The sequence below is a fragment of the Buteo buteo genome, chromosome Z (assembly GCF_964188355.1).
Source record: "Buteo buteo chromosome Z, bButBut1.hap1.1, whole genome shotgun sequence".
Lineage (NCBI taxonomy): Eukaryota > Metazoa > Chordata > Aves > Accipitriformes > Accipitridae > Buteo > Buteo buteo.
The window spans coordinates 21,137,440-21,381,232 of NC_134204.1; the positions used below are offsets into that span (position 1 = coordinate 21,137,440).

General features: G+C 39.7%; 2 protein-coding genes and 1 long non-coding RNA gene across 4 annotated transcripts; 1 reads left to right on the plus strand and 2 right to left on the minus strand.

Moving 5' to 3' along the window:
- Window positions 1-47,461: 47,461 nt before the first annotated feature.
- Window positions 47,462-53,663, minus strand: PLK2 (polo like kinase 2). Its single transcript, XM_075019834.1, has 14 exons — window positions 53,373-53,663; window positions 52,728-52,835; window positions 52,453-52,569; window positions 52,130-52,259; window positions 51,761-51,848; window positions 51,258-51,353; window positions 50,830-51,028; window positions 50,589-50,736; window positions 50,070-50,167; window positions 49,308-49,431; window positions 48,795-49,035; window positions 48,566-48,695; window positions 48,367-48,477; window positions 47,462-48,245 (listed from the first exon to the last, which is right to left on the minus strand). The coding sequence occupies exons 1-14, from the start codon at window positions 53,601-53,603 to the stop codon at window positions 48,054-48,056; spliced, it is 2,013 nt and encodes a 670-aa protein (XP_074875935.1). The 5' UTR covers window positions 53,604-53,663; the 3' UTR covers window positions 47,462-48,053.
- Window positions 53,664-104,595: 50,932 nt separating this feature from the next.
- LOC142027060 (uncharacterized) lies at window positions 104,596-110,069 on the minus strand. The gene is made up of 3 exons (XR_012648994.1): window positions 109,975-110,069; window positions 108,675-108,854; window positions 104,596-106,533 (listed from the first exon to the last, which is right to left on the minus strand). It is a non-coding gene; the product is annotated as an uncharacterized LOC142027060 (long non-coding RNA).
- Window positions 110,070-110,385: 316 nt separating this feature from the next.
- RAB3C (RAB3C, member RAS oncogene family) lies at window positions 110,386-241,501 on the plus strand. Of its 2 annotated transcripts, none has more exons than XM_075019802.1 (5): window positions 110,386-110,409; window positions 120,185-120,412; window positions 178,144-178,262; window positions 229,232-229,356; window positions 241,254-241,501. In XM_075019802.1, exons 1-5 carry the CDS (start codon window positions 110,386-110,388, stop codon window positions 241,439-241,441), a joined length of 684 nt encoding a protein of 227 aa, XP_074875903.1. In that variant the 3' UTR covers window positions 241,442-241,501. The 2 variants fall into 2 exon arrangements, with proteins under 2 accessions (XP_074875903.1, XP_074875902.1); XM_075019801.1 differs by lacking the exon at window positions 110,386-110,409 and adding an exon at window positions 112,882-112,920.
- Window positions 241,502-243,793: the final 2,292 nt, after the last annotated feature.

Here is a 243,793-nt window from a genome sequence, read left to right on the forward strand (position 1 = left end):
CCTTGAGGCTCTCTTGGAGTTGGAAAAGATGGAAGATATAAAATAAACTGTCCATGCACATAGCCAACAATGGCTAATTTTCTGTCTGGAAAACAGCTGCAGTAGAATTTACAAATGGAAATAGAGATAATTAAATTCCTTAGGCACTCTAAGAGACTTCTGACCAATTTCTCTGGGTTTATTTCCAACTCTACCAAAATGTATGGAAAAGCTACAAATGCAACACAGTAGTTTTCTAAATAAATTGTGTGCCCATATAAGCTTAAAATGTATCCAACTCCTTTCAGTTATTATTTAGCAATACTTAATTGAAAGGATAGATCAAGACTTGTGTTTTTTCAGTGTAGATGCTACAGCTGGGATCCTACTGCTGATGAAAGGGGTCAGTCAAACTGTAATATTGGAGGGCCATTACCAACCATGTTCTTCTCTGATAGGTACATCATTATCCTGGCTTTTTTCCCCTCCTATGCTGGCCCTCTGATCATAACATAAGCTATGCCACTGCCCTAGGCAAGGAGCAGTTAAAGCAGGCTATTAGAGATGGAGAGCTCTTCCTGCTCACCAAGGTGCACTGGCTGTTCATTGCATCTCATCAGAGTGAAGCACCAGAGAAGCAGCTCTTCCAGTGCTGTCTGAAGAACAGGGACAACTGAATTCCTCGGGGCATACAGCATTGATATATGCACATATGCCTCATAATGCCAGAGAGACACTGCTTGGGGAGGGATCTCTATGCATAACTGCAACACCCAAAAAGCACTATGATAAAGATATGCATTTGAACTGAGCGTTCAATATACAGAATGATACAGACAACTTTAATTAAAAATGTAATATAAGAACAACTGTCCTTGGTGAGACAAAAGTCTGTCTAGCCTCATATCCTGTTTCATGCAGTGACCCAGAATGGATATCTTACCAAACCCAATAAGAACATGGTAAAGGTACTGTAACGGTTCACACAATGCACTCCCCAATTCCAGTTTATGGAACTGCTGATTCAGAGGTGTTTGTCCTCATGATTAATAGCTCCTGATGGTTACCCAGGATATGGAGAAGGCTGAGGTACTTAGTGACTTTTTTGCCTCAGTCTTCCCTGGCAAGTGTGCCAGCTACACCACCCAGGTCACAGAAGCCAAAGGCAGGGACTGGGAGAATGAAGCGCTGCCCGCCATAGAAGAAGATCAGGTTCAAGACCATCTAAGGAACCCGAAGGTGCACAAGTCCATGGGACCTGATGAGATGCACCTGCAGGTCCTGAGGGAACTGGTGGATGAGTGGCTAGGCCACTATCCATCATATTTGAGAAGTTGTGGCAGTCTGGGGAAGTTCCCACTGACTGGAAAAGGAGAAACATAACCCCCATTTTTAAAAAGGGGAAAAAGGAAGACCTGGGGAACTACAGGCCAGTCAGTCTTACATCTGTGCCCTGCAAGATCATGGAGCAGATCCTCCCGGAAACCACGCTAAGGCACATGGAAAATAAGGAGATGATTAGTGACAGACAACATAGCTTCACTAAGGACAAATCGTGCCTGACAAATCTGGTGGCCTTCTATGATGGAATTATAGCATTGGTGCATAAGGGAAGAGCAGCTGACGTCAACTACCTGGTCTTGTGCGAAGCATTTAACACTGTCCCACACAACATCCTCATCTCTAAATTAGAAAGACATGGATTTGAAGGATGGACCAGTCAGTGGATAAGGAATTGCCTGGATGGTCACACTCAAAGAGTTGCAGTCAACGGCTTGATGTGCAAGTGGAGACCAGTGAAAGTGGCATTCCTCAGGGGCTGGTATTGGGACGGGCAGTGTTTAACATCTTTCTCAGTGAAATGGACAGTGGGATTGAGTGCACCTCAGCAAGTTTACCAATGACACCAAGCTGTGTGGTGCGGTCAACTTGCTGGAGGGAAGGGATGCCATCCAGAGGGACCTTGACAGGCTTGAGAGGTGGGCCCATGTGAACCTGATGAAGTTCAACAAGGCCAAGTGCAAGGTCCTGCACATGCATCTGGGCAATCCCAAGCACAAATACAGGCTGAGTGGAGAATGAATTGAGAGCAGCCCTGAGGAGAAGGACTTGGGGGTATTGGTGGACAAAAAACTGAAAATGAGCTGTCAATGTGCTCTCACAACCCAGAAAGCCAACCGTATCCTGAGCCGCATCAAAAGAAGTATGACTAGCAGGTCGATGGAGGTGATTCTGCCCCTCCACTCCACTCTCGTGAGACCCCACCTGGAGTACTGTGTTCAGCTCTGGGGCCTCCAATATTAGAAGGACATGGACCTGTTTGAGCAGGCCCAGAGAAGGGCCACAAAGATGATCAGAGTGCTGGAGCACCTCTCCTATGAAAACAGGCTGAGAGTTGGGGTTGTTTAACCTGGGGAAGAGAATACTCCAGGTAGACCTTATTGCAGCCTTCCAGTACCTAAAGAGGGCCTGCAAGAAAGCTGGAGAGGGACTTTTTACAAGGACATGTAGTGATAGGTATAGGGGTCGGCGTTCGGAAGATCTCGCGATGTCACGGAAAGTTAGAGGGTTAGTCGCAGCCTTGTGATGTACCTGTAACCCCACCTCCCCTTGTTAGTATAAAAGGAATTAACTGCGCAATAAAAGGTGGAAGTTGGCGCTCACACTGCATGTGTTATCTGTCTCTTTCCCTGGTCCGGGCTGACCAGTGATCTAAGCGTGGCACCTTGATATGTAGCGAATGCTACAATAGGACAAGGGGTAATGGCTTTAAACTAAAGGAGGGTAGATTTAGATTACATGTAAGGAAGAAATTCCTTACTATGACGGCAGTAAGACACTGGAATAGGTTGTCAAGAGAGGTCGTGGATGCCCCGTCCCTGCAAGGATTCGAGGCCAGGTTGGATGGGGCTTTGAGCAACCTGGTCTAGTGCAAGGCATCCCTGCCCATGGAAGGGGGGTTGGAACTAAATGGTCTTTAAAGTCCCTTCCAACACAAACCATTCTATGACTCTATGACTTTTTTCTATGTTTTCTCTAAAAGTGGCTTCCACAAGCGTGTAATCTTTCAACATTCTCAGCATCCTGCAGCACCAAACTCCACAGATTAACTACATGCTATCTTGACAAGTATCTCCCTTTCTTGTGTTGAAAGTGCCATCTGACAATTTCCTCTTTGCCTTCTCCTTGACTGTCAGCTAGTATATATATGTAATTCTTTATTTACCTTTCCCACTGTTCTCTGTGTTCTTTTTATTTCTCTTTACTATTTTTGGGGAAGTGGGAGGTAACTGGAACTATATGGAGTTTTCAAGGAATGTGTGTATCATGGATTTCTACAGGACTTTTTCTGTGCTGTTCATTATTTCTTTTCTGAACATTAATATCCTATGTAGGTTTTTGGTTGCTTTTGTTTGTTATTCAACACTTAGATGAAGTTCTCAGTGAACTGTCCACAGTGGCCTCAAAATAATTGTTTTCTAAATGATATTAGTTAATGCAAAGATTTTTTGTTACATATAGCTTCCCAAGACAGTTTCCCTGAACACATTACATTCATTTATCAGCATTTAATTTCATTTACCATTTTATAGTGTAGTCACTGATTATGGAACTTCCCTGCAACTCTCTGGATCACCACACATCATCATGTTCACCCTGTTCCCAAATTATTCTTGGCTGTGTTTAACAGCACAGGATTAATCACAGCTTTTTAGGGACTATACTAAGAAGCTCCATCCACTCTGAAAACTCACAGTTTATTTCTATCATTTAATTCCTGGTGTGAATATCATAGGCCCACAAGAAGATCTCATTCCATAACACTATGGTTTCCTTAGAGGCTTTTGGAGAGAAACTATACCAAAAGTGTTTTGAAAATCCAAATAAATCTTACTTTTTTTGCCAACCAATCCATATTATCAATGATTTCTTCAAAGAATTCCGATAGAATTATGAGATATGATTTTCTGTACAAAACAAGTGTCGTTTATTTCCCACCATATCAGAGTTATAAGTGTGTTAATTAATTTCATTCTTCAGTGTGATTTTATCAGTTTTATCAATATAGTCTGTAGTTCCTTGGATCACCCCTAAAATGATTTTAAAATTGGTGGTGTGTTAGCCATCTTCCAACCCTCTAGTACCAGAGTATGCCTTGTAAGGCTTATTTAAATATCACAGTTAGCAGTTCAGTGATTTTATATCTGAGTTCTTTTAGAGCTCTAGAGAGAATACCATCTGCCTTAAGCAATTAGTGTTCATTATATTGATTTATTTTAGAACCTCTTCAACTGCCCCTTTATTTGAGACAGTCCCTCAGTGTAATCTCAAATGCTAATTAAGCTCATTCATTAAAATGTATTATATATAGCTGAAAGTAAAATTTCTTACAGTTCTTAAGAACAATGAATGCAGACCACATACATAGAATGAGTGACTGCATCTTGGAAAGTTACTTATGAAAAGGATGTAGGGAACCTGGTGAAAAAGCAATAAAACCTCAGCTTGAAGGCCAAAGACATTTGCAAATTAGCTACTACTACCATTTGACCAAAAAAAGTGAGAAAGTAGGAGCTAAGAGAGAATGCAGGAGCTCCTAAGGAGGAGCTAAATTGAAAACAGGATCTACACAATTTTACCTTACATAGACCATTGGTAAAACTTTACTAAAGCACTTCAGTGTTGTTGGCTATATTTTATAGGACTTTGAAATATTGGAAAAAGTACAAAAGAGAGCCAGAAAAATAATTTGAAGACTGGAAAAGACACCATCTTCTCACAAAGGAAGCGATTAGTTATTGAATAGAGACCCAAGTGGAGCTGGGTATTCATTACTCTTTCAAGTCATCAGAACAAGTTAGAAAGCCTTTTTGGTATATATGGTTTGCCAAACATTAAAAGCAACTAACCTCTCCCTTCCCAACTTTCTGTCTGTAAGGGACAATTTTTTCATATGAGACTTATGAACTTACAGTTTCTTCAGCACACTTGAAAATTCTATCATTTCTTCTCCAGAACTCCTAGGCCCGTAGCTTGAAAAAAAGGGGAAACAATACGGATGCATGTGGATGTCAGAAATTCTGCAAATCTGTAAATAAATACATAAATAACTAACTCAGCTGACAGTGTGGGTAAGCACAAAAAAGACCTTGAATTGCTGCTGACAACCTGATACATGTGAGATTGCATCCTTTTCTTTGGTAGAGATGCATTTCTTTTCAGATCATTTGTCTTTCATGTACTGTTGAATGTAAGTTGTGTCTCAGTGACTGATTGACTGACTGAAACAAGGACAGAAAGAAACAATCATTAAACATTTAAGCCCTTTTCTGGGTCATCTTTGAGGATGTATCTTAAGGAGGCCAGGCTGCCTTTGAAGGTAACAAATCTACTATGACATATCTGTTGTGCCAAATTCTTATTTTGATTGTTCAAATTATGTAATTGGAAAACATTTTTTTTCTCAGAAAGACCAATGTAACCAAAACCAACTAAACAGCTATGAGTCTTCAGGTTTGATTGTACACTTATACAAAACACACTGTGTTAATTAATTTCATTCTTTAGTGTGATTTTATCAGTTTTATCAATATAGTCTGTAGTTCCTTGGATCACCCCTAAAATGATTGTAAAATTGGTGGCATGTTAGCCATCTTCCAACCCTCTGGTTGAATAAGAATAAGAAATAAATAAGAATAAGAATAAGAAAAGAAAACTCATTCAGCACTTACAGTGGAAGAAGTCCTGTTGATAACTCATGTTTAGGTTGTAACTCTTGCCAGAAAAAGCTATTTTTGCTTGCACATGAGATCTTACACAACAAATGAATCACTTAGAATTTTACAGCAAAATGTGGAACTATAAACCTCATAAATAATTGTGATCTACATTTCATCCCAATATAAGCACAAAATGATGACTTGGATTACTGTCAGGCTAACCTGCATGCATTTTCCAAATTTCAACTGACTGGAAATGAGAGAGAAACAGTCCCCATTGTGTGGATTTGAAAGCCAAAGTTTCCCAACATTTAAGGTATTCAAATACAAATGTAAGAATCAGTTCTGGGGTGAAGGTTTGGCTCCCAAATTGTTAAATGGAGAGCTGGATCTATTCAGTGCTAATCATTTTGCTAAATCAGAACCTGTCCTCACTTGTTGTGTAACTTCAGATGCTGTATTCCCCAGCCCACTCTTTGCCAAAGTTTGCAATTAACTCTCTACCAAATGGCAACACAGAGTGAGAGCAATTGATCTGCTGGCAAGGTATCGGTGCAACACATCAGTAATCCATCATTCAGCTTCATTCATTGATGAAACACAGTAGGGAGCTGAATACCAGCCAGCAAAACAGTCCTGGCTGTGCTTCCTGCCTCCCACATGATAAAGACAGAGACACTTCAGGAATGAATAGACAAACAGAAGAGGGACAGGCTAACACTTTGAGGACATGCTCTCCCACAGGACTTCTGGGACAGAGAGCAAGCTAACAAAGCCAACTGGGAGAGAAATCTCCACTAAAGGAGAAGCCTCCCTCACACTTCTGACCAAGGTCACTGGGAAAATGGACCAAGTCCACTTACCTTTCAAATGGACCATCAAACAATCCCAAACAGTCCCTAAAGCCTGCACCCTGCAAGTTACTTCATTAGCAGTGAGACACCCTTGGCAGACATGAATTTAACAGTGGGCCTCAAGCTAGTTTGGTGCCTCATGCAGTGCATGGCTGCACGTGGCTTTTTGAACAGCTATGATTACTCATGTTCTTTTTGTCTACTCTTTCCTCCCTCCTCCTTCATTAGCATCCTTGACAGAGTTGTATTGCAGGGTCACTCAGTAATCAGAGACAAGCCTCTGGCAGAGGCCGGGTTCACGCCAAGTCCCTGAGCCCTGCTCAGCATGGGTAACTTCACAGTGTATCACTTCAATCCTGCTAGCTTGTACCAGAGTCTCAGAAAGATATAGTACCCTGCTCTGTACAGAACAATTCCCAAAAGCTGTTATTTTACAGGGAGGATGCAGACTAACAGCCTTCTTAGTTAAAGTCTTACCATTTTGTTAATAATCACGTTCTTAAGCAACAGAAAGTCTGCCACTCCAAGCTTTACCCACAGGATTACTTATACATGCCATAGCCATAGGATTGGCATGTCCTATCACTACATTTTTGACCTCCATATCTGAGAAATTATGTGCTACCAACAGCAGAGCTTCCAGTTATTTCCATCAAGGTAGCATGCACAGACAGGACAGGACCTGTGAGATGTACCTGTGTCAGAGCACAATGCAGTGCTACATTTGTGCACCTGGCATTTCATTTGTGCTTCCTGCAAAGCATGTTGAGCACTGTAAGTTTAGACTCTCATGTTTACAAGTTCATTAAGAAAAAGCTTTCGGAAGACACTTTACCATTTCAAACATAGCAGCAAGACAGTGAAACTGACAGTTTGGGCACCTCTGACAGGTTGAATTTTTGTCATGGAGGATTTGGGGTCTTCCTTTTTTTTTCCCTCAACAGAATTAACTCAATTTGGTTTGAAACTCTCTCAGTAAAACTCCCATATCAGTATTAGCAGTGTGCACAGCATGAGAAACTCACAAACAAAAAAAAGGCCAACAATTGCACAAAGGTAGGGTGGAGAAAGTCTTTACAAAACAGTGTATATGCAGGTGGAGCCAGAGGTTCACTTTAAAGGAAGTGGGGGAGAAATGCAGAAGAGAAGTGGAGTCATATCCAGATAGCAATAATCTCTTCTTGTAAAATTCACCCTTAGGGGTGAAGTTAAGAGCCTAATAATTTCCCGGGGTTTGTGACAAGGTCACAGTGTCTCACGGTGCCATTACAGCTCACTGATCACTTGTTCCCACAGACCTCCCAGACACCCTGCAGTTTCAAGGGCCCTTGGAACTGAAGAGTCTTCTCAAGTTCAGGGCATGTCAGCACTCTTCCAACAGCTCTTCATCAACAGTTTATTCCTGAGTAATTACTCATTTTAACCACAAGCATACATAGACTTCTATTCATAACACTCAGAGGTATCTTAAAAATCTGAATGCTCAGCTGATACTCATACAAAATCTGCCTTTTCCCTCAAAAAACTTTCTTCAAATTTTGCTTCTGTGTAAAACAATATTTGGGGTGCATGATAACAATATTTATTACAGTAATCTCTTTCATGTAGTGATCTGATTTTTATATGGTTGTTTGATGTTTTACAGTTGGTTAGAATACAACACTACTGAGTGAGACTGTTAACTAACCCAATTATTTATCAGCAAAGAACACCCAAAGTTATTATGTGCCAGCAGACCCAAACAGCAAATCAGTGGGAGAACTGGAGCTTCCAGCAATGATGACAATCAACTGTTCAGTCCCTCAAGAAAGTAATTAAAATGAAAAGAGGAAACAATTGCAATGATCTAATAACATGGCTTCTTCCTATAAACATGTTTTTAAAGTATCAGCTTATATTTTTTCAGAAAGCTTGAAATATGATGTCCCCCCACTTTTGTCCAAGGTCCCTCAATTCCCTCAGAAATCTTGCTGTGTGTTCTACAGTAAGGCATTTTTTTCCTTGACACTCTTCAGTCACTCAGCTGGCAATCACGTGGCAGCTCTAGAAGAGCTACAAATTGTTAAGGTCTTATTGAAGTAAATGTGGAAGTGAATAACAAAATCAGACCAGTGATTTCTTTCTAATTCTTTTCTTTTTACTGGCCCCAGATTTTTTAATAGCATACCATCTCACATGGGATAGCCCCAGAGGTACTGTCATGCAAATCACATTTTAAAAAATGATACTGAGAATGTGTATCTATAATTACAGAATTGTCACAAGAAACCTAGAGTTCTGGTGTTTGAGCCCATACTGAGCTCTCACAGTGCTATCAACATTAAGGAAGACAGAAGTTTTAGACGGGGAGGACAAACTCATTGCTGAAGTGTGAACAGAATAAGCAATTAAGCTATTCATTTCAAAAATAAATAAGTCTTACTAAAACAAACTGCAACCTATTCTGGGAGAAAAGTTTAATCCCCACTCTAGCTGAAAGTCTGCTACTCCACAGATATTCAAGTTACATTGGACAAGGAAGCAAGCCAACTCTCTTGTGTAGGAAGACACTGTTGCTGTCCCCTGGCAGATGGGAGCTGTGCCTTCCTTGGGTGCCAAAAATAATTTCTGCATTTTATCCAGTGACTGTTCAACATGAAATGAGGACTGTTCCTAGAACAGGCCTGGGACCCATGACTTTCCCTCCCTGCCCTATGTACACACTGGAATATGACACTGCGTTCCTGAAACAATCAGCTTGGAGGAGCAGGCTAAGTACCTTGCTCCAGGTTATGAGGTTCTGAATCCTTCTTGGGTAGAAGGATGCCAGAGATCACTGATGAAGATGAAGAAGCTATGTGATGCATGGGATTTAAGACATACTTTTGTTGTCGTGGTTCACATGGGAGTAATCCAGGGATTTTTACATCTGTTCCCTGAGCAGAATCTTATCCCAAGGAGTTTAGCCTTCCACATACACTGTAGTGAGCCTGCAGGTAAGGCTTTGGATTGCCCTGTAGCATCAGGCATGAAAAGATAAATATTGCAATGCTACAAAGTGTGGCAGCTTCAATCTCTTTTTTAATGAATGCCTCTATCACCACAATGCAGTAGGTTCATACAGAGATGATAGTGCCTGGATAGACAAAAAATACTTTGTGGTAATAAGTATCTCTGTAACTGTGCATATCTTCACTTCTGTGAGCAATAGAAAATTTGTGAAGACTTGAATTTTGGTATCTGAATCTGCAAAGGGGTAAGTTCTTCTCAAAATGAAACACCTGCAGGCTTGCAGAATATAATGGTTTCAGTTAAAACCAGGACAAATCCAAAGTTGCAACAAAGGAAAACTGAAACAGCAAAACTTTGAAACTGCAATGCTTCAATGAACATCTGACACCATATTAGCTGCTACAGCTTTTTAACCCAGGGAACATTTTGGAATATGAGTGCATTTGCTAAGAGAGAAGGACAGTCTCAGGGCAACAGGACCTCTTCTGTAACTCTCTTGGTTCTTTATTTAAGCATTATCCATTTGGTAGACACTCAGCTCTATATAGGTCAGTCAGTGCATGGAATAATTATCCTCTGAAAAGGAACATTCATATAATAAAGGGAAACTGCCTTATTTAAATATGGTTGGAAATAATTAAGTAAAGTCAGTGATAGGGAAAAGTTCACAGCAGGAATTTGTGACAATGATAGGTCATGCTTGCACGATGAAAGCTTTGACACAAAGCTTGTGCCACTGTTAGCTCAATGGAAGGTTAGTCACTCTGTATTAGTAAGTACCTGACTCTATGATTTCCTAACAGAAGGTGCAGGACATGTCTGAACACTTTTTAAAATATTGAGAATTCCTTTTCCACATTGCAGAGCCTTGGCTCTTCCTGGAGGCGGGAGGGAACATGCAGTGCAAAGCTGTTCTGGTAATTTACAGAAATACATATGGATAGAGATGTATTTCTAATCTGTAACTACTCTCCAGCTCTGCTTTCATTAACAGTCTGTCAGGCTTCTCCTATAAATCTCTATTTTCATGCCTTATAGCTCAGCCATAAAAATTCACTGCAGTGTAACATTTGGCAAAAAGTCTCAGTCTCAGCACAGGTCTCACCTTCACATTTAAACAAAAAATTAAACACCACCTTAAAAACAGAGAATTAAAAGAAAGACCACAAATATATTAAAGTGCTGCACTGAATTCAGAAAGGAAACACAGGATTCACGCAGAAGGCTAAGCTAAACGTTGAATGCCACATGTAGTACTCAGGTATTGAAATAATTTCCTACAGCAGACCATCTTCCTGTGCAAACACTGTCTCATTGTGTACACATGCACTAAGGCTGAAACAGGGACAGGGTTGGGCTCTGCTTTTCCATCTGTGCCTGTGAGAATCTGGCTGATCTTTGCAGCTCAGTCTCCTCACTGCTTGCTAAATGCAGATTGATGCTGGACCGCGCATTTTAGTAACAGTAAAGCAGATCTAGTAGCAGATCTTAGTAACAGACAGATTTGCTATCAAGTTCACTGGTACGTTAAAGTTCTTCCCAAGCTTGGGAAGCTGGAGCAGAGTAACAGCTATAATTTGCATTGAGCAATGATATTCCCCCAAAACAATATGCCATGAAGTGTCATTTCTGGGTGCTTCTCTTGTCCATGCCTGTGCTGGAACCCACAGGGAAAGCAACAAGTGGTGGCTATGCTAGCATCATATTCACAAAGGGCCCCACCACAAAAGCCTTCGCAGCTGGGTAGGGACTATTTCTTTTGCAGTACAAGGGGATGGAAGAGGACAGACTACTTTCATCTTATTTATTCCAACTTCTACTGCAAATACATACACTCCAGGGCTCCTGCACACAACACAATACAGATGGGAAGAGCCCTCTTCCGTTTCCTTTCATCTCTAAAATAATCCTCCACCTCAGTATCCTTAGGCACTTCCTAATGACACATCACTAATTAAACAGAGATATCATGGCCAAACCCATGAACAACTGACAACATAACAACCAGGCTGGTCATACTGTCACTGTAAGGAAAAATAAAGGGCTGAGAGTAGAGTCTTCAGGGATCAGTGGTTTACTGGACATAGGCTGAGCAAAATTTCTTAAGCTATAACCCTTTTTAAACTGCAACACTTCAGGTTTTGTGCCTCAGCTTTCCTGCAGGATGTTTGCGACATGTTTCACTCCATCACATCCATGGCTTTTCAGATAAGGCCTCCATACTTGTGCAGTGTGACATGCAGGGCAGAACTGAGCCTACAGAGACTAAGACTCCAGTCTGTACTTGGATGAATGTTTGGAGGATTTGTTACTTAATTTACATGATGACTTACATACTGGGTCTTTAAATAAACTAAATCTTTCGTATAGTCCTCATTAATTGTAATTAAAATGTGTGTAGTGCAGAAAGATTTTAAAGAAATGTCCCCAGAGCTATCCAAGCAATCTTTCGTATGATAACTGAAGATTTGTACCTCTGTCTCCAGTAAAATGAGATGCTACTGGCACTTAAGAATTTTTCTAAGGAGCAGCTACTTTTGCTGCAAGTACAGAGTGATTATGTCACAAAAAAATTATATTTAAATAGATAATACATATGTGGCAATACCATTGTCAGGGATGATAGCAGTGGCCACTATTACAATTTTTTGTTTGTGTGGTTATCTTCAGTATCAGTCCACAACACATAATGAAAGGCATCAGAGGTCTTCCTGCATCATGAGCATATTCTAAAGAATGAAAGCATAACTGTATTTTCAATGGCTGGAATTGTAATTAGGTCATCTAAGTGAGGAAATGATAGGTACTTCCAGAGAATGTAGCACTGCTTACTGATGCAGAAGAGGTACCTGGAAAAACTAAATCTCAATGACCATTTAAGAACAGGCTTTCTTTTTGATGTGTAAATGCAACTCAAATTTGCATTAATTAGAATTATTCTTGTGGTATGAAAAAAAAAAAACTGTCTAGGAAACTACCCCGCTATATTACTGTGTAATAATAATAAAATAATCACAACATTTAAAAGGAAACTGTTGCCACAAGGAAACCATTGGATTTGGTTTATTTATACAATTTTCAAGCAGAATTGTTCTCTGTCTTTTTTCAGATCTCATTAACACAGAAAATACATCTGTCTGCTTATGCCTAATTTTCTGCTTGTAGCACAATTTCTGCCATGTTCATATACTTCTATCACTATGTCTCTATGGCTGAATGAAAGAGACATATACTTTTTACTGCATGACTTAAGAGACACAGGACAGAAAGCTGGGCCCAAGAGGGCTGAGAAAAAATATCTAGTGTTAAGCAACTGTACCCATCTGCTTACCATTAAGGCATGATAACTCCCCACTGCATCTCACTGGTGACTCCCTAGAGACCTTATACGCTGCTTTTCAATCAAAAATGACCCCAGTCTACAATTTTTCAGCCACATCCTCCTCACTGTAGGTGCTATGAGGAGGGATAATGTAAAATGGTTATGTCAAGTCCAGACTGCAATTTACACAATGAGAAATCCCTGAGGTTTCATTACAGAGCCTTTGCATGCCATCATGGAGGCATTGAAAGCCACGGTGGATGGAAAAGGAATTTTTCTCAAAAGCTTTTTCTTTTAAAGGCACGTTACAACAGATATCTCAGGTCCTACATCCAAATTACAAGCACTGACTCCCATGCAAGCTAACCACAGTGGAATTCCTCCAGTGGCAATTGCATTCATAACACTTAACCAAGATGTGAAAATGATACTGTAAAAAAAATTTGCTGAAGCTTTAGACTGTTGGTTATCCTTGTTTGTTAAGCATATTTTATATTTTTGTTCTCCCCTTTTCCCCATCTGCAACTAAAAGATGAAATGCCAGACGGAGGCAAAAATGTTGCTCTTGCAGTATTTCTGATTCAGATGTACCTCATACAAAAATATCTTCAGATTCCGTTCCAAAGAACTAAATCCAGTTACAAGTTATGGTGTTTTAAGGAAGTTTCCAGCAGCCTGAACATTTGAGAGCTTAGTCATTGTCTGAAGCCCATCCATTATTAGTGCTTTCACCCCTTAGGGTGAAAGTCAGGCAAGTAGAGGTAACCTCATGCAAAGCTTACTTATATGCCACGCTGGAACTGAAAATGGTAGTAACCAAAGGGTTATTCAAAGAGGTTAAATTTATCTTTGTCTCTGAACACAGAAAACTTCCAAGCTAAAACACAACTGGTAATACTCCTATGGATCCACAGACCCCAATCACTTGCAGAACCTGAACAAAGCACTTGTGGTTGGTTTTAATGCACATAAGTTTAGACAAGGATATGAATTCTATCTCCCCACAGTGCCTCATCAGATAGAGAATTACTCTGGTTTGTGCTTTTGTTGTGAAAAGAGGACAGAGTGGGGGAAGGAGAATTTATATCAGCCATTATAATTAACTGTTCATAATAAGTGTTAGGTTTCCATCTCCACTCAGTGTCAAGTGATGGGATTCACAGGTGTCAGAGTGAATTAGTCTAAAAGAGGTATTGAAAATGAAGCTTTGTTCCAAAAAGGGGGGGTGGGGGGGCGTGGGGGGGTGGGCAGGGCATGTAGTGAAAAGTAGTTTGGCAATTGATTGAAAAAAAATTTCAGATTTCTTTCCTGCCACATAATGTTTTGTCTGGCAACATAATGTAACCTATTTAGCAACATGTAGGCAACTCAATAGCAGGCCACAAAGTACCATGCTATTCTTTCAGTTATGCATGTTTACTTAAATACATATACATATATATATATACACACATAGAGAAAGAGAGAGAGAGAAATAATTTAAAAGAGACATTTGTTTAGCATTTCCCCTTCAAAGAAAGGAGTATAAACAACACATTTTTTTAATCCAGTAGAACTGATTTCCAAACCAACTGCTGCAACAAAGAAGGGTCCAGTCCCAACCTTCTTGCTAAAACCTATTAAAGAAGCAGGTGCTAACTAGGTTGTCAAAGCTGCTGAATGCATGACAGTCAGCGAGGAACAGAATCTCCCTTTGTTTTTCTACCTTTGTTTTATTTTTCATTTTGTTACTATTCCATAATCACAACTCCTAATCTTCAAAACTGACAAATGTTGCTTGAGAATTTAATCAATGAACAAGCCTAGGACACTCCTGTGCCAGACAGCTGTTCCTGTGTCTGGGTTTTAGTGTCATTGCCACATCAACAGATTTAAAATTTTGGCAGAGTGCCAGTTTCACGTTTCAGCCTTTGCTGTTATGTCTTTAGATATGGGTCGTATAGGAAAGATGTTTTGGAAAAAAAGTAAGAGAGGACATATTTGTTGATGTTATATCCAAGCAAGCCACAGTGAACTTCTGTTGAGGGCCTTTCTCCCCTGCTTAAAATAGGTCATTTTATGTGGTTGCTTTTCTAGATTTTAATCTCTCAGGCTGCAATCCTGCAAACACTCATGCATGTGATTAACTCTGACTACCCACATGCGTGAAGTGCTAGCAGGATGGGGACTTTAATTTGTTGTGACAATGTCATGGGGAAGAGAGCTAAGTGGTAATAGGTGAGGAGAACTGTATAAATGAGGCCATCAAGAGCAGGCTGGGTTAACCCTGTACTGGGCAACACTTTGCTAATGGCTGCTCCATCTCCCCAGGCCAGTAGTTCATGTTATACTGTGTTTTGTTTCTGGACATACCAGAATCACTATCAAGAAGCTCAAAGGAAAACACAAGGAAGCTCATCATTTTGCCAATTTTTTAAGAACATTTTTCCCAATGTCTTTCTATTACCATTTTACTTGGGGTTTACCCTTGGGAGTGTAATAGCTTTGCTCACCTGTCCAGAATGGCAGGACAGATACACATCAAGTGTTTGGCATTCCTGAGAATTGTCATGCACAGTGTGAAGAGTGCACCTCCTGCATTTAAGCAGCACAGTGCTATTGCCTCTTTCTCTCTCCACGATCCCCTGTGCCAGATGCAGCTGGTCTGCAGATTAGGGACATTCCCTAATAGTTTGCATCTAGAACAGAAAGCAGGAGAGAAGTCACAGTGCTGAGTTGTGTCCAATACTCAGAGGAGCTCTGCTTCGAGGCATTTTCCTTAGCTGCAGTTTAGTGCCAACACAACTTGTGGCTTGCCACAGGACTAGCCCCTACAGTGTGAATACAGGAGGTATCACATGCAAAATGGAGCAGGCATACACATATCCCAACCAAGGAAAGATGACTTTGCTGTCTCACGTGCTAGAAAAGACAAGACCTGCTACTTGGCCACCTGATTCAGTTTCTGTCATACCAGTTCACAAAGTAATGTTTTTCCTGAAGTTCTGCAGGCTTTTTTCCTATGAAATTATGTTATTACTGTTTGGCATAGGTTATGCGTACTAGATATGTCACACTGACATCTACCCCTTTTGTCTCAAGTGAAAGTCCAGTATTGCTCTCATCGTCTCAAACACTGCATGACAGAATAATTTTTCATTTTAATCACATTGTAGTAAACCTTGACAGACAAAATGATAAGCAGAATTGGTAAGAAAACATTGAAATGTCACTAGGAAATAGAGAGAGGGTGGGCCACAATCATTTCTTCCCATTGCGCACTAGCACAAGGGACTGTGAAGATCAGCTTGCTGTTGTAATTTAATCAGAGCAATTTCATAAGAGCAAAGAATACAACTTTTAGAAATATGAGTAAAACTAATTTGTCTAATAGAAACTGGACAACATATGCAAATGTATAATTTTAGCAAGTGGTTGAGCCTCTTATATAACTCCCTACTTCACTAGACTGTGGGTGCCTGAGGAGATTCTGTCATCATAATCTATTATCAAGTGGCTTACCTCCAGTTTTCAGAGAACAGTTCATCAACAGCTATAAATCAAAACTTCCTATGGAATGATTGATTCAGCCCAGAGGTGTCCGTCACAAAGATATAAGTAAAGCCCTAAGGGATTGCCAGGTGTCAAACTGTAAACCATTAAGAATCAAGTGATAACATTATTGTGGTCATAATTTTGTACCGAAGATAGAGGGCTTTATAAAGCAAGTTCTATAAGCAATGGAATGGATAAAAAGTGGTTGCCCATGGCTTCATCTAATGTGGTTAGATTATTCCCAAGAAAGAGCAAGCTGTGACATGCTTTTCCTGCTTTCAAAATGTCTCTCATGTAGATTCTCAGATATAAAAAATAGGAAATGATAACACTGCAGCACTTCTGTCGGTGGAAGAACAGGAATACCTCTCATCATGTACTTGAGGCACTACTTCATGAGAAAAGGAGGAATTTAGTCTCTCTAAGCACTCTACATCACTATTGAACACAGAAGATATTGGCAAAAATATTCAAAATTGTTGGTAGAAGCATACAGGCTCTGACTATATAAGCTCTGCTTCTTTTGGAATTCAGGCTAGAAAACTAGCCATTAAAACCTTTGTAATACTTCCATATGGCCAGATATTTTGAACCTATGTCCATAGATAAGAAATAGAACATGAGGAAGGAAAAAAGCTTCCAAGAAATATCTAAATTGCAGCTTAACAGACAAAATAATTCAGGGAACCACCTCACAACCTACTGTGTTGCAATGACCACCAAAGACATAAGCCCCCTGTGATTTAAACTAATATACAGTATGTCTACATATGGGACTCCCAAGAGTGCCAGTGCATAATTTGATCAAAAATCAAGAATACAGTTTGTCCTAGAGTAAGTCTCAGCATATGTCATTGTGAAGAATGGAAAATTTGAACCTCTATCTGGTGTTTTTTATGTCATACAGGATTGAAAAGTGTTTAAAATAGCCATGGTCCTTTTGAGGTGTTTTTGCCCCACTACACATTCAGAAGCTGCTATCATCCAGCCAGGTTTTGGATTTCCTTCATCGCTTATTTGGTCTATGGCATCAGGATCTGTTTATTCACAATAGACAAAAGAAGCTTTCTTCCGGCCACATTCAGTGCAGTTTGGCCAAATGAAAACCTCTTGTTCTGTTGCAGATTTTGAGTGAATAGAATGGGGCAATGTTTGTACTGGAAACACACTTTAGCACATTCACACATAAACGTAGAGCCTGTGATGCAAACACAGTTTCTTAATTTAATTTCAGAAAATCAAAAAATTTTCTGCTTCAGTTCTCAAAGATTACTGCTTCTGAAGTCTTTTACATTTTTTTCCTTTTTTTTTTTAAGTTTGATTGCAAATCTAGGCTACTTGTCCAAAGACAGGGAGATTCAAAGTCAGACATCCAACAGACATAGTACATAATGCAGTCTAGGACTGTTACAGGTTCTGAACAAGTTGGAACATTTACCTGATCCAACACAGCTCAGATACCATGTGGCTGAGAAGACGCAGAGCTGCGTTAGTACAGTGCTACCTGAGCTAATTTACCTAAATCCTCTGCCAGTTAGGGTATAGCACTGTGCTGACATAGCAATTCTGCATCCAGTTCTGGAGTAAGGTCAGATACTTCTGCCTGTTGCTGAGTTGCAGGGGGTACACCCTGTAAAATAATTTCTAGAGAATGTGATTGTGTTCTGCACTGTCCTATGCTTAAATTCTAATTCATCAAAGCTCTGAGCATATGCTTAAATTCTGATATGAGATCTTTTCCCCCCCTGCTGTCAGAGCCTTTTATCCCTCAAATATAGAGATGTGGAAAAGACATAGGCAGATGAAACAGACTATCGCAAGCTGGATTCATACTCTCCTACACGTTGCTAGCACAAGTGGCTTGTTTAGCCAGCAATACTTTTCTAATAACAAAGGTAAAAGGAGATGGAAAAAGACACAATTTCATCTCTTCTTGAAGTCTATAGGGTATCCCTTTTGGCTTTTTTACACGTTGTTCTTCCAAAAGGAAACCCAGTGAATGTTGGTACCGCCTTTAATCAATTCACTGCCAATATTCCAGGTGGCATAACTGGTACCAAGCAAAAAAACAAAACACAACCAAAAAAACCACCAAAACAAACCAACCAAAAAAAACCAGTATAACTCCAATAGAGGTGCCAAAATCTCTAGCAGTTTTTTGGGTTAAGTCTTTTGGGTGGGCTTTGTGAAACATGGAAGTTTGCATCCCAAGTGTCACATATGAAAGACTTTCTTCTAATGATGGTTAAAGTGTGAAGTTAACTGCTCCCCTGTGGAATATCTCTCCATAGTCATATCTCCAAGGCAATTATTTTCTTCCCTCCTGGTCTTCCTGAACATAGGAATTTTAATTAGATTTCTACTAATATGCTAGATATGTCTCCCCTGCACAGGTATATATACTCAAGCCAGCATTAAACATGCTAACTCAAAAGCAAATAAGGCTGCCTTTACACTGTTAACTTCTGTACACGCTGGGTCATTCCCAGCACTAAGTCTTGAAATTAGCTGGCTGAAGTTAGCCCATTTCTAGAATTTAAACTCCCTCACTACCCCAAAAAGGATGACTAAATCCCAGCTGCCTTTTGGGAATGCTTCTCAAACCATGCTAGTTACCTTACTATTCCTTCAGAAATTGTTTGGCCTAGAGTTAGCTTGCTCAGGTTAAAGGTGTGCCCATGTCTAGTGATCTAACAGTATAAACAATTCAGTTTCAGTGCCCAGGAATGCTGTCTAGCACTTTTTAATTTAACTGTATAGACGAGTCCAACAATCTACCAGTGACAACACAGACTTCTGGACAGGTGTATTTACCCTAACTGTCTAGCAGGGCTGAGGAGTCTGAACTGAGCTCTGTGGTGCAGCCACAGAACTGCTAACCAAATTGCTTTTTAAAAGTGCAGTAAGCTTCTATTGTGTAGATAAAATATGCCCTGTCTTGTTCCAAGCACTGTACACTATTTGAAAGGAAACTGCAAAGACACTGTGGAATGAGCAGCCCCTTGACATCCTGCAATCTCTACCCACAGCCTTCTTTAAAAATATAGTGCCAACTGCTATGCCCTGTTTTACCTGACAGGAAAGACATTAAAAGTCCTTCTGTAGTAGATTACGTTAAGTGTCCTTGATTCCAGACAAGATCAGGCTCTCTGCAGAAGCTTAGGCATTTATGTATTCTGCCATCATACAGGAGAGGCATGGTGACAGAGCAGTCCTGTGGAGATTGTTAAACACTTCAGATAGCTGTAATTTATTACACAGCAGTAGACAGTTAACAGCATGGGCATCTAGCTGAACTATTTAAGGGGCCTTTTTGCAAGACTGCCATCCAACGATGTTTGTATAAATACTTCAATGATTATCCCAGAGCTCTTCTTGGCCTAAATGTAAGCAACAAAGATGAATTACTAAGTTACTCAGTCTGTGTCCTGTCACTGACAATGGCTAGCACTAGACACTGCAAGAAAGAGGTCTAAGAAAGCCCATTACAGCCAGTGGAGGAATAACTTCTCCATCAGAAGTTTCATTCCACTCTCAGGCAGTTATTGATTGACCTACTTTCTAAAGCAACCATCTTTATATCTCCTCTGAAAAACTCACCATCTTTTATGTTATTGTGGGTGATTACATTTGTACCAGTGCCAAGTGGCTTTTGAATTTTTTCCAAGTCTTGGCCTCACTGCACCTTTTGGCAAATAGCTTCCCAAGCTGAGAACCTTTTCCCTTTTTAATGTATGCTGCAACTTCAGTATCATTGGATTCTCTCCCCATGCCATGTTCGATTAGGAAATAGGACCACACAGTTTACTTTCACTCTATTATTCCTATCTCTGCCATCTCACTCTTATTGTTTTCTTGCCTAAGCATTGCTGACGTTTTCCAAACTCTGGAAGGAAACTATCTCAACAATACATACTTGATAGGATATGTCACATACTCCCTGCAGCTCTGCATCAAGAAGATTTGAAAATAATCACCATCTGTGTGGATGTCTCTAGATTTGTAATAATTTTGAAAGTTCTTGGGGTTTTGATCCAGGCTTTTGGTTTGCTTTTATATATATATATATATATATATATAGTGAGAAATCTTGCATTGGAGTTAAAAGAGAACTCGTTGGGACAAATCTTATTTATGTTGTCTGCCCAACAATAATTGGAAGAAATAACAATAATTAACAGTCAACAATAATTAAAAAATAAATTAGCAAAGATCAGTCACGAGACAACAGAATGTGTTACCTCTGTCCACATGCATACTTAATGCAATGTCTATCTTCATGCTCTGAATGTCAATCTGAAGTGGAAAGGAAACAAAGTCCTCTTAAAACAAATTACAATTATATGCTCTGCCTGAGAACAAAAAGAAACCAGGATGCTAGCCCTGCTCTTTTCCTTTTCTTCTCTGCAGGCTTGGTGACAGTGAGAGAGAAGGCTGCAAGCCCTGCTTGGATATAAACCTTGAAGAATTTGCTGACACACAGAAATAACCTCAAACAGCTCCTCTACAAGAGGTATTTTGTACTGTTCTGTTCTGTTCTTACAAGTGCTTCTTTGAATGGCTATTTTGGACTATTTCTCCAGGTAGAGAAGCTTCTAAATGCCAATTAATTTCCTTTCATCTATGAACCTTAAGAGTATAACAGCATAAAAATCTGTGAAATGCAATCACAAATATCTGCTCTCCAGAGAGTATATTACCAGGGAATTTAGCATGATATGCTAAGATTTATCTTATGTATCTAAACCTGGCCTCTGAGGAGTCAGCTTTAGATCCCTTTCATAGCATAGCATAGCTCCTTTCTCTACAAAGAAATATCAACAGACCACTTTGTAAAATAAGACATTTATGAGAATGAGCAAGAGGATCAGAATCTGGTCTTCAGTGAATAACGTTTATAAAAAGCTGGGAAAATGTACATGACCCCTCAGCAGGGTGCAATACCAAAAGAGAGGAGGCCTCTGACAGGTATAGCCTCTCAAGAACACCTTCTAGTAGATACTCATATTTAGGCCCTATAGCTATAGGTATTTATTAATCTATCCTCCTATAGCTGTCTGAAGAGGCAGACCTCATACTGAAAACATTATGCCTCAAGCAATGAAGAATGTTTGAGGAATATCTTCTAGGACAAAAATCCTATGTATTCAGAACAAAGTAGGAGAGAGGACAACATGGCAATGATAAATGCAGCGCCCTAATACTGCTGATGAGGGGGGACAAACATCTCTTTAAATTCTGACAAAAAAGAGACATGTGCAAAAGTTCATATCAGCGTAAAGTGAATACAGCTGTACAGAGAACTCAAATGATTTAGTATATATAATGGTTTTTATTCTACTGCCAGGAATAAATCCACATTTGAAATACCTAGACCTTTCCTTACCAGGAGTCTCTCCAGCCTTTTTTCTTTTTTTTTTTTTTTGAGACAGGTATTTACAGATTTACAGCTTTCCACAGATAAGACTTTCTGTCATGTTTTGTTTATGTTTTTGCATGCAGAAAGTACAGAAAACTCCAAACCACCAGTGAAAATTTAATGGTGACAAGTACATAAAAATGGAAGGGACAAAATGATTTCACAGAAGAAAACTGTAATTTTCTATATTTAAAAGGTTTGGGGTGGTTTTTTTATTGTTTAAGCAGAGACGAGGTGTTGATTTGAAATCTGAAGTAGTGGGAGGTTTAATGATACAGAGACAAAGAATATTTGGAGATTATATGATTCATCACACCAGGATGGTTGTTTTAAAATGGATATTTATGTAGCTGGATGGTTGGCTATAGATTTTCCACTGTTTCACCTATTTCACTGTGCAATGTTTTGGCATGTGGTATATGCATGGCTCGGAGGTCAAATAGAATCAACATACTATATATGTGCAGGGATCACTGTGCTTTCATTCCAGATTATTACATATTTCATAAAAGTTCTCCAGACCTCATAGCAATATAAAAGTCACACCACCTTCTGTCCTCCTCCATGTTGTGCATTAGATCAGGAAAAGCACAAAGCCAGTGTCATTTTCCTTACAGACTTCATACACACTCTATCCTACTGAAAATGTACCAGCAGTATGGAGCTCAGACTAATCGCTGGAATTTACCCAGCACTTAAATGGGTCTTGCAGCCCATGCTGGGCTCTGTGCTATCGATACTTACTCACATCAGGCAGTTTGTACTACCTTAGGTACGTCTACAAGAGAGGCCACAACAACAATATCAGCTTTACAAATCAATTCCTAAATTGTTAATACTACAAACCATCAACACTTTCTGTAGGCTACTAGGTACCATTATCATCAAAATTTGTGTAGAAAACAAGTGCAGTGCTACAGACCACTTAGCATGGCCTACAAAATTCCTGTGAGACACAGGAAGCACTGATGGAAATGCAGTCTTTGACTTTATTGATGTTATGGGTGAATGGAAGGGCAAGAGGAACTGCACAGATGTGGAAGATGGTATGCTGCACCAAATACCACTGAACAAGCTTTGACTTTGTCAGCCAAAGGGTTCTGCATCTGGATCACTGAAAACAAATTGTAGTATTTCTATACAAATGACTATATTTGTGTTTGCTTTCAATCATGCTTCCCAGTCTTTGTCAATAATTCATTTTATAGCAAGGCTTCCTGTCTTTATCAAAGAGGTAGCAAACTGTAAAGGGTGGAATATATAAATAGAAGCATTTCTGGCCTACAGAAATCACTGCAAATTAGTGATAGTTTCAGGATTCTTGATGTATTGGCCTTTAATCCTGGGAAGAGGAGAAAATGGGTCATCCTTTTCACATTGTTCTGCAGAGAGTAAAATCTGGTGAAATAGCATGAGCTTGTTAGTTTCAGTTGATAATTTCTATTCTTTTCACAAACTGTCAAATCAGTCAGCTGAGAAATGCAGTGCTAAGGGTACAAAAGAATAATGCAATCAGGGGAAAAAATACTGAAAGATATTTTTAGACAGTTCAATACAATGAGAAAAAAGTCACGGTGTACCGTTGAACAGAAGTTAAAGAAAACGTGTCCATTCCCATAGGGTGTTTGAAATATATGGTAGAGACACCGTATGTGTATTATAAGTAAATCACATGTGGATTGAAGTGTTTCTTACAAAACAAATTTTTCAAAGCTAATTGCCAAATGTTGTTTTAAAAAAGCAACACACAACATTAAATAAACAAATTAATTGCCCAGCCCTTCACCTAGAGCAGCTAATTTATACTTCAGGTATATGAGACAAAGAAATTTATTACCTCAGATTTGTTATATTGCTTTAACAACAGAAAGAAGAAATCTGAAGAATAGACTAGGGACTGCTAATCCTGAGGGCAGAATTAGCCAGGTGAAACAATCTGTCAGTCGTGGTCACAGACAAGGCACTTAGTTTTTCCTCTCCCTTTAGTACCACTCTGAAATTATCTGAAATTAGAAGCTGTCCTGGTTTCAGCTGGGATAGAGCTAATTGTATTCCTAATAGCTGGTAAGGTGCTATGTTTTGAGTTCAGTATGCCAAGAATATTGATAACACTGATGTTTTCAGTTGTGGCTAAGTAGTGTTTAGTCTAAAGTCAAGGATTTTTCAGGTTCTCATGCCCAGCCAGCAAGAAAACTGGAGGGGCACAAGAAGTTAGCACAGGACACAAGCCAGGGCAGCTGACCCAAACTGGTCAAGAGGGTATTCCATACCATGTCATGTCACATCTAGTATAGAGACTAGGGAGAGTGGGGGTGAGGGATTGCCGCTCAGGCACTAACTGTGTGTCAATTGGCGGGTGATGAGCAATTGCACTGCGCATCATTTGTACATTCCAATCCTTTCATTACTACTGTTGTCATTTTATTAGTGTTATCATTATCATTATTAGTTTCTTCTTTTCTGTTCTATTAAACCGTTCTTATCTCAATCCACAGGTTTTGCTTCTTTTCCCGATTTTCTCCCCCATCCCACTTGGGGGGGCAGGAGGGGAGTGAGTGAGCGGCTGCGTGGTGCTTAGTTGCTGGCTGGGGTTAAACCATGACAGAAGCCTATGCTATTGCAGAATTTAAAATTCGAGAGATTGACTCATTTTGTTTTGGTGCTTCCTGCATGCTGGGAAGCAATCAGAAGTCAGCTCAACCAGCAGTGTCAAGCAAAGCAGTTCACAGGCTGCTCTTTGTGGTCTGTTCCCACAGCATCCAACAGACTGGAAGTGGCAGCACAGAACTAGAACATAACAGCCCCCAGCCTAGATTACAGCATCTTGTGGCTACCTGCAAGATGTTTCCTTTGCTAGCAGCTGGCAGATGAGTTGACTTAGAGTTGCCTCAGCTGTTCTATGAATTCTATGCCGTAACCTTATTGGGTTTTTTTCCACTGAGGCTTCACCTACTGTTTTATGTTGTAAAGGGACTGACAGCCCACTGTAGCCAGACAGGAACTGTGCCCAGTGCAGCACTAGGAAGATTAAGGATCTGACGTGTGCCAGGTCTGGTTTCATTCCAAATAAGCAGTGTCCAAACTGTGTTGTTTAAATAAAAGAGTGCATGAACTCCTGCATTAGATATTCACATTGTTTTAGCCCAGAGCACAGCAATAAGATGTTCAATTATTTTGGGGGAGAACAAAAAGTATATTAGCATATTTATCATTATACTTTAAAATAAGATTGAATACTCATTAAACATGCATAAAAGAATGGAAATGAAATTAAATACTCACAGGCAATTTTCAAACACAGGACTTCACCACTTTAACCAAAACCTTTTGCCATGTTGCTGTTGAGGTTAAATGTATTGTAAATTGGTGTTTTCCCACTGCCGCGGCAACAAAGCTATTACATTTTTAAAGTAGTTAGTATTTACTTCTCTTTTTGCCCCTGCTACCACCTTTTCATCCCTACAAATCAGATGATACAAGTAGGCTACATGATTTAAGTCCAACTATCTACAGCCTCTGTTAACAGCTTCCTTCCAGTACCAGTTCCTGAAAGCATTAGGTATTTAACAAAATCACTATTTTTTTCCCCTTTTGTAATTTATAATCTATTCAGAATAGCATGGGTTGACTTAAAGGATCATGTAGCTTTCTGCGTACTCATCTATGAGTGCCTGTGTTAAGGGGAACAAATTAATTGTGATATTTGCTATTATAGTTTTTAAAAGCTAAATCTGTCCTGAGACTAACACCATGTGTTGACAAAATAAAGCAGGCTGTTTGTTTATTTGCCAAATCTATGTTGTTTTTATTTATTATGTATATAGCTTCATTGATGGATAGGATGCTTATAAAATACAGATGAATTTAGTTTTCTTTTCATTTGAGCCATCACAGCAGTCTTCGAGTCTTGCATAACAAGTGCACCAGGCACAGGTTCATCCCCCAGCTTTCCCAAAAGCAGGAATCTTTTTACTAAATCTCCTTTACTGTGCCAAATTCGCATTGAAACTCTACAGTTTATACTTAGTAAGAGTCGCGTACTCCTTGTGTTACTGTGTTCTTCACAAGACATTTGGCTGGAGAAAGACTGACTAAAATCTGAGAAATATTTCACATCTTGGACTAATGTCAGTGAAGAATATTGAAGGCATAATCCTAGCCCTGTTCTTTAATTGCTTTACCTATTTCTATGGCCTGAGCACAGAAACATTCACAGCAACAAGTATGACAGATAGAAAATTATGTTCCTTTCACTCAATTTGCACCACTTATGTCAGAAGAGGGGTTGGTTTATCTTCTATGAAGTAAGAAATTATGAATGGCCTCCCATTTAATAACACAAATTATCCATTTAAATTGCAACTATGGCTACAGAAAGGTGCAGGAGAAGACAGTAGTAAATGGGTCAGGGAAGATGGAAAATTACCATATTGGTGCTGCTGCTGTAAAGAATTACCTTACTGTGACACTCTTCATTAATCATGCTGATGTTGGTTTGGCACAGGGGAACTGTCAAATGTGTAAATTTGCTCTAAAAAGCTGGGGTAAAACATGAGGTGGCTTACATTTACCTAATACATAATGGTACTTCAGTAGAAAAACAAAAAAATTCAAGGTTTTTAGTAAGAAAATTTTCAATGTATTTGCAGCATTACTGTTGGAGAATGTTAATTGATACAGCAGGGTAATTCCAAAAGATCCAGGCTGTTAAATAACGGATGCATAGACTGGACAGAACATCAAATTCATCTGTATCTTCACAGACAATATAATGTTACAATAGATTTGACTTGGAAATATAGCACTTAACATCATTGGTTTAGGAGTACAATGTTTCTTATAAAACTCACAACAATGCTTATTAAAAGGCTTTGAAATTCCCGATTTTGTTGTTTCTAAGTACCAAGTAAAATAAAAATCAAGCCTTGCTCTATAACAAGAGGCTTAAAAGTCAGTACCAAGCAGAAAAATGAAATTGATATTCTGATCATACAGTGAATGTTTATTTCAAGCTTGAACCACTAAAATGCAAAAATGAGACGCAATTTTTTTAATTGCTCCAAAAAGTCCAATCAGCAAAAAAGGTCCAAAGAAGTCTGAAGGTGACAACTCTGAAACAGATGGAAGTGTTGAAATACTGAGCACCGAAGAGTTTAACCCTTAGTTGTTTACCACAAGTGGCATTCACATTCCCAGGGTAAGCATGAGGACAAGGCACTTGCAAAAATCTCTGCCACATCAGGCATAGAAGCTTGCCAAACTCACCAACAAGAAATATCCAGAAAGACAAGTGTTAAACATTGTACTCCTGAAGAACTTGGACAACTTTCCCCAATCTGTATGTAAAGAAGTGCTTCTATTTTTCTAAAGGTTAAGAGCTCTGAAACCTCACTTCAAGGTAGTTGCCTACAGCAGCCTTTCTCCCAAAACCCTGCCAGCAGCTTCCCTCCCTGTGCCAGTAATTCAATGAGTGAAGAAAGATCAGACTGCTGGTCATCAGTCCAACACCAGGTATGCACCAAAGTTACATCTATCACAAGCTTCTCTTCTGACTTCATCTGCTGACTTTGTACTCACCAAGGGAGGACTTTCCTTCTCCTTCTAAGAACTATTTTATCCTTCACTAGCAGAAAGGACTGTCGGGTAACAGTATGGATTGTATAAGCTTTTACTTGGATAAACTAGCAAAATCTCTTCATAATAACATTGTAGCTCAGTGGAGTGTGGTCCACCAGCATGGCCTGTGTATAATCCTCCACACCTAAAAACCCATGAGCAGTCTATAACTAGAGAAGTTTAAGGAGCGACACCAGAGAATAGAGAAGATTATTTCCTGCCTGTTAGAGGGATAACATGTATGTTACATTATCTGACTGGCAGGAAGGGGAAGAAACCCTGCTGGCCAGCACCCAGGAACATTTATGCAGGTCTCTTGTAGGTGCTTTTACAATTCGGCATGGGATAATATCCTTGTTCAACATACTGGGAGTGGTGGCCAGTTGTATGTAAGAAAAAATATTCTTCACAATGAGGGCAGTTAAGCACTGGAACAAGTTGTCCAGGAAGGCTGTGGGACCTCCATCCTTGGAGAGTTTCAAAACTGGAGTGGACAAGGTTCTAAGCAAACTGGTCCATCTGTTAACTCTGTCTTGCTTGGAGCAGGAGGTTGGACTAGATGGTTTACGGAAGTCTCTTCCACCCTCAATTTTTCTAAGACTTCTAATACATTCTTCAGATCTGCATGTGTGACAGAGGCTTATGGGCAGGCACAGCAGAATCTTTTCCCCAAACCAAGATATTTCCTAGAATAAAGTTTGCTTTCTACCAGTTTGCATTAAAAAAAAATATAAAAAATAAATAAATAAAAGGTCTTTGCACTTTGAAAAGTGCTGGTAGCTTTCAAAGAATGTCTACAATAATAAAGATTATTCTGTCACAGAAAGGGAGTCCACTTACTTGAAATTCATATATGTGGAAATTCGTTCATTTCTGGGCAGGCAACAGGAGGAAGACATCTTGAGCCTTGACCTATAGATCTGTTGTATAAAAAAAGATAAATGAAAACTAGTACATTGTTCTGACACCTTAGACTTCACCAAAGTATTTATACAGACTAGAAAAGCACCTGATTGTTCATGACATTGTTTTGTTAATGGAACCTGGCACAGTGCAGAAAAGTTTCACTTTCCCACCCACGATTCTAAGACAGATTTGCATTTAAACACCAAAAAGATAACATTAATGTCTAGTATTACTTTGAAAGTACTTCATGCCCTGCAAAAGCTCATAGTAAGAAACTTGCTCACCAGTATCAATGAAAGAAAGGTTACTTGATAGTGTCATGTGAACCATGACTTACACTTCTTCTACTAGGCCAGTGTCCTAGAAGGACATTGCAGAGCAGTTAGTAATTTTAACAGATCTGATGCAGCCAATGTATTCACATGTGAACTTAAAGGAAATTTATGAAGACCCTGAATGTAAGAAAATATTAAATAAAGAGCAGCTTATGAGTGATCTAAAGGCAAAGTCTTGTAAAACTGTTGAGGTGTGAGCCAGTGATATTTACCGAATTCCTACTGAAATCCCCTTCATACTTTCAAACCTGTGTGAGAATTAATCGTGTGTTACAACTTCCTTTTCCAGAAAAACACACTTTATCAGACCTCAAGTCTAAAAACACTTCTTTACACTACTAATATCATATATATTGCCTATGCTGGAAAAGAATTTGGGGTACTCCTATGATTACCTTCCTATCTGGAAAAAAAGAAAAAATTACTCTGTGGTTACCTGTATGACCAACAAGAATATTTAAGGATCTATTCCCAGCGGGAGAAATCCTCTCCAGTTAGCCAGCTGTGAGTTAAGAGGATGTATGTACGTGTGTTCAGCAAGAAATTCTTCCTGTGTCCTGCACAGCGGGGCAAAGATCCTGGAGAACTGCCACAAGGGGGCTGGGAAGTGAGGCCATTAAGGCATGGCACAACCGGCATGCCTCCCTAGCCTCACGAGGGAATCAGTAAGGAAGTGCTCTGTTCTTTTTCAGCGTATTCCTGAAATCTGCTTAGTATATGCCACAATCTTATTACCTAATTTTAAAATGCCTCAACTTTGTTCTTCACTATTATACTACCACAGCTTGGCTCATAGTGCAAATTGGTTCCATTGCTGAGGAGCACACACTAAACTTCAGTTTAATCTGTGAACAAATTGTTTTACTATGCATATATAGGAAGCTTGCAGTGGCCTGCAAAGTATTCACCCAGGTTTTATTTGGATGACACCATACAAAATAGAATAAAATAAGAAAAACAACAAATGAACCAAACAGTTTGAAGGTGAAGCGAGGGAGCATTGTGCTCCCACAACAGGCACCCTTCTATTCAATGCACCTCATTTATTCTGAAGGGTTTTTCACTATTTCTCTAGATTAACTTCCCTAAATTACCAATAATGGATATGAAAAGGTCACAGAAATCATCACAATCTCCGTCATGCAGGAAATGGCCATGCAATCCCAATCAAAATTGACAAACCTCAAGGAGAGAAAGGTGTCAGATTTTAACTCTTCAGTTCTATTTGGCCATAGAACGTGAAGAAATTTCCCCACACACCGTCCTCCCTTTTTTTCCTCCTTTCAAGACATAACCTACTTTTGTAGATTCACACAAATAGAAGATGGATAAGACATTTTCTTTTTGAGAGTAGTGTTAATTCTTGCTCTTTCATGGTGTAAGCAAAAAATAAATTACACAGTATTTCATGAGAGAATAACAACTGAAATAGAGAAAGTGGCTAAGTGGATTTTAGTGTCATTAATTTCAATACAAAATGAATTTGGAAAATAGAGTAGAAGTGAAAACCACAAAAAGAAAATGGGAAATATTTAACATGTAAAACTTAATGAGTCTTCTAGCTGCGTAGCTGCAGATAAGCAGAACAATGTGTTAGAAGTGTTAAATTATCTGGTAGCATAATGACAACATTCTTAGATTTTCAAAAGAGAATAATGAATTTGAGTGTCTCAATTTTGTTTGTTTAATGAGGTTTCTTACAGGAACCAGAAATGTTCACCCACTCCCTGAAAAGCATATCTTCCTTTAAGGCTGGATAAAGATGAACTGCTTACATTCAAGAGTTCTAAAATTCAGCTCTGAGTGGCATCACTTTTTCTGTAATTAATAAGATTTTAGTCATTTTGTTATAGTTATATACTTTATTGTACATAGTATTTATAAGCCACATTTAGCAGGGAAATATTGTTTAACTTGTAATCTGCACCAGCAGTGATCCAGTTCTACTTCCAATACTAGCAAACCAGAGCAAAGTATAAGGCTGTGTGTAGGCAAACAAATCCAGTTTTCTGACAAACTCCAGCAAGGTCAGATGAAGGGGAAGCCAAAGGCATGTGCATTCACACCAGAGGTGTGTGATCTCTTTGCAGGCAAACTACAAAGACTAAAGAATTAAACACCAAAGTAAGAATCAGTTGACATAGCAAGGAAAGCAGCTGATAAAGCAGCACAGAAAAGGTGGGATGCCAGCCATGCTTCCCAGGTCACTTATACAGTAACAGGATGTCCTGTATTAAATGATTAGGTCTTACCTAGTATATTAAAAATAACCGACCAACCAAACAAAAAAATATCAAAAGAGAGAGGGCTTTTCTCATATTTTTGCAGTAACTGACTACTTTTCCCAGTGTTTAGTATCCCACATTTCCCTAACTGATGCAGAGCAGACTGATCCATAGTTAACTATATTTCCCATACAATAAATCCAAAGATTCAGACTTGCTGTGTGTGTACAGTAGCACATGTTTGTTCATATTGACTCACACTTGAACACTTGTAAATGTTTAGCAGCTTTGATATAAAAAGACAAATTCTCTCTGTCTTTAAACCAGCTTTCTTAAATTGTCTTAATAAGATAACATTCCTTCAGCAGACAAAGGAAACGGAGCCATGTTCAGATAGACTAACTTCCATCTAACTTGTGCCTTGTCATTGAAAGGAGCAAAATATCCCAGGAGGCTTTGAAGAGAGAGTCAGAAGACCTAGCACAGGAACTGGCACAGAAAGGAAACAGGACTTATCTGGAATTTGCACCTGAGTATGCACTTATACTTTCAGACAAAACTTCTTACCAGTAATTTTGGACAACTATTGTCTGTGTGAGTTTGGAAGCTCTCCACATCAGCCTTTCATTGAGGAAAAAAAAAGGTAGGAGGGTTAGTAAAAGCTAGCAGCATTCATGAAACAGATCAAGTACAAGCAGCTATCACCACTTTCCATAGCTCAAAAAAGGCAAGTCTTGAGGCTCACAGGAGATGGCAAGTTTTGCAGTAGTTGTCCTGAGGGACACACTTCCAACCACAAGTACCATGCTCATAAACCAGCTTTTCACAAGCCAGCCTTTGAATCTTTGCCCCAGAGCTCACCCACTGCATATTCAAGCCACCGTGCTACTGGCAGGGGAGTTGCGCGGGCAATGCATTCTTTGAAGTTTTCCCAGGTGGTATGCATGAATGGAAATTCACCCTTCAGCGGACATGTTTAGAATTACCCATTTGTTGCAAATTTAAACACTGCATGAAAACACTCTAGATCCTGAACTGAAGATTTCAGATTTAGTGGCAGAGTCAGTATGTTTATTCAGATAGGCACAGTAGGTGTGATCAGCACTGCCCATTCGAAGCAGCCTGAGTGTAAGCCAGCTCCATCCACAAGCCATATATGTAGGTTACTTTTTCAGGGTGTTTTTGGGATGACAGCTATGAGGACCAGAGATGTTTGCTTCTGAACAGCTTGGAGCAAAAGAAGCATGAGCTCAGGCCCATCTGCTTCTGCCTGTGGATATGTGTTCTCAAAAGTCATGTCCCTGGACTTGATCGTGATTTCTAGTTAGGTTAATTCACTGATCTTACTGGTGTCAGATCAGGTCATATCACCACTTTGCTGCGTCCCGTCACCCAGGTGTGTGACCCCACAGCCTATGTCCCCTACTTTGCCAACGCCAGCAGTCTCTGTATCTTGGTCCAACAGCTCTCTCTTTGTTTTCTCCATAACATACCTTCTGCACAGAGTGCCTGTCCTAAGTCATTCTGCAAGTTCACTGTCCTGAATTCTCTTAAGTCCATTCCCCAGACACACTTCTTTCACAATATCTTAATAACATTAGCCAAACAGGACATACGCCCTAATTAGAATAAAACAACAAACAAACCCCCTTAACTGCTTTATACCAAGCACCGCCTCTTGCCTAGTGACCACATAATCTTATTGTTGTTCCTCCTGTCATTCCTCACCACCTTATTACTCAACAATTATTCTATGTCTATAATTAGTTCACACTACTGCAACAGGAGATACTAACTCAGCTCCTTGGGCCTGTCTGAATATTTCCTGAAATCAGAAGGGTTTTGCAGAAGACAGCAGCCACTGGTGGCAACTTCTTGGCAAGTCCCTCAGGAGAAGGGATCTCGTGTCCTTTCTTTTCAGAAAGACCCTTAGCCATCCCTAGAAATCATCAGCGTTAGTCACATTCCAAAAGATCTGCTATCTCAGGACCTTGCCTAATGAGATCACTAGCAACAAATACAGCTTCCCTTTCTCAGTGCAGTTCTGATATCAGTGGAACTGCTAATGTGACCCAGGTAAGCATGATTTACTCATAACAAGCACCTAAGGCAGTAAGGAGTGTCTATTCCATTTAAATTGGGTAATGATTTCACATTCCTTCATTTTTGGGAAGCATTCATCATAGACAAAGAAAGAGATTCCTTCTTAAAATGAGACCAGTAAGTCAAATTTAGCCAAAATTATAAAACTTCTTTATATTTCTTTATTGCTTTATTCTGAAAAGAAGTCAAATCTGTGCTAAAATTTGCTCTGTAGTACCTGACATACTACAAGATTTCTTCTAAATTTAACTTAAAACCCTGTTATGGATGTAGTCACCCCTAGATAACATTAGGTAGAGTCATTCTACTTATTCTCTGTGCCTGCTATAATCTTACTTTGTAAGCATTCTTGAAAGCATGAGATTTAAAGGACTCAGAGTTTTACTGTTGTTTTACATCTGCTCACTAGTAGAAAACATTGGATAACTGATCCCTTCTCTCTAGCGAACTCAGAAAGCCTTTTATAAGCGTTATTGAAATTACAAATATGAAAATGCTCTTTCTTTAGGCTATCAGAGAGAATTAATTTAATGAAATGTCTAAAGGTCTTTTAAATGTCTGACAATACACTGATTACGTTTTCCTCCATTTTCTAGTTTAGCAGAGTCCAAACTCGTTAAAATAACAGCATTTATAAACCTCTGCTATTGAACATAATTACAATTGCAATGTCCAGTACTCAACCTTGGGAAATGGTAGAACAAAGGCTATTCTTACAACATAACTAGTCACATAATTACAGGATCATCCTTTGTTTTTCAAAGACCCTGGTTTCAAAAAATTCACAACATAAATCCACTGTTTGTGGAAAGAATGGGGGTTAAGTAGAAAATGCCATGTCTGTCTAGAGGATCCTTTCATAGGTTTAATTTCTTTTTTCTTTTCCTCCCCCAGAAGCATGGTCATCACTAGTTGCAAGTTCCTCATCCTCCAGGTTCCTACTTTGAGACCCCAGGACCTGAATAGGATAAATGCTGAGCAAGAGGAGTGATTGATACCCGTAAGAGCTCTGAACATTTGAGAAATACTGAAGAAAGATCTCAAACTGATAAATAAACTCCCTCTGAGCTCTGTCTCAGTTTTGCAAAATGGATGTGCTAGATGTCCTTACCCATCAGGCTTGTTCTGCATGGTATACATAGTGTTAGTATCCAGGAAGCATTTGTGAAGTGGGAAGCCCTACAGAAGAGCCCCTAAATACTAAACAGATTCCCAAGGGGACCTTCAGCACTCCAGGTATGAGCTGGGTGGATATAACATTCAAGCAGGGGAACCAGACCATGAGTCACAGAGACAATGATGCTACAGACTCTCATTTTGGGCAAGGCCACTGTTTCATGTTGCTGAGTTGTTACTCTTTTCAGGTAACTGTATTTCCAATGTCCACACACCTCCCTGAAATCTGTTTATTCCACAAACTGTCCTTCTGCTTGTCTGTTCCAAATGTTTCATATTATCTGAGCTGTCTATGCCAAATTTGTGATATCTGGATACACATGAAACACTAATGCTCCTGCTGTGTCATATATTTGCTGTTGCTACTACTTAGGTCAGCTAATAGGTGGGATTTTCCCCCTACTTCTCCAGTTATACAAATGCTGCATGATGCAAAGTTAGCCAGTAACTAGTAAAACCAGGAGACAGGAGGCTTACTGTTTACTTTTTCATTTTACCTTTCTCATTTAAGGGTGGACGGTTACAATGACTTTCTACTGCGCTTCTACATCTGCAACTATCTGAACAGGGAAACCTGAGGCAAAAGAAGCAATCTATTAAGAAAACACTAATTTCACTTGTTATGGAAAAATTAGAAAATACAAGTTATTTTCTTTGTCATTTATGCAGATGACAGGCAATCAAATGAAAGCAGCAACAACCAAAAAGTCAGAAAATAAACCATGGTAAAACACTTGGAGATGGGAAGCTCCTTCCATTGCAAGTAGCTGTACAGAACAGGTACAGCATACAAAAGTCACAAATCCCCATCACTGCTGAAAGCTTAGGCTCAGAAAATCAGTGGTTGGTTCTAAAAAGGCCACCCATATCTCACACGCAGCAGGCAACAACCACCATGTCCCTGGTCACCCAACCCACATAGTCCCTGACCAGTCAGGAGCCCAGCTTCAGTTGCCATGCCTGTTGTTTAGTCATTAGCCTTCTTCCCTCTGAAGACTTCCAGCAAGGATACCAATTAGTGCAAATGGCTTGTAATTAGCAGTGATGATTTTTGTAATGTGGATACCTTCTCAGTATGAACAGGAATGAGCCACCAACTCATTTCACATGAGGCAACCATCAGGAGGTAAAGAGTTGCAGCTAATAAAGGCCCATGTGAGAACGAAACCAGTGACTCACAGGAGTAATGCATTGTCTTGCAATACTGGTCCCCAGCACTGGCACCTCTAATCTAACTGGATCATTGTTAATCCTTTGTTTTACTGAGAATGTGAAAATTTTCTAAACACTTACTTCGTATTTAATTTCCTCAGAGATGCATAATGTGCCTAATAAGTGTGCTGCCTCCTGACATGGCACCTTCTCCATTATGTGGAGGGGAATTCACCCTCCCTGTCTGCCTCCTGCTTTTGCCTGTCCCGCTCCACTCCCGTCTCCTCTTGCCAGCACGCTGCCTGCCTCTACTGCCTTCACTTTCATACTGCTAATCCTCCACTTGACCCACTTCAGCACTGCTCTCTCACCTCTCCTGGCAGCAGATGTGGAAAGGCTACTGACAAGTAAATTCAAGTATCTCCCTTCTGTTCTCAGCTCCATTTAATGTGGAAAGGCTCTAATTTTGGAGTGTGTGTGTGTGTGTGTGTGTATGTGTGCATTTTGAACTTCTTCACTGGACTCGTTCCCTTCTTGTTTCTTGATTCCTGTTGCTGTCTTTTCTCTGGTCATAACACTTTCTTCCCTTGGTATTTCACCCCTGGTCTGTGTCTGCTTTTATCACCAGCACAGTGTGCCAGCTGTCTTCTCTGTCACCTCCCATCCCCTCAGAGTACCATCTCTAACATCTTTCTTTGACACAAACTCATGAGGTGACACTCGAGCTCTCTCCCTGCTCCAAACACGCGAGCTCCCACTCACTCCTTGCCTTTTACTGACTGATAATGGATCAGTTCCTCTATGGCTTTTATTCACTACTGTTTTCTCCTCCAAAGACCGCTCTCTTTGTCCCCCCGCCCCCAACCCCGTGATGACCCTCATCCGTGTGCAAAGGTGGCTGAAAGCGGGCCTCCCCCACCCCAGGCCTGCTGCGAGGCCTCCCCTGGGTCTGCCCTGGCCTTCTCCAGGCCTGTGCCTGCAGCGAGACCTGTCCTGGGGCTGTCCCTGGCTCCTCTGGGCCTGCCATGAGGCCTGCCTGGCACTGCCCCACCAAGCACCTCACCGTGCTGTCTCCCTCCTCCTGGCCTGCGCTTCCTTCACAACATGTTTGCTCTGGAGGAGGGTTCAAAACAGGTGCCTCTGCCTCCCAGGATCTCCCACCTCCACTGGCTGCCCCAGCCATCCCTCCCCCATCTTTCCTTCCCAGGGCTGCCGCCCCTGAGTCCTGGTTCTCTAGCACCTTTCCTTCCTCCTGGTGTTATGAGTTCCCTCACTTTTTCCAGAACCCCTCTGTAAACCCACATGTTCCCACATACCCTCTTGTGCCGTGACTCACCCTCCTAAGCTAACCTAATTATTTATAATTAACAGTAACAAGAAGGAACTGACATGATATGGAGATGATCAGATGTGAGGATGAGAAGCTCAGTGTAAATGCTTAGAGAGAGAGAAACAGCATCATATACTACTGAATAATCCTATAATCACTCCGTGTACATTCCCCTTTCCATAACCCCTGCCTGACACTATCATGCTGTGTCTCCTGTTATGAGCTATCTAACCTCGATTGTAAGCAGAGACCAACCACTTTCATTTCCGTAAGTGCTCAGCAGTAACAGACATTGGGGCATCTGAAAATCAGGCCAGTTTTTTTCATTTTCTATGTAAAACGTCATACACAACTGTTGCAGCCTGTGCTAATATATAATAAAAGGCATTTAAATTACCATGAGCTTGTCTCAGCTGCCTTGGATTCCCTGTACTAAAAAGTCCAGCCTTTCCTGTTCTATCCACTTATTGTACCTCTCATGCATTTTTTACTGCAGCTATCCACAACTTAATGTGATGGCAGGCATGAGAAGCTGGCCTTGAGGATGATAAGCAAATGGCTCTCTTTTTCCTTAGAAGATTAAACTTGCTTTGATGGTATAACCTTGCTTCCTTACTTCCACTGTCATTGACTATCCTCCTCTGCTTCAGCCTACTTTGTAATGCACTGTACTTCTCCCTTCTCCTCCCATCAGAACCGGTAGTCTTCATCCACTGGAGCCAGAATCCCACTACAAAAGCCCTGTCTCTTTCCCTCCTTCAGTGGATGCCAGTCCAAACCCATAAACCTCCTTCAAACTTTCCAACGTCTTTATTCATAATAAAGAAGGAAAAGAGCCTTATCACCATAAGTTATAACTTACAGAGGCTACTTTTAAGAGCAGAAAGTTTCATATGTGTAGAATTTTCATTAATTATCAGCGTTTACCGGGTAATTTGATTCTAATGCTTGTGTCTGTGAAATTAGTGTTTGAAACATGAGTGGGAGCAGGTAAGGTCTTCCTGAGTCTGCAGTGAGATTGAAAAGGTAACCTCAAAGCTTCTTTTATTCATCTTGTTAACAGCGTTGATGTGGTCGTCATTTGATGTGAAATACTGTGAACTGAGTCCTTCAGAAGAATGGTCTATGGGAATTATGTCCAAGATGACCAGGTTATAAATAGGTTATTTGAATTACTATAGCACTTTGGAGTCATCTTTGCCTAGGTAGGCCTATCTGTGTGATAGGTTATCAGCCCCAAAGATCTTAAATCCAGGTAAATAATTTAAATGAGCAGGTGTTTATTCCCCAGGGTGGGATCTTGAGAAAAAAGAACAGAAAGTCAGAGGGAGGGTAGAAATGAGAACTCCAGGAAGTTAAAAAGGATTAGGTGACACCTCTACTAAAAATAGTAGTAAAGTACTAAATATGCTGTGGAGCAAGTACCTAACTTTTTTTTTTTTTTTTTTTTAAAGGAAGTGGTTGAATTAAATAGAATTTTAATCTGAACTATTTATCTATTCAATATCCACTGTCAGAATATGAGTATTTCTCAGGACTAAGTCTAATAAGGCAGTAGAGAAATCAGGATTGTTCTCTCGTGCAAAGACTATAGCGGTTGTGCTGAAGTCATTAGAAGGGTTGGTGAGGAAAACAGAGCATCGCAGCTGTTTGGGGCTCTGGGCTGACTACCAGTTCCCTCCACTTTCTTTTGTCAACCTCTGCCTAAGATTCTCACTGTATGGAGAGACACCCACCCACCCACTCACTCACTCACAGCACACACTTGTTCCACCTTCTCCTTTATCTGACTTTTGAAATTGTCGATGGAAAATAAGCAGTCATTTTCATGCTCATTTGAGGAAAGTAAGGGAGGCAGACCGTGGAGTAATCTTCATTTCTGGCCTGCCACAAAAGAAGGTGGCACTACATTCTGGCAAAGTGCTCAGGAGTTCGTTCAGTTGTTCCACTCAGAATCCTTCGTGGAGGCAACTGTAAAGTACCTTATTGCTTTTTAACCTCTGATGAAAAAGCGTTTAGTAACTCCTTACCTGGGCCAGTTTGGTACCAATAATGCCTCTGTGTAAGGTACTGTTTTCATTAACTCTTTTATTTTCCCATCATGACAGCTTAAGGTGTTTCTTCAAATAGTAAGTAGGAAAGAGCAGTGAGTGGTCAATCGAGATAATAAATTACTCCTGTTCAGATTGTATCTACATAATATGGAGTAAAATGTTTTTTCCCCCCAGAATTTCATGGTAGAGAAAAAAAACCCCAGCAATGGTTTCAAATTTAACCTAATTCTGTGTCAGTATGACAGAATCTTTCAAATAAATTTTGTTTCCATACTGAAGCTAATTTACATGGAAAAATCCCAGAGGCTAAATCTTTACATTCTATTATACTAATTTCCCAACACTGATGAACCATGATACTTTTTTCCAATACTGTATATTTAAATGGCGTTTAACCTCTTCATTTGTATGTATTGGTCTAACATTGTGGAAATTCAATCAAAGACATCTGCCACTATAGATGTTAATAAGGCATAAAGAGTATAAAAACAGACACACAAAAAAAAGCTGTGGTCTATGCCATGCATGATTCTGGTTGATTCCTTAGGTATGCATCTAGTTCAGGGTTCATAATTACCTAGAAGAGCCTATTTTTTTTTTTTTTTTAAATTCACATTTACATTTGGAATCCATCTAATCAGGCAGGAAATTCGCAGTTATTGATGGGCAGCTGAAGTTTCATTCTCCAATCTGAATATTTTCAGAAGTAATGAGATAAGAAACTAGAAAAAGATTCAGTCACTTTCAAGCTAACTAACCTGGACAATGTCAGAAAGTTTGTTCAATACTGGAGAGTAGCATGTAACCCTAATTCTCTTTTTTTTTCCTCATATACAGTATATGAAGTGATTTAATGGAATTGAATCATTTCAAAACACTTTAAATGGCTTACAGAATGCCCTAGAACACTTGAGTGACTAGTGGCATCACTGGGTAATACATTACATTAATGTTGAAGCATGACCTGTTTGAATAATTTCCTTGACTTGTTTGCTACTGGCAGTTTAGTGCACTGGGCTGTACAAGTACATAGGTATATCTGCAAAAATATATTTTAAGATTTGATAGATAAAGATGTTTTGATAAGAGTTCAAGAGATTTTTTTTTTCTTGGCAATGTTATTTCCTGTGTCCACCACTCATACCTGAGAAACCCATGTGTCAACTTTCACCTAATCCTTTAATCCCCACATTTTCATTCAAGCACATATGCTCCAAGCTAAACTCTTATGCTGTGTTTGCTCTTGTTTCAATATAAAAGATTAGGATCACTGCCTGACAAGTGTAAAATCCAGACCATATAACTTTCTTTCATGAGAAGGTACGACATATGTTATACAGAAGAGTGGACAAGTACTTTTCTAATACTAATCATCCTATATGCAGAATTACAACAGGGATGTTAAATTGTTGTCCCACAAACAGGGTTCATTTACCCAGTGTGCAAGACAATAACACACAGGGTTGAGATATTTTCAAATTAATTTCATTGATGCACATGAATGGGTGCCTGTCTCAAGACAGCACACCCTTGTCTCAAAAATTCTCACATTTCTACACTTAACTAATACATAGTCATCATTATCTTCCTTAATGATTGGTTCTTTCTTCTTCGCCCCTCATGTAAATTAGTGCTCAAACTCTGTCTTCTTCCTTCATTGTCTTCTTTTGAGTAGGTGATATCATTTGAGTAGGTGGTCAGTGAGTTGGTGGTCACGATCTCCCCCTTGTAGGAATTACCTTTTGCCTCCTCCTTCCCTAATCTTGGCAGTTCCAAGCAGTTCTTCAAGGTTTATTGACTAGACTACAATCCATTACCTTTTCTGACATAAACATAAAGCCCCATTGTCTAGTAGTTAGTTCCTAAACCCTAAATCAAGTCTAGTTATTGTTTCCCTATTTTAAACATTAACAGCTGGGGGCTGTACACAGGACTTTAGCAGCTCCCTGGTTATTTCAATCATTTTATACATATTAATTGATAACAATTTCCCCCCCTTTGAGACTTGTGAAGTCTTAATATACTTCAACAAGCCTCATTTTCTATCTCTTATCATTAATACAAACGATTGAGATACCTGTCTCATGATGATACTCCTAAGACATCCAAATAAAATACAAACAAAAATCACTATAACAACCAAAATTATTAAGTTCTGTACTAAGCTCTGTAGCCATCCAGTCAGGGAGAATCCAAATCCATGCAGGATTTTATTCAACCACCCTGTGTCCCTTGGCTTTCTTATATTTCTACATGATTACTTTACCACTGGACTGTGGATTCCAAGAGGTATGCAAATCCCATTTAATACCCTAAAATCTAGAAAATCCCTGTACTATTTCTGCAATAAAATGGGGTCCTTTATCAGAAGAAATACCTTCTGGAATACCAAACCTAGTGATAATTTCTTAAGGCCTTAATTACTTCTCTAGCCTTGTTGGTACAACATGGAAAGGCCTCTGGCCAGAAAAGCTATCTACTATCACCAATAAGTATTTGTATAAATTACACCTTGATAGTTCTGTAAAACCTATTTGCCAGTATTTCAGGAGTTATTCCTTGTTTCACAACTCCTCCTATAACCCTCTTGGTAATTTTTGTATTATTAGCACAACAAATGGCACATCTTTTAACTATTATATCTGCTACATTTTGCATTTTCGGCCCTACAACATATTTTTTTGGCAGTCAATACCAATGCATCTGCTCCTGAATGTGTTTCTTGATGCAATCTTTTAAGTAGAATTTCCATCATCTTTTCAGAAATTAACAATTGTTTTAAAGGTGTCACCCACCAACCCTGATCATTTTTAGAACAATCTAATTGTTCTGCCAGTTGATCTTCCTTCTTTGTATACTGTAGCTGGAATCAAGGCTCCTTCAAATTTTTACTCTTTTAGAGCTGCTTCTTTTGCCACTTGATCTGCTTTTTGAGATTCCTTTATAATTTCACTGTTCCCCCTTTGGTGGGCTTTACAATTATTGCAACTTTCTTCACTTGAAGAACTGGTTGTGAAAGTTTCATTATTTCTTCTCCATATTTAATTGGGGTTCTTTGCGAACTTAAAAGTCCTCTTTCTTTCCAAATTGTTCCATGTACATGCACCACTCCAAAAGGATACTGAGAGTCAGCATAAATATTGACGCTTTTTCTTTGGCCAAGTTCCAAGGCTTGTGTTAATGCTACTAATTTGGCTTTTTGGGCAGAAGTATTATTAGGCACAGATTTAGCTTCTAAAGTTTGAGTAGATGTTACCACAGCATATCCAGCTTTTCGCCTTCCTTTCAATACAAAACTGGTACCATCAGTAAATAGCTCCAACTCCACATTAGACAAGGGTTCATCCCACAGATCAGGTCTAATAGAATACACCTGTTCAATAGTAATCAGTCATAATGCATTATTACCACTTTGCTATTGTTCTAGCTCTTTAGCCAGTATGTTACCAAACAAGGTGGTGCTGTTCTGGAATCCTTGGGGAAGAACAGTCCCACATAGTTACGTCTTTCGCCCTGTAGTTGGATTTTCCCACTCAAGGCAAAGATGGTCTGGCTTTGCTTAGCCACAGGAATACAAAAGAAAGCATCTTTTAGGTCCAACACTCTAAAATAAGTGTTACTGTCAGTGTTTGAAGCAAGGAGAGTGTATGGATTTGGAACCACAGGGTGAACATCTACTGTCCACACATTAATTTCTCGTAAATCCTGTACCAGTCTATACTCTGAAGAATGAGGTTTCTTTACAGGTGAAATTGGAGTATTATATTCTGATTGGCATTCTCTTAACAGTCCACATTCTAAAAAGGAGCTTATCATAGGTTCTAAACACTTCTGGGCTTCTACCTTAATAGAGTATTGTCTTTTTCTTACCAGCTAGGCTGCTGGATTAAATTGAGTCTTTACTGGAATCACATTCTTCGCTCATGCAAGTATCTTTGATGCCCATACCAAAGGCATAACTGCATTTAGTACTTCTTCTGGAATATCCATTTATTCATCAGGATTTTCTTCAGTTATTAAACATATCTGGGGTTTCCAAGCTGTCTCTGGCAACTGAACAGAGTCTTCAGAAAAGGTTGGTTGTGCATTCAACTTACAAGGTATGTCCCATCCAGGCAGTGGTAAGGAACATTCTGGCATATAGAGAAATTCATGAGTTAATTTATTATCACCAATTGAACACTCCATAGGTTTTAAAAAAATGGTCTTAAGGTCTTTTTCTCTGTTGCACCAACAATATTTATTTTAGTTTTACTTAAGGGTCCCTTACAACTAGTTACTACAGAATGTGTGGCTCCACTATCAACTGAAAAATCTATTATCTCATTCCCCAGCTTAAATAGAACCAAAGGATTGTCTGGGGAGATTTTAATAGATTCCTCTGATCCCCTTCAGTCTAACCCGATTTCTGTCATTACTTCAGTAGCTTCCTCTTTCCTCTTTCCCTGATCATTAGAGACATTAAGGCATTCCTTTTTCCAACGTCCCTCCTGTCTACAATATGCACATTGATTTCCTCCTAAAGGGACGTTGTAATTTTCTCTATCATAACTTGCCTGTCCTCTTCCCCTTCCTTGAAATCCACCTCTTCCATGTCCCCTTCCTCACCCTCTACTTCCCCCATCATTAAGGACAGCTACTAAGGATGCCTGAATTTTGGCTTGTCCTCGTTTTTTCTTCTCAGCCTCCTCATCTTGATTATTATATACTTTATATGTAATGGATAATAACTGTGAAATTGTCATTCCACCTGCCCCTTCCACTTTTTGCAATTTTTTTCTCAGCTTGACCAATACACAACATATTAAACAATCTCAGATTGATCTAAATCAGTCCATTGTTGTGCCACTTTGCACAATCTCTCATAGAAAGCAGAAGGGGTCTCTTTATCCCTTTGCCTTCATATAATTTGGACACTATGCAACACTTCAGGATTGCTTCAATATGATCTAACCACCTGTGTCCATTTTAATAAATCAGAGATGGTAAATGGTGTTCCTTCTGGTCCCACTGCTTGTCTAAGGGGAACCTGCACTATAGGTTTCTGTTGTCTTGTTCTTCCTGAGACTGGACTCATATTATCACTTTCTTCATCACTCAAACTATTTGCCTCTCAATTCCTAGGGGGAGATACTAGTAATTGTACATCCTCTTCATTTTTTCCAGTCTCATTTTTTCCACCCCCACATCCAGTGCAACAAGATTTAGTTCCTTTTTTCTTTTTTTTTTTTCAATGCATGTATAGCAATTTGATATTTAAAATCTACTAAGCCACATTTTTTTTTAACATCCCAATTATTTCTCAAAGTAAAGAATAAATCAACATAAGGTACCTTATCCCATTTTTCAGTCCTATGACAAAACAAGATTAATTGTAATATCAAATTATATTTCAAAGATCCGTTTTCTGGCCACTTCTCACCATCCTCTAATTGGTATTGTGGCCACCACTGATTACAATAGCACTTTAGTTTATCTTTTGTCACGGTATCCCCACCAAATTTAGTCCAATTCTTTGGGATGCATCCTAAGGGAGAGCAGGAGGTTACTTCCTGGGAAGCAGTAGTGCCCAATTCAGTACTGAAAAGAATTTAAGAGGGATGTCTCCCTCTGTATTCTGCAGCATATCCTCCTTGATATGTCTTACACAGGATCCAATTTAACCAGATGCTACCAGAACAAGGGACGTCTCTCTCTGTTTTCTGCTGTGTATCCTCCTTGATATGTCTTACTCAGGATCCAAATGCTCACTGCTTTTCAGTAGTCATCCTCTCCCCCTTTTTTCTAAAAAAATACCTCTTTTAAATAGCATTGCACTGTTTTGTCGCTTACTACCTAACCGCAGGAGAGGAGCTGATGGAATCCCCAATCAACAGGTCGGTGCACTGGAGTCCACTCAGTTCTTTTCTCCCCATTGGGTGTGGCAAGACAATTTGGGCACGGCTGTCAGCGCAGTCCCATCTGGGTTGCCAGAAAACTGTTGTCCCACAAACAGGGTTCATTTACCCAGTGTGCAAGACAATAACACACAGGGTTGAGATATTTTCAAATTAATTTCATTGATGCACATGAATGGGTGCCTGTCTCAAGACAGCACACCCTTGTCTCAAAAATTCTCACATTTCTACACTTAACTAATACATAGTCATCATTATCTTCCTTAATGATTGGTTCTTTCTTCTTCGCCCCTCATGTAAATTAGTGCTCAAACTCTGTCTTCTTCCTTCATTGTCTTCTTTTGAGTAGGTGATATCATTTGAGTAGGTGGTCAGTGAGTTGGTGGTCACGATCTCCCCCTTGTAGGAATTACCTTTTGCCTCCTCCTTCCCTAATCTTGGCAGTTCCAAGCAGTTCTTCAAGGTTTATTGACTAGACTACAATCCATTACCTTTTCTGACATAAACATAAAGCCCCATTGTCTAGTAGTTAGTTCCTAAACCCTAAATCAAGTCTAGTTATTGTTTCCCTATTTTAAACATTAACAGCTGGGGGCTGTACACAGGACTTTAGCAGCTCCCTGGTTATTTCAATCATTTTATACATATTAATTGATAACAACATGATTAGGTAAAGAAGGTCAATTAGTGCACTACAGCATCTTATTTAAGACAGGATCCACCTTGGGAAAGAATTTCAGAACCTTTGTTCCTCGTGCAAGTTCTTATATTACAGCTTTTAAAGCATGTGTCCCCTCTTGGGCTGAGGGACTAGGGCAAACAAAGGTAGTGTACTTTGAAATGAGTATTTCTCCTTAACCTGATTTAAACACCTCTCTTATTTTGCAATATGAAAATAAAAACTGAGGTAAGAATGCAGAGCACTAACCAGAAAGATACAAAAGGATTTAGAAAGCACCGAGCATGGTCCTGGTACCACACATACACATTGCATACAGATAACTGATTCACTTAACTGTATTTGTGTGAGGTGCATTACAACTGTCCACAACCAACTAGCATCGTACAATAGGATTCGGGGCTTTTACATCCACTTTTATACATCCTACACTTGTTTATTTGCTTACACCAGCCTGAATTTCAGCCATAGAAAGTTAGTTTTGATACTCAAAGAAATTATAGTAGCTGAAGTAAAGGTTCATACTTTCTCCAGCACATAGGCAGTCAAACAAAGAACAGGTTTTCTATTTGGAGAAGTAGTATAGCTCAAGTAACTTTTGTGTTTCAAATGCACACAAACTGTATGCTTACTAGTGTTGTAAATAAAAAGTGGAATCTTAACTTTGTAAGACAAAAGGGCTCAACAGCAGCTCTATCCTTGCAGCAGAATTAGGTAAGTTATGGCCTACCAGGAATAAAATCAATCATTATCCCTTGAAGAAAGTAGACAGCTGGGAAGCTGAATTCTTCTCACTATAGCAGGTATATATTTAACTTCACTGAATTGCGTAGAGTTACATTAATGAACCCATCTGAAGAACTCAGTTAGGTCTTCCTGTCTAGACTTGAGAAGTAAATAAATATCGCCTAATGCGTGGTATTCAATACAAGGAAAACAGTCACACTGATACATACGTGCTGCAAGATGAAGCAAGCCAGTGATACCTCCTCTGCTCACTATTTTGGGTTGACATCTGTACTTTGTTTAGTCTGCACTTCATTACATTGAGTGCCTGCTCCTTGCATTCAGCTGCTTTGATTGAAACACTGATGGCAATTGAGGTCTGTCTTTCAGAACAGACCTCACTCAGTTATATGAAGATTAATCCAAATAAGCAGTTGAACTACTGCTTGCTGCTGCATTAGAACAGTTGCTTGCAGGCTGCTGTCCTTAGATAAGTTCAGGCACTATGTAGTATCTAGGGAGAAATAAGCCCAGCCCACAAGTAGATATTCAGCCCCTGCACTGAGTCATGAGTCCTTGATAATCCCATCATTTGCATAGTTTAATTGACAAATGGCATTGCCTTCCATTTAGAAAAGCAATTGCTCTAGTAAGTGTACACTTATTAGCAGTGGGATTGTACTAAACAGCAGGCCATCCCTCTGCTGTCCTCAGCTGTTTTGAGCTACTTTACAGAGAACTTACGGCATACCATAAATGGTACTTGGTCTTACTAACACTTCTGGTTGTCTACTGTTATCAATGTCGTAGAATAAGCCCAAACTTGATACTAAGTCAGCCTTTAATCTCACCATTTTGATTTTACTTTACTGGGGTTACCATTAAACCAAGGGTGGAAAGACACATACAATAAAGCACAACAGAGGGGCAGTGATAGCTATGGGCAATTCATTCTACTACTGGGGTGTCAGGACAATTCAGTCCCTTGGTGAGTAAGAGCAATGCTTCCACAGCAAGTAAGAGAAGGAAGCTTGTACAGCTCATTATCATAGTTACTGTCCACTAAGTATCACATAGAAGTAAGGACTTCATTTCAGTCAGTGTAAAAATATCAATTCTGGGATGTAATATCTTGAAAAGATCCCTACTTTTGTTTTTAGCCCCTAGGACAATAACCAAGTGTCAAGGCCTACATCATTACACTGCAAGCTCCATCAGCAGTTGCTTTAGGGTTGCTGCTATAATTAGCAGCAGCATATTGGTGCTTATGATGACAAGTGCACATAGACACAGACAAACTGCTCAGTGTTAGAGCCTGTCATTAATATCCTGTCCTGTAGCAGACTTTTTAAAAATGGCACAAGGAAAGCAGACCTGCAAGATTTCTGGTAATGTAAAGCAAAGCATGTGAAGTTGCGTTGTAAAAAGAGCAGAGAATGATGCTTCAGATTTCCATTCACTTTATTGCCAACAGATTTATATTTAAAATGCCAAAGTCCAAAAAAGAGTTGTGTAATAAATACTTCACTTTAGGCTGTAATAAATAAAAAAAGTTATTAACAAGGAATGCACTTTGCCAGCCACAAGTGTGGGTATTTTTGAAAAATAGTGGGGGGGGGGCAGGGAAGAGTATGGCCATAGTTCACAGTTAAGCAGCCAGCAGCTGCTCATTACAGCTATTCCACAACAATGGAGCTCTCCATTCCCTCCCTTTCCAGATGCATATTCACAGTTTAACTCCATCAGAAATGCTCTCTTACAGACCAAGTAGTCACACTCTGCTCAGAGTTCAAGTTTAAAATATCTTTAACACACACACATGAAGCAAGAAAAACTATGGTCCGAAGAACTCCTTGTCACACCATTTTAGTCCAACAGTAGGTTTAGGCGTCTAATACATGTGTGCCCAGCACACTAGGACAGTCAAGTTTTCGTACCACCACACATCCATCATCAACATACTAGTTTATCCACCATCTCCACTGTAGATTTCACAGTGAACAAGAAGGTCTGTTTGGTTTAACAGTCATTCCCTTCAGTTACATCGCTGCAGCAGCATGTTCAGAGCATATTCCATTCTGTGTTTTAGTTCCAACGAGCATCCAGAAACCAGAAGAGTTGTCAGACGAAACGTTGTAGATATCCTGTCCTCATTGATGTAGGTAAGGAGATACTCCTCACTCTGATTGCAAATGATGATTTTTGTGTGATCATGGTAGAAGTTCACCTGAAAAAGAGAAGCGAGTTCTTGTTTGTGTACTTTCTCCTCTCAGATTCTGGCACTTATCTAGTTTTATTGCAGTAAAGTATTTTAGAAACATTTTCTCCAGTGATGCTACCAAACTTACTTGAAACGTGCCATCATTGAAGAGCATCATTAATGCTTTATCAGATTTAAGCCACTGTAAGAGGTAAAGCCTGGGCCTGCGTACATCTGTTAGGCTGGGCAAATCTCCTCCCTAGGAAAGGGAACAGGCACTATGTTAAGCACTCAGTTCACATTTAGTGTATTTTTACAGCTCAAGATCCAGAAGGTACTGAACTTACATCCATGAGGTTCTCTTCCATGTAGTGAGAGAAGTACTTCAGTACAGTTACTTGGCTAATGAACTGTTCAGGAGCCTCTGTGGTTGAGAAGACAGAGCACTGGCCTAGCTCAGCATAGTAGTGAACTGTCCTGTAAGAAGAGAAAGAAAGTAAGGAGGTTAGAGATGAGATAAAAGCATTTCATGTTTAAACCACCTTAGTGAGTTGTCAGTTCTGCAGTCATTCTTACTTTTTGTCTGGCAGAAGGCTCATATGTGCCCCATTGTTGAAAAGGACACCAACAGTGTGATCTGACAGCTGGTACCCAAAGCCGTACTTGTTAGAGTAGTCCACCCATTTTGTAACCCACTGGAAGGATGCTGTCAGCTGTTCTTTGGGAATGCTGTCTCCTTCTGGCATGTTCTGCAGACATGCTCGCAATACCCTTGCGACTGTATCAGCAACGCTTCCCATGGTACTGTCTTCCAGGCCTGAAAGAGAAGGATTATTAGACTGACAAGAGCACACATAGAGAGCAGGCTTTCACTGTAAACTTTTCAGTTATCTAGCCTGTAACTTTAAGAAGTTTAGCCTTTATGGCTTTCCAGTTTTAATTCTTGCAAAATATTGGCTGCAAGATTTAGAGCATCAAAAATAAGGGGTGGGGAGGTATGCAGCTCTTTGTTTCAAGCTTCCAAGTCTTGAGAGATGAAGAAAGTAAAGGTGGAATTTAGAATTAGAGATTACATTTCACTGCACTTACATTCACTGCTACTGCTGCAGCTTCCCAAAGTTCCTCTGACTATCATTCGAATAGAGTCTCCAGTCTGCTTAGTTTCTGGCAATGCTCCTGGCTTTGCCACTGTTGTGATAAGAGTCTGGATCTCCTAGAAGAGATGTCAGACATATAAACATCAAACAAAACACAAGCCAAGGCTCATACACAAGTTTTGCATGGCTCTCCTGTTTCTCAACAAATGATAAATTCCAGGGAAACTGGTATTAATGTTTCCAGCAAGTACAAAGAGCTGCTGTTCAACTGAGCTTAAAGAAGCATGCCAGGTCTTTCCATTCTTTAGATCTTCAATTTGCATCTTACATGCTATTAATCAGTCCTCTGCTCTCTTGCTATGTCAAGAGAACAGCTGTGTGCAGGTCTGAACACCAAATGGTAAGAGTTGGATCTCAGCAATTTATTCTTTAAGAAGTCCTAGTTACTCATGAACTGAAGCCCTGTATTTGGAATGTTGGGAAAGAGCACCCGGCAGACAAGTTACCACACAGACGACAATGGAGTCTAGGCAGATACTATAATTACCGAAAAGCCAAAATTGATAGTCTCCCTACAAAGGCTACCATACCTTGACGAAGCTTGGTTAAGCCCTCTTAAAGCAACTCTGCTAATCATTTAAGCTTGATTATGCTGTGTACAGCCCCAGCTCTGATATCCAAGTCAAATATAATTTAATTATAGTTACTCCACCCAACTGTTATTGGATTTGAATTGAACTGCGCTTGCATTTACCTCATCTGTTTTGTGTTCGTGGGGCTGCTGGGTTATCGATGTCTTCTTCATATCATGCCTGAGCTTGTAGATTTCTTCATCCTCTTTAGCTAGTCTGTCTGTAATACAGGAAAAAATACTTAAGGCTGAATCTGAAAGTGCTGTTCTGTTACAGGAAGCCTAACAAGTTAGCTGCAGAAAGCGCATTGTCTCCCTCCAGTAGCTTCTTCTAAACCTGCCAGTCTCCCAGAACAGTGGTGCCATTATACACAGACCCCTAAGAGACTAAACTTTAACAGACATTACAGACTAACAGACAGCCAATATAGATTGTCAGTATGCCATAAGAATCATCTACTTATGTAAGTTGGCATAGGTTGCAGGCTGCCATCTATACGTACTGATAAAGAGGTCAAAACTAACCCAGGGAAGCTCTGAGACATAAATATAAGTGCTCCGTTGCTATCTCATTGCTGTACATTACTAGCGTGACATTGATGGCATAGAGATAAGTTTCAAGCATAGCTACAACCCACTTACTATGTGTGTCGAAGTATCTGGCTTTATCCTTTTTACCGCCAAAGAGAGCGGCAGCTGCTTTTTTGAAGAAATTTTTAGCAGGACTTGACAAATGGAAATCAGGAACAGTGTGACAACAGCTAGCAGAAAGTCTATCAGGTGTAAAGCCCTGTGGAAATGAGATACAAAAAATAATCTTTAGACCACAGAGTGCATTTTTTGGGTGGATATTTTTTTAGCCAGAACACTAGACAGTACAAACCTGTAAGAAAAAATCATGTCGAATAATATCATCTAAACTGGGCCGATCTTCAGGATTTTTTGACAACATGCTAGCTATTAAGTGTTTTGCAGGTGCCAAGAGAGATGAAGGCAGGCTGTATCTTGCTTCCCTTATACATCTGTACGTTTCTTTAAGATTTGTGGTCTCAAACGGGGGTCTTCCCAACAGCATTGTATACCTGTTTAAAAGCAAAGGAAACCAATCTTATTTCTTTTACTTACCCACAATATTTATCTGCAGCTACTGAAAAGGTTTTGTCTGCCTCCTAAGACAAAGGAGAATTTTTGCACTTGGGCTACATATGTATAAAGGGCTGCAAACTGATGCAGTACTGCATCCCCTTTGAACTCTTAAAAGCCTAAGCCAGTGATAGAAATATTTCATTTCAAAGGCAGTGAAGTACTTACATTACACAGCCTAAGGCCCAGATGTCAGATTCACAGCCATGCCCTTGTTTGTTGAGGACTTCTGGAGAGAGGTAATTTGGTGTGCCACATATTGTTCTGTAAATCAAAGAGGCCACAGAGCTGGTTAGTATTTTAGATAGAAAGAGGAGAGAAGCTATTTTCCATAGGACAGGTTTTCCTCTCAAGTTTGGACAAGAACTTAGAGACTCCTGAAGAGAAACTCTGTGAATGTTAATAGTGTAGACATGTTTCATGGTGTCTTCATGACACAGGAACAGCAGACTCGTATCTGCACTATTCGTCAGACAGGTACCCTGCCTCTGGCATTTACTATTATTCGTATGCTCAGAGGAAAGCAGAAGTCACAGCATGGCAGCCTGTTTTCTAGAAGGGGAAATCTTGATCCCAGAAGCAATTAGCTTTTGCTGTGGAACAGGATTTCTCATTTCTAAATGAATCTGGTTTCATTTACTACTAGACTTTACATTTTTTGATGCTCCTACCTCCTCCTGTGCTCCAGTGGTTCCAGCCTAGCTGCCAAGCCAAAGTCACCCAGTTTTAGTTCCATGTTCTCATTAATGAAGAAGTTACCTAGCAGACAGAGAAATTCCAGTTAGTCCTTTTCTTGCAAGGTAGGAATGCATTTGCCACAGGTGCTGAGTCATACCCTGTTCAAAGCCAGAAGCTAGCCAAGATTTTTTTTTTTTAAATTAGAAATGCTTAATGTCATCCCTTAAGCACTCCAAGTTTCCACTGTAAAGACAGACTGAGCTGATTCTGATAATTAAGATATCACCATACAAGTGTAAAGTGATACAATGCAGACAGGGTTGGAGGAGCACAGTTTGAAGTTGGCAAGGTGCAGAACTTACCTAGTTTAAGATCCCTGTGCAAGATTTCCTGTTCATGAAGATACTTTAGCCCTGACACAATTTGCCTGAGGTAGTATCGTACTTCTGGTTCTGTCAATACCTTCCGCGCTTTTAAGATGTGAGCCATTGACTGCAGATGAAAAACAAAGGCAGAAACGTCACTGAACATTCACGCATAAGATTCACCTCAAGCAAAAGTAAATCAATGGATGGAGAAACGACAACTAAAGAAGCCACAAAAAAATACCTTTTACACATCGCACATTTAAATTAGTTGCAGACTGAAGTAAGTAAATACTGGATTTCTCCCAGCTGATGCTCACCCTTCTACTGCAGTACTCCAGAAGAATGTAAATATTCTCTCTGTCTTCAAAGTAGTGGTAAAACTGCACAACATGTCTATGATTAAGCATTCTGTGCAGCTCAATCTCCTTATCAATCTGAAGAGACAAGGGGGGGGAGCAGTGTAGTTAGCCTTGCATCCACAAGGTTGAACAGACAGCTCTATCAGAAGCATTTCAGGAAAAGGGCTGGGCAATCCAGCACACAAAGAGAGTTTGAGGATAAAAAAAGAATAAAATCGTTCATGCACACACACCTTTTCCCTTTGATGAGGTTTTGCTACTCTGCTGTGAGGAATGATTTTTGCAGCATAAACTTTATTTGTTGTCAAATCTGTCATCTCATAACACTTGGCGAATCCACCCTAGAGAGACACACGAGAAAAAGGCAATTATGGCAGGTACGAAAGAAGTCCCGCACTTAGTCATTGACCAGCTCACGTATTAGTCAAGGCACGCAACTTCCTTCGCACAGGACAATTTGGTAAAAGACAGGTCTTGGGTTCGTGGCGTATCTGGAGGTTCGCGCTGCGGTTCCCCCACGCCCCCCATGCAACACCAAAGTCATTTTTGTAGGCTCGCCCGAGCTGAAGGCACGATTCCGCCTGTACTTCGGAGCAGAGATGAACCGCGGAGAGGACGGGTGCTCGGCCCCACTGCGTCTGGACCGGGGCAACGCAGGGGCGAATCCCACGCGGGGCTGTGGCGGGGGGCGGCGGGGGGGGGGGGGTGGCGGGGGCGGCAGCGCGGCGCACTCCAGCATCCCCCGGAGAGAAGCGGCCCCGCAGAGGCAGCGGCAGCGCCCGCCCCACGCACCGCCCGGACCGGCGCTCCGCACCGCGCTCCGCCGAGGAGGGGCGGCCGGGCCGGGGCACCCCACCGGTCGCCGCCGCGGCCATTACCTTTCCGAGCACCTTGCCGCGGCAGTAGCGCTTCCCCGTCGTGGGGTCGGTTATAATCCGGGAGACCTCGGCGGCGTGGTGGGCGTTGTGGTGCTGGTGCGGCTGCTCCTCCGCCTTCTTCCTCCGCGACTCGCCGCCGGCCGCTCTGCCCAGCGCCCCCTCGCAGCACTTGGCTCCACCGCCGCCGCCGCCGCCGCCCGGCGGGTAGGCGATGGTCCGCAGCAGCTCCATCTCCGCGCTCTCCCGGCTCCGTCCTGCCCGCCCGCCCGCCCGGCTCCGCTCCACTCTGCCCCACTCCGCCCGCCGCGACGCCGAGCAGCGCCCCGGCTCGCCCCTTATATGGCGGGCGGCGGCTCCGCCCCGGCGCTGGCGGACGGCCCCCGCCGGGGCCCGGCTCCGCCCGACCGGCGTGGCCCGGCCCCGGGGCGGCCCGAGCCGGGCCGGGCCGGGCCGGGCCGGAGCGGGGTCCTGGCGTGGCCGGCCGTGCGGCGGGAGGGGAGCAGCTTCGCGGGGCAGGGGGTGAAGGCCGCTCCAGTCCTGGGGGGAGCCGTGCCGGGCGCCTTTGGGCTCGCCCTGCAGCGCGCTCCGGCTGCGGTGGCTGCTCTGCCCACCGCCGCCCCCCGGGTGGGAGCTCGGCGAGGGGAACCTCGGCGGGAAGGTGCGTTTTCCCGACGCGGCTGTTGCCGCTTGCGGGGCAGGAGGAGTTTCTGGTAGGCGATCCGTGCTGTGGCCTGTGTGAGCAGCCCCCTCGCAGGGGTCTGTTGCTGCACACGAGGAAAGGAACGAATCGTTCGCACCTATGCCGGAGCAGCTCCGGCACAGCGGAGAGCCAGCGGCTGTTCCTTATCTCGGCATGAAGCTGAGGCCCGTGGACTTGCTCAGACAGTGCAAGTCATTGGGGTGCATGCCCCAGTGCCAAGGAGCGACCCTGTCCCTCCTTTTGCAAGGGAGAGCCCAGGCCTAGTGACACCCCTCAGGGCTGTCTGACAACAGCCAGCTCCGAAATCTTCTTTTCACAAGCAGACACATTTCCTCAAACATCCCAAACGCACATAAATTAATTCTGAAGACCCCCGAAGGCAATTTAGTCCAGGACTTCTGAACTAGCTGTTTCAGTACAGCCAATTGTTGAAGTGTGTCTATAGGAGGAAAGTTTTACAGTGTCAACATCAAGATGCATGCTTTATCAGACACCACCACCCCACACCACCCCAAAAAAACCCCAAACCAAAATACCAGCAAAAGAGCAGAGCAACAGTATTACTGACTCCGTTTTTACTGGACATGCGCTCCTGCATGCAGGTGTCTTACTTTCTACCTCACTCGGCAAAGTCTACCGAAGTCATGTTAGTATTACTAGTGATTAACCATAGGGATAGAGGTAAAAACAAGAGGGAAAAACTGGGATACGGAGACTGTACCCAGTTCTGTGCCCACTCACCCCTTAACCTTACAAGTACTGGCTTCCCAGGCGAATGTTGTTTCCCCTCATACAATTTAACTTTCTCCAAATTAGTATCCGTTATTACAAAATAAATTACATAATGTTAACGTGATACCTTGATGCTTTGTTTTCTGTCAGTAAGTTGCCTTGGTCTGCTGTGCTGAAAGGCGTGTGGGGAAAGGGGAAAACGCGCAGGATAGACGTACACATTTTCCCTCCACTGGAAAGAAGTGGTACTACACACGGTAAAAAAGCAAATTTAAGGAAAACAGGCTTTGTGTGATAAAAGTTTAGGGGAGATTGTTAAGCTTGTCTTTAAGAGGGCACAAGCACACGGTTAAAGCTGAATATACAAAGTGTTCTGTTAAGCAAGACTGGGACTATATTTATTCTCACATACTTTGCTGAAGCAAAGTCTTTAAGCTGTGTTCCCTCTGAGTTACAAAAGGCCACAAGGGTGCCAGGCTGCCCAGTGCAGTCTGCTCAGTTACTCTAAGATTGCTTCTCCCACTTTGGCACAAGTAGCATTTACCTAACACTTATCTCAAGGTGCCAAGTTTACCATACTATTCATTGTGAAGTTTTACAAAGGAAAAGCTGTTGTAAGAATAAGAATTTTTGACAGCATTCTTAACCCTGATGATGAATTGTGTTTCTGCCCTTTCTGCCTCTGAATTTGCTCCTTCATCTTTCCTATTCTCCAGTCTTTTCACTGTCTTGCAAGTTCTGCCCTGCCTTCTAAGTCCAAATATGCACAGCTCATCAGGTAACTTTAGCTGTAGGTACTAAGTTCAATACTTAAATGCTCCAGAGGCCTCTAAACGTGTATGTGCTAGCACTTACATTTCTTAGCTTCTGTGGAGAGCTGCTGCATATTTTTCAGTTAATATATTTCACTTATTCTTTCTAAAGCTTTTCTCTTGGAAAAAATAATATTAATGCAAAGACTTGAAACTGACCCTTTCATATTTTGCAAAAGGAAAGCTATCCTAGCCAGCACTCTGTAATCTCCCACTTTTTCTTCCAAGTTACATCAGCAGAGTGCCCAAGTGTACCTGCAGCCTGCACAAGAAGCTCATTTGCAAGCTAGCTAAGAAAGCAGCAGCTCTGTAGCCAGATCAGTGTGCAGCACTGCAGTTACCCTGCTAAGAAACAGGGCAAATGTAGCCCAAAATCAGACTTCAGACATGCCTTCTGTCTCTGGTTCCATAAAAATGTAATCCCTTATCCCTACAGCTTTGTTTTGACACAAGTGTACAGGTTGTTTGTTTGTTTGTTTGTTTTTATAAAAGCCTGATTATGGAGCGTCTGGGAAGCCTGGGCATGCATAAATCCCTGGGTCAGATGAGGAATGAGAATTTGACAGAGTCATAAGTAGCCTAATTACAGGCTTGTGGGAAGAAGGTCTTGGCAAGAACCACTCGTCCTTACCCTAGCATTGGGAAAAAGAGGTGTTTGAAGAATTAAAGTTCCAGAAAGAAGTCCATTAAATCCTGGTTGTCTAACTCCCTGCATATTACAGAGCCTTGGCACTGTGTTCATGGCCATGAATCTCCAGGGCAACCAGGTCCTTATGTGAAATCAGTATCAACACCATCTACCTGGCCTCCAGACTGTCTCACAAGTGAAATTCCTTCCTACTGTGCTACTAATATGTTTTCCATCACTAGTACGCCAGTCTGAGCCAATTCACTGTGCTCATACAGTCACACACACTGATAGTCCTGCAGTCCATACTGGGCTCAGGTGGCAGCCCACGCTGGTTTGGCAGGCAGAGCTGGCCTTTTACCCAGCTGGCCTCATCACTTGCTTTCTGCTACCAAAACGTCTGCTCTCCTTGAGGTTAGCTGTCGGCAGGACTGTGTTTTCCATTAGCCGGTCATGGAGTGCCCTCAGCTGCTGAAACGAAGTTATGACAGTTTGTCCGAAAAGAAGCGTATTCTACTTAAGGCTGGCACAAACTAATGAGCCCCATGAATAGCATTGTCACTGGAATACGTACCAACATATATGCATGATAAAAGTTATGCAGCTTATTTCTAGAACATCACCTTACAGAAACTGTGTTATTAAATTTGTGGCTTTTGCACGAAGTGCTTCACAATCCTTTGCAACTTGTCAGAGGAGAGAGTAGTTATGTCTGGAGAAACTATTGTTAATCTTACTGTATTTTAGTGATTGACTAAGTCTCATTTCTCCTCTTGACTTCTTCCCCAGCTCATTGCCTTAATTTCATTCTTCCAGTCTAACCTTTTCTACCCCACCAGCCCTACACCTGCCTTTTCCCATCACCCTGTATGGGTCTGTATGTGCTCTGCTTCTGTGTTCCACACTTTCCCTGTTCTCTGGAGCACTTGATGTTGTGCTTCCAGTAAAGTACTCATTTCGCAGCCTGTAGGTTATCTAGCATAGGCAGCCTCACCAAATAAAGTATAAAACACATAAAAGCCGGACTAGATAAAGAACCAAACATTTGCTCAGATGCTGCCATGCATTTTCAGTGTACCACTTCCCTTGCAGGATTTTATTGTCACAGATCATCCCCACACACAGGTGTGATACCATTTGTCCTCCGTAACTCACTGCAGAGTTAGTGCAAAGCACTTGTTTCTGCTATACATCATGTATTTTCATTTCCCTTGTTTGAAGCTTGGCAAAGTTTCCAAAGACCTGAATTCTTTTGCAGTTTCATTTGAAGTGATCTACTAATTAAAAAGCAGGCAGACTACCAAGAGCTTAAAGCAATCATGTTTTCCCAGAAAAATCTCCAGAACAGAGGGTACTTAGCCCAGTTGTCACATAGGCTGTGCTAGTTCTTGGTTCCTTCTGGGGTGGTGCCAAGGTCTGTTCCCACCCTGCCAGTTTGGTGTGGGTTCCCTGGTGCTGGCAGGAAGGCAGAGCTGCAGTTGTGGTGGTTATAGGATCCTGTATTAGGTCACCAAAGACACAAAACTCTATTTCCTGGAGTTTAATGAGTACCTACATGGTCAGGATGGCTGGCTGGCTTTGAAAGGTGTTCCCCCAGTGCAAAGATAAAGTATGGGAAATAATATGACTCCAATCAAGTGTCAGTGTCAAGAGAAGACAGTGTCAAAGAGACTCACCTTTCTTTTATCCATCACTACCATCACACTCCTTCCCCATGCTGCTTGGGTTGAGTAACATCTCACAGCTTGATTTCAGGCACTAGACCCTGCACTCAGGACTGCAAACACCTTCATACAATGCCTACTTTGAAGATTGACGTCAGACCACAGGTTTGCGCATTGTGGTATTTTTCTCATTTTGTTTTTTTCACAGCTTGACTTGTTTTTCTTGCACATCCCAGACCAAAACAAAGATATACTAACCTCAAAGTTAACAGTACTGCAAAAGTAAAGGCTCCAAAGCCTTCACCTTTACCTCTAAAGGTTGATCAAAATTGTTATTTTAAACTTGCAAGGTTAATAGTTGAGGATGTGTTTGCACAGACAATATTGTCAGATACATCGCCTCCTTCAGTGAAATTCTCTATGGCTTCTATTTGTCACCCTTGCAATGCACTGGGGACAACTGAGAGTGCGAACTGTATTACCCATCCATAAGAAACAGTTTAACCTAATGACCACAAACACATGAAAATACTTCATGCAGTGTCTTGTAGGAATTACAGCCACTCTGCCTCTGCCTGCAGTGTGAATGCTCCTGTGTGCTCTACTCAGCCAAAGAGTATCTGTCCACAAGATATTTACCCAGACATCCTGGCACCCTGGCCGCCCATTCTGCCTGCAGCAGCTTCTTCCAGATGCTGCTACTGCTTCTGATGAACCACTGGTGATTTTCAGTACTCAGTTGAAGGCACTTGGAACTTTATGAGACCAGGACTTAAGGTACTGCATGCCAGTGATATAATGGCTATGCCCAGAATTAGCCTGCCTCCCATATACATGGCCGCCGGAACCATTATGCAACTGCATCAATCTTGCAGCAGGAACAAAGATCTGTGTGATGGTAAAGCATCATGCCCAGTATTAGAGACACTTGGCTTCAAACCTGAAGAACAATCAGAGTAGTGTTTTGTGCCCCAAGAACTGTCTAGATTCTTTTGCTTTTTTTTTTTTAGCCCTTCTCAATGTCCAAATGTAAAACCTCCTTGTTAAAGGAAATAATGCCAAAGGGTAGTCAAAGTCCTCTAAACAGAACAAAGTGTTCAATACTTCAGTCAGTTTCCCTTCCTGCTCTTCCTTCTCTTTTCCAGTGTCAATCTTCCAACTCCTGCAGGACCCAGAACAGGAGACAGTTTCCTACTGATTAGGCTAAGCACTTATTTTCTTTCTATGGGTAGGAAAGAAGTTTCCTGAATCCACAGAGCAGAAGTCAGTGTTACTGGTGCTCAGATAACACAGACAACGCAGTAACAGAGTTATGAGATATATCCGGTAAGAGCCCATGCCCCAGGTTATCTGTCTCCATGACACTCCTTTCTGTCAAGAACAACCATATCTATTTTTCATGCACATGTTGCCAGTAACTAAACAGGTACAGGCCACTTCTGACTATATATTACAAACATGAAGCACAAAAGAGGAGAACAAGTATTCAGGAGATTGAAAGCATTTGTTACCTTATTTTCTGCAATTAACTATGCTTGTAGAACAAAACAGCTACAAAGAACTAAATGTTCTGGCAGACAGGAGTACAAGTCATTATTCCTAATCCTCAACAGTTGCATATGATGTTCAAAACTCAGCAAGACAGTGATGCATGTCTTATGGATGCCTAGATATAGAGGAACTCGGGGAAGTTAGAGTTGAAGGTAGAAGAGTTGATGGTTTACAGAAAACTGAGTTACTGGGTGATTAGATACAAGCCAGCGCTTCCTTTCAGCACTGCACATACTACAGAGGCTCTTTGCTACCAAAGCAAGATGTGCCAGAAGCAATCCTGAACAGAACAGAAGAGATAGCCTGCTCAGGAAGGAAAAGTGGCTGAAAACTGCTGTTGTCAGAACCAAGTGAAGCAAACACATCATCTGCAAAAGAAGGGTATCCTGTGCTCTTTTCCCCATTGGGATTAGATTAAACCCAATTAACATTTATTGCCTTTCCTAGATTTATTCTATCCACCAGTCTAATATCAAAGCAACAGGCTTAAACAAAAGCATGTAGAAAGGAGAGTTAGCACCGTATGTTACCATCAAAGTTGTTGTTCATGGGATATGACATGACAGATGCACGTGTTCAGAGATTCTGGGGAAAGTTTCTGAGAATGATGCTTTTCAATAGGCTGTTTTCTGTCTTGCATACATTAGAAGTTTTTCTAAGTGTTTCTTACCTCCATTTTGTTTTATATATAGATCACTACAGATTTTCCAGGTAAGATTATTTTCTATATTTATGTAAATATTTAAAAGTTATTGGCACTACATTTGGTTTATTGGAGTTACACTTGTCCTGACTGTTAATCTGAAGAGTTGAAGCATGTTATTCGTAAAGTCAGAGTGTTGTCCCAAAAGTGGAGACATTTACATGACGTGTGAAATGCCAATATACACACAGAGAAGAGGTATTTTATTCCAATTCAAGTTTGCGCAAAGATGGGGGCTGGGTGGTAATCCACAAAGCTAGCACACCTCATACCTAAACTGGCAAGCAATTTATACAGTTCAGTTATACATATTTAATTTCCAAAGTTATTCCCCAATACTACTATTGGTAATTACTTACCTACCACAGATTCTGTTGGGCTAAAGTTTTCCCTGCTTTGAATTAAAGGTAAAGTGTTCTTTTATTCTACAGTGCATGCTCAAGGCGGGGTGGGGGGGGGGTGGGGGTGCGTAAGTCTTTTTTGCTGCCTTTACCTTTCCTCCAGTTATGGAAGATCTTTGCTGACCTCCTGCCTATTAGCAATTATTCAACTTTTGGTGCTTCCTGGGGTAGAATGTTTCCTTCTTATCAGTCTGTTAGTTCTTCTTCAGGGGCACAGCCTTCAGCAAGGCATGCAGTGTTCATACAAAGGGCATCCTGTTTCACAAGACCTTTGGGGCCTTTTTAAAGTGGCTTAAGTACATAATTTTTTAAGTACATCAAGTGTACCAAAAAAAATAAATCACACACACAAAAAATGGCATCTAATAAAAGTTAAGGTATCTAGGAAATAGAGATACAAAATCCAGTCTGCTGGCCTCTTTAAGAATAGATATGAGAGCAGGTAGTGGTTGAGACAGGATGGATAAAAGAAAACATGAACAAAAAGCATGCCCTAAATATCTAGGTGTGAAAATGAAAATCCCCACTAGATTTTTTCCAGCAACTCACTTTGATCTTTTTGTTCTTGCATCCTTTTCTGATTGAAGCTATTATTAGCATCAGCCACCCAGGGAAGGTAGGTAGGCCAATGTGGTAATTTCATTTTCCTGAGCTTAGCTGTGTGGTCCACCAATGGCCAAAGACCTCAGGCAGTTATTGGACATCTGCTTTTTTAACTAGGGAAGCCAGTACCTTGAATAAAGCTTCTCATCAGTACAAAGAAAAAACCCGGGGGAAAGTATTTGACAACTGCAACAAAGACAGAACTATGACTGAAAACCTGCTGGCAAAATGCACTAGCCAGGAGGGTAAATATTGCCCTCTGAACATCCAGAATCTGTCTGGGTGCAGTCACCGACCCTACAGACTGGACACATGCTGGGGAGTAAAAAATATGTATGCATCCCAGTACCGTAGCAGATGCTTTTCTGCACACCTGCATTAAGAAGAGAAAGTTAGGAGTACCGAAAGGGAAAATGAGAACTCAGTTCCACAGCTACAAACTGACCCAGGCATTTTGTCCAGCACAGGGGATGTTTTGGAAACATTTAGTTCTGTCTAATCTTTAGCTCTATTTCAAATTGGCATTTTAAGCAGGTTTGGATTGTGGGTTCTCAGTTGGCCTTTAATGTTTTGTATTACTTGATGTGGGGCAAGTGTTTTTAAATTTTGAGAGCATTTATTATTGGCTCAGAACAACCACAGTGGATTTATTGTGTAACAAGTACATCACACTTTCATGTCTAAAGTGCATAGTCATAGCCCACAGCAAACGCAAAATGATGCAGAAAGATAATGCTCAACTGAACTTACAACAAGGCAAAAACATGAACACAAGTAGTCATTGTGGCTCAACAGCACCAAGAGAAGCTGTGGTACCTGGCAGAGAGCGAGCCGTCAGAAAGGAAATAAAATATTGCAAATAGAAGTCTAGCAGGAGGATGTGATAGCTCAGCCCACAACATGGATTATTGAACTCTTGAGATGCGGCTGAGCTAATTTTAACTCTCATTTTGAGCAGAGCACGGCACTTCCTCCAGTGAAAGAGTAGCAGTGACCTTCCCAATGAACTGTGCGTTTTCTCCTATCCAAGTCTGCATTTACTTTTAAAAGTTTCTGCTTCTATTTTAGACTTCCAGGAGGGCTGACATGCTGAAAGACCTGTGTCCTTTTTTTAAATATATCAACCTGAGTAAACAAAAAATATTACCTCTCCCTTGCCTGATTTATATCTTTAGATTCTCACAGCAGAGATACTGCCACCACAAGCTTGCTGATTTTTTCTTAGTTAAGTAGCTCATCGCTGTTAGCCTTAAATGACAGATTTGAGAATTGCGGAATCAGCAGACTTCCCACTCTAACAGACAGGGACGGCTTTCAGTCATCTGTCAAATGGTGACAGGGACTCACGGTCAGGATTCCAAATAATACCCAATTGATAAGTGAAATGTATGAAGGAAATCCTCCAATACTCACTTCCACAAAACATACCTATTTTAAAAATATAGAACTGTTTCCTGCTCTTTGGCTCCTTGGTGATGGTGTTTCTGGTTAGACCTACAGTGCTTAAGGAAACATGACTGCTTCTAGAAGACCAACACTGACTGAGAGGGCCAGAAAGAGAGTGAGCAGCTTTAAGAAGGCCAGTGATGAGAAACTCTGGTTCCTGCCCTTTCAGCAGTCAGGCATGCTCTTTACACTTGTATGTGTTTTGCAAAAAAAACAGGAAAAGGTCACTGAAGTCAAAAACAATGTGGTGAGTGTTATTTTGCAACTACCTTAGAGTGCTTAAAAAGATGTGCCAAGACATTAAATATACATGGCCATTTGTGGTTGGAACAAACGTTCTCAAACACACTTCTGTCCCACACAGAGCACTGCATCAAAAACCCACTTTAGAGCTATCACAAGTTCAGTTAGACTGGTCCCAAAGCATGTCTTTGTACAGAAAGAAACAAAGCAGATAAACTGCTTAACAAGGTCTCTGACCAAGAAGCACAGATACCCAAGTCTGTACACATTAAGGACTACAGACTTTGTTGGACTTTTTTAGACTCAAGTTAAACAGGTTATTCTGCCCTGCCAACTCAGTGCATGGAAATATTTGTCACATGAGTCTGCCAGCAGAATTCCTTCTCTTGCACAGACATTGCCCTGCCTGACAATATTTACTAGGTACTGGAGGACTTGCTCCAGCTTTACAAGCACAGGTCTAATTCAGACAGAGAGAAACTCTATTTTCTTATATCACTGTTCCCCATAGATTACTGCCAGATAACTGAGACTTTTCATATTGATGAACTCAATGCACAGTCTCATCACTGATGAGGACAAAGAATTGACCAAAGGGAAAAATGAAACAAACTGTTTTGTATTCTGCAATGAAGAAACAAGGGAAAGAACATCTGGAATTTTCACTGGACTGACACACATTCATTCCTGTTTGAGAAAGGGACTTAGCTATTAGGACTTCTTTGCTAGAAACAATGGAAATGGCAATTCTATCCCCTAATCTTTTCCTGTTTCCTTTATCTATGACTGTTCTTTTGTTGGGTTTTTGGGGGTTGGTTGGGTTTTGTGGGGTTTTTTTGGAGGGGGGAGATCTGCTTTTTATCTACCTTACCTTCTCTTAGTCACTGTACCCCTCTTAAGATTTTTAGTTGGGTGATATCCTTTGCTTCACTAATTTCTTAAGCTAAGCTGGCCTCCATGTTTCAGTCTCTTGGGCAGCTCTCAGTCCCTCCTCGCAGCCCAAACCCTTTCCAGCAGCTGCCTGGGGGTCTCTCCCACTTGTGTTAATTCAACCTGTTCACTTTGGTCTGGGATAACATCTGAAAAGAAGCCTCTTCAAGCAGGGAGAAAGCCAGACTCAGCAGCAGTCTTGGGAAAAAGCTCAAAACCACCTTTGGAAACATCAGGAAACAGAACGTGTGGAAGCATACAGAAAATTAAGCTTATGGTGAGGGGAAGGGAGAGTAACCAAGTTGTATAGCCAGTGGAAAGAACAAAACAATGCAATAAATCCAGAGGATAGACTATATTAGAAGTTGTTGCCTTGCAAGAAGTTGATGCCAAACACAAAGCTAAATGCATTTTAAGGTTAACAAAAAAAAAAAAAAAAAAAGAAAAAGCTTTGCACCTGCAGAGCTGTGCTGACTGATCTGCTCAGGACATCTGAGTTACATTGTACCAGGGCCAGAGAAAGTGTGTGCACATGCAGCCGGGGCTCGGCTCCCAAGACAACGAAGGCACAATACAATTAATGATGAAACTCATCCAGCTGTTTGGAGTTAACACAGGCTGAGTTCATTTGCTGGGCAGTGGAGGTGTAGGAGGGGTCTTCTTGCTGGGTGCAAAATAATTTTTACACCATTATACAGGACCCTGTTTCAAACAGCATGAGAAGGAAGTAACTAACGATACGTGCTCTTTCCATAACTGTTTGGAGCTCCAGACCAGGTAAACTTCCAGTCCTTTTTTCAGGCATTGCTTCTTCCAAGTCCACAGCTATGACCCTGGCATCACATGCCTGCAATTGAACTGGTGTACACTGGCCCCATTTAGCTGGTTCCTGACTGCTCCATTCCCCATGCACCCAGAGCTGTGGTTCAATAGGCTGCAGCCAGCAATTCGCAAGAGCCTGCTTAAAGCACACTGAAAATGCTTTAGCAGAAAAAAATGCATAATGCAGAGGGAAAGAAAAGAATATTAAGAGACTCTGCATGTGATTTTTATTTAAAGGCAAAAGGTGTAATTTATACCCCCACACTTTTGGGGTATGACAATCCCCAAAAGAGTGATTCCCTACTCCCCAAGAGAGTGATTCTCACTGATATCTCTGCAGATTCCCTCCTAACAATGCTCTTTTTTGGCAGATATAATGGCTTCAAAATGAGCTGAACTGCCATGTCATTTAAGTGTTTCCTAAGAGGACTGTATGACAGTACATCTCCAGCTCTAGGTATGTGATGCTTGGCAGTGCTGCTTCCAAACAAGTCCAACAAATACATCCAGCTACCATTTAAAAACTCAGCATTAACATTACCTTTGTGAACTCTTAACATATAACTAAAAATCCATTGGACTGTGCCACAAAACTCTGACATTTGTATAAACTCATCCAGGCACAAGTAATTAACCTGTGCTCAGTTCTAAAGAGCATACATTTTTCATGAAAGCCGTAACTGCAAATGTGAGCAAATCATTCTCCCATCCATGGGAGGAATATGTATTTTTTTTCTGGCAATAGGTGGACAGGACAGAGGCACTAGTAATTTTTGTAAGAACTGTCTTGCCATAAGTCAATCCAAACAGAAGTTGAGCACACCTGTGTCAGCCCACCCTCCCCTTCTCCAGCTTAACAAGGAAGTACAGGGACTTCACTTTCAGGAGGAGAACACCAGAGGTTTCTCTTTCTCAACTCTTTCCTCTGAGCAAGAAAGCCACAGTCCATTCTCCCTCTCTGGTGCCTGGAAATAGCAAAGGAAGGAAGGCAGTTTAAGCAAAGCTTGAGTATTTTCAGGTGCGTGTTTCCAAAATAGGGCCCAATGCTTCTCCTTGCTGTGAAGCACAGGCACATGAACAACATGTCAATCCAGGACTGGAGCAAGGCCTTCTGGCTTCCTCAAAATGCAAAAAACTTCCAATGGCAGCAGTCAAATCACCCACCTTCAACCGCCTGAATTCAAATCCATTTCAAGGCATAAGTGCCTTGGGTCCAACTTTTTCTCAGCTCTGCCTCTCTACATTCAAGAGGAATGTTGCATTGAGAGGCAGAACACACCATGTTCCTCCACCAAGCACATCACTTCCTTCTAGCCACTTGACCGGCAGGTCTGAGGGATGGAGGTATACTTCTACCCTCAACAAGGGACTCATGCTCATGTAATTAATAGTCCTAGTGCCCACAGGTCAGATATTTCTTTAATTTTAATGCCTCCAAACAGCTCAGCTGATGTTATCCATCTCCTTACATGAATTATGTGAACTGTGACTGATGGAAGACAAAGCAATATAATGATTTACTGTCTTTTCTTAGCCAGTAATGTTTATGTGGACCCCAAGGGAAGATTAAAGCAAGTTTTTACAATCAGCAGTGTTAAAAATTGTAGCTTGGTATTACAGGCACAATTTTAGCTCATAATTGACTACACCTACCTTTCTCTCCAATACCCAAAAGTTAGTAGCAGGTCTAAACCCCAGTTCTATTTTGAATAGCTGTCTGTCTGAACACATTTGGTGCTCAAATAGATCTCAAAGGGCTTAACCTATACCAGGAGAAAAAAAAATATGCAAGATTTTGAGGACCTGACACAATATTTGCCTGAAGGATATTGGCATCAAGAAGCCACTGCAGACATGGAGGTACGTGGAAATCAAAAAGGGGAAGTGAAGACCAATTAGGAGATTAAAAACAAAGCAGTGACACCTAATAAATATTTCCAGGTTCCACCTTTCACAGACATTAGAGAATACATTTTATGAGAGATAAACTGCTTTTCCTGAAGGGTTTCATAGAATCATTTAGGTTGGAAAAGACCTTCAAGATCATCGAGTCCAACCATCAACCATGCCCACTAAAACATGTCCTGAAGTACCCTGTCCACTCGCTTTTTGAATACTTCCAGGGATGGTGACTTAACCACTTCCCTGCGCAGCCCATTCCAATGTTTGACAACCCTCTCAGTAAAAAATTTTTTCCTAATATCCAACCTAAATCTCCCTTGCCTCAATTTGAGGCCATTTCCTCTCGTCCTATCTCCAGCCACCTGACAGAAGAGACCAGTACCCACCTCACTACACGTCCCCTTCAGGTAGTTGTAGAGAGCGATAAGTTCTCCCCTCAGGCTCCTCTTCTCCAGACTAAACAGCCCCAGTTCCCTCAGCTGCTCCTCATAAGACTTGTTCACTAGACCGTTCACCAGCTTGGTTGCCCTTCTCTGGACACACTCCAGCAGCTCAATGTCTTTCCTGTAGTGAGGGGCCCAAAACTGAACACAGGACTCGAGGTGCATCCTCACCAGTGCCCAGTACAGGGGAACAGTCACCTCCCTGCTCCTGCTGGCCACACCATTTCTGATACAGGCCAGGATGCCGTTGGCCTTCTTGCCCACCTGGGCACACCGCTGGCTCATATGCAGCCGGCTGTCGACCAGCACCCCCAGGTCTTTCTCTGCCGGGCAGCTTTCCAGCCACTCTTCCCCAAGCCTGTAGCGCTGCATGGGGTTGTTGTGACCCAAGTGCAGGACCTGGCACTTGGCCTTGTTGAACCTCATACAATTGGCCTCAGCCCATCGATCCAGCCTGTCCAGATCCCTCTGTACAGCCTTCCTACCCTCGAGCAGATCGACCCTGCCTCCCAACTTGGTGTTGTCTGCAAACTTGCCAAGGGTGCACTCAATCCCTCATCCAAATCATCAATAAAGATATTAAACAGAACAGGGCCCAACACCAAGCCCTGGGGAACACCACTTGTGACCTGCTGCCAACTGGATTTCACCCCATTCACCACAACCCTTTGGGCTTGTCCATCCAGCCAGTTTTTCACCCAGCATAGAGTGCACTTATCCAGGCCACGAGATGCCAGCTTCTCAAGGAGTATGCCGCGAGAGACAGTGTCAAAGGCCTTGCTGAAGTTGAGGTAGATAACATCCATAGCCTTTCCCTCATCCACTAGGCGGGTCACCTGGTCATAGAAGATCAGTTCATGGGATACTGCTTATGAGAAAGTATTCGAGAAATGTTCCCATAAGTCTGACTAGCAAGAAGTACTCATACTCTACTGGTGGCAAAGCAACTTGCAGTTCAATTTTAAACCATATATCTGCATGCCAATATATTACTGAAAAAGCCAGTCAATGAAGCTCTCTAAGACTTGATTTTGGAGTTTTAGAAAGCAGGCATTCTTTATTGCAGCACTGGGTGCATGGGGGATTGCTCCACCTATCGTGCACACTGTTACGTACAGCAAACAAAATTTATATTTTTCTAGTCATATACATATTCATGTTATCATTTACACAGTGTTCACCCTTTGGGCATGTGTAGTCTGGGTCATCTCTTTTTCCTGGTTACCTGGCCTTGGCAAGTTTTAATTACAAAACCTCAGCAGAACTCAAAGCTTATCATCAGGGCCCAAGGCTTCTTGTCTGTTGATGCACATCAGGCCCCAAGACCCCCTGTTTGTTGGCACCTTTAGTGCATACCATTGACAAAGCTCAAGGTTTTCATATCTTTTCAGTACATACCAAGATTTTGAAGTTATTCAAGGAAACAAACTTCATCACTACAACGATACAGTGAAGTTTTCCTTCTCATGCCTTTATTCAAGGCACCAATCACTTCCACCTACTTGTGGAAAAATTTGTTAATACTAAGACATACTCAGAACAGGCAGTATTTAGCAAGAATGGCCCCAGGCAAAGGACTCATCCACTGTGAGAATCATGAGTGTTTTCTCTGCAGATAACACTCAAAATCCAAAGCAAGTCTGTATTTGCTGGGAGATGTCTCAGCAGTAATGCCACATTAAGGATAATGGGTTTGTGTTAGAATGTGCAGGCCTGGATTGCTGATCATTTATTTAGAGGTTGCCTTACTAAAGAATATAGCTACTGCTACAGTCTACACTTTGCTGTTACAAGGCGAATTTCCAACCCTTATAAATATCATTCTGTAGACACTTGAGCGTTCAAGTGTAATGATCTTTAATTTAAATTTGTTCTATTACAGAGAATCTTTAAGTGAGAAAGCCTTTGAAAATGAAGCAGTTCCCAAGGAATTCTTAGCGTCCAATGTAATTATCTCCTTAGCATCTATAATTTTCACAACTGATTTTTTTTTTTTTTGGAGGCATAGCCTCCTGCAGGTAGGAGAGAGATTCCAGTCCTCTCCCCTGAAGAGTCAGTTCTCACTGCTGCCTCCCACCCCCATGCCCTAAACTTTTCTCACATTTGGGAGAAAATATACAGAAAAGCAAGGTACTACAAAGAATTACTATAGAAGTTTTATTTTTCATAGTCTTCTCAACTTCTTAGAGCAGTGTCTTCCACACTTTCATACTCATCACTCAAACCAGTATTTTTATAAATGTAAACTATAGCTGCAATAGGTAATAGCATCTCTTCATGAATTTTAAGAAGTTAAACATTAAAACATTACGACAGATTGTCATGGTTTCACCCCAGCCAGCAACTAAGCACCATGCAGCCACTTGCTCACTCCCCCCAACCAGGGGGATGGAGGAAAGAATCGGAAAAAAATAGTAAAACTAGTGAGCTGAGGTAAAGACTGTTTAATAAGACAGAGAGAAAGAAAGTAATAATGATAATAATAATAATAAAATGACAATAATAATAATAATAATAACAGAATTGGAATACACAAAACAAGTGACACGCAATGCAATTGCTTGCCACTCGCCAACCAATGCCCAGTTAGTTCCTAAGCAGTGATCCATGACCTGCCCCCACCAGACAAATGCCCCAGTTTATATACTGGGCATGACATCACATGGTGTGGAATATTCCTTTGGCCAGTTTGGGGCAGCTGTCCTGGCTGTGTCCCCTCCCAGCTTCCTGTGCCCCTTGCTAGCTGGGCATGAGAAGCTGAATAATCTTTGTCTTGGTATAAACACTAATTAGCAACAAACATCAGTGTTATCAACATTATTCTCATACTAAAACCAAAACATAACACTATAGCAGCTACTAGAAACAAAATTAACTCTATCTCAGCTGAAACCAGGACACAGATGAATGTTAATTTTTAATCAAAAAGTTCTTATCACATCATCCTAGTATCTTCTAAAACCAAAGGGGGAGAAAACAGAGCAGCTATTTATCTGGCGGCTAATTCATTATTCTTTTCAATTTAGATAAGATACCAGTAAATCATTATAAGTATGTCTGTGTGAGGTTGTTTTTCTTAATAACAGGTCTGTTAAACTCATATTGCACCTGACTTGTCACATCGTTGTTTGTGGGCAATAATCTAAGTGAGAATTTCAGACTTCTGAAAGAGGAACTTAATGACAAACAAATATTTACACTCAAATCATACACTTACATCCCACAAGTGAGGTGGAAAAGATTAACAGCCCTATTAAGACACAGTTGGTTGTATAGTTTTAAATGCACTTATAGCTTTCAAAATATAAAGCTATTGCATGCCTTCATTAACTGTTAGCTCCAAGTTGTATACATTACATCAGTTTCTGATTTCAGCTTATTCATTCATTCAAGATACAGAGGTGGTTTTGTCTTGCAGTATGTAACAGTATACACTTTATTTATATATAAAAGCGCTTATTTTGCTCTTTTCCCTTTTTAATATTTCCAAGTCAGAGCTGAACTGTTCAAGTCCCTTCTAGATGTGCCATTTTTGATAAATACCAAATTCTCAGTAAAAGCAGGAAGAGATATTTCTGTCCTTCACTGGCATAGAAGGGCAGCCTACCTGCTAGCATCGGGCACCTGCTCCCTTGCACTGCCCACAATTCAAAGCAGAACACTAAAGACTGTCAATGTTGAATTCAGTGTTTTCAAACATCCCTGAAGTCTGCTGGACTATCATGAAATATTCAGCAGTACTAAACCAGAGTTACGGTAGGTGTCTGTAACTGGACAGATCAGGGAGTCGTGCTGAGTTCGGAATTCCCTCGGGCTAAATCAAGGTGAAACGACACCAAATGACCAGTTAAACATTTTATTCGTGGCAGAAGCAGCCTGCACTTGGGAGGCATAACAGCAGGTGGCGGGGTTTCTCACACGGGGAATTGGCAGGGAACTACCTCAGCGAACCGTGTAACCCGTGGTAACCATATACATCAGCTCCGGGAAGGAAATCAGGAGATCCCTCCCGTTGGGTGGGAGGTTCAGAGCAGACCCCCTTGCTGTCCAGACTCCTCCCTCCTCAGAGAGGAGCCCAGGGGCGGCTGGATCCACTCCTAGTCCCGGACTTGGTTTATGTCTGAAGGGGTGAGGTGTGGGCATTACGGGGAAAAAGAGACAAGAGAGTGAAAAGAGGAAGATCTCACCAGTCCTGGGTCCAGCCTTGGTCCAGTCAGCTGAGGGGTCCCGTTCTGGTGGGCGCGCGCACCTGGGGCTTCCGTTTGCGTCCTTTTATCGTCTCCACACCCCTCCGTCGGGCGGGCACGCGAACTCATTAGGCTAGTTAGGGGTCCGGCGCGGCTTGTGCTTTCAGAACCTTCGGGAAACGGGCGGGCGGCTGGGTCGGGAAGTCGCTTCCCCTTCCCTGCAGACGTGGCCGCTGTCGGGTGTCCGGCCACGCACGGCGAGCTGCCCCGCTCGGCCCGCCGCACCAGCACGGCAGAGCCGGGAGCTGCGCACCCTCCGGCAGCACGGCCGCCCCTCCTGCTGCTGGCGGGCGCCGGTCGGCTTCTTTTCGCCCGCGGTTCCTGGCTATGCAGGGTTCGTGGTTAGGCAGAGTTCGCCTTTAGGCAGAACTTGCCCCACCGCAATGTTTGAGACATTAACTCTTTCAGTCTCTCACAGTAGCATATTACTGTGGAAAAACACAGTTCGGTTTAAGCAAGAGGGGAAACCGGCATCCAGCTGTTGCTGCACAGCCGCTGCTCTGTACATGGGTGCAGCGTGCTGGCTGGGGCTCCCCAGAGTCTGGACAAGGATGAGCTGGGGAAAGCATCAGAAGTAGTTTTCTGGAGTGGGACAGGGGATTTAGAGACCCCATGTCCTGACTATCCAAGTGAGACTGGAAGAGGTGGCATTGCTAAGGGGTTCCCTTTCAATGTGGGCCCAATACAATCACAGCAATCACAACAACTAGCCCTACACTTAACCACTTTAACTGCTTTTTTTCACCTGTGTTCCCCAGCACTTTGGAAAACATTGATTAACATACACTTGCCATGTTCATACAATATCCCTTGCTCATCAAAACACAGAACAACTTTAATACACATTGTTAAAAAGGTGCTATCTGAGAAGATGATCACAATTTGACATGTGCAATCCTGTTTATTGCAGAATGAGGTCTGGAGAATTAACATCTGCTTTTGTGTGACCAGCTTTGGTGAGCTATTGAATCCCATGTTTTGCCTCATACAAACACTAATCAAAGCTCCAGTACCTTGATTTTTTTGTGATTTTATCAAAAACGTAGCAGCAAAAGTGAGGACATTTTAAAAGACCTCTGCTGATCCCAGCACAACAGACCCATTTGGAAGCCCATCTTCTCTGGGAGGCTGAGCAGAGCAGCCCCCACTTGCCAGGACCTTCTGGGAGCTGCCACCCCCTTCTTTCCCTCCCTATGCACCTGATGCAGCTGGCACAGAGCCATTCTAGATGGCACATGTCTGAAAGAAACTTTCTACTGCATCAGTGGCAGAAGAGGGAAAGGAAAAGTAGAGAAAACATCCATTGTGTTATAAGAAGGCTAAGGCAGAAGAGAGACTATTTTTAGCAGGCAATCATTTAGACACTGACATGAGAACCTGTTGTTGCAAGATATGCAGTAATATGAATAGTACAGTTTGATCCTTATCAGGCATCACATTGTTTAATATCTGCATTTAACAATAAAATTTTCCAGCTTGTTTACTCAGCTCTTTCCTTCCCAATTTTATCTGCTATTAATTACAATTTGAAGCAATAAAAGCCCAATAGCACAAACAGCACTTTGCAGCAGCCAGCCACCCTCCAATTAACAGCATTCACCCTACATTGCATGGCTGCTGGTGATGTCCACCAGCTTGCTGTTCCACAGAAATAAGGCATAAAACAGCCTAAAGTGAAATCAATGTCTTATTGCTAAAGACTATAGCTTGTCTTATTAAGGAAGAAGGAACAGAAATCCCTTTCTGATGTAATTTGCAGCAAGAAAAGGCAGTTTAGATGAAGCTACAGAGTTACAGTATGTACAGCACAGCTAATCTGTGTTCTGTCTGTACAGCAGTCAATTTTCTTTTAACTACAGCAACCCAATTCAATTCAAGGAATTTTCTGTGCAAGCATTAAAATTAAAGACTTTAAATGCAAGCATGCCTGGTCAGCTGTCACAGAACATTGGCTTTAGGAGGCTGCTCAGGCAGGTGCCGTCTCTGGGCTTGCCAGGCTCACCTATGTTTCTCTGATGATTGCCTTCTGAAACATGCAAACTTGTCCTTTGAAATTACAACTTTGACTTTTAATAAAATAAGTTTATTCATTCAGGGATAAATAGTCTTGTTTAACTACAGAGCAGATATAATGTCTAGCAATAACACAAACTTACCTACCAAAGTGCCTCTGATGGCAACCCCATATACAGAGTATAAAGGGCAATTTATATGTTTGTCAATTAGCAAAATTAATGTTTTTCAATTAGAGAAGGAAGCGGACTTTTTAACTACCAGCAGCACCTAGCAGGAGAGTTATATGTCTCAAAACTGGATTATCTGCTGCCTTCTTCCAAAAGCCTAGCTACCAGCAGCCAGAAACCTAGCTAGCAATCTGGGCTGCAGGACAGTACTTCTAACAAGGAGCACTCTCCATTCTCAAGGTTGAGCCTAGAGGCTTGAAACCAGCCAGTCTTACTGTGAGGGAAATACAAATCTGGCTTTGAGCTTACAGTACTGGTATTATTCTGTTGTTGATATTGCCATATTGGCAGTATCATTGAGAGAGTTCCCCCAGAATGGTTGAGAGCAACAGAGGCAGTGTCAGTCTTGCACTGTGCAGGATCATGATTTATTATCTATGGGTGATGATATCTAATCTAAGGACAATTTTTTTAACGGTGTGTTGCAGCAGGATAATAGTGGGCACAGAATCATAGAATGGTTTGGATTGGAAGGGACCTTTAAAAGGTCATCTAGTCCAACCCCCCTGCAATGAGCAGGGACATCTTCAACTAGATCAGGTTGCTCAAAGCCACATCTAACCTGGCCTTGAGTGTTTCCAGGGATGGGGCATCTACAACCTCCCTGGCAACATGTTCCAGTGTTTCACCACACTCATTGTAAAAAAATTTCTTCTTTATATCCAGTCTGGATCTACCCTCTTTCAGTTTAAAACCATTACCCTTTGTCCTGTTGCTAGAGGCCCTGCTAAGAAGTCTGTCCCCATCTTTCTTATAAGCCCCCTTTAAGTACGGAAAGACCACAACAAGGTCTGCCTGGAACCTTCTCTTCTCCAGGCTGAACAACCACACCTTTCTCAGCCCGTCCTCACAGGAGGTGAGGCAGTGAGGAGAGGTGTTCCAGGCCTCTGATAATTTTGGGAGCCTTCCTCTGGACCCACTCCAACAGGTCCATGTCTTTCCTGTACTGAGGACTCCAGAGCTGGATGCAGTACTCCAGGTGGGGTCTCACCAGCGCGGAGTGGAGGGGCAGAATCACCTCCCTCGACCTGCTGGTCACACTTCTTTTGATGCAGCCCAGGATACAGCTGGCTTTCTGGGCTGCAAGTGCACATTGCTGGCTCATGTCCAGCCTTTCATCCACCAGTACCCCCAGGTCCTTCTTCACAGGGCTGCTCTCAATCCCTTAATCCCCCAGCCTGTACTGAATCTGGGGATTGCCCCAACCCATGTGCAGGACCTTGCACTTGGCCTTGTTGAACCTCATGAGGGTCACATGGGCCAACTTCTAGATCTTGTCCAGGTCCAAAGGATGGCAGGAATAGCTGTCACTTTGTTTAGGACAGCTTTCACTCAGGTGAGGAGTCTTGGTTTGCTCACCGCTTCAGAAGACATCTCCATGTTACAGACTTTGATTCACTGCCTTTGCAGAAGCTCATCTTTTCAGGGAGGAAATGGCAATACATTGAGCTGTCTGTTTTAACTTGAGTGCTTCCCTTCCTGCCTCTTGCCTTGTTCAGGGCTCCTTCACCCTATTGCTCCAGGTTGTGATTACAGCCCTCAGGTGTGCTCAATGCAACTTTCTTGTTAACTATTACGATGCAGGGAAAATGGTTTTTATTTCTTGCATTTGAAGATTGGCAATTGCAGAAAATTTGTCAAATGTTGTTATTATTCAAATGTTCTGGTTTGGTTTTTAATCCTTTGGCAATATCATGTGTTCAAAATCTAAGAAAGAAAAGGAAACAAAGGTATGTAACAGTCCTGAATAGGATTTAAAGCAACCAACTTTAGGACCAGACCCCATTTCTATTCTGCTTGCTAGAAGCTTCCAAGAGAAGGTTGTCTCCCAGTCTGAAATCTATGTCCATTTGTCTGGATTTCTCAGATAGGCTTCAACAATTCTTTTTCCTGCTCACCAGCAGGCATCCTCAAAATAAGCTCCTTCCTCTTCTAAATAGCTAGGATTAAAAACATCTGATACAATGCATATTGCCCTTTACCTGAAAATCAGAGCTGAATATAAAAGAGATGTCAGGTAGAAAATTATCTCCTCAAAAATGACTTTTGTCCCCATAAAACCTGATCTAGCTCCTGGAGTATTCACCTTAAAACTGCCTGAAGTTATGCTGAAGTATACCTCATACTTTATCCAGGTATAGGTGACTGAGACCAAGCAATCCTTACATGTAATCATGCTTCCTAGAATAATTATAGAATTAAGATCTGCTTCTTAAAGTTCAGATGACAGGTTTAGGTTTTATTTGATAGTCAACAGAGGACATTTAACTGAAAGCTTTTTATTTTAGACCTCTTATAAGACAGTGAAATATAGAGATTACTCAATTCTGTATCTCTTTGCTGGTGACCAGCTGTTTGCAGCCACTGGAAGTTGTTATAGAAACAGAAAGTGAAAGGTACAGGTGGGAAGACCAATGTGACTAGGAGAGGCTAAACTCAAATTCTAAACCACAGTTTGGTCTTCCAAGAGTGCTAACACCACATTTTGTTTGGCCTGTAATGGAAGAAAGAACCCAAACAAGAGCAGTTTCCCTCTTCATTGGGAATCTGCTTCCTCTCTACTTCAATGTCCAGACTCCTAATTTTTTTTTTGTTCAAGGCAGACAGCAGGATACAAATACAGTAAGCTGGCAGTGTTTCCTGTTATTGCAGGAGAAACTGCTTAAGAACATGCATTTTTCTATCCCCATCGCAACAACAGATGAGGGGTTTTCTACAAAACCATTTTTAAGACGTTAGCTATAGTGTGAACTTGCAGTGCTCTCATCTCATGATAACTGAAAGGGAGCTCATACTTTTCCTACATGGACAATCAATTAAAGCATGAATACTGATATTTCTAGGCTGCATACAACAAACTCATATTTTTGAACTGCATATGCTGCTATGTCCTGAGAAATTCATGTCTTTTAGTGTCTTTTAAAATTTAAAAAAAACAACAACCAAACAACATCAAAGATAGTGATGTTTCATTCACTCTTTTTGCATTTTGTGTGCAAAAGCAACACTGGTTGTGACTTACCTAACTGTAGAAAGGAAGCATGTAGCAAAACAAAAGCATATCTCCCAAGTGCCAGGCTAGTACATTGTCTTTATATTGCTCTTCCTGTGCATTAGACAACTTAAATTTTGAATCATTAATTTAATAGAAAACTTTATTCCATTCACTTATATTGTAGTTGAAGCTATAGAAGAAAGAGACATGGGTACATTCAAAATCTTTCCCCGACCATTCTGATACAAAGACTCTTTCAGGAATTGCCTCTTACTGTAAGTAGAGTTACTAAAACCAGTCTCCAAATCAAGCTATTTCTCCTACCAATATATGTCATATACCATACAACAGTTCAGGCATAACTAGATGTTGTGTTTTAACTCCAGCCAGCAACTAAGCACCACACAGCCACTCACTCACTCCCCCCCCATCCAGTGGGATGGGGGAGAAAATCGGGAAAAGAAGCAAAACCTGCGGGTTGAGATAAGAACGGTTTAATAGAACAGAAAAGAAGAAACTAATAATGAAATGATAACACTAATAAAATGACAACAGCAATAGTGAAAGGATTGGAACGTACAAATGATGCGCAGGGCAATTGCTCACCACCCACCGACCGACACCCAGCCAGTCCCCCAGCGGCGATTCCCTGCCCCCACTTCCCAGTTCCTAAACTAGATGGGACGTCACATGGTATGGAATACACTGTTGGCCAGTTTGGGTCAGGTGCCCTGGCTGTGTCCTGTGCCAACTTCTTGTGCCCCTCCAGCTTTGTCGCTGGCTGGGCATGAGAAGCTGATAAATCCTTGACTTTAGTCTAAACACTACTTAGCAACAACTGAAAACATCAGTGTTATCAACATTCTTCACATACTGAACTCAAAACATAGGACCGTACCAGCTACTAGGAAGACAGTTAACTCTATCCCAGCTGAAACTAGGACACTAGAATGTCAAGTTTCAGTGTTGTTCTTCTAATCTTACATCACGATGCTTGTGTTGTCTTCACAAGTTAAAGAAAGTGGCAGGTAACCTACACATAAATTTTTTTTCAGCAAGCCTAAAATGATTTAAGCAATTTGATCACAAGCTGGGAAAGAAGCCATTGCATGCAGCCTTCAGGTGTCCTCATTAGCTGGAAATCTTGTGCAGAACTGCTCCAAACTCTCTCCTTTGCAGAACTAAGCAGCCACAGGGAGGACAACTAAATCTGCCATTCAGGTAGGGTATGGTGCCAGGTTTGTATTCCACCTGCTGCAGGGGGATGAGAGAAAGGCTGTGGATGTTCTCTTCCTTGACTTCAGCAAGGCCTTTGACACTGTCGCTCATGGCATACTCCTTGAGAAGCTGGCGTCTTGTGGCCTGGATAAGTGCACTCTATGCTGGGTGAAAAACTGGCTGGACGGCCGAGCTCAGAGGGTTGTGGTGAATGGGGTGAAATCCAGTTGGTGGCCAGTCACAAGCGGTGTTCCCCAGGGCTTGGTGTTGGGCCCTGTTCTGTTTAATATCTTTATCGATGATTTGGATGAGGGGATTGAGTGCACCCTCAGCAAGTTTGCAGACGACACCAAATTGGGAGGCAGGGTCGATCTGCTTGAGGGTAGGGAGGCTCTACAGAGGGATCTGGACAGGCTGGATCGATGGGCTGAGGCCAATTGTATGAGGTTCAACAAGGCCAAGTGCCAGGTCCTGCACTTGGGTCACAACAACCCCATGCAGCGCTACAGGCTTGGGGAAGAGTGGCTGGAAAGCTGCCCGGCAGAGAATGACCTGGGGGTGCTGGTTGACAGCCGGCTGCATATGAGCCAGCAGTGTGCCCAGGTGGCCAAGAAGGCCAACGGCATCCTGGCCTGTAACAGCAATAGTGTGGCCAGCAGGAGCAGGGAGGTGACTGTTCCCCTGTACTGGGCACTGGTGAGGCCGCCCCTCGAGTGCTGTGTTCAGTTTTGGGCCCCTCACTGCAGGAAAGACATTGAGCTGCTGAAGTGTGTCCAGAGAAGGGCAACCAAGCTGGTGAACGGTCTAGTGAACAAGTCTTATGAGGAGCAGCTGAGGGAACTGGGGCTGTTTAGTCTGGAGAAAAGGAGGCTGAGGGGAGAACTTATCGCTCTCTACAACTACCTGAAGGGGGGTTGTAGTGAGGTGGGTACTGGTCTCTTCTGTCAGGTGGCTGGAGATAGGACGAGAGGAAATGGCCTCAAATTGAGGCAAGGGAGATTTAGGTTGGATATTAGGAAAAATTTTTTTACTGAGAGGGTTGTCAAACATTGGAATGGGCTGCCCAGGGAAGTGGTTGAGTCACCATCCCTGGAGGTATTCAAAAAGCGAGTAGACGAGGTACTTCAGGACATGTTTTAGTGGGCATGGTTGATGGTTGGACTCGATGATCTTGAAGGTCTTTTCCAACCTAAATGATTCTATGATTCTATGCACCAATAAAAGTTTTGGAGAGTTGTAGGAGAATCCTGATTGTAGTATAGTGGCTGCCAGATGAAAGAGGCAGACATTAGAGAGGAGCACTTACCTTTCAGGTCACTTGTTGAAAGTTGCAAACATCTGAGGCAGCAGTTAGCAGGGGAGCACAAGGAGAAGAGAGATTCTGAAGCTGCGTGTAGATCAGAAGATATGTAACCAAAGGTGGCCAGTGTCTAACAAAAGAGTGTTACTGTAAAGCAGTTGGGGGGGGGGGGGGGTTGTTGCCAGATACAATGCATGCTCCAAATAGGATTTTACAACTTGTGAACATTTGAGGTCCTGTGGATGGGAGTTTACACTCCCCCAGTGTTACAGGGCAGCACTTGGCATTGATTTTTGCTGTTCTCAGCACTTCATCACAAAAATGACAATTATATTGCTGAGGACCACTTTCACAGGCCCAGGGGTGAAATGGAAGTTTGCAGGTTTCTAATGGATATTTCCTCAAAAGGAGAGATTGAACATGTGCAGAGACCATCTAAGGACCCAGTGAGAGCAGCCAGTGAAAGCATCAGCCCTTTATGCACTGTTCCTTAGGGCCCCTTCCCACTCGGGCATGCCAGGCTCTGTGCCACCACCTGGCCAGCCTTTTCACATCTGCATTTTATGGTTCTTCTGCAGGAACAAGTGATAAGAAAAGTCTTGGTGCTGTTTCAGGCAGTAATTTTGTCTTTAGGATAGCAGTAGTTTGAGTGGCAGCTTGCATGCCAGGCAGCTTTTGTCTGATATCTCACTTCCAGTTCACCTCATAAAAAGTCACGTATAAATAATCAATCCCCAGCTTCATACTGGATCCATACCTACCTCAGGATCTGGTGTTTTGGCCCTTTCTGTGTAGGTGATATTTGTTCAAGTACAAACTTTAAAATTTACTTGAACACCAATTCATGGTTTTTAGGATCAGGCAGACCAAGGTTTACTTCAAAGACAGGGCAGACTAAGGCTGAATGGAAGAAAAAGGGGCTTTCTCACCTAAATTTGTACATAGCAAAGCATGCTGTCTGCATACAATAAATGGGGTGAGAAGAAGGAACCAAGAAGCGAAACTGGAAACTTAGCTTTCACTATGATACCATTATTCTGTTGAATTTAGTTCAGTATTATGCCAGACTTCTATAGTGCATAATAATTTAAGTCCCAGAGCAAGACATGTCAAAGAGTTATGTCCATAATGCCCTTCCTGTACGGAATAGAAGGTCTCCCAAACCAAAAATATTTGGTTGGGAAAAGCCAGTCTACCTGCATGGTTTTAATTGGTTAGGTAATGAAGGCTTCATTATCTGCTCAAAACACAAGATGCAGTGTGCTTTAGTCATGCATTATGTTTCATTTAGCACAATTAGTAAGCTCCTTGATCAAACCTCTATTATGTAATTAAAAAAATAGACAAATCATCAGGGAAAGATTCAGTAGAAGGTTCTGAATCCTGATCTATTTCAAAATATAGGCTGGTTATTAAAGGGGGCTAACTGGAAAATTAAAGGGTAGAACACATATGCTGCTGTAACCCATTCAAACACTGCAGTTCTCTGCAATGACCCTTTTCTTGGACTTGCAACACTTGATGCTTCTCCTGAGGCCCTTCAATGGCAACAGGTCTCTTGAGTACAGTAACCTTCCTGCACCTTGGCTCTCTCCCAATTCCTGTTTCTAACGTTCCTCAGCACCTTGGTCTTGCCAAATACCAGCCTTTCACAGGCATTTTCACAATGCCAACCAGCTTATAAAGGAAAGCTAAATCATCTTTTGCAGTTAGTTACCTCCCCAAGGCATCTGGGCGTGACCATCAGTGCTGTCTCTACTGTTAGTCTCCTTTCTAATGGTGGGAGCTGGCTGTTTTACCGGTCCCTGCCCTTCCTGATAGAACACTCAGGATGCAAAACCCAGACCTCCTTTCTGACATTATACCCTCATGGTATACACTTAGCAGGCTGATCTGCAGCTCTCATGAGCAAAGTTTCTTTTTTTTCTCCTTAAAGAACTGTGCTAATTGTTGTAAATATTTATGTCTGAGCTTTATTTGTAAGGACAAGCTCCCTACAGGGGAAACTCTGAGCCCAGAGGAATTGGTGGCTTTGCTGATACAAGATGGACTCCTGATGCAGAGCTCTGGCTTGCAATGGCTCAGTTGTTTATTCAGAAGCAGCTTCCAAGTCTCCAATTACTTTGAAATCATTGGCAACTATGATGAAATACAATTAGAGAATATGAAATATTCAGGGTTTTTATTTCCTTTAGGATTTTTTTTTTACTAAACCCAGCAATGACCCAGATTCCTCATCAGATTTAAGTTTGCTTCTGTTGCCTGGGAGCTGGAATAACAATTGCAGCTGTCTGGTGCAGATCACAAGCCCTTTGCCCTGATGCCAAATGTCTAAATAAATTCTGACACCTTGCAGGAGCACTTCTGCAAATAGTGGGCAGAATAAGTATGCCAGTTACATTCTTTGGTTTTGCTCAGTGTATAGAGAAGAGCCAGTGATAGTAGAATGAGCTTCCATTAATTCACTCTGAATTGAAGTTTGCATATTCCCCAGGCTTTCCTACATTTACATCTACAGATGGTACATGTTCGTTGTGTTGCTGAAAGATGTAAATAAGACTTTTATCTCCCCATCTTATGGAAATGTACAAAGAAATATTGGACAAAAGGGTGTTATTTGCTTTTGCTGGACAGAGATTTCAATGGAACATTTGGAAACTGCCCTGACTGTGTTTTGTTTTTTCTTAGTTTTTAATAAGGTGACAAAGTGGCTATGATTTTAAATGATGACAAGGACAGATCTTCTCATATTCTGTATCAAATTGTGATATATAATTTGATTTCCCTTCATCTTGGAGAAGGTACTTCAGCTGTGTGGCCCCAATTGTTCCTTCTGTGTGCGTGTTCCTTCAGGGTAAGGGAAAAATGGAGTAAGTTTCTTCAAGCTTCAAAAACCTTGACAGTGATAAAGACTCACTTTAATAAGCAGTCTTCTAAGCTCTAAGGCTTAGGCAAGCAGCACTGAGGAAAATATCTCATTTCAGCAAGAGATTATAATGCTAAAGAATAAAGCAACAGACGAAAATGGGGGGGAGGGGGGAAATGAAAGCAAAAAAAGTGGCTGACTACCAAAAGCAAGTATGAAATTATGTTCTTCCTTCCTCATATCCTAATATGAGACCAGTCAAATAAACATCCATAGCTTCATTTTCTGGGTCCAGCAAATGTATGTGTACCATGAAAATCACTAAAATGGGCATTTTAGACTTAAGACCAGGGACTGAAATGGTGGCCAATTACTTCTCATCTTTCACAGCACCCTCCACTCCATGACAAGAGCAATCCTGGTTGAACACTGTGCCTTAGCAATTCTCCCCTTCCAGCCTCAGCTGGTAAGCTACCCTCCTGAGAAACAGAGACATCTTTTTCCCTGCTCTAGGTCATGGAAATTTGTAAATAGTTCCTAAGGGTGAAATTAAGGTTCAAGGAGACAAACAGTGCCGTACTTAGTGTATATGCATTCATGGTGCCGTCTGTAGGGCCCATTTCAAACTTGTGCTTTATGGCAGAGCTATAGTTGGTAACATTGAACTGGAACCAGTTGCAATTAGGAAGTGAATCAACAACACCAAGTCTATTCTTTGCAGGTTACTGTCCATGCTATTCACAGACATATATTGCTAATGCTTAACTAGCTTTTCTCTTAGAGGTTTTCCTCATGGTTGAAACTTTGCTGCAGTATAAGCTCATCATTCCCAACCCCATTTCTGGTAAATACAGAGAAGATTTTCTTACTTTCCTCCTTTTCAGATATTTGAAGAATGTTGTATTGCCTCCCAGTCTCTTCTTGATTAAATGAACAATTTTATTTGTCTTTCCTCACACATTTCTAGACTTCTTCAGCCTGTATTTGCTGCCTGGACTCCTCTGGATAGTTTCCAATTTGTCCAGAAGCAGGATCATTATGTCAGGACTGCAACCAAAGCTTTGCAAGTGTGGCACGCAATGGGAGGACTGTGTGGTATGTGTCCCCAAGCATGCTCTAGATTTCATGTTTTAGCTGATCCCATTTTTCAAAGTATTGCTCTTTTTTGTATGGTGGTGTTAAACATTTGATGTTCTTCATGCTCTGGATACCCTTTCACAGAAGTGCAGCACAGTCAGTTGTTCTATTTCATAAGCTGTTGCTCTTGATTGCTCCTATTTCCATGTGTGGAAATTACTGCTTTCCCTTCACTCATTCTATCCTATTTTTTCAGTTGATTCAGTCCAATTTGGGGGGGGGGGCATTCTGGGAGGTAGGGCAGAGGGAGGGAAACACCTTGCACAATTTAATAGCTAATATTTTCAATAGTTTAATTGGAAAAAAAAAATCCTCTTTCTTAACTTTGTCTTTTCACATTAGGGCAGTAAGTGGCAAATGCTAGAGAATTCACCACTCAGGGTAATGCTGGGCAGTATCGAAGACAAGGAAGAGGCACACACACAGTTGGCTGTGTCTGTCGTGATGTTCCACAGATGAACATGGAGATCACATCTGGGGTTTAGATGGGAACTTTATACTGTAAAAATTCCGCCCTAGAAGTGAAACCGCATGGCCTTCTGTATACAGTCTTTCGTGAAGGATCCCTGTCCTATGCCTTCCCTGGGGCTGTGCCTAGCCACTGCCTTAGAGGTGCAAGTTGGCTGTGCTGGGGAACACGATAATACTATGCACTTGGGGTGGCCAGACCCCATTCCCATACTCAGGCCCATGCCCTAGCCTAGTTAGGTCTGTTGCAAAGATGTAGCTGCATATCTCTTTGGTGTTTGCTAGCTTACTTGCTGCTGCACTACTGACTTACCATTCAACCTCTTTGATAATCATAACTAAGGAGCTGAACAGCTGTAACCTGAATCCTGGTTTTGGAAGGATAACATTCATCTGCAGCTCAACCTCTTGTAGGTAAAGATGTGGTTTATGTTTTTACATATGTTTTATGTATTTATAAAGTAGCTTGCTACCCTCTGCTAGCCAGGACCTACAGTGACCTACAACATGATGGCACCAGATAGGTCTCTGCTTTGTTCTTAAATCAATTTAAAGGTTCAACATCAATTCCCCTAAAAGCAGACTATTACAGGACACACTTTTCCTTGCATTTGCAGGTGATTAAAATAGCCCAGAGTGACTTGCTGTAACAGGGCACTTAGCAGCCATCAGCCATTTAAAATCTCAGAAATAGGTAGAGGGTTATTATATCCCCCATCCTCTGCCAATAACTGTCACTCCCACTAAGATCCATGATAGTAATTTAGTTTCCATAAAGGACATTGTTAATTCAGCAGACATGCAGGGAAACGTACAAAAAATCTAAGCTGAAATGACAAAAATGTCATGGCAAACAGGGCTTCCAGAGTGGAAAACCAGCATTTATTAAAATATGTATAAACATATACATACTTCATGTTTGTACTCTGAACTCTGAACACAGACAGCAAGGTGAGTCCTAAATGTCTGGGCTTATGGATTTAGTCCTACCAAACATATCTGGGAACATTTTGCTTGTGTTTTTTGGAAAGTAATTGTATTTTTGAATAAGAAATTTGTACTGAAATCTTCAGGATTTCACATCTTGGCTACCATAATACCTTATTCATCTGTGAGGCATATGCTGATTTTTATTAACAATTACTGTATTCAGCAGGATTCTTTTGCTTTTTAAAAAGAAAAGAGCAGGCCTGAACCAGCCTGACCAAAACATTCGATCAGAAACAGGAAATAATGGTTAAAATTAGCTTGACCTTTTAACTAAAAAACCTTTTGCAACTGGGGGAACATTTAAAACAAGGTTAGCCTGAAAGAGGCTGTTGGCTCAGAGATGGTTACTGTTCTCTTGTTGGGTGTGGTTTCTTTGCACACTTCTTTGAGTGCCTTGTCCAACTGCTGCCCCATAGCAGTTGCCAAGTAAGATCATCATGTGTGAGAGTTGCGCTTATTTCCCATAATGTCAATAGTAATGGCTAGATATGAGCTCTAATTCTACACTTTAACCTAAAAGGCATTTACATCAGATTTGTTCACTTTTGTATCTTGGGATGATGAATCCTATGAGGTGGCTCGAAGTGAAGTGAATGTCGTTGTCCCTTCACATAACAATGTCCACCGTCCAGTAATGACAGCTCAACTGCTGAAGCCTTTCTTGGATAAATAAACCTTTGGTTTATTTGCTTGTATTTTGCTAGTTCCCTAATGCTTGGTGTCCCCTGTGTTTTCAATTTTTCCTATTTTCTTCCTCCCTTCCTACAACTGATCTCACATCTCAGATAATAGTAAACATTTTAATCTTTGTTTAGAAAAAGGTCATTTAGTCTCTCCTGTACTAAGAATATAGAACAGAGAATTTTGCCTATTGGTGTTTCATTTAGTGCTAACTAGCTTTTGCTTGACCTGCTGAGTTTAGGTTATTTTAGAAAGCCAACCAGTGTTGATGCTTGTTTTCTACCACTTGGAATTTTTTGTATCTTGTTACCTCTTTAAATGCTTAAAGTTCTTAAATGTTCTTTCTGTTAATCCTACATTATTTCCAGTTTGAGCTTCGCTGACTTCAGCTTCAAACTTCTTAGAGCTTGCCTTTCTCTGCTATACTGAAATAATGTGCTACCACCAGCTGTCTGTTAGCCATGTCTGCACAGTGCAAATAAATAATCTCTTACCCTGTTTCTCATAAGCTAAATCAATCAGGCATCTATCGACGGTTAAAAAAAACAATGAAGCAAACAAACATTTTTTGGACATTTCTGAAAAGTAGTGTCTTCTAACTCCAGTGCAGGTGAGGGATGTTAAGGATACAGGAAGACTGTATAAGGGAGACCCATGTGTATAAAATACTTCGGTGTCCTGAAATGGTGTGGCTCAGTCTCTGACCTTCCATATCACTCTATCACAGATGGAATAGCATCAGCATCCTACATTTTAGTATCCTTCTGCTAAAGGCTTCTTTGTTCATTAAGACTGTATAAAAGATGATAGGCAAAGAGGAAGTAAAATGCCTGATGTTAATACTCTGAAAGCTTGAGTTAAGAGTTATTTTTAATATAATGAGACCATCGGCCACTAGAGGCCCTGCACATCTAGGAGACTGGCTGACTCAAGATGCTATAGAATATCCCTCTGGTTTGATTTAGTGCACTCAGAGGGGAAATATTAAAATGATAAACCACCTAACTGAGAAGCAACATTCAGAGTGTCTCTGTTAGGCACCTCTGACAGAATTTGGTCTCTTCTCAGCTGCTGTGTTATTCAAAACCACCTTTGATACTAAAGTCTCTTCACTCAGGCATATCTTTTCATTCCCTCTTCTTCATCTTATTTTCTCAGTTGGTTAAATTGAAATAAGGGCACTGATCTTTTATACTGTTTCTGGTGTTAGTGCTCAAGGCACCTTATTTGGAAAGCAGAAGGGGACCCAGGTGGGAGGAGCAGCAGCAGGGCACATAGGCAGCACTGCTGTATGTCCCTCCCCAGTTCAAACAAAGTAAATTAGGTTGGGTCTGCTAGGAAATGGGGACTCAGACCTGCAAATATTTATTGTGAGTGCTTAGATAGAAGCATAACAGGCATTTGATGATTCTTCCCAATATACTCTTGGGAAAGGGGATTCACAGTGAATTACCATTACTTATGTTAATACTGTGCCAGAGCTTCAATCTGAATTAGGGTTTTGTTGTGCTGGATGCTTTTCAAATAACATACATTGTTGGCCTATGATGCTGGTCCAGCTCTCAACTCTAGAGGGCATGGCTTGGGATGTACTGATATACTGAGAAAAGTGGCTGCCAGAAGAAAAATTATCATTTGCCTTGTAAAAAGACTAGTATATTTTGCAAACCTACTTCCTGAATGCCAGGAGTGATGTCTGGCCACCTGTGCCATCACAGCCCGCTGCTTCTTTCACAACATACACAAGTGATGAGGAGGAAAACCGGTATTTCTCAGGTGTCGTCTCTTTTGTATTTTTACTGTGTATTGTGTCTATGGCAATTAGTTATCACTGTTGTGGTCTTTAGTGTTGTTATGATATTCATACAGAAATTAAAACAGGATCCCAACTGGAGACTAAAATGACTTTCAAGAATGTAGTTAAGTGAGACAAGAGTTCTTTCAAATGACTCACACCTTGCTCAGCATCAAAATAACCCTTTGAAATGGCTCGGCAAAACTTTGAAAGGCTGGTAAGATCAGAAGAGCCCTTGAGCTATTCAGACCAACAATAAGAAGCAGAAGAGCTCTGCTAACAGCACTACAAAAGAAAGCAGATCTGTGTGAAGGAAGGACACTAAGCTTCAGCAGGACAAGAAACACATTACTCAAAAACACTCTAAAAAGTTGTACCAAGTCAACAATCCTGTTTGGAGTGGACAGATTGTGAGCTGTAAACAGCATCATTAATGTGGAGGGCCTGTTAGAGATTACCGGCTTTAGAGCTTTATAACAAACAAAGTGTTCTGTGATGGAGATAGGCCCAGCTTTGTATTTTTCTTTAGTCTATATTCCTTCTTTACACTTTTCAAAAGAGTATGTTTTATTAAGAGCCTTTTCTTGTACATGGCTATTAATGTGACACCAGGTACTTGCTGATTAGCCAGGAAGGTAAAATATTTTCTACTTTTGCAGGACAGAGTGGTAAGAAGAAAACAGAAGTAGCAGAATGAACTATGACTTGCCAAGAAATACTCACCAGCTGAACAAAAAGCAGACTGCACGTGATGTGGCATAACTGTGGAGGAACACAAGCTGAAAAGAGGCTTGTGCTATTTTAAACTTCCTAAAGGTACAAGAAGTGGAAAAACGCATTGGTGGAGGATATCTATCAGCATGTTGATTTCGTTGCAATATTCATTTATGCAGTGCAGATCTTCCTCCATCTTTCTTTTTCTTTTCCTTTATTATCCTTCCCTTTACATATATGAAGTTGTGAAGGGAGAGGGAAAACATTTGTAAAATGTTTGAGCTGCTCTCCAATTTTTCTCCCAGATAAGCATGGCAGAACACAGCTGCAGGGAGGGTGGGAAAGACTTGAAGGACTACCAGCATATCTGCTTCAGCCTTGCCAAATGGCACAAAGCCTGTGGGCACTCAGTGCAGGCGCTGTGGCACATCGTGTTTAATGATCAGACACAGCATGATCTGCATGTGAAACACGTTGCGAGCTGAGAAATGTTGGTGCCTGGATGGGAGCCAGCAGATTCCCAGGGAGGTCCCGGGGTTCATAGTGCAATGAAGGCAGGAGCAGCTCTGGCCTTTATTCTTCACTTTATCTAGCTGTGAACTTCTGAGAGACATTTTCCTGGAAAATCAAGTGGATGTGGCCTGATGAAAATTCAGGCCCCAAGGCGACAGAGTGGACTATTTCATTCTTCCTGTGACATGATAAAACCCGTCTGTGCCTTGTCTCTGCTGGGATTTTCCATTGCAGGCAGACACCATGCTCTGAAAGGAAGCCTGAGATAATTTTCTTCAGCCCTTTCCATGTAGGTCCTTATGGGCCTGTCCTGAGTGTCTGCATAAGTCCAGCCTAGGGAAGAATGAGCACAGCTTAAGGGTGTTTGAGGTCTTGGGCAAACATCCTTTTTCCTTTGCACTCTGCTTTTTCAACACAAGTTGAGGTGTGGACAGAAGTAGTTCTGGTAGACCAAACTCAGAAATAGCACCTCGTCTTTCACAAACAACACCAAAGAGGTACATCAGTGTTGGGCAGAAGAACTGGCAAAACTACAGGTCTTGCCCTGACAAGACATCTGAGAGCAGAGGTGACCAGTATCTCATGTAACACTTAAATGCAAAATAGTCATTACATGGCCATCACTGTGGACAAGAGGAGAGGGCCAAGATTATTTCTCTGGAAAGATAAATCTGTATTGAGATCCAGTGTTGTCATGGACTTCAATTCTTCCAGGTCAGTTTGTACAAACTCGTGCATAGGAATCTTTACAATATCAAACCACATGGAATGAGCACCAGAAAACATTATTAATATGTGTCAAGCACCCCAAAATGAGAAAAGCAAGGTTGTCTGTGCAATATAATTCAATCTCCTTGTGTGGCTGGGTTTATGATAATCTTCTCAATTTCATGCATATGTTTCTTCCACTCTTTTTGCATAGGATAGGTATAGGCAGCACTCAGTTAATGAGCTACCATTTAATATTTGTTGCCCACAAGTCAGAGTCTGCTCTGAAGACAATATTAATTTTCTCCTTGGTTTTCAATAGTTCTTGTCAATATATTATGTGTAACTGAGAAACTTTTTTTTTTTTTTTTTAGAAAAGAGAACTGCTGGTAGAGTTTAGTCATTCCTATTCTATAGTTGGTAACAAGAAGATTTAGATAAGAGAACACTCATGTCTTTTTTTGTTGTTTGTTTTTGTTTTGGTTTGGTTTGGTTTTTGTTGGTATGCCCAATCCCAGATCTCTTAGATGTAACTTAAAGAAAAGTAGCACTATTGAGTGTGCTCAGAGTCCTGTTCTTGTGACCTAGGCAGTTTTCTCTAGATTCAGTGCTGCTGCTAAGCAGATTCTATATATTCATTAATTTAATGGATTGCCCTGTTATTAGATAACATTCAGTTTTGACAAAATCAGGGTGTCACTAAAGGATACTGGATTTTAAATTACATTTTCAAGGGGAAAGTGTAACATTATTTTGAGATATTTTCTGCCCACAGAAATGGAAAATTTTAGCACATTTTCACAAAAATCAGAAGCTGCTGGCAACTGTCTTACAATCATGGGTGTCTGGCAGAACTGGGGTAAGCTGTCAGTCCCATTTACTACAAGTGCAGGACTTGCTGTGAAGCAGAGTGAGGACAGCTTCTTCACTTCTTTCATTCATTTTTTTTGCCATTGTAAAGAAAAAGAAAACCAAAGAAAAAAAAAGACATTTCAAGAGTCTTATCATCAGAAATTGATTACACTCTTATCACAATCTTGCCAGACCCTTCCTGGGTAATTCATGCTTTAGACCTGATGCCTTTTGTGAAATCCATGGCTGTTTGGAAGGAAGGAATGGAAAGGCTTTTAGTTAACATGCTCCCAGTGTTTATCCCTTGAAATTGCTACAGCTGCCAGAATTGAACTTTGGTAACTGATGTCAGGCTCTTCAACTTATATTGATGTCTGATCTTTAAGGCATTTCTTTTAAAAGCCATTTTCATTACTTTAATATGCTATCCCCCAGTGCCCAAATTTACACAAGTTAAAAATTACTGAGAATGGCTTGATACACCACTGTATCCCTGCGTTCAGTAAAAATAACACTATGCCTAATCTTTGTTGATAAAACTACCATTTTAATTGACCAGTCTTTTAAGAAACATATTTAATGAAGAGTAAAAAAAAGTAGGGCAAAGTCCCTAATGATCAACAATACCTGTTAAGTAAATGAAGTTGTGTTTGCTGTCGCCAGGATGCAAGCTGGAAAAGAAACCAGCCAGTGCTTTGAAAAATTGTATGAAAGGAGTTGGTTTTAAAGTCTTTTAGTGCAAATGAATATAAGAATCTTTTTAGCCTGTATTTTAATTGTCAAAGTCTTTTGGCTTGCTAAAATTATAGATTACTTTTCAATTTTTTTATGTTTGCAGACCACCTCAGCATTGTTTAGTGGATGGACAGACTGCCTTACAGGGAGTTTAAGCCTGCTGTTAAATTGGCTTTTTTAAAGACATGCTTTTCCAAATGAAGTGGTTGAGATATCCTTCAGGTTGAAAATCATGGACTAAGTGTTTTCCTGCTAAGTAAATTTTAAGCTAGAATGTGATTTATGTCCTGTCACATGATGGTTGTATTGACCTATTTTTGCTGAGTACTTCTGAGAAAATGGTATACATAAAATTAATTTACTGCATAAGCTTGTTGTATGAAGATCAGCTAGAGAAGCTGAGAGGTATTTGGGGTAGCAGTCAGAGTTGCTGAATCTGATTATTTCTTCGAAGTCTGTATGACTGGCTGCACTTGGGCAAACCACCTAGAGTGGGTTACACTTGGAAGTACTAGGTAAATGAGTACATACTGTGCAAAGCTGCAAAGAAACGGCAGCTTTTATGGCTGAATGAGATCACATCAGGCACTTGGCCACTTTCAAGATGGACTTCTAGGACTTTTGGTGGGTAAGAAATAATTTTCAAAACCTGAATACTGTAAAATTGGATGTCCGTGGTAAAGTGCAAGAGAAGCTTTCTAGTTTATTTTTTGCCCTGGTTCAGACTTTTTGATTATGTAATTTAGAGGGCTGGGAGATTAAGAATAGTAACAGGACTTTTAAGGCAGACAGGTACTTCTAGACTGCCACTCTTGCAACATATTGTAAGCACAGATTTGAAACTCAAATGCAGCCCTTGAATGAATTGTCTAAGGGGAAAAGTCCACTTTAGAAAGTGTTAATTGCAAATGTTATCAAATAAGTAACTGGCACATGAAAAAAGGAACGAGTTTGTGTCCTGAAAGAAAACCTTTCTTCAGAAGATGCAAGATCTAATAGTTCTGTGGGACATCCTGGATACATACTACATGTGTATGTGTATGCTACTCTTTTTGATCTGATTGAGTAATTTGCACAAATGAGTCTATTCATTTTGCCTGTCCTTCTGTCATGGATTTCTTGTATTCTCTTGTTGTTAGAAATTACTCAGAAGTTTTTCTATGTTTCACACCCTTGGATACTGTGCCTAATCTACCCACAGGCCTGGAAGCCTTGGGAGGGTTACAAAGGGCACAAGGTGGGGGAGAATCAAAGACTCTCAGATCTGAAGCTCAGACAGGAGGGAAATGAATTTGTGTCAGGGCCTGTGGTCAGAACAAAGTTGAGGGAAGGGAGTAATAAATTTGGAGAGCAGACATGTGTTTGTGTGGGAGTATCCCTCAAGCTGCAAGGGCAAGAATCAGTTTTTTAATTAAGAGAATAAGAGAAAAAAAAGAACTGAAAAAGAATAAAGATAGCATGCACTAGGCAAGATTAGCATTTTTATAGCCATTAAATTAATTGTAAGGAGGAAATTAAGAAGTTTAATAAAATGTGTATTTAAGACTCATTCTAAAGTTATTACAAATTCAGAAAATATCCATTACCACCCCTGAAGGTCAGGCACACATGACAGTAGGAAGATTAGGTCTGCCAAAGTCAACAGAACTAGAAGTAATAAACAGTATCAGTGTATGAAGAAAAGATACTGGATGAATGTGGTCAACCCTGAGAAATGGAAGGAATGATTGTGGCCAGTGCACTCTGAACTTTAATAGTTATTTGATTCAGTGCCTTACAAAAACTTAACAGAAAACTTAATTAAAAACACCTCAGAAAAGAGCGGCGTTAAATGAAAAGAAACTGTCTGTAAAAAAATGATGGTGAAGGGAGAGGGAGAACTGCCTGGATGAGAGTGTGTATGAATTCATGGGTATGTGAAAATCACTCTCCTCCCAGAGTCTGTTATGCAAAGCTGAATTTCAGTTCCTTATTTGTGATTGATCCAGAAGGTGGAGTAAGTTTGTAGCAAGTACTGTACTGGCAATACTCCCTGTGCACATTTAACTTCCAGTAAGAAATGAATAAACTAAGAAAACATTTGCTAATAGATTTTGTGAAAAATCAATCTCTTAACTAGGGATTCAATAGAACAGTAATTACTGACAAAGGAGAAATGATACACCAGACCACCTGCAAGAGGAGAGATAGCAGAAAGCTACTTAGGTAACAGGTTGCTGCAAAACTAAACATTTAAAAACAAATGAAGAAAAGCAAACCCCCAGCCAGTATAGCCTTGGCTAATACGTTAAAATATTTGCCCAGTTTTGGATTTAATGTGGTCGTTCTTCCATACACATGAAATTTCTGTATTGAGATTCCTTTCTGGGTTCCTTTTAACTACAGCAACATAGCTATCAGAAAGCATAGCTGAGAAGCAGTGCCGGTTCCACAGGACGTGGAAATGCACACAAAGCTGAGAACTCTTAACTCTTAAAATTGCATAGAATCTGATGGCTGAATTTAATGATCTGATGAAAAATTATTATAATGTGAAACATCTATGAATAAGAACTTCAGGTGATATATTAACATGCCAAAGAGATCAGAAGACTCAAGGGGCACAGATGTCTACTGCTCTGATTTCCACCTGACTGTATAGCATGGGATGGAGGGGGGAGATTCCACTTAGGGCTTTCCATCAGCAAACTTGGGAACAACTGTTGTAAGAAGGAAAGTTAAAAAGCTGCTTGGATGTGTATTTAAAATGTGATGTGGTGTCACAATACTAATATTAATCTTTTAATTATCTCATAATGAAGAACTCTGAATAACAATATTAGTAAATATTCTGAAGTAAATATTAGGGTATATTCTGAAGAAGAAAGTAACATCAGTACTTGAAAGTAATATATGAAAAGAGGAGGGTGCAAATGGTACAAAGCTATTGATGATCATATTTAATTGTCATCAGACCTGAGTACTCTGGGGCTATATTTTCAAGAGAAGAACATTTACTGAATAGCTAAAATGCAGTGAACAGTAGCAAATACAATAAAATTGTTTGGGAGACATTAGGCTTTGGTTTAGCAAGTGTTTAATTTGAAAAAATGATAGAATCATAGAATCATTTCAGTTGGAAAGGACCTTTAAGATCGAGTCTAACCATCAACCCAACACTACCATGCCCACTAAAACATGTCCTGAAGTGCCTTGTCTATGCGTTTTTTGAATACCTCCAGGGATGCTGACTCCACCACTTTCCTGGGCAGCCTGTTCCAATACCTGAAAACCCTTTCAATAAAGAAATTTTTCCTAATATCCAACCTAAACGTCCCCTGCCACAACTTGAGGCCATTTCCTCTCATCCTATCACTAGTTACTTGATAGAAGAGACCAGCACCCACCTCACTACAACCCACCTTCAGGTAGTTGTAGAGAGCGATAAGGTCTCCCCTCAGCCTCCTTTTCTCCAGGCTAAACAGCCCCAGTTCCCTCAGCTGCTCCTCACAAGATTTGTGCTCCAGGCCCCTCACCAGCTTGGTTGCCCTTCTCTGGACACACTCCAGCAACTCAATGTCTTTCCTGTAGTGAGGGGCCCAAAACTGAACACAGGACTCAAGGTGCGGCCTCACCAGTGTTGAGTACAGGGGAACAGTCACCTCCCTGCTCCTGCTGGCCACACTATTGCTGATACAGGCCAGGATGCCCTTGGCCTTCTTGGCCACCTGGGCACACTGCTGGCTCACATTCAGCCGGCTGTCGACCAGCACCCCCAGGTCTTTCTCTGCCGGGCAGCTTTCCAGCCACTCTTCCCCAAGCCTGTAGCGCTGCGTGGGGTTGTTGTGACCCAAGTGCAGGACCCGGCACTTGGCCTTGTTGAACCTCATACAATTGGCCTCAGCCCATCGATCCAGCCTGTCCAGATCCCTCTGTAGAGCCTTCCTACCCTCGAGCAGATCAACCCTCCTGCCCAACTTGGTGTCATCTGCAAACTTGCTGAGGGTGCACTCGATCCCCTCGTCCAGATAAAGATACTAAAGAGAACTGGCCCCAGTACTGAATCTTGGGGAACACCACTTGTGACCAGCTGCCAGCTGGATTTAACTCCATTCACCACAACTCTCTGGGCTCATCCATTCAGCCAGTTTTTTACCCAGCGAAGAGTACACTTGTCTAAGCCATCAGTCACCAGCTTCTCAAGGAGTATGCCATGAGGACAGTGTCAAAGACCTTACTAAAGTCCAGGTAGACAACACCCACAGCCTTTCCCTCATCCACTAGGCAGGTCACCTTGTGATAGAAGAAGTTCAGGTCGGTCAAGCAGAACCTGCCTTTCGTGAACCTATGCTGGCTGGGCCTGATCCCCTGGTTGTCCTGCACATGCCAGGTGAGCGCACTCAAGATGAACCACTCATAATCTTCCCAGGTACTGAGGTCAGGCTCACAGACCTGTAGTTCTCCGGATCCTCCCTCCGATCCTTCTTGTAAATGGGTGTCACATTCGCAAGCCTCCAGCCATCTGGGACCTCCCCTGTTGACCAGGATTGATGATAAATGATGGAGAGTGGCTTGGCAAGCTCCTCCACCAGCTCCTTCAGTACTCTCAGATGGATCCCATCTTGTCCCATAGACTTGTGAGTGTCCAGGTGACCTAGCAGATCATTAACTGCCTCCTCCTGGATTATGGGGGGTATATTCTGCTCTCCATCCCTGTCTTCCAGCTCAGGGGGCTGAGTACCCTGAGGATAACTTGTCTCTCTAGTAAGACTGAGGCAAAGAAGGCATTAATTACCTCAGCCTTTTCCTTATCTTTGGTGTCAATGTTTCCCTCTGCACCCAATAAGGGATAGATATTCTCCTTGGCTCTCTTTTTATTGTTAACATATTTGTAAAACCATTTTCTGTTGTCTCTTACAACAGTGGCCAGATTGAGTTCTAGCTGAGCTTTTGCCTTTCTAATTTCCTCTCTGCATGACCTAACAACCTTCCCTGTACTCTTCCTGACTTGCCTGCCCTTTCTTTCAAAGATGGTAAACTCTTTTTTTTCTGAGTCCCAGCAAAAGCTCCCTGTTCAGCCAGGCCAGTCATCTTCCCCTGCGGTTCATCTTGTAGCGCATGGGAATAGCCTGCTCCTGAGCCTTTAAGACTTCCTTCTTGAAGAATGTCCAGCCTTCCTGGACACCTTTGCCATTCAGGACTGTCTCCCAAGGGAGACTGTCTCCCAGCCAGCATCCTGAACAGGCCAAGGTTTGCCCTTTGGAAGTCCATAATAGTGGTTTTGCTGACTCCCCCTCCTTACCTCACCAAGGATCAAGAATTCTATCATTTCATGGTCGCTAAGCCTGAGACGGCCTCTGACCACCACATCTCCCACCAGTCCTTCTCTGTTTATAAACAGTAGGTCTAGCGAGGCTCCTCCCCTGGTTGGCTCACCTACCAGCTGTGTCAGGAAGCTGTCTTCTACACACTCCAGGAACCTTCTAGACTGCTTGCTCTCTGCTGTGTTGTATTTCCAGCAGATGTCTGGAAAGTTAAAATCCCCCATGAGAACAAGGGCACACGATTGTGAGACTACTGCCAGCCACATGTGTAGAATGTTTCATCTGCCTCTTCAGCCTGATTGGGTGGTCTATAACAGACTCTCAGCATGATATCTGCCTTCTTGGCCTTCTCTTTCATCCTTACCCATAAGCATTCAACCTTATCGTCACAGTTGTGGAGCTCTGTACAACCAAAACACTCCCTAACGTAGAGAGCCACCCCACCACCTCTCCTTTCTTGCCTGTCCCTTCCAAAGAGCTTATAGCCATCCCTTGCAGCACTCCAGTCATGAGAGTCATCCAACCATGTTTCTGTGATGGCGAGTAAGTCATAGCTATCCTGCTGCACAATGGCTTCCGGCTCCTCCTGTTTATTGCTCATGCTGCATGCACTGGCATAGATGCAGTGTAAACAAGCTGGATAACAAGATTGAGTCAAATATAATCAGAGGCTACAGGGAATGTTTATTTTCCTTTCTGTACATTTGGGGATTTGTATGCAGTAGTTAACTCCTGTGAAGCCACAGAAGGAGTTAGATATGAAGAGTGAATCCCTTGTGAAACAGATCCCTGTGGCTTCAAAGGGAAAACAACAGGAGCAGAGATCGGTTAATGCTGTAAAATCATTCTGCAGTGCTGATTAGAAGTAAAAGAAAGCAAGTCCTGAGCCCATTTTGAAAGATGTTGTTCAGTAGCAAAGACATGTTGACCTCGTGGAAATTAGTGGGAAAATTATTGATTTTTATGAACCTGAAATTCAGTGAAGTTCTCCAACACTTCAGCCGCACATCTGAAGTTATTCTTGCACCAGTTCAAATGCAGAATTCCATAGGCTTTTTAACGCAGGTTGTTAAGGGAATGATCTCTGCAACACAAAAAGCATACCAAGGGAACTGAGGCATGTGAAAAATCAAGGGATCAGTTGCACTAAAGGCATCTTCACAGCCACTGACATTGATGATTAAGATCCTGACAAATCTTGTCCAAAAAGTGTTTCTAACCTGCCTACCTGGAATAGCCTCTGCTGACCAAAATGTAAACAAATAGCATGAAGAAAGAGTGCAAATTATTTTTAAAGTCCCAGTTAGCTTATTTGAAAAAGGGGAAAGTCACTGCTCCATTTAAATACGAGAGAGTAACCCTCAGAACAATAGTCAGCTTGCAAATTGCAAACCTCTGGATATTATGTTTAACTGTACAGTCTGAAGCTGAGGGAATCCTTAGCTTATACAATCCTATATAAGCCAATCATAGAATCACAGAATGGTTTGGGTTGGAAGGGACCTTTAAAGGTCATCTAGTCCAATCCCCCTGCCATGGGCATGGACACCTTCCACTAGACCAGGCTGCTCAGAGCCCCATCCAACCTGACATTGAATGTTTCCAGGGATGGGGCATCTACCGCCTCTCTGGGCAACCCGTTCCAGTGTTTCACAACTATATATCCAAGCCTATATAGCTTAACCTATATAAACTAAGCATTGCCTCATCTTATACAGGCAGGATTCTTTGGGCAGAAAGGTGTAAACAAAGCAAAGTGTCAAAGTCAGGTCTGAAAATCAGTGTTACACAGCACTTGAACATTGAGTTCAGGATCCTAGGAAGAAGAAACAGAAGGAGGTCATCACTGAAGGATAGTAAGATTAAAATATGCATAGATTTTCTTCTCCATTTATCTCAGTTTCTGAAGGAGGAATGTTCAGCAGGGGACATTTTGGCATAAATTGGCATAATGGCATAAATTATATCTTTTAGCACAAGCCAAGAGCTTAGTTTAGGTGCTTATTATTTTCTTGTTCACTGCTCCAACCTATTTCCCTCTGTCACTTACCAGAGGGTCTGCTAAAAGAGATACAGCGTGTGAGGCTGAGTTGCAGTCATCAAAGGCACAGAAGAAATAACTTAAATACATTTGCTGGACATAATTACATGTGAGAAGTCAGTTCTGATTGTTCAGGGGCGAATTATGGGTGGCTGTAGTCATGACCTTGCTTGGTAGTTTGCTGACAGTTAAGGTAAGGTAGATTCAGGAAAATAACTCAGTGCTCAAGAATGGTAATATTAAGCTACTTTCTCATTTCCTGCTGGGTGAGAGCATTTAAAGAGAGGCAGCACACGTGATACAGCACTGCCCACTTCCAATTTTTTTTGTACGTGAGGAACTCTATGCTGTTGACATTGTTTCTCCAGAGAAAGACTTTGACAAGGGGCTTGCCAGCTTTTCCAGCATCCATTTGAAAGTAAACACAAATGTTTTCCGTTAGCAAATGCAGAGAGATGGTAGAGGAAATGGAGTAATAAGAGTCTGAGAGCAGCCTGAAAGAGCTGTATCATGACATTAGCCAGGCCAGATGTGAATCAGCCTTTACCAGGGTTCTTGGAAAGAGCTGGCAGGAAGGGAATGTGGAGGATAAAGACTGTGTTTTAAAGTATCCTAAAGAAACTCAATCTTCCTGTGATCCCTCCATGAGGTTTAAATACTCAATATCTCCCTTTTTCAAAACAATCATGTTTTACATAAAACTATACTGATAGTACTTGCATGTTCATCACAGTGTAATGACTTGACTCTGACCCAAAATGAACACCTCTCTCCTTAATCATCTAGAATTATAAACTTAGCCAAAATAATTCTAAAAGAAAGGAAACACACACTTTATTTGTGTAGCCAGTAATTAAACATTGGCCTGCCTTAAATTGAATTCAACGTAAGTTATACGTAGTTAATGAAATTGTCTTTGTTCGATTTACCAAAAATGCCAGCGAATAAATAGGAAATATCCTACAATACGTAGATACTTATTTTGAAAGAGATTGCTGACTTGATGTTAATAGCAATCAACATTTTACTAAACTAATATAAGCATTAATTTATTACCTTAAAACACAGACTTCTTTTATGCTTGCTTCCTGTGTGTGCAAGAGATTTTTGATGCTCTTAATAGTTTGATCTTCTTGTCTTCAACCAGTTGAGACTGTAATGGATATACAAGATACCTATATTATTATCCCATAGGAAAATTAGCTACGAACAGTTAAATGTTATGAATTGCCTTTTTTACTTGTGATTTTAGAACGAATGCTACAATCTACTACAGAATAAACACAGCACAGCTACTAGTATTGTATAATAGGGAGCTGCCAAGTCTGACTTCTGTTCCTTAAGATGATATCTGCAATACACAGATATGCAATATGAATGTAAATGAAAATCTCCACTGTGTCTGTTAAAAATAATCTATGTGTGATCTATATGCATTTCTGGTTAGCACAGAGAAAAATCTCCCATACTGAAGGTGCCTTCAGAGCTTAATTCTGTCTGTTCTTGATGTTTTTACCAAGAAACAGCAGACTGTGGTTATTAGGTACAGACAACCTGGAGAAAATCATGAGGAAATCTTAGAGACCATGGCTAGAGTCTAACACCACATAGGTGAAGGCTGCTAGAGGACAGTAGTCACTCTTTCTTCCTTTGCCAACTATGCTGCACTAGGAAGTGTCCTTTATTACTAGATGCACTCGAAAGATTACCTACACTGCCCAGAGCCTGAAATATTGCTATAGAGTACATATTCAAACCTCTGGAGTGCAGAGCTAGGGAGTTGGGAAAAGCAGACTACTTCAGATAGCTAAAACCTGCAGGAACAAAGAAAGTGCATGGTGGGTAACCAGATTTGTCCTTTTATGGAAAAGTGTTGACAAGTAGAGGTCACTAGTGTAAGTATTTGGGGTTGAATCTGGGATGGGTTTACTTATGATGTGTGGTGCTTACAAACTATGTTTGTTCTCAGCATCAGCTGGTTTTGTTTTTTTTTTTTCCCAGAAAGCATCAAAGATTCTTTTAAAGAAGAATCCTGGGGTCATGAAAGGTTTGTAAGATCTCTTCCCTCTTCTGATGATATGTGCAAAGTGCTTACCAGCCTCTGGCATTAATGTTTCTTTCCTTTCTTTTATTATTCCCCCACCTCTTGCCCCTATATGCAATGACAAACACAATCAACTTCTGCATAAAGTCTTTGCAGAAAATCAGTTTCCCCCGAGTGTCCACAATTACATGAATTTCTGGTGCCTCAGTTGCTCACGTTGTTGAAATGTGTATGTTTCTCATTCTCCTTTCCATTCAAAGCCTGGGCACTGTATCAGTGTACTTTCCTGAGTGGTGGAGGCAGCTCAGGTAGGATTCTTGAAATTCTTCCCTATGACAACCCTCTCTGTTTTGGTAAATACTGTTGCTGCAAATCAAATAGAATATGCAGCAATCTTCTACTGAAGAATAGGAGCAGGTGCCATCTCTGTGATAAACCTTGACTCCAAGCCTCAGTCATGAAGCCAAGGAAGCCAGCCTTTTGAATGCCATTTGGCATGGCTGACTCAAGAGCTGCTACATACATACAGTGTGTTGATCAATATGTCTGCTTTTCCTCTGTATAATTGAAGCTCCTGATGGCTTTTGTCTTCCCTTCCTCATGCATTGTTTTTAGAAAGCAATATTATGTTGCAAAACCAATTATTCATGCAGTGAAACTATTCCTGTTTGAGAGGGACATGCTGCAAAACTTAGTAAGCACCCAAGATAGAATACACGTGGATGCAGGTCTCAGGCAGAAAAATAGGTTCAGCCAGAAAAAAATGAAATCAAAAGGTTTAAAAATACATGGAAAACAAGTTTTCTGCTTAGTTATACTCCAAGCTTTTTGATACTAGACCTTTCAAATAAAATGGAAAATATATGGCTTTGTCACACGTTCCTTTGGCTAAAAAAAAGGTAGTCTGGGTCTAACAGATGATTTCTCTCTTCAGCTCAGTTTGCAGAGTCTTTGCCCTGGCTTCTTGCAAGCTATTAGAGCTCAGAGGTGTGATGCCAAAAGACCCATGCATGAAAGATACAGTATGTGTTTCTCCATTGAATGTATTTTTCTCCCTCTTTACCAATGTCTGACACTGCAGCTCTGGCCACCCTAAAAATATGTATTTGAACAGTAGAGCTCTTGATGTAATGCTTTGCCTATGTGTCCTTAACCAGAGTGTTCATTGCCATTGTTGGTTGACTGAACTTGTCATATATTTCAGTAGCTGTCATAGGGCTGGAATGATCTGGGACACTGAATGAATACAAAGAGGATGACATTACCACAGCACATATGTTTTTACTTCACAAGGCTGACGGGTGAGTAATTATGAAGGCAATCCTAGTGACAAATGAGATTAGCAACCACAAATCTACATTTCACATTCTTGAAACTAGAGCCATATGACCTTGCTTTGTGTTTCTAACCAGATGAGAATAATAATGTACTAAAATCTGAGGAAGCAGATATAGATTAAAGTAAATCCTTCCTTATGAATGTACCTATTCCAAGAACATAAAGAATGATTCATAAACTACAAGAAGTTTTAAATACAAATCATCAGGCCCTGCTGAAAACTAACCAGAATATCTTAGTGGATGATTTTGGAACTATGCATGCAATGGAGACTTTTGTTTTCATTCTGCAATGCAAAGCTAGTAGCAAGACTTTGAGAAGTATTTAAAAAAAAAATTACATTTTCTAGAATCTTTCATTTTCTTGAAGGAATATTTTTACTTGAAGTTATTTGAACTGGCAAAATGCTGTCTGAAAAACTATCCCAGAGAATCTTAGCAAATCCAAAGGAAGATTAAAATTTGTTGCCAGCACAACATTAATTCTCATTCCTCTGCATTTCAATACAGTTACCAGAAATATAGGAACCAGCTTCTCATAGTATAGACTTCCAACTGTAGAATTAATTTCTCTTCTTCAGAAAGTGTATAGATAAATGTTGCTTCAGGAATAATTGTCTGCTTATTATTTTTATCCTTATTTGTAAGTATCTCTCCTTTACTGGATCATATTAAGTACTATTTTCAAAGAACATAATCTTACTCATTTCCTCAAGATCTTTTCTGTTATTTTTTTTCTTCCTCCCAACTCTTGTTTTTTCCCTCTGTAATACCCCCCAAGCTGTCACCAATTAAGATGAGATAGATAATAATATTATCTTATTTTACAGAAAAGGAAATGGAGAGAAAGAGACTTCCTTAAAGTCACACAATGAATCAGCAGTAAAGGCAGAACCCAAACCTACTTTCAAAGAAAGTACCTACTTTCTGACCACATTCATTCTTCCAGGACATGCAGCTTGGCATTTTGATTGCATTTGTGAGAACTAAACCTGTATGCATATTAGACTGCACTTAGGCACCCTAAAAATGAGGAACATGGAAGATGACTGTGCTGAGAGTTTCACTGCAGCATGGCAGCGTAAGGGATCCTTCCCTGAGGACTGCCCATTACTCCTTGCTAGAGATTGCTACTGCAGGGGAAGAGCTAATGGAATGACTTGTGTGAGTGCCCATCATCAACTCTGGTCAGCAATCGGCCAGCTCCGTGCAACATCTTAAAATGACACAATGGTTTCTGTAGTGAATATCTAACTGTGGACTCTCTGGCCAGCTGCTAATATTTCTCTTGGTACCTTATGCAGAAATCATGATGGTAGAACCAGGTTCATTTGCAAAACATTAATCTTCCTTATCCCATCTTTATCTACCTGCCTTTACGGTCTTGCTTTCTACATATTTTGCAGGTTCCAGAGCACTTGGGACAGACTATGCAAACAGCCTGATGCTCTTCCTCATTAATTCCTCCACACCCTCAGTCCTACGTGCCAAATGAGCATATTCCTAGGACTGCCAGGCAAAATTAGCTAAACCATTACTATGGCTGAACTTGCCCTTAGGTTCAGAAGTTCATGTTCAGTTATTATTTTGCCGAGATGTACAATTTTGCAGTGAGCAAAAGCAAGAGAAGGAAACAGACATTCGAACTATGGACATACTCACATGGGACACAACCCCTGCAATGCTTTTTCCACAGATTGAGAGACAATTGCAGATAATAGAGATAGGATGCGATAATTTCCCTGAAAGGGTTAAAAAGCTTTCCTTTAATGGAAAGTAATGGCGACCTAATGCTAGAGGCTACTGCCAGCTTCCTAGCATGATAATGTACTGTGTGTATAACAAGGAAGACAGTGAAATGTGGAAGCATTTAACTTGGAAATAAGGAGCAGAATGGAGGCAGACAATATGTCATTAATCATGTACGGAATCTGCGGACCACTCAACATCTCTACTCTGGTGAAAAAAATTACTGGCTGCTTTTAGAGACTCCACATGAAGTTTATGAAGTAGATGTGACATTTAAGGCCACGTTGGGGCTCCTTCCTTGGTTGTGAATTTCAGCCTAAGATCTCAGACCTGAGAGAAGGTGGATGCCTCTAACTGAAAGCTAATGAGATCTACAGGGGATCAGCATCTCACAGAATTACATCCTCACATTTGAGCACCAGAGGTTTATTCTTCATCTTTCTGATGAAACAAGACTGATGTCTGAGCAGGCCTGGTGACTGGTGTTTTAAGTACCTAGGTAGAATAGAAAATCAAGTAATAATTCTTTTTCTTCCGGAGTCATGCATAGCTAAGGGACCCAAAAATAGCTATTAGGTTGTTTCCTGCCACAACAGCCTCTTCTAACACAGCTGCAGAGTATTCATGGGAAGTACTTGATAAAATCACCATGATATCATTAGCAGCAATTGTGTTTCTATCTTGAAATGCTTATTAGATGAGAAAAAGCAAGGAAAATTAAATTACATTAGAGCTAGATGTGAATATATTTATTTCCTCATTCATTTTTACATTTCTGTCCGAAAAATATGCAATCTGACTACATGCAGTTCTTTTAACTAAATGTTTCTTCTTTTTGCCTTCTTTTTTTTTTTTTTATTATTTCAGTCTATAGTTACTGTAGCAGAAACTTTCAAAAGAAAATCTGGTGAACTGTAGCAGTATCTGCCACTGTCATTTCCATTAATTATTGGAAGCTTTATGTTAACATCATACTGAGGGAAGACAGACAATTCAGATGCAAAAAGAATGAACACAACACCCCTAGAAGTCTCATTGACTGTGTGTATATCTGATAAAATTGGTAAGATTATTTCTTTAACCAACCAGCCTTTCACCAAGAGTAAAAAAACCCCAAAAACAGCCTGCTTGGTCTGAGAGCCTAAACCCTACTGTTTATGGCTGCTGCCTCCCTCAGCTGTTCTGCAGAACTTAATACAGCTGAATTCATTACACAGCATTTGCTGCTATGCTGTTTTAACAACTATTTTGGCAGTGCACAAATGATTCGACAGGAGGAACTGTGTCAAAATTCCTACCAAAGCAGTAGCGCCAGAACCCCTCTCTCTAGGTCATCCAATTGATCTGAGCTGTTGTCAGCACTGAGCCATCAGTGTCATCCAGTGACCATCCAGAACTGTGACGTGGTCATATCATAGATCTGACAAAACTCTATTTTGTTTTTCATGTTTAAGAATTTCTGTGCTTGATAGAAACCAATACATGCTCTTTTCTCCCATCAGATCTTCCTCTTGTCTAGGATGGATCTTGTAATTAATGGTACAGAAATGCATGTATAGTAAAAGAACCATTCTTCTAACATACAGAAAGCTTAGGATGATGCCATTTTACCATGAATAGAAAGCTTGTTGCAAAAGAATTACATAAGCGATACATTTAAACTGTAATTTAAGTGCATATTTTAATTTGATGATGCACACACTGCTACTAAATATCTCCACAGATACATGTACAGTTCCAAGCATAGGTTTTAGTTCCATAATTTCTATAACCTTTATAGCCTGCCCATCATGATGAATATACATTGCTCTGGTCTTCCTCTTGAATGGTATGCAGACTCTGAGTGTAAAACCCTTGTTTGGGAAACAGCTGATCAGACATTTTTAAGATATTTAAAGTTACACTTTGTACCAAAAACTGTGCTAGGAAACTGCCATCTTCAGCTCCAGGTGGCAGTTTGTCCCTTGCCTGCAGAGGTCACTGGACATGCAGAAGCATAGCGGTGTCAGTGCTCAGACTAGGTGGTGACTGGAGTCAAGAGTAGGAGGCTTTTTTCTTCAGCTTCAGGATACACAGCAAGGGGAGATGCCTTCAAAGGGAGATGTATGAAATGCCTGTTTGATCTCCACAGACCTGGGTGAGCTTACTGCAGACAAGACAGTGTGCTATGCAATAGAAAATGAAAAACACCATGCAAATTTTCTCTTTTCTGTATGCCAACGAAACCATTGTGTGTAGAATATGAGAATGCAGGAAATGTGATGGCGTATCTGGTGCGGTGACCCAGTAGCCATGGCAACAACAGTGCAAAGACAGATTACCCCAGTGCTCATTTCCATCAACGGCAGAACTATAGTGATTTACACTGGTCCCTTATCCACAAAATGAAAAGCTGCATTTCAGTTCTGTGTTACGGTTTTAGTGGTTGCAAAGTTTAACAGGGAAGAGACCGACAGTATCTTCTATTCTGAGAATCAGCAAAAAAAAAAAAAAAGATCAGTGACAGGAACCATTTACTTGTCTTTCATTGTAATGCAGACCTGTCAAGTCTCATGTGATGAGCATCAGACTTGCTCTTTTAGCCACTGCTTTCTCATTCCCCACTGTGGCATCTCCAGTTCATGCATCAGCAGCGTGCTGTCATGTGGCCTGACGTGTGAGTCTTGTCTGTTGGGATTTTAAGGACTTGCAGAATCTGGCTAGGTCACAAAACAAAGCATCTATACAACAGTGAAGCATCTTCATCTGTTGCAAATATAACAAATTCCACGGTTTATCCCACGACAAGACTCTACGTAGTTTATCTGTCTTCTAGCCTGACAAGAAGTCCCCACAGAATTTTTTCAATGGGTGTGTATCTCAGATCTGTGCTTGAGACAGATCTTGTCTTGTTTCAGTGCCACATTTGCTCTCAACAGAATTTCTAGTTTCATTTCAGAACTGTATTTTGTTAATTTATGCTTGCGTTCTTGATGAAATAATGTTTACAACTGTCATTGGAATGAAACATTCCTCAGTTCTTTAATCACCATTTTCTGGCTCTCTACATTACCTGTTCACCTACTCAAATATAAAGATCCCCCACTTTTTTTTTTTTTAAAGAAAAGTCTAAAGAAGGCATACCTCAACATTTACATTTTGCAAGCATCAGCCAGACTTGCAAACGTGACAGGCTGAGTCAGGGTGAAACAACCTTTATTGCTTAGTGAAAGATTCGTGACTCTCTTTTTTTTTCTTTTCTCTGCATCCAATATCCAATCCCAGGATAAGTCAAATGGCATGCAGGAGTAAAAGAAACACTGCATTCTAAAAGGTCAGAGGAAAAGAGGAAGCTATTTGACATTAAGGAAGAGAAGATGAGAGAAAACATTGTCAAGATGTACAGATATTTCAAAATGGCTGGCATTTTGTATCTAGCAAGAACCTTTATTTTCTTAAATCAAAACCTGAAAGGATTTGTATTTTGATCGAAAAACTACAAGAGGGGAACAAAGATCAATAATTAACTCTCATTGCCTTATTATTCTTCTTCTTATCTTAGGCTTCTTCTACTTCTGAATCTTACGTGTTGATTTTATAGCATGGCCTACGCTTTGAAAGTTTTGAAAGCACAGAAAATATTTGCTCCCAATACATGCCTTGAACCTGTGAAATAAAAGTTACATTGCATTAATGTTATTTTTACTTATGTACACTTCTAGTGCAAAATTGAGAAACAGCTTTGTTAATGTGTCCATCATTCCAGAATTCATTCATCAAAACAACTCAGTTGTATACAAACCAGCTGTTTCCCGGTGCCTTTGTTGATAGAAGTTTTCTTATATTTAGTACGTGGCCTTGAAAGTTCCTGTTTATCTTCTATGTACTGTAAAATCAGTGTTTTGGGCAAAACCTGAACTGTTTTACAAGGATTGAAAAATATCCTAAAATAACACTGTTCTACATCTAGATAAGCTCGATGGACTGTACTAGCTACCTCATGGGCAGCCTGCTCATTCTAGGTTAGCTTTTGTGATGACATTTGTTTTTTGAATGACTACTTGCCATCACCTAAGGAAAATGAAAATGTCTCCTTTTTTCTTCAGTCCAAATTAGTAAATAATAACTAACTTTTTCTGTGCATTCCATGATCCAGCATTTGGTATGGAAAAAAAATAAAATTCACTCCTGTGAGTGTTAGCAAATTAAAAGGAAGTAGCATAATCAATATAACTGAAAACCTGAACTGATGTTCATGACTACTTCTGCAGGTTTTCTACTATCCCTGGTTAAAAGAATCAGCTGTTTTACTAAACTGGGTCCCTTGAATGTTAGCACCTGGTGAAAATAGCTAGTTCATAGTAATTATGTGCAAAAGAGAGCTTCAAGTACACCACATTCCAAAAACATTAACATATTGTAAGCCACTGATTGGTAATGAACAGAAGTCCCTGCTCTGTGAAAACAATGCTCTGCAGACAAGAGCATTCAGGAATATTGCCACAGCATGCCACTGGACTAAGATTCTTGAGGTATAAAACCTTAGTAGTGTCTACCATTATACTATTTAATTGTGGTCCATTTCTGTCCCATACCATCTTCAAAACCCTCTGAAGAAGACAGATAATAAAAGCCAGAAGACAAATAATAAACAAAACCTGAGGAATTAAAAAAAACCCAGTATTGTCTCTTCAGCCAACACACAAAGCAAAATCTCAGCATTACTTCTTGCATTTTTAAGCATTTTAAAAATTAAACAAACAGAAAAGCACTGTTTATACAGAGATGCTGTTTACTTTAAAAATTTTTAGTAAAAAAAAAACAAACATGATCCCATACTTTAAAGAAAGATGTATGACAATTTAAAAAGTAATCCTGCTTTATGTTCTATTGATAGTTCCCTCTGTGGAGGTTTTGGGTGAGAGATTGCTTAGAAACTTCAATGCTAAGGTAAAGGCCAATATAATAAAAAGATGTGGAGGATCTTTGTCTTGGGATAAATTTGGGAACCCAGCATAATTTAAGTCTTGTAATTTCTAATACAGTAGCAGCAGTAAATCTACTTTAAAGGTTCAATAGAATAATAAATCCAGAGCATCTACTTTCTAAAATCTATAATCAAGTTTCCCTGAACACTTTAATCTACTGTTTCAAATATCTATTCAGCTAAGATTTAAAATGGCATTCCAAAATGAGAACTGTTTTATGGAAAGCTATAGTTTAATATATTCATGATTGTGTAATAATTTACAATACTTTCTTAAAAACAAAACTCCATAAACCAACGCTTTAATACGAGGAAGAATCTCTCTGTTTTTCCCTAATTGCAATTGATAACAAATATAATGTGCCCTGTTTTCCAAAGGAAATGGGTTGTTACTCATGATTTTTTGGTACGTGTTCACCTAAAATCAATAGCAAGAATAAATCACATGCACATATATATTAAAAAAAAATGAACTCAGCATGCTTATGCATGCATGCACACATACAGGTGGTCTAAAATGCTGATCAAATTCATGATGTCTACATGCCCTCATTGGCAGAAAGATTAACATTCAGTGTTTCATGCAGGAACGAAGTATCAGCTGCTGATGGCATACATCATGTCTTTGAAAAAATCTCCACTCAATTCCTATTTTCATGTTACAGTGACATAGGTTTAAATAGTTGTAAATGAAATTAAAAACCTGCAGAGCTAGAATGAAATTACTTCTGACATAGACTTTTATCCACATTCATGTCTCTATTGTACAATTTGCCTAAGTCACAGCTCCTATGGCTGACTTACTTTACGCAACACGTACCACATACGTAGAAGTGGGTAGTCCACAAGGCAGACTGCTGTTTTCGTGCTGCCTCAACCACTGCACCCGCCTTCTCCTGCCCTTCCCTCTCTGCCCAGACAACGTCCAGCTCTCAAACCTTCGGCAGACATCCCCAGAGTGGGTCAACTTTGCTGCTCACGCCCATGGTTCATCTTCACCCTTTTGGTAGAGGAGAACATGCCAAATCTTAAATCTGAATAAAACACTGTTCATACATTTTTCCTGCCCTCTACGGACCAAGATGAGTACGGACTCTGCAGTAGAGGATGGGGTTATGAAAAAAGTGCCGAGACAGACATTTAAAACAGCTTCTTGGGACAATAAAAAACAGCGTTGGGAACACGCACAGAAGGTATGGTGCTTTTTTGGCGCTTTGCTGCCACCCCCTCATGAAGACCTCGATACCGTCATCAAGAACGAGCGCAACGACACCACGTGCACGCGGGGCTGCCGCCGTCGAAGAGCACCTCAGCTCGGTGCTCGCCCACGTCTGCTTTGTTTGTCAAAGGCCGGAGAACATCCAAGGGAGGAAAGAGAAAGCAGGGACAACGGGATATGACGAAAAGGAGGAGAAGTCACGGTGCTGGCAGGGGCTGTTACTACACAACAGTAAGGACATGAACCAGCAGCCGCCACGCCGTAGGATGCTCAGCCTTGCTCAGCCCCAGGGCCGGCTGGGAACGTTCCTCAGGGCCTCCTCGGGAACGAGGAGGGAGGCAGGAGAAGGACCGAGGCGCGGTGGGCACCGCGGGCCCCCCGTCAGCGGAGCAGCACGGCGGCCGCACGCCCGCCCCGGGGCTGCCCGCGGGCCGCCGGGCGCTGCCCCGCCTCTCAGGCCCGCGGCCGCTGGTGCGAGCGCCCCCTGCCGGCGGAGCGGAGCGGGGCGGAGCGGGACCGGCCCGGCGGCGGCAGCAGGGTGGAAGGGACGTGAAATGGAAGCGCAGCGCGGGGCCTTCCCGGCCGGCCCCGCTTGAGGCGCGGCCCGCTGCAGCGCCGCGCCAGGCGAGCGGTGCCCGTCCCCCCCGGTCCGCCGAGCGACTCCCGCAGCCCACGCCAGAGCCGCTGCCTGCCGTGCCCGCCACCGCTCTCGCTCCCCCGGCCCGGCGATGCTCCGCCGTGGCTGCCGGCACACGGGCCGGGCCGGGCCGGCGGGGCCGCGGAGCGCAGCGCATCCGGCGGCGCCCGGCTCCGCCAGCTCCCTCCCTGCTTTCCGCAAACCGCGCCCGCGCCCCCCCGCCGCCAGGGCGCCCCGCGCAGGCGAGCCTTCCCCCAGCCCCACCGCCCATCCGCCGCCCCGGGTCGAGTTTGCAAAGCGCCGCGCTCGCCCCTGCGCCGCGCTCGCCCCTCCGCCGAGCTCGCTGCGCCGCCTCCGCCCGCCCCGTCCTCCGCGGCGGCGGGCCGCCGGGCGCAGAGCATCCCGGGAGCTGTAGTCCTTCCTCCCCCCTTGCCCTGGCAGCGGCGGGCGCGGGGGAGCGGGGCAGGCGGACTACAGCTCCCGGGGGTGCGCGGGAGGGAGGGGCGGTGCCGGGGGAGGAGCGGGGACAGCTCCGGTGCTGATCGCGACGCGGGTTTGTCGGCAGAGCCCGGGCGGGCGGCGGCGGCGGCGGCGGCGGCGGCAGTGGCAGTGGCAGTTGGCGTGCGCGAGCGAGGGGCGAGCGGCAGAGGAGCGAGCGGCGGGCCGCGCCCGGCGATGAGGCACGAAGCGCCCATGCAGGTTAGTCCGCGCGTCGGAGCCGAGCGAGCGGCGAAGGAGGCGGCGGGCCAGGGCGGCCGAGAGCCGGGAGCCCGCGGGACGGGGCAGGAGCCCCTCCGCCCTAGCAGCGGCGTGGCGGGGCCGCAGGGCCGGGCTCTCCCGCTGGTGGCAGGCCGGGGGCTGTGAGGAGGAATGGGGTGAGGACGTCCCTTGCGTGAGGGGCCCGGGGTGCGTGAGTGTGAGGGTGCCCGGGGTGCGTGTGTGGGAGCCCGGAGTGCGTGGGGGGAGAGCCGGGGTGCGTGTGGGGAGGCTCGGGGTGCGTGTGTGGGGGGGGCAGGGTGCATGTGTGGGGGGCCTGGGTTGCGGGGAAAGGGGGGGCCGGGATGCGTGAGGGGCCCGTGGTGCGTGTGAGGGAGCCCGGGGTGCGGGGCGGGGGGGAGACGGGGGGTCGTGTCGCGGTGAGAGGGGTACCCGAAGGGCGGTGTCGGCGGGCGGGGGGCGACCGCAGCCCGTCGCGGGGCAGGCGTGCGGTGGGACTCCCCCCGTACCCCGCGCAGCGCGTCTCCCCGGGCCGGGGCGGCAGCCGGAGTGGGAGGCTGGGCGGCACGGCCCAGCGGTGGCCGCCACCCCGCCGCCGTGGCCGCGGGTGGGTTTCGGGTGGCATTGGGGCAAACCGAACGGTCTGTTACAGATACTGCCCTTTGAGCGTTGGTGGCAGCTCCCCTGGGAGTGAATGGATGCCAGATGTCAGGCGATAAGATGTAAGGAGGTCCTACCTGGATGCGCAGGAAGTTGGCAGGGTGTCTCCACCTGTTTATTCCAGGAGCAGTTATCCGTCTGCACCAGGGAGAGATGGCTCATGGCTAGAACTGGGGATAGCAAAGAGGTGGCCCCTTTTCAGCAGTTTTTATATATGGAAAAATATAATGCCCCTTAGCACTGGAGAAACAGATGCTATCCAGAGACAAGTTACATTACACAGAGTTTTTAGCAGTTTCTAGGTTGTTGGTTCAAAATAGTGTATGCTGGTGAACTGTACTTCAGTTTTAATTAAGACCTATTTCATAATCTCTTGCAGGAGCTCTGAGGGCCCCAGACTATACACTCAAATGCATGACTGTTTTTTAATAGAAGATTGGTCATGTTACCAGTGGATTGGTACCAATCAATGCTGCTGATTTTATACAATGCATTATACAAAGAGCATTCACAGCAGTCTGCTGTGATTTAAGTTGTGAACTGCAGCTCTGTTAGCTAATATTTTTCATGCTGGGTATCTACTCTGGCAGTAACAGAATTTCAGCCTGAAGGGAAGATCTGCATCCTCTTCTATATGCATACTCAAAAAGAAGTCTGAAATCTTGCAGTGACATGGAGTTGGGTTTACTTGACTTTGGACAGGGACTGATAATCTCATAAATCTTTTGCAGAGCAATTGCTCAGAAGTCACATGCTGAAACCTTTCAACCAAAGAGGTGCACTAGAAATAAACCATTCTTCAGTAAGAATGTGTTTCATTTTTCTGATTGGAGAACAGCAATAATTAGGATGCTGTTTAAAATGTCTAGTTCTGCATGCTAGGGGCATGTGTTGGAAATGTTTCTGTGGTATTTGCCATTCATTTACATGTGCTTATTGAGATACTGAAGTCACATTTAGTATATATTGGCTTTGGAGAGCATTTAATTAAATGCAAATTTTGCTAGTAAAGAATGACAACTACAGATTGGTCACTATTGCATTTGACATTTTTGATGTGTTGAATTCACTGATGTTGTTAACCAGGTGTGGAAACAAAATGGTGGTACAGCATTAAAAAAAAAAATCTAAAGAAATGGAAGTCCAGATATAAAAAAATATATGTGCTTGACACATATCAGAGAACAGCTTCCTGTTTTTTTATATGATTGTCAGTACAAACGGAATTATTGTTAAACATAAGTGAATAAAAGTCAGCAGAAATCACAGCCTTAGTATAAAAAGAGACAGCAGAGTGTTATAAAAAAACCTACAAATTCCACTTTTTCAAGGCTGGTGAGATGGTCAAACAGTGTCTATTTTTAAGCATATCTCATCCAAAATCATAATCACAAGCATCTGGTTTTTTTCCAAGATGTGAAAATGCAGTCTGGCAGATGAGGTTTGATTTTCACTTGTAGTTTCTGCATGTTTCTTTTCTTTCTTCTACTTGCACTATTCCCAGCATACTCAAATATTATTCTTATTAAAGATTCCAGTAAAACAATATTCTGTCGTGGATTATTATTCTTAAGAGTCTTTCCGTTTTCCAACATTAGGCTAGCATTGTTGGTCCTTGTTCAAATGTGGTTTAGACTGGCTGAACTAATTGCTTGATTTATCTTTTTAGCTATCTGATTTCCTATTACATGAAACAAATGTAGTTGCTTCTTTGCACACAACGAATTTATGGAACAGTCTGTTACAGAGCTACCATCTCTGAACTGAAGAGCAACAGAAAGAGTCATCAAGTGTATGTCTTTTGATGATGACAAAAACAACTCAGAGGCGAGTGTAAGCATTTTTTTTCCCATTTCCATCAAGCAATAATTAAAAAAGAAAACTAAAAAGTTAAAATATTTTATCAAGATGAGAAAAAGACCCTGTGCAGTGGCACTGTCTTTCTATATTTATGAATTCTTTGTTTCAATCTCAAGCTCATGCCATTTCTCTGTAGACAAGAAGGGCCAACATTTACCAGAAAGGCAGCCCAAACAGTCCTTCTAGAGAAGGATTTACCTAGTGTAAAGCTTTGCTATTGTCATCTGCTGGATATAATTGGATCTGGGTCAGAGTTTATGACTACTTCTCATTTTTCTAGCCATGTTTTCAAAGAAGAGATATAAGTCTTAGTAGTGCTTGTGGCCATGGAGAGGGCTTTGGTTTAGAAGTCAAAAGCAATGGACTCTCCTGTGACACATAGAAGTCTGTATGGTTTCTGCACATTCTTTTAAGAATTGGTCTGAATTAGTTGAAATGTCTGCATATCTCTCAGTAGTCTCCCTTAAGGCTTTCATGATACTTTCAAAAGTGAAGATTCAATAGGAAATTCTCAGTGATTCATACACTGATTCACTTGCTTCAAGTTTCAGTCCTTACCTGACTGTAGCATGCAAATTTTCCACATACCTGCACATTGCCAAAATAAAAAAGTGGGAATGTAGTTTGGATACCCTGTTCTTAGTGTTTGTCAGAGCATATGGGCATTAATGGTTGCAGTGTGTAGAAAATGCTAGATCTCTAGAGACCGTCTCTTCTACTTGCCAGGGCATTAGATCATTTCAAAGGTGACTAACACCATAGAGGTGAGGCAAAACTAGAAAGTGGTAAATAACCTGTAAATAATCTGCTTTGCTAAGGAAATAAATGAGAACATTTTCTTCTTAGCTTTTCATATCCTGTTGTCACTGGCAACGGTTATGCCCAGAAAAAATAGGTTTATAACAGACACATCCAAACACAATGGAGAAGGGCAATAGCAAGCAAAAGGCTGCTTTCCCATATTTAAGAGGTTATTATAAAATTATGATGAAAAAAAACCAAATCAAAGCTATTAGACACAGGAGTTAGCATGGCAATTCATCTCCTATCACTCAGCAAAATTATTAGGTATGTCAGTCTTGGTTCAAATTAGAAGCACTGGAGTAGAAGAGTGTGCCAAGCCACTGAGGCCACAGAGCAACTTATACACCTGTTTGTTAATTGATCCAGCTGCATTTGGAGTCAGTAGTCCTCTTTCTGTCACTACCCCTTTTTGGAAGTGTATTGTGGAAGTTCGTTCCCTCGCTGGTTAGATACTTTCTAATCTCCAGCTCTGAGGCACTCAGGGCTAGTTTATACTCACTCCTTAATGTTCAGTGTCTGCTCCAGTATACATCAGTCTAAATAGTTCTCATTCCCTCATGTTCACTCCAGATTATTATCTAGAGAAAAAAAAGTTCATGTTTTGCTTACTTTTTTTTTTTTTTTAGATTTCTCTCATAAGATAAGCTCTTCATTCTTCTGGTCTTCCTAATAACCTTTTTCTGTACTTTCCAGTTTTAACTCAGCTTTCATAAGCATGCTTGACCAGAATTGTTACTAATGGCATCTCACTGGTGCCTTAGTGGCATTAGTATTTCACTTTGTCTCTTGGCCTGATGCAGCTGCTCTGGCAAATGAGAATCTGCACAGTCTTTACAAGTCTCATGACCCTTAGTGCTGCACTAAATAGGGCAAATGGCAAAGGGCGGTAGCCATCTACTCTTCATTCTCTTTCTTACCCCTGGTAAATCCAGATTTATTAATTTATTTCTACTGGAGTACCTGGACTGACACAGCTTGTATTTTTTTTTGTTTTCAAAGCTGCACTATTTTGGTGGCTTCATGACATCCTGTGTTAGACTAACCCACTTAGGACTTTATCTCCAGTTCTGCCACTATTCAGAGAAGGGGATTTTGTCATACTACCCAGAGTGGGAATTGGAAATATGTTTCTTAAGCTACCCTTTTCATGGAGAAGGTAAACCTAGGTAAAGACAGACAAATGAGGGCTAATGCTCTAGCTCACCACAAGTAGGTTCACCAGAATCCATATGCTAGAGCCTTGCCAGAACCACTATTTACTGCACCTTGTGTTCTGCTGTCCTGGGCAGCTGCAAGCAGTGTGGCCATGTTCATGCTACTTCTGCTGATATGAAGCAAGTAGAGCTTCTTTAAAATGTTTTAGACTCTCACCTCTCTGTATCTTCCCAATATTCCCCAACTTGGCATTTCAGTATGCTGCTTATAATAAAACTTGCATTTCTAACTACACCTTTCAAACTGGGTTTTAATATGCTTACACATATTCATGAATCTAACCTCATAATACCTTGAAGCAGATAAGCTTCTCCTGATGCTGCAAAGTACATTGGTTCACAAGCTGTGCTCTGCAGATGGCTGTCAATCTGTAAATTCCAAATAAGTGGCTGGTGCCTTGTCCACTGAACTCTGTTAAGTCTTATTAATTGGTCAATTAAAAATTAGATGATAAGGATTTGTGAGAGCTGGCTGTGGTCTGCATCTGTAGATATTTGTATATTCATTGAGAGCACACCAAAAGTAAGAGAAGTTAAGCAGCTTACCCAAGATATAGAAAAAAGGAAAACAAAAGTCATAGGATACCTCCAAAAGTGTTAGGAATAAAATCCAATCTCTAGATTATTGGTCTGGTATTTTACCTAAAAAATAATTCATTTCTTCATGACTGGGTTATATTATCACAGTGTTCTTACATAAGAATCTTGCTAACATTTTGACAACTCTGATGATGACACTTGATCTCCATATTAAAGACACTTGTGGTGCATACCATCCGCTGAGTTACAAACATTGAATTTTCCTGTTGTATTCCATTGCTTCAATATCCATTGATTATGTTTGTCTATATTTTACAAAAACCAAAAAGATCACCTCACAAAAAGCTGCATGTGCAGGGAACTCTGTCTTTTTACTAAAATGACTAAAGTCAGTTTCTTTTTAGAAAGCAATGGAAATGTATTTAATTCTACACTGTATATAGAAAAGGAGTGTTGCTCTTTGAAACAACTGTAAATTAGCTAATCAGTGTCTATCTATCCTTACTGTAGATAGAAATAAAGCATTTTCCCTGGGCTTCCTATCAATCTTTTCCTTTTAAGACATGCCTATTAATACAGTTTTTAGAAGAAAACAATGTATTTGCAAAAGGCACAAAGGAATGAACCTCAGTATTTTCAATCCCAGCTTTTCTTGCCTTATGCATCATATTTTCAAGGGGCAATTCATCCTGCATTAGGCATCCAGAGTACAGTGCATATGTAAGTACAAACTGAAGTGATGTGCAGGCCAGGGAGTTCATGGCATGCTGCTCTGCTTAAGTGAGAAAGCTGTTCAAATTAATTCTGTCAAAGAATGAGGTCCTCTAAGGCCATAAAGAGTAACACAGCTAAGTTTTTTGTTATTATCATGAGGGTGGCAGGTAAACACATGCTTTATCAGACATTTGTTCGCAACCCTGCCCTGTTCTTTTGAGATCAAGGAAACAGCTGAACATAGACTTGAAAAATACCTGGGTCTGATATAGAAAACTCTGCTTAATGGTTAGACTTGCCTATGCCCATAAATAATCCGCATTTAAGGAGTTTAAAGATGTGCTGCAAGCAGGGAAGCATACAAAGCCATCCTTTTTTGTCCTTGGAACATATGTGAGCTGGGGACATACCTTCTCCTAATTTTGGTAAGGAGCAGGCATGTGAGACCTCCTGACTATAGGTCTTCTGATCGTTGTCTTGAGCATACATTTCCCACTGGACTCTCAAGTCTGTCCTGAGTCCTCTAGGAGGTGGGCTGAGACTGCCTTTGTTGCTAAAATCCTGATGGGTGTAGGGGTCTGAATAGGGACTCATTCTACAAAAAAGCAATGATGCAATATGCTAATGAAAATAGCCTTGTGCATTCGGTCTTCAATTTTACTAAATAAGGACAAAATTTTACTGAAGATAAAACTCAATCTGTTTTGCTGAAAGTGATGCTTGTTTAATATACCCATTTAATCATTTGAGAAGAGAACTTTGTCAAAATCAAGGTAAGATTTTTGCTTTCTTGGAAGCAAACGATCATAACATTAGCGAGGTTGGCGTGTTTATTTTGTTCTTGTCCATGTATGTAGTACTTAATTACAGGTCTGAACATGGCATTCCTGGTGATTATTTCCAGCATCGTTTCCAAAGGAGGAATGTAACACCAGCACTAACTTCTTCATATTTCTTTACCAAGTGCTTCCATAGTAGGGACAAGTCCTATTAGGATTGAACTGAGATATTAATATATCAGGAAGTGGACTATGGTTCATCCCATACTTACCTGAAGTCAGCAGCTTGCATTTAAGAAAGAGAAGCACTGTGGACATATTCACAAAGTTCAAGAGGACCAAGCATCTAGGTTTCCCTTGTAGTCAGCAGAAAAATAGAGACTCCTCTAGAGGATCATTTAGAGTGGAAGCCTGATGTAGGTGATATGAATTGTACTCTGCAAAACCTTTCTCTGTGCTTAGTACAGAATGAGTGAGTTTGGTAAGTAATAGCAAAGCCTCAGTGCCTGTATTGAGTCTGATGTTTCTTCAGAGTAGTGCAGGCACCAGTAATTTTCTAAAACTCACTTGGGTTTTGCACATGAGAAAGGATCACTATCAGTAGTCTAGGGAGACTGGCTCTCTAGGCTAAAGTTAGTTTCTCCAAAAAGTTTGAATTATTATCAATACTTCACTAATCATCTCATGATTCCACAGGTGGGAGGTGGAGAAACTAGTCCTTTGCTATGCCTTTCCTATGACTTTTGCATCCTATAATAGGCAGACATACTCCTACCCCTGAAATAAAAGCTGACTGCAATTCTGTGTTCAACTTGCCCATAATTCTGCCTATGGTACTGCAAGTATGAATCCATGAGTTCAAGGCACAGTGAAGATGGTGTGTGGGGGTATCTGTTATTTTTTAAGAAATTTTAAGGAAACCATTGCATAGGTAATGTACATAAACACATCAATTTAGAGGAGCACTGAAATTTCTTTGTGGGAAAAGTCTGTATTTAAAACCATCCATAGGAAACATGTTCTTACTCAAGAAGGATACATAATGTACAAGATTTAGCAAGACTATTATTAGAATCCAGGTCTTCTGATTCCTCTGTTAATTGAATCGTACTGTTTCTGAAGTGTTAGGCATTAAAGTACAGGGGGATGAATTGTAAGGCACATAGGACTGAGGGCAGAGAATTAAACTAAAATTAAAACCCCTTTTTCTAAACCTTAGGCAAGTTGAAGAAGATACATGGAAGGCTTCCTAGGAGATAAAATCAAGAAAGAAAATTACTATTCTTCCTGCTAGAAGTGGTAACTACTGGTTTCATCTGTTGCATTACAGAGAGGAGCCAGAAAGGCTGGTCAGGCTGCTGGGGAAAGTGTGCAGATTACACACTGGCATCCCCAGACACTGCACAGTCTTTTGTCTGCTGGACTTTATTGACTTGTTGTTGCAAACTGTACACAACATCAGCATCCTTTTTACTTTTTTATAGCCAGTTGTGATCAGACTGGTATAAACAGCATTTGATTTTCTTTATCTCAATGTTCTAAGCAAAATATTCCCAAATATTTTTACAATAAGGGAGAGTAGTGAAGGTGGACAGGATTTGTGTCTGTCTTTTGCTATAGAAATCAGAAAGATGAAAGATTAGTGCTGTGTATGGTTGGTAATATTTAGGTTTTTGTTCTAAAACTTCCTTGTTGCTTGTCTGTGAAAGAAGTAAATGAATATTAAGGCCAATGCAGACAGTCAGGGAGCAAGCACATAGGTACCCAAGACTGCATTTAATCAAGAACTTCAATCACTACCAAATAAAAGGGTAATTCCAAAATCAAATGCTCCCTACTGCATTATTTATGAAATATATATCTTACACCGAATTTTTTCTCAAAAGCTTGCTACTTCCATTGTCTTCTTCAGGAATTTTTGTCCCCACTTCTATATGCCTCTTCAGTAACCCAAAGAAGCTGGCATACTCATATTTGTACTATGAGGCAGCAGAATTAGCTCAGAAAATTTATACAGTAATTGAAATTCTGCTGAGAAGGTAGGTTAATGTATAGCCCTCACCCTGGTTCCAGTTGTCCTGTCTGATTGCCCAAATGCACTCTGAGATGTCTAACTTAGAAAGCTTTGACGTGAGCTGCTTTTCCATAAACCTTTATATTAGGATATGATGTCTATCTTTCTGTCTGAAATCAGATGCACAAAAGTGTTGCCCTTACTATTGCCAAACTCCAAGAATTTAAAATCCTGTCAGGCTCCCAAAATACTTGGGATTTTTTACTTAAAAATCGTGTGAGGTGAAACACTACCTAGTTCTATGTTCTTTATTTTTGCCATCTGTTTTTTTGAGCATGCCAGCTACAATTTTGATTGGGTTTTCAAGTTAAACTCTGCAACTCTCCTGAAAACCAAAAGTATGCTTTTTATAAATGGAAACCATGATCTTTGAAGTCCCTAGAGCAAAATAAGCTTGCTATTTAGCAGTATTCAGTAATCTGTGCTTATTCAGGAGTTTTATATGGATTAGAATCTGTATTTTAAGGACTCAAATTTGAAAATATTGACAACTGCCACTTATGATGATGCATTAACATTGCAAATTCCAAAAGTATAGAATAGACTAGAACTAGAAAAAAACAAGAGGTATATACCCAACTCATTATTTAATGGTATGATAACTGAAAGCTGGTAAAGCCAAAATGTTTTGCTTAAGGTTATAGGCATTACAAATGACAACAGCATATTTACAATAAAATAAATGGTTTAAAAATTTTATCAGATGTAAAACATACTAAGCTTTTGCTTGGGAATATACCTTCTATGTCACAATCAGCATTTTTCTCTTATTTCCTTCTGTACAAGTGAAGCATCTTTGTTTATATTTTCACTGCCTATTTCATTCTTCACATTTTCTGAGTGTGGATCTTTTAAATGATACACTCAAGAACTGTCCTGGATTTTTAGAATTTTTTTTTTTTTTGGTACCAGTCACCAGTGATGTTTACAACTTCTTTTGCAATCAGGACTATTACCAGGGATACAAGAATCATAAAAAAGAAGTAAACCTCTGTGAACTTCTTCTTGAGTTCATTCATATCTGGTATTAAAAACTCCAATAAAATATACATGTTTCCAATTTTATATGATACAAGAGACAATAAACTGTTTCTTTTTATTTTGAATTACAGATGGCATCTGCTCAAGATTCCAGATATGGCCAGAAAGATACATCTGACCAGAACTTTGATTACATGTTCAAACTGCTCATTATCGGCAACAGCAGTGTTGGGAAAACCTCCTTTTTGTTCCGATATGCTGATGATTCCTTTACATCTGCATTTGTAAGCACAGTCGGGATCGATTTCAAAGTAAAAACGGTTTTCAAAAATGAAAAAAGAATTAAGCTACAGATTTGGGTAAGCCAAAAATAATAATTCTATGAACTAAGCAAGCTGTAGCAGTTTGATAGATAGCATTTAATCTACTGTAGGTTTGCACTGAATGTCATAACCTTTATACATATATATATATATATATGTATGGCATAGTAATGAAAAAGCAGTTAATTATTTCCTGCATCATTTTTCTGTCTTGAATAATAGAGTATAGACAATATTTTTAAGGTATTGAAATACAGCAGAGTATATATTCTGCATTAAATTCCATTAAGAAATAACAGAGGTTGAAACATATTGATATCTGTGCAGTGACATATAAACAACTGTGCGATATACAGGCTATTGAAAGTTATTACACTTTATTAAAAAGAACCAGTTAGGATCTGGTTTCTTCCCACAAACATAAATTCTTTTAGGACCTATGATAGTGGATGCATAACAGAAGGCATAATATTTTGCTCTGTTTGTTATGTTTGTCATCCTGAACACCTGAAACATCTTCCTTCTGCTGAGGAAGAAAATGTGTGGCAAGAGAGTGTAACAGCTGTGTTGCCCAAGTGTACAAAACCCCTCATCCCTTGCCTACACCTTAGAGATGGTAGAAAGATGTCAAATGTAGGAAAGTGGGATGCCAGTGAATAGGTGTTTTTTTCAGCAAACTTTCCTCAGAAAGAAAGAATAGCCAAAACTTATTTATGCAGGAGACTCTCATGCTCACATCTCCTAATTCTTGGATGATAGGGTGATACTCACTTAAAGGGGGAGGGGGTGGGGGGGTGGGGCAGGGATAGCAGAACATTTAACAATGTGGGGCCTGGAGTTAAAGCTTCATGTCTTTGCTGTCTTCCTTCAGTGCTTGAAGATTTTGAGCAATGTTTCCTTTCTGAGATATTCATAACAGCCTTATTAACCAAGATTTACTTTTTTTGTGCATGAATACAAGTAATTTAAAAACTTATTTAATGATGGGTAGCCATTAAATCTCAGGAAACCTTGGATCAAATATGACCAGTTAATCTAACATGTTTTGAACAGCAGATGAATTGAATATTTTTTTTTTATATGGCACAAAGGTGATTTTCCCAGAGTTTCCTGGGCTATATCTCATTCATATCTTTTTAGGCAGGCTTCAGCCCTTGATATCTCAAATAATTTCTTGTTCTGTGCCCTCTAGGAATGGGTACACAGACTCTTTGCCTCTCAACTTCTCTCCCTCTTTAAGCTTAGATTCTTGCTATTATGAATATGACAGTGCTGCATACTAGATAATTGTATGTCATGTGCATGCTTTCACTGCAATATCTCGCTAGTTTCATTGTAGTACTTTAATGCTGGAGATCACATGGTAATTCACATTGATATTACCTTATTATTTTTTTTGTAATAGAGCAATAAAATTGTGTTCACATTATAGTCTTTACACAGTTCTTCTTTTAATCACCAAGTATCTATAATAGATTTTATTGTTCATGTTTCTCCTAGCAAAAGCAGCAACATTAGTTTACAATGTTGTATTAATGTGATTAGTTTGACACCAGTATATTTCTCATAATGCCTCTCCACAGCAACTACAAATATGTGCTTGGCTCAAAGCAGTCCATTAATCTAAATGTGTTCAGGGCTCTCCATGGCATAGAGAGGATGTAGCAGCTGTAATCTTGCCAGCTGGAATAAACTTCCAGTTCTCGCAAAATGGACATTTTGTTGTTCTTGCATGACAATAACATGCAGAGTCCAAACAGACTCTGACAGTCCTTGCCTGAAAAAAACTTGCAATCGAAGAGAGTGAAATAAACACGGGGACTCTGTGTCCCTTAAGGAAGAAGGAACAGAGGCTCAGAACATGGAAAAGACCTTCCTAAAATCACCTTCCAGGATGTAGGGTTAGAGACAGGACTTCAGATCTTACTTTCATGCTAAAGCTTTTTACCCCAGGCAGCACTGCATCTTGGTTGGGGTTTTTTTTTCCCATTAAAATTTTAATGCCAGTTCTCAAAAGGCCTCGTTATTGCCAAACTAAGTAAAATTGCAACAGCTCACTATTACTGTTTGCACTTTTTAGATGGAGTATTCTGCATTGGAGCATTGTGTTGAAGTTACGCTTGCTAGTAAATCAGTTGACTGTTGTACCTCTAGGACCTTAAATAAAATCAGTTAAGTATCTCAGAAAGCTATTCCAGTGCACAAAATCTGAAACAGAGCACTATTACTGCATCTTGTAAGCTGTATTGTTTGTTCCTAATATGCAGTAACATCTGTCTATATTATATTATTTTATTCCTCTTCTTTGATTATGCAAATGTCTTTCTAAAATGAATAGTACTCCTGCAATATCCATTTCCATTTCCAACTGCATTTATGAAAGACCATTTATACTACAGAAAATATAAAATTGAATGAATCATAGTGAGTGTGATTTGATGTTAATTCTGAGTAGAAACATGTATGAGGTTATAACACTTCCTTCAAAAGCACTGGCAAAATATTCGGTGACATCATGTGATAAATGACATTCAGCATATATGAAAAAAAATGTTCTGAAAACCTCACAGGTTTGAATAGTCAGAAGAAACTGGAAGTGCAACTTTAAAATGTGTTCTGAATGACACACATTTATATGTATCTTATCTTACAGATAAGAACTGAATTACTTTGCCATGTACTGCAGTGAAGAAATACACGGAATGCTGCTGCTCTGCTGTCCTTGCCTGGCAGTAAGATGCAGAAATGTGTAAATAGTAATGCTGTTAAGTCACTAAAATTCCCGAGCTAGAGACACAGTTAATCCAACATTTATCCAGTTACAATTTTGTACATATTCTTCTTGGGTAGACATTTAAACTTTGTGTTTAATAGCCCTTTCAGCATGATACTTTGTGTTCAACTTGAAGCATGTTGGAGCTTGAAAGGCTGATTTCCTCAGAATAAGGTTCTCATACAGTTACCAGCGAACAGTGGAAGTTTATTTGAAAGTCAGCGTGGGCACTCAAGGGAGCAGTCATTATTTCTTAATAAAATTCACTGTGGGATTATCACAGATGAACTAGCAAGAGTTAACAGGTTGAAGTAGGTGATGTTTTACACACTGGGATGCCCTGCAGGTCTTTTGTTTGTTTGCGGTTTTTTCTTGCTTTGAGGCAATGGTGTCTTATTCATGGATTCAAAGGACCTGAATTGAATTGTCTTCTTTCATTGTTCAAGTGGGGAGGATGGGGCTTTCTCTAGTATTTACCCCTATATCTTTTTCATCTAGTCAGAAAGAGCCTGTAGCATTTGGGTTTTTTTGCCTTCTGAGCCAAACACCTTCTTTCCACAATATTTCTTACTGGAATTGAGAGACATTCAGAGTTCAAGTGCTATATTCATTAGTGATAGCACATTATCTTGTCATAGGACCACAAGCTGGCCCTGAAATTTTGTTTCACAGCAAGTTATAAAAGTGACAACCCTTGTATGGACATTACCAAAACAGCATATTAAGAGGGTTTTTACCTTTTAAAGGAGAGAAATCCATAAAAAAGGCATTTTACATAAAAAGGTATTGATTTCTCAACAGAAACTATAAGAAATTTTGGAAAGGAATTGTGTCTGTATGCTGCACATAGGTGCATAGTATACAAGTCCATCAGAGGGCTTTGGGATGTTTACAGTGTAAAATAATAAACAGCAATATGTTTTTCCTCCATTTGGTTTGAGCTAGTAATACTAAAGGGATGGGACTGGAAGGGTATAAGGTCCTTTTGGTTTCAAACTGCTAGATTTCAGATTACATTGAATTTAAAAAAAAAAAGGCTTGTCAATAGTAATTCTGACAAAAATACACACTAAAGAAAATTATTAAAAGCTCAGGGGTGCAAATCAGAAAATAAAATTAAGTTTAACCTTATAAATCTGTCACTGTATTCACTGTATAAATCACTACATTCCGTATACCCTGTTGCTGTGATGCCATAAAGGATTGCATTACTTTTGTAAACTCTGTCAATGGTTTAATAGAAATAACAGGCTGCTAGAGCTTATGGAGAAAATATAGGCTAATTTGGACAGTAGAATTTGTTAGCTAACATTTGTCAAAATAAATCATTGAATGGGGGGGGAAGGGAAAAATAAAGCGCAGATATTGATTCGTAGAAAACAGAATAAGATTTGCAAAGACGGGTCAAATTTGTTTAACTGACTGTTTAAAATTTACTTGGTAAGAACTCTCAGTGTTTTCTAACTGATTTCAGTACAAATTTTGTTTGAGGAATAACGCATCAAGTTTTCCCTCTCTGATCTGTTTATTACACAAAAATGTTCTAACTGCATTCATACGGCAATACTTGCATAGTTTCTATCAGATTGCCGCACATTGATGCAAATATGAAATAAGAGCACTGCACTGCCTTTTGCTGCTTAGACAGCTTTTCCCTGGAATTAGGCATAGACTTCATGGACTAGGTATAATGATCACACAAAAATAAAAGATATCCTTCTAGAGAAGACAGTGTAAGAGCTGCTGCCATCAGCATATCCTTCCTAGAACTGTGTGTGACAGTTTCATTTGATACACAAAATGTTGCTGTCTCCACATCAACTGTTTTCTATAAATTGTCATAGGGGCTTAGGGACTAAGTGAGAACTAGGTTTTATGAGCTGAATGAGGAAATCCAATGGCATCATTCAATAATTAAAGCTACAGTAGCTGTTAAAAAAAAGAAAATCAATAAATTTTAGGCACCTGATTTTTTTCTCTACAAGCTCCCTAACAGTGCTTTAGCAGTTGTTGTGGTTTAACCCCAGCCAGCAACTAAGCACCACGCAGCCACTCACTCACTCCCCTCACCACCCAGTGTGATGAGGGAGAAAACAGGGAAAAGAATTAAAACTCGTGGGTTGAGATAAGAACGGTTTAATAGAACAGAAAAGAAGAAACTAATAATGAAAATGATAACACTAATAAAATGACAACAGTAATAATAAAAGGATTGTAATGTACAAATGATGCGCAGTGCAATTGCTTACCACCCGCCGACCAACACCCAGCCAGTCCCCGAGCGATGATTCCCTGCCCCCACTTCCCAGTTCCTAAACTAGATGGGACGTCCCATGGTATGGAATACCCTGTTGAGCAGTTTGGTTCAGGTGCCCTGGTTGTGTCCTGTGCCAACTTCTTGTGCCCCTCCAGCTTTCTCACTGGCTGGGGATGAGAAGCTGAAAAATCCTTGACTTTAGTCTAAACACTACTTAGCAACAACTGAAAACATCAGTGTTATCAACATTCTTTGCATACTGAACTCAACACCTTACCAGCTACTAGGAAGGCAATTAACTCTATCCCAGCTGAAACTAGGACAGCAGTAAAAAGGGGTTCGTTTAAAATGAGAATAATTTTTTGTGTGTGTGTGTGTGTGTGTGCGTGCTAGAAGGGTCTGTGGGCGTACCAGTATGAAGGAAAATTGCCTTGATATTGGAGTCTTTAAGGGGTGTCCTACAGTAACTTGCAAGTGTGGTGGCAGTGCAATATTGCAGAAATATCCTGTAACAGTGACTAAGGCTATAGCATCAGTGCAAGAATCACTAAATACACTGGTTCAGAAGAAAGGTGGTGAAAGCTGAAGCAGTAGAAGGGGACTTAAGAGTAGCGTGTGGAGATAGCAGATAGCAAATGTAGCAAATGTTTCATCACAGGAATTTCAGGGCCTGATTTTGCCACATCTGACTCAACTGAGTATTTTTCATTGGTATGATAGCCACATCAAAGTTTATTTTTGATTCCTTTCTCAGGTGCTGGTGAGAATGTGTAGCTGCTGCTTTAAATACACAGCCCTTTTACATAACGGTAGTAAATCTAATATTGAAAACAAAATTTCCTCATCTCAGCATGAAAACCAAATGTGTGTCAGGCAACAAGTGATTTGAAGACAGCGATATAGAAAGCTGAGAACTGCAGGGGTTTGGGATTTCTCTGGACCCATTCATACTAGTAAATTAAACATACCAAGACTGTCCTGTCGCACTGAGTCCAGCTGGCATGGAATAGCTTTTGTCCATATGTTTAAACTCTTAGTTTCTGAGAGAGGAGGGACACATCCAGATTTTGTATTGGGAAAGGTCTCTGTCCTGTGCTAAGTCCTAAACCTTGCCCAGGAACTGTTTGGCAGAGTGCTAGCAAGCCTGGGTCAAAACCGTGCCAGAAAACATGCTGGCAGTTTCACGATATAGACAAATTCCATAGCCTTGAAATGCTTCCTGGCTCAATTTAATGTGCTATTGTAGGTGTGGCCTGAAAGGGCAGCAGCTCCAGCCAGCCTTGGGTTAGGCTGACCTGTCTTCTGTGGTGATAAGCGATACAATGTGTTCACAAATGTTGTTGTGTCAGAAGGCTCAAAAAAGTAACCATACCTGGGAAAAGATGGTTAGTGCGGAATGTAGTCATGATGGCCAGAATGCAAATTCTTTCTGGACTTTCCCTGTTAGCTGAAACAAGGTGAAATTCTGGACAGTTTTTGCTTTGGTTTAAGCTGCCCTCCGACAGCTGAATGTTATCCCAGTTGTTGCTGGATATAGTTAGCCTAAATTTTTTCCTTCCTTCTCCTTTGTTTATTTCTACACAATACATATCTTTGAAGAGCCATGAATAATATTTACCTGGAAGTTTTCAGGTAGGATCCTATTTTCATACTGCTGTATTATTTCATGCAGTGCTTCTTACATCTTCACTGAGAGCTCTTCCAATTATGTGCAAGTCATATTTGGTATACTTTATTTCTCAGAAATACTGGAAATGATTCATTAATCATTGTTTTTCCATAATTGGTTTTATTTTTCCCCCTGTTTTTTGTAGCACCTGGAGTCTTCAACAACAAATATTCAAGATCTGCACAGCCAAGGGAAAGCCCATTATAGTACAGAGAGTACTGTGTGTTCAGGTCTTAGTCAGAGAACTGCCAGGAGATTTTAATCTTTGTGTAGCTTGGGGATCTTAGTTACATCCAGAAGTTGTATGTTTTCCTTAATTCAGGGATTCTTAGTGCTCTCTTTACCTTGCCCTGTTTAATCTGTATTCTGTTTCTTGTACCTGTTCTTCTGTTGATATTAAAGGTGCACCCATGGATCCAATTCAGCTCAAGTTTCCATTGTTTTAAGTAAGTAGGCAAGAAAAAAATAGTGAAATAATTCACTTTTAGCCAGTCAAGTGGGAATGAACAGGTGGGAAGGGGAGATGGCTAAAGAAGATACTCGTTGGGGGAAAGAAAACTGCTTACCTAAAAAGCAGACAAGACAGCTTGCCTTTTCTCTAAACTTTAGTAGATACTAGTAGTTTATATAACCTAAATAGTGTATACATAATGTAGTTTATATAGCTTAAAGTTTAAAGGCATCAGAGCAGAAGGAAATATAAGCAGAGACTGAGATGATAATATGGGTGCTGCTATTTGAAGTTTGACTGCAATTGCTCATACAATGAGGCATGATGAGAAAGAAAGCACCAAAGAGTCTAAGTGAGAGTGGGACCAAGAGTTTATGAGACAGGGCACCATAAATAGTGTAAAAACTCAGAAACGGTTACAAATACTGCATGTGATAGCTTTTATTATTTTCTTGCAAATCACACTGCAAAAGTGGTAACAGATGTGATACTGCAGTCCTTTACTGGAAAAGACAAAACTGAACTCTGTAAAACTTTTTGCAAGAAATGCTACCTTGGGACCTATTCTGCATGTAAAATATAGATGCATCCATTATAAACAATATGCATCTTGTAAACCACTAGATGTATTACTTGTATAGAACCAGGGCCCAGTCTTCAGTGCCAAAGAAGATCTTGGAAATGTAAAAGACATACTCAGTTCAGACAGACTTCAGTGCAGAGCACAAGTTGTACACTTTGTGAGATTGGCCACATTAGCCAGTGATAGCACTTTGAAAATTGATATGCTTTTATTTAAAAAGTAGCACTGGTTATTCAAATATTGATGTGACATTACAATTTTATTGCTATAAAAAGTACATGTCTTGAGGTTTTCAAACATTGGCTTTAAACCCAACTCAAAAAAGGATGGTGCCTATCACTTCAGCTCCCTGGCTAAAGAGCCCTGTGGCTTGATCCCATGTGCTTGCTCTTACTCATACACAGCAAAGTGGTTGCATACTCCTGGCCTGAGGTAGTTTGGAGAAGAAACTTGAGGTGAATGTCAGTCCTGCAACTGCAACTAGCTTTAAATTCCACTATTTTCCCCAATATCCCAATGGTTATGTGAAAGCCTTCTGTAATATTAGGTCAAAGTTTTTACTCTTCTACAAAGTTCTATACTTTACAAAACCCCCCATTGCCTACTTCAACAATTTTGCTGTATAGCTTTGTTTGCAGCACAGAAATCATGCCCCTGTGACCAGCTTAGCACTATATATATCATAGCTGGACTTTAAACATTCTCTGACAAAGACTCCTGTTATCAGTGAAATGATACATCTGCATTCAAAGGCAAAGATTAATTGGAAAGAGAAGGTGGCATTTAGCATAATTAAAATACTAAATAAAGCTTATCTCGCTGTTTAAATGGAAATTTTCGTGGGGATTCTTTAAGAGAAACTGAGCTAGTTCTAGTTTAAGACACTTTCTAGAACACTTTTCTGCAGTGTGTCTTAAGCAGTTTTCTTTATCAGACTCCTGGGAAACGCATCCTGCTATTGTTTAGGCCAAAAAATCATCATCCTGCCAGACCTAAAGTAATTGCAGCTCTCCCTAACCTGTGACCAGGGAGTCCAGTATAACATTATTTCAGCTGCTTTTGCCTTCCACATCATGATCTGCGAATCACCAGCTTTTTCCATGTAGGGAAACATATACCAGTGGAAGAACTGTCATGGACCAGCACTCACATGTGTGCAAGCATCATATAGATGCTACATAGGCTCCTTAAAAACTGCTGATGAGAAAGGGGAAGGGAAGATAGAAGTGTCTTTCATAGCTGTGTACCTGAATAGCAAGATCTTTGATTTTGCTCAAAGTGAGGAGTCAGGATGGGAAGCAAAAAGGGCATGGAACGATTTTTCTGTGATAGGGGTCTGAAGCAAGAAAAATAATGTTTGGCTAATGTGAAAAACAAATAGCCTATTTTAATTGTTCAGGCTCAGTAAAATCCAGAGAAATCTGACAGTATACTTTAAACTGTGAGACGCAACTTATATTTACTAAGCTATCATTTTAAGAAGCAAGAACAAGTCTATTTCTAAAATGGAATTAACGTTGACAGCATTCCTTAAAGTGAAATTAGCTGTGCTGCCGGGTCCTGTGAACCATTTTAGCGGCACATTTAAGACATCTATACAGCTGCAGTGAATCTACAAAAAAAAAAAAAAAAAAAAAAAAAAAAAAAAAAAAAAAAGCCCATACAGGCTCTTTGCTGCATTTCAATGAGATTTGTGTTGTAGATTAGAGCAAAATGTTGCACTCTTGCTGTGCATTTGTTGCTTTGAAATCAGAGTACCAGAGCCTTGGACAGGAGCCATAATGTAAATACCATGGAAAGGGGAGGTAGAAACAGTATTTAAATCTCACTTTTGCCTTCTCCTGCTGCTCTGTGCAAGCTGTTTCCCTGTGCTGTGTTAGAAGAGCTTGAAGTCATTCTGAAATTATGCTGGGTTGAGAGGGGCACAAGTGACTGAGGAAGGATTGGGGTCACACAAAAGCAACTCATTTTTATTTAATGCTACCCAATTTGCATTATGTTCTGGAAGGAAGCTTAAGTGCATTTTGTAAGAAGCCAGACCGTAAAGGGCTCTGTGTCACCTCAGGATAATGTTTGTAGTAGCTAACACATTATGGACAATGTACCCAGCTTTGACATGTGAAATGATGACATCAAGCAAACCAGCATTCCTGGAGGATTTAGCTCTGTATTTACACTGTTATTTCTTGGTCAGCTAAGAAAAATCAGTTAGGATATTGTTTGTGTTTTTTTCTAGCGGAGAGGCTGCTTTTTCCACTTATCTTTCTTTTCAGTGTAGTTGAAGGCTAATCTCCTTCAATCTTTTCTGAATAAATATATTGTTCTTCTGTAATCATTTAGGTATTTTCTGGTTTAACCCAGATTGTTTTATTACTCACTGCTCATAAACAAATTCTTTCCAAGTTTTTTACCTGTTAAGAGTTTATTTATTCATTAATTGCAGCTTGAGAAATACAGAGAATTCTGCCTCGGTGAATTCAGTCAACAGCTCAGATGGAAGTTGTTGATGGTGTAACTTAGCCAACTTGTTTGCTCTAAAGTTAGGATGGTACCTAGATATAGAGAGTCCTTACTTTACTACCCATCAGGTAATTACTTAGGTGTATTTAAAAAAGAAAAAGGAATTTAGGTCTGTCGCAGGAAACCAGTTGTTCTGTTCTGAGAGCGAGAATGATAGTTGGTGGACATTTTTCCCCATATAGGTTGGATGCTATTGACTTTGGTTTATTTTATTTGGAAATAAAGCCAACCTTGAAGAAAGGAATATGAAGAAACCTCTCATAGGGGTTTCTGGTTTTCCTTTCTGGACAGTTTGGTCTGCCACACTGGCTAGCGAGGCCTATATTTGTTCAGCTTAATGAATCATTCTAGGATGAGCTAAGCTAAAAAAAAAAAAAAAAAAAAAGCCTGGAAGTGTAATATTTTATAATTCTATATTCACCTATAATTAGGATTTGTATTTTCTGCAGTGTCCTGAAATCTTTTGGGACTGCTTATTTCTAACCTCTTCTCCAAAAGATATTCAAATTCTAGTCATCATACCAGACTTCTTAACAGCAATAAGTGCCATTTGCTTCAACTGTAATTTCTTTGGAGAAATTGTTCGTGATTAGGTTCCTAGATTTTAGTGGATATGCTCACGCATGAGACGGCTTCACCTATGCTAACTGTGAACTAGAAATGTGAAATGAGAGAGTGAATTGTGGAACCAACCCAGTTGGATGGAAGTAAATGTAAGATTCTTTAACTATATGAACAAAAGGAATCAAGGACATTTACTGGAGAAGATGGAGTTTAGTGATGAAAAGAAGGGTGGGTAAGGAACTAATGACGAGCTGTCTTGAAAGCAGAGGTCATCAGACTTAGACTGCATTGTGGAAAGGTTTTAGGACTTGAATAGTTAGTAAACTTAATACATAGTAGGTATATGCTAGTAAAACTTGTTAATGGTAGGAAGCTGGGAAGTGTTACCAGTATAGGAGTGTATCAGTATATTATACAGAAAAAAATAGTGACTTTCAAGTGTCAAGTAATAGAAATGGAATTTGATTTAACAATTGGGCACTTTGGGAACAACAATAAGAAATTAATTTATAAACTAGAAGATATTCAGTTAGCAACCACTGAAAAAAACCACAATCTGGGTAGATAAGAAAGAGAAAGGATTCTTACCAACCATCCAGTAAAAAACAGTTAATATGGCTCTTGCATGTGCCTGGTGAAGTATTTCCAGAGGAAATGGGACTGTTTCATTATCTGGAGTAGAAAGGAACTCAAACTGAAGAGAAGTGGAGAAAAATCCGATTGTAATGAGTAGAGGAACTAAAGGAAATGGAAGGAAACAAAAAGTGTGGCTTTTTTACTCTAGAAAACAAAGGCAAGAGTAGTGCTTTGGTTTTTGATGAAGTAATTTTTTTCAATAAATGTACTTAATTTTGTCCAAAATGCACAATTCTCCACTGAGAAACAGTTTGGATGGGAAAAATCTGCAGGCAGGGCTGTTTACATGACATCAATGCGCTGTTAGAAGAAACCTTTAACAAATTAACAGGATATACACTGATGGTCTGTGTAACAGGCAGAGGTATTCATGAATTGCCTTAGAAAACGTGTGTGGAGTTGGGCTGACAAATGGCACATGCACTGTTCTGAATGTTCCCAGTTACTCCCTCCCCAGACATACAGTGGAAAGCAATTCTTCTATGATATTTTGAATATGGCAGTGGTCTTACTTACAGTATCTCAAGGACTCAAGTATTTTGTCTTGCTTCATGTCCATGAGCCACCATCCTTCTTTCTGTTCTTATTTAGGCTAAATTCCTTTCGGACATTCCAACCATGCAGGTGCTAAGAATGTTTTTTTTTCACAGCACTCTGCTTCAGGCAGTTTAATGAAATGAGGGGGTCATTAGCTGGCTGCATCCCATAAGATAGAGCTGGTGACAGGTAGGAAGAATCATAACAGAACTGTGACTCAAGGGCAATCAACACAAAATCAGTTTGATCATTGAATACGATGAGTCTGGTAGACAATGAAACTCACTAGACAGCAGTTGAGTGCGAACATGTCTGTTTGCCGTGTTGCAGGGAGGAATCTATCTAGGCAGAAAGGCATTAAAAAGATCACATAATGGCAAGGGGAGTTATAGTTGCTTTGGCTGGGAAATGGAAAGGCTGAGAAAATCAGTATTGTGCTAATTAGAGGGGAAGAGAGAAAAAAATTATGTGATTGAAGAATGTATGAGGAGTCCTGTGAAAATGAATGTCAGACCTGAAGCAAGACAGTAATTAACAGCCTGAAGGATAAAAAGACCTTACAGAAAAGTCAGATAGTCCAGGAGAAATGCCTCTATGCTGAAGATAATGAATGCCATTATAATTGTACAGGAACAGGAGTCTTAAAATCTAAATGGAAGAAACAGTGATAGAAGATGACATTTGTTTAGAACACCCTTAATTGGACATCAGCTCTGGGGGTTAAACCCATATACATTTAGAGCTCAAATCATGAGCACTTCTTGCTTTATTTGAAAGGTTAAGACAGACTACTGAAATGTCCTGTTGTAAACCAGCCATTATAAGGGCTGGTCTATATGAGAGGAATGAACCTACAATTTTAAAGGGTTAGAAAGAAGAATCTCTTCACACATTCTGTCAGTCCCATACATGTAGACAAGCAATGAAAGTCCTTGCTAAAGGACATTGCACATGTTAAAAGCTTGTAGTAGTTAAGAGAAGTCTGGGCAAATTCATGTAAGAGATAGATACTCACTGTGAGTATTTACAGACATAGAAACTACTTCTAGCTCAGGAAATCACAGAGCTGCACGTGGTTGGAGGTTAGGGGGATGTTAAAAAGAATTGATCATATATGTCCACCTTGCTGTTACAGTTTTCCCTAAGCATTTAATCATCAACACTGTTACAGAGAATAATAACTAGATACACTTTTGGTCTGACCCAGCAAGACTGGTCATACATAAATGTTTATTTACCTGTGAAACAGATCAGTTCTTTGCCTTCTTCCAGGAAAAGCTTCCCTGCTTTTTATGAAGCTAGATTTCCTACCTAGAAAAGTGCAAGAAAATTCAATCATAGCCATTTTAATACTCAGGCATCTGTTATGTACAAATGAGTCTTAATACTTTGAAAATAACAGGATCCAGGGAAATAGGAATTTTACCTGCCTGTCCCTTACAATGAGGCTTTCTGAGAGCTGTCATGTAGTAGTACACATGTAATCACAAAATAGGTTGGAGTTGAGACATGGCAGGACTGCAGTCTTCTTGTTTCACCATGGTCAAGGATGCAGGGTCAGGAACTGGGTAGATTCCAGGAAATCTTACAGTAATACTTGTTTTGATTCCAACTTTTAAAGGATTGCTGAGAGACTAAAGTTTGTATAACTAACTTGTAGTTCCTGATAGATTCCGTACTAGCTTTATTTTGCTAAATTATACAATTTCTTTACTTCTTTAAAGGGTCAGATATCACAGTCTATTTCTCTCTGAATTCCTTTAGCAATCCTAGGCCCCAATGCAGTGGTTCTTAGCCATTCATATTTGGGGCTGTGGTGTCCTGTAGGACAGCCAGACAAGGTCTGTGAAATAACCATAGATTAAAAAAACAAAATACATTCTCACACATGTAAGCAGGGAAACACAATGAGGGAAAACTATTAGTTTACATTATTAGCCCAACCTGTATTTGGCTAGAAATAAAAGCTCTTGTTGGGCATCTCTGAAAAAAAAAGTTGAGTAATCTTGACTTAGAAAGCCCTGTTTTCCCTCTGCAAACACAGGAACGCTACTATCTCCTACCTGACTTGCAATAACCATTCTCTCTTGAGCTCTTGGTTTCTTTTTTCTTCTTCCTTTGTATAAACTATGGAGTGAACTCCATAGCACAGCACAGCACTTGGGACTTAGTTCTTTGATATTTTCCATTTTGTGTTGCCCACTAGGAAGTGAAATAGAATTCTATGATTTTTCTTCTCTTTTCATATAAAAGAGTAAGGAAATACATACACCTTCTTTATAAAAGTGGGAGATGGCTTTCAGAGAAGTCTGGCTTACATTTGCATAAGGAGATTGTTGTATTTTGAACATATTCTGGAAAGACACTAGGGGCTGTCTCTGTTGACAATGATGGACATAGTTCATCATGATGAACCATTAGACGGTTCATCTAATATATCTTTTGTCTCAGTGCAATCATTTTGCAAAGCAGTTTCCAGCACACAATGTGCTACTACACAAAGGGTCTCAAACACAAAGCAATGACACAGAACCACAGCATGGCAGCCCTTGCATAGTAGAAACAGGCAGTCTTTTTCTAAACCTTTTTAAGTGTGGAGGCTTTTTCTTTTCCTTTTTGCTTTTTTACCTGATTTACTTCCATGTAGTACAGTGAGAACATAAAGAGAACCCAGTGGGTTTGCCTAATTTCCAGCCCAACTCCAGATAAACTCTGCTGAGTACAAAGGTAAATTTGGGGTTTTTTTCCCTTTGTGCAGAAGTTCTTAGGAAATAGGATTGTTCTGCAGGCCAGGAGAATTCACTTCCTATGGCTGTTTCTTTCTGATTATGCAGAAGGGAGCCTGTGTTAATGATTTGCCCAAATACAAGTTTCAGCAGACCAAAATGAGTGTATGTCTTTTGTGAGAACTTGAGTTTTCAAGAGAAGCATTCATCTTTTACTATGGCTGTTTCTTTTCAAAGCATACAGTTAAATCCTCAAGTACAGTCCAGTGACACAGGGATATCTTGTTTAGTGTGTTTATAAACATGGCCTACGTAGAATGAATTTTAAATGCTGGAAGTTTCTTTTATTTTAGCAATTTAAAAAAAAAAGGATAGTGTCACCCACATAAAATGTCCATTAGTATATCTTCCATTGATTTTTCTCATTAAACATAACTCCAAACTTAAATAATATAGGATTTTTTTTCTGACTGCCTTGTGGATTTTTTCAGTGGTATATGAACAAGGGTTTTAAAAGTGGTTTACTGTTTCACAGTTTTTTATCACATGTAACTTTTAATCATCCTCTATGGCAAACCACTTCCAAGCCTGAAAGAACCAATGTTGAATTACTGTGATTCATCCTCATGGTAACCCAAATTGTACCTCTGGGTCTGCCAGACTGCTAGCATTTTGGAGATAAATAGGCTCTGTTTTCTGTTTCTGGAAGGGATTTGGTAGTCTGGCTTTGAATAGGCTAGGGAGGAAAGAAGTAAGTTTAACAACTTTTAATGTCCTTGAAGGTCTTAGTTTAACTGATTGATAGTCCTTTTTCCAGAACTGAATCACCTGTAAATCTAACTTAGCAATTACCTTATAATTTGCATCTCTTGTAACAAATATAGCCAAACTCCTTAAAATGAAGGATTTAGGAAAGGTTTTACCTTCATTACAGCAAGAAAACAGGTGAATTTGACAATACTATATTAAGTTCAGGATCTAATATCAAGAGCTGTGACTGTTGTGACTGAGTCAGCAGCTACATTGTAGGAAAGTCAACCGCTGACTATTAACATCAGAAGATTTTCTCTTACACAGCTAAATTGAGTGATGTTTTCTGCACCTATTCTGATGAGATTTCCACTCAGCTTTCTAAATCTGATAAGCTTGTGGGCAGAACTCCCAAACCTGATGATGTTTGCTCCTGAGTAGTTCAAACAAGAAAGCCTTCAGGAAAGTATACAATAGCAACTTATTTTATCTTTTCTGGAATTGTAGGTAACTGTTGCAGTTAGGGACAGATTGGCATTTGATATACATCAGTGTTGTTCCACCAAAGAGAAAAGAAAAGTTAACAAGCTTAGTAAGGTGGAGATCCAGGTTTTATATTGGAAAATGAGGGAGTGAGAGATAACACAGAAGTGGAATCAGAAACTTAAGGTATTACTCAGCTAAAATTTAGGTATCTGCTCTAAGCTATTAGTCTACCATGGCTCTATAACTGGTGGTCAAAAATATCTATCTTCAGAAGGTGATTTATTCTGTGCTAAAATACATCTCTAAAAGAAAAATTCCCCATAAAAATTTCCATTTTGGAAATGTATGTTCTATTAAACTGAGAAAGAAGTAGGCCTAAAATATAGTAAAATAGATGCTTATTTTTCTAGATGGCTAAATCCCACCCTTAGCAGCTGGAAAACAAAGGGATGCCTTTGCAACAAGAACAGTTAGTCGTTGAGAGATTACTCTTGGTTTAGTCATGGCTTTCCATAATTTTTGCAAAAATCTGTATGCTGTAAATTAATGACCACCAGAGCACTTTGGGCAGGTTATAAGTAGCACAAATGATGTTAAGGAGACAGTCACGAACTGATGAATCAGTGTTATACATGCAGAAACCTGCTTTAGCTGGATGCCATTGCTGAGATGACGCCAGTGGTTAATAACATTAAGGCATTTTTTAGTAGAAGCAGGTGCCTAGGTTCTCACTCTGAATTTCACTGTCTGGTGAAGAAAAGGATTTTGCAGAAGAAGATTAAACTGGGTACTAATAATTATTAGTCAGCAAAGTTTTGAGCTCAAAGACATGAATATGCCAGCTTTGTTAAGTTTTTGAGAAAGGGAGTAGGAAAGAAAGTGGTCATCAAGGCAGAATCATTAAGCAAAAAAATAAAGATTTCTAATCCCACTGTGTATGAATAGATGCTTGCATCCATTTTACGGTAAAAAGTTATAATCATGATTTGGTCTCATGTCTCCATGGAGACCAAATGATGCCTGAATTTTATTGTAGTCATGGGTCTATCTTGAAAAGCTTTTGTGGCAGAATCCAGAATATTCTAGAAAGTCTCTATACTTTTTGGTCCAGAAAATGTTGCTTGTGCTATATTTTTACAAAAAGGTGGAGAACTGAGAATAGAGCTCACACAATTTGGTTTGGGTTGAGGTTATATTTTCCAGTCCTTCAAAGATAGGTCATGATACCTGTTGCAGGCTGCTGTATTTAGGATCCTCTGTACACTGCTAATAATTTCCAGAGGTGATGTTTGTGATGGCTGCTTCCCATGGAGAAAGAGGCTGCACTTTCTTAAATTTGCTATTTTATCAAGTATTTCTGGGCATGATTTTTGGTAAGCAAAAACTACTTTTGTTACATCAGTGGTATAGTGCCTCATAAAGAACTTGCTAAGGCAGTTGTATGATTTCTTAAGCCTTTTAAAATTTTTGAATGTTCATTTTTAAAACCACTTCTAAGAGTTTTCTTCTTTCCCCAAAATCTTCTACAAATGGGTATGTTTTTGCATTTGGAAAAGGATCACATAGATTTTTCCAATTGGACATGGGCCAGGCAGCCACAGGACTCCTGGGGCAATAACTGAGATCAAGAAGAAACTTTAAAATGACCTGGCAAGAATTTCCTTGTTTTGTCCTGTTATCTGTGGGAGTGTGCAGGAATCTGTGCTTCATAACCATAGCTTAGGAAAAAGATACGTAATTAATTCTCTCAATGGTGATTTCTGCTCACCAATCCATTTTCTGATTTGTTTATATTTGTCAGAGAACACTGTGTAATGCCTGCTGCCATTCTTCTTACTGTTAATTATCTGGACTGTAATTTAGTTGTCCCTTATATTGTTCTGCATCAGAAATCTTAAGTAGTATTTTTTCCTAAAAGCCAGGCATTTCCTTTGAATGCAAGCCAAGATTCTGCAGCATATGTCTTAAATAAATGAGCTGCATGTGATACTAATCATTTTGGGTTTCTCTTTTTTGGTCTGTAATAGGCTTTGGCACAAATCTGTACTTTCCTGTGTCTTTTCAAGATTATTTCTGGGGCTCTTCAAAGGGGAGAGTTATAACTCATTTTTGTGATTTGGCCTCCATGCAAGTAAGCTGCTCACTTGCATGAAAATATCATGCTTGCCTCTACCATCCACGAGTACATATTCAAGAGAAAATGTGTTCTTTGTCTTTGTACTCCCTCCTGCTGTCGGGAGCTTCCAGAATTGAAATCACTTGCAAGTGAATATTCTGTCAGTCTGAGATCTCCGTTCTGCAGCCTCTGTGTGAGGGATTCGCAGTCACACGAATTAGACTATTGAGAATAAAGAGGTTACTCAAGCAAATAAAGACTGAAAGACCAGGTCCATATTATGTTCCCCTTAGAGGTCTGCATTTGCAGTCATTCAGCTTCAATTTTTTACCATCAACTTATCTCATTTGAGTCATGGCTAAATATGTTTCTACCTAGTAACAACTAATTCCTGGTGGCAACTGCTGGTTCTCAAATCACATTCTGTACCCATGTGCCTGCAACACATGTTAATTATGACAGAGGACCTGGAAATGTTATTAGAGTCCAACCACTTAGAGACCCTCATTAATTACATACAGGGCTACCTGTGATCATTACATTGTCCACTTTGTATGATCTGTGTAATATTGAGTCTGCATAGAGAAAAATCATAAGAAATAACACAGAGAAAGAAAGCATCTACTTTTTACTCTGTGAAGGAGAAGAATGCCTAAGGATCTTCAGAAATAGGAGAAAAATTCATATCAATATATTTCTAGAGTGTCTAATTTGCAATGGAATATCTGAAATATTGATGTTAGATGAATGTATATGTTCCTTTCTTCTTGTTACTTGTCATAAAAAAATTACTATTTTTTGTGAAGTATTTTAACACTCTTTGGGTTCCCTACTGAGTTTCTGAGAAAGGAATGAGGAAGAATAACATTAGCTGAGTGGTGCGCTTAGAGACTCAAGAAACCTACTGCTTTTCATAGCAGACTGTCACAACTTCAGGACATGTTGGTGTTCTTGTTTGTACACACTTCACCTATTCATGTAGTGGAGGGCTAGAGTAGGACTTTCTTTTTGCAGAAAAAGAGGTAGAGAAAGCCAGAATAGCAGCTAGGTATGGTGAAATAGCAGAGAACAAAACATATTTGGGAGAAGAATTATGCTATGGCATTTTTTCCCCTCTTAAAATATTCTCAAATTTTAGAGTGTCTCCTCTTTTGTTACTATTTCTTTCTATGAGTGCCTCATGTTACACTGGATAAGGAGAGGGGTTCTTTCAGCATTTAGCAGATATGAAACATGGAATCAGCACGGCTTTTCCACTCTTATGACAAATATCACTGAACTTCTTAGAATATCCCTGTAGTTATTGGGAACAGGCTTTTGGTAATAAGGTAAATAGTGGTGTCTTCCCCACAACATTGACAAAGCAACTGAGGCATGGAAGAGTATCATAATTTGCCCAGGACTACAGAGCAAAGCCATCATTCCTCAGCTTTCCTCTTGCTCTTTGATGTTGTTTCCACCCATTGCCATTAATTTCTCAGAACATCTGTGAAGTAATCAGCATATGGACTTTCTATGTGACTGCTAATGAGCTTATTAAAAGCTACAGCACAAAATTTACACTGGGCTTTTAATTACCTGCAAGCACTTTATGAAATACTGTGACTTAATAACTTTGCAGTGTTATTCTCTAATGTTATTTGAAAATAGGGAATTCAGTGGGCAGGGAGTACTTGGTAGAGAAGTTCGATAACTTTTACTTAAAGGAACATTTCTCCCTAGGCCTTTGCTATAGAGAACATGCTAGATGACAATCCTAACAGTAAAACAATGGATTCTGTAGAAGTTAGGTGTACTTAAACAGTGTGTAGATCTTATGCTAGCTCTTTGTATGGGGATAAATATCAGTCTTAATCCTAAAATAACAGCTTGATATCAGAAGAACACTGGACTATTTAAATAGTGAAGAATTTCTAGCTAAAGTCCCAAAGATTTCCCATAGAATGGCAAAAGTCACTGAACTGTTTTCATGCTAAAATAAAAAACAAATTTTCATGTCTGCCAGTACTTGAGAAAAATGGCAACTAGGAAACTGGAAAATATTGTTCTTAATTCAAAAAACAGTAATTCTGTATTCATGTGTTTGCTTTGTTTTCATATGTTTCTTTCCCTGCTGCCTTTCAAGACATCATAGTGAGTGATTCAGTTTAGTTTGGTGTCTTCATTGTAAGCTAAAAATGAAGTTTGTTCTCACATTTTTTCTTCTTAAGGGTCAAACTCCACAATGGTAGGAATTAAGTGGAACTAAGCACTAATGGTTCCCCTTGGATGGATACTGGGAGTAGCTGGTTTAGTCTGCTCCTTTTTCAGTAATTATCTCATTAGGTTCCTCCTCCTGTCATTGTTCTGATGTTCATCGGATCTCTGTGTTTGCAGTGATTGGATTTTAAATAGAGAACCTAGCACAGATAAAAGGTCACAACTGTTCATTTTAAGGTTATGTCAATTTTTAAGCACAGCCTCCTTTGGTTTTACAAGCCTCTCTGTCACTGGGATATGGAGTGATGGTTTGTGTGAACTACAAATAACATAGGTACATTTTTGTGTGCATTGTCTTCAAGGAGGCAGCAATTGGAAGAAGCCTAGTGTGCAGATGCATTAGTGGAACCAGTGCCTCAGGACATCTTTATGGCACTTTTGAACTTGGGAAAACAATGTGCAGAGATTAGTGCAAAGGTGCTGACAGCTGGGAAAGAGTTATTTTTATCACCTGATATAAACAAATATCCCTTCTGTACAGGGTGGGCAAGAGACACGTACTGAAGTCCCCATGGCATCACAGATCCCTTACAAACTTTCAGGATAGTCAGTATGGCATGAATATCACTGCTTATTCTGTCAAAGGAATTTAAGCTTATTCTGTCAGAGGAGTATTATATGTTCCTTGCAAAGAAATATGGTATTAGTGACATTCCTGCCAAAACAAATCAATCTGGACAAGTAGATTCATTACCCATTCATTAACCACACAGAGCTGTAAATGGTTTGGGTTTACTACTCAATTATTATAAAATCTGTCCAGCCTTGCTGTTTCTAGACTTTTTTCAAGGCATTTTAGTTACAGCTTCATTATAGAATTTTTTTCTTGGTGTTTCCAAATTCTTCCATCAGTTGTCCAAGTGTGAGGCAGCTTAGGACTGCTTTTTTATTTTATGCAACACACAGTTTTAGAGTAGTATGCTAGATGACCAGCTGAGATAAGTCTGTGTTATTTCTTTGGCTTTTGTGGAGCTACCCTGACCTATATGAGCATAGAATCTAGTCCAGTACCAGTTAACACATCAGCTAATATGCTTGAAAATTATCTTCCTTATTCCTCATTGCCTCTGTGTAATTCCAAATACTGTGAACATTGAAGCTGATACTTCTCTTTAATGGATCAATGTGTATTATTTACACAGAGAACAGCTTCAGATTCAGACAGTCTTTCTGAACGACCAATTTATCTTAGACATAATTATTAGACTTGAGAAAAAGCCATACAATTGTAATGAAAAGAATGAATTACTCACCAGTTAGTATTATATTAACAAAACAAGGACAAGGTAAACTTGTCATATTAATAAGCTACTGAAAGACCTCACTTCTTGCATATATTTAAATCACTGTACTTCATGGGGCAGTTTAGCATTTGTTTCTGCCTTCACTGGTCAGGCTAAGTGTGACTGACAAACCTTGCGGTGTCAGATTCTGTGTGTTGGCAACCTTGAAACCACAAGAATGACAGTCCTAAACAGGATTACTGATGTGATTATTGTGGTTATCAGGTATATGTTACCAAGAACAAGTTGTTTTGCACTGTAACACAGGTGCTGCCTCAAGAGTAGGGTAATACTGAAAACAGAGTGTCTTTGCCTTATCCATGTCCTGACATTGCTCATAGAGCCTGATTCATTGAAAATACCTCCTGTTAGACTGCTGTAGGCAAACCTAAGATCCTTCTCTCTGTCATTTGCTAGAAACTGAGTGACTTATTCAAGCTGTATATTTTGTTTCCATGTTAAATGTAAAGCAAAACATTTGAACTTCAGTTTTCCCCATTGCTACAGGGACAGAGCTCTTTTGACCAATGAGAGGTGTGCCCATGAAGGGCAACCATTCCTAATAATAGCAAATCACTAAGAATTAATGTTGATATTTTTTTTTCTTGGTTTCTTTCTTGACTAGTTTCTCCAAGGTCTCATTGTCTCATAAAACCACATAAATTTTGATATAACAAAACATCCTATTACTGTGTTTTTAAATCAGGAGAATAATGTGCCTCTCCAATTTACCTTTGAACTCTAGCTGGTCTCAACAGAACATCATTTAAGCTTTGGGAATCATGACATCTCTCCCTGTTCTTTTTCTCTTCTGCTTAGAAGTATTCTCAACTTCTGAAATCCTGCAAAACCTTGGCTTTCTGCATCAAAACCTAAGAGTGGACAGTTATATTAGCTGTAGAGTAAATGACAGTGATTCAGGAGAAAAAGTAGCTACTGAAGAGCATTTGCTGGTAATTCTCTGTTGCTTTGTTGAAACTAAAGTTTTCTGATCAAATTTCTGCTGAGGAAGGTTTCTGAGGTTCTGCATAGAATTTCTGCCTGTAATCAAGAAGTGTTAGAGTCCAAAGCAGGCAGTAGGTAGCTGGATCTGTCACTTCCCAAATGAGTTCTCACTGATGTTGGTAGAATAACTGTTCTGGGGTGAGTCTGTTTCTGCTGTTGTGGGTTTGGGTTTGGGTTTTGGGTTTTGGGTTTGGGGTGGGGTGTTTTGGTGGTTTTTTTTTCATGAAAAACTTTTGAGGGTTTTTGGTTTTATCTGGGTATGACCAGGGAGCATTTTAAGAAGTCCCTCTGATGAAATGGAAAAAATTATTTCCAATTCCAGTATTCAGTCTGTGCAACAGAACAGGATTACAGAAATAGAGGAGAAAAATTGTTTTGTTTAGTTGTTTATTTGTTTGTTTTTTCCTCATGGTTTCCCTTTTAAATTTGCTAATTTCCTGGGAAACTTTTGCCAGTGCATCCAAGGAGTAAAATTTGACTAAAATTGCAGATTCAACTCTCTTTGAAAACTGTGCTAATCTAATTGTGTTGGCTTATGCTTGTGTTGGCTAATTTGACTGGGTCTGGCTGAGCTTCAGCAAGACATTTAAAGAATGTATATTATTTGCATACATTTTCATGTATTGCATTGTGAAATTAGAGGTTACTTTGGCAACATGAATTACTGGTGTGGTTTGGAGCTGTCATAAGAGCAATTAGCGGCTAGAAGATATTTTTTTCCCTAGATTCTTTTGTATTATGTGAATGTACTGGGAGATTAATCAAGAATGATTTGCCACAAAATTATGATTTGCCACTTCCTAATAATAGTAAGCCTGCCTCTCCTGGCACGATTCACCATGAGGGACAAAGTAACCACTGTTTCATAAGCACCAGTTATCAAACTAACAAGTTATGCATCTTCCACTGTGTTTAGACCTGAAAAGAAAAGATTTAAATCAGTCAGCAGCAGCAGCATGGGAAAGTAACTCTAATCTACTGGTGGTATGGTTTTCCAGGTGCTTTAATTTCAGACCTTTCAGAACTTGAAATGGTATCTGAATTAAGTCGCAAACTTGGAAAAGAAGAATGTGCATTAAAAAATAGCAATGTTATGGTGCTGTTGACTGAAATAAGCCTATATATATATCGCAATTAAAGAATGCTTAAAATCTATACTGGAAATGTTGAGGTTTTTTCTGGTCTTTTGCTTATGTGATTCTAGTGGAATTTCAAAGCTGAAATACATTCTTTACCCTTAAAGCAATGTAATAACAGAAATCAGTTTGCTTTTATTTTTTTTGTGTGGTAATTGAGCATCACCAAAATTCCTAAGTTGTTAAACACCTCTGATGCTTCTTAAGGCACAACATCTTCAGTCTACCTTGGGAAAAAAAATTATGAGCCAGCAAATTCTTCAGAGAACATCCATCCTTCAAAGGAATGTTCAAGTATTAGGCTTCCTATCTAAGAAGGATGAGGGAAGAAAAATGTCATGAATTGAGATAGATTGAACTTCTAATTAGAAGGCCAAGTTGGAGTAAGTCCAAGAAAAATTAATGTGGAGGTGAGAATAAAAGTCAAACTGATCTACCAGCTAGAGAAGAGGGCAGCTGGGGGTATTTGTGTCAGTCTCATATAGCGTACAGAGTGAAGAGAGCTAAATCAAGCTGTAGTGTTGCTGAGTATGCTGCTGGATGAACCTCGTCCAGTTGGTTGCCTTTTAGTGGCCAGAAATGTCCTTGAGGGTTCAAGTAGAACTGGATTCCTTAGCTATCTTGAAGGTATTGTGTCTTTTAACAGCTAACAATAATTTTACCTGGTGCTTAGCACAAATTACTGTACATAACGCACATGTATACACATACATGTTGTGTGGTCTTTGATAATATACATACTACATGGAGATTCACCCTTGGTGCTGCTAGCAAATTTGTGAAAGAATTCTGTAACACTGGGGACTCTTAGCAGGAGCATACCCCTCCTCATTAAACTGCATCCATGATGCTGTGTTGAGTTTCCCCTGCCCTCGCCACCTCCCCCAACATACAAGAATGATACCAACATACGGGAGCAAGTTCAGCAGAGGTCACCAAGGTGCCCTGGGAGCTGGAGCTCTTGCCCTGTGAGGAGAGACTGAGGGACCTGGGCTTGCTCAGCCTGGAGGAGGAAAGGTTTCAGAGGGACCTCAGAGCAGCCTTCCCATACCTATAAGGAGCTATCAGGCTCGTTATAAGGAAAAGTTTTTTCACCATAACAACACTAAAGCAGTGAAACAGGTGTCCTGAGAGCTTGTGCAATCATATTTTTGGAGGTTTTCGATATCCAGCTGAATACAGCTCTAAGCCACCTGGTCTGATCTTATAGCTGACCTTGCACGGAGCTGAGGGCTGGGTTAGATGACCTCCCAAGGACTCTTCCAATCTGAAATATTCTATGACCCTACAATTAACCATGGAAGAAAACTGCATAGTTGATCAGTCTGCAGTCATGATTTACTGCAAAATAGTTGCTGCAGTGGGATTTAAATTCTTACGGTGCTTAGAATTTTGTAATAAATGTCTGTAAAACTGGAAATGCAATTATGCTCTAGTACCTACTTTACACTTAACTATAAATTATAAAATTTTTCTGGTGTAGTTCTGTTGGCTAAAGATGGAAGTAATTATTTATTATCATGCTCTCAGCTAACATCAATATCCCAGCAGTACCCTTGTCTTGGATATAGCTGTGCTACATGGAGACTATTCCTTTGTATAAGGAATAGGTATGCCAGCAGATATGCCCCTTGGTTTCTTATGTGCACTGTGCACGTAAAGGAGCTCTGCTATGGTATTCTCCTCCTGTAGGGTACTAACGTTCCTATGGGGTAGTGGGGAAAAGTGACTAAGGATATACCTATAGAGTCGGGTTAAGAGACAGGATGTATTTGCCCAGGTATAGCACTGTAGAACTATCCCATTTCTGTGTCCATCCCTGTAGATATGCTCTGCAAATAAGACTGAAATTGGAATGTGAAGAGAGGTGAGCCCTATTTCTTTTACTGCCTGATGGGTCTAATTAAGTTTGCACTGACACAGCACACAAAAAAGATGAAATTTTGCTCTCTGGGACTATATAGCATATATTTCTGACATCTATGGAATGGGGATGCTGCAGATGATCCTTATGAATCCTTTTGGGATGTATGTACACCTCAGCCAACTGTTACAGTAAAATAAATTCAGTATTATCAACATAAGCTTCATCAGTTAATTTACACTGGAGTAAAACACTAGCTTTTCAATAGATAAAATAAAATCAAGACAATAAAGTTAATAAAATAAAATCTGTAGAGTAAAATCAATATTACCAATGTAAGCTCCATCAGTTGACTTACACAGTAAAACACTAGTACCATTTCCATTTCCTGGCTGGATGACTTAGGTGCATATTACAACAGAAGAAACATCTCTATTATTTGCAGCTGTTGTGGTTATGTGGGCAAGGAGCAGTAAGAATGGTTGTGTGCATCTTTGTATTAAAACCAAAAGTGTGTTCAGAAAAGTGTGGATGGGGAATGTTCTGTGAACATAGCAAATTCAACAGATTAAGAACTCAAACTTGGCAATACAGAATTAATACCTACGGTTTAAACAGTGGCTGAGTAGTATTACAGGAATCATTCTACATACCCACCAATTTCTGAGGCTCGTAAGTGGGAGATTTATGATTTTGTTGCCTAGCTGCCCACTGAACCATGGCACATATGTCGCATATGGATAGTACAGCATCCAGGGATTCAGTCTATTCAGTTACAGGTTGTCCTGAGAAAGCATCTGCAGTGTGCTGCAGTACTGAAGAGCTGGACTCCACTAACTGTTCTTGTCCAAGTCCTCTCCTTTTCCCTACAAGAAGAAAGCAGGCACTTGCAGCGTTTGAAGGGGATGGAAGAACAACCTCTGAGTGGGGGAGCACGTGGCAGGCTGCCAGCAGATAGAAGGAAGGGAAAGCAGCATGTGATAGGAAAACAGATAAAGCAAAAGAGTGGAAAGAGTTGTGGCAGCCAAAGTTTATTGCCCAAATTTGTAATGTTCACAGGTATGTTCCTGTATGTTGTATGTCACACAGAGGCACTCAACTCCTCTTAGCAACCAACTCTATTTAACATCTTATTTAATTAAAGATTTATCTAAGTCCCTTCTCAGATTAACATCTCATTCGTGCTGAGCCAATTGGATTTCACTATATTAGCGAAATCTATCTAATGTAAGCAATATCAGAATAAAGTGATAGAAAACTGTTAGCTTGAACACAAACAGCTGTGAGATAAGGCTAAATAGCTTACAAGTCAGGAAGCCTGGTTCTGTGTCCAGCTTTGTCACTTCCTTTTGAGAAGCAGCTGTCCTCCTGCTCATTTGCCTTGTGTATAAGGACACTTTATTTTGGAAGGATCTTCAAGCTCTCTTCTTGATGCAGTGGGTAGGTCTTTTAACAAAACCATTTGAGCTGACTTCTCCTTACAGAGTAGAGAAGACCACTTTCCAGAAAGACATTTTTTGTTGTTGTATTTTAATGAATCATATTTGGATTTGGGCTTTAATATCTTCGGGGAAAATCTAAATGGAGAAAGGAACAGTTCATTCTCTAGTCAAAGTCAAATACTGATGATATTTTGTAATTCTCTTGATGCTCTTCTGTCCAGGACATAAAGAATAAAGAAAAAATTCAGCTGGAGGGCATTTTGGTCCATTTCATCAAAATCTGAAGTAGAAGGTTTTTTGTTTTCACCTGGTCTCTGTTTGTAGGTTCTTTTCTAAATTGAATGTTTCTGTAATGTGAGACAAAACAGCTTTCTAACATGTTTCACATATACTTGAATATTTAATCATGTGCTACATATAGCATTTATATTGCATGTAGTGCAGGCAATGGCAATTTCACAGAATCTATGGGAACACTGTCCCCTGCATCCCCCCCAACAATTGTGCTGATGTTGCTTTTTCCATCATCTGACATGAGCATGAGAATTGGAATAATTTTTGTCTTCTCATCTTCTTCATTTAAATTAAGAAGTTATATGTATTTCACAAATTTCAGGAACATTTTTGGGAAGGTGTTTGTGCAGCAAGAACAATCATGAGTTTTATTTTAAAACCTAATCCCTGTTTACAGTATATCCATTCGTTATGTGTTTAAAAAAGGGAGGGGCTGATGAGATGAACAAAAGAAGACCCAAACACTCCAAAAGTCTGGCATTCGGCAGCAGTGCAAGTTTTATAATTGTGCAGACAGTAACAAGGAAAGATTAAACCATCTGCCCAGTGTCACTGGTTGCTGAAGGTCTGCTCCTCTGCTAAGACTCCATTTACTTTTCTTTTTTTCCTCCTTATTTTACATGGGTTATCTGAGGACTTATTTCAGGTTTTGGTACTTCTAAAGGCATTCATGTTGTCTGCTGTACTGGCTTCTGTAGATGAAAATACTGTTATTTAAGCTTTACAACTAAAAATGTTGTTGTATATAAAATATTTTCCAAGTCAGTCCCAACGTGTCAGAAAACTGTTTTGAGTCAGGATGTGTAAGCAAGCAATCAGCAAGCAGCAATCAGTGCAATCAGTCAAAATTATATTCTAAATCTCTGATTGCATCAGTGTTGTGGAAGTAAAGACTATTTTAATTCCTGAAAAAATAATCATTGAAATTAAATGGCCTATTTTGAATTGATGTTACCTGGATGATTTTCAGTTGATTTGAAAACAATTAACAATGGATTTTCTCTTCCCTTTTTTTCCACTGTGCAAGGGATTCTTTGAATTAAAAATATTCAGGTACCTTACTTCATATTTTTACTCTAGATTTGATTTTTCTTTTTATATTCTCATTATTTCAGTGGAGATCTGGTATTTTTCCCTTTTATGAAACATTTAAAATGTTTCCCCTTTGCTAGTAAATGCAATAAGTTCTTTTAATCAAGGCAACATTTTTCATCCTTGTTCATCTATGCTGGTCAATGTTGATTCAGAGGCATTTTTTGCTGGTAACTCTGCAAAAAGAGGTTGTTTGGGGACACAAGATGAATCCCCAGTATTATTCTGTTGCTTCAGATACTGAAATGTTCCCAAGAACACTAACAATGCAGACTAGTGATATCTTTCAAAAGGTACACTTTGTATCTGGTTTTCTGACCCAGAAATATATTCTGCCCAAGCCCCATTCATAAATAAGTGGAAAGCATTCTGGATACTTAGTGAAATTGATGTTCTTCATTCACTATGAGCAGAAACATGCTGTAGGCTACATTAAATCTCATTTCTTGATTGATGCTGTCTGCTTTTCAAACAGTTCAGATGATACATTCTCAGTGACCTCCACTCTCTGTTTGGCAAATATCCCATGAGGCATCACTGCTGAAAAATCAACTGTAAAATGGATCTGAATTCTTAAATAAATGTCCAAGTGGTTCTGGCCCCTGGTCATAGCATCATAGAATCAATTAGGTTGGAAAAGATCTTTAAGGTCATCAAATCCAACCATTAACATAACACTGCCAAGTCCACCACTAAACCAAGTCCCTAAGTACCACATCTACACATCTTTTAAATATCTCCAGGGATGGTCACTTAACCACTTCCCTGGGTAGCCCGGTCCAATGCTTGACAACCCCTTCAGTGAAGAAATTTTTCCTAATTTCCAATCTAAACCTCCCCTGGCACAACGTGAGGCCATTTTCTCTCATCCTATTGCCTGTCGCCTTGGAGAAGAGACCAGCACCCACCTCACTACAACCTCCTTTCAGGTAGTTGTAGAGAGCGATAAGGTCTCCCCTCAGCCTCCTTTTCTCCAGGCTAAACCACCCCAGTTTCCTCAGCTGCTCCTCATAAGACTTGTTCACTAGACCGTTCACCAGCTTCGTTGCTCTTCTCTGGACACACTCCAGCACCTCCATGTCTTTCCTGTAGTGAGGGGCCCAAAACTGAACACAGGACTCGAGGGGCGGCCTCACCAGTGCCCAGTACAGGGGGAGGATCACCTCCCTGCTCCTGCTGGCCACACTATTTCTGATACAGGCCAGGATGCCGTTGGCCTTCTTGCCCACCTGGGCACACTGCTGGCTCATATGCAGCCGGCTGTCGACCAGCACGCCCAGGTCTTTCTCTGCCGGGCAGCTTTCCAGCCACTCTTCCCCAAGCCTGTAGCGCTGCATGGGGTTGTTGTGACCCAAGTGCAGGACGCAGCACCTGGCCTTGCTGAACCTCATACAATTGGCTTCGGCCCATTGATCCAACCTGTCCAGATCAATGCTTGAAATCAGTAGAACTTTGTGCATCTTCTCTCCCTGAGCTTATCCTTCTTTGGTTGGTTGGATTTTGGTTTTGGGTTTTTTTTCAGAGGTGCTGTTAAAGTTCTGCCTTTCCCAAATGGTTATTTTGTAATGAGTACATGCCTGAAGACGCAAAGCTAGCTGAGCAAGCACTGTGATAGTTCATATATGAGTATGCTTTCTTCACACATATTCATATGATACTGCTTTGATTTCATAGAATGACATTTCTTTCCCAAGAAAAAATAGCTTAAGGACATTTGTGGAAGAGGCAGTAAAAGAAGAACAGAAGCAATTGCATTCCAGTCAGATTCAGTTTAACTTGTTTGTGAATAACTATTTTCCCTATTGTTCCAGATCTGCTCCTCAGTAATTAACAACTGAGGAAAGTCCTAATCTTTTAATTAATATATTAATATATTACCGAGTTGAATACTAGCTCTGAATGTGCAGATGGCCACCTCCACTGTGTACTGTTATGCTTTTGTTTCAATGGAAAAACACTGAATTGCTCTACTGGAATATAAATGTCTCTCTGGACAATAAGCTTACAGAAAATAGTTGCCTGTTCTGACAAAAAGGAAGGTAAAACTAGTTATTCATGTCTTGTGAGTGGCTGAGATGAATGGGAAGCAGCAGATCCTGAAACTTCTTCTGATATCCAATAATGAAGGTCTCAGAGATCAACTGACTTTTTTGTTAGCCTTGGTTTGCAAAGCCACAAAACTGACAAGAGCTGGGGTTTGGATTTCCTAACACTGACTAGGTGTAGACCTCGACATTTCTTGTCCTCCTGACTTTTCTTGCTGAAGACTTTCTGCTTACCACTGTCCCTTGCCACATGATGGGAAAGCTGTGCTCTGTGAAGGGTGTGGAGGAAAGAACTCTTGAAGGGAAAGAGCTGGAAACCTTACTTCCACTGAAGTGAATGATGGGTTTGGCTTTTCTGCCATCAGTGCCAAGACCTCCTTCTTGGGAAGCAGAGGGAAGGAAAAGTTTTCTCTCACAGTAATAGCTTCCTGCAGGATGCAGTAAGAAAAGAAGTAAGGATGTAACAGAAGAATCACAAATCAACTGGATTATAGCTAGGACATTAAGGAGGAAAATATTTTGGGGAAAATAACCACTTTTCTTCTGAGATAGCAAATCTGATTCAAACCACAGAGGAACTACTAGGTTTAATAAATCACAGATTTCTATTGACATATTCCTATCAGAATTTCATATTTTGTTTTGGCTCTCCTGTGTTCCCCTGAGACCTATGAGGTATATCATTTTCCTTACTAAAGAATGCTTCAGTAGATTCTTTCATCCCACGTCTATGTTAACCTTAGGTTTCCTTTCTATAAAGCATATAAAGGGATATGACTTAGACCAGTTAAAAAAGCCTACATTTTAGCAATGCAGGATTAATTAGAAGAAAATATTTGGGGTCTGCCATTCATTTTTGTATGAGTAACTGATTTATTTCTGCAGCATAAGAAGTGAGCAGATATTTTTCTGAAGAATTATTTTTAAATTGAATACAAGATTATCTGTAGGTCTTGTGGAACCTAGTTAATTGATCAAAGTGACTGTAGATTACACTAATGATATGGCTGCAACTCCTGACCAGTGTTTGTATTCACCACAATGTTTGGCTTCTTACAGTCCTACAGGACAGGAAGAATGAGAATCTAGATCTTATGAAACACTTTTCATCTCTATACTTATATAATTACAGAATTTTAGCGTTCCAGCTCCTAAATGGTACAGGAAACAATAGGATCATAAATACAAGTGCGTACTTCTCACAATTAACTATTTAATAGCTGATGCTTGAATGCAAGTAACAGACTTTTCTAGCTGGAAAGAATCATGTGAGAGTCGTGGCAGTTTTTCCTTGCTTTCCCTAATGAACTCTTTAGTAACTTAGCCATTTTCCATTTTATGGACTAAAGTATTGCTTTGCCTATGCTGCTGCCTGATTGTCATGGCTTTTAACCTACTGTGCACCCATCATGTACATCCATCTGTACTACTGCTTGGATTTCAGGAAGGTCTAGCATGGCTCTATGAAGCAATGTTATTCACATTAAATATTTATACCTGATTATATGCATAAAAATAATTTATACTCTTGTAATGTTTTAGGGCCCAATCCATCTTATTTATGTAACTTTAGCATAAGAGATGCACACATCTCTCCATTTCATCCAACAGTAGAAGCCAATACTATCTGAATATTTTCTGTCCACCCATTTTGCAATAGCATCATGACATGCGCAACTCTTGCCACATAGATGAGTATATGACCAAGGCATATGCTTACACCTTAAAGTCAGTGGAAGCTGTCCTTATTTCTATGGAGCCAGAACTTCTCTGCAGAGTTCCTGCTGCCAGCTGTCTCAAGGAAGCAGGAGCTTCCTTTCCCTTAACCTTTTGCATATGATAGTCCAATGCTTCTTTTAAATGAGTAGTTAATGTAAGGCATTCATTTCCCATAAGGAAGCCAATGGATGGGACTTAAGATGAAACAATATCATTCTTTGAAGTGAATTTAATAATGGGATATGATGTTCTGTTTATAAAGCATCCTTGTTTTATTACAGTAATAAGAAGAATATCTCAGAAGAATAATTCTCCAACACTTTGTGGAACATGAAAGCTGTGTGTCATTTAAATAGTGTGTCCATCAGGCTCTAACTTAACTATCAGCCTTTCAGCTAGCTTCAGCTGGCATCCTTAGCTGGCAGCCTAGCAAATCCCTACCAGCTGAGCACTGGCTTATACACCTGACTTTGTCTCCCTGCTAATGTATAAGGGAATCTCAGCTGTTTCCTGTTGCTATTCAGCCAGTTTCTGGATTATATTATCTTCAGCTTTTATTTTATTGTCCCTATCTTGGCTCTGTCCTGATCTGTGTATCAGCTTCTACACCACATTCTCCCAAGCCACTTAGTTCTTACCTTAATCCTTGTTCCTGACCTTGTTTTCTGTCATGCTGATGGTGGTACCTCTTTCTGACTGATTTTCTTAGCCTTTCTTCTGTCATGCCTACTTCTATCTGTGGACCCTGCATTACTCAGTCGTTGGTGTTCCTCACCTTTTATCTGCCTTCAAACTGTACCTGGCCTTGCAGCATGTGTACACCTCTGCTTGTGCACCTTAACCAGACCTCTCATAACTCTTGCTTGACCTTTTAGGTTTTCTTTCTGATTTGGCCACACTTTTACTCCTACTTCTTCTCTAGGTCCTATGTTCAAGTTGGAGCACACTGACACTCGTAGTTTCCCATCCCCAAGTGGTAGCTTAATCTGTGTTGTCAGTTAGTGTGACTATAGTCAGTTAGTCCCAATGTCAGTGTTTAAAAGATAAAAGAAGAAGGAAGTTGAGCAAATTTTTGTGGAGAAGGACTATTTATATGCATATGTCTATGAATTGACTAGATATTCTCCAGATCTTCTTCAGCAGCAGCTTTCATAGCAGCAAGCCCATAAGTGTTCTCAGTATTTCTTCTACAACTTTATTTTTCAGGCTCAGCAGGACCTGTACAAGAGACCTTTTTAATGTGGATGAGCTTTCAGGCATTTTCTATCTTATTTTAGAAGAACATGCAAAATCTAATTCTGCTGAAGTGGGGAAATGATCCAGGCTAAGAGGTGATAAAATTATCAAATTCCACTCTTTTCTCAGGATAGACTGTGGTTTTCTGAGAAAACAATGCTGGATGTAGAGCACTGAGTATTGAATCACAGTTGCCACCACTCCATTGCATATAGAAAGCATTTATCTTATACAAACGCTTTTGCAGGATCAAATTTGTTTGAGAAATGTTTGCAATCCCTTTGTATGAGATAGCTTTATATCATATTTACCTCAGTCACTCTAACCTTACATTAAATCAATAATGTCTGTCATTGTGCAAATTATATACAATCATGATGTCAAAATAATTTCTATAAGGGTGCATTCTGGGTAATTCAGTAAAAATGCACCAAGCTGCCTGTTCTGGATCAAATTTATATGCAATGTGTTCCCACGTACTTGTGGAAGCATGAACATCATTAGCAAATAACAATTAGTAAGTACCTAAAATATAGCTGAAAAAAGGTAAAATTTCTGGCAGAATCCAGTTGCTGTGATAACTGCATGTATATTCCACAAGTCTTGGTAAAACAGACTTTATGTAAATATCAAGCTATAATACGCCAGAAGGCTACCTTTGTAGTCTTAGGATCATTGAGGAAAGCAATGGAAATGCATTCATTTTTTACTATCCTTGGGACATGGACAGATGCAGAGAAGATGGATATTTTCCATATTGAAATGTAATGCAAAATGCTTATCACCTTCAGGGGCTTTCTCTGAGGAGAAGAAAAAAAAAAAAGAATGGCTGCAGGTGCATATTATTGTCTCAATATTCCTTAGATACAGGTTTTATTCATAGATGGAAATATGGATCTTCAGTATTTCAGTGGAGTAGCCTTAATATTTAAGCTGAGAATTATGTTGATGTGTTTTTCAGGAAACTGAAACAGCTTTTAGATTTTTATATAAGAGCTTTAGTGGAGGTGCTGAATTGGAATAAATCACCCATGTTTAATGGAGACTGTCTAAAACATTTCCTCTCCCTTAGTAGGAAGCTATGGATAGATATATTGCAGCATGAAGAATTCAATCCTTTACCCTGCTCACCCTGAAAAATAATTGGTACCAATCCAGGAATATCTCCGTCTCAAAAGAAAAAATTGTTTTAACCTAAGCTACCTCATATTAAGAAAACTCTGCAACACAGAATGTACCATTTCTGGGCGAGTTCAGAATACACAGAAATTAATCTCTTCCTGCAAAGGTGCTTGCTTTTTTCTTGTCAGATACATTTATCAAGATATATAATGTGAGGATGTTGGTACAAATGTTTTTAATTTCTCTGACATCTGGCCTATCATAGCTAGTCTAAAGGACATGAAAAGCTGTTTCTTTAAAATGTCTGCTGTCAAGATGATTTCTATAGTGGTTTACACAACAGACAGTAAATAAATGATACTCTTGTCAAATTAAAATAGGTAGTTGAACCTTAGTAATGCAAATGCTGTTATGCAGCTCCCCCTTTAAAAAAATTCATTAGGAAAATAAACAATTAAATTAATAGTGTGCTGTTCTACTAGAATTTGCATTCACTTTATCTGTTCTTTGAGGAACTAAAAAGAAAAACTCCTGAAAGAAAATTACAAAATACAAAGGAGTTGGTGTTGCTTTAATCTGGCATAATTAAAATTATTCTGAAGGTGCCTAATTCTACAGCCCTTACAAACTCACCCATCTATTTCAGCAGGCTTGAGGAGACTCTTACTAGAAATCCGCATAAATATAAAACCTTGCAATATCTTATGAGAAGAAGCAAATAAAAGATGTACAGTAGGAAAAACTTTAAATAAGATAGATCAGCCCAGTTGTGCTATGTTTACAAACATAAACAAATAGTTAAAAAAAAAAAACTCAGAATGGTTAGGGCCTCCACAAAGAGAAAAAAGTGGACTCTCAAAAGACAGAGGTAAGTGTTCTTTTTTAATACAGCCAATTGTAGCAGACTTGGTCAGTCCTTCTTAAGCAAATGTTGGTTCTATGGTTTAAATCACAACATTTTCATTTTTTCACTAAATAGGAAATAAATCTCTTGAGTAAATGTTAGGAGACACAGGCAAGAAATAAAATACTTGCTTAATGTGAATGGTGAAAACTTTCACAATAAGAATACAGAAAGTCAGCCTGAATGGTCATGAACAAAACCAAGAAACAAGCTACTGTTAGGTGGTTAGTTCAGTTCAGAAACATTTACTCATACTGTGAATTTGAAGTGCATTTATTTCCTATTAAAAGTTTGGAAGAAAAAAATGCATGATAAATGAGGCAGGCTACTATATTTGTTTTTTCATACAGTTCTCTTCCTAAATACACAATGTGGGAAAGTATCTATTTGTAATAATGTAGAAAGAAAATTGTCAATCAATTGAGTCATAATAGTTGTCTTAGGATCGTTTTTATATATGAAGAAAAAAAAGCAGTCTATGAAGTAACCTGCTTTATTTTAGCTGATTTACTGGGCTCTACAAGGTAATGACTTCCAGACCTCTTTAGCTCAGTCTAAACTTGCATCACAGTTTTTGGTGTGTTAATGAGGTAAATATCCATGATAGGTCCCAAAGCAATACAAGTTTAACATGAAATAATAAGAAAAGAATATAAATCTAAAAGTCTACCTTCTGTACACGTTGCTTTGGATGAACATGCTAGGCAATCTATACTAGAAATTTCTGGGAACTATAATTTTGAAATTTTTACTTTTGAGGATTTTGAAAATATTCCTTTGTGATAATATAGTCTTGCAAGCACTGAAGAAAGAACATTATATGAGACAGATTAGTTCATGGGGACTCTGTTTACAAAATCAACCAAATCCAAGAATATATAACACAGAATAAAAAGGCCTACTGAGTGACAGAAGAATATATTATGAGTTAAACCATTCAAGTAACAGATCCATATTTACCTTAAGAAAGACTGATACTGATCAAGTGTGGTATTCCTGTCAACAGTATTAAAAAAAGAACACTTAGTTCTGTCTTTTAAGTTCAGAGTCCATTTTGTTGGTCCAACACTCCAGTAAAATTAAAAATCCAAATTAGTCATGGAGACTGTTGTGGGTTTTACATAATAACTACATGTTCAAGCTCCTGGTCTTTGAACTTAATTCTGTTGTCCCCACTTGTTAAATAACACATCTTGTTAAGACGGTGAACTACATTTAGAAGGAAGCAGCAAGTACTGTGTAGAAAGCTCAGTTTCCAGTAACAAGAGAGGCATGCTATGTGACTGTCCGTCAGTCTGAAAATGCTGTTTCTTTGGCAGGGTGTTTAATTTGCTTGCACCTAGTAATACAAAGCTAATACTTGAATGAGGCTGAAAGGGATGATTTAGCCCTGAGAGTTAAAATGGCCCTGAGAGCCAGTATTTCCTGACCTCACAGTAGCAGTGTAAGTTGCAGATCTGTCAAAGGCAAATGAAAAGGAATGGGAGATTGTGATGGATATCAGGTTTGTGCAAAGCCTGTCCTAGAAAGAGTAGCCGCATTTCCTGTAACTGTGGCTGTTTTTCATGTGGAAATAATGTGTATGTGCATGTCTGTATTGTCACTAAATCTCGCCTTCATTTTTTTCTTTGTTTCTGATATTTAAAGTGCTTTAAAAAATATTTTCTGAGTAGCATTTTATTTTTTCTTTCTTTTTTTTCTTTAAGTAAGCATAATTTTTGGCAAAGGTTTGGCACAGGAATGCTTGGATTATTGCTCACTTCAATCAGCATTGATACAAGTCAAATAGGTATTTTATGAGCTATTCATATTTGCAGTGAGGTTGAACTCTGAAGTTAGTCTATTTAAAGAATAAACTTTGACTTTCAATGCTTGCCCAGAATTGGCAGCTCAAATGTCCATTTAAAAGAACAGAAGTTCCAGGTCTGGTAATTCATGTCTTAGTAAACAGTTAAAATCTTGGTCTCCTTTTAAATAATTTTTTTGTCCTAAGTCAGTGTCACTGTCAAAAATTCAAGCTCCAGTCTGCTTTTTTTCCTGATTAAATTAGGCATTGGCTCATTCTGCTTTTATTCTAAATTTAAAAAAACGTGGTACAGTAGCACATATCAGATGTGAGGAGAATGTTGCCAATTTCATATAGTGATTATGAAAGAAATCTGTCCATAGCTCAGTGGCTATCCTCCATCATACAGATGATGGCACATGCTATTGGGTTTTACAGTGGAGAGGTTAATCATTACTTTGTTTACTGTTTGTGTTCCTATGAATTTATTACACACTCAATATTTTTTTTTAATGTTTCTCTATAACACAGATTGGCAGTCTTTGCAGTTTGGGGATTTTACTCTGTCCTTCTCCTAGTCATTAAGACACAGATCCATAAAGTGAATTAAACGTGGCGAGACCTTTTCTAGAGGCCTGTTTCCCAAAGTAGAAATCATATACCTAGACTAGACATCTGCATTTCCTAGTGCATACAGGTAGCTGAACATATAGGACCAGAACTTAAAACAGCCAGGTGGTGCCTGGTGTGAAGGGCTGGTGTTTGTAAAACAGCAGTAAGAAGCATGGGAAATAGTAGGTCTGAAATTTTGTGATCCTGAATTAGTTACATTCATGAAATCAGAATTCAAAGCATAGAAGCACAGAACAGTCCAGGTTGCAAGAGATCCCAGAAGATCAGCTGGTCCAAGCTTTCATGGGAAAAGGAGCCTAGATTTGGTAAAAGAAATAAAAATTTAATTGTTAAAAAAAGAATGGAGGGGTTGGAAATGCAAAGCAATTTTTTATTATTGTTATTACTTTTAAGTTTTCCCCAGATTGTCCCTGAGAATTCTCTGTAGGATATATAATATAGTATGGGAGAGATCACTCTAGGCAGTGGTTTTTAAAAAAAGCAAATATCAATGAAGTCTGGCTCAGGAATTCCTTCACCTAAGCCAATAAAATGTGTGAAAACGTCTGCTGGATTTAAGTGCCTTCTATGTTCTCTCTCTGCATGTTAAGTAACCAGTTTATTCCTAATCTGTTGGAGGTGGTGGTGGTTAAAGAATTTAGTCGGGATGGGAGAATTCACTGCTCGCTGCTGCCAGAAGTCAGTCTCGTCTTCATGGAGAAAATCTGACCTGCAGGCTCTGGAAATAAGCCTTCTTCCATGTCTGTCTGTAGAAGATCTAAGTCTTTTCCTTCTGTGTCTGTCTGCTCACTGAAGGCCAGAGACAAGAGAAGACACTCACTAGGTGAGGGGAGTCAAGAGATAAGAACACTTTCCTGAGAAGTGGGAAAAAGTCTTTAGCCCTTGGACTGAGCAGGGCATTGAGCCATTTATTCTCCTTCCTGGATAAGAGCTGTAACTGGAAGGTTACCATATAAAAATGGTCACTGAAATCATAGCCACCACAGAACTGTGGTTTTCATGAGAAAAGAGAAGTGGCAGTAGCTGAAGTGTTTTGTGCTGAACTCAATACTGTAAGCGTGTGTCAAAAGCTGCTTTTAAGGGAAGCTCCTTGGGGTTTTAGGTACATGGATTCCTAGTTTGTAGTTTCCAAATATAACAAGAGGGACCCTTGACCTAGACAGGAGGGTGACGTTTTACACATGTACAATGACATCATTAACAGGACTATTATAAATGATAAGGTGAGCACATGTAGCCTAAGCCAAGCAGGAAAGCTGTGGATTGTATTCTTAGCACCTGAATTCTCCATCAGACATGAATATTTCACTAAGCATTGAGGGTGTAGCCTCGCAATACAGAAAGACTGTAGTCAGTCTTTCTGCTTTAAGCACTTGATTCCGAAGTCAAAGTTTGACTCCTTGGTCAAAGTTCTTACGCTGCAATTCATTTCAGGGTCAGAGGGATTCTAATCTCAGTTAGTAAAAAATGTCCCCACCCTAACTTTTTTCTGATATCTATGGTTTACATTTGATGAAATGTTGTTCTTGATCTTCACTGGGCTTTTGAATGAGTCCTGCAATCCAGGATAAGAATTATTAATGCTGATTTGAGAAAAGTAATTTACATCATACCAGTCTTTTCTGTCATTTTTTCGATTGCCAGGAGTCAATTTCGATTCTAGGAGTCAATATTTCATATAGAAGAGATTACTCCAACCCAACCATCATAATTCATTTTAGACAATAGTGAAGACATTAGGGCTTGTTTTACCTTTAAGCATCTGACTAATTCCACTAACAGAGGACTTTCTAAACACTGTGTTTAAGACTGTGTGCAAGTGTTTTGCTGGATCTAATGTTCCACACCTCAGAGGACTGGAACAACTCAAGAGATACTTGGCAGTTTCTGGGTTTTAAGAGAGAAAATGCAATCATGTACTTGTGTGATGCTTCTACAAAAACTAGATAATAGCAAATACCATGAGTATTAACAAGTAAATTACCACAAATCATGGGAAAATGTGTTTGAATATACAAATAGGTATTAGCTATACCCACAGCTCATATTAAATGTGCGGAATAGAAATTTTTTCCTAAACTGAATTATTTTCTTCAAATAAGACCATGTCCTCTGTGTTCAACTACTGTTAATGGTGTAGTTCAAATGACCTTATTTATGTTAATGTAATTATAGATTGCCTTCTGAGAGTATTTAGCGGGGGTTGGGAGCAGTATGCAGTTCACAATTAGATTAGTTTCAGAGCACCACTTCATATTATCCATGATACACACCTTTGCATAGAAAATATCTGAATCACAGTTATATTATTGCTCTTTATTTGCAGCAGTGCCCACACTGTGCTTCCTGTTTTCCAGAAACTTGCTGAACTCTTGCTCTAAGCAGCTCAGTGTAATACTGACCAGAGGGCAATTTGCAGTAATCGATTACAAGAGGTCAATGGCTCACTGTATGCAGTATAGCAGAAGAGTATAGCAGAGGACTAAAGTGGAATAGGGCTAAAGGTCTTGGGCCTGAACTAAGGGAGCTACCCCATGTACAGTGGAAGCAGACATGGGAGAGAATCACATGAAAATATAGTAGTGTGGATGAACAAATGGATTAACTGCCATACCTGGTAAGGAGAAGCTGTTTGTGCTCTGGTGTTATGCAGTCCACAACTTTTCTCAGTGCAGTGGCATGTGGTGTACAATCAGAGCTGCAGTATCCAACTGATGGTACCCAAACTGGCAAATGCTGGGTTGTCATACGTGAGTGACAGCTACCAGCTTGGACAATAGATGCTGAGATTGAACAGGGGAACGTTCTCCAGAGCTGAAAGCCTGAGATACTGCACTGGAGCTGAACAGTGAAGCCTCAGCAGCAAGAGGTGTAACAGATTCCTCTTCTGCTGATAGCACTAGAATTAATACTGCAACGCATCCTCATTACTGTGGTTGGCAATTACCTTCTGAAGATAAAGATTTTCATGTTAAGTTCTTCCATTTTCAGCAACTTGGGTAAACAATTCTTTTGATTTTCATTTAAATGCAGGGTAGCAAATCCCCCTAAAAATATGCCGCAGTTATGACCCCTGTCTGTGCTTAAAAAAAAAAAGCAAATTGATGTGATAGGTTTTTCATTAAAAAAAGACATGATTAATGTAATGTAAATTAATGTAATTAATTATAATTCTTAAAAATTCTTTGAAAATCAAGAGTTGTCTTATCTGACCTAAGTTTTGGGTTAGGTTGTAGGTTGGATTAATATAGCATGCATTTTTATATACTAAATAACAGAGTATATTATCCATGCTGTTGTTTCCTAATGACATACATCTAATTTATAAGTTTATTCTGTATGATTAGTAACATATAAAATGCAGAGGAATACAAGATACCTACTAGAAAAAGTTATCTATATTTACAGAAGTAAATATTTTTAACTATAGCTTTCTTAAAATTCAGTCCTCAGCCTTATGTCAATTAATTTTTATTAACGCTATCAAATGTTGTCATATAATCCAATGAAATACTCATTACACATCTCTGCCTGTAAACGTAAGTAATATAATAGTGGGAGGCATCTTTGTTCTGCAGTCAGGCATTGTGTTGCAATTGAGTTTTCTTTATTAGAGGGGAAGATATCTCATGATAGTATACAGCAGATTTTACTACTTTAGGAGCAAATGAACTCTGTACTAAGGATTCAGTCAGTCCTCAGGAAGAGAGAGTTGGAAGGGAAGAGGAAAGCTGGCATGGTTAAAAGAGGTCTTGGATTTAATATTCATGTTGCAATACATGGGCAATTCACTCAAGCTATTCTATGTTTCAGACATTCCACCTGGGAGGTATTCCGCTTACATTTTTCATTGTACTATAGAGATAAATAGGTTATTAATGCACAAAGGAACTTTAAGAGTCAGAGAGAATATGGAGAGGTTAAAGCATTATGTTTAAACTGCAAAGTATAGCTGTTGTATTGAGCACTAAGAAAGAAAAAAGTGCTCCCTGCAGAGATTTTTCTTTCTTTAGTCTTCAGGATTCTGTTACACTATTTATTGAATTAAAATTAAAACAAACAAACAAACAACCCCCCAAAGAATTCTTAACCTCCTCAGTCAAGTGAGTTTTTATTGAGCCACTGTCATGGAATATGAATGATATTAAGTCATCAGTCAGGACCCATGTTTCTTTTATAGTCACTGGTGCCTCATGACCCATACCCTTGCCCATGCCTCATGCCATACTTCAGTCAGTTCAAATTTTACTCTCCCTAATCATACTACATGAATCCTGGGGTGATGGCTGGGGGATAAGATAGATATTTGTTTGGACCTCACAGGTTGAAAGTATACCACCTACCTTAGACACTATATTCCTCCCATATCTCTCTTTTTGGTGTGATTTAGCCTAAATTATCCTATAGAAAAATGGAATTGACAATTTTATGTTTGAACCTGTATACTTTTTTTTTTAAAGGAGGCACTTGTATATTATATTTAAGAATTAATTGGATATTTATATATTTTTATATATATATTTATATATAATTGTTGCTATACACTTTTCTGCTAAACTTTATTGGAATGGATAACAGGTTATTTTTACAGTCTTTCCAAAGGCATGTTAATTCACAGGGTGTTCTGAAAAAATACAAGGTGACTCTGACATTCCATTTTTTCTATTTTAGATAAGTATATGGTAAGTCTAATAAAAGATTTGAGAACAGAGAATCACTTTTGTCGTTGGTAATTTTGCTCCAGGTTCAGTTAAATTGTGTTGTGAGACTAAGATCATACTTGGGTATATGAAGTGACTAAATTGAGTGTATTTTGCTTAAATTTGTGACTTTAAAAATATTAACTATTCATTGATTGAATCTACTATTCCCTTATATTATATTGTCAAATACATGTCATACTTAATTATGAAACATCCACGCTGGAACAACTTGAACTTTTACTATATAGTATCTGATAATGAGTCAACAGTTTGTGTAATTTTTATGCAAATACTTGAGTTGTTTTTGTTCCTGATATATCTGCTTTGGGAAAGGTCTAACACTGAAATAGCCTTTTAAAAACAAAACAAAACAAAACAACCACATAATTGTTCTTCAGGAAGTACTTGGAAGTTAATATAATTAAAACATAGAAACATATAAATACGACACTGCATTATATAAAAAGGTAAATGTTATAGTGAAACCAATGTCAGTAGAAATAAGTTACTCAAAATTTTAATTCTTTATTTTGGGAAGTCAGATCTTCACATTGGTTTGCATCAGTCAATTTCATTGAGCTAGATGTGCTTGTTTAATTCTTTTCTGTAACTAAAGACATAATTGGGCCTCCTTCCTTTTAGATTTCAAATCCCATTAATTGTTTCTATTTCTTTAGTGTCAGTTACATCCTCAGCCTACTTGAACACCTAATGCTGTCCTATGGAGCTGTCCTCATTTAAAATTTTGAAGACTGTGCACCTGAAATAATCAGAAACTCCTGTATAGGTACAGAAGAGAAGTTTGATTTTCATAAGTTTGGAGAACATGTAACTTCCTGCAGCATCCAGTAACTTTGATGGTACTTGGCATCAGAGAAAATATAGTACAAACCAAAGGATTGTAGTACATCCATCTTAGCCAAAATGGTGTGTCATAAAGATCACATTTTCATCATACGGAAGATTAAAAGGGAAAAAATGGGGAAAAAAAATTATGTTCCCCACATTCATTTGTTGCCTCTGCTTATCAGTAGAGGTGACTTTGAAACCCAAAGCACATTTCAATACTTACTTCTAGAAATAAATATAATTTCCAGGTTTACATAATGAATTCTGTCACCTTCTAAAATTGCTATTTGTGATGGCAGATGTTTGGAAAGGGCTATTTCCCCTCCCTCCATGCCCCGTTAGCATCAGTTACATTTAGCAAAACCCACAATTTCTGTTTGAGCTATGTGCTGTGAGCTGAAACATGAACCTCTGGGAGCCTGTGTGGAGCTGACTAATAAACAACTCTGCCAAATTATCCTCCTATTCCTTCCTTCCTTGAAGCATCAGTCTTTGAGCATGCTTACATGTGAAATGACCAGAATTCAGATTCCCTGCCCCCCGCCCCAGTATTTTAGAATGTACATCAGAAAAAAAAACTTCTTTCTGCAGTCAATTCTCACTTTGATCTTTTTTATTCGTCTCCTCTTTGGCTGACAGTCTGTCTTGTCAGCCACAGTAGCATTTTGTCAGCTGATGGATGATAATTCAGTTATGTCTGCACAATGAGAGAACATGTCCCACAATTTAATCAAATCATGGTAGAAATAATCTACAATTTTTATCTAGGATCAAAGAACACATGGTTGAGTCTCTAATAATGCAATTTCCACTTAATATGCTGGTCAGTGTTATATTCAGTGAAAAGATTACTGGGATTTCTATTCAGGTTGCAGCAGCCAGAGGCAGAGATTGCATGCAGGAAAAATAAATGTCCACCCAAAAAGATGTCTTTTGCAGTGAAAGAGACCTGGAGGGGCATAGTTAAGGAACCTGAATTATGTTAACTCTGCTGTGTACTTCACAGCTGTTCTATCAAGGAATTTCTTAACTTGGCTTTTGAAATTAATTTAGTCTAATCTGTAATTGAAAAAGATTAATTTGATTGGCTATCATTTACAATTAACTTTGTATTTGATTTTGTTTGGTAAATAATATATGAATCTGAAATAATTACAATGTCTTAGTATGCTTGCATTTCTGATTCGTACGGCTGAGTTACCTTCTGTAAGGTAACTCTCCTCTTTGTTTACAATTAATGAAATGTAAATGTGTATGGGAACAATCATGAATAGGTGTATTTTCTTCTCCTCATGCTTTGATGAGGTTAGGCAGAATTCTGGGACTGTAGGCACGAATTTGCAGTGTGAAAAATTTACTTCCTTCATCCGTGACATAAAGACATAATACTTAGTGCAAGTTTGCAAAAAATCTTTATATCACAATAGGAATAATGGAACATGTATGTTTTATTTATATTATATACATATGGTCATACTATATACATATATATATTTATAAATTTGAGTATATATACAGAAACATGCACCTATGTGACCATATTGTTTACAAATTAACAAACCCTACTGCTACTATAAAACCACTATTATGTGACAGTTAGAAGACTGGAAGATAGAGCTGTAGTAGAATATGGTGGCTTCCAGGAAGCTGCATCTTAGTTTTACTGAATTTTTAAATTAGAGAAGAAATAGCACAGTGTATAAATTAAAGCAGAATTGTTGTCATCAAACATCTACTCTTTGATGTAGTCAGTGCTGCACTGTAGGCAGCAAAGCCCTTTGAAAGTTATTTACACTCAATTTGTTTTTAGACATTTCTTTGTGTATAACCCCAATGTCTGGTTCTGTAGTAGCTAGTGCTTTAAAGTAGCTATGATTATAGTTATACTTGCTACATATTTCATAGCTGGTCATTTTTCTGCTTCCATTAGACCATAATTTCCTATTCCTTTATGATGCACTAAGACAGAATAACTCCCATTACTGGAAAAATACCTGTAGTTTGAAAATCACAGCTGAAGAATAATGCTATTTATAGTACATCGTATGTGATCTAAATCCTACCTTTAGAAATTATTATAACAGCATGTTTTATTTTATTGAAATATTTGCATTTAAAAATTTTCAGATAACCTATGGCAATCATTCTGCCTGGTAATACATATGAATTATAGAATGTTTTTGGAAAGAAAGGTGCATTTCAGTCAGGCTTTCTACCCTAACAGATCAAAATCTTTTCATTCCATTTTTCTTTGGTACTTGATCTGACCTCTTGTGATGACATTGCAGTTTCAGGACTGATAAAATTGTCCCCCTTTATTTGATCAGCATAAATGATTTTGGATCTTCCTAAAAGGTTAATTAATTTACTAATTATGTGATCTAGGTTTTCTGTCTTTAAACATATATTTTTTTACTTAAAAGAAAACTAAGTGTGGACATAATGTAACTATTACAGCTACAGATCCAAGAAGACTTTTTTCTTTAACTGTATTCTGCTTGAAAACTTCATGTTATTGGATCCCATAATCCACTGTTTCACTTGCTTAAAAAGTAAGCCAAAGGAAAATAAAATCAGCACTGTATAATTAGAAACTCTCTGAGTTCCTCAGAAAACTGAGAAATCTATCTGCTTGGATTCTAAAAGGATCTGTTGTGTTTAGGTGATGTAATAGAAGCAAATCTTCAAAATAATTGCATAAATTCTCAGGTGTAAAGTTATATGGCATCTCATGTGCCTTTACATATGTTGTACTCTATAAGCCTGTAAATGTGAACTAGAAGACAGCCTGGAATATTCAGGCCTACCATATCCAACAGTGTCTTTCAACCAAATGTTTTTATGATTTTGTTATTCCATGGATTTCTACAACCTGTAACATAGTACCTATTTCTGGTGGGATTTACTTTATGGTTTTGGCCATTAATTCCTCGATGGGTTGGATCTGATCCAATTACCTTCTGCAATGAAATTTTTCCACACAAATAGACACTTCAGCAAAAGTTCATTTGGATAATTCAGCATTTTTCAGTGAAATAACATTGCATCAAAAATCCAGAGTGACAGTATTATTTCTTCAGTTAATTTAGCACTGAAATCATGAGTATTTTTAGTAAAGAAAAATTGGGGTTTTTTTTTTCCCCCAATAGGGTCGTATTATTTACTGTCTGTGAGTAGTCAGCAAACTGTTACTCATATGTAACAGTTAAAAATGGTCATCGCTTCTAAATGATAAATCACCAGCTGTTTCACAGTCTTCTTCTGAATTTCTAAACAGAAATTATTAGTTTTAAAAATTACGTTGCCATGGTTTAACCCCAGCCAGCAACTAAGCACCATACAGCCGCTCACTCCCTCCCTCCCACCCCCACTCAGTGGGATGGGGGAGAAAATTGGGAAAAGAAGTAAAACTCGTGGGTTGTGATAAGAACGGTTTAATAGAACAGAAAAGAAGAAACTAATAATGATAATGATAACACTAATGAAATGACAACAGTCATAATAAAAGGATTGGAATGTACAAATGATGCCTGAGCGGCGATCCCCTGTCCCCACTCCCCCCAGTTCCTATACTAGATGTGATGTCCCATGGTATGGAATACCCCGTTGGCCACTTTGGTTCAGGTGCCCTGGCTGTGTCCTGTGCCAACTTCTTGTGCCCCTCCAGCTTTCTCACTGGCTGGGCACGAGAAGCTGAAAAATCCTTGACTTTAGACTAAATGCTACTTAACAACAACAGAAAACATCAGTGTTATCAACATTCTTGGCATACTGAACTCAAAACATAGCACTGTACCAGCTACTAGGAAGACAATTAACTCTATCCCAGCTGAAACCAGGACATATGTTAAGCCTCACCTCTCTTTCTTTGCCTAAGTCTAAAAAATCAGATTTCTTTAAAAGTCCAAGAAGTAATGTTTGTTCATCTAAGACTTGATCCCAGAATGTGATTACCATTCTAGTCCTCATCCAGCAAAACACCTGAAAGCTTGAATTCATTTCAGAAGTTACTTCTTTGCAGGGGGACTTCTGGACATTTCTTTTTCTCAAAGTGCATCAGCCCACCTATGCATTTGTAAAGTTTGTCACATACTTTTTGTTACAAGCTGGTTCTAGATTCTCTTGCCAAGCTCAGTAGACACTTGTAAAACTTAAAGCCTATTCCTTCAAGTGTAGAAATCTTGCTGCTGTTTTTTTGCCTGATGCTTTTTGAAATATAAATATAGGAGGAAAATTTCCTAGTTAATATCTTTCTTCTTTTGATACCTGTTTTTTGCTTGACTTACTGCTTCTTTTATTGAAGAAACTTTCAGATAAATACATCTTTCTTTGATCTGTTATTGAGAGCACTGTTGTTCATCCCTCTTTGTAGAAAAATCAGATTTTCTAGCAAGATTTTGATAACACCTGACACTTGAGCCTTCTTGGATGTTTTATAAGATCATAAGAATGACTGTATTGCATCAGACCAAAGGTCCAGTTAGTCTAGTACTTCCTCTGTGATGGTTGCCAGTAATCGATGCTTAAGAAAAATGGCCGAAGTATAGGTAAGTTTATTTCTACTGTGTTGCTAGTGGAGAAAAGATGGTGGCATTCTGCACCTGCAACACATCACTGGTGAAGTTCTCCAGAAAGCACCAGGTGCTTTTTCAGCTGACCCTTAGAATCTTAAAATACCTGTCTAAGGTATGCTATACAAAGAGCTACCAGAATTTCTTTAGGTGTCTTTGTCTGCCCCAGAAAACAATGTCTGCCACAGTCATAGAAAGAGGATACAGAAGTTACCTGCAGGTCTCCCTACAAGGAGTCTTCCAGACAGCTCTATAGAAGCATTAATTTACCGAGGCAGGAGGAAACTCTTTCAGCACAGACCACAGTGTAGTCCAGTACTTTTATTCTGCAGGTTTTCTAAAGCACTAAGCCATGCCTTTTACGGGCCCTCATGGAAGTTCTGAATAAGATTTAACTTCAGCCATGGCTGAAATATTGCATTTATAGTTTCTTGCTTAAAATAGGTTAAATGTGGCTTGTTCTATGTTGCAGGTTGTCTCTTTTCCTTTTTATAGGTAATTGAGATTTAAAACATTTTTATGTAAAAAGCATAAGTTGATAGTAATTCTAATGAGCCTTTAAACATGTTTTGTAAACTTAATATTCTTCACAGAAATGCATTCTTTTACTCCTGGGAAGGTTTGGAAGGTAATCAATATTTATATAGGAACATTCCTGTAACTTGTTCCAAAAGAGAGAAACTACATTGCAGAGTTAAACACAGGGGTTTATCGCAAGGAAAAGCAGAGGTGGAGAGAGAGTTTCTGGCAAGAATACTTGATTTATGGCTTTAAAAGTTCCTTTGTACCACTAATTCATTTTTCTCTTAGAGTTGGAGAGTTACAAAACAGTGTTTCTAAAAAAGGCCCAGAACAAAAATGTGCTAAGCTCAGTGTTGTCATGAGGAAAGAATTATGTTCATAGCTCTCAATAGTTAGGGGAGGTACTGTTAGCTAATCAGCGGACAAGGATTTGCCTAATATTGTAACAAGATGACACCATTGTGCAAATTTGTTCAGTGCAATGAGCCACTAACATAGAGCTAGTGAAACTTTTCTCTATCCATGGATCCCACCTGATCCTGAATAATAAGGGCAAGTTAATTAAATATGAGTAATTTATTAGTAGAGAAAGCTGTCTTCAAGATGCAGAATAGGACAGAATGACAAGGGAGAGAGAAAGCTGAAAGCTTATTATTCTTATTTTACGAATAACAAGTTCTAGAGAGAAGTAGTTAATTCAAAAGATTTAGAAGTATATAATCAAAGTACAGAAATGGGAAGAGGAAGGTACCCTGGCATTCCAACATACCTCAACATAGTTCTCTGTGATAATGGTCAGTTGACTCTCAGTCTCTGAACTTACAATATAGCTCAGGTTTTTTTCCTATCTCTGCTAAACGAAAGGCAAATGCCTTTAAAAAAGTGGTGGAAGATCAGGAGAAGATGTAAGAGCTTTAGTACAGCTGTAAAAAAAACCCACCAAAACAAAACAAAACAATGCCCCACCCTCACACCCCCCCACACACTTATCATAAGGCAAGAGCACCTATTTTTAGGCTACCGAGAGCTTTGTGGATTGAAGAGCCAGTTTGAAACTCTGGCAAGTTGCAAATACCTTTAGCAGTCACCAAAGTCAAGTGAGACAAGGACTGAAGGTCTGTTTAGTGCCTGCTTCATCTGTGGATGAAACAGCTCTGCTTCTTAGTTTCTTAATAGGCATAAGTTTCACAGCATTAGGATTGACTTTGTTGCAACCTATCCTCATCCCACTGTAACTATGACAACCACTGTTTGTTTAGTGTCTAAATTACCCTTGACACTCCTGGAGGTTAAGGAGACTTTCTCTCAAGTCTGAAGATTGTCCATAGTGTATTTGAGTGTCAGGTTTCAAAGACTACTGTTCCTTGTAATGTTATTATAGATCTAATATTTCTTTGTGTCCCTTTCACTCAAAAGCAGGTTGTTCTGATCCTCTCAAGCTTTGACAGAATTCAGTGCCAGATGTCAGCATTCCAAAATGATTTTGGTTTTAATAAAAGTTTTATTCTTAATACAGTAATTTCAGTCCATATTAAATGCCTTTGTTCTTCCATTATGCACTAGGACACATTTTTGCTCTCTGACAACGAAGATTAAAAAAAAAGAGAAAAAGAAGGAAATATTACACTCTGATTTACAAGTATTTGAAAATAATACAAATAGAAGGTTATTCAACTGATTTTTCACTAGCTGTAGTTACAAGCTTGCATTATTACATGAAGTGCAAATTAGATTTTGTAAATTCATGATTTCCACTATACATTTTTGGCAGCTATACTTAATGTTTGATTCTGTAACACTTTTCATAAAATGAAAGAAAGAAAATATCTTGAAAGCAAAACCTTAGCCTTTTCAGAAAAAGAAATTCTTCTTAACACCTAGCATGAAGGTTGGTTAAACTATAAAGTGGTACTTTAATTAACCTGTTTTACTTTTGAAGACAATGCCAGGTCCTACTGATCTGACAGATGCTGTATAAAGTATGTCCAAAGATGGGGAAGGAGGACAAGAGGAATTGAACCTCACCTCCAACAAAGCAGGACAGGCCACAACCAAAGTGAAGACAGGACCAGGAGAAAGCTGGAGCTCGTGGCAGGGAAAGAGAGGCATGCACTGAGGTGGCAATGAGGCTCAAAACTTGTGTCCAGAACCAATGGCAGCTGAGGTCAAGTTACGCTGAGCTAGAAAGGAGGCAGTGATACCATCGCTTTCCTAAACTTTGTGCTTTAGGAAGGCATGGTGTCTGAACTGCAGAGAATGAACATTTTATGTGAGTCAAAAATAAAGGAGAGAGAAGAAAGAACAGAAAAGGAGAAAAACGGAAAATCTAAAAGGAATTGCACTTCAGGCACAGTCACCAGCTACATGGATGGAGTGAGAGAAAGCAAATCTGGCTGTAAAATACTTTTACAACCCCAACTAGGACTTTCTAGGAGCCAAACTATCTAGCGCAAGCTCTGCCCCACCTTCTGCTGGCCAGGACAGCCCTCTCAGGCCCTTTTTTACTAGCCACATTTGGAATAATGCTATCCCCAATGCTCTGGCCCCAACGATTTCCAGCCGGCCCTGCAATGCTCCCACATCCCTCCCATACGATGAATGAACTTGCAGCTCTGATTTTGGGGTGAGTTCTAAGGACTAGCATATAGGTCCCGCAGATGTGTACTGACAAGCTGAGTAGCTGTTTTTTCACACTCCAGATGTTTTTTTGATATGCATATATATAGCTACAAACACATGCACACATACACATATATATACACACGTATGTATATAAAGGACAGAATTGCAGGGAAACCAAAGCCATGAGAAATCTGGAAAGAGCTGCTGACAGGAGCTAGGTACATAAGCAAAGACTGAGTTGGCAATATGCAGTGTTACATCTTTTGTGCATACATTAGCTAAAGAAACTGTTTTGAGCTGTGTTTTCCATTCCCAGTAGTAAATGTTCATCTGTCTGTATTTCTATGTGCCTAACACTTTCTGTTGGAAGTGCTGTTTGTTGAGAAATGGTGCTGCTGGGATAGTCAGCTCCTCCTGCTCCAGCAGCTTTCCTACTTGTCCTCTCTCTTTGTGCCCTGCCCACTTGCTTCTGGTGTAGACCCATAGCTGCTCTTCCTGGGTTGTTAGCAGCAGGCTTTAGGTGGGTTTATCCTTGTCCACCCCCCATCTCAAGAGGATTTTTGCAGAGGTTGTCCCTTGCCCCTCCTTGAATGGCTCTCTGACTGTTTTTTTTGTTTGTCATACTTTTCTTTTCATCCTTTCTTCCCCGAGACCCCAGAGATCCCTGAGGAAAGATCAGAGACATCTTTTGTGCTGCTCTGAAATGAGCCAGTTTAGATTTTCATTCACTTACTGCCTCGAGACTTTTTATATATCAGTAGGAGAAATTAAAGAAATATAGAGTCTCTTTGACAGAGTGTATAAATAACCTTTGGGAAGCAACAGTAGGAAAGAAACATGAAACTTATAAAGGAGCAGCAGTTCTTGATTGCTGTGCCAACTTTGTTTACCTTAACAGAAAATTTTGACCTGCAAAGTGAGAATTCACCCAAGTCACATTTCTAATTTTATCTTTCTGTTTGCCTTGCCTTCAAATATTGTGGATGTGCAGCAGAGATACAAATGCCATCTAAGAAATCCTCCTCTACTGCTGCCAGTTTTTTGACACATAACACAAGCTGTATTGTGATATGAGTAAAACTAGTAATGTGGGGAAGTGGATGTAAAAAGGCATCAGAATGTTTAGCATACAGGACAGAAATGCAGAGGAACAGAGTCACTCAAGTGTGCTACAAAATATGTTTGTGTTTTGCAGACTGAATTCCTTCATGACAGTCTCATTAAAAGTTCTTGCTGCCAAACGCTGTTTGCTTTCACCTTCAAAACTGTCTGCATTAATAATGAGCAACTCCATTTGGAAGTTATTTACATAAAGTATTGTTCCTGTCAGTGGTGCAGTGCTAGGCAAGGGTGGGAGGGAGAGCATGTACTCAGCAAATGAATTCAAGGGCCTAATTTAACATATTTCTCAGAAACATTGGTATAGCCTAAGCTGGTACAGCGCATTCTGGATGAAATCTAGTTTAGCAGGATTTGACAGTAAGGGGGATTTGCTTCTGCTAAGTCAACTCAGCTAGCTAAACTTTGCAAGCTTAAATAGTTATCATTTTCAAGATTACTATTAGAGCCTTGATTTCTCTGGTTTGTATTTTGGGACTTTCTAGCCCCATAAATTCTTAACTTCCTGTGAAATACAAGTTCTTCTTGAGTCAACTAGCTTGCTATTCCTAAGTGTTTCTACTTGCACAGACGACTATTACGTTATATCTCTCCATTCCTCTGGGACCATTTGTTGTTAGCAGCTGGTGAATTCCCCATACACTAAGGCCTTCAATGCTATGGCAGCTGCACAGTAATAATGAGAATCTGTAGGAAATTTCCCATAATATTATTAAAGGGTGATTTCAAGGGAGAAGCACAGGACAAAACCTGGTTCACGTGGTTACTGTAAAAATAACTTCACTTTAAGCTTTATTGTACTGTCAAATTCACAGCTCTAAGTTTGACTCAAATGAACAGCCAAGGTAATCTGGAATTATCTGTCTCCATACTATTTGATACATATATGATAAAGGAGGGCTGGCCAAATACATACCAAATTGCTGTCCTCACCCTGAGCCAGAAACAGATATTTTGCATTCAATCTATACCTCTACCATTCCTCTTTCACTGCCTATATATATACATGCCCTATTCAAGATCTTTACTGATGGAAAAACTTTACTAGTCCTTTTAGCTCTTGACTTTCTGGTAAAAAACAATGAATTCTAATAATATGAAATTATACATATCAGGATCTGGAGCATAAAAATGTTTGCAAATATCTAATTTTAGTCATAAGTTTAAAAAAAAAAATTAAGAAAAAAAAGCCCAGACTCATACTAGAGACATCAGAGCACACAAGGCCAAACTGTGCAAGTCTTGGAGTTTTCCAAATATTCAGGACCATGGGCTATTAGCCAGTGTGCTGTATGTAATGCTCAGAAACTGGATAATTTCTGAAGTGCTATGTCTACTAAACCTTATCATTCTGTGATTTAATATCTAAAATCTGGTACCTATTAAGAAAGACTCACTAATACAGGATCACCTAACCAGAACTTAATGGAATTGTGGGAGCTGTATTAAAAACAGAATTTATGAAAGTGAATATAATATTTGAAAATATTTCTTGCAGCTGCTGAGACACTTTTTGGTTTGTTTTGACTAAGATTTGTAAAATACTTCTTTTTGTCTTCTGTGCATGGAACTTTTCATAAAGCATTCCCTCACTGTCATTCATTCCCTTCTGCTTTTCCACTCTACTTCTTTAATGAACAGTCCATTGTCCTTACCAGACATTACCTACATGAATGAGAAGGCCCCCAAGACAATCTATGTGTCTGGTTTTCTGCCCATCAAAGATGGAAATGAACGGCCTTGGTTAACATGCCAGTCAATAATAGGTCAAATTTTATTCTTCCTCAGGCTTATTTTATTTAGTTTCCTTAGAAATAAACATCAGTCAGTGCAAAACACAAATGTTATATTTCAGAATTTACACCTAAAAAGGTGGTCATCAGATTAATTCCATGGTCTTGCAAAACAGACTAAGATAACATAGCAGCAGCCAGTAACCATACCTGAATTAGGGAAGGTTTTCTTCACATTCAAGTAGAAAACAGTACCTGAGGATAAAATCATAGTAATTTACAGATATAAATATGATGAAATATTGAAATTTGTTCTTTTCTGCTCAGTTCTTCTGTAAGAATAAAAGCTAATAAACACAGGAAAAGGCCACTTACATTGATGCATTAGCTGTTTCAAATAAATTAAATCATTGTAATAAAATATAATATTTAATATTAATGTATTTTATGTTTCTAATGTGCTATTTCTTCTGACAAATGGTATTTGGGTTCCTTAAAAGTAGTACAAAAGGAGCTGTCTTTAGGGCATTGTGAATATATTCTAGTAAGAATACAAGGAGATGCTTATGAATATGTGGAAAACAAAAGTTTTGACAATACTGATTACTCATATTTGGGTTCATTTTTTACATGATCATAAACACTCTACTGCATAATTTGTATATTAGGCCAATTAAAATTTTAGTTGCTTCCCTGTACAACCAGGAATGTGTCCTGGTTTCAGCTGGGATAGAGTTAATTGTCTTCCTAGTAGCTGGTACAGTGCTATGTTCTGAGTTCAGTATGAGAAGAATGTTGATAACACTGATGTTTTCAGTTGTTGCTAAGTAATGTTTAGTCTACAGTCAAGGATTTTTCAGATTCTCATGCCCAACCAGCGAGAAAGCTGGAGGGGCACAAGAAGTTGAGAGGGGACACAGCCAGGGCAGCTGACCCAAAGTTGCCAACGGGGTATTCCATATCATGTGACATCACATCTAATATATGATCTGGGGGGAGTGGGGGCGGGGGGGAATCACTGCTCGGGGACTAACTGGGTGTCAATTGGCAGGTGGTGAGCAATTGCACTGTGCATCATTTGTATATTCCAATCCTTTTATTACTACTGTTGTCATTTTATTAGTGTTATCATTATCATTATTAGTTTCTTCTTTTCTGTTCTATTAAACCATTCTTATCTCAATCCATGAGTTTTACTTCTTTTCCCAATTTTCTCCCCCATCCCACTGGGCGGGGTGGGGGGGAGTGAGTGAGCGGCTGTATGGTGCTTAGTTGCTGACTGGGGTTAAACCACGACAAATGTGATTATCGATGTTTGAAACTAATAAACTCCACTTTATTCATGGTCATCCATCTCTCCCATATACTGAAATACCACTTTAGAAAATCTTTTTTTTTTTATCATCACATTAGCATAACATTAGCTGCAGGCACATATTAGATGCCTGTATTGAGAACAACCCCAAATACCTGGTTCCTTCCCAGACTGACCCAAATCAAATGCCTAGGTCCAGAAGAGTATCTCCTATCCCAAAGTCAGTCAGTGTTTGGATCTTCATCTGCAGCTTCGTTTCCCTTTGTGTAAAATTATTTAAGAACTTTTATTTTGGTTTTTCTTCCTTTACACTCTTTTTTTATTCTCTGTAATCAAGAGTGCCTAAGCCTACACTAGCTGCCTTGAACACTGCGCAGAAAATAGTTGGTGTCTTGGACAGGAAGCATCACTGACTTACAGTTTTATTGCTAGGGCTGTTCACCCTTATCTGTAGACAGGCTTCAGTGGAAATCACCTGTGGCAAAATAAGATTGCTTCAGTAGGAGTGAGCTCCTGCTTGTCATACCATCGTATTTCCAACAATACATATCTCTGACTGACAAAAAAGCAGATAGACACTGACAAAACTTGTTTGAAAATGATATCTCTTCTGTACAGAAAGGCTGCATACTTACTATCGGCAATATTTTCCTTCTGGCCCTCTCAGCTCATTTCTGTAATATCAAATCAAATAAATGAAGCCAACAAAACATGTGAGAGTAAACCTTATTCCATAAAAGAAATACAAAGAAATGGTTTTAAATAATAGCAGGTGGTATTTCTTCTGCTAATAAATGTTTTTACTCAACATTTTGATGATATTTTCATCTTATTGACAGACTATGACCTACTGAGAAAGAACTGACCTTGGAGTATTAGAATATGCACAGGCTTAGTGCAAGAGTGTTAGCACCTTAATATTCAGTAATACCACTAGAAAATTTGGGAGTGGCTATCCAATCTCCAGGCTTAACCAGCTCAGAGTATAAGCAGAAAAATGTTTAGGTCTGTCTGGCATTTCCCACACAGACATAACCTAAACTTCTGTGAGAAGTTAGAGTCTAACTTCTACATTAGCTTTGCATCTTGGATCACTGAAACTACGTCAAAGCAGTAGCGGTTATAAGCCAGAATGAACAGAATCCATATATTTTACCTAAGACCTTGTTTGGTTTCAGTAACTGTCTTTGTTATGTTTCTTATTCTATAAGTGGTTTCTGATGTATGTAAAATTGCCTTTTTTAACTTTATTTGTTTACAAAATGAATTATGTATGTGTAAAGAAGGAGGCCCACTTAATCTATTTTTCTCTTGTTCAGTACTAGCCCAGGAACCATTTCAGAAAACACACCAAATAAAACATTGTGTATCATTGGTTATTCTTCTCTTTCTACAGGAAGGCACATTAAATACATTTGTCTGTATTGTAAATTATTTCTTATCCACTCAAAAAATCTGAAATAATGAAATTAAGTTCCAAGTTTGTTAAAATTGAATAAGCGCAGATTATCTGTTAGACAGTTACAGTTGCACTGAAATGTTACGGATGTTTCATCTAAAGCTTTTAATATTTATGGTTTAAAAATATCAAATAGGTGTGCTAGAACAGGAAATAGTTATGCATTTCCTGTATTTTAGTTATTGCTGTTGTCTCACAATCTTAGTACAGACATGGGTGGTTATGCTAGATATTGCATATAAATGTAGTAACACATAGTCCCTGCCCTGCAAAAACTTTTACTGGAAATAAGTAAAGCAAGCAGTAGGAGAAAGAAAGACTTAACATTTCTTATTTTAAAGGCAATTGAATGAGATGCAGAGAATGAGAGAGAAAACTGTTTCATGGTAAGGGACTGCTAGCAAACTTTTTTTTCTGTCAGATGCTTATTTTAAAAGCCCTGCCCTCCAGCTTAAGTTGACATGAGCATCAATGGCTTAGAATCACAAGAGCAGAACAATTAGACATTGCCTTCTTGGTCAGGATGTTTCCAGACTTCAGGAACCATCCTGATCTCATTATGAAGATCTTAAGTTTGCTATTTTGTCCCAGCATTTTATCCAGGACATGAGATTTTACCTGTCCCCTCTGTCAGACTGAGAAGGTACAAGGCAGGAGCAGGAGACAAGGTTCTTACCCGACTCTCAGGTTGAATGACATAAATCAGTGAATTACTTAGGATATATGACCTGGCAGAGGGCCATGCCTTTCTGCTTCTCTCTACTCTCACCTCATGACAGACAGATGTGTCCTTCATATTATGATCCAATGCAGAATTCTCCTTTTTTCTGTTATTCTCAGTTTGCTCCCCCTTGATTTTATGAGTAGGGATGCAGAGTTGTACAATAACTGTTGCCAGAGTTTTCTTTCTATTAAAATAAAAAAAAGATAATATCATTTGTTAATTTATTTGCAACATGTAAAAATTTTGTTTGATATTCTTTCAGGACACAGCAGGTCAGGAGAGGTACAGAACAATTACCACTGCTTACTATCGGGGTGCAATGGGCTTCATTTTAATGTATGACATCACGAATGAAGAATCTTTCAATGCTGTGCAGGATTGGTAAGTAGAACTTCAAATTCATATTAAATAGCACAGAGATAATTTGGTATCACTCACCTGCTGTGACAGTGTAAATTATTTTGGAAAACTTATTTCCAGATACAGTGGCCAAGCATTCCTATACTCAAATGTACGGTGGATTTTTTTTCTGGAAAGACAATGAATACTTTACTTTAAAATGTGTTGCATATAATTCATTGAAACCATTGTGTTTTCTGTGATTTTGGTTAATGTGCACTATTCATACTACTAAAACCAGCAATGTGCTAGTGTGGAGCGTAACTGCTAAGATGCCAGAAAGTGTTTCCATATTTCATGGGAAAAAATGAGATACCAAGTGTGGGGTTTGTCTTTTAATTTAATTTTTCATCATGTTGCTTTTAACCATAGCTGGTTATACATTATGCTGTCAGTCTTGTGCATCAAGTGTAAAAATGATGAGCAAACTTCATCAGAATAGCAGGACCTAAAATGGCTGGTACTTATATTACCTTGTGTTACGTGAATGTCAAGATGTCTCCATAAGAGTGTGTCATTTTAATCAGACATGGGTTAGTGAGGATCCAAGCAATCTTAAGGCTTTTTTAAGTAAAGCTGGCTCCAAAGGAAAGCTAGAATTAATTTCAGTGATCTCTTCCTTTATAAGTTATTTAAATATCTGAGAGCCTCTTAGCAGTGCTCTGAGTGATATGAATAGACACAATGATTTGTCATGTGTGCTCCATGTGCTCTCTTGCATGCTGTTCCCATGGGAGAACTGTGTTTGAGAGAGGATTTTTTTCAGAGTTTGTGTGATTTGTTCAGTATGTTTCTTTGGCTTTTTTAAAATTTGTTTTAAGATACACACTATTGTCTACTTCTTTTGGGACAGGTAAGGTCAGAAATACATTTCACACTTAAAGTAAAAGGCAGGGATTCTATGATGTCTGTTTCTAATAGGAATTGTTGCCTAGCCTCAGACTCTCCAAGAAAAAACTTTTTCTCTTTCCCACTCTTCTACTTATTATTGTGATAGGAAGTGTCATGGAACACATGGACTACCTTCCCTCTCTACACCTGGAGTTTTTCTTGGTCTGTATATGCTGAGCCTGGTCATTCACCACTCTGAAAATAAGAACCGAGAACCTTATCTTGATTCTGCTCTACAAGAAATCTTGTGTTGCCTAACATTTCCTGTGTAAGTGCTAGGGGATACGGTCATTCACACTCCTCCAGGGGAAAGGGGCAACTCCAGACCATGTCCCACCTCCTCTCCATCAGTTATCTGTACAACACTACACTGAATTGCTCTTATGAGCAGCTCTTTCCATTTACTAGAGAATCAATAGACTTACATGAGTAGTATAGACCAGACAACTAGCTTTTGGACAATTGAATGTATCTGAAAGGAGTGTCTGCTTGACAGTCAAAGAGGAAGACATGTTTTCTTACTGTGACTTGTTATGCCAAAGGGATGTTCTGCCCATTTTGTAAAAGCTGGAGGTATCACGCTGAGTACTTGCTGTTATACATTTGTGAGTACTGCTCTGTTCGACAGCATGAGGCAGAATCTCCTACCTAACAGGAGGTAGCTGAAAGTGTTATTCATAGATGCTGCTGTGAAAGTTTAGCAAAAACAGGGAACCAAGTAGCACATACAACCTCTCGGCTGAACCTGCAGTTGTGGCTGCCATCACCACTGCTTCCTGGCCCTGCCAACTGAAGCACTTTCTTGCTTTGCCTTTGCTGTTCTTTGTCCATGGGCTGATTCTGTTCAAGCACTGGGTTAACTAGGTGATGGCTGTGACCAGCTGTAATCTGTAAATCTCATTGCCCTATCTCTGGGCAAATCAGATGGCATGCCATGTATTATCTAGCTTCCTCTGACACAAAGGTTTCTCTATAGCAAGTATAAATATGTGTATTTATTATTAATTTTCCCACCTGCTTGTTTTCCAGCCTCCTAGATCCGGTACGGTTGGCACTCTGTCTCCTGGTGAAAAGTAACTGGGCTTCATACTAAGTAAAAAAAAAAAAAAAAAAGTCCCTGTAAAATGAAACAAGAAAATATTTCAGCTATGGAGTTCTTAAATAGGTTTGTGAAATATGATTTTTCCATCATTTTTGTCTGTTACGGAGGCATGCACAATCAAATCCAATAGGTGTTAAAAGTCAGATTTATTCTTCAATAAAACGTTAGTTAGTTAGAACTTCAATAACATTAGTAAACCACAGGCTCAATGATGTAAGGCAAATTAGTACTACACAGTGGACTTAAGAATCCTTAAGATTTAAAAGTGATGACTCAAAATGCACATATCACTCACCCAAAAGAAGAGAGCTCTCTCCCTCAAGGAGTTACCTCGGGCGGTGCCCCGACCCAAGGGGGAGTCCGCGACTGCAGACCTGCTGCTCCCAGGAGGACTGATTCCAACATGTGCTCCAGAGGGACCCCGTTTATACCCCTGTCGAATCTGACCTGTGGTCATTTAATCCCCATTGGCCAAAAGGTCAACACTTCTGTGTACCTGGCATGTCTCAATTGGTCCATTGAACTTCCAACCTGCGAGCTCTAGGGTTTGGGGTTTTTTTCTCTTCTCCCTGCCTGGAGAAGTTTTGTTTCCTGCTGGGGGGAGTGTACTGCCACATTGTCGAGAAGCTGTACAAACAGTTGGCAGCTGCTATAGAAATTTGGTGAATGGGAGGGATAGCATTATTATGTGCTGAGAGCTACTGAACAGTCATCTGCATGATGAAAGGGATGACAGAGAGGCAGAGTGCCTCACTTGTCAGGATGTAACATAGATTTGCTTGTTATTTTTATTTTTAATTTCATGAGCCCATTTGCTGCCCTGCTGTTCTTCCTCTGTTTTGTTCCTCCCATCTCACAGCTGATAATTGATTTTGATTAGCCCATGCTCCAATTTTGATAGTAATTACAAAACTACTGCTTGCATCTGAATGGGAGAGAAGTTAAAAAAACCTCGCAATTACCAATGCTGCAGAAAAGCAAGCATGGCTATGTGGATGTGTCTGTGCATTTGTGAAAGACATGCAGGGAGGGAGCGGGAGCTTTTAAGCCTCTCTGGGGCTTAAAATGCTTTTCTCTGTATTAAATATGCCTCTGAAGGCAGTGGTGTCATTTCATATACGTGCACAACGGGCCAAATCCAAGCTCAAATCACATCAGCTTCAGGCTTGATCCAGAAACTGCACTGCAGTCAGAACAATGAATCTACAAGTGCCTTTTAGATTCAAATAAAGAAGTTTGATTTTAAAAGTGCGTTGGGATGATTCTTTAAGAGCAATTAGTTCAGAGCAGTTGTACTCATATTCAGAGGCATTTTTTTCAGTCTGAAGTCTGTCTGACATTTGTCCTTTATAACAACAGATGGATAGTCATATTTCTAGACGCCATGCCTAGGTCAGCATGAATCTATTCAGCTGTGAGAAATTCTATATCTAATTTGACTATTAACATTTTACATTAAAAAAGATCAGTATCTGTAATTTTATCTAAATTTATTAGCGACAATATATGCAACAGTATAGTAGCCAAGCATTTGTCCACCACTCTCTGAGTCTGAGAAAGGGTTTGTCTAAAAGCTTAGCTAAATGACTTGAAGGTCAATAAATTTCAATCATACTGCAGACACCTCAGGAAACACTCATATCTTGCCATCCCTTATTAAAATAAAAAAACCTTAAAGATTGCAGATGACAGAAACAACAAAAGTTGTAACCTAAATAGAGATTTTTTTTTTGAGATTCAAAAACTTTTGACATGAGAAAACTTGAGTTGGTACTTCTGGTGGTTCTGCTGTATGTACAACCAGTGATTTTATTGCCATCAGTCTCATCCACAGGATGATGCTAAGACACACTGCCAGTGCACATGCCTTACAATTGTTCAGTCACTTCAGAGCTGCTGCCTTCTAGGGTATGTTCAACTAACCTGTGCTCTCTGAATAGCTATCTTCCCTGTACGGTTTCACATGTACTAAGACAGATGCTGTTTAAATGAGCCTAGCTTGGTAGACAGTTCAGACTGACCTACAAAATTGACAGGTCCTTAATAATTTTTTACCATTTAGACTTTTTTTGTAGCATCTATAGACTTTATCAGCAGTTAGTTTAAATGTTTTAAAAAATTGATAGAATAATTGAAGAGTATTTCTCTTCAATTTCAGGTCAGTGTCTGAATGTGCTTCTTCAGAGGAAAATTAGTCACAGCACTGTATTCTCCTTTATAGATACAGATTTTCAGAAGTTCACAGCACCAACAGTTTCTGGTTTTATTCAGGGATAGTGGATGTGTCCTGAAAATCTGGCTGCTAGCAGAAACAGCAAATTGAACATGCTTTAACTCAGCAGATCTCTTATGGAGCTCTGCCCAGATTTTGAAGCTGCCTTTTCCACGAGGCTTTTTCCTTCAGAAATGCAGCTAATGCAACAAGTACAAGGTGTGTACCTTGCAGTAGTTTGGTGCATGCTGGTCATGCCACACTAAAAAAGATGCACATTTTGAGAACAGATTTATTTCCTATAAATAGGAACCACTTGTAGAGCATCATTTTCTGCCTGGCTGAGGTCTAAATTAGAAACAGGGAATAACTGAAACACCCCATTTAGCTGAATCCTTTAGACAGCATCCACACATTTCGAGCAATTGGCCTAGTGGAATCTGATTTTCTTTAAATTTCCTTCTTATTAAATCTGAAGTGAAGTGAATGTTGAGAATGGCTCCATGCCACTTGAATGCATATTTGATTTAGCTCAGTTATAATATCACAGTAGTTGCATTCATTCCTCTTTTATACTACCACCTGTAGCATTTACATTTGTTTGTGTCCTGGTTTCAGCTGGGATAGAGCTAATTGTCTTCCTAGTAGCTGGTACAGTGCTATGTTCTGAGTTCAGTATGAGAAGAATGTTGATAACACTGATGTTTTCAGTTGTTGCTAAGTAATGTTTAGTCTACAGTCAAGGATTTTTCAGATTCTCATGCCCAACCAGCGAGAAAGCTGGAGGGGCACAAGAAGTTGAGAGGGGACACAGCCAGGGCAGCTGACCCAAAGTTGCCAACGGGGTATTCCATATCATGTGACGTCACATCTAATATACAAACTGGGGGAGTGGGGGCGGGGGGAATCACTGCTCGGGGACTAACTGGGTGTCAATTGGCAGGTGGTGAGCAATTGCACTGTGCATCATTTGTATATTCCAATCCTTTTATTATTATTGTTGTCATTTTATTAGTGTTATCATTATCATTATTAGTTTCTTCTTTTCTGTTCTATTAAACCATTCTTATCTCAACCCATGGGTTTTACTTCTTTTCCTGATTTTCTTCATCCTAGCGTGTGGCTGGGGGAGTGAGTAAGTGGCTGTGTGGTGCTTTGTTGCTGACTGGGGTTAAACCATGACATTAGCCATTTCCATTATTACATTTCACTAGGAGCTGTTATGCCCCATTCATTTCCTCTTAGTGGTTCAGTCCATATAAGATTTCAGCTTTATGTCAGTGCTACCTTACGGTAGAAAGAAGAGGGTGAAGGCTTTGTGCTATCTTTGCAAATGCTACTAACTCAGTATGTTGAGTTCTACAGAAGTGTCAGGAAAATAAATGCCTCTGAGTTGAAGTTAAGCTTGTATTTGTAAATACAACCTTTCTAGACTTATGACAGAATTGGAGTTGAAGAGTAATTTATACTCAGGGTATTTCTAACACAGTGTCTCTGGCTAGGTCAGAAACAGCAGGAATGTAAACCATGATCTAAAAGCGTGAAGTTTTATGTTCTGGGTTGAAACCCTAGACTTGAAACTTTGCTAAGTCTGATGGCTAGACAGGGACAGAAAGCACATTGTGTATAGTTGTTTACACTCACTTTAAGTTGCTCCTCTGCACCTGAAAACACTGTCCCAAATTCAAGTGTTTGTCCAGCAATATCTTTATCATTGTCTGGTGACTGCTGAAGGCACTGCTTCCTTGGAAGGAGGGCTTCCTTGTGCAGGAATTCAAAATTTGATAATTCCACATTGCTGAACTCTCAGATTCAGAGGTGCTTCCTCAGGAGACACACAAGGCTGAAGGAGCCTAAGAGGCTTTGAATTATTAAAGTTTTCAAACAATCTTTGTTTTCTAAGCCTGTCAAGGTCTACAGAATTGGTTCTTCCTGCATTTTTGTCTGAGACCTACGGGAGCAGGGAGGACAGCTCCCTAGGAAAAACTTTGATTGCCCTCACTCTTTAAAAAAATAAAGTATTTTTTGACATAGTTATAGTTTTCAGCCAACCAGGTGCAAGAAGTTGCATATTGGTGGATAATTTGATGTCATTCTCCTATTTAAAACAAAAGAATGAAATGCTAATATTCCACAAATTATAGACTGTGAAAAGAAGAGGGTGAAATTTAAGGATGAATATTTCAAAAGAATCACAGTTTGGTGTATTTTTTCATTTGTGTCTAAGTCTTCTGCACAATGGATGAACATAGGAGGAAATTCTTTACAGACAAATATAGGAAACAAAAAAACATTTTACAATTTGAAATATTGTTAGTGGTTGCAATTACATGAAATTCAAAGTTTTCCCTTTTAATGGTCACTAGTGGAAATGGACTTTTGTTGTGCACAAAATTACACTAAAATTCTTTTCTGTTTTTCTTTTCACTATTTATTCCTTTAAGAAGAACTAAGGCCAGTGGCAAATAAGTTATTTTTTCTAAAAAAAAAATAAATTTCTCACTCAAAATAGTATCAAGACACTTATCAAAAAGTTATTCTTGGTGGAATGAATGTGTTTTAAAATATTTAAACAAAACTCTGTATTCCAGGTCAGTTTGCTTAGCTTTTTTTCACCCATCGTTTGGTATGGAATTCCTGATGTAGTGAATTGCATACAGAAAACTTAGTTCTCTCAGATGACATCTTATCGTTTCCCTCAAAAGTCTGTCATCAACATTTGGCTCACAAATGCTAAACTGGTGCCAGCTCAAACCACCTACATGCTTTCCAGTTTCACAGACCCACTCCAAAGTCTTTCACAATGTTTCTCCCAGCATATCCACAAAAAGAGTATCCTGGCGTTTCAAACTCAAGGGCAGGGCACATCCCTAGACATATACTGCAACTGAGTCTCCCTAGAAAAAAAAGGCATCTATGATGATAGGAAAATGTTGCAAATAGATTATTTTATACTTTTAATTACAGGTTTCTATAATTTTCAGCTGATCACTCATGACAAACCAACAAAAAATATTCAATGTCATTCAAACTATTTTTCATTGCTTGAAGTTTTGGATGTGCTAGAAAGTAGTGTATTACCTTCTCTGATCACTGACATTGCCAAATACATGGCTTTAGGTTTGCCTGGAAAACTGAGTGACAAAAAAAGAACATATGCCTGTTTTTTTAAAAGCTCTTCCTGATAATGTATCTGATGTTAGGCTTAAACAGCATGGTAGCCTGGACAGCATTGCTTTGATGAAGATATTTTCTTATCTCTTTCTTTCTACTAAACCCTGAATTTAAATATGTATATTATACATGGAAATTTATGCAAATCCTTATCCAAGTGGTTTTTGCCTTGAAAATAGTAAACCTTTGATTTAAGAGTTCAAAACTCATCATAAAATGTTTTCGGTAGGGTTACTGTCAAAAAAATGATTCACGCATTGTAGCAGTTAATCAGGAAATACAGCTGTTAAAAGTTTTCACGACATTTTTCATTCTTCCTATTGTTATGTTCTTAAACCACAGAAAGAAACAAACTGATGGAAAGGAAATTATCCATATGTGGTTCTATGTCCTATTGGACCTTACATTTGGTGCTTTCATTCATTTTGCTGTGGGACTAAGCACTTCTGCAGAAGCTTCTGCACCCCCCTTGAACCTCCTTCAATATAGGTGTGCCATTTTCTTAGATACTAGGCAGCCAGCCGGTATAGGGGTGTTCATTTAACTGTCCTCAGCTGCATCAAACCATATTAATGCTGCCAATGAGGAGTCTAATAAGAAATGAGAATAAGTACTGCCTGGACAGAATTCTCTCAGAGTGCTCCATGTCTTTCTTTTCCTTCAAATCTGAGATCAAGCAGCACAGTCATGAAGTCATTGATAGCAATCACTCACCCAGATCCTGCTCGGTCACTGGTGGCTGAGCAGAGCTCCTTGGTGGAGCTAATCTCAGTAATACACTTCAGGAATTCAGGAGCAAGATTAAGTCACACTTGACTTCCACTGGACCTAACTGGCCTAGTGAGTGGCTTAAATAACTCCCTTTTTTTTTTTCTTTTTTTCTTTTCAGCTCACATGGTAGTTGATCAGTACTGCTGTTGGCCATAACTAGAAATGAATTATTGCAGCATCATGGATTGCAGCCTCTCTGTTAGCACCAGCTGCAAGACTGGTAACTACATCATGGGTGTGGCTGCACTTCCTCTACAGCTCCCCCCCTGCAGATAAGGGCTGCAGTTCTGGGGGTTAATTTCTTCTCTTCTTGTTAGAGCTGGGCAGTAGTAAGGAAGGTGTATTGGATTTGCATGGCAAGGTTTTGGTAGTGGGGGAGGACTACAGGGGTGGCTTCTGTAAGAAGCTGCTAGAAGCTTCCCCTGTGTCCAATAGAGCCAGTGTCAGCCGGATCCAAGATGGACCCGCTGCTGGCCAAGGCCGAGCCCACCAGTGACAGTGGTAGCACCTCTGGGAGAACAGAATTAAGAAGGACGAAAAAGACTGTGCAATTGCAGCTGGAGAGAGGAGTGAGAACATGTGAGAGAAACAACCCTGCAGACCCCCAGGTCAGTGAAGAAGGAGGGGGAGGAGATGCTCCAGGTGCTGGAGCAGACATTCCCCTGCAGCCCGTGGTGAAGAACACGGTGAGGCAGGCTGTCCCCCTGCAGCCCAGGGAGGTGCACGGTGGAGCAGATATCCACCTGCAGCCCGTGGGGGACCCCACGCCAGAGCAGGTGGATGCCTGAAGGAGGCTGTGACCCCATGTGAAGCCCACGCTGGACCAGGCTCCTGGCAGGACCTGTGGACCCATGGAAAGAGGAGCTGACACTGGAGCAGGTTTTCTGGCAGGACTTGTGACCCCGCGGGGGACCACACTGGAGCAGTCTGTGCCTGAAGGACTGCAGCCTGTGGAAGGGACCCATGCTGGAGCAGTTCGTGAAGAACTGCAGCCTCTGGGAAGGACTCATGCTGGAGAAGTTCATGGAGGACTGTGTCCTGTGTGAGGGACCCCATGCTGGAGCAGGGGAAGAGTAAGGAGTTCTCCCCCTGAGGAGGAAGGAGCGGCAGAGTCAACATGTGATGAACTGACCCCAACCCCCATTCCCCATCCCCCTGTGCTGCTGGCAGGGGGAGGTAGAGAAAACTGGGAGTGGAGTTGAGCAGAGAAGGAGGGAGGGGTGGGGGGAAGAAGGGTTTTTTAGAATTTGGTTTTATTTCTCATTATCCTACTCTGATTTGAATGGTAATAACTGACACTAATTTCCCCAAGTCAAGTCTGGTTTGCCCATGATGATAATTGGTAAGTGATCTCTCCCTGTCCTTATCTCAACCCCTGAGCCTTTCATTATATTTTCTCTCCCCTGTCCGGCTGAGAAGGGGGGTGATAGAGTGGCTTTTGTGGGCACCTGGCATTCAGTCGGGGCCAACTCACCACATATGGCTGCATCACTCCTTTCCTAGGCCCTTTTTCCTGACTCATAAAAATGTGGCAGTCTTGTCTGTTATGCAACATTTTTTCATAACATTTCCCTAAGTCTTTTATTTGGGAAAAGATGACAAACTAGCAAATCATGCCTGCCTACTATCTACCTCTGGTAAGAATAGATGTCTGGCTTAATTATCCCCATACTTCAATTCTACTTCCCAGGAGCGTATGTGGCAGAATTATCATCTAGTTCATTAATTTCTTCCCATTGGTCTTTATGGTCACACAGCAAGAAACAGAACATACCTATTTTGTAGCCTGCTATCCCTCAGCTAGTAACTGAATTGAACATCAATAATTAATAATAATAGTGCAGATGTGACAGTGTGAACATAAACTCACTTTGTTGGACTGGAAATTTCACAGTGGAGTTTCATTGCATAGCTCATGAGGCAAGATAGATACTCAGCCGTTCAGAGAATTGTTGTTAAATAAAGGAGGCATCTTCCATTCTGTACCTGATCCTGCTCTTCTTCAGAAATGGTCACTGAGGGTTACACTGAGGTAGATGAAAGAAAACCAGATGATCTGATTAGCATCGAAATGCTGCTGTGCTGAACTGCTATCCATTAATTAGACTATGCTAAGATACTCTTAATGAGATTTTCAGTTTTGTCTGTTTTTTCATATGATAACGCTTTTATTTTTCAAAAAGTTGAAGTGGAAAAGGCCTCTGAGAGGCCAGTGGTGAGCTGCTGGAGATTATTAGGAAGATAAACAAACTTAAGCATGGTAATATAACTGTACACTAAAGGAGGTATATGAAAGACTGATTCCAATATTTAGTCTAGTCTGCCTCTTTATTTCATAGAGAGACCCAGCCAGCAGCAAAAGAAACAAAACCTAGCATGGTATCAACTCACAATATTTATTTTAGTCATTAATAAATGTCATAAAATCTTGTGGCAATGGTAGTTTTTATTGGCTGAACAGTAACTAATGTACTCTTTTTATCTACCTGTAACTGTGCATGTTGACAAAGTTACACTGTCACTCAGCATTCCCAGATGAAAGCTCTGCTGCCAGCCAACAACATGTGAGTTTTATCAGTGACTCAGTAAGGTCCCTAAACAGTTCCCATTTCAGCTCAAGTTGCAGAAGATTTACTTTCCTCCATACTCTAATACTCAAAATCTGATATTCTTAACTTCAGAGGAATATCATGGCCCCTGCACCAAACTCAAACCTTAAGATTTGCTGAAGGAGCTGTTCCTTTGGGGGATTTCAGATTTGCAGTTATCTTCTGTGGATTAGAATATATGTCAGTAGCACTAAAGGCTGCAGTTTCATTCATGCAGCCTGGGGGTTATTTGTTCAAAAAACCAACAAAACCGAGACCATGACAGTCAGCAGCAAAGCAGTGTACAGCCTTGTGGGCAGTCTGAAGAAGTTTAACTGAGTGCCCTCTCCCTCATTAACTTCCTCACTTCTGCTTCTCTTGGGCTGCTTCCTTTTTCCTGCTAGCTCTTCTGCTTTTGAGTCCTCCTTTCCTCTGCATCTGATTTCAACATGTTTTGTTTAGAGTGTCAAGCACTGGCAGTTTTAAAAGGATGATAGCTATGTGAGATACAGGCTGTGCATGGGTGAGTACAAGTTTTATTGGAATTCAGCCCTCTGATCAAGCAGGAAAAGTGCCTTCAATGTTCTTATATTGAAATACAAACTGCAAAGTGACATGGCAATGTAACCCAATAATAGTTGTTATTTTCAAACTATAACTTAATGCTATTTAGGTCTGACCTGCAAATCAAGCAACCTTTAGAATGGCTTTCATCAGAATATTGCAGGGCCTTGATTATTAAACGAAGACATTCACAGTGAATGCTTAATAATGAATGTTTTCAATTAAAAAAAAAATCTAAAAAAATCTATAGCTCAAGAAGGAGTTTACATCAGGAAATCTATTTTTGTCATATGCAGGTGTGACCGGTACCTCCTGCTCCCAACCGTTGGTAATATGCTTAGCATAACTAGGGCCATTTTATAAGGCAAACAACCTTTCTCAGTGACCTAGCTGGTCACATATTCATTCCTTTTCCCCTCATTAACAGGCCCTGAAAGTCTTGTGAACCAAGTAGACAAAACAGATTTCTTCCGTCCCTACTGATGTCAAGATGTCTGGGTGCCAGGCTGATTACTCCCTTCCTAACCAGCCTTGAAAGTCCCAGATACCTGGCCAACTAGGTGGTGATGACCCTGTCACAGAACATGGAAGTGTAACAGCACCTAGAGCACTGTCTATAAAACTAAGCAGCTACAAGTCCTAAATGGGGACCCTGGGCTGGAGATGCTGCTGCTGGAGAGTGAGACCTGGGACCCCTCTGGTGGCCAGGGATGCCTCCACCATTGTCTGTGTCCTCCTAGGACTGACTGAGTGACTCATCTTCTTTTACATGATTCGTGAGTCTAGATTATGATTGTTATATTGATACAGTAGTAAGAGCTGACCCAGTCTGCAGAAAGTCTAAGTGATTAGAAATCATACATTAAATTAAAGTCTAAGTGATTAGAAAGCATGTTAAGTTGTAATATAAATTCTGTATTATGCTACTTATAGATTGTACTACATTGATTCTGCTTGTAGAAATCCTGTGCCATTCTAATCATAAATTCTGTGCTATACTAATCATAAAATTCTGTTAAGAAAACAAATCTTTAATTGTATCTACAATTTAATGCCATAATCATTCTGCCAAGAATCCCCAAAAGAACCTGTCTGTCCCCTTAGTGTTGGGTGACAGCATGTTAAAGACAAAGAAATTCTGAATTTCTAGATCTATGAATATAGAGTTATTATAAAATAAGGAAGAAGAAGGAAAAATATCTTGTTAATCCAAATTAGAGGTTCTACTTCTACCCACTGCTCACTCATGTATCCCACAATCCAAGAGGCATTAAGGCCCTCCTCTTTCTGGAGAGTAAGTAGGACAGAAAAGCCTGTCTTCTATTTGGGCCAAGGGTTTGTGTTTTTATTAAATAGGCTTTAGCAGCTAACGTATTTCAACAGTGTCTAATTTCTCCAGACACCATGTGATATGCTTGCAGAACTGTGTTGTAGTTTAACCCCAGCTGGTAATTAAGCACCACGTAGCCACTCAGTCAGTCCTCCCCCCCGACAGTGGGATGGGCAAGAGAATCAGGAAAAAAAAAGTAAACCTTGGGTGCTGAGATTAAGACGGTTTAATAGGACAGCAAAGGAAGAGAAAATAATACAACAACAACAACAAACATCAAAGAATATACAAAACAAGTGATGCACAATGCAATTGCTCACCACCTGCTGACTGATGCCTGCCCCATCCCTGAGCAGCAATTGCCACTCCCTGGCCAATTACCCCCAGTTTATATGTTGAGTATGACATCCTGTGGTATGGAATATTCTTTTGGCCAGTGGGGTCAGCTGTCCTGGCTGTGTCTTCTCCCTGCTTCTTGTGCACCCCCAGCCTCCTCACTGGCAGGAAATGAGAAGCTGAAAAGCACTGCTTAGCAACAACTGAAAACATCAGTGTATTATCAACATTATTCTTGCACTAAATCCAAAACACAGCACTATATCAGCTGCTAGGAAGAAAATTAACCCTATCCCAGCTGAAACCAGGACAAACTGGCAGTGAAAACAGTGAGACTTGGAGGTCACAAGCTGCTTACAAAACTCCCCAGTCCCCCCAGAGGAGGGACTGTCTTTCTGCTTTAATCCCCCTCTGTGCTGGCCACCAAACAACTGACGATCATGTCAGTGGCTGAATATGTTGCTGTTGCCTTTGCTGTATAATGCAATGCTGCACAGAAAGATGCAAGCTAGCTGAGATGCCCAGCGAGATTCTGGGATAACACTGTTTCCAATACTTAAGCTAATTTGCTCCACCCAAACTTGGATATCACTGTACAGTTTATGCAGTATAGACTTTAAGTACAAATTCATCATGCAAAGTCATTGCAGTTCTCCCTGTGACAAAACCCAGCATACATAGCCTCAGCAATTTAGGGATGTTCATTGTAAGGGGTCAGGCAGTGACAGCCTAGTGATCACATGTGACAAGTATTTCATCTATACGTTAGTGCTTCAGCAGGAGATGTAAGTTATGGTTTCAATAGAGTTGGGGACAGGGAATTAGAAGGCACTGGGTTTGTGCATTACTCCTGGAAACACCAAGCAAAGTGTGGAGAAGCAGATGCTGCTACGTATCAGGTCAGCTCTAACTCTACCAGGGACAATAGGGACCTCACTCCATCCTCTCCTCTTTCTTGCAACCATTGGGATTTTTAAAAATGCAGCTAAAATTTGTTTCACACAAGAAATCACAAGAAGAGTTGTAGCTGTCCAATGTTCACAGCAGGGAAGGCTTTCATAAGCTCTCCGCTCCCCTCTGCTTGTAGCAAACATGCTCTGCCATGAGTTCACATCATAAGAGGAACATACTCCAAGGGGAAGAATAAATCAATGTATTTTATCTTGAATTACCTCCTGTCACTTGCACTATAAATCTCTATTTACAGTGCTTTCTTCACAGCTAGTGAAAAGAAAGTGTTATATCAATTAAAAAAAAACTGATAGGGAATGGCTCCCTTGGAAAACCATAATACTGACAAAACTGATTTCAGGCCCAGTTTGACAGAGACAAATCTGCATGACGTCCCCAGTTTTTCCATATCTACATTTTAAATTGTGCCTTTCAGACATATACTAAACAACAAAAATAGCCTCTGTCATGTGAGGTGGTTGTTTTTCCCGTTGTTCCTAGAGGGCAAAACTCCATAGGAAATCCATATTAATTGAACACATGAAATTCACACTTAGCTATGTGTATACATTAGCAGAGGCAAAGTGTACTAAAGGAAGCAAAAATAAAGAAAAAAACAAACAAATAAATTCTGTTTCAAAACAATTCTGAAGAAAGAACAGGAGTCTAGCAGTTTCTGCTGCTAGTCAGTGAGATGAACCTGCATCTTACATCTCCCTTGCCACAAACAAGGAGATAATAGAACTGAATGTTACAGCCTCTGGGACAAAAGGAGAGGCTAAAGTATGAGCCAGCCAGAAAGGATGGGGATGCAAACCTTCCTTTGATGTAATATTTAATATCAGTCTTTTCAGTTTGGGTTGCTGGGAAAGAATGAGCAAACACATCTTTAAGACCCAGTGACAAGTCACTCACCAGAAACCTGCATCTGCAATTTAAAAAAAAAAAAAAGGAGAGAGAGTCATAGATTAAAAGTCCATGTGTGTAAGCTGTGGAAAAGTTGAGAGAAATAATAAATATCACTTTTGTATTATATTTTTAGATGCCCAAATTAAAATTAGCCATCTTAGCCTCTCTACTTATTTAGTACAGCATTTATAACCTACATTTTTTTCTGAGCATTTAAACCACAAATGCTCAACACTTTACATAGCAGTTAAACTTCTTTCTAAGCAGATTTAAAAACTTTTCCTTCATACATCAAGGAAAATCAATATCGGTAGTGTACCTTAAATACAAACACTTATTCATTTTTTATAATCTTCACAGAGTTTTGTTGTCTATGTGTGTATTTATGTGAGTAGATTACAGAAAATACAAAAGTAACCAAGAATGATCAGGAAATGTTGCCTCTAGCTGAAAATTCATACAATATCTGTTAGCAGAGATTTATATCTTGAAAGTCATTGGTCTTTAAAATGACTTTTCAGTCTCCATGGAGACTCTTCAATGGGTTAGTTACTGCAGTCAAAGCTTAGATGTATAAACAAAAGCATGGGTACGATGTCTAGAGGGGAAGTCTGAGTTTATCTGAGATTGTTAAAGGGCTTTTCATACTATCTACCACAATAAAACAATCTTCTGGATTCAGTGGGTTATTAAGAAAACAAAAACTAATCTTTTCCTCACATTTAAGTTAAGTTTTTAAAATTTAAATAGTTATTTATGTGTCCTTCTTTTTGCCCTCCCAAAGGAGAGAACTTCCAGGGCTCCTATTTTCAAGAAATTTGGGATATGTTACAAGGTCTTTTTTAAGACTATCTAAACTGCAAGCCTTGAGCTAAAGTTTAATTTGTTTTAATTCCAGTTCTATACTTACATATTTTTCTCTTTCCCAGTAAAGTCACACAAGGAAAATCCAGGCAAGACCTGTCATGCCAGCTTAATGTGAAATGTCCCAGGAGGCAGAAGGGAACTGTGCAAGCAGGTGACAAGACCAGGCGCCTCTTAAAGATACCAAAAGTGCTGTCCCACACAGCAAAGAGGGAGTGCAGGCAGAGAGAGTGAATGATCGGAGGCCCCGTCTCCTTTTTGGAGAGGATAGTGAAATCCCAAATGGACATAAAGGAGGTTTTTAAAGAAAGGATTTGAAAAAAGAAATAGGTCCTTCTAGTCAGCCAGGAAGAAGCAAAGGTGTTTGGCAAGAGTGGTAGTTACGTTGGAAAGTAAATGTATTTCTAGTAGACAAGGACTGAAAGGTAATCAGACATCCTTCAGAGCTTTCCTCAAGACAGCTTCTGCAGTAAGTGAAGGGCAGCAGCTCTTGCTGAGGGGCACGGTCCTTGCAAGCAGGAGTGGGGTCACAGGGCTGTGGGATGTATTGCAGGGGCCTGCAGGAGCCAGAAAATGCCACTAATCAGAGGGAGCTGAGAGAGGGCTGGGGAATGAGCCAGCATGGATCATCCCCCACAGCTTGAGCACCTGTCTTCAGACTGTGTCTGGGATGGAGCGGGAGGACTCACATGCCAAAATCACTGGGGTGCTGCTGTTGGAAGCTTGTCTTTATTTGGTATTTCTGTTATTGATCTTTATTTAATTGATACATGCCCTCATGCTGATTTTTCTCCCTAGAGTCCACTGCAGCTCTTTAAAAATCATTTCTCACTATGCTGTGGCTATATTCCATGTCCTCTAGCCTATTGACATCTTCATTTTCATTGGTTGTCTTAGTTTTATTCCTGAGTCCAGAACACCACCATCTTCTTTTCCAAAAAATTGCGTTTATAGGGGATAACTTAACTGGTGAAAGGCTTCATGGGAAAGAATAAAGGAGGAAGGGAAAAGGCTTTTGCTAGGAAGAAAGAGAATGCTGCAGACTGGGAGCACTTCATAAAGTAGAAGGAGGTTTGTAAAATGTATTTAAACAAGTCTTGGAATGGTTCTGTTTTCACCTAGGGTCTGCCAGAGCTCACTCGTGGACACATACTTATTGCTGGAAAGTCTCTGAAGCAGCTTTCTTGCTTTTCAGTCTGATTTTATGTAATAAACTGCGGAAGTTGACTTTTCTGACAGCAAAGGTTATCTTGAGAACAGTGCAGCAAAAGACCAAACAAGGGTGTTTCAATATTGATCTGGTATATTCATAGCACAAAGCTGAAGCTGGTAATGACAGTCCTTTCTCCACAAAATCATTTCCTGAGTACTAAAGGCTAGAATGCACTTTCAAAGCACACTCAGCTTAAAAGAGCACAGAACTGTGCTATCTAAGTGCTGGTATGGCTTGGAAAAACACAGTTATCCCCACTTGTATGGGCAGCACCCTGCTGTAAGAACACAGTCAGCTCTTCTCCCTGAACATGGCTGGTAACCCACATTGCTTTCTGGAGGAAGAATTTCAAGTACTAGAGTTCATCCCATGAGTTACTGAAAGGTGATAATAGTAAAGGTTTGCATTAAACTACTGAGTAGATTAAGGCAGTTCATATTTCCATGAGGTGTGCAAAGCAAGGACAGCAGGACACAGTCTCCCGTGCTCCTCTGTCCCATTATCACATAGAGAGGAAATGCTTAAGTTTGCTTTTAAGGCTTCCAGACTAAAGCTGCCTCATATGCAGCCAGCTTATTCCCCAGCCATGGACAGACCTTGCTAGCCTCTGTCTGTGCCTAGCCAGTCAGGCAGAACTGGGGGGGCGTTTTGAAGTGCAAAATTGCATTGTATGTGCATGTTGAATTAAAATATTACTGTAGAATCCCACAGACTGCATGGTCCCTGTCATTACACGCAGGTGGGTTTTGCCTTTGTAAAGGCAAAGGTCTTCTGATGTGCAGCATTCTCACCAAAATACAGTATATTGAAACCAGTTTCTAGATTTCATTTTCTTTAATAAAGTTCTTGGAGGAAATTAATAAAAATTAAACTTTACAAGCTGCAGAACCTGTCAAAGCAAATTATAATGTAGGCTCATTCTTATTTAGTAGAATACTTCAGTCATCAGTTGTCTTATTCCATGATGTATGTACACGTCCCATTTGTTTCTATATTTCTTACTCTTATTCACCCTGTTAATAGTGCTTTCTTTTAGTGGAGTCAACATCAATCTCTCTTAGACTTGGACTGACTTGGACTAAAGATTGTGATTTTGAAAAAGGGGTTTTGTCCTAGTAGTGAAAGTCACAAGGAGGTGAATGGCAGCATGAAGTAACTATCTTGATATTTGAATTTATTTAAGTTGTTTTTATTAGGGATCACTGATATGATTATTAATTAAAAAAATCTAGGAAGTGCAGCACTCCTTTCTTATGTGGTAAGATTCAAACAGAAAAACTAACTCACTACATTCTGCATGAGAATCCAAGGGAGGAAAATGCTTATAAACACAAGTGTTTGGATTCACTTTTAAGTATTAAGTCATTCAGTCAGTACAGATTTCATTACGTTCATTTTTACTGTATTGCTTTTTGGAGTTTTTGTTTATGCTGAAGGCACTATTGCACTTTCCTAGGTCCACTTAATTGAAAACTATTGATTCATTACATTGGTTTCTCTCCTTTTTGATTTTTTCCTTTTTTACATCCATGGCCAATTTCATACACATAAGAACCTGCTGCAGAGACAACTGAATTCCTCCACACTATTAAAAATTAGGGTTTAAATGTCTTTTGTGTTCTCATCTTCAGCTATAGCTAAGGCCATCAAGGATGATATCAGCCAATCCTTCCTAATTAAGTTTCTGAAAAATATGAATGCTTGGAGTATTGCTTATTTAATATTCAGCAGTTAATCAACATTTTTAGCATTTTTGATTAACATTTCCTGGTGATTTTTTTTTTCTGAAAATTGAATTCTGCATTCATAAAAAAAGACCAGGGAAACTAAGGGAGTGGAAAGAGAGAATTTCTGTAAAGAGTGCATACATACCTTACCATGGAATACATGGTTTTCTTCTGAGTCTTAGCAATGAAGTCTGCTGGTAATGTCTTTCAGTTTTTCCTTAGGATTTAGACAGGGGGGGAAAGAAGCAAAATGCATGAAGAAAATGAGATGGAATCTTTTCTGTTAAATCAGGTGACTATTTTGTTGTGTTTTTCTGCTTGTTCTCTGTGCACATAAAGCTGTAAATTAGGATATTTGGGGAATGTAGATTATTTCTTTGGGCTTTGGCTTTTGGGGAGATGACTATGTAATAAAGAAGAAAAAAGCATGAGTGAAAAATAAAAGGCCCAAATTAAAGGGCTATAAGAAAGGCGGTGTTAAGGGTGTGAATACTGAGAACCGTGCATAAGAAGGATAGGAAAAAATGGTAAGAATCGTTTCTCTTTTTTGAAGAAAAAGAGTCGAGAAATAAAGTGGTTCTGATGGGCTTTCATCAGGTCAGCAGCATGGGCTGTATTTATTCCATCCATTTTCCTTTTTGGGAAACTTCCCATGTCTTCACTGACGGCTGACAAGTGGTGCATGTTTTGTACTAGCTCACCATGATGCAAAAGAGCAGTGTTACTCAGCCTCCAGGCCAGGGGCAATTTAAAGCCAGAGCAAGTTGTTGTATTTGGAAGTCGCAGGAAATCCCTCTGCTCAGCTAGGGCACACGCTAGGGGTGGCCAAGCTTCCTGGAGCACCAGCGTCCTTGGCGTATCAGCAGAGCTTTAGACCTCCATGGGATGGGGTTTGAGAATATAAGTCTGACAAGTTTTAAACAAATTCCAGACAAATTCTAAGACAAAATGTCATGTTCACATTAAAAGTACATCAAAATGTATGCTTCCTGTCATATATAACATTGTGGAGATGAAAAAATCAAAATAAAATACACTGGAGCTGAGCTTGTCTCTTCCTCCAGACATTTATTGCTTTGCTCAGTGCATTAATTCATTGCAGCAGCTAATTCATTATATCCATTTATTTAAAAATAATACTATGTAATCATATATCTGTAACTTAGTGAACAGGTGGCAACTACAGTATAAACTAGAAAAATAACAAACAGCAGAGTGTCTGTTGAGCAAAGCACATCCAGCCTTTGCTGTCTTACACATTAAAGAAGACAGAGACACCTTTTTTTAAGTATCTAAAAAAATTCATCCAGCCTATTGCTTCTCATGGTGATTAAAAGGACATTGCTACTGTATACCTTGAGCAAGTTAAGTCTTAAAGTAGGTCATACTTTACAATGCTACAATAAAGTAGCATTAATATTGTGTAATTACTCTGGCCATACTTCACACAAATTATACATCCAGAGTGCTTTATTGTCATTTTCACATATGTATGACTGTTAAAGGAGTACTTGGAAGATCTACCAGTAGAATACCATTTTTCAATATTCAGAATTGAAGAAATAGTTGTGTTTCAGCTCTTTAGCTTAAGCAACTGTGCTGTTGATGAGCAGCCTGTCCAATATCAGTTTTCCCACATATATTTCAACCTGATTTTTGGTGTTGCTGATCTGTACTGAGCTATGACCAAAAAAAGGAAAAAAAAAAAATCTAGGGAAGAATAGAGTCACAAACATGAAAGTATTAACTTACAAAATATTTCTGCTTTAGGTAAAATGCGATCTGTGATACACCATTGACAGATGTCCTAGGAAGGAAGATGTTAATCTTCAACTAGGCAGATTTAATTAGAATAATGAAAGGATAGGAGAATGAGGTCTGTCAAATATATTACTTATACTTGTATGTCAACACATAACAGGAAAAACAGACAATTGGACTTTGGGGACATTATGAACTGCAAAGAAATTATAGCCTAATTGTTGACACTTTGTCCATATGAATGATTTTTATGATGGCTTTTTAAACTGTATTGTAAGAGTGTCAATAATTTTCTGATCTGAACACAGTATACACTAAAGAAGGACCTAGAAATAAATGCTCTGCCAATAATTTTCAGCTATGCTGTGCCAGATACATGCCCAGCATTTTAAAGACAAGTAGGTCCCTGTGTACAGGTAGGGAGCATATCCTATCTGACCTGCAGCTGGCTACATCACTGGGCTGGGCAAGTCCTGTTTCTGTGGCCAAACTAAAAAAAAATATTTCAGTCCATCCAAGAATCTTCTCTTTTATCTCCAAAAGAATATTATTACCAAAGTAAGAACTGGATGGGGGGAAATAGCAGAGTGAAGAAAATATTTTGTTCTCTCCTAAAACTGGTAAGACTTTTTGGTGAAAGGGACTGTGTGTCTTGCAAAGGACTCCATTTTGTTTTGTTTCCACAGGCTGGGCTTCTGAGGTACCTTTACACCTTTTTTGGTGTTTTAAATGTTTTCAGACCTTTACCAAGGACCATGAGGCCCAAAAATATCCCTTTTAAAAAAATTACATGTAATATCACAATCTCAAGAGCTGGTATTTGAAAGAAAATGCTGAGTTTTATGAGAAATTTTAAGAGAAATGAAATCTTGCCATTTGGAATGCTGCAAACATAAAAAGTTTAATATATTTCCTTGCAAGAAACATACCCTGCCACAAAAAAAATCCATCTGTTTTCTCTGGAAACTATTAAAAAATGGATGGCTTCAGAAAATATTATATATACAATGACCTTAAGAATGGCTCTAAAAATCACATTGTCACTTAGGTATGATGATTTGCACTAGCTGTACATTAGGAATGCAACCCAATCCTATTTTCACAGTATTGCTTTATGCACTTCCCAATTATTTTCTTCCTTCATCATGTTCAGTTGAATTTCAGTTGGTGAGGTTTTGGCTTTCCTTTCTTTCTGCTCATTCCCCAGCTTCGGCTTTCCAAGGAACAGAGAGTAAATTCAACCACAATAGTTCAGACCAGATGATAATTGGTATATGCACTAGGCGGGAAACCTGGCTGCTTCTGGGATTTGATGTCAAGTCTCTGTGTGATGCTGCATTGCATTGTATTACCTAGACATCCAGACTACCTAGGACGATCCCTCAATTAGTAACACATGGTGCTGTGCACATGCTCTCCATCTGTATCTGTGTGTGTATATCATCCCTACATTAATTATCCTTTCTGTTTTCACCTTCCTATACCCTGAAGTTTAATAGGATATGATGACAAAGGTAGATTGATTTAGTTGCAGTTACCCTTCTATTGTTAATGCACTGCATTAAAGGTCTTATCAGAACTGAGTGCTAGTTGTTATAGGCTTCATGAAAAAATGCCATGTAAAATGTCAGTTCTTACTGATAAATAAATACTGATAAACAAAACAAACCTTTGGAGCTCAGGTCGTGGAAGACAAAACAATGCTAAATATCTGGTGGATCTTTACCTCAGGTTTCTAAGTTCTGCAATAGGATGGGGAGTGGCTTGTTTCCATAAGCAATTGTTCACCTGTATTCATTAAGTAATTATTGTAAAGAAGATAATATGCTGACCAAAACGTTTTTAAGTGTTCACAAGTACTTCAAATACATTGGAAACAAATTCTTGCCAAGGAGATTATCACATCCTTCTACACTTTTGCTTTTCTGTTCTCAACTATCTTTCTCACTTTAAAGGTCTAGAAGTGTAGAGGAAGTGAAGTAATGCCTTTAAGCAGTACACATATACTCAGTGTCAATAGGAAGACATTTTTGTATAAACTTTGCAAAAAGTTCCACCTTAAATCCATACACAGCAGTTGGAAATAGGTCATCACTGAGCATCTTGTTTGATGAAAGAATTCAAACCTGTTTCCAAGGTAACCAATCCCATCCTCTATAAATCTCTGCCATGCTTCCACCTGCTTTGTGAAACTGAATGCTTTTTTCATTTCCTTAGGCATAGTTCAAACTTTAACACACACATGTACACACACACCACGTGCTGCTTGCTTTCCACTGTGATGAAGGAGACAGCAAAAGTACATAGGAGGTGGTTAATATTTAAACTGGTAACGCAGGTGTCTCAGTAGCACATTTTTAGAGGTATTGTAAGTGGTGCCAAGCAGCACTTGAACAAATAGGTCTTACAGGAAAGGTAGATTAATTTTGGATTAAATCCTGGGTACCTGGATGTCAGGTCACTGTAGTCTCCTTTGTTCTCTGCTCTCTACACAGGCTATGAAGGATACTGTATTTTATAGAAAGTAATAAGGATGTGTCAATAGAGGCAAATGATATTCAATAATACGATTTAATGCATAAATTGCCATCTTCTCTGTTGCGTTAGGTAGCTGCTCCACACATCTGATGATAGCATGTAAAGGCAGAACACGTACTTTAGAGAGTTCTCTTTGCACATTCCACACACTTCTACACACATTAAAATATTTTCTGTAAAAGATCTGAAAGACCACTCCTTTTTTTCTTAAAAATATTTTTTCTATTGAGACAGTAAGCCTTTGGGAGGGTTGGAATACAAAATGTATGGCAGAAGAGCACAGAAGAGGAAAGAGGGGAGGGAGGCAATGAAAAAAAGCCTTGGAAAAATATCTTCTTTTTTTCTGGAAAAAAGCATGGACATGATACCTGATTAAGGACATTCTGAATATTGGCAGTATTTTACAGAAAACATGAACAATTATAATTTATTTTGGTTTTGGTTTATTTAAATATTGACCATACAGGTAATTTAGAATTTCCAAAATGGGTCTCAGAATAAAATAAGACAAAGCAATTGCTACAAGATGGAACCTGCTCCTGCTCTGATGCAATAGGTGATGTATCAAATCTATAGCTCACTTTTAACAGAGTACTTAATAATGATATAAAACATAATCTTCTGTATAATAATCCAATAGTAATGCTCTAGATCTACTAATCTATTAATCATATAATTCACTAGTATTAATCAAAGAATGTCTAGTTGCCTTAAGTCATTCATAATATACTTCCATGCAGTGTGATACACACTTTCAGTTTAGCTTTTGAATAGCACTTAGATAAATCAGCCTAATAAAAGATACTACCTGTGACAGACAGTGTCTCAAATAAAAGAAACAAGTGATTCACCAAACAAAATTCTGCCAAGACCTCTTCAACTCCATATGAGTGAATGCAGTGTTGTTCAGCTATCCATGCCTTACATTTAATTTGTAACACCAAGGGTTATCTTAAACTTCAGTTTGAGAAGGTGTTGTAAATAGTCTTCTATTGACAGAATTAGAAGAAGAAAGCCACTGTAATGAGTAAACTTCAAGGCTTGCAATTACTTTGGGTAACTCTAGTGAAGGTGACTTTCAGAAGCATTTCCATTAGTAGTGGAAGTTCTGCAAAGCCTCAGTGCAGGATGCACAGTTCAAGGAGAAGCAGTGAAATGGATTCATGCTTCTTTTATGAAAGTCATGTTTCTCTAACTGCCTTTTCAGGAAAATGTCTTATAACAATCACAATAAAACACATCATAGGTCATTTCTGCCTACATCATCAGAAAAGCAAAATGCATCCTTTGTACATGAGACTATTAATTTTTAAAGTATTTATTTTACAATATTCATTAATTGAAGTTGTTGATACAGCCATATCCTGTTTAGGTCTTGTTTAATAGCCTTTAACATTTTGGTCACAAGAGAAGACCTATTAATCATGTAATTTTAAAAACTGCTTTTTATCTTGATCATACAGAATTTGCAGAACATGTACTTGATGTTCAGGAAATTCCTACTTCGGGGGAGTTTTGGAGCTTGTCAGTAAATGTTTATCTTGGTAATTGTTCAGGTTACTACTGGATTTTTTTTTACCTTTGATGTCTAGTCTATTTCTAGTCCAAAGTTAATTTTCTCTATCTCTTCATATCTAGCATCTTCAACCTCTTAAAAGTCTGTTTGCTTTCCACATGTACTGCATATTAATCAATGTTCATTTGTCTGTGACCCTTCAGATCTGTGTAAATATAGATGATTAAGCAATATGGTCAGTTAGTTATAATAGAATTAATTTCTCCTAACTTTCAGTTAAGTATTAGCCTAAGCCAGTTACCAAAGCTCTATTTAAAATCAAAGAGAAATAAGAACCTGGGACAGAAAATTAATCTACCAAACTTTCACAGTCATTATACAGTGGAATGAACTGCTCTCTGGCAGGTCCTGTGCCTTTGCTTTGACCATGGAAGGAGACAAAGCAACTCACTTAAAGTGGATGCCTAGGCTTTAAGAGGCTGAAGTTAAAAGTGTTGAATACTAGTCTTGCTGTATTTTATTCTGGATTTATGATGGCTTACTGTTCCATGAAGAAGTCATGTAAAAATATTGCGGATGTTCAGGATCAAAATGTCAAGACACAGTATTTAACTAACTAGCTAAACAAGTATTCATTTAGTAGCTGTTAATGGATAAAGACATTTTGGGTGGATTTGGGGGCACAGGGTTGTTTCACCTAATTTAACAAATCATTGCATTCTTGGAGCATGGACTCTCAATTTGTGTCAAATATCTTGGGTTTTATCTTTTGTTAGATTTTTATAACAATGGGACTTTGACAGTTTGGGATGTTCAGAGACTCATCATGTTTTCAAATGTGGTGCCATAATGCGTATAAAGGAATTTTCTCTGGAATAGAGTGTACGTAGCACATCTTCAAAGCACGAAGAGAAATTATGGTGTATGCCTGGGTGACTTTAATAAGAAGTGCAGCAAACTGATTTGCCATAGAAAAGGACATTCAGAATCATAGTAAGCCAAGCTTGTCAACTACATCACTAAAAAAGATGCTGCATGAAATCAAAATGCTCTCTGCCAATGGAGACTATGGGAACCCCAGAACAGTGTCTAGTTCATAGCCCTATGCTTAGACATTCCCCATGGTCCACTGTCAGTGCTCACAATTTCTCATGGGCTATCCAACTTGTCTGGAGCTGGGGTTAATGATTTATTTTCCTTTGTATCTGTTTTTTTTAAAGTATTAAAGTACTGTTATTATGTTGCTTCTTCTAACCACCCTTTCTAAATTAAAATTATAATCCTTTAATATTTGTTCACAAGTTTCTAAACCTCTGATCTGTCTTGTTTCTGTCCTCTATAATCCACCCAATTTGTCTTAAAGTGTAGCTTGCAAAACAGAGCAAAAGTCCTTCAAATGCTGAGTAAAATGAATAATCCTTGTTCTTTATAACACCTCTTAACTCTGCAAAGAGTCAGATTTGTCTTGTCACTGTGTAACCCATGCTCAATTTTTGGACGCTGCAGCCCCAGACTCCTTTTCTTTAGAAACACCATCTAGTCAGTTATTTCAAAGCTTATATTTAGGCATTTGCTCTCTTCTTCCAGAAGGTAGCGCTTTGCACTTGTCTGTATTAAATTTCATCTCATTGATTCCAGATTGCTCCATCAGTCTATCAAGACCATTTAGAATTCTGACCCCATTCTCTGAAGTGCTTGCAAATACTTCACTCCAGCTTGGTGTCTTCAGATTTGATCACTGCCTTCCTTATTCTGGCATCCAACTCATTAATACAGCAGCAAATAGAAATGCACTGACAACCCATGTTCAGAGTGCCTTTCTAGTTTGACAGTGAATCATTCATAACTAATCTGAGGGCAGATTTTAATTTTGTTCAGTTTCTCTTCTGCGTATTTCCTTTGCTGTTGTATAGAAAATTCCTGTTACATGTTAACCTTACTAAAATCAAGAGGAATCTCATTCATTTTCTTCCCTGTACCTGCCAGGTTAGTTAGCCTATCAGTGAAGGCAACCAAATTGGTCTGACATTCTTTGTTATTGATGTAACAATGTCAGTAACACATTTATGGTGGCTATGTCTTATGGACTTGTTATACCTAAGGAGCCAGGAAACCTTTCTGGTGTTAAATATTTCCAGGCATTAAGTAGGTTTATTGGTCTGTAATTCCTCAGCTTCTGCTTTTAACTTTTTTTTTTTTTTAATGTATTCTAAGCTTTCCCGTGTTTAATTTCTTGGACTTACTCCACAAGCACTCAAAGATAATCACTAACAGTTTAGAGATTACTTCAACAGTTTCTTTAATGCCTTAGGAAGCATTAGGGTCTACTGACTTAAATATGTCTGAATTGCCTGAACATTCATTAAAATATTTGCTATTTTGGCATGCATTTCTCTCCTGTTATTAAACTTCCACTATGCATGAAAACCAATCTTTATTTTAAAGGCTGAATAAGGCATCAAGTACAGGGTATCGAACACTTGGACTTTGTCAAGCCATCATAACTCTTCCCCACTCAGTCATCAGATCTTTATTTCCCCTTATTTCCAGCTTATTTCTAATGCATATATAGAACTTTAAATTTGAATTTTCTTATTTTTATATTCCCCCCAAAATTGTGTGAGACATAACTCTTGCTCCTTGTAAGAATCAGTTTCTTACTGAACCAGAAGGAGTCAGGTAGGTACTCATAGCTTGTTTCATGGAAAACACCTTTCTGCTTATCACCAATCACTTGAAGGCATTTCCACAAATGCAGTTTCTGTGCAGGTACATTCTCCTACTTTTTGGGTACTCTGGAAAACATGTTGGAGAGCTAAGCACTTTTAGTAAGCTGCACCAATATCCCCACTTTCAGATTCCTCTCCACCTTAGATGAGGAAACTTTCAAAATCACTCCTTAGTCAAGTCAGATTACACCTAAATGCAAATAAAATCTGCTTTTATTGGACCAAGCAATAGAGCTGGAATTAAGACACAAGATTTTAGGCTTTTTTCCTGAAGACTTAAAGAAAGGTATATGTGGCTGAAAGCTTTTCTGCTTTCCCAGCTCTGTCACTTGGCCTAATAAAAGGTATTACCTCCTTGGACAGTCTCCCTGTATGCAGCTGACATTCTGTAGATGGTTTCCTTATGCAGCTGGTTAGGAATTCTTTCACCTGGAGTATTGTCTGTCTTAGATTTTACTCCTCAGGGTCAAAATATTTTTCTGATGGAAAATGCTAGCTTTTATAACTAGGCTTCTTAAAGTCCTACAGGAGATTCAGACAGATTTAATCTTTCCTTCCTATTCAAAGAATGGTGTTAATGTACTACCTAAATTAAGGAAAAATTTAAGTCTTCAGAGACACAAATGCCAATTGGATGGATGAGGAACTCTGTACTGTAGTTTATTAGTCAATTAACAACTGTTTGACTGAGTGACTGAGAGTCACCTCCTCTACTATTTTGTGAATAAATATGCATTTTTTACTGTAAAATGACCCTATCCACTGAATCTTATATTTTATATTAGCAGATATGCTTCACAGAGAAATATGAATGGGTTAAATGCATGTAATAAAACTGAATTTTGACTGAGAGCAGATGAAATGGTCATACCTTGTACACAAATTCTTGACACAATGGTAAACCTTTGAGATGATTGACTTCAAAGCCTCTTGCCAAGGGATATCATAAAATACTGATGTGTGATGTGTGTGAGGAGGACAACAATGCCTTGACTAGTGTGTGTTGCTTACACTTCTGAGTAGTCCTCTGTAGATCTTCATAATTTTCCATCCATTTCTGATTTAACAAAGATAATTCAGTCAAAGTGGTGGAAGAATTTTACATACCCTTTATGACAGATTTGAAGTTGGTGCCATATCTTTCTTCATCCTACTTAACAGTTCTACTTCCCCCAGTTTCTCTGTGTAGGAATGCCATAATGTAAACAAAAATAATTTTGGAAAAAGACCATGTATATTACATCAAAATACTAATTTCAAAATATCTTAGTCCTCCTACAGAATATCTGTTTTATTTATGCATTTGTCTGTTCCCTAATTCTTTGCATAATTAGTAGAATCATGTGTAGTGTCAAAACTGAAAAACAGGGAGGTCTGAGCAAATCCTTCATTTTTATACACAAATCAAAACCCAAAATTTTCAGCATTCACAGGGAATGGTACAAGTGTTGCCGTAACTGTGATGGTCTAAAGATATAAGTAGAGAGTCAACAATACGCAAAGTTGTTAATTTTATTAAGCCACTCAGTGTATTTGACAATTGCAGAGAAAGGTTTGGATTGCCTTGAATCACTCTAAATTCAAGTCACAGTAAGGCAGGATACAAATAGTTTTGTTTAAAATGCACACTATTCTTACAAATATTTATGAAAGGAAGGGTTGGCAAGCTGGAAAAAAAAAAAAGCATACTTTATCTACTTACACAAACATTAAATCAGAAGGACCTTTTCCCACTATGTAATTTATTTGTTGACAGCTGAAGAGGGCACTGACTAAATTCATGCTCTCTAGGTCTTTTATCATGGCAAGTTGTTCAAGCTCTCCTTCCTAACATCTTCAGAGAACGTCAGGTTTCTGCTGTGTGTGGATTCAAAGATTTTTAAACAGCCTGTTCTACTTGTCTACAATTATTTGCAAACTTGCTCTTTCTGTGCTTTGCTTTTTTGTAAGAACTACTGGGCTATGGGAGGGTTAAAAGCATCCCTATAAACTGTACTTATCAGAATGCTTAATTTACTTAGTGCTGTACCCGAGCAGACATCTCCACTTTGTGTATGGCTGTCCTTATTGGATTTAATGGGAAAAATTAGACATTGAGCATGAAGAATAGAATTCATTTCATGTAAAAGGCTGAGGTCTGGAAAAGCTATTTTTAAATACTCTCTTTTGAGGCCTACAGTTTTGTAAGTCTTATATGCTTTTCTCAGATACAATTATTGTTGTTTAGCTTCTATCTGCTACAGATTAAATAAAGATTGTTGTTGTTGTTGTTGTTTCTATCCATTGGTTACAATAAACTGGATGAAGACTTTCAGCTTCTTGTGTTCATGTGCCCTAAAGTGGTCATAAATCTGGCTTGCAGCTAAGACACCTGAAACCCTACCACAGACTTTCACCCAAGTACCAAGCAGCTGTAGTCTACTCAGTTATTCAGTCCACTGTAAGACAACATAATAATTTTTAGTATTTTTTTGAAAATCTCAAAAATAACTGAACAGTTCTGCAGATTGAATATGACATGTTTCTGTCAGTGAAACTAATAAATTAATTTGTCTGAACTAAAAATAAATGTAAAGGACCAAAAATAAATGTAAAGGAAGACATCACTTGTTTTAGATACATAGGACAGTAACAGTACATAGGGCATAAAGTTCCAATTTCCACATCATACAGTGTATTTTTTTCTCAAGTCTTGTTTGTATCTCAAGGCTGGTTTTATTTACACATTTCTGTGCCAGGGTGACTAGAACTGAGCATCTGGTTCCAAGCAAGCTTCTGCAAACCACGTATGTGTTGGAGTTATTGTTTTTTTATGATGAAGGTCAAGTGAAATTATGCTGTTGATATGATGGCCATGTGTCATTAAGAACAAATGAAAGAACCAGTAAAAATTCCTGGTTTGGAAAGAGCTAGTTAAAAAGTTGAAATTTTCTACTCTCTCTCTATATATTACATACAATATTTTGGAAAAGAAAGAAGTTATGATTGAGCTGGAATCATGAGATGTTGGTTATCCATAAGGCTGGCATTCAACTGACAAGAGGTCAGCATCTGCCCTGTGCTAGTTACCTTAGGCTCACTTTACAGTCAGTGCAGAGAATTGGGCACTTTTTTCTTATAATTTGTCTCATCCCAAGACAGATATCTAAAATGGGTTGTAAGATATCTAAAACAGGTTGTGTGGTTTGTGCTTTAAAAGTGCATTTCTCTCTCCAGTGAGGAGTCAGCAGTGACAGATCTGCAGTCATGAACACTTACACTGTAAATGTCTCAGGTTAGTTAAGGTGGAGCCTATCTATGTATTTAAAGGCAGAAGGCACCAAAACAGCCAAAAAACAAAAAGACAAAAAACATGAAATATGCTCCTTCAAGAAAATGCAAGGAGTTATTTGTGCGGGCATTTCTTTGGGGAATAAGCTGGTTTTATGAAGTTTGGGAACTGTGCGAAAAATTACTATCTCCTATTTAATTTCTTCTGTGACCTCAGTTTTGAGCACCTTTTTTGTATACAAGAAATATATAAGAAAACTGCATCAAAGATATGTGTCATACTCTCCTACAAAAATGAAGAAATAAATAAATCAACAACCCCCCCAAAAAAAACCTGCCTACAAAACCATAGATTTGGCTAATGACCTTGGGCAAGAAGGAGCTTTTTTAGTATTCTCCTCAATCATATTATGAGTGCAGCCAATATTTTGCTTGGTTATTTAACTGTTGCAGCATATTGAGCACCAGTTTTCATTAAGCAGCTTGCAATGACACTTGAGGTTTTTCCTAAGTGACTGTAGTTAATTTAGACTTCATTAGACAAGATGAGTAGTCCAGACTATCCCTTCTAATGTACATGTTTTAAATTTATCAACACTAAATTTTAGCAGCCATGACTCTGTCTATTCATTTAGATTCCTTTACTCCTGCAGAATTCGTCAGTCATCTTCCATCCTGACTACCTAACATGGATTTGTCCATGTGTTGTCATTTTACTTTGTTTTTCAGAATGTTATTTTTACAATTTCAACAAAATAAGAGGCATTGCTATTCTTTTTTCATCAAATTAAATGTTGATTTTCTTTCCCTCTGTCTTGTGTCTCTTAGCCAGGTCCTATTCTATGATGATATTTTAGTGTTGGTGGTATACTGAACTACTTGTGTTTACTACACAAACAGCTGCAACAACCTGAGATGTTACTTCCCTGCCTTACCTATCTGTAACTGCTCTTCCTCCATATTATTGCTGCTATACACAACTCAGCAGAATGAAACTTGTACCTGCACCTCAACCAGCTCACAGCCCAGAGCCATAGTTCACCATCAGATAAGCTTATATGTTGCTGTTGATGCACATATCTGACCAACATGTTTAGTCTGTGACACGAACACTCCAGCAGGAAGAGCAGAGAGATTACTGGGATTTCATGTGTCCAAATCCTCAAGCTTCTTTAAAAAGTTTCAAACTTTTTAACAGTCCAAAAAACCTATGTCAACCAACTGGTTCACAGCTAAAAGGAAAACAATTATTGAGCTTTATAGAAAACATTTCTTCAGAGTACTTGAGATAAGTATAATTTTTCCTTCATAGTTTTTGTGTGAAAGAAATGTCATTCTCTCTGACAATGTAAAATTACACATAAAATCCTTGAAAATACAATAAACATCAAGAATTTATATTCTGGTTTTATTTTATTACCAAAGCCTCAGAATGCTATGAATTGGGGGGGGGGGGGGGGGGGGGCAGTGGAGGTATTTCATGATGCCTGTAAAGCACCCCACATTGTTCTGTCATTATAGCAATAATTAGGAGTAACTTTAAATATAGATGCATAGCTTTTTCAATATCATTCTTGTTTTTTCCTTAGTGCACACGGTTAGCTGATATTCCGCCTTTAGCACAGCTGTTTCTCTGTGATGGAGAAATTTATTATATTATTCAGGTATAATATCTTTTTCATTTACAAATATGCATGCAGTGTCCTGTTCCCCTGAACACAGTACAAGCAAGCAGGAGCCAGAAGCCTTCATGTTTATCAGTCCATAAAATTCTCATGTCTTCCTCCTGCATCTAGGTCTGGTTTTGGTTTCCTGACTTGGCTCTATTTTGGCCCCAAGAATGAGACAGCTACAAACTAATACTATATTGTAATCCCACGTGCTTTGCTCTAACCTGCTGTCTGTTTTAGTCCTTGGGCTTTTCCTTCAGCGCTTGCAGCTCTCTGTTATTGTCAGGTCTGAGGAGGTATGTGGCATACCATTGTGTTAATAACCATACATGAATATTGAAAAAAAAATAAAAAATATCCCTGACCAAAAAAGTATGAGTAAAGCATGAGGAAAAGCATAAGGAATAAAGATATAAGGCAACACGAAGAAAGACAGGATACCAGTGAAACAGTGAGAATTAGTATAATAATTTCATTCACAGCATCCCAGCTGGCTACTCATTAAACAGAGACATTACTACACACGTTGGTTTTCAGCAGAGATTTAAAGGGAGATAACATCATGCAGCTTTATACAAAAGATAGCTTGAGACAATGTGTGGAGGTTGCTATTAGAATAATAAAACATGTTGGCCACCCAGGCTGGAGTTATCAGTAAGGCAGGGGTGAGATTTGGTGGCATCATGAGATACAGGAAATGTGAGGGGTTTTGTACAGAAGTATTCCAACCAGAAGCACTAATCTCAGATTTCAGAGAAAGAACAGCAGCTTTCTTCCATTTGTTTTCTTTGGTACTGAAAGAGTGAGCCGGATCATGTCAAGATCTCCTCAAGGTCAAATATGTGCATGTCTGACGTCCAAATATCACACACCATGCTGGGGACCCTTAGGAAGCCCTGAAAATGAGAGGCTTGCAGTTCTTCTCATGGCTTGTAGGCAAGCTCAGAAAGAGGGATCATTAGCATTTCCATCCATTTAGTGTATCTGTGAAAAGTCAAGCAGAGCATAGCTCTAACCATTCTGTGACTATTCTAGTTGACAGTCCGAAAATAGACTCATAAATCCGTATTGAGGCACCTGAAAAACCACCCTAGTTTAGTAGAAGTCAACACCCAAATTCAAAGCTCAGGACAGTGTTTTTGCTTCAGATTTTGGATGTCCTTTCTCTAAAAATCATTGTCATCAACTTTGAAGTGTTACAGCACAAAATATGTTGCTAAAAAAAACAAACCGAACCAAACCAAAATCTGCTAGGATGGTACAGTTAGTATCTGTCAATGATTTATATAGCAATACTTCAGATTACAAGTAAAAAATACTTCTCTTCCTCTTGTCCTCAGTCTGAGAATTAAAAGTTGTGTTGTGTTTGCTTTTCCTTTGACCTCTTTAATCAAAGGTATTAGACCTCCCAGGACCACTTGTGCCACCTCACTCCCTGCTGTGGATTTGCAGTCAGCAGTAAGACTGTTACCAGCAGGGTTGGAGCCCAGGTGTCCTGCTGTTGGGACATAGACTTAACAGGGCAGGCAACACTGACTGTTTTACCACGAATTCTTAGCTAAAGATCTGCACACCAGGAATGAGCATGCAGCATGCCTGAGGTATAATTTTGGGAAAACATATTCGCACCATCTTTCAGGGGTCAGGATAGAGGGCATTATCCTCAGTTTCTTTCTACAGTGGTGTAGTGGAGGGTCTCTCCCTTCCCCCAGCTTTTAACATTTATACCTGCATTAAAAAGTATTACGTATTCTTTTTAAAGCCCTGAACAAAGGTGAGGGACAGAGGCATATAAAGAGATTAATTTTGCATTACCTACTGTTTCTCTGCATGAGGGTTTTATAACATAAGTCATTTATTTGATTGCTAGGTATGCTTAAAGTGGTTGGCCAGAAAGCTTTGAACTTCACTGAAGTACAAAAAGCAAGCTGTTCATTTAATCAGCACATTTAATTCATCCTGCTTTGCATGCTGTGCCACGCTGTCTTCTTTCCATATAAGGATTCTGTGGTATCTTCCTGCAGCACCCCTGCCTCTCTTCTGAAAGCAGCCAAAGATGGCTTTGTGCGTATTGCTTATATATGCTATAGGCCCAACTCCTTTTCGGTGTGCAATGTAGCAGATACCTCCTTCTCATATATCTCTTCTCTTCAGGTGAGTTGTTTATATTCAAGGGGTTTTTTTTCGCACTGACTAAGAGCATGTTCTTAATTTATCTTGCTTTTAAATATTTATTTTTGCTCTGCGTGACTAAGTGGGAAGTGAACCAGCAAACTGAGTTTTGGTTGTATTAAGGATTTATATTATTTATAGGTGTCTTTTGCCTTTAGACATTTCTTTTTGTTTAATACTGGTTATTCATCAGATTTCCCTTTAAGCAGCCATTGTTTAGAAACCAATGAGGGTTTTCTAATGCTATGCAAAAATTTTAGAAAAACCTTCAAGGCAAAATTGAGGAGAGAGAGGAAAGATTTTATAATTTAGCATATTATATTAACAAAAATATAGCATATTTGTTCTGGGCTTCAGTAAGATTAGGGCTATTTGTTTTTTCTCTCAGACTTGCTTACTCAGGCATGATATATAAATATGTAACACGTAATTTACAGCAAATTAATAGGACCTTTCATGTCACTTTCAGTGGTCTCTATTTTTAGCTGTTTTACTTTTTTATTCTAAACTGTTTAACGATGGTGTGGCACTTCAGCTTTCAGACTTTATCTGCCACAAATATTAGAAAATGTACTTCATTATCCCTTAGCATCTGTTCATGCATACCCCACTTTATGTAAGTGGACAGGTTTCAGATAACTCAGAATTTCTTTCTCAGCAACATCCTCTCTTCCATTCTAAGTCCTTCCCCTGCCAGATGTCCAGAGGGTAGAAGTTAAAATTTGTTTATGAAATGATTGATCTATTTGGCACTGCTGTGACAAATGGGAAAAGAGAATACAGATTTAAACCTTATTGTCCAGATTCTCTTCTCTACTTATGTGTGGAAGACCGAAGCTATCCATGCTCACCTGGAGGTCATGAGATTGCCATGGGAAGCACTAAGCCCATGGGACAAGCCCTGTTTCTCTGGCACCTCTCTGCCTGTTCCCCAGAGGCTCTGTGCCCTCCAGAAAAGAGAGCAGTTCAGTTGCATTTCAGTTCATTCTGCTTCCCCTCTCATACCTCCCACATCTGTGCTTCAAGTTGGCCTTGGATTGCATGATTGTCTGAAAGGTAGTCATTGTTTGTGCCTTTGAATACAAGCCCTGATGAGACTGAACCACCTGCTTGAAATTTCTTCTTTTTTTTCTGTTAATGGAGTACCTACCGTTGACCTTCTCTTTACAAATTGATGGGTCCCACTGGCAGTCCCTCAATCTGCAAGTCCACAATCCACAGCACAAAAGCCTACTTAAAGAGGACACCTGGTGTCTGTGAGCAAAGCTATCAATAAAGTCCTCATGTTAGATAACAATCTGGAGATGACCTTTTAGCAGTCTTGGGCAAATCTTGAAAAGAAGGATCTATACTCAGACCACAGTAAAATTTGGCAGAGCTAGAAACTAACCACTTAAATTCCTTTTGTGACTCTGGCCTGCAGTCCCCCTGCTTATAGAGTTAAATGAGCTCAGAGCAGCACACATTGCTAAGACAATGAGAGCTAGCTGAAGTTTCTGAGGTGCAAAGGTTTTATACTCAGCCATTTCTTGCTTTAGTCCTATTAGATGCTGGCAAAGGCATGTATAAATGAAGCCAGCTTTGCTGTAACCTCCCATTCAGTTGCAAACAGAGACATCACTTTCAAATGTTGCTACACAGAATTTAGCTTCTGTGAAATCCAGAAATTTTCCTATATGAAAACAGCCATGGCCTCTCTTTGTTGTGGGACCTGGTGATTAATACCATCAGGCTTTTCAGATACATCACTCCTCTGTTTTAGTCTTTTATAGCTCTGCTGATCAGCATAGGAAAAGTCATGGTTATCCCCCCAAAACACTCACAGTCCAATGTGATGCCATTCACAGACAATGGTTAGATGAGGAGTTCTCCTCCCCATGGACTTTCTAATAGACCTTTCTGAGTTACAGCCAGCAGTGGTGGGTGAGGCTGTTAGTAGCACTTGGTCTTCTGGTTCCTGGTGTATAGAAGCAGTAGTGTTGCTTTTGCCGTCAGAAGTTTTAACAACTAAAATGATTGAGGTTTTAATTTTCCTGAGAAATAACGAACGCTGAGATTCTGCATAGCAAATTGAAGCTTCAGAAACAGGGACTAGAGTCAGTGCATCTTCAGTAGTGGTCACAGACTTGATATAGCTGAACTAAACTCAAGGGAAGAAATGAGGTTTGTTAACGTTAGTATTTTCTTTTTTTTCTTCTTTTTTTCTTTGTTTTTTTTTTCTTTTTTCTTTTTTTCTTTTTGTTCTTTTTTTTTCTTTTTTTTTTTTCTTTCAACAGAGCTGTTTTATGGCAGTTGGATTAGTTCTTGGGTTTGCAAAAAAGAAAAAGACAGCGTTTACCTTCCTTTTGAATACATGTGTTTACATTTGAGTATGTTTAGTCCTTCTTTTACAGCTCATTCTGGACATAAGTAGTTAAATGGTTCATACAAAGCTAATTGCTGCAGCATTTAGGATTCTCATAAAGAATTCTTACTGATTGTAAGTGATCCACAGAATCCCACTTTTCTTAATCAAGTTAGAGTCCCTATCAGCACCTGGTCTGTGGGAAATATAGGTCCCTGCAACCACTGTCCTTCTATCTCCAGGCTGGAGTTTCTACACATCTCTATTGAGGAGGAAGAGGCAGAGCTGGGCCTGCAACTTGGTCCAGGGTCAGGATGATATCCATAGGATCTCCACATGACAGAGGAGTATCACATTGGCTTTTCTCATCCGCTCAGCCTAGCAAATGTGCCCAGACCTCCTCAGAATTCTTCACGTCCACTCATCAGGTTTTTTTTTCACTTGCCCTAGGGATGCTTGGTTTAGACTGAAATCATACGAAGGAATGGGAGGAGAATAATACTCTGTCTGCAGCAGAGGTGAAAGAGGAGAGGCCCTCTACTCCTTCTGAGAAAGAGGTCAGATGGCGGAGATCATAAATGAAAGGGGGAAAAAGAAGCTGGATGGCAGGAGATGGTGCCACCTTGCCCTAGACTGTAACCCTTCTGCAGTTCTGCAATACACACACAGATGTACTCAGCTGTCCTGGTAGTCTGCCACAAGCTAATTAAGTCCTGTGTTTCTCCTTCTTGAGTTACAGATAGTGAACATGCCTTAGGGGATCAGCCTGGGCTAGAAATGTTTCATGACAACAAAGCTTATATAAGTTCATTAGCTAAACTATCTCCTGAGTGTTATAGCTCTGCTGATATCTTTCTCTGGTATAAGGTAAGTCTGCTTGGATGTTTGCTAGTTTATATCTGTAAAGTAGAGGTGTATGGGGAACCTTCACCTGATACTGTTATTCTGTAGCCAAATCTTGTAGCCTATTAGTGAGTTCCGTAACCCTGGAGACCTTGAGAACACCCAAAGCTGTGGGTGAGACTCCTCAGAATAAATTTAGCTGATACATTGCAGATGTCCATATCCAAATTAAATGCATGAGGATCTCTTCTAGTCAATGGCAAAAACCAGACACTTTTCGCTCATTACTCATCTCATTCTAAAGTAGTTGCTAGAATAGATCAGATGAACTGTACCCAAAAAGACCTCTGCCAGCCCATCTGTGTCAGAGCTGTGAGGAGTTGTGACTCTTAAACTGTCTAGCTCTGCCAAGAGAAATATCTAATAGGGATGTGGTTTTAAAGGCAAAAGTTTTACTGCTTTATTTTGATTTGCTATAGGATCAGATTTGGCAGTGCATGATAGTTTATTACATTCCAGGGCAACACTGAGTTTTGTTGATATAGTTACATCCACACTGGAAACAGTTTCTGGTAAAGTGCAGTCATTTCCTCTGCTCCATGGCTTATAAAGACCTGTTGTCCAACTCATTCATTCACACTTTTTGCAACTGTAGGCTTTCACTTCTGGAGCAATGCATAGGAAATGTTTTATTCTCCTGATGTTCCAGTACATAACTTCACTCTACCGCTCTTTGGATACAGAACAATTTCACTGATGAACTTTTGATTTTGTGATGCTTGCCTTTATAAGCTTTCCATCCAAAGCTTACTGTCTACCCAAGCACCTGTTTAATACCTATAGTTATGTCCTCAGAGAAGGGTCTCTACTCGCTGAAGTCAGTGACAAAGTGTCAATAAGACAATATTAAACACTTCTTTTTTATTACTGGAGAGAAGCTGTAACCTTAAAAATGTGTTAGCTAACATAGTTTAAACAGTATGCTTTAAAGATATCACAGGCAGAGTGAGATAAACTTTAATTTATGAAAGTTCAACATGAGCCCTAGGAAAGGTTAGGCTGTATCATATTGAAATGCCACTGTGTTCAGTTTTCAAAAGTGTTAGAAAGTTTTAAATCTAATCTCCAAATTTTTTACTAAAAATTTGTATTCATGCCTGCATATGTTGCTGACAGCTTCCTCCATACTCGGGGTTTCCTTTTAAATCTGGCTTCTGGGGTCAGGGACAAGCACTATACTTTTGTCTTAAGAATTGTGATGGAGAACAAAATTCAAATATATAATAGCTATGGCCTGAGAGGCAAACATATATATATACACACATAGATATATAAACACAGTCTTTTGATTTGTGAATCAGGTAGCAGCACTACTGATATTCTGAATGAATACACAAGTCTTTCATTTTTTATAATTTTTTTTCTTGCTTTATTTTTAATCCTAGAAATAAAATCTAAAGTCTAATGCCCTCCATCATCCTCTGTGAGTCAGCAGAAATAAGCCTGCAGTTTACGTACTTGCAGGGTGAGTCAGCAAGACAATCCTGCTACGCTGTGCCAGGCAGGATGTAGACAGTGAAATGGTTTTTACTGCTGTCTTTGGCTCCTGGCAGCCCTCACAAAATGATTTTTGATCAGTACTACCCCAAAAGCAATGTGTGACCAGACTAATTCAAAATTTACCTTCAGGTCCTCAAAGTAAGAAAAATAAAAAAGGTGCATGGTATATGACTCATGTTCGTCTGATTAACGAATACCAGTTAGCAGTGAGATTAAGGTAGCTGCCATTTTGCCAGTCCATTTTAGGCTGTGTGTGAAAAAAGGGAGAAGCTCAATAGTTCAGATGAAAACTAGGCCACACATATTCTGACTCAAAATTTCAGACCCCAAATTTCTCGTGCTTGCAAATGTACAGCCACATGGGGAAGTTACTTCCAAAGAGGTATTGGTGCAAGGACACAATGGTGGAATCACATTTTTATGCCTAGGGTTCAAGTACAGCTCTGAATGTACCATTTGTTCTTCTTCCAGAAGATAACAAGATAAGTAACTTTAAAGACAAAATGCTGATAGGATTTATACCAGTTCTGGTATAAAACGTACTATTACAGAAGTAACATATCCTTCATGTTTTAGTAAAACAATGCTGTCTATCTTACCAAGAAGAAGTAAAATGACTCACATGATAGCCCTGACACATGGCTTGCAAGCTGGATGAATCCTTAACAAGGATAGTCCACGATAATTTATCACAGGTGGCTTCAATGACCTAATAAGCTGTTTCAGTAATTAAAATTAGACCTCATTTTTTTAACACCTTCATTAAACATGAACACAGGCATTTCAGAACACAGTTTATATGCATATGAGACTGAGTTGTTTATGAGTTTGTGCAAAATACCAAATGAGAAAAATAACCCAAAATCATCTAACAAGATCAGATATAAGAGAAGCAATAACAGAATTCATTTCAGCTTGAAAAAATGAAAGCTAAGACAACAGAGGAAATAAAATCCAAACCAGTGAATTTGAGAAGTGAGAGGAACTTGGAAGGCATTCCTGGCAAAACAGGCAGAAAGGGATTAATAGCCACAAATATGAAATTAATTTAATAATGAGACGTGGCAGTAAAAACACAGGGTCAATCCAGAATTCCAGAGAATTGTTTAATGAGAAGTTCCCTAAAATAGGGACTTTTTGTTGCCAGATACTCACCATATATATTGCAAATATGAATCTGGATTTGCTATTTAAAAGAGAAAAAGGAAAAATAAATAACTTTATGTGACCCAGCTAAAAAATAGCTATAGAACTATCAATGTTGTTACAAACAAAAAGAACTTGACTGTGCCTGTAAAAACTTTGCTACTTCCAAAATGCCATTGCTGTGCAGGTGCTCTTTGATATTGAAGGTGAGAGGCTAATAGATAACTCCAGAAGTGCAAGAGAAGCTCTTCAGCAGAGTAGTGCAGTCTGGGGTTAAGGGACCGTTGCTGGTGCAGTAAAGAGGGAACAATTAGATACGAGCAGGTAGGACCAAAAGGACTTGCTCAGCATCAGTATTGCTTGCTTAACTGTTTTGGGGTTTGGTTTTTTTTTAATTATTAAAATCACTGTGAGAAAGAAAAACAGCAAATATGAGGACACATACATATGTGTCTGTACCTGTTTCCATATATATATAAATGAATTAAAAATAGCAAGCAAAAAATATATTTTTAAGTGACAGCAAATTGCTTATTTACTTAAAAGTGTAATATACTCAAACAGATGCTGTAGTTGCTTTAGTAAATGACTTAAGTACTCCCTTATTTCACAGCTATGTTTTTCAAATACCAGAGTTAGGATCAGCTGTATTGATTAGGGTCATTACTCAGAGTTCCAGTGACAGTCTGTACAATCAACATAAATTGGTGATAAACAGGATCATTTATTTGGAAGCATCTGGAACATGAAAACATTGGAATAGTCAAAAGATGTGCAAGTGCAGACTGTATTTTGCCTTTTATTGTTTCCATGAGTATTATTTTCTTGTAAATACTTTTTTCCATCTCCTTTCAAACCCTAATTTTTTATGATTGTGTGCACTGTGTATGTGTAGTAGTAGCTTTGAAGGATGATAATTTAATGGTGGCTTTCTCAGTGGGGAGAAAATTAAAATGTACAGCCTTTTGTCTGTGTGGTGAGTTGCTAAATCACTTCCCACAGTATGACACAGCTTGCGGCATTATACATGACATAAAAACTCTTCATTAACATGTGTTGTTACTGTGTCCCACTGTGAAAAACGTGTTATATTAGTTGGTCTGCTCATAAGTAAACTTTGTTGTAGGGGAGGATTTTGTACTCCTGTGAATAAGAATTAAGTATTGAAATGTATTTTATACCGTTTTATCATGACACAAAATGCAAGGAAGTAGGTTGGAAGTTCTCTCTGGCCTTAATGCCCAACACAGTATTTGCTGTCTCTTCTCCACTGTCTGTGTAAACATCTGTTCAACTTTTCTAAACAAAAAGCCTGGAAAAGGAAAGAAATACAGTTGACTTTGACAGGGAATTTACTATATTTTATTAATTCTGCACACCTTCAGCCAAAGTTCACCTTGCCTAGGAGGAAGTCAGGAGCTTCCACACGAGTACTCTGTCATCTGCCTCCGTGACAAAAAAAGCCTTCAGGGTGTGCAATATCAGGGTGACATACTGTGTGGTGGGACCTTACTCTGCTTAAGGCTGTTCTTGGACTTACTGCCAGCTGTTTAAGTGCCAGCTGCTGTGTGCTGGCTGTGCAGGTACAGGAAAACACCTCACCTGGTGGGCTTTTATTCTAAAGAGATGGCCATCAGAGCTCAGGCACAGGAGTTACTGGGGAGAAGGCATACAGAGTACAGTACTAACTCAGACCGCAGTTTGTTGTTTGTTTTGTGGTTTTTTTTTAACGTAGTAAGTGCGTAATTGGGCTCCTGCTATACTTGTATTGGCAAGTAGTTTCAAGGTGTATTTGACAGCTGGGAAGAAAGCAAGATGCAAAGATTGTGCCAAAGATGTAAAAATTAAGGACATCTGCAACCTGATTAATACAAACTAAGTATGCCTGCAGGCTTCATTGTAACTCCAAGCAAAGGGACATATGTAAGAATTACAGTTTGAACATGAATGTCTTTTGCCCACAATATATTCATTTGATGCCATATACCATTATCCAGTGGATTTGCATTTTAGTGTCAGAAAATTATCTTCTGACAACAACAGATGCTTGGTACTCTTATTCGAAACAACACTGTACAGAAAAGGCACCAAAGCTAATTCATGGGCTATTAAGAAAATCATTTGTATATTACATTAAAAATGGGATGTAATTCAATAAAGTACTCAGCAGAGGATTCTGGATGGGAAGGCACTTCCATGTGCAAGGTAAGAACAGATAGAAAAGGTTAATTAGAAAGAAAGAAAATTCTGATTGATAAATCTCTGTGATGCCTACCTCCCATCTTAGGTACCACACAGAATTACGTAGTTATCAATGCCATGTCAGTTCTTATGCATTGCATTAAATGCAGACCCAGAGTGGACATTATAGAGCAAGCATATACTTTCTCATTACAATTATGGTAATGGATTACCACTAAGATACTTACATAAGAATAAATGTCATAAACACAGAGAGAATATCAGCTCTTGCATCTTTAGCTGTTCTCTCCTTTTTTTTCCTTCTTTTTTTTTTTTGAGTAACTAAACTTTTTGAACAATGATATGTCATATTTCCTTGCATAATGTTATAAAAATGTATCTATTAAAGATTAGCCCAGTTTTACTCTCCAAAAGAACTGGATTCATTTTGATTATCTTCATAACCTGACAAAACTGAAATGTGGCACGTGGTTTTCTAAAATGAAGTTATGGCCTCAGAAACTCATAGTGGATTCTTCTGTTAAGGTAGCTTTTGTGTTTTGTTCACTGGCAAAGCTAAATTTATTTTCCTTAAAGTAGATTCAATTCCTACCAGAACAATGGAAAGATGCTCTGGGTAATGTGCATTTTGACTAGCCTTCTGGCTGAAAAAGAACCAGAAATTTGTTAGTGTCACACCTGTCATGCAGCTTCTGCATCATTGGTTTATCTTCCTCCAAGGGAAGGTTAAACGTGTAGCCTTTCATTGCATGGTGTGCACTCTTTGGCTCTGCACAAGGAAGATAAAGCCTGTCAGAAGGAGTGGGTGAGTCATTGGCATTCTTCTGGTTTCTTCAATATCAGCTTACTTCACAATCATAAGGCATTTTTCAATTCATTTGCCTTTCAATCCAGACAGAAAACATAATATTGTATAAACATTAACTGACACATCAAATACAGTCAGTCCTGGCCAAGTCATACATCCTGGTCAGTTGCAAGAGTAAAGGGTTTGGTATATCCAATTTTTGCTATTACATCCACTTCTCCCCAGATCCTTTTGCCTTGCTCCTTTGTGATACTGAGGATGCAAGAAATTTATTTTGTTAATATTTTCCCCTTCTTTGCCCCCCTCCATCCATGTTCAATACTCCTGTTTTTCTGGGACACTTTAGCCTGTTCTCTATCATATGTTAATAAGCACTTCCAGTCAGCAGGTGCTGGTACCATCACTGGAAATAAGCATCGCAAATTCAGTATACACCTCTTCTGAATACAAGTGGAGATGCTAGGACATCCACTAGATTTAATTCCTTGATGAGACAGATTGAGGTGCAGTTACCCCATTCCTGTCACAGGTTCATCTACCCCAGCTTTACATTTTGATAATTATTTCCTTTATTGATTGCTTTTCTCAGTTTTCAATAACTGCTTCAATAATTATAAAGGTGTTCATGAATACAAGAAGTAAAATAATCTGTGTTAGCCATAATCATTGAGCTTTTATGACCCTCAGCTGGAGCATGCCAGAATGATGAAATGAGAAGCAATAGTTTGAGTTTAAAAGTTGCAAATATCCAGATCTTCCTCGTCAGTAAGGGAGGAAAGGTCCTGAGCTGTTCCTCAAAGCTAGTTCTGTTTCTTGGGGCTGTGTATGCCCCCAGCTGCTAATCAGTTCAACTAAAATCTGGCAAATGTTAGGATCTTCTTGTTATTATTACTGATGTTATTACTAATTATTTCTAGTATCTATTTCTACTATGCTAGTAACCATGGCCACAAAAAGGAGTACTCAAGTACTCCAGGACTCTTCTGTCTTGCTTTTGCTCAGAGTGCTTCAAATTTTTAAGGTCAGCACTGTGTTCAAAATCCCAATCAGAAAGTTAAGTCAGGGTTTTTGGTTGGTAGGTTTATACATTTTGGATTGCTCATTTCCCACTAACAGTGGATTATTTACTGGAGAACAGATGGAAAGCCTGAGGCCACATCTCTCCCTGCCCCCCCTGCAGCAGGGTCTGAGCACCAAGTGCAGAGCAGCTGGTACAAAGCCAGTTTCCAAATGGCCATCAAGTCTGAGCATTGCAATCATTTAACTTGCTGTATAGAATAATCCTGTATAGACCCCATCTCCATCATATCCCCAAAATGAGTGGGATAGAGAGGTGAGATGGGAAAACTCCAAGATACAGGGGCATTCCTAAGGCACATAACCTATCAGGATTGCTGGGAATAATAAAGGTTTAGGAGACATAAAGTAGGGCATGGGGAAAGGAATGGAGCATATGGTACACACTGAAGTGTAGATGCTTGGTAGTATGAGGGAGAACTCAGGCTCACCCTGTTGAAAAGTCTGCTTGAATGGAGAGAGTGCCAGGGCTCCTCACAAACAAGGAGGGTGGGAAATGGCTCCTGACAGGATCCTGTCCCCTAAAAAGATGGGAATGGCAAAGTTTCCCCTTACCATCCCAGTCTGTGTCAGGGGTTGGAGAGGGCTGTGCCATACCTTCCCACATCATAGGATGGGGACTAGGGGAAGGGGGGAAAGATACCTTCTATTGCCTCAATTACAGAAGGAAAATTATGTCTCCTGAAAATGCTGGAAAGCCAGCCTTCCTGCTCAGAGGTAGCCAGGCATTTGGCAAGCTTACTTGCAAATAAAGGCAGAAAGTTCAGCTGAGAGCACTGAATACTTTTGGACACATGTTCAAACTCATAGCTGCTCCTCTGACACTCTCCACCACCAAATACTTAAATAAACTGAGAAAGTTTTAGAATACATAACCTGGACTCCACCTCTGATCCCATCACTACACTGTCACCCCTGACAGTTCAGCTGATGTGCTTTGGAGGCATCATGCTATAGACAGAGATGGGAGAATATTAAAGATCAATCAGTGAACACAACATAACAGTAACTTCAAAAAATAAAAAGGATTTGGTAGAGGTTTTGTTAATTTGGTTTTGGGTTGGCGGGTTTTTTTGCTTTTTTTTTTTTTTTTTTAAATTTGTTTTACTGGAAGGATGATGCACTCCAGTTAATTGCATACTCCTTTCTGAAACCAGAACATCAGAAGTACAACATGTTCCCTGAACTTGATGGAATAAACATTATACATGGTCCCCTCTGGAGCATTTTCATTAGGGTGCTTCTCTGCTGTCAGTGCAGGTGACTTACTGCATAATTCATCTAAAAAGCCCTTAGAAACCAGCCCCTCTAGGGATGGCACGCATCCTTGGAGGGCTCTAGGTCCAAACAGTGGTGTGTAGATTGTGGCTGTCTCTAAAAGTTTATATTCCTGATATATTTACTATATGGGCATTTCTTTATGGAATAAATTTCTTTGCTATCCTTGCTGTCTGTGGGTGAGAATATACTATAGACTATTCCAGGTTAGATTAATGTTTGTGCCAGATATATATGAGTTACTAAAAAGTGATCCTCTGGAGATCTATTCAGAGTGAACCCTAAGGTATGCCAATCAGTGGGTGCAACCTCAAATGTATTGAGTACCACAAGCAGGAGGATTGGCTTCTGTAGTGGTTTCTCCAGGGTACAATGCAGTGTTACCCAGGTGTAGCTGAGTTAAGCCTGAACTCTTAGGGGAAAATATATCATGTGGATCTGACAGCTTCAAGAGAGGTGAGGCTGCTGCGTCTCCATGGCACAGGTCCAACCAGTAGCAAGGCTGAAGATGCATTCCCAGCAGGCATGTGCACGCAACACACACACACGTACAATACATATATGTGCATATATACCTGGCCAGCCACACAAATCACAGACAGACATGCAGAGTGCTCCCAGAAACACAAACAGCCTCATCCTGCTCCCCACCCTAGCAGAGCAGCATGGAGGTCCACTAGTGAGAATATATATCTGTGTAGACATATATACAACACAGATCCCTCCATCAGCTGGGCTCATACACTCAGTCTGCCCAGTAGCTGCCCCTGGACCCCAGTCTCCCCAGTTGCTGGCACCTGGACATACAAGCCTCCGGTATTGACCCATGGTGATGGGTTTCATGCCTGGACAGTGGGGCTGAGGCTCTCCTGGGACAGCCCTAGGAGGGGCCTGGATGTGGTTTCCCTTCTTCTAAGTCCTTAATTTGGGTTGTCACCTGCCTTTGTGCCCCTGTGCTCCTCTGGGCTTGTGGACGTGGGCCTTTGATAGTCCAATGGCTCCTGTGATAGGCATGGAAGCAGCCAGGGCCAGAGTATTATTAGAGCTCTCCCACCTGCCATGGTCTCTCTGTGCTCCTTTGTGGATGTGCAGATGAGCTTTTATCACGTAATTTAATGTGAACAAGCTAGTTTCCACAATAGTAACCTTGTAGCCATGCTCCCATATTGCTCTGTGCTAGCTACCTTGGCTTCCAGCATCTCAGCTACCTCAGCCAGCTGGGGCTGCGTATTTCTGAACCCTACTCCATCATGCTGTGCAATACTCCTTGTAAGATGCCCACACGAGCACACATGGACTCATTGCTGCCTGGACAATTATTTGAAGCTCTTGCATGTTCAGAGGTGCAGGGTCACACTGCTGCACGAAGGTTAGTTTCTTGCTTCTTTGAAAGTTTTGTTCTTTCATGATTGGTTTCAGTCTTCCTGATAGAACCAAGTTCTTTATTAAACTGATTCTTAATATTCTTATTATTAAGCAGAGACTTATCTGAGAATAGGTGTAGCCCTTTAAGCTTGTACCTGATCTTTTCCCGAAAGATACTGTGCTGCAACACAGACCTTTTACCTACTGCTTCCTCTGTGCCATGAAGGTGCATTTCACTATGCTTGGCTATAACCAAAACTGACATTTGACTTTCTTGGCAGATTTGGAGGAGAGTAGTGCATGATAATAGTGTCTTTGGTCTTTATAATGGGGTCTTCACCATTTTAAGCATTGTAATATTAACTTCAAAACCTGTGTGCTCATGAGAGATGAGGTAACAGTGGATAGCTTTGCCTAGGCAACACTGGTCTTATTTTCTCCTTCAGTAAATGACAGCATTAGAAGTCACAGCAATATAAAATCATGTTATACTCTATTGAACTAAAAATCAATATTTTCAGAATAATATTTTGTGAACTAACAAGTATTACAGGCATTTCCTAGGAGCAGAACTAGGTAGTACAGTAATACCGAAGCAGTATGCGTACAGACATATGCCAGTGTGAACTGTTTAATTTTGCCTTTCCTCTAGGGTTCATTTCAAACAAAGTAGGATTTTTGAGTTCAAAACACAAAACTGTGTTTCGAACATTTTTTTCACATAGTATTTCATTCCATCAAACAGAGGAAAAAAGCCTCCCTATTTTCTTTGACAGTCTTCTGTCATAATAGTCCAAAACTCTTTTGGAGATTTATTGATGTAACTTTACAGTACTTTGAACCAGTACTGGAAAATACGGGACTGTTTTAAGATGAGAAAATAGCATTGCTTTAGTTAGCATTCAGCAAGTGCTCTTTCCTGACAAGGAATATGGCAGAATTGCAGTACAGGGAGAACAAGTCTTCCGCCGATCACTGAAAGTAATGGATCATTGAAGTCCTGCATTAATCTGCCCCTCTGGTGTCTGTACATTATAAAAATTCAAGCATGTTGCAGATTGCCTGCCTACCATACAACTAGAATGTGAAAGATTTACAGGGTGAATTACTATTGACATGCACCAGGTCACTGAGACTGCACAAGAATTGCTGTATTCAGCTTACTGCAAACATCAGCTTTGCCTTTTCATGTCTTCAATCTTCCTGAGGCTAAAGTTCTTTACAAGGACAATGGTTTGTGTTCTGGATTAATCAGAAGCCTCAGTCATTTGAAAGGTCATGTATGCAAGGAACAGCAAAATCTTTTTTTTAAATGACCTATGTGTTGGCTTTTGTGGAGAATTGTGGGAATCAAAATCTATAGAAGCCATTAATGGAAATGTATCTCTAAAAGAAAACATAATAGTGATAAGCCTATTATAGTCTTTGAATCCAAGCTCCTACTGATGTGGGGTTGGGTGGGGATATATTTGACTGATTTTCACGGTCAGTCAGTTGTATTCTTGCAGTACAGAGTCTTTTGCAAAACACAAGCCTTTGGACTTGTTATCAAGGACAAGATCTCTTGTTGCTTAAAAAATTCTTTATAACTAGAAAGTAATACATAACCAAGCCACATTAAAAAGTCTAAGAATAAAATAACTCACTTTGGTAATGAGAAGCACTTGAATGCACAGGCTCATAGTTCATAGAACAAAAAAAATCATGTCTGGCTGCAGTAAAATGAAGGGGGTTATTCTCAAGCAAAGAAACTCATGTAAGGCTCTGGAGTGAAAGTCTGCAAAAACAAGGCTGAAGGAATTCTCTTTACACTGGTGTGATGATATTTCTCCAGACATTTCTCCACTCATTAATTTCTTATATTTCACCTTTGAGAAAACACATGTAACTCCTTCTGTAAAGCTTAATATTGTTACTGTATATTTTGCATTTGAAACATCCTCAATTTCCTGCTGATATAAGGGAAACAAATTGACCTCCAACTCAGAACTATTGAAAGCTAAGTTCTTTTAGAGTCCTTAATGGACTAACAGCCTCTGACGTTTGCACTACTAGTATTTGCAAGGTTGCTATGGTAACAAATGCAGTTGTGGTTAAAAAAAAAAAAAAAATCTATTTTGCTTAGCCACAAATTCCAGAAGAACTCAGCATGGTTCCAAAAGAACATTTCTGCCAAAATGAATGCACGGTGCCCTTTTTTCTGAGCAATTCTATCTTCAGTAAAATGTAAATGTGGAGGGAATTCTGGCCTCTGCTTTGGTCACAATACCTTATGAACACCTACTCAAATTGCTATAAAACAGATTAAAAATAGCACAGTGTCCATTTCTTGAAGGAACGATTAGGGCAGGCCCAAGGGAACAGTCCGTAGCACAAAATGCCTGGGGTTTTTTTCAGCTTCTTTTTGGTCATTCTGATGAAGTAAAACAACCCTAAAGGCAGTATGATCCTTCCCCTTAAATTCTTCTGCCTGGAACTGCAAACCCATCATACATGGCTTAAAGGTGCTTTGACTCATGAAGAGGGGTCTGCCTGTGGGCAATGGCATTCGACCCAGGGTTACAAGGATGGCTGTAGCAGTTTTCTCCCACATCCATCCCTCTGGTCTTGCAATAAGCAAAGCCAGATGGAGAGATTTGATCCATTTTCTCTCTTTCAATAGAAATGGTTGTCATACTACATCATGATCTTTTCTGTGCATGGAACATTTTGCAGACAGGGATCTGAATATGTAGAGATAACGGCTGTGTTATGAGAAGGGGTCACTAGTGAACTTAACACCCACACAGACCAGCTTCCAAAACACTTGGATGACAGATTTTTGAAGCTATTCCACCTTTTCTCACAGAGACCTAGGGCCTTGATACACAGCAGGATTCCATTCCAGGGTGCCCTTTCCTAAGTGTGTGGTTAAGCAGGTTAATTTCTGTTCCAGTGCAGTATTCCTAAGCACCCCATTTTGTCCAAGAAGGGATGAGGGGAGGAGAGAGAGAGAGATGTTCTACACCTTTTTCTTTCTCCGTTGATCATATAGGGACAGAAGAGAGATTAATATCCTACCAAGCACTTGACTCAGAGCCTAAAGCCAGTCATAGTCACAAGTCCAAGGCAAAGGGTAAGTGCTTAGAGTAAGCTTGCTGTGCCCTGTGTTACCTTCGAGGGCAGGTACTGCTCTCAGTTAGAGGGTGGTAGCCAGCAGCATCACTCTTGACTGAGCCTGGAACCAGGACATGGAGTTTTCCTTCCTGCAGAGCAAGTCTGAGCATCAGCAGAATGGTGGCAGTCAGCCAGGTGTGCTCCTAAGTTGCCCATTAGCTGCATCGCATTCAAACTGCAGAAGAGAGCTTTGTAGGGTAAGCTGTTTCACCACCAACACTCAAGGTCCCATGGTGTTTCAAGGCCTCAGATACTCCAGGTCAGCTGTAGTCATGGTTAGGGCTTGTATAATTTAAATGGAAAGTAAATCAAAGTTCAAACTCAGCCCCTGTCCATGGCTTAATGCACAATGTAAACATTGCTGTTGTCCTGGTAGGTCAAAGACCTATAATCGAACATGCTGGAGAGAAACAACAGGAGAAAGGTAAAATGGCTTTGAAGTTTTGCTGATAAATTTAGATCCTGGTTTTTAAAGGTGAAAGATAAGAAATAAATAAGCTGTTGATTTTGTTTCAAAGCTCTGGGTTTAGATGATAAGGTTTGCATTAAAATGTGAAAATATTTTTTTTAATTGTGTGGGAGAAAGTGTCACTGCTTCTTTCTAAAAATACAGAAAGAAGGTTGGTGGCAGGAGAATATATTGAAAGACTGTCTTGTTTTAACAAGCAAAAGTAAAACCTGTGTTGATATTATTCCTGTAATAATAATTTCTGACAGATAATCCTTAGTTTATTTGAAATCCAGAATTAAACAGAATCAGGTTACCCTAGATGTCAAAATCAGTATTGTCTTTTTTGTCTTGTTACAATGTTTGAAATTGATTTAAGGGGAATTTTCTTTGGTTTGACTTCTCTCTCTCTCTCTCTCTTTGTTTCTCTTTTAAGGTCAACTCAAATCAAAACATACTCTTGGGATAATGCCCAGGTTATTTTGGTCGGTAACAAATGTGACATGGAGGATGAACGGGTAATCTTCACTGAGAGAGGCAAACATTTAGCAGAGCAACTTGGTAAGAAAAGAAATGACAAAAGCTTTATGACTGCTTGTGAGAATGCACAAAGTAATGTCATTAATTGCTGAACTACTTGTGATGAAATGTTCATGATACAGTTGCTGTAAAAGAATAGTCATACACCACCTCCCTTTTGTTTCTGCAGGCTGAGGTCTGAACTGTCCTTGTTGATATCACTAATACTGTAACATCATTAGAATGGACATGTGTCCAGAGTTTACCTTATGCAGAGCTGTGATATTTCTGTCATCTAGGAGTGTCCACAAGATCAGTACTGGCTCAGAGGCTGGCTTAGGCTAAAGACAGACATATCTGATAAAATGTTCCTTATGCAGGTCCTTAGAAAGGAAGTACTTTATGGCCTTTGTGATAAGCAGCAAGATTAGGCACATGTGTGTATATATACAATATATTTAGATAGTTATAGCTATAGGCAGATACATCCTAGCCAGGGAAGAATTAAAAAACAAAACACCAAAAAAACCAACAACAACAAAAAATGAGGAGAGGAGAGATTAAAGAAACACCTTACTCAAAATGTGAACTACACCTTTTTGCAAGTTCAGAACATTTGAGTTATGATTTCCAATACCAATAATCCGAAACAGAAAGATCCCAATATCCAGCTCCCACTCCTAACAATTCACCTACTGCACATTTACACAGGTGTAAATAACATGAACCTCTGTTTCACAAAATCTCCCTCTAGCAGGCAAATGTTGTCCACACAGAAAATTACAGAGTTGTGAATATCTCTGTTCCTTCTGTTTCTGCCCAGCAGTGATATCCTTTCACACCATGAAATGTTTTTGAGGTGACACTGGACAAACTGTAATGGAAAATCTCCAGAGCATCATCATAATACTACTACCTGGCCTGTTTTTTTCTTCAAATTTGCTGATCTCTGCAGAGCATGCTCAGCAGGTGTGCAGATCAAACCCTGGCATCATTTGAGGGCAATTTCTGTGTTGTACTGGGCATGGGTTTGGTATTATTTTTAAAACTGGCCATAGTAAAGGCTCAGTCTGGTGAATATGTGTATAACTAAGATCTCATTGTCACTATTCTTATACAGGTGTTTAGGGTAAAGGGTGTTGTAGGAGTAACTGCATGGGAAACAGAGAGAGATGGCGGCTTTTCACAGTATACCACCTGTTCTGGATATAAACCCATGCTGATGGTTCTAAACTTACATATATTCATAGCTCACTGACCTTATTTTTTAAAATAATTTTTCTAGTTATACAATTGCTTGTCCTGGTAAATAATTTATCAGAATAACATATCTTCCTCTTGCATCTGTCTAAATAATCATTAAATATGTGTAAAAGCTTGCCTCAAAAGTATACATTAAAAATGACCATAAATTAGTCCTTGAAAGGTGACAGAAAAGGTTTAGCAGTGGGTTATGTCCAGAAAAATTGCCAACATTTGTGAAGAACTGAGTTTCTAAAACTGTTTCCAACAAAACCAAAATGGTTACCATTGTACCTGATTTAACAGAGGATATTTTTCTTTGCAGAAACACCTGTCATATTGTATACATTTCTATAACTTGTTCTTCCCTCTGTAAGCATTTCTAATATTTATTCATTTTACTAGGAGCTAGAGAAGTGTATACAATGGAGAAAGACATCCAAAAGAATTAACTGTATACTTTTACCCCAAATTTAGACCAGACACTAAAATGTCTGGCAATAAATGTAAATTTGCAATGTGGAGTTGAAGATTTTTTTTTAAGTCATGTAACTAATCTGAATTTCTATTCCTCAAACTATTTTCCTATGGAAAGATTAATGCAGTGAGTTGACAAGGAATCCCAAAGGTCATGAATTTAGCAAGACAAGAAGGAACTTTGCATGTTGTGCAGTCAAGAATCCTCAGTTGTAATAACCAATGCTTGGGGGAAAAAAAAAAAGAGTAATGAGATAGATATCAAAACTCATGTTTCAGGCTTTAAAGCAAACTTTAACTCCTGGGATTTAGAATTAAATCTTTATGGAAACAGATTATCCTCTATTCCCATCTTTATCTACTCTGGGATTTTCCTTTCTCAGATATACGTCCTGTGGCTATCTCAAGGGCAGATTATTGTATTCGATAAATTGTGGCTCTGATGCAGCATGTCATTTACTGTACTCAGACAGTACACAAAAATGTTTATATGTTTCCTGTACAGCTGTAATCATTTCTTAAGTCTGCTCAGAGATTGTGGGAGGTGGTATCAGGAAAGGCAGAAGAATGAGTTTCCCTGAATTGCAGTAAGTGCTCTGGCCACGGTGGCCAGTTTGAAGGGCATGTGTTGTGTCAAACACTTAAGACTGTCTTTTCTTTCTCTGCCAGTGAGTTGATAACATCTCTTGCGGGCACATTTTAAAATTAATGATATAGATTTTTGTGTCCCGCAAGAAGTTTTAAGACTGTGGGCCCTTTGAACACCATGGTCTGCAACACTGATTGCAGCCACAATTACAAGCAAGCACAACGCACGAGAGCTGTACAAACAGTATGTCGTGAAACACTCTATTCTCAAGTGTGGTTTTATTTTCAGCCCTCATTTATTTGAAGTCACTGAGAAAATGCATACATGTACATTTTGGGCCTGGTTTTCAAAAGGTCAAAAAAGAACACTGGGCATTTAACCCTCCAGGAAATATGGTGTCCTGCTGAGAACAGCATCAGAAAATTATGCCTCTATTGTGGCTGCAGACCTCTTTGAAAAGTGTGGACTTCAATTTTATTAACAAGGTGTAATCAATCATTTCTTTAAATGTCTCACTTACTTATTTCTCAAGTATAACCCAAACAAGTGGTTTAGATCAACCAGCAATAGGCCTCATTACCTCTGAAGGTCTGGCTAAACTAGTCAAGTATCCTATGGTAGCTCCGAGTACCTCTCTCATAACACTAATGCAAGTTCACAAAAGAGAAAAGGAATGGTTAAGAAAACCGGATCTGACCCTGAAGGGAAATGAACAGAATGTTTATGAAGACAGACTTTGTCTTGATTACATTTTAGATTTTTTTGACATTTGTGTTAATGACATAGAGAATGACACTGGCAATACCACCACAGATCATAGCTGCAAGCCGCATACTACCTTACCTACTGTTATGGCCAGAAGTAGGTGCCTTGTGAAAGGTATAAAAGAACAAACATACAGTGATACTTTCCCAGATTGTAGCAAATTATATTTGTGGGTCTCATGAACCAAAGACAGTATCTTTATATTCAATAGCCCTTTCACAATTTTTTCCCATGGACTTGTCCAAGGATGTCTTTGAAACCATATAAAATCTTACCATCCACAACATTCTTTAAATATGTGCAGTTTATCTAAGTTTTCTGCTTCTGCTTTGAATTGGCCCCTTGCTAATTTTATCTGACGTTTCTTCACTGTTGTATTTTGAGAAACAGTGAACAATTGTCTGCCGTTACCTGCTTTGCAACATGGTTGGTTTCAGAGACCTCTATCATACCCCTCCTTTTTCTCCAGGCTGAAATTCCCAGATTATTTTGTCGTTCCAAACACAAAGACCATGTCACACCTTAGCCATTCCTTGTCACCCTATTCAGTACTTTTTGTAAGTGGTACAGGCATTTTTCAGAAATAAGTTCATGGTTGTTTAACTTAATAACATCATTAAAGGAGTAATATAAGAATGAGGTGGAAACAGACAGGTTCAAATAAATTCAGTTGAGTCATGTAACTTTACCTCACAGAGATACCATACTGAGAAAATACAGAAACATGACAAACCAGCCAGTAGAGAGAACTAATTAACATAATGTTAATATTGACACAGGAAACACAGCAAACACATTTAAACAAGTTTATGCACTAATCACTACAAAAAAAGGGTGTGGAACATAATGCTTATACTATTTTGTCTCTTCAGGAATGTTTGCTCTGAGCACTACATGTATTGGCTAATGAGTGAAACCCCAATATAGTCAGCACTTACATGCTTTAAAGCATTTTAGTAAAAAAGGCTTGGAACTTCTTGCAAGAAAAATGCATGCACACTTGCCAGCTGCATTACTTACACAGCTTTTCTGACATATTCATCTCCTGCATCGCAGCCGAGTTCAAAGCTTGGTGTCACTTGTCAGAACAGAAATAAAAAGAATGACTGACAGACGGTATGAATTTCTTGGTTCCTTTTATTTGCGGTCTGTATGATACATTGTGATCTACATTCTGGCAAAGGATTAGCAGGCACAGGTGTGCACAGAGCTTTGAAGAGACTGAGTAACTGCACATGCAAATGGACAGTTGCATATGTAGTTCAACATACAGTTTCTCAATTTATGACATTTTGCTGTGCATGCAAATTAGGTACATAATTTTATATGTGTTCTTTGGTTGTTTGTGTGCTCCTATTTGCTATGTGTGTGCTACAAATTATTTCAACACTCATTAGTTTTAAATTGCAAGTACTGCCATTACAGAGTATACAGAGTCTTTAAGACCAGGGCGCCTAAGGTTGCTGCAAAAGTACAATCCTGCCATAGATCCAAACCATTGCTATTGTGTTTATGCTGCACCAGCTACTATGGGGGTACTGCAAGATCTGCCCCAAATGTCTGGCCACCTTTTCTGTAAGGTCTTGTTTGTCCTATCCCACCTTTTTGGCTCAGGTTGGTTAAGGCTCTGGGAAACGGAGCTGTTGTATCATAGTAATGTTGGCTGGAAGGGACCTCTGGCGATCATCTAGTGTGATGTCCCACTAAAATCTACCTCTGGCTCTATGTTCTGTCCAGCAGTTTTCAGGGCAATGCCCTTCCCATCATATTTTCTGTGCCTCCACGTTTCTTACACTCTGCCACCAAGGGTCACCCATGGCTGGGGGAATCCAGCATTTCTGAGCGTGCCTCAGGGTACGCTTACCTCTTTCTAAATGTAGCCTGGAGCACTGTCTCTCCCAAAGGCCACCAACTAATGTCAGAAAACAAAATGAAACAGGCCCTTTTTGGCTGAGCTCTACCATTCCCTTCTGCAAGGGCCAGCAGAAGCCAGCCCTCACGCTCCATTCAGGGCACCTACAAGGGGCTGTGAATGCTATGTGCCCCAGCATCAGCAGTGCCCAGGGCTTCAGTGCACCTCCACAGCTTGTCATTCAGAGGGGTAGTCATTTTACCCCTCAGATTTTATATACATACCAAATTTTGCATATTTTGGGATGGGTTCCCCTCTCCATCCTTTCTCTTCTCATCTCTTTTGGGCCATTTCTTCCTTAAAGCCTTTATTTTCAGCTCCCCCCTACCCCTCCCCCCTTCATTTCCAGTGCTTTGAAAATAAATTCCACCAAAAATGAGAAGAAAATTTCTCACTTCAAACCAAAATCAGCCCACCTTGCCTATTTTGTTTTCATTTTGTTCTTGGCTCAGGCATGTATGTACATAATGGTCGTGCTCGGGAGACACCAGAGACCCAATTCAGGGGTGATTAGATTTCTTCAAATTAAACCCATTTAGCACCCCAGCAAGCCTGAAAGCGGAGTGTTTGTCAGTGTTGTGTGCTCATACAGGGTGCAATCCGGCATCCAGCACTTCTGTGTGATGTGACAAGCCTTCAAGACCAGGCCTGCTGCTGAGATGGGGCAGGAAAGTGAGTGGTTTCTGAATCCTGCCAGGCCTGGGGCACAGAACAGCAGCTGCCCACCGTCAGGACTGGAGTGAACCCTCACTTGCCTTGGGGTATGAGCCCTGGGGGGGTAATGTGTACCTTAAGCATCTGTGGGTACACTGGGGGTATTAGGCATCTGTGAGTTTAGGCAGCAACTGAAGAGGCATTTTTAGGGCTGCAATTTTGGCATCTAAATCAGAAATCAAGTGGCACTTGCTGCACACAGCTTTCTAGAACAGCAAGTCCTGTTTTGCCTCCACGGCTGGCTGGAGGCTGTGGTGCAGAAGGCAGGGTCGCCAGCGGCTTCAAGAGCATGGACATATGGCTGCATCTAACTTTGCATTAAAAATGAAAATAATCAGGCTGTGCAGAAACATGTCTGTTTGTAATTCCATCCTTTACTTTTTTTTAGCTCTTTTTAAAGGGCAAACATTAGTGCCGGAGGAAGGAGTTGGACTGACAGTACTGACAAACACCAGAGTCTTCTGTTAAGTTACAACATACACAGGGTATCAGCAGAGCAATTAAAGGCTCCCATCCCCACGATGTTTTTTTATGGGGGAGAAATGCCAACCTGCCATTGCTTTCACACACTTGGAGCTGCATTACAGGAAAGTTACTTAATGACAATGAGAAGAAAGGGCTTGTGTTTGCTCAACAAATGTCTCTCATAAACAAACAATTGAAAATTTCTTTGCCAGGAATCTAATTTCCCAAATGCAGTCATTTAAGAATTATCTGGAAGCCACAATCAGAATCAGTATAACTGGAATTTATATGGAAACCTTCTGTTCTGAAAGACTGGAAAAGAACGTGTTCACTAGAGCATTGCCAGTAACTGCCCCTCAAATCTGTCCGTTCTGTCATAGCTAAGAGTGTACCTTTAGCGCTTTTTTAAAATAAATTTGGCCACCCTAAAGGTTGGATAAATTTCTTAGCATTTCTGTTAACAATCTTTACACTAGCTCTATCCAGAATGGTGCTAAAGAACTGCTCTTCACTGAGGTAATATTAGCAAAGTCCTATTTTGGGGCTTAATATTGTTTTAATACTTTTTTTAACATAGTCCAGCCCTGGGGCTTGTGTGGACAGTAGAGGTCCCATCCAACTGATCTAAAAAGCAGAGTACAGTGTAACCAGATCTGCTACCATAATTGCAGGTGTAAGAGATACTTTGAAGAACAGCAATGGCCATCAGCTACATTCAGCCCAGCTTCCTTGGAGAGGTGACCTTTGCAATCATGACATGTGTGTCTGTGTCTCTCAGAGAGAGGGGTAGAGGTCTCAAAGATATTAACAGTTCTGAGGAAGTAGACATCTGAGCAGAGAAGAAAGGTCTTGCAGTTGCCTTGACTGACAGCCTGCGATGTGAATGCAAACCTTATTTAGATACTAATCACAGCAAGCAAGAAGATAAGTGCCTGCCAGTGCCCCCTGAGAACTGCCCACAGGATGCAAATCCAAGAAAATAAGGCATCATTAGCTTTTTTCCTTTATATACCATGACATTGTTAAATGATTCATTCCCATGGCTTCCTAGATCTTGCCTTTTGTACACCACTGTGTTACAAAGGAAGCAGCTTCCTGCAGCCACTTCTTGCTCTGATGTTGCAGTCTCCTACTACTCCTCAAAATACTGGATTGAACAGGGCACTGGCAAGAGCAGCACTAAGGATCACAGTTCAAGTTTGTCTTCAAGGAAGGCTAGTTATTGCGGGAACACACCCTTGAGGATATCTATAAACATAACATCAGGAGTGGTAAATAAAATTCTCTTGGTGGTGTACAAACACTCTGAAACCAGAAGGTCTTCCTGATCAGCTGGGGAAACATTAGCATAGCTGTCATCTGTAATGTCTGTGGAATTGTGCTTAAAATTTGTTAGCTAGTGTGTCCTCTTGATGTCACGTTTTCTCAGGAAGATGAGAGGTGCAGAAGGTTCTTCCCTTTGCATATGGCTCTCCTCTCTGTTGTTTTCTTTCTTCCTTATTTTTCAAAGGCAGGCATAAACAAGCGTTAACAAGTGTCAATGAAGGAGCCTCTGCAGATCCAGGGCAGGTGTAAGGCAGAGGGGGACCTAAGTCAGTAATTCAGGCTGTTTATGTGTTTCAGGGCAGCTATCTAGACTGCTCTGTGTGCATTACAGCTCACCAGGTGAACAGCAGCAACATGCAGGTTTCCTGGCTGGCCAATGCTGCTGTAGTGCTCTGCGGGGGCTGCTGAGAACTGGCCAGCTTTCTTTGAGTCAACACTATTGGGAAGAAGGTAGGTAAGGGAAAGAGACATACTATAAGGACAGCAAAGGGAAAATGGAATTAAGCACACAAGAAGCATTTAAATTAGAGCATCTTGATGCATGTTCCACACACACTGTTCACATGTTCAGGCAGCAGTTTGATATTCTGGATTTTCTCAGTTTCAGCTCTGTTCTGCCTTACCTATTCACTTGCCTCTTGGGCTTTGTCATATCTTTGCAGTATCTGCTCTGCCTGGTCTTATCCACATCAACAGTACAGATCATCACGGGTGGTGGGAACATGGTGTTCTTTGAGTTCTGCTGCCCTGAGCATCACCAGAGAGTTGCCTCATTTCAGGCTTACACACACACAGAAAATTTTTCTCTCCGCTAATAATGAGCAGTGTAAAAAAAAACCTGAAGCAAGCATTAAAAGGCATAGATCTGAGACACCTCATACACAGGCATTTTAGAAGATTAGAGTGTCTAAGCACTATTAGTAAAATAATTGCAAGATGAGTCAGGAGGAGAGGTCACAGGGAAAAGGTCTGCAAATATTTCATAATAAAATGGAAAAGAACCAGAATTCAGGTATTTATTCCAGGCACACTCTGCTAGGAAAAATGCTTCATATCTCTTTGAAACTGTTCCACAGACAGCATTTCTGTTAAACAAAAAAAAATGAAACCCTAATTTATTGGGATCTTTTGCATAACATAACACTTATGTGGGGAATTGAATCCCCTACACAGGACAGTCAGTTGCTGCCCAGATGGCAACAGCAGCCTCTGTTGCAAGGGTCTTTGGAATGGTGTCTTCAGCTACATCAAATGAGACTCTCTGAACTCCTGTTCTCATGAATTCTTGTAATCCGGCTGGTCCTATGTGCTTGCTACATACCATGATCCCATGGCAGTGATTACTTTAAACTGTGCATAAAGTATCTCTTAACTGTCCTAACTGGCTTCAAAAGACTCTGCTGTGTGACCATTTCTGCATCTACAAGAACAGTTTTCACAGACCATCTTGTGCATCTTACCTATGTACAGCTGAATTCATTCTACAGCAGGAACTGCCTGGGGAGGACCCCACCAGCATGCCCTGTTATCTACTTAAGATGTTTATCAGCACATTTAAGCATATAAATAGTTCCTATCAGATGGCCCAGGCTGCTTGTGGGGCAATCTCTAGGACTGTCCAAAATTCCCACCTGTAGAGTTCCTGTAAAGAGTAAAGCAAATACTTTGTTGTGGAGGCAGCTGGGAGTTCAGTCACTTTCTCACAGGTCAGTTCATTGTCTCATCTATGCAGGGAGTAGCTGGGGAGGTCCTAGATCACCTGGGTAATTAATGACTAAGTTGATGGGATGTGTATACAGGCACAGCCCGATACCCAGCTACACCACTAGTGTGACTGCAGTTTCCTTCTTATATCAAAATCGGAACTAAAATTCCATCGGTTTCACCACAGCTGTAGTGCCTATTTTTATTTTATTTGAATAAATATGTTTGTGCTTGAACACTCTGTAAGCCTCTATTTTACTTGGAGAATGGGTGCCTCTAAGTTTTTCATGGTGTTCTTATGCAGAACATCCTCCATGATAGTGGGCCTGTTTTCTTGATCCATGTTACGTTATTTCCTGACATGGGTCTCTCCTCTTTGTGACTCTTTTCCTTTCACTTTACCTACCTGTCATGTATGCCATTTTGTGATCATCTTACGTGCCAGTTATTCTGTCTTCTTATCTGTAAAAACTGCTCCCCTCATAAATGTCCGTAAGATTCATTCTTCTTCCTGTCGCCTTCTCCAAGGCTTTGGTGTGTCATTTCTCAGGCACCCTCCCATTGTTCCTCAACTTTTCTGCCCTCTGGTCCTGCTTGTTCCTCTTTGGAATGGCTGCTTTCCTCCTGTTTCCTGTGGAGCAGACACTAACCATTGTGGAAGGGTCTGACTGTGTTGCTGTGCTAGAGTTGCAGCTGGGTTTCAACATAGAGCACTGAAAATGTAGAGGATCTTCCTTCCCCCAAGCAGTCCCCAAGCAATCTGAACAGTCTTCTTCTGCATGGAGCTCTGCAGGAGGGCTGAGGCCACAAGCAAGTGAGGCTACACTGACTTTCCCCATTTTCCTTCTAGTTTAGAACAAAGGAGACATGTAAGTCAAGCTAAACTAAAACAATGCCGTGTATATTCAAACCTCCTCTCAGTATATGATTTCTGTAGACGATCTTTTATTATGTACAGTTTTCCTGCTTTCCAGAGAAATGTGGAAAGGAAAGTTTTCATGGCAACATACGCTCATACCTGTGAGGTTATCTTTACACTTCTTGCTGATGTTATTAGAAGTTGTATGACCAAATCCCTGTACAATATTTATATCTCTTATTATCTAAACTACCTATGAACACTAACTTTGGCCCGTGTTTAGCTCCTATGCATTTAAACTATTTAGCACTTTGTGACATTTCAGCACAGGGCACCTTATGTAAATTAAAAATATGAAAAAAATCAGAACAGAGAGTTAAGTTTTTGCATTGGATATTAGTGCATGCTGGTATATCATGCCAAGCTAAATATAATTATCCGCTGTAATTCTAGGCTAGCACTCAAACATGCAAAAGCTACATGGTAAGCAGTTATTGGACTGAATATACAAATTATATCCTGTTTACATGGCATATCAAATACATTGTACTAATGGTATCAAAGTAGTTGTGTTTAAATTTCAAGTGGCCTTTTGAAATAAAAGATTAGCCCATTCACTAGAAAACACACACAACATTAAAAAAAAAACCCAAACCACAAAAAGGTGTTTTCTGCCCTTCTGCCAAGAGTTTCAAGGGATTGACATTTTCTTACTGGGATTTTTCTCATAATTAAACATGGTGGTAGTTGCACATTGTTATTCAGATTTAATCAGAAAGAATCGAAGTAGTTGTGCAAAGACTAAGCCATTTCTGTGAAATTACCAGTGGATTAGACATTTTGTAAACTATTTTAACATTAAACCCTTACGTAGTGGAAAGACAGAATTAGGATAGTTTTAAATTGCCTGGGAACCCTCAGGTGAGCAATGTGGTAACTGTGGGAAAAGGTGGAGCATGGGGGAAAAGGCTTGGAAAACAAACAAGTTAAAAAAGATAAATGTTTTGCAAAGGAAGCAATAACATGGGAAGACCCAGCACTGGCAGAAGCCTGCTGGATTGCAGGCTGACCAGCAAGTTGCAAACCTGGCCCAGATGAAGGAGGTGGACATGGGGGATGAAATATGGGACAAATGGGTGCAGAGAATAGAGCTTAGGAAAGCTTGCTCTGCTCCATAAAGGCTTCCCGTGTCCCTTCTGGGTCAAGGATAGCTCTGATTTTTGCCTTTAGGGTAGTTATTGGGAATGGATAGATAAAAAGTCCTCCTATACAAATCAATTAAGGAAGTTTTCTTCCTTATGTGCATTTGTATATTTTTTATTAGTTTGGTTTGTGGTGTTGGGAGTCCCTTTGGTTCCATGGATTCACCTCTAACTTAAGTAGATATCAAATTGCAGAAATCTTTCTTGTCTTTTTTTGGCTGGTTATTTCCAAACACAGTTGTCTGTTTTGGCACCAGGTTAATGACATGATGGAAGTGGCCACTTCCAGCTGAATAGTGCTCAGAGGAAATTAGCAGTTAGAGGTGGAGCAGTAGATTATTCCTTCCCGATGGCTAGGTATATAGGGCATTTCTAAGATAATAATACTCTCAAACTCATGTCAATTTTTAGATTAAACTGTTTTAAAGCAGAATTTGTCTAAGGGAATGTATTTGGTCCAGTCCTGATTTTATCTGCCTTGGTATAGCGCAAATAGCATTAGTGTACTTACTCTGACTGTGTTACAATTTTAACTGCTCTTCCAATATCACTCTTTTATAAGCGTGCTCTCACATGTTTACTTTCTCAGTGTCTCTCCATTCTTCTTTGCCCAAGAGAAGTTTGTATATTTATTGGAGATACTGGAATATGCATTGAATATAAACGTGTTGTTTATTTTCTTAGGATTTGAATTTTTTGAAACAAGTGCCAAGGACAACATTAATGTCAAGCAGACGTTTGAGCGACTCGTGGATATCATCTGTGACAAAATGTCGGAAAGTCTGGAGACAGATCCCACCATTGCTGCCAGCAAGCAGAACACACGGCTAAAGGACACCCCTCCTCCACAGCAGCCCAACTGCGGCTGTTAATGCAGCTATCAGCAAAGGCAGCTCCAGTGTGTTCTGTTGCCAACAGAGTATTTATGAATGGTCTATATGCCTTTATTTATACTGTCTTATTAATTTTGGGGGAGAAAAGTCTTTTATTTTACATCAGCAGCTGGTCAAGTATACGTATGGGGATGGAGAGGCTATTAGTGTGAAAGGACGATCCATTTGTTAGCATCTGGCTTTTGCATGCAGGAGGGCTATTATTTTCTCTTTTCTTTTTACTGTTTTACATTACACTTACTTCAGCTGGTGCCATGTCCTCAGACCACATTTGCCTAGAACTGAGTTTTGCTTCATCAGTTTCAAATTATACAGTTGAATCCTTAGGGTAGTGGCCAAGGTGTTTTAGAATAAGCTTCCTGATGCTGCTTACATTTTCTCCTGACTGAAAATCAATTTAGAAATATTCCTCTAGTGAGCCAATCCCTCATTGTGTCCAGATCATTTGTATAAGGGACACTTCCTGGAGCATATTGCCTTGGCAAATCTACACTTATCATGGCTGACTGGAAATTGCAGAAGTTAGAAAGAGGTTAGTTTCTGGACCCAAAGCCACCAAACTTACCTGTGAGTTTCCAACTGGATGTGGGTATTCAGTGCAGAACCTCAGATACTAGGTACTTCATCCTGTTTGGGTAGCTAGTATGTTACATTTCCATGGGAGCTGCATATCTATCTAATACCTTTCTGAAACTGGACTTAATTTCTCATTACATCATTACAGAGATCCTGATAGTACCTACTGCAGTACTGGAGGGCTGACTAGCTCTTTCAATTTCTACCTGCGTGAGATATTAAACACATAGTTCTATATCACCCCTGACAGAGCCAAATCCATTACGCTCAGATGTTCATAGCCAAAAGATGTCTTGTCATGGTTCTGTCAAACCTGTATACTTAAGTTTTCAGGAATTTCATCTCCCATGCAGTCACTGAGACAACCATCACCACACTGGCTACAAATGCCTGTATTTTACTCAGACCTATTGCAGAAGTGCTGCTAGTATCAGAGAACTGGAGTTTGACCTTATTTTTACTTTGATGAGGATATCTATTTTGACAAGACAATCAGAATTTCACAAGATTTTTTAAAAATTTGGGAGTAATAAAAATTTGTCAACATTTCTAGTGCTAAGCTGAATACATTCATAATATCAGCAAAAGGCTGTGAAGGTAGCAGAATAAAGTACACCAATTCTTTTTTTTATGAAGAGTTAAAAATAGTCACATTTCACAGTTTTTAAAAGTACTCCTCTAGTAATGGGTGGCAGTTTCTTACATCTGTGCCCTGAAGTACTTTGTACAGCTGCTTTACTTGCATCACAGTGACTTTTTTTTAACTAAATGGCATAATTGAAGAAGTGTTAACTGTTTTATTGTTCCAATTAGACAGAATTTAGGACAATTTCTTGAACTGTCTGCAATGGGGAAAATTGGAAGACAAATTTAAAAAAGGAAGTAACACAAGGTACTACAAACTGCTCACAACTGCAAAGAAATCCCTCTACACATATTAGTTTATTTGACAGTAATTTATATAACTCCTGAAACACATTAAGAGAAAATGGTTACCTTTTTTTAACTGATTAAATAACCTACATACACTTTGACACAGTAAAAATTACCTCCAAACAAGGCACATAGACATATATAAAATGAACATGCCACCAGGGTGCTACATTGGCTGCCTAACTTAAATGAACAAATGTTCTTTCTTCAGTCTGGGGTTTTAAACTATGTCTGTACTGTTAGCTAGTTTACTTACGCACTTGTTTTCCTAGTCGACATGGAGACTGGACTTCACTTGTTTACTTCCATGAAAAGAAAGCACTGTCCTCTTTGGGGCTGATGAGCAGCCAGGTGGAAGAGGCATGTGCTATCCCAACCATAACCCTGTCTCTCTCCAGGGATACTGCTTTTCTCTCCCCCATCTAAGGCAGCATGTTGATAATTGTGCTGAGAGACTTTCATTAATACCTCTTCATCCACTAGGTACCAGCGGCTTTGGAAAAAGAAGTGATAAGAAGCTGAAGAAGCTTTGTGTGAGATGGTGGGCAGTTTTCTGTCCTTTTCTTGTTATGTGCAGTTATTCCTGCTGGAGAAAAAGGAGCAGGGAAGCCTTGAGACAGCACTCAGCTTCAGCCCTCAACTCCTTTAGAAAAGGTTTAGGTTGTATTATTCATCTGAGCCATCTCAGGCAAGTCAAGGAGAGAAAGGAGGACATAGTCACCTCTTACATAAAATTGGACATGTCCTGGATCATGCAGCATGGCTACAAGTGCAAGTATTCTTCCAGCTTTGTTCTGGGATGCTTGCTGCAAGATGGTCATC

Coding starts and splice junctions, on each gene's coding strand:
- PLK2 (XM_075019834.1), bottom strand. CDS start 53,603: ATGGAGCTGCTGCGGACCATCGCCTACCCGCCGGGCGGCGGCGGCGGC. Junction 51,029..51,257: donor TGGGCCTTAGGCTGTGTAAT/GTAAGTACTTCA, acceptor GCTTTTAAACAG/GTATACAATGCTGTTGGGAA. Junction 49,036..49,307: donor CTGCAGCAGTAGCAGTGAAT/GTAAGTGCAGTG, acceptor CTTCTCTTTCAG/GCCTGGAAGACAGTACCATG.
- RAB3C (XM_075019801.1), top strand. CDS start 112,882: ATGTCTTTTGATGATGACAAAAACAACTCAGAGGCGAGT. Junction 120,413..178,143: donor GAATTAAGCTACAGATTTGG/GTAAGCCAAAAA, acceptor ATATTCTTTCAG/GACACAGCAGGTCAGGAGAG. Junction 229,357..241,253: donor ACATTTAGCAGAGCAACTTG/GTAAGAAAAGAA, acceptor TTATTTTCTTAG/GATTTGAATTTTTTGAAACA.